General features: G+C 45.7%; 2 protein-coding genes across 5 annotated transcripts; one reads left to right on the forward strand and one right to left on the reverse strand.

Moving 5' to 3' along the window:
• The first annotated feature begins 87,746 nt into the window (after positions 1-87,746).
• On the forward strand, positions 87,747-208,363 carry STX18 (syntaxin 18). Of its 3 annotated transcripts, none has more exons than XM_057704430.1 (11): positions 87,747-87,845; positions 154,872-154,939; positions 167,076-167,191; positions 168,986-169,063; positions 169,222-169,288; positions 184,423-184,538; positions 193,498-193,586; positions 203,710-203,768; positions 204,707-204,776; positions 206,382-206,462; positions 207,167-208,363. In XM_057704430.1, exons 3-11 carry the CDS (start codon positions 167,083-167,085, stop codon positions 207,260-207,262), a joined length of 765 nt encoding a protein of 254 aa, XP_057560413.1. In that variant the 5' UTR covers positions 87,747-87,845; positions 154,872-154,939; positions 167,076-167,082; the 3' UTR covers positions 207,263-208,363. The 3 variants fall into 3 exon arrangements, with proteins under 3 accessions (XP_057560413.1, XP_057560412.1, XP_057560414.1); XM_057704429.1 differs by lacking the exon at positions 87,747-87,845 and adding an exon at positions 88,227-88,482; XM_057704431.1 differs by lacking the exon at positions 87,747-87,845 and adding an exon at positions 128,651-128,739.
• Positions 208,364-208,449: 86 nt separating this feature from the next.
• On the reverse strand, positions 208,450-238,613 carry NSG1 (neuronal vesicle trafficking associated 1). Of its 2 annotated transcripts, XM_057704432.1 has the most exons (5): positions 238,434-238,600; positions 237,903-238,057; positions 234,079-234,195; positions 215,843-215,953; positions 208,450-209,898 (listed from the first exon to the last, which is right to left on the reverse strand). In XM_057704432.1, exons 2-5 carry the CDS (start codon positions 238,029-238,031, stop codon positions 209,698-209,700), a joined length of 558 nt encoding a protein of 185 aa, XP_057560415.1. In that variant the 5' UTR covers positions 238,032-238,057; positions 238,434-238,600; the 3' UTR covers positions 208,450-209,697. The 2 variants fall into 2 exon arrangements, with proteins under 2 accessions (XP_057560415.1, XP_057560417.1); XM_057704434.1 differs by lacking the exon at positions 215,843-215,953 and having other exon boundaries at positions 238,434-238,613.
• Positions 238,614-262,328: the final 23,715 nt, after the last annotated feature.

Below are 262,328 nucleotides of genomic sequence, written 5' to 3' on the forward strand. Positions count from 1 at the left end.
ACCAGGAAATTAATGTCTCAGCTCTATTGTTGAAGATGGAAGCACGAAGGTATGAGGCCAATTTATGATATTAACCACTTTATTATGTAAAGTTATGTTTTCACTTAACCTCCTTGTGCTGGTATCCAGAACTTGAAGGGAGGCGGGATTGTTTTTTTTTTTTTATTGCAAATTTAATAAATTCCAACATGCCCAAACTTCCTGACTTCCACTGTCCACTGCTGGTATCTCTAGAAACTTCAATAGTGGGAGATAACTCACACAGTCTGCTGCCTACCTTCGCGGCCCATGCCCTAATCCGGGATCAGGCAAATAAGCTTTCATCTTCGGAGCACTTAAGTTAATTACATGGAGGCCGGTGGAGGCCCCGGAGCTGGTTCTGCACACAGCCCTCCTGAAGCCAAACATCATAGGAACCAGATGCAAACCCTTGGCAGCTTAAGCCCAACAAATTTCCTTTGTCAAGAAATGCAAACAGCCAAACATTGCCGCGTAGGCTACTTCAGTGAGTGGGCCTCCTTCTGGGACGCTGGGCCGGCAGGGCGGAGTCCAGACGTGCAGACCAGAAACCATTAAAAATCTCAAGTGGTCAAGGGCCTAGCTGTTTCCCAGGCGTCCGACGGGTTGCTCTGTTTTATTTTGGACGGGTTACCGATCAAAATGACTGGCTGCCTCCTTTAATCCAGCCCAAGGCGTTTTGATGATTTAGGAATCCAGCCGAGGAGGGGGAATGCGGGGTCGGGGAGGGGATGCATGGGGGCTGCTCCCACCGTGCTGACGCCCCTGCAGACTTCCTTCTAAGTCCATGTCTGCACCCCACTCTCTGCTTCCCTTGAAGCTGTCCCAGTTTGCTTGGGCCCCCTCTGTGGATATCCTGTCCCTGCTCTCTGTTCCCCTGGGACCTGCGTTGCTGGGTAACCTTCCTGACCTTCTGTTCCACATGCCATCAGAGCGACACGTGTGGACCTCTCCGGCCCCCTTCTCTGCAGCGTGGCTCACACTGGGTGGTGAATCTGCCAGATCCTGGGGGCAGCCAGAGGACGCCCAGGAGGGCAGCATAACTAAGACAACGTTTGTCAAGCCACAAAGCAGGAATTTTGACTCTGTCCACCTGACTTTGGTGACTCAGAGCTCAGGTGGGGAGCCAGAGGTGCTGCTTGATTAGCTTCCTGTTGTGGGTGAAACTGTGTCCCCCGCAAAAGGTAAGTTCAAGTCCTAACCCCCAGTGGCTGTGGATGCAACGTTTCCTGTTATTGCTTGTTATTACTTGGAAATCGGGTCTTTGCAGATGTAATCCAAGTAAAACGAGAGCATACGAGGTTTGGGTGGACCGGTATCTGATGGCTAGTATGCCTAGAAGAAGACAAAAATTTGGACACAGAGACAGAGAGAGGAGAGAGACACTCATGTGAAGATGGAGACAGAAACTAGAGCGATGCTTATAAGCCCAGAGCCAAGGACAGCCAGCAGCCGCCAGGAGCTGGGAGAGGTAGAAGGAGCCTCCTCTTGAGCCTTCAGAGGGAGGATGGTCCCCTGACACCTGGATTTCAGACTTCCAGCCTCCAGAGTCGTAGAGAATAAATGTCTGTTGTCTGGGTGTCTGTGCCACCCAGTTCATGGCACTTCGCTTCAAAGTCCCAGGAAACGAATACACCTCCTAAAACCTCAACACTAACCACCCGTGTTTTCCCACCTGGACCTGGGAATCTGAACTGCACGGTGGGGCAGTGACTTCCATGGCTGTGCCTGTCCTCTTGGTTGGCACACAGCACTGAAGCCTGCAAATGCTCAGCTGACTTGGGGGCTACGGTCAAGCCCAGGGCTACCCTGATGGCCTCTAGGATCCCATCCCTGGCTGCCCAGGCCCCTCCTCCGTGCCTCAGCCACGCTGGGGCTTTGCAGCTCCCTGACTGGAGCTAGGACTGCCCAACCGGCCCCCAGCCCTTCCCCCAGGCTGCCCTTCCTCCCCGGAGCCCACTCCTCTGCCATGCCTGGCCAATTTACCCAGCTCTCAAGACCCAACTCCAGGGTGCCTCCTCCAGGCTCCTAGAGCCCTTCCTGACTCCCATCCAGCCTGACCCGGGGCCTCTTCCTGTGTCCCCAGAGCTCTTCACACAGCACCTGTCACCCTCTACTGCCATTGTCACTTGCAGGATTCACTACCATGAGGCAGACATCATAGATGGCCCATCTCGAGCACACACTCTGTGGGCCCACCATGCTCTGATGTGTGGAATAAATAAGTGACTAATAAATAAGTGGGTGGGTCCCAATGCCTTCCCCAATGTCCTCCACACGAAACTCAACATCCCCTTGAAGGTCATGCCCCCCCCCATAAGAAGAGAAATAGGAACGGACACCCCAGCAGGACCTGTTGTCCCCTAGAAGGGCAAAGAGAAATAAAGAGAAAACCTTTTGAATTCCCTAAGTTGGCCCATTTAACTCTGACCTGAAACATGCTGTCTGAGCCCTTGATTTTGGTGTGTGCGTGTAAGAAAATTGTATTTTGTCTAGCTGGAGAACATTTCCTCCCTCAAGGGGCTTCCAAACCCACCTGATCAGCCTGTGTTTTTGCCCGTTTGCTTTCTCCTGAGGGAATGTTGTAGCTGGCAGGAATGGAGGTCCAATTAATTCCCCAAAGGCGATTAGCTTGGAAGGACCCAGAGGGAACCCACCAGAGAACGTCCTCACAGAGGGAGCTCAGTGTTCCATTTATGGAAAAATATCTCTGAGCCCTGAATCAAAGAAGACTTTCTAAAATTTCAATAGCCAATAACTTAACACATCCCCAATGGCCACAGCCCACCAGGAGAGTTGGGACAGACCGTGTTCTCGCATATTAAAGTCTCATTTTCACACTGCACTTCTTACCCAGCCTCAAATATGCTCCTTTCTGTTGTTCCCTCTGCTGGAAACTCCACTCCCAACAACTACTCCTCCTGCCTGGCGCAGCTTAAATGTCATACCCTCAGGGAAGCCTTCAATCCCATCCAGCTTGACCCCTCCTGCAGGCCCTATGTGTGCGGGGGTCCCTAGGTGAGATAACTATCTCTGCCCTGGCCACACTGTACCCCAGCACCTGGCATAGAGGGGACTCTCAATATCTGGAAAGATGAACAGCTTAGCCGTCTCCCTGTAGCCCTGTCTTAGGGAAGGATACAAACCAGTGTAACCAGCCATTCAGGATTGGTGGCTCTAACAGAGACCCAGAGAAACAGCAGTTTAACAAGATAGAGATCCATTTCTCTCTTATCAGGGATCCACACTCCTTCTAAATCTTCTCCCTTTGCCTTAATAGAAAACTTCTACCTCATGACCCAAAATGACACCTCGAGCTCCTGCCCTCTCATCCACACCCCAGCCAGTGAATTGAAAGGGGCCCAGGAAAGGTAGGCTTCTGCATTTAAGGTTGTGCCCTGGAGGTTGTACACATCACTTCTGCTTACATACCACTGGCCAGAGCTTGATCACATGGCCACACCTGGCTGCAAGGGAATCTGGGAAAGTAGTCATTGGCTGGGCAGTCACATGCCCAGCTAAGAACTCAATTGCTAGAGAAAAAAGACAGAATGGATATTAGGGGACAGTGGACCTACTCTACCTCCCCCTGGAGTCATCCTGAGGAACTCTCACTCTCCCCTCCTCCCAAATATTTCTCTAACCAATCATCACTTTCTTGTCCTTTGATTTTTACCTTGAAAATGTATTTTGGTTCTGCCCCTGCCTCCCCTCACTACTGTGGCCTCATATCAGCCACCTTCATCCCTTAGCAGGAACCTGCAGTGGTCTCCTCCCATCTCTCATCCTGCCACCCTCCATCCCCATCTATCCGCCATATCTGAGTCTGTCTGGTCCAACCCTATGGTGGGCAATTTACAAATAGCTATCAAAAGGGCAAATTCATAGAGCCTTTGACTGGCAATTCTATATCTGGGAATCTACCCCACCACTGCCTTAGTCCATTGGGGATGCTATAATAAATCACTATTAGCTGGGGGGACAGATAAGCAACAGAGAGTTATTTTTGACAAAGATCAGGGTGCCAGCAGCCGGAACAGACAGACAGTCAGTGCGAGAAAGTTCAAAGGGATTCTGGGTGCTGGGTGTGCTCAGTTAGTAAAAATGCAACACACTACATGCATGTGCCCTTTTCAGTGCTTATTGTAATTTAAAGTTTTCTAAAAATGAAATAAAACCTGAACATATAACATGCTTACAAGTGTTTGCTACCTAGGTATAGACCAGGAGAAGAGGAGAAAAAGGAAATGGATATTACGGGGTAATGATATCACAGATGCACTATTTTCCTTTAATATCATTTTATATCATTCATGTCCTCTTCCCTTTTGCAGTATTTAAGAGGTAATAAAGCTGGAAGGATGAGGGGCTGGGAGAAACTGGCCGCCCCCTCTCCCACAGGGTAATGAAGGCAAAGACTCAGAGAGAGAAAATAACTTACCCAAGTTACACAGCAGGTGAGTGGAGCTGTCAGGATTCAAACCCAGGTCTGGGGGCAGTCCTGGGTTGGTGTGTGCTCCTCTAATCCACATCTAGCCCATTCCATCCAGCCCAGCCCATCTCATGCTCCCCTATTCTGTGTAAGGCACGTAGAGAAGGGGATGCAGCTTCTGGGGGTCACACGAGTTTGCTCATCAAAGGACGCATCACCCACTCAGAGGTTGCAGAGCCAGGAGCTTTCATGTGCTCCTCACCCAACGACAAATGTTCTTCATTCAGCAAATACAGTTTTAGCATCTGTTCTAGGTGCTGTTGTAGGTGCTGGGGATACAATATTGCCTGCACTCGGGAGGCTGGCACTCTAGTGGAGGGGGATGAACAGTGCGCAGGGGAGCAAGGAAAACATGGAGCAAAGGAGAAAGGGTGAGGGCTCTAACAGGAAGTGGAGCAGGGTCAGGAGGGATGCTCAGGGCTACGTCTATGTCTGGTGGCCAAGGAAAGCTCCTCTGTAGCTGTGACCTGGAGCAGAGGCCACCATGGCAGTGAGCAACGTGGTCTCTGAGAATGATCATTCCAGGCAGCTAGATGAGCATGTGCAAAGGCCCTGAGGCAAGAATGGGTTTGGTGAGTTTGGTGAAGAGCAAAGAAGGTAAAGCAGCCAGAGCAGAGGTGCGGGAGCCGGGAAAGAGAGGGAGCCAGGGTCTAAACCCATCACCCCAAGGTCATGGTCGGGATTCTGGATTGTATCTACATGAGAGGTGAGCCATTGGTTTGCTTTTTTTGTGGTGGTTGGTTTTTTATTTATTTATTTATTTATTGGCTGTGTTGGGTCTTCATTGCTGTGCACAGGCTTTCTCTAGTTGCAGTGAGCTGGGGCTACCCTTTGTTGCAATGCGTGGGCTACTCATTGCGGTGGCTTCTCTTGTTGCAGAGCACAGGCTCTAGGCATGCGGGCTTCAGTCGTTGTGTCACACGGGCTCAGTAGTTGTGGTGCATGGGCTTAATTGCTCCGAGGCACGTGGAATCTTCCCAGACCAGGGCTCGAACCTGTGTCCCCTGCGTTGGCAGGCAGATTCTTAACCACTGCGCCACCAGGGACGTCCCAAGCGTTGGGTTTTGAGTACAAAAGTGACAAGTGTTGAAAATTGGTTGAAGGAGAATGCATTAGTCTCCCGGGCTACTGTAACAAATCACCCCAAATTGGGTAGCTTAAAACAACAGACATTCATCCTAGACTGTTCTGGAGGCCAGGAGTCCAAAATCAAGATGTCAGCAGGGTTGGTTCCCTCTGGAAGCTCCAGGGAGAACCCACTCCAGGCTTCTCTCCTGGCTTCCGGTGGTTTCCCACAATCCTTGGCACGCCTTGGCTAATAGATGTGTCATTCCAATCTCAGCCGCCATCTTCACCTGGCCTTTCTCTCCATGCATCTTCTCCCTTCCCTGCTTTTCTACAGATGCTTGTCACTGGCTTTGGAACCCACCTGGGTCATCCAGGACGATTTCATTTCAAGATCCTTCACTTAAGGCCCTTTTTACAAATAAGGCCACATTCACAGGTGCTGGGTAGACATATCTTTTGAGGGCCAGCATTCAACCCACCATGGGGGCCAGGGTGGACACAGGTAGACTGGTTAAGAGGCTACTGCTATCACTCAGGTGAGCGATGATGGTGGCCTGGACCAGACAGGGGAAAGCTGAGACTCGGCAGGTTTAAGAGGTTATCAGGAGATGGAATCCAAAGGATGTCATGAATCACCAGGTACAGAGAATTGAGGAAGAGGGCACAGTTATGGGTGACTGTCAGGTTTTGGCTTAAACAACTAGGTGGATCATGATTTAAAACAAAACAAAACACCTCTTTATTTCATCCAATTCTATACCACAAAACTTACCCTTCTCACACAACATTGTAAATCAACTATACTCCAATGTAAAATAAAAATTAAATTAAAAAATAAAACCTTACCCTTTTCCCCGGAACCAGTTATCCCAGTTCCCAAAAAGAGCATACCCAATCTCTTAAAGTCTGTCTGCTACCCCACAGACACTTTTTAAGGCTGCAGAGCCCCAGGAAACACAAGAAGACCTTCATGTGATTGCTAAGTAATTGCTTTTCAACTATAAAAGTAATTAAGAAATGGCACCAATTTCCCTAAGTGTAATGTAATTAAATCCACTGGCTTGGAAAATCATTTACGATAAACTGAAACAGCAAAAGATCAGAGGAATTAGGGAAGTGTCTGACACGAGGGACAGAGTGTTCTCGGGGACTTTTCCCCCAGAGGGGTGGCCTTGGCAGGTGCGGGATGTGGCTGGCAAAGGCAGGGAGGGTGGAGGATGGGAATGGCCAGATCCCAGGCTGGAGGGGCCCAGCTGGGGCAGGGTTACCTGCAGGGGGAGGGTGGAGCCCAGGGACCAGGTGGAGTAGGGTAGAGCCCTTATCCCAGGAGGTCAAAGGCAGCTTCAGCTTTGGTCAAGAAAGTGGCCAAGAAAGTAGAGTGAGTGATCGGGCTTGAGGAATGAAGCTGGACTGTGAACAGAAGCAGGTGAAATCAGGATCCAGTTGGGTCAAGAAATGCTGACAGGTCAAGACCAAGACTCTGGCCAAAAGGCAGAGCATCAAAGGTCTCCTTCAGTGACTCCAGCTGCAGGTATAGAGTCTCTTGGCTGAAGGGAGCCAGGAGGGCCAAATAGACAGGTTCCCAGTATAGACTGAAACTAGCACCTGTTGGGGCAGAGTGTGGGAAAGAAATAAGAAAGAAATTTTATATCAGTTGCAGAGCTCTGGTTTCAAATTCTGACTCACACACATTGTTATCTTAAGCACTCTGCTAAGCTCTCTGAGAACTCTTTCCTTTTTCATAAGGGCATAACCATCGTTCCTAACAAGCATATTGTTAGGGAAAGATGCACATGATGTGCTTTAGGAACTCTCAAGGCCCATACAGACATCCATTGGGATTATTGAGAAAGGGCCATCCATCCTCAGACCACTTCACCCCATCGCCTCTCCTTCCCTGGGAACTCCCTCCAGCTGGAACTTCCTTCTGCTCCCTCTCCACATCAGTACCCCTTTCTCCAAGGGTTCCCTCCCCTTGACCAAGGCCCATACTCTCTGCCCCTCGGTTTCCTCAAATATAATAAGAAGAAAATTAAAGTCTCTCCCTCACAGGGTACTGTAAGGATCAAAGAGTTAATGCATGAAAACATGTGAAGATCAAGCCGGGCCCAGACCTCCATGAGCCTGCAGGAGAGCTCAGCTGTTATTATTATTATTACAAACAATCTAGAAAACAGTGAGCAAAAAGAAGGAACAAAAATCACTCCCGGATCCTCCCACCCAGCAGGAACTGTAGTTCACAGTTGGAGAATAACCTCGTCGGCTTTTTAAAAAAATGCATATAGTTAATTTTTTTTAATTTTCAGGAGCTGATCAGATTCTTACACACTGTTTGGGGGGCTGATTTTTGTCATGTAACAACCTAACATGAGCAACTGTGTGTGTTATCACACTTTCTTGTACGTTATCATTTTAATGGATGTCAAATTATCTGTAGTATTATCACACCATTGTTTAATCAACTAGCTATTCCATGGACTGGTGGAAAAGCTGTCTCTGTCCCTCCTTTCCAACCAATTCCCATGCCCCATTTCTGCTGCAGGCTCACCTCTCTCCACCTCTTCCTACAGATCTCCATGAAGTAGGACACAGTTCTGAACACATCTCTCTTCTACTCAAACACTTTCAGTGGCGCCCCAGTGCTTAACAACTGAAATTGCAGCTTCTGTCCCTGGCGCTGTCTCCAAAATGTTATTCCAAGCCTGTTAGCTCCTAAATCTCCATCTCATACTCCACGCACTGCCCCAAGGACCCTCCTCACTGTTGCTGTTCCCAGCACCCTTAAGAAACTTCTTCCCCCATCCCCACATGTCTTGGTCCTAGTCATCTTTCAAAACCCAGCCCAAGTTCATTTTCTTCCTCAAAAGCTTTGTGCTGCCCATTGTATCACTTGGGATCAGATTCAGCTGGGAAGAAACAAGACTCAATATAACAGTGACCTAAACAAGATAAAAGCTCATCCTCTCTTGCATGAGAATGACCTGAGGTAGATGATCCAAGACTAGTATGGTAGCTCTTCAATCATCTGGCACCCAGACTCCTTCTGACATTCCTCTGCCATCCCTGGGATGAATACTTATCCTCATGGTCTAAGATGGTTGCTAGGGCTCCAGACATCACATCCACATTCCTGAGAAGAGTTTTAAAGAAGACGGGAAGAAGAATGTATGCTCTCTCTTTCAAGAGGCTTTTCAGAAATACCACACAGGACTTCTGTTTGCATCTTATTAGCCAGAATTTGTTCACTTGGCCACCCAGGTGCAAAAGAGGCTGGGGAATGTAGTAATGTGCCCATTATTAAGAAAGAAGGGAGGATGGGTACGGAGAGACAGTCCAGCATCCCACAACTAGAAATAACAGCTCTTTCCTCTGAGCTCACAATGCATCTCCCATAACACTTGGCTCTTACTCCAGGAGGCAGCAAGGTCTAAGGAAAGACAGAGGCTTTGGAATCCAACAGACCTGGGTTTATTTAGATCCTGGCTGGTTGTTTCCTAGCTAGACAATTTAGGAAAGTTACTTAAACTTTCTCAATCTCTGTGTCTTAAAAAAAAAGAAGTTGTGAGGTCATAGCAGAGTCTCATGTATATAAAGTTCCCAGGAAAGTGTCTCATAAGAGCCCAGTCAGTAATCACTGGCTGTGACACCCTTTTGCATTTTGTCATCTACATCCACGTATTCCATCTTCTACAAGACTGTGAGGGTGGTTGAGCCCAGGCGCATGGCACATGGTAAGGGCTCTCAGTAATATTTGCTGCATTCAGTTGACCCCAGTTGGCCTGTCCCTCCTCCTGAGCGCGTCTGACCCTGCCTTAGCGAGTGAATTTGTGGCCACTGGGATGCTGGCCACAAAGCTGACTCAGCAGGTTTGGGATGGGGCCTGGAAACCTAAATTTTTCATCTCCCCAGGGCTGAGAACTACTGGTCCAGACATAAAGCCCCTCCCACCTCTGACTCTATAAGTGCTTACAGAATACAGAGCAGGCAACAGGTGCTCAGTAAATGTCCACTCCTATCACCATGGTGGTTGCATTTGCTCTACACCTGTTGCTGAGTAATAAACAAACCCTAACACATAGCAGCATCAAACAACCATTTTGTTATACTCGTGGTTCTGTGGGTCAGGAACTTGGGCAGGGTTTGTCTCTGTTTCCCAAACTCTGGCCCTCAGCCAGGAGACTCAGGTGGACGGTGGCTTGAAGTCTGGAATTGTCTTAAGGCATCTTCACTCCTGTGTTTGGCAGTTGATGCCCCCTGTCACCTGGGCTGTTGGTTGGGACACATGTGGCCTCTCTCTGTGGGCTAGGTTGGGCTTCCTGACAGTATGGTGGGTGGGTTCTGAGAGACAGTGACACAAGAGAGCAAGGCCAGCACATGTGGCAATTTTATGATCTAATGGACTAGCCTTGGCTGTCACATAGTGTCACTTCTGCCATAGTCAGAAGCCTGCCAAGGTTCAAAGGGAGAGAACATAGACCCCACCATTCCAGTGGGAGCCGTATCAATGTCACATTATCAGAAGGACACGTGGAATGGGAGATATTGTGGCAGCCATCTTTACAAAGTACTGTCTGCCACAATCTAAGAAGGAGGAGAAGGAGGAGAAGAAGGAGGAAGGGAAAGAGGAGGAGGAGGAGGACGTGGAGGAGAAAAAGGGGTCATTGTCACCGCTGTCATCATCTATGACTACCAACGCCACTCAATGTGATGGAACCAGCTTCAGAAATAGTCAATCCATCTACCACTTACCAGCCTTGTGACCTTGAATGAGACCCTTCTCTGTGCCTTATGTTCTGAATTTACAACATGGGGATCAGAATTCTTTCCTCCTAGGACTGTGGTAAATCTTAAACATATACAGAACATACAGAAAGTTCCTAGGGCCTGAGGCCTGCTCCCTCCACGGTGAGATTCAGGTTTTCTATTCAGGGCTGAATTAGAGCCAGCCTCCCCCACAAACACCTCTGCAACCCTGCGGGGCATTTGGTCAGGGTCAGAGACCATGGGGGCCAGACCAGCGATGTGTCCAGGCCGTCTTTTCTAATGGACTCATCATAGGCCTTTTAAACTTCAGCTTCCTGGATGATTAGCCTTTGAAGTTACCCACGGTGGTTCGAGCCTCTTTGGGAGTCCCCTTGACTTTCCCCCAGTGAGATATTTGGTCGGTGATATGGCTGGAAAGATCCACAGGACAGACATGCAATATCTTTCTTCCCAAACTTCCCAGTCCTCCAAGGAAAGGCCATGTTTGGTTTGAAAACAGAATGCCTTTATCACCAACCAGAGCCCTGGCTGAAATCTCTCCCCCAAAAGCTGAATAAACAGCACGGGCTCCACTCACACCCTGCTCTTAGCTCTTGAAACCCATTTGGGCTTATCTAGGGCCTGCCTTTCACCCTGGGGCTGCCCAGATGCCCTCTTCTTGGAGGTGTGCCCTGAGCCCCAGAACACCCCACGGGCTGGGAGACCTGCATTCTGCTCCAACTCCTCCTTGCAGGAGGAAGAGGCGGCCGGATTCACACTGGATACTCTGAGCCTCAGTGATCTCATCTGCAAAGTGGGATGATATTGCCTCACCAGACTGTGCCAGGGGTGACCGAGATTCTTTTAACAGGAAGCACTGACATAGCAGGCGCTCAGGGAGCCCTAGCTTGGTCTGAAGAGAATATGGCCGGGTGGGATCCAGGGTCGGCTCGGTTCAAAACATACTATTTACGTGCTGGGTGACTTTGGGCAAATTCATTAACCTCTCTGAGACTCAGCTTCTTCAGCTGGTAAATAAGCTTGTGGTAATAAGATTGCTATGAAGTTTAATACAGTGCTTGAACATTGTACCTAGTGTACAGGCACTTCATTAATGGTAGGTATTTATAATCATTATTATAATTCATTACATTCCTTTAGGCAGGAATTTATAATTTATTTAATCCCAACACTTTGCACACACAAAATGGAGCACCTCAATGGGGTTGTGGATAGAATCCTATCATTTTAGTTCATTTCTATTTTTTAGTAGAAATTTTTTATTGAGATCACTATAGATTCACATGCAATTTTTTCTTTCTTTCTTTTTTTTTTTTTTTTTTTTTTCACCGCACCGTGCAGTTTGTGGGATCTTAGTTCCCCAATCAGGGAGTGAACCTGGGCCCTTGGCAATGAAAGCACACAGTCTTAACCACTGGACTGCTAGGGAATTCCTGATTCATGTGTAGTTGTAACAAATTACACAGACAGACCCCTTGTACACTTCCCCACTGTAACATTTTACAAAACAATAGTGTATCACATTCTACAAAATATTTTTTATAATCACAACCAGGATATTGGCTGGTAAAATCCACCAGTCTCATTCAGATTTTCCAGTTTTATTCGTTCCCATTTGCATGTTTGTGTGTGGGAAGTTCTGTACAATTTTATCACCTGTGCAGATGTGCGTATCCACCACAGTCAACATAACACCACAAAAGCCCTTTGTGTCGGAATCCTATCATTTTAAAACCAGAAAGCCCCCCACAGTTTTTGATTTCACAACATAGCATATAGATTAAGAGGGGCTCAGTGATCTGCCCACCTGCGTTCAGATCCCAGCTCTACAATTACAGCTGTGTGACCCTGGATAGTGCCTCTTCACTCTCTGTTTCCTCATCTGTAAAACTGTGAAGTGGGAAAAATAACGGCTCCCAGGACTCAACAAAGCATCCCATAAATGCAAGCTGTTAGTACAGCTTCCAGAAGTTAGTGATGAAGAAACCAAGGCCCCGGAAGAAAAGATGCTTGATCAACATCACACAGCGAGCTGGAGGCACAGCTGAGGTGGGAGCCCAAGCAGACAGATTGCAGTAATATTCTACTTGACTGACCAGCATACATTGGCGATAGATAAACCAGACCTGTTTCTGTGGTTGACCACACAGGCTCTGGAGGCTGCCTGCCTGGGAAAGGATCCCCACTATTGGCATATGACTGAAACAAGTGGCCTAAATTTCCCCATGCTTCAACTCCCGCATCTGCAAAGTGGGAATGGTCGTAGGGCTGCAGTAAGGATTTGATGATGTAATCCACATAAAGCAATTAACAAACGAAGAGCCAGTATGTGTGTAGTTATTATTAGTGTTAAGCCAGTTGCGATTACTACTTAGCGGCATGGTCTTAACTGATTTCTTTAAATTAAAATGATCGTGGGGAGCCCTGTGGGCATGGAAGGTAAGGTGAGCAAACGCGTCAAATCACAAAATTGTACAGGCAGTCCTCCGTACCTGTGAATTGGGAACCCGCAGATACCTGCTGTACCCCACCATTGTATTCAAGGGAATTGAGCCTCCACGGATTTTGGTAGCTGAGGGGGTTGTGGAGCCACTCCCCCACGGATACCAAGGGAAGGTGGAAAAAGGGAATCGTGGAATGTGATCACAGAATCCAAGTCTACTCTGTTAGAACCGTAATAAAGCATCAAAACTAAAGGCCTTAAATAACTGAGCCAGCTGATTCTCTCCATTTTATAGGGAAAGCACAGTTTCTCATTCCTCCCAACAGAATCTCCTTCTTTTTGTGGGTGGATGAACTCTTGAATACAGACAACTTCTGATCCCGTACGTGGAGCCTGCGGTTAAAATATCATTTCCAAAAAACACAGGTTACAATCTCTCTCTCTCTCTCTCTTCTTTTCCCCAAGATCAAAGGAGGCATTGGGGCTTTAAGATAACATTCAATTGGAGAGAGATGGTAATATATAAGATTAATGAAAATTAACATAATCCCTCTGAATAGAAGGGAGCTTTTGTTCAGTCGTTTGTCCTGCTGTTAATTATGCGTTAGGTGGTGATAAATGCTTTAAATCAAGCGATGCCTTGAAAACCATTTAAATGATTTTCACCTAATTAGGTTCCCTGCCTTGTTCTGAGCCTGGAGGATCCCTCCCTGCTGCTCCCCTCCTTTGGAAATGTAACGGGCCGGGGATCAACAGACCCGGAGCTCCAGAGGGAAATTTTCTTGGCTTCCACTGGCTCTTACCCACCCCAGTGGGCACACGGTTGTGATTTATTTTTTTGGAGTGGCTTTGCAGATCAGAGATCAAAAGGAAATTTATCAGTTTCTGCCTCCCTTCAGCCTATTCCAGCCAGCCTTTATGACAAGACCCTATCGGCCTTAAAGTTGAGAAGGCCCCTGCACTGGCACCGAGGGAAACAGGGCGGGGGAAAGGCCGCGAACTGTCCCTGTCAGATCAGGGGCGGAAATTGCTGCATGGCCCCCAGCGGGCCTCGGGAGGGGGTAAGGCAGTGGCAGGACAGGGAGGGGTGCTGGTTTGTGCCACCCCCAGGGGGTACAGATTCATAAAGGCTCCCCTACTCTGCAGCCCCCTCTGAAGTTGAAATATCATCTGTGCGTCTTAAAGAACAGTTTCTTTAAAGGTGAATGGAAGCTCTGGAGAGGAAGCAGTTGGTGGGGTTGGGGAGGAATAACCAAACCTGCCAGAGAACCCAGATCCTTAACCTGAGGCAGGCGTGGGCCAAGGACTCTTGCTGCCCCCATACAAGTTTGGGAAGCAAATGAACTCCTCCCCCTGCGGGGCCTCCAGGATTGCAATCCAGCGTGTTCTAGCCCATGGGAAACCCCATGTACCTTCAGTTGCCACCCCTCTTTCTTGCCAGGAAATGAAGACATTGGAAAACAGTTTATTTTGAGGCAAATCACCACTGTCCTAATCTGTGAAGTGCTGACTATGGCATCCTGACATAACATGATTCTCTGATCCGAATTTGAATCCCAATCAAGACCGGCTACCTCCACCACCTCCATAGATTCCTGGTACCTTCTGTCTCCAACAGCTGAAACGTCACAAGGGCAGCGGCTCCCACTGGGTTTTAACCCCCTGCCACTCCCACTGAAGCCAGAAGATCCAAAAAGAAAAACGAAACAAAAATTAATTCCTTTAATAGACACCTCTTCTAGCTTAAAAAAGGAAAAGAAAAGAAAAAAGAGCCAGTTCACATTTGAAGTTGGAAGCTTTGTCGGAGCTTTCCCCCTCCTTTCATCCCGAACAATTCTCCCATTTACAATGCAGAGGGTTTCAGAACCCCCCGAAGTTGCAATTATTTGGACATTTTTGGAACATGTCTGTTAATGATTTGTGATCCTAAGGACTTATTTTGAATTAATTCCTCTTTAAAGGGCAGTTTGGACTCCCAATAAGGGGCAGACCCCCGAATGCCACAGCCTCTGCCTTTGTGCTAAATGAACTTTTTAGAGGTTCCAGATGACGCCTGGCACCGGACAGAAGGAAGCCAGCCAGCGAGGTCAACGCGCTGGGCCAGCTTCCCAGGAGGATCCCCCCATCCTCCCAACCCCTCCCCTCTCCCCCCAGTCACTGGGCAGGAAGCAGTGCCCCCCAGCCAGGCATTTCAGAAATGCCTTTGAGACAGCAGGCCAGGCCAGAGAGGCCTCGGTGAGCTCTCAGCAGGGCAAGATGGGAGATGGAGCCCCAAAGCTCCTCAGACACCATCCAGAAGGCCCTTAATCACTCCTCCCCACCTCTGATTTTTTATCGTGGTAAAATATACATAACGCAAAATCTATCATGTTAACAATTAAGTGGCATTAAGTACATTCACATTGTTGTGCTGCCGTCACCAGCATCCAACTCCAGAACTAAGTCTTCACCTGTTTCCTCCACCTGGAACGCTCTTCCTTCCAGAATAGCATTCCAAGTGGACTAACTCCTAGTAACTGTTAAGTCTCAACTGAAATGCCACCTCCTCCAGGAAGTCTTCTCTGATAGCCCCATTAAACACTTAATGCCCCGTTTTCCCCTCCCCAGCCTCTAGCGCGCACCATTCTACTTTCTGTCTCTGAATTTGACTGCTCTAGGCACCTCGTATAAGAGTGGAATCAAACACTGTCTTTTTTTGACTGCTGCCTTTCACTCAGCATAATGTCCTCAAGATCCATCTATGTTGTAGCCTATGTCAGTTTCATTCCTTTTAAAGGCTGAATCATATTCCATTGGACGCATAGACCACATTTTGTTTATCTGTTTGTCTACCTGTTGGATATGTGTGTCGCTTCCACCTTTTGCTAACCGTGAACAACGCTGCTGTGAGCTGGGTGTGCAAATATCTGTTCGAGTCCCTGCTTTCAATTCCCTGGGAGTGTATACCCAGATCATATAGTAATTCTGGAGCATATAGTAATTCTGCTTTTAGTTTTTCGAGGAACTGCCAGACTGTTTTCCATTGCAGCTGGAGCCATTGTACGTTCTACCAACAGCGCACGCGGGTGCCAGCCCCTCCACTCCTCTCCACCACCTGTTATTTCCAGTTTGTCTGATAGTAGCCATCCTAACGGGTGTGAAGTGGTATCTCACTTTGGGTTTGATTTGCATTTCTCTGACAAGAGGTGATACTGAATAGCTTTTCCTATGTTTATTTACAACTTATATATTTTTGGAGAAATGTCTGCTCACATCCTTTGCCATTTTGTATTGGACTGTGCACTTTTTTTGGTTGTTGAGTCATAGTTCTTTATATATTCTGGATGTTAACCCATTATCAGATATACAACTTGCATATACTTTGCATACCTACTTTCTTGCATACATAGGTTGCCTTTTCACTCTGGTGATAGTGTCCTTTGACACACAAAAGGTTTTCATTTTGATGTAGTTCAATGTTTTTTCCTTGGTTGCCTGTGCTCCTTAATCATTCTTGCCTCTAAATCTTTACCTGTTCTCTCCACCTGGAATGCACTTCCTCTACCTCTTAGCTGGGCTAACTCCTAGTAACTGTCAAGTCACAATTGAAATGCCACCTCCTCCAGGAAGTCTTCTCTGATAGCCCCAGCCTGAGATAGGTGCCATTCCTCTTGTGTTCCCAGGGATGAGGGGCTTCATTCAATCAGAATACTTATCCAATTATTTTATTATTGGCCTTCCCACCAACATATACACATGCACCTGGACTTTGAGTTCTTTCAGGACAGGGTTCTATTTTCTAGTTCATTAACCAAGTGCAGTGCTTGGCATAGGGAAGGCTCTCAATCAAATTTGTTGATAGAAATAAGCTCTTCTGTGGCTCCAGATATTTTTCATTATAAAACCTCCTACCTAAGAAAGTATGTCATAAATCCTCCCCTGATGGAAATTGTATTTCCACGTTTATGTTAATTGAGAATATCCATGACAGAAACAGTGAGGTTTTCAAATAAATGTTTCTTCTTAGTCCCAATAGCATCAATAGTCAGTCATTCCATCTGCCACTGTGCTAGGTTTGCTTGAAGATTCCAAGACTCAGAGTAACTACTCAGTCTCTGCTCCCCTTCCTGGGATCCACAGCCCACAGATTAGAAACAACCATCTATTTTATTGATGAGAAAATTAACTCTCAAAAGGAGAAACAGAATTGCCCCAGTGACTCCAGAAATTTGTCCTGAAATATGAACTGCAAAATCCTGCCCTGTTCTTGCCAAAAGATGCCTATGTTTGTTGGACCCTGGTTTGGGGGAAATCTGGTGGCCGTGGCATAGACAAGTCTGTGGGTCCATAGCCCCATTTCTTCTTCCCAGACACATCCTGGTCTGCATTTCCCAGCCTCCCCTGCAGTTCAGCTGAGGACCATAGGACTGAGTAACAGCCAATGGATTATGGGCTGGGAGGATGGAAGCCACTCTCAGCTCTGGTCCTAAAAGCATCCTTTCCCGTCTCCTTCCAAGGTGGCCTTGGCAGCCACGTGTTTAAGATAATGATGTCCCAAGACGGAAGGAGCCTGGATGCCCCAGTCACCACTTGCAGGAGAGCACTCGGGTGTGATCCAACTACAATTTACCTTCAAGGTGTCAAGCCCCTGAGATTCCTGGTTACCTGGCACTTGGCACTGCCCAACGTCTCCCAACTAATGTTTCTGCTCTGCAGATGAGTAGAGCCTTGAATACTGACTACAAAGGTGCCTTATGTGCTGGTGGGGTACTCCCACCTCAGTGTTCTTGTGGCACTCGACCTCTCTCAATTTTATCTCATTGCTTTGATGGGACTGGGAGACCAGGGACATCTTGCCCGGTCTCCAAGTGCATCCTAGTCCAATGGGGGAGGCTGACAAGCAAAGCCAAAGTTCAGGCAGGGGACACTGGAGAGCCAGAAGTCAGAGTCACAGCCACATGTGTTACAATGCCAGGGGATTAGTGGGACCCACTGTCTCTACAGGAAAGGTAAGTTACAAGTGACAAACCACAAGGGAAAAAATCGAGAAAAATCTTGGCTTCTGGAGTCCAACAAATCTGGGTTCAGTTCCTCCTTTGGCTACCTGAGAAATCACTTCAACTTACTGGGCCTCAGTTTCCACATTTGTAAAACAATAATTATGAATACAAAATGAATGAATGAATGAATGATTGAACAGATGGATGAATAAACAAACTATTCGCTGGAAGAATTGAATGAACACAAAGCTCCCACACAGTAGGCACAGTTCAAACTGCTACTATCATGACCACTATTATTTTAAAAAGCTTTGTAAAGTCTGAAGTTCTAGATATAATTATCTTAGTCCGTTTGGGCTGCTGTAACAGAATACCATAGACTGGTGGCTTATAAACAGCAAACGTTTATTTCTCATGGTTCCGGAAGCTGCAAAGTCCAAGATCAAGGCACTGTCAGATTCAGTGATTCAATGTCTGGTGAGGGTCTGCTTCCTGGCTCATAGACGGCTGTCCTCTCCCTGGTCCTCACGTGGGGAAGGGAGCTCTCTACCCACCTGCTTTATTTATCTCTGTAGCACTTATCACCACCTTGTATATTATGTGTTGGTTTGGGGTTACTGTCTGCTTCCTTTTTCTCCATTTTGATACAAGCACCTTCGGAGTAGAGATTTTTGGTCTGTTATATTCACTGTTATTTCTGTCATAATGCCTGGCATGGGTGGTAGACATGCAGTAAATATTTTTCGAATGAATAAATGGATAAAATAAAGAATGAATGGACCACTGGAGAAAGACTCTTGTCACCGGGCAGGTTCTGAGTTGGTTTCCCCAGGTGAGCAGTGAGACAGACTCAGAACTAGCCTGCGTCTGAAAGGAAACCAGAAAATCCCCCTCTCTGTGTTGCAAGTGCATTAGACCTCCTGACTCAGCCTCTGGCTGGTGAGCTCAGTCCTAGGTTCATCTGAGGCTCATCTCCATCTGAGGTGCTTAATTCACATCTCTTACAGCATGAAAATAACTCCTCCCAAGTGCCCTGAAGTCCCATGTCTGAGAACCTCAGTGGTTATTGTGTTTGGACTTGAATATGCTAGGGTCATCATGTTATGTTACCTGCGGCCCTGAAGGAGACAACCTAGATGCAGGGATCCCATATTTTCAGAGAAGAACTTACACCATGGATGCAACACTTGATTGGAGGCTGGTGAGTCTACTTACAACATAAGTGAACAAGTTTCATATCCTACCATAAAGTAGCATTTAATGTGCACATAAAATATTTAATAACTTAATGTGCAATGATGTACCTGCTTCACGATGGATGGTGACATATTATGAAGATGTTTAGCAGGAATTCTGTATTTAACCATGATGAAAATCCAGAGTGGACGTGTAGTTACTGTTTTTCCAGGAAGTTTTTGCTTCATCTCAAAAAACATGGACAAAAGGGCTTCTATAAAATTAAATTTGACCTTTTCCCTTCCTGTCTGGGGAAACTTCCTTTATTTTCGGGTTTCCTTGGTCATGGAATGTAAACAGCCTCACCTTACCAGTGAGACGTTTTGAAATTACCAAGAAGTCATCAAAATCAAATTCTTCTTTGCAGCAACATGGATGAACCTAGAGATTGTCATTCTGAGTGAAATAAGTCAGACAAAGAAAGACAAATATCATATGATATCACTTATATGTGGAATCTAAAATAAATGGTACAAATGAACTTATTTACAAAACAGAAATAGAGTCGCAGATGTAGAAAACAAATTTATGGTCACCAGGGAGGAAAGGTAGGGTTAGGGATAAATTGGGAGATTGGGATTGGCATATACACAAAACTGTATATAAAATAGATAACTAATAACAACCAACTGTACAGCACAGGGAACTCTACTCAATACTCTATAAGACCTATATGGGAAAAGAATCTAAAAAAGAGTGGATATATGTATATGTATAACTGATTCTTTACTGTACACCTGAAACTAACACAACATTATAAATCAACTATTCTCCAATAAATTTTTTTAAAAAAATAAAATTCTAGCGGAGGTGGGGGGGTAAAAATATCAAATTCTCCTCTCCAATTAAATCATGTGGTTGTTTGTTTTCATTTTAACCAAAGTTGAATCAAAGTGTTGGTTCTTAATTTCTATGTCTGCCTTTGGGAAGATCATTTTCATGAGTGCTAGAGAGTACGAAAATGTCAGTGCTTAAACAAATTCAAGGGACAGTCTCTGTTAGCAACTGTGTAGTGACACAAGCCTTTTCTAATGATCTAATAGTAAAAACACATCCACTTTTGAGGGACTTGGCCAATAGCACAGAGCTCTCTGCTGCGGAGCTTCATTTAATCTGAACATGCTGAGAGGTAAGCCAGGTAGGTGGAAGCTCTGCCCATTTTGCAATTAATTTAATTCCACTCATACTTACTAGGCACCTACTATATGTCAGGTCGCTCGAGGAATTCACTCAGGGTCTAGTCGGGGAGGAGATGCACAAACTGTGTTGGCAACATGGTGTCAAAGAGAAGAGCCACTAGCTCTTCTTAGTTCTTGCACGGCAGCCACTGCTCCAAGTGCGGTGCCCGTGTCATCTCATTTAACCCTCAGGACAGATTCGCAAGCTGGATCCTGCCAGGACCATCCTCATTTGGCAGCTGAGAGCGAGATACAGTGAAGTCACTGGGAGTCACTATTCAAATTCTGGAAGTCAGAGCTGGAGTCCACACCCTTATCCACTACAGCCACGCCTCTGATGCTGGAAACTTGGGTGATGCCATCTCTGAGAAAGCAGCACCCCAATCCAGGTGGGGAGGCGGCATCCAGGAAGGCTTCTTGGTGGTGGGAGGCCTGTGCAGAATGGTGTGGACAGAGTAGGAGTTAGCCAAGGGTAAAAAGATGTTTTGGGCTGAGGGAACAGCATATGCAATAACAGAGAGAAAGGCGTCTGTATTAGGGCTCTCCAGAGAAATAGAACAAATATGAATTTTTCTATTTATTTCTTTATTTGGGGGGGGGAGAGAGAGAATGAGAAATTGACTTCAGAGGCCGAGAAGTCTCACCACCTCCCATCTACAAGCTGGTGCCCCAGGAAAGCCAGTAGTGTAATTCAGTCCAAGAACGAAGGCTTGAGAACAAGGGACCCAACGATGTAAATCCCAGTCCGAGGACAGGAGACAATGACATGAGATGTCCCAGCTCAGTGAGGCAGGAGAAAAGGGGCAAATTCCTCCTCTTCCACCTTTGGTCTGCACAGGCCCTCAGTGGATTGCGTGAGGCCCCTGCCTCCACATTGGGGAGGGAGGTCTGCTTCACTGAATCTACCAATTCAAATGCTAATATCACCTGGAAACAGCCTCACAGACACAGCCTGAAACAATGTTAATCTAGGCACCTGGTGGCCCCTCAAGTTGACACAGAGAATTAACCATCACAGCATCGTGACCCCTGCTGGTGCAACCCCTGATGCTCAGGGGCAGAGGGAGCTGGTGGGATGAGAGCTGGGCCTGTGCCTGTCCTTTGGAGTCCTCATCTCAGCTCTCCTAGTGATAGAACTGCGGTTTCATTACTTTATATTCCAGGACCTCAGTTTCCTCATTAGTCAAATGGAGTAGCTGGTATCTCACCAGCATATGATGGGGATCAAATGACAAAGCATAGGTAAAAGCAATTTTTAAACTCCACTGAAAAGGTTTTTACAAATGAGAGGGTTCTTGTTATCATCTCCAGACTTCTACTTTTTGATGCTTTCCCAAAATATTATTTGGTTGTACTCCAGGCAAAGTTAAAAAGAATTCATTCACTCAACAGATATTTGCTGGAAGCAAAGGGAAAAGGTGAAAATCAAAGACATCTTGGAAGGGGACTTCCCTGGTGGTCGGGTGGTTAGGACTCCATGCTTCAGCTACAGGGGGCATGGGTTCAATCCCTGGTCAGGGAACTAAAATCCCCACATGCTACATGGCACAACCAAAAAAAAAAAAAAAAATCAAAAAGTAAAAATAAAAAGAAGACATCTTGGAACTGTCAAGCTAGGGAGGCTTGGAATGGACTTATTCCTAAAAAGTTATTGTTGCCTATTATCTATGATGCACTTTTAGAAATAACATTGACCATATAGGTGGAAATAATATTAGTTCCTTTGACAAATATACCCCCCAATTGCAGTGACTTCATGAAATGTTTCTCACTCCCATAGAGTCCCACGTAGAGCTACCTGTCTGCTGGGGGCAGGGCCCATTGTTTTCTGCAGGATTATTCAGGGAGAAACTCTGACATCTCCCACAGTGGCTACCACAGTCATCCTGGGCTTTGACCTCTGGCTGAGAGATGGGAAAAGATGGTGTGAGGACCATGCCAGGAGGTTTGCAGGCTAGGCATGGAGGTGGCCACCTCATTGCCATTCACATTCCAGTGATGCAAGTACAGGGCCCTACCCTGATGCCTGGGGAAAAGGAAACCAGTTTTGATGCACAGCTGGCTGTCTATGCCAACTGACTCTGCCCTCCAGTGGCTCATAATATTACCTGAAAATTCAATTAAGAAGACAATTCCATTTTCCATATGGTCAAAAAGAATAAAATACTTAGGAACAAATTTAAGCAAAGAAGTATAACACTTGTATGCTGAAACTACAAAACATAGTTGAAAGAAATGAAAGAAAAGCTAAATAAATAAAAAGAGGTTCTGTATTGGTGGATTAGAAGACTGTATATTGTTTAAAATGGTAATACTTCCCAAAGTAATCTACAGATTCAATGCCATCCCTATCAAAAGCCTGACTGCCTTTTTTGCAGAAACGGACAAGCTATTATGAAAATTCATATGGTAATGCAAGGAACCCAGGAGAGCCAGAACAAACTTTAAAAGAGCAAAGTTGGAGGAATCACACTTCCTGATTTTAAAAATTACTATAAAACTACAGTAATCAAAGCAGTATTGTACTGGCATAAGATAGACATGTAGATCAAAGGAATAGAACTGAGAGCCCAGAAATAAACCCTCACATTTATGGTCAATTTATTTTTCAACACAGGTGCCAAAACCATTCAATGAGGGAAAGAACAGTCTTTTAAACAAATGGCACTGGAATAACTGGATATCCACAGTCAAAGGAATAAATGTGGATCCCTACCTCATACCAGATACAAAAACTAACTAAAAATAAATCAAGGATCTAAATGTAGGAGATAAAGATAAAATTCTCAGAAGATAACATAGGTATAAATCTTCATGACCTTGGATTAGGCAATGGTTTCCTAATATGACACCCAAAGCACAAAAAACCAAAAGAAAAAATAATAATAAATTGACCACCATACTTAAAAAACTTTTGTGCATCAAAAGACACTAACAAGAAAGTGAAAAGAGCAAATGGCAAAATATTTTCAAATTACATAACTGATAGGGGTCTAGTGTCCAGAATACATAAAGAACTCTTACAACTTAACAACAACAAAAAAACCTCAATTTAAAAATGGGCCAAAAACCTGAACACACAGTTCTTCAAAGGAGATATACAAATGGCCAATAAGCATAAGAAAAGGTGCTCAACATCACTAATCACTAGGGAAATGCAAATCAAAACCACAGTGAGATACCACTTTATACCTACTAGAACGGGTATAAACAATCAAAAAGACAGATAATAACAAGTGTCGGTGAGGATGTGGAGAAATCAGAACCCTTGTACACAGCTGCTGGGAATATCATGGTGGTGCAGCTGCTTCAGAAAACAATCAGGCAGTTCTTCAAAACTGTAAACATAAAGTAACCACGTGACCCAGGAATTCCACTCCTGGCCTATACCCAAGGAAACTGAAAACATTATGTCCACACAAAATTTGTACGTGAATGTTCGTTATGGCATTACTCAGAGGAGCCAAAAAGTGAAAACAACCCAAATGTCCATTAACGGATAAACAGATAAACAAAATGTGATATATCCATACAATGGAATGTTTTTCAGCCATAAAGCAGATGCAGTTCTACAGCCTGGTTGAACCTTGAAAACACATGCTGGGTGAAAGAAACCAGCCACGAAAGGTCACATATTGTATGATTCCATTTGTATGAAATGCCCAGAATAGACAAAACTATGGCGAGAGAAAGCAGGTTAGTGGTCGCTGGAGGCTGGGGGAAGGGCAACATTGGGAGGGTCTGCTAATAGGTACACGGGATCTTCGGGGGGTAACAGAATTGTTCTGAATTGGACAGCGGTGATGGTTATACAACAGAGCGAATCGACTAAAAGCTGCTAATTGCACATTTTCAAACAGTGAAGTTTGTTATTTGAATTATATCGCAATAAAATGTACTCTAAACTAATATGAGAGACATTGAGTAAACACACACATTACAACAGAGTGTGCTAGAAGCGTGGCAGGTCACACAGGGGAAGGGACAAGAAAGTATACGGGCATCAAGAGGGCAGAGAACACCTCCTGATTGGGGCTGCCTGGGGTGAATTTTGAAAGATGAGTTAGGAGTTTATCACACAGGGGGAACGGCCCAAGCAAAGCCGTGGCCAGGAGCTCAGGATGGCCGGAGCGGGGTGGGGCATCGGGAGAGCCAGGAGTGGGGTTGGAGAGGGCCCCAGGCCAACATTTCTATTTAGTTGTTTGTGTAACTGCAATCAGGGTTCTCCCTGCTTGACTGTGGGCTCCAGGAGGACGGCCTATGGGCGTGCCTTGTTCTCAGCCATCGGCTCAGCGGCCAGCCCAGTGCACACTGAGAGGCAGCTCTCTGGAACTTACTCTCGTTGTCCACCGAGCTAGCCATCTTTGGGCTCTGCTAGCTGCCCTGCTACCCTGGGGCCCCTGCTGGACAGATCCGGATACGTCGGACCGTGCATCACTGAAGCCATTGGCCCCATCAAGGCGGGCTCTCATTCCTGAGGCCTGCAGGCTTGGGGACTCTAATAGGGAACCCAGCCTCAAATGCTCAGTGCTTCCAAAAGTCGAGGCGAGGCAGGAAGTAAAATTCAAATGAGATGCAATCACAAGGCAGACGCAGAATTCTCTAATTCAAGCCAACCGCTCCTCCAAGGTCAAAATCCCGCTGTACCCAGACTCTGCAGCCATCTCTTCTTGAGCCAATCAGGGGGTGAAATACCCCCAACTTGTTCATGCAGAACAAATTTGTCTCCTAAACAAATACCAATCAGCAAAACAGCCCAGAGTTAAATACACTGACCTCCCAATAAACTTGAATAAGTTGTTGGGTTTGGACGCGTGGTTGCGGGGCTCTCCCAATGCTGTTTCTTTCCGGAGGGAGGAGGAGGGAAGCCCAGGAAGATCCCGCTCTGCCCATGCTTTGCCAAGGTCGCTGTCTACGCCCTGAACTCCTGAATTGGGGGCCCACAAGCTCCCCACCCCCCCCCCCACCCTGTGCCTTGGGAGGAGCTGGGAACACACTGAGCCAGGGTAGGGCAGACTCAGGACTGAGGAGGCAGGGACTGGGGACAGCTCCCTGGGCCTCACTGCACCCCATGCAGACCTCTCCATAGGATAAGAGTAACGGTGACAGCTACCACTTTTGTATATGTCACCGTTACACACGTTTTCTTATTTAATCCTGCCATCGGCCCTCAAAGTTAGGTACTGATATTATTCCCACTTTCCAGATGAAGAAACTGAGGCAACTTGAGCAAGGGACTACACCCTGATAAGTGGCTGAAAAGAGATTCTAATCCAGGTCTGTCTAATTCTATAGCCCAGGTATTAACAATTAACGTGATGCTGCCAGCTAGTGGGCCAGCAGTCCCAATTTGCATGGGACTCAGCAGATTTCCAGGGCACCAGACTTTCAGGGCTAAAACTGGTTGCCCCAGGCAAACTGGGATGGTAGTTACGGTGATAGGCTGAATAATAGCACCTCCAAGCCAAAGATGTTCACATTCTAAGCCCTGGAAACTGTGAATGGTGAAGGGGGCTTTGCAGACGTGATTAAATTGAGGATCTTGAGATGGGGAATTATCCTGGATTATCAGGGTGGGTCCTGTGTCATCACAAGAGTCCTTATAAGTGGGAGGCAAGAGCATCAGTCAGAAAAAAGGCGACGTAACAACTGAAGCCAAGGTTGGAGGGATGCAATCGCAAGCTTTGAAGGCAAGGAGAGGGCTGTGAGGCCAAGAAGTCAGGTGACTTCTAGAAGCTGGAAAAAGCAAGGGACTGATTCTCCCCGGGGCCTCCGGAAGGAACCTTGACTTTAGCCCAGCGAGACCCACATGGAAACTGTGACTTCCAGAACTGTAAAATAGTAAATTTATGTTGCTATAGCAGCAATAGGAAACCAATATAGACACCCCAGCTGCCTCCAGGCACTGGCCTTGCCACTCTGTCTTATTTTCTTGTTCCGGGAGAAGGAACACACACTGGGTGAAAGACTATGGTATATCAGGCCCTGGAAGAGTCTCACTGGTTCTTTCATACATCATCTCGTGAACTCCTGTGGACAGAGGATGTGAACGTGTTATTATTAGGATTCTCTGTTTACAGATGAAAAGACTAGGCAGGAACCAATGAAGCGGGTTTTGGAGCAGCACGTGCCTGAATCTGACAGCCTGCCCAGGCTCCAGAATCTCACCCATGAGCCCCGTCCTAGAGCTCGGGGCCCTGCTACTCATGGACTGATCCTGTTCGTTCACTCATTCATTCAGCAAGCACTGAGCTAGCAACTTCTTGGTGCCAGAACAGCCCCAGGCACTGGGGATTCAGAGATAAGCACAACCTAAGTTTTGCCCTCAAGAATCTCACAGTCTAAGAGGCCAATGGTCTCCAAAGTGGGGAAAACGCACACGAGGGGCTACGCACGCTGGCAGTGGGATGCAAGAAAATGGGTAAGAATTGCTGCTTCTATTTATTCTTATCTAATAGTTAACAGGACTTAGGAAATTAAACTCTGCCTCATTTAGCATGTGGATTGATGCTGGCACCCAGGAGCCCATCTGTGTCTGATGGGTCCACGTGCATATCCCGTAAAAAGAGGGAGAACTGGCCATCACAAGGTGGAATGTGGCGGCGGGGTGGGGGGGGAGATGGGAAGGATTCATGGTGGTTCTGGCTCCTCCCTCAGCCTGTCCAGTGCATTGTAGTTACACGCACCAGTTAAAGTGGGTCTGCAACTTTATATTATCTATATTAACTCTAACAAGGACATACAGCTGGACAAAATTCCTGCAAAGAAACCACAGATTGCAGACAACACTCACGTCAGCCTGAGTGGGCCAGAAAACAGCAGATCTGACATTGCTCCTCCTACAAGTGTGAGCTCTCTGTCACCTCTTATGTAAAAACTCTGACATCCAATTAGAGGCAAAGGAAATGAGAGAGAGAGACAGAGAGAGATTGAGAGAAATTCATCAGGAAAACAAGGTAAATATGGACCTACAACTGCTATCATTAGCAACAAACCTCTCTGAATGATGATATATTGTGCCTGGAGATGTTAGCTACAGATTTCATAGAGTAAGGGATCTTTTTTAAAAAGCATCCAAAACATTATTAATAATTTTTGTTTTAGCACTGGGAATGAAGAGAATAAAAATATACTTTTTTGAAATCTTATTTAATATTTTAAAAAATCCATTCTGAAATTTTTCTGTAAGATTTATAACATTCATTATATATTTACAGTTATTATACATATATAATTTAGCAATATATATGGAGTGCCTGCTCTTTGCATGTGGAGTGTATGCTTTATGGGGTAAACGCGTTCTTTAAGTGGAGACGAAAGTGACAGAGATGACAGGTATACCAACTCCGAAGCTGATAAAACATTACAGGTGCCAGTTTAGCAATGCCAACTGCCTACTCTCTGTTCTCTTCTTTGCTAAGAGAACCCTGATTTTTCTCTCTAGGTGTCAATGTGCCTGCACATTTCCCAAACTCTTTGGCAGTGACAGCCTTCTGGCCAGTGGCATGGGTTCTGATTATCGATTGCAGTACGGAGAAACCAACCCCAAACCTGCTGACTTAACACAGCAACTGTTATCTGTTTCCTTTATGATCTGAATGCGGGCAGGGCGCATCTTTGCTCCAGTGGTGTCAGCTGGGGTAGCTCAGCTGGGCCTGGAGGCTCCATTTCCAGGATGGCTCACCCACACGGCTGGCAAGTTGGTGGTGGCTGTGGGCGGGGAGCTTCCGGTCCTCTTCACGTGGGCTTCTCCACGTGGTGACTTGGGCATCCTCACAGCATGGTGGCCCGGTACCGAGAGAGAAGATTCCAAGAGCTAGGGAGTGGAAGCTGCCACTTCCTTAAAGCCTCGACCTGGGAACGAGCTCAGCACCACTTCTGCTGTACTCGACTGTTCAAGCAGCCCCTGAGCCCGCTCATATTCAAGGCGAGAACGCAGAGCCCCTACCCCTCACCGAGCAGAGTAGCAAAGAACTCATGGCCATCTTTAATCGACCAGTACCTGTAAGCAGAGCTTGCTAAGGAACCCTAGGAAAGCTTGTACATCCTTCTCTACCGTCGCTTCCTTCTTCCTCTTCCTGGAACTCAAGTGGGAGACTTGGGGTGGAGCGCCCATCCTGTAACCCGGCAGTAACCACATTAGTGATTGCCACACACTGGAGATGGTGGGGCAGGAGGAGCCGGGGTCCCTGGGAACATCACTGAGCTGCTGTCCCCACCAGGACTGCCCGTGTCGAGACTCCTTGTGAAATGAAAGGACACGAACTGCTCCTCGGTTCAGTCCCTCTAGTGACATCTCAGTGACAGGCAGCCAAACACTGTCTGTACGCCAGAGCTCAGAGCTGGAGGAGCACAGAGGAGAGAGGATGAGAAGACTTCATAGGGAAATGATGTTGGAGTCGAGGCTTGAGAGGTGAGTACATGGCAAAGGGTTTCCCGTAGCAAAAGCACAGAGGGGCACTGTCTACTCTCCCTGCCATCCAGGGAGCCTCCACCTGAGTTGCAGTCCCTGGGTAACACCATCTGCCAGGACCCTTTATTTCTCAGCCCCCTGAGACCTCCTCCTCCCCCACTGCCACCAGGCCCAGCCCCCTGCATCCCCTCACCCCCCGACACTGTTTCAGCAGAATGAGCACTAGACAAGGAGGCACTTAGAAGAGAGAAAGAACAGGTAAGCAGGCACCTTCTATGAACCAGGTCTTGGGCTCTGTTCCATGCTTGTTATCATCTCGTTTAACTCTTGCAACCACCCTGACAGGGACACATATCCCCACTTCACAGGGGCAGGGGAACCGAGGCTCAGAGAGGTTAATAACATAACCAAGGTCACACAGCTACTAAGGGAGGTAGGTCAGTGCAGACTTCAGGCTCCTTAGGTCCCTTCAATGTACGTGTTCATTCTAGTCCAGAATGCACCCGATCTGCACCCAGGAGTCTTGAATTCAACTCTCTGCCCAGACACCCACATTCTACATGGCTTAATTTATTTCACCTCCTTGAGCCTCAATTTCCTTATCCCTAAAATGAGGGAGTTCTGAGGGCTGAATAGGAGCTCTCAAAGGAGGTTTCTCTCTTCAGTATCCTTTGATCTTATGCAACTTCGGATAACATCAAGGTTTATAAAAACAAAGTATCATCAAACGAGCTTGTAATAAAATTCCAAAGCAATATGTAGAGGGGAAAAGGGCTGTAAATCCACAGGATGTCAGTTCCAAGTTGAATACAATTTACAAGAATATGGTTCAAATATCACAAGGTCAAAACAATTTTGAGCTTTCTAGTATTTACAAACATACCTCACTTCATAAACCTTTCCAATCCACGCTGCACAATATATACAGGGCCATTTTAAAATGACTCTAGTTAATTTGATGTGGCTTTAAGTGAGGTCTGTTAGAAATGTGCTACTAATTTTGGACTTTTGTGTTTAGGGGAAAATGCGATTGAAGCTTAATCCAATTTTCTAACACCCGAAAACAGCTACAAGGAAATAGACAGGCATGAAGGAACAATGGGCTCAGAAAACGCTCAACTCACCACTAACTTGCCCTGCTGGAATGTTCCATGCCAATAAAATGTGAGCCCTTCAGGCACGAGGGAAAGTCAAGCCGTGAAGGTAGCTCATAATGGGGCAGGGAGCTTAGGGAGAAAAGTCAGCTCAGCTTGTACAGCTGCCCTCGAGAAACTCTTTCTGAAGGACATTTCTGCTCTGACAAGCTGCACAGAGGATTCTCAATATATATCCACCTGGTCTTAGAACTAGATGGCCGGGGCTTCCCTGGTGGCGCAGTGGTTAAGAATCTGCCTGCCAATGCAAGGGACACGGGTTCCAGCCCTGGTCTGGCAAGATCCCACATGCTGAGGAGCAACTAAGCCCGCACGCCACAACTACTGAGCCTGAGCTCTAGAGCCCGTGAGCCACAACTACTGAGCCCACATGCCTCAACTACTGAGACAGCGTGCCTAGAGCCCGTGCTTTGCAACAAGAGAAAGCATCGCACTGAGAAGCCGGTGCACCGCAACGAAGAGCAGCCCCTGCTCCTCACAACGAGAGAAAGCCCGTGTGCAGCAACGAAGACCCAACGCAGCCAAAAATAAATTTAAAAGCAAATAAACTAAGACAAAAACAAACTAGACGACCAATGATAGTAGCATTTGTCATTTGTTGAGCTGCCCCCAATGCAATACTTTGGGTTGCCTAGCTAACTGCAGTTTTCTACTTCTTCCATCTTGGCCGACGCCCGGCCCCATCACCACTCTCACAAATCCAGATAGGTCTGAGCCAAACATGGCAGTCTCATCCTCCTTGTTATTGACTAGTTAATAGGTAGCATGTGTATTTCGGCAAAATGTATTTTCCAAAAATGGCTGCACCTGTATGTATCCCATCCCATGTGCTCTTCTGAAGACATGAGTTTGACACTCCTCCCATTGTCAGGCAGGGTCTAGGTACCCTCCCTCTGAATTTAGGTAGGATTGTGTCCGTGGCAGAAAAATGCTATGTGAGGTCTAAGCCTAAGTCATAGGTAATATAGTTTCCACCTAGTTCTCTCGGAATGTTTGTTCTTGGAACACAGCTACCATACTGTGAAGACACCCAAGCAGCCCGTGGAGACGTTCACAATGGAGAGGAATCAAGGTTCCAGGCCCACAGCCCCAACAGAGCTCCCAGCCAAGAGCCAGCCCCAACTTGCCAGCTGTGTGAAGGAGCCGTCTTGAAACTGGATTCTCTAGTTTCCAGTGCAGCCACCCGTTTATGCATGGATCAAAGTCAAGTTGCGCTTCCCAGAATGCAGATTTGTAAGCCAAATAAATGATTGCTATAGTTATGTCACTAAATTTTGGGACGATTTCTTACGCCTCTGTAGGTACCAAGAATAATATGTGATCTGTTCTGACAAATAAAATGTAAGCGGAAGACTGATGGAAGTCATCTGGGAAAGATTTCTTTACTCTTCAGAAGACACGCACAAGGGAAGAAAAAATGTCCTACTTCTCCTTCTGGACATGGGTATGTAAGAATCTGATGAATGGAGCTGCAGCAGCCAACTTGAAACTATGAGGGGAGCTAGTGAAAACGCTGGGGATGGAGAGCAAAGAGGCAAGATGGAGAGAACCCAGTCTTTGTTGACATTGTTTAGCTAACCCTGGAACAGCTCTATCCCCAGACTCCCTTTTATATGAAATAATAAGTTAATTATTGATTAAGCCAGTTGAGGAGGGGTGTTCTTTTACTTATAGCCAAATGCATCCTAACTAAACACGTAGCCTATCCTCTACATCATTCTGTTTACTTGTGACAACAAAACTCAAAGTTAAGTATTAATACCATCAATTTTGAGCTGAAGAAACAGGCTTTGTGAAGTTAAGTAACTTTCCCAAGGTCATTTACCAGAATTGGGGGAACAGAATGCACACCTAGGCTTGTCTGACACCAAAGTCCGTGCCCTTCATCACACCCCATATCTCTTCGTCATTGTCTAGTGCAACAAGCATTGACCCAGGAGTCAGGGTCCCCAGGTCGATTTCAGACTCCTCACTAATTCTCCGTATGGCTTTGAGAAATCACCTCACCTCTAAGACCCCATTAGCATATCTTTAAGCCTTACAGGGGGGAATTCCCTGGAGGTCCAGTGGTTAGGACTCTTCACTTTTTACTAACGAGGGCCCAGGTTCGACCCGTGGTGGGGGAACTAAGATCCCACAAGCCGCACGGCATGCAACACCCCCACCCCCCAAAATAAGCCTTACAGGGCTACTGAGACTCCCAAGGGTTCATTTCATTTACTGTGACATAATAATATTTAGATATAGTATACAGATATGTATTTTCATTTCTTCTACCTTACTATAAAACTCATTCTCTGTTGGCCCTTCTGCTTTAGGGTCCCAGGAAACAGGAGAACAAGAATGGCACCTTGGAATAAAGAGGGACTGACAGAGGGAAGTCCCTACCAGACAGGAAGGAGAGTGAAATAAAATCCATTAGGCTCTCGAGGAGGAGAGAGGAGGTGGGACAGAGAAGTGATATGCCCATGACCTTGAGGTAGAAACGTCCGCATAACTTGGAGGAACCAGAGAGCATCAGGTTTACAACCTGCTTGCCCAGGCAGAGCCAGAGGAGGCTGCAGTCCTCTAGGAGAAGCTGCACATTGCATGTGGTCCAACAACCAACATGGCAGTCCAGGGCAATAGGGACACATCAACAGAGGACGTGCCTGGACACGACCCTAAGGAGGCACTGCTCATTCTCCATGACCAACAGAGCACCCAGAGATTCCCAAATGCCTTGGTGAGAGGCAAAAAGGATGAGGGGACCAGTAGAGGCTCAAGTTGGAAGGGAGGAGCCACAGAATGCAGAGACTTTGAGAGCAGAAGTACATGGCCAAGACCATTTGCAACGAGTGCCCAGAGGTTGCCCTGGAGGCCAGTTGGGCCCAGTTGGCCCTCATTAGATCCCACACAGGGGCCCAGGGACCAGATCCACCCAAACCACAGAGCCAAGAAGACCCAGGGACACCCCAAGCACCTGCCTCCACGGGGTCATGGAAGCATCACCCCCAAACCTTGCAGATGCCAAGAAAGGAGGAGATATGGAAAATCTGAACATGTACCTGAAAGAGACTGTTACTAAGAAGACTTGTAATTGTGGAAGAGACTCAGATCCCAGGACTATCAAACTGTGGGTCCCTCTCCTCCTTCTGCTGCTACCCAATGGCACAAGTTAGGTCATTTCTAGAAAATACAGAAGATGCGTTTCCTTTACCTGTGTGAGGGGTGGTGTGTAAATCTGCAATCCCACTCTACCTGTTATTATTATTGGTCCACTATATTGTCTCTGTCCTGTCCTAAGTTCTCTCTCTCAAAGGACGACTCCTACGAAAATTCATTTTAAACAGTGTTCCCAATGGAGGAGAGAAGTAGAGCCAATGACCTGAATTTTCTCCTGAGGCTGATCGGGACTCATTGGTGTTTTAAGCAGGGAAACGGCTGAAAAAGTTTGGGGTTTAGGAAAAGCTGGAGGCAGTGAGGAGAAGGGGCAAGACTTGAGGCCCAGAGCCTAGGATGTAAAATGGTCCAGAAGAAAGATGGCAAGGATCCTGGACTCAGGCAGAGGCCACATAGAAAACAGCTAAGGAGGGCCAGATTCAAGATATATTCAAAGAGCAAGTCTTGCCACTGTCATTTGCTTAGCACCTGCCCTTGGACAGGAATCATCTCCTCTCTGAACCTCAGTCTTTTCTTCCATTAAAAGCCAATAGTAGGATGTCCTAAGTGGCGCAGTGGTTAAGAATCCTCCCGCCAATGCAGGGGACACAGGTTTGACCCCTTCTCCAGGAAGATCCCACATGCCACGGAGCGACGAAGCCTGTGCGTCACAACTACTGAGCCTGCGCTCTAGAGCCCGTGAGCCACAACTGTTGAGCCTGTGTGCCGAAACTATTGAAGCCCACACACCTAGAGCCCGTGCTCTGCAACAAGAGAAGCCATGGCAACCAGGAGTCCGCGGACTCAACGAAGAGTAGCCCCTGCTCGCTGCAACTAGACAAAGCCCCTGTGCAGCATGGAAGACCCAATGCAGCCAATAAATAAATATAATTAATTAATTAATTAATTTTTTAAAAAGGCGATAGTAATACGGATCCATCAGAGATGTCAGGAGCGTTCAATGAGGTCACAGTGAAAACTCACAGCTCGGTGTTTCTCCTGCTACAATTGCTCTCCCCACCCTCATCCCCACTATGAAAGGATTCGTTTTCAAACAGCAATGAAGATGTCTAAGAGAAGTACACCTGTCTCTACCGCTGTTAGGAAAGCAAACAAAAAGCCTCTGTCTTCCGCTTGGAGAAGGAATTATCTTTACAGCGGCAAGCTGGGATCTGCAAAGCACAAGAGAATTTCATTACAAGTCTATAAAAAGGCACTCGGAAAGGAAACCCTCTGCACGAGGGGCCTTTGCCAACCACATCCAGATGTGTCGGGAGAACCACGTGCCTCTGAGGGGTTAGGTGAGACCCAGCATCCTGAACAAGGGCATTCTCTGCTTCTGTTTCCTGTGAGAGGTCAGGAAGTCTCCTCACTTCTCAGGCCCTCAGTTTCCCCATCTGGCAGGGGAATAAACACCCCTGCTGTTCAAGGGTTGCTGTGAGGCCTATGAAGAAGCGTAGGTGAAGGGCAGAAATCCCAGCTGTGGAGTCACCTGGATGACCTTGCGGGATAATCATCCCAAACCTCAGTTTCCTCATCTGTTAAATGGGCATAATGCCCACTGTCTGTCTCCCAAAGTTCATTCGTTCTCCCAAGTCTGAAGAATGGAGCCAGTCTCTGCCTACACACCAAGACTCAGCCTACACACCAAGAGTGCCACCAAAACATAGAAGATGAAGCAGTTGCTGTCATGGGACTTAAAAACGCTGGTCAAGATCATCACTGAGAACAGCACAGACTCCTCAGTACAGAGGCAGCTGGCCAAAGAGCCTCTGGAGCACAGCTGCGTGGGTTGGAATTCCCATTCTACAGCTAACTAGTTGAGCCACTTTCAGGGAGTCACTTAACCTTTGCATACCTCAGTTTCCTCATCTGTACAATGGCAATAATACTAGTTCACTCAATTGTAAGAGCTCATTGAGGTAAAACGGGGAAGGCTTTTGGAAGGGTTATCTGTGTGTCCTCTCTCTGAGTCTTATTTTTAATGAGAGGATCTACACTGCCTGGCCCCAGTTCCCTCACAGTCTCATCCCCTAGTATTTTCCTGCCAAGTACAGTCACCCAAAATCTGGAGACACCAAGCCACTCCCAGCCTCCAACCTCACCAACGCCTTGATCTCAGATGTCCAGCCTCGAGGACTATGAGAAAATAAATGTCTCTTGTTTAAGCCCCTCAGTCTGTGGTGCTTTGTTAAGGCAGCTCGGGCACTCATCTGACTTTCAAATTAATTTTTTTAAGCCATATCCCAAGTCATATTACTGGTCAAATTGGAGTTTTTGTTTATTTTTTACTTAACAATATATCAAGGACAGCACCCCAGGTCACTACACGGAAATCTAATTTTTAAAATGTTGACATTCCAAAAAGATGCATCTTATAACTTCTTCAACCTTTTTAGTCCCAATGGACTTTTCAATTGCCTCTAGGCTTTTGCCACCACAAACAAGCGACAATAAACATCCTATTCCTATGGCCTCACATTCTAGGGTTTTCATTTCTGCAGGGGAGATTCCTAGTGTGGGATGGCAGGGCCAAAGGAAATGTGTATTTCTAAATGTTAATAGATTCTTACAGATGACAGTCCCGAGAAGCCTTGCCAGTTCCCAAGGACCCAAACAGTAACTCCTGGTCCCATTAACAAAATACGGCATCAGAAAAGACTTTCCTTCTCCTGGGAGTTCAGCTCCATGTCTGCAGAAAGCCTGCCTCCTTAGAGGCCAGCTGGCCAGGTCTCCAGGTGGCAGGGAAGCAAGCTCACAGATGGGCCCGGGTCTTGGCTGAGTGTCCGGGGGGAGGTCGCTCAACCTCACTGAGCCTGGATCATTGCCCAGAAGAGGACCCAAACCTGGCCCAACTCACCTTACAAGCACTTGGCTGGAGGGAGCAGACACAGAGGGCCACATGACATGTTGGGGATGATTCTCCCATCCCCTGAGCTGACCTTCCCGGCTGCACCGCTCTGCAGGGCGGCGTGGCCCGAGCCCTGTCTGTCCCTCCTGCCCGCTCACCCAGCACACACTGTCCTTCCCCAGGACAGGCCTTTCTAGATCCCCACTTGTTCTTTCCTCCTCCTTCACCTTACCATCCATACCTCACCACATCCTTCCTAGGCCTGGTCTGCCATACTGGACGTGGGTCTTCATTGACAAATTACACTGCTTGCCTCCTGGTCACAAGTTTGGCGATTTAACCTCATCGGTTCAGCAAAATAATAATAATAATGGCTAATATTTACTGAATGCTTACCAGGTGCCAAGCACTGCGCCAAACACCTGAACTTGACCTGTATTAGTTCATTTATTCTTCATAGTAACCACTGTTATCCCATCTTACAGGTGAAGAAATACAGGCTTAGCAGTGGGCATGGGACGTGGACCTCCTGCTGCCTTGTAATCTCCTGTGAATTTCCCAGGACCCAGGACCCACCTAGTGCAGGCATCCCTGTGTCTTGGGGAGGAACCTGGACTTACTTTGGTCCTCATGGGTGGTCCCCAATGTTCCAGGCAACCAGGAGCCCACCCTGTCTGTCCCAGGGGTTCCTCTCTGGCCCCCAAGTTCCAAATAAAATGTCTGCAGCAGGTTCACCCACATCAGATGCCTTCATCACCCCCCTTGCCCCCCACGCTCACTCATCATTAATTCCACCCTCACCTGGAACACTATGTGCTGGGCCCTGGGGAAGCAGAGATGGTTTTAAGCCAGTGCCCGCCCCCAAGGGGACCATAATGTGCTCAGAGCTTCATGACCACATGACCCAGAGGGGCCCCCACCCTGCCCGGGAGCAGTCAGGAAAGAATTCCAAGGGAAGTAAAGTTCTAGCTAAGAGGTATCAGGACCTTCATTCCTGGAAGAAGGCTCAGAAAGAGCAAGGCCTCAGAGGTCGTCAAGAGAAGGTCACCTCCAAGTGGCCGCCCAGCACTGGATGCACTGCTGAGGCCCAAAGTTCTGAGGGGAGTGCTCGGATTCCTTGGTCTCGGACAATTTCCATTCCCAGAGCCCAGAATTAGAATTACAGTCACGGCTGCATCTCACATCTGCTCAAACCAATTCACTATCATTAGGAAATGAATCCCTAATGAATTTCTGCCATCATTAAGTCTGATTTACAGTAAGGGTAATCACCCTTAGAAGCACACGTTTTATCCCTTTAATTAATAATCCCTGCTTATCAGCAAACCTAATGATCATGGGACAAAAAATGGAAGAAAGCCTCCCAGCTCCCTTCCCTATCGCACCCCTGGGGACAGGGGAGAAGGGTCAAGTCTCTAGAGAAGGTCCAGGGACCACGTTGTCTGCCTGTGAGGGTATTAACAACTCTGATCCTCTAGCTGAAACTTCTGAGCCAGCCAGGAGGTTGGGCTCAGAACCCAAGGCCAACAGGTCACAGCCAGCCCCTGCCATGCCGAGCTCCCCATTTCTCTGCAGGCTCACCCATGCTGGGGCATCTCCACGCAGCAGTCAGGGGTCCCATCTAGACTTCAGCAAATCTGAACAAGCCACTCCCTGCTTGAAACCCTGCAGGAGTGCACTTGCGTCCCAGCTCTCCACACCCCAAAACCTCCCTCTGCACTTCTCTCCCACACAACTGGCACCCCTGCCCATTCTTTTCCTCTTCTCCCAGACACCCAGGGCACCCTTGTGCAACCTTATGCCTCTTTTGGACATGACCTTCCTTCCTTCTGTTGCCTTGCACGCATCCACAACCCTTCTCCCATCCTTCTGCTGCTACCCTAAACAGTCTGTACCAAAAGGATCTGCCTGGGTATCTGAGAGGCAGGTGGACAAGTTAGAGAGTAACGCGAACCTAACATTAGGAGCCACCATCGGCACATGTGAGGCACAGAGGGGACCGAGGGGGACAGCCAGAGAGAGCTTTCGAGATGAGGGGATGCCTGAACTAGGTACTGAAGAGCCAATTCTATATTAATGTTCCACCCACTCAGCAGGGGCTGGGCACTTTACTACGGTATGTCACGTAAATGTCACATTGATGCTGAGAGGTACTATTACCCCATTTTACAGGTGAGAAGACCAAGGCCCAGAGACATCAAATATGCCTGGGGTTATGCAGAGGCTGTGAGTGGCAGAGCTGGATCCCAGTCCCTGTGTGTGTATCTTGAGGTGCAGACATCCAACAGTACCAGTTTTCATGGAGTTTAAAGAGCACTCTGAAGCAGCATTCAGAAGTGTTCACGGATATCATTATGTCAGCAGGAATATCTTGTTCTCACCAAAAAATTGGTAAGATTCAGACCTTTGGGGCTCAAAGATGAAATGGGTACAAATACATTGAATGAGACAGAGGAACAACAGGTTAGATAGAATTTGGAGATGGTAGCCTGTATTTTTCCCTTCTATATCCTTTTTTTCTTCCCAATCCTGAAGTGAACGGCCAGGTGACATGCCCCGAAACACTCCAGTTACAGCAAAGAAACATAATAGGCAGATTTGTGTGTCATTCTCCCTAAAACCCTGATCCAGGCCTTCTTTCCTCCCCGTGCAGGAGAACTTCCAAGTACCTCCGGGCAGCATCTCTGCTGTTCCTCAAGCTGATCCCTGGTCCACGTATCTGGATTCATCTCTCATGCTCTGTCTCCCGTGATGCAGCACACGTGTGTACACACCCGGCTGTTCCCAAGCTCCGGTGCTGTGCCTGCTGGTCCCCCTCTCCTTCATCAGCCCTAGCTCCAAGTCCCCGCAAGGATGCCCCTCCAAGAAGCCTACTCTGGCCCTCCCAGACTGTGCCCCTCTCCCGTGGGCTTCCACAACTCCTAGGCTGACCGCATAGCACTGAACTTACCCTACTGCACGGCAACTGCTGGAGACGGTTGCCCGGGACAGTGGTTAAGAGCGTGAACTCTGGACCCCAACTGCCTTGATGTGAACCCTGACTCTGCACTTCTGTCTGCACGATGACCGGCCAATCACTTGGGCCTCCCTGTACCTCTAGTGTGCCCTCTGTCAATGGGGGTGCAGACCCGTGCCTCCCTCACAGGGCCCTGTTAGGATATAAGGGTACATAAGGCCCCTAGAACAGTGCTCAACACGTACCTGATCAAGAGGCCATTACTACTTTCAAAACCATACCCCTCTCTAATGCCGTCTGTACAGCCCCACCACCCGGCCCAGCACCAGAGACTCAGTAGTTGCTCCGTAAATATTTGTTGAGCTGAATTACCCCGCAAAATGGAAACAGAGCTTGGCTCACAAAGAGGGCTATCACTTGTATTACACATTAGGCGATTTTTCCAGAGTGTATCATGCCAAATATTGTACATTCTTTATTATAGCGAGGGCAGTGAGATTCATTAAAGGGTAGCGCCGTTTCATTAGAAACCCTTATTTTTGGAATTTTATAACTCAGCCACAAAAATTCACTCCGGGCAAAAACGCTAACTTTCGTCTGGAAGTAAATGGGTTTATTTTATAAATTTTTAGGCATTTTCCACACATAAACAAATGGCCAGATAAACCATTCTTTAATGGAAGGATTGCAAGAGGAAAACTTGATATTTTGACATAGGAGACAGAAAGACTCAAAAAGAGGGGTGGGGGCAGAGGCGGGGGGCATGCTTGGCTGGGAAGTGAGCTTCACTGGGCACTTACACATAATCTTTCCTCAGAGCCTTTTCAAAAGCCCCTTGCATTATAATGACCGCCCTTGTGAGGGCTTCATGGGGCCAGCTGCTGTTCTAAGTGATATATACGTATTAACAAATTCCTCAAATTATAAACTACACGTCCTCCTAAAGGATGGGTATGGTGGGTTGAATCATGTCCCGCCCCCCCCAATTTATGTCCACCTGGAACCTCAGAATATGACCTTGGTTGGAAATAGGGTCTTGGTGGATGTAATCAAGGTAAGATAAGGCTACACTCGGTAAGGGTGGGCCCTCAATCCAATGACTCGTGTCCGACAAGAGAAAAAGGAGGGAGATTTGGACACAGACACACAGAGGTGAGAAGGCCCTACGATGACAGAGGCAGAAATGGAGTGACACAGCTGCAGCCCAGGAAAACCAAGGACTGCTCACAGCCGCCGGAAGCTGGAGAAGGCAGGAAAGGATTCTGCCCTGGAGACTTCAGAGGGAGTCCACACTGCTGACACCTTGATTTGGACGTCTATCCTCCAGAACTATGAAAATACATTTCTGGTATTTTTTTTTAATTTATTTATTTTTTATTGGCTATGTTGGGTCTACGTTGCTGCACATGGGCTTTCTGTAATTGCGGCGAGTGGGGGCTACTCTTCGTGCGGTGCGCGGGCTTCTCTTGTTGCGGAGCACGGGCTCCAGGCACGCAGGCTTCAGTAGTTGTGGCACATGGGCTTTGTTGCTCCGCGGCATGTGGAATCTTCCCGGCCCAGGGCTCGAACCCGTGTCCCCTGAATTGGCAGGCAGATTCTTAACCACTGCACCACCATGGAAGCCCCATTTCTGTTGTTTTAAGCTACCCAGTTTGTGGTCATATGTCACAGCAGCCCCAGAACACTAACGCAAAGCAAGGCCAGGTAACTTACCGGTTTACTCAGTGAGTAGGCAGAGCTGAGACTGGAAACACAGGCGGTAGGCTCCAGGGTCCAGAGGTGTCCCCACTCCCTACCTGCTCATCAGCAAATATCACATAAGAAACAATTTGAGCCAGCTCAACAGTAAACAACACACCTGCAGGTGACTGCACCTCTCTTTTTTTTTTAATAGATTTATTTATTTATTTATTTATTGGCTGCGTTGGGTCTTCGTTGCTACGTGAGGGCTTTCTCTAGTTGTGGCGAGCGGGGGCTACTCTGTTGTGGTGTGCGGGCTTCTCATTGCAGTGCTTTCTCTTGTTGTGGAGCACAAGCTGTAGGTGCAGGCTTCAGTAGTTGCGGCACAGGGGCTCATAAATTGTGGCTCGCAGGTTCTAGAGCACAGGCTCAGTAGTTGTGGCTCATGGGTTTAGTTGCTCCGCTGCACGTGGCATCTTCCTGACCCAGCGATTGAAACTGTATCCCCTGCATTGGCAGGCGGATTCTTAACCACTGTGCCACCAGGGAAGTCCCTGACTGCCTCTCTCAATCCAAGTTCCCACAGTAAGAAAGGGAGGAACAAGCACCCCCAAAATTTTGTTTTCATTTCATGATTTTAATGCATAATTCAGGGCTCTACCTAATGGCCTAAAAGCTACCTCTCATTCATTTCTACACCGTGGTGAGATCTGATTAGGGCAACAATATAGATCTTTATACACATTCAATGTCTACGAAAACAAAGTCACAAAGAAAAGCAATTTAATCGTGTCTGGGTCAGGGAGGGAACCCCACCCTCATCCTCAGCCAGGTAAGCCTCTGTCCTTCCCACCTACCCACTCTCACCTGCGTGCTCACAGCAGGAGTGTGTCCAGGGGAGGGGGTGCCAGCAACGACACAGCCACTTAAAATGCCTGTAGTATAACTGAATCACTTTGCTGTATACCAGAAACTAACACAACATTGTAAATCAGCTACGTGTCAATGAAAAAAATAAAATGACATGTCCATATCATCTCATAACGATAAGTGTGGAAAGTTGTGCACAGCGTTATGAAGTGAAGAAGCAGTCTACAAAATGGTGTGCAGAGTGCACGTCATTCTTATAAAATGTAAATGCAGGGAGTTCCCTGGAGGCCTAAGGGCTAGGATTCCGGGCTTTCACTGCAGTGGCCAGGGTTCAATTCCTGGTCGGGGAACTGAGATCCCACAAGCTGCACAACGCGGCCAAAAAATAAAAATAAAATAAAAAGGAAACGCAAACATATAAACAAAGAAAAAGGCGTGTGCGTGTATCTGTCCATAAACACATAAGTAAGAATGGAGAAGAGTTGACACAATGTTAATATGGTTCCGTAGGAAGATATTAAGGGTCATTTTTGCCACGTTATACTTTCACTTATCGTCTGAATTGTTTTCAATGAATATGGATTTACTCTTTAATTAGAAAAAAAGAACAAAACTCTTTACGCTCAGGGAGGGCCAGGAAGCCTGCAAACTGCAGTGAATTGTGTGTGACCTCGCATGCAGGACGGGCACCAGAAACCCCCCAGGTCACAGGATCTCACCCCGGCAGTGCCCCAGTGGAAGAAAGGCTTCTGTTGAGTCAGCCGCCCAGACGGATCGGATTGCAATGCCCCTGTCAGCTCCCCCTGCAGCCATCCACAGAAGCCAGCCTTTCTTATCTAAAATGCAAATGCATTCCTCAGAGTTAATCTGAACCTCCTGGCCCAGAAAGCAACAGGGAAATGAAAAAATAAGAGGGCGTACCAAAGCCCAATGGGGCCTGAGCATTTACAGATAAGGGGACAGGTCCATCAGAGGACATTCGAGTGTTCCAGAAAGCAGAAGCAGTGCCAGGTAATCGCCCTTGAGAGGCAGAAAGACCCAGTGGGAGTTTATTCAAGACAGAGACTGTGTTAGTTTCCTGTGGCTGCCAAAACAAATTACCATAAACCAGGTGGATTAAAACAAGAGACATTTGTTTTCTCACAGTTCAGAAGGCCAGAAGTACAAACTCAAGGTGTCTCAGAGCCATGCTCCCTCCAAAGCCTCAAGAGGAGCATTCTTCCCTGCCTCTTCCTACTTCTGGCAGCTCCTGGCATTCCTTGGCTTGTGGCTGCATCACTCAGCCTCTTCCTCCAGATTCACATGGTCTCCTTCTTTCTGCATATCTGTGCATCTTCTTTTTTTTTTTAATACTTTTTTAAAAAATTTATTTATTTATTTATTGGCTGCATTGGGTCTTTGTTGCTGCGCGCAGGCTTTCTCTAGTTGCAGTGAGCGGAGGGTACTCTTCGTTGCAGTGCACGAGCTTCTCAGTGCAGTGGCTTCTCTTGTTGCAGAGCACAGGCTCTAGGCACGCTGGCTTCAGTAGTTGTGGCATGCTGGCTTCGGTAGCTGTGGCACACAGGCTCAATAGTTGTGGCTTGTAGGCTCTATAGTGCAGCAGGCTCAGTAGTTGTGGCACACAGGCTTAGTTGCTCCACGACACGTGGGATCTTCCCAGACCAGGGATTGAACCTGTGTCCCTTGCATTGGCAAGCGGATTCTTAACCACTGTGCCATCAGGGAAGTCCCTATGCAGCTTCTTCTTACAAGGACTGTTATTGGATTTAGACCCACCCTAACCCAGTATGACTTTATCTTCATTACCTCTGCCAAGATCCTATTTCCAAATAAGGCCACATCCTTAAGTTCTGGGATGACATGAATTTTCAGAGTACACTATTGAAATCAGTAAAGAGACAGACCAGCTCCTGGGACCAGGGCTACTCTCAGCCTGGGACCAGGGCTACTCTCAGCCTACCCCGAGGTTATCTGTCCCAAATCCCACATCCTAGCAGTATCTGGTGACTGACACAACTGCCCCTTAGAGTAACTGGTCATTCATCCAACAGTCAACAACTATTTACTCAGCAACAGAAGAAGGATCCAGACCCCAGACACTTAGGGTTAGACATCTGCATGCACATTTGCTCACTGTGATGGTTGGTTTTGTGTGTCAACTTGACTGGGTCACAGGTGCCCAGTTAAACATTAATTCTGAGTGTATCAGGGCCGGTGGTGGAGGTGGGGAGTGCTTCTAGATGAGCTTAAACTGAAATGTACACGATATAAAGCACATTCCCTCCCCAGCATGGGTGGGCCTTGTCCGATCAGTTGAAGGCCTAACTACACTGAGAAGCCAAGTAACAAAAAATTCTTTCTCTCTGCCTGTCTTCAGTCTGGGACATCAGTTTTCTCCTGCCTTCAGACTTGAACTTGAACTGGAACCATTGGCTCTCCTGCTTCTCAGACCTCCAGACTTGGACTGGAACAACACCATTGGCTGTTTTGGGTCTGGACTTAGTCTCCATAATCACGTGAGCCAATTCCTTATAACCAATCAATCATATTGGTTTTATTCCTCTAGAGAACCCAGACTAATTCACTTTAACATGAGGCAGATAGCCATAGACCATCGCCAAGGAACAACAGTGTAAAGAGGATTTAAAATAGAAGAGAAGGGGGAAAAAAGAAACCTATAGAAACTCTGAGATCGGGGAGTCTTGTTTATACACTTTTAGCATAAACTGATTGGCCGGTTTCTAACCAAGAAGTCAGTCCCGGCAACCTGGGCCCAAGCAGACGGACTAGGGGTACACAGAAAGCTGGCTCAGCTGTTTTGTGGATCCTGCAGTAAACCTTGGCAGTTGGGCTGTGAAGCACAGGAGACAGGCCATCCCATGCGAGCCTTCCTGCTCCTTCCCCCCACTTCCCATGTGCACGTGTCCAGGCCTCACTCCATGACAGCCCAGGAGCTCAGATACCAGGGCAAGCAACACAGCACAGTCTCGGCCTCGGTGCGCTTTAATCTTCTCATGTCTTCATGACTCTCACCTTTACCACTTACAGAATCGAGTCTCGTCCCAAGTTAGACAGCGTGAGGAGTGAAGGAGACCCAGCCTTCATCCCTGACATTCTCCTTCTGCACTTCCTTTGATGCAAAACAGCCCAGCCTCTGGCACCAGACTGAGCTGGCTTTGAGCCTCAGTCTTACAAGGGTTTCCTAGACACAGCCTCAGGTGGGGTCTAGCACACAAAGGTCACCAGCTCATCCCAGCTAGACATCCTCGGTTTTAACACTGAAAGTCCTGTGTCCCCAGGAAAGCTGTCAGACAGGAAAGCTGTCAGTCCAGGCGTATGACGGAGGGAGGGGAGGGACTCAGGATCCGATGGGGGGTGAGGGGGGATAAGTTGAAATGTAATACGATCTCAACCCCCAAGGGCTGTTTCCGGAGCTGGGCTTGCCCTTCAGCCTGGACACCCTGATCAGTCAGAGGCAGGCTGCCCTGGGAGAGGCTGTCACCATAGGAGAGGTGGTGCCCTTCTCTGGAGGGAATGACAGCGTGCTGACAGCAGCTGGGGCCACAGGCCTCTGCTGAGGTGGGAGAGGGTCTGGCTGGCACATCGGTGTCCTTCCTGCTTTATGACCTGTGGATCTTGGGCAGGTTACCCCACCACTCTGAGCCCAGTTTCCTCAAACAACATCATTTTTCCTACCTGAAAAAGGTGTGGGGAGGAGAAATCTAAAACATATAAGGAAACGGACTGGGACATAATAGGACCTTGCCAATGGGGTACTAGTTTATCACAATAATGATAATGATAGCAATAGCCAGTCTTTACGGGGCCCTTACATTGCATGCTTGGTATTGTTCTAAGCACTTTGCATATATGAGTTCATTTGATCTTCAAAACGACCCTGGGAAGCAGGTACTATTATTATCCCCATTTCACAGATAAGGAAACTGAGGCTCAGAGGCGCTCAATAGTTTGTTGACATTTGCAAGAGTAAGAGGAAAAGAAATGGTATTTAAGTTGAGGATTCCTTTTTCTTTCAAGTGACAGAACATAGGCTAAAGCACCTTTGACTTAGAAGAATAAAAGTGACGCAGCATCCGGGATACATGAAGAGTTGTTACAACTCAATAACAAAAAGACACAACCCAATTTTAAAATAAGCAAAAAAATAAAAAATAAATAAAAATAAGCAAATGACTTGAGTAGATATTTCTCCAAAGAAGAAATAGAAACGGCCAAGAGGCACCTGAAAATATGTCCTCAGGGAACTGCAAATCAGAACCACAGTGGGAGTTGGTGGGAATGTAAATTGGTGAAGCCACTATGGAAAACAGTATGGAGGTTCCCCAAAAAACTAAAAATAGAGTTGCCATATGATTCAGCAATCCCACTCCTGGGCATATACCCAGACAAAACTATAATTCTAAAAGATACATGCACCCCTATGTTCATAGCACCACTATTCACAATAGCCAAGACATGGAAACAACCTAAATGTCCATTGACAGATGAATAAAGATGTGGTACATATATACAGTGGAATACTACTAAGCCATAAAAAAGAATGAAATAATGCCATTTGCAGCAACATGGGTGGACCTAGAGGTTATCATACTAAGTGAAGTAAGTCAGAAAGAGAAAGACAAATACCATATGCTATCACTTACATGTGCAATCTAAAATATGACACAAATTAACTTATCTATGAAAAGTAAACAGACTCACAGACATAGAGAACAGACTTGTGGTTGTCAAGGAAGTGGGGTGCTGGTTGGGGAGGGATGGATTGGAAGTTTGCCATTAGCAGATGCAAACTATTATATATAGAATAGATAAACAACAAGGTCCCACTGTATAGCACAGGGAACTATATTAAATATCCTGTGATAAACCATAATGGAAAAGAACGTATATATCACTCTACCAACTGTAAAATAGATAGCTAGTGGGAAGTTGCTGTATAACAAAAGGAGATCAACTCGATGATGGGTGATGCCTTAGAGGGCCAGGACAGGGAAGGTGGGAGAGAGTTGTGAGAGGGAGGGGATATGGAAATATATGTATAAATACAGCTGATTCACTTTGGTGTACCTCAAAGCTGGTACAAGAGTGTAAAGCAATTATATTCCAATAAAGAGCTTTAAAAAAAAAAGAATGTATATATGTGTATAACTGAATCATTTTGCTGTAAACCAGAAATTAACACCATGTGCTAGAACTAAAACCACGTGTTCAAATAAAACCTTATATATGTATATTTACAGGAGCACTATTCACAGTAACCAAAAGGTGGAATCAATGCAAGTGTCCATCAACAGATAAATGGAGAAAGAAAATGTGCTCTGTCCATACACTGGAGTATTAACCACAAAAAGGAATCAAGTACTCATAAGTGCTACAACATGGGTGAATCTTGAACACATGCTAAGTGAAAGAAGCCAAACACAAAAGGTCACTAATGAACGCTCTTGCACTGTTGGTGGGAATGTAAATTGATACAGCCACTATGGAGAACAGTACGGAGGTTCCTTGCAAAACTAAAAATAGACCTACCATATGACCCAGCAATCCCACTCCTGGGCATATACCCAGAGAAAAAACCACAATTCAAAAAGACACATGCACCCCAATGTTCATTGCAGCACTATTTACAATAGCCAGGACATGGAAGCAACCTAAATGTCCATCAACAGATGAATGGCTAAAGAAGATGTGGTACATACATACAATGGAATATTACTCAGCTGTAAAAAGCAATGAAACTGGGACATTTTTAGAGACATGGATGGACCTAGAGACTGTCATACAAAGTGAAGTAAGTCAGAAAGAGAAAAACAAATATCATATATTAACGCACATATGCAGAATCTAGAAAAATGGTACAGATCAACCAGTTTGCAAAGCAGAAATAGAGGCACAGATGTAAAGAACAAACATAAGGACACCAAGGGGGAAAAGCGGGGTGGAGGGGCTGGGGTGGGATGAATTGGGAGATTAGGATCGCCATATATACATAATTAATAAGAAAAAAATATCAAATTGTGCACTTTAAATATATGCAGTTTATTGTATGTCAATTATATCTCAATAAAAGTTCTTAATAAATAAATACATACATACATACATACATAAGTTCAATCCCTAAAAAAAAAGTCACATAATGTATGATTCTATTTACATGAAATGGCCAGGATAGGCAAATCCATAGAGACAGAAAATAGATTAGCGGTTGCCTGGCACTGGAGGATGGGGAAAGGGGGAGTGACTGCCTAATGGGTGCAGGGTTTCCTTTGGGGGTGATGAAATGTGTTGGTTGCACAGCACTGTGAATGCACTGAAGTTTAAAAGTGCATTCACTTAACTATATGTTAAGTGAATTTTACCTTAATTTAAAAAATAAAAGGCAGCAGACACAACTCTGCTCTGATACCTGGTGCCCCCATTGGAGTTGGAAGCGAATTGGAAGTGCCTTGCATAGGGGAGGGTTGGGAAGCCAGGAGTTAAACTATAAGGAGAAAAGCATCTGGCTAAACCAAAGCCTCCTAGACAGGACCCATGCCCAGTTGCTCAGGCTGTGCACTGCACAACAAGCATCACTCAGAAGGCTGAAATCTACCCCCAAGCCATGTGCTCTGGGGTAAAACCACATTAGCCCAGAGCAGACTCCCTTTCCTAATTCTCAGAGAAGTACCCTATGACCCAAGGAGCCCTTCTTGTAGGTAGTCAGCCAACCTCCCCAGCCCATCAGAAAGAGGCCAGGCGACCTCCAACGGTGAGGCCTCCTCCATCTCCCACTTTCCATCTCTCCATCTACATGTTCCTTGCTTCTACTCTCAGCCTGGCCTCTTGCTGGCCCTTTGGATGTGACAAATGGCCTCGCTATCCTCAGCCCTTGGCTCTCCTCCATGCTTACCATCTGCACCTGCCCGCCGACCTTTGCCAGCCCCCTGTCACTCGGGGGTGACACGGTGTCCTGACCCAACCCAGCTTTCTGGCCGCTCTTCATCACAGCACAAGCAGCAAGCCCACTGCTGCCTTAGTGTAACTTTTAGTCATCTTGGTAAAGATGAAGTCTGTTTGAGGCTATGGTTTAAAATTTGGCTGGGGGCCCAGAGGAGGCTGCACAAGAGGAGACGAAGGATCAACACTGAAGTTGCTTTTCCATTTGACTTACCAAGTTTCTGGGCCAGAGTGTGATTTTACCGCAGCCTCCTTCCTCCCAGGCCTCCACGGCTGAAGGGTGGTTCTCATCTTGCTGTTTGTGGACCTGTACACACACCATCACAGGGTCCCTTCCACCTCTAAATGCATGATGTTAGGGAGTCACTTTGATATGTTGACATTTTTTAAATGCCTACTCCGTGCCATTCACTTGACAAATATTTGTTGAGTGGCTATTACACGTACAGCCAAAGCTTGGTGCTGGAAGGGAGGGAAGGGTAAAGAATCCTTCAGGATCTTCTAATTCCCTGCGCAGAGGTGAGCGCAGAAGTCATAGGATTTGCAAGTTAGTGTAACAGACCCTCAAACAGGTCTTGATTCATTAAATAAATAGCTCCATCAGGCACCATAGGTTTAAGCCCCAAGCCAGTGCTTGAATCCCAACCACCACACCACCTTTTGGGTAACAGCTGTATTAAGATATACTATATATACCATACACTTCATCTAATTATAGTGTACAATCCAGGAATGGGGGAGGCATGGATTGGGAGTTTGGGATAAGCAGATTGCAAACTATTATATATAGAATGAATAAACAACAAGGTCCTACTATATAGCACAGGGAACTATATTCAATATCCTGTGATAACCATAATGGAAAAAATACAAAAAAGAATATATATATATATGTATATGTATAACTGAATCACTTTGCTGTACAGTAGAAATCAACACAACATTGTAAATCAACCATACTTCAGTAAAATAAATTTTAAAAAATGAAGTATACAATCCAGATGTTTTCAGTATTTTCACCACAATCAATTTTAGAACATTTTTATCCTCCCTGCAAAGAAACCCAGTACCTTTTACCTATTACCCCTAACCCCCCACATTTCCTAACCCGAAGCAACCACTAATCTACTTTCTGTATCTATAGGTTACCCATACATAGAATCATACAATAGGTGGCTCTTGGTGACTGGCTTCTTTCACTCAACATTTTGTGGTTTGTCCATGTTGTAGCATAAATTAGTACCTCACTCCTTTTCATAGCTGAATGATATTCCACTGTACGGATGGACCGCATTTCGTTTATCCATCCATCAGCCATGGATATTTGGGTTGTTTCCACTTTTTTGCTATTATGAACAATGCTGCTCTGAGCATTCATGTATAAGTTTTTGTGTAGACATCTTTTTTCCATCCTTTTGGGTAGATAGGGGTGGAATTGTTGAGTCCTGTGATAATTCTATGTTTCACACTTTGAGGAGCTTTTGGACCATTTTCCAAAGTGGCTGCACCATTTTGCGTTGCCAGCAGCCATGTAGGAAGATTCCAGCTTCTCTACATCCTCTCCAACCCTTGTCATTCTCTGTCTTTTTTATTCCATTCATCCTAGTGGTTGGGAATTTGTGCACCATTTTTTAAACTGCACTTCATTGAACATTTACAAAGCACCAGAAACTCTGCCAGGAGTTTTCCATGCACCACGTCATTTGTCCCTTTCAACAATTCTATGAAGCAATTACTTTTATTCTCCCTTTTTTACAACACCCTCTTTTACAACAAATGCTAAGACTGAGAGAGGGAACAGGTGTGTCCACGATCACTCATCTTAAGCATGCAGACCAATTACTACAGCTGTGTGCTTCCCAGTTACCACCTGTAAAATGGGTGTAATAAAGAACAATAGCCACTCAGTGTGATGTGAAAATGGGATGAAATAATATGCATGAGTGCCTGGCGTTCCCTCACTCACTCATGCATTATGCATCCAACAAGCATTTCTTGAGCATCCACTGTGAGGCAGGCGGTGTGTTGGGCACTGTGTAAACTAGAAATGTATTCCTCAAAGTGTTGTCTGCAGACTGGCTGCATCAGCAGCATCTGAGCGCTTGTTAGAAACACAGCATCCTCCCTCCTGAATCAGAACCTGAATTTTGCCAAGATCCCCAAGTAATTCATCTGTTCAGTTAAGTTTGAGAAGCACTTTATGAGAGCAGTAGGTCTCAACCCAGGCCGCCTATTTGAATCACTCATGCAATTTTTATTTTTTTAATTTAATTTTTATTTTATATTGGAGTATAGTGGATTTACAATGTTGTGTTAGTCAGGTGTACAGCAAGGTGATTCAGTTATACATGTACATATATCCATTCTTTTTCAGATTCCTTTCCCATATAAGTTATCACAGAATATTAAGTAGAGTTCCCTGAGCTATACAGTAGGTCCTTGTTGATTATTTTAAATATATTGATAGTAGTGCATACACGTTAATCTCAACCTCCTAATTTATCCCTTGGCCCCCCCGCCCCGACTTTCCCCTTTGGTAACCATAAATTTGTGCAAGTTTTAAAACTAGAAATGCCAGTCTCTTTCCCCCTCACACTCCGCTCTAAGATTCTGATTCAATTGATTCGAACTTCTTCTCCTGGTGCAGAGATCCAATTGTGCATCAGAGTCAGGAATCTGCACTAGAGACTAGATCGTGCATTGCTCTTGCTCTCAGAGCTTTCTGTACATGAGCGACCTGGCTTTGAACCTGGAAAAGCGGGGGTCAGGAGACTAGCGAAATAATCTGAGTAGAGTGTTGGCATCTGGATGGAAAAGAAACAACAGACCCCAGAAATGTCTAAGAGGTGACCCCAGCAGAACCTCACCAAGGGGCAGTGATGACAGTAATGGTGACTGGGTGACTGAGGAGGAGCTGGTGGTACCATTCTGAGGAGGGAGCACTGGTCACGAAGATAAAAAATATGGCACATGGACAAGCAGAGTTAGAGGGGCCTTTGGAACAGCCAAGAGATGATGTGTTGCAGGAAACAGGATAGGCAGGTCTGATGCTCAGCAAAGTGAGGGATAGAGACATGAACTCGGCGTGTGAGGACAAGACCTTTCAGACCATGCAATGATAGCTTTTATTTTTTTTAAGGATGTTGGGATGCCACATTAGGCTATGTTCTGCAGATGGACCTGTAAGGCTGTACTCTTACCCTTGCGCAGGCCGCAACTCATCTGGTTTCCTGGAGAAGCAGTATGTTTCTCAATTAAAACCCTGGACCTGGGCAGGAAAGCCTGAAGAAAGGAGATAAGCAGACATCCTTTCTCTCTGGTCTAGAGTCTAGGAGAGTAAAGGATGCCCTGGAGAGCTACCTGCTCACATGTAGTCACATTAAATATATATATTTCTATGACCCAGGGACCTTCACGGGGGTGGAGACCCCAGGGAAATTCTTACTCAGGACTAAAGGGAAAAGAGTTTCTTTGAAGCATCATTTGTGGTGGAGGGGCTGCAGGTGATCTGGGTGTCCATTCATCACCAGGAGGATGGATGAATGAAATGGGGCAGAAAACCACCTGAGAGGATGCAGGTGCTAAGGGAACCAAAACACATACAGAGCAAATTCTTCAGTCTAATAACATCCGTGGAGATTAACAATCCATGAACAGACAAAACAACACTACCTATTTTCCAAGTGTGCAGAACAATACAAGGATACCCACTGTTATGGACTAACTGCTTCTGTGTCCCCCCAAATTCATTTGTTGAAACTCTAACTCCCAATGGGATGGTATTTGGAGGTGGAGTCTTTGGGAAGTAATTAGGTTTAGATGAGGTCATGAGGGTGAGATCCAATGATGGGATTACTGACCTTACAAGAAGAGGAAGAGAGGGCTTCCCTGGTGGCTTAGTGGTTAAGAATCTGCCTGCCAATGCAGGGGACACGGGTTCAATCCCTGGGCCAGGAAGATCCCACATGCCATGCAGCAGCTAAGCCTGTGCGCCACAACTACTGAGCCTGCACTCTAGAGCCTGCAAGCCACAACGACTGAGCCCATGTGCTGCAGCTACTGAAGCCTGTGTGCCTAGAGCCCGTGCTCCGCAACAAGAGAAGCCACTGCAATGAGAAACCTGTGCACTGCAAGGAAGAGTAGCCCCTGCTTGTCACAACTAGAGAAAGCCCGTGCACAGCAACAAAGACCCAATACAGCCAAAAATGAAATAAATAAATAATAAAATAAATCTTTAAAAAAAAAGAAGAAGAAGAGGAAGAGAGGCCAGCCTCTCTCACTCTCCACCATGTGTGGACACAGTGAGAAGGCAGCCATTTTCAAGCCAGGAAGAAAGCCCTCACCAAGAACGAAAACTTGGTCTTGGACTTCCCAGCATTTAGAACTACGAGAAAGAAATGTCTGTTGTTTAAGCCACCAGTCCATGGCATTTTGTGATAGCATCCCAACCAGACTAAGACCCTCATCAAACATTTTCAAGTGATTGCCTGTGGTGGTCGTGGGTAAGCGATATAGAGGAGACAGTGCAAGTGTGAAATGGAGATAAAAAGAGAATAAAGAAATAAAGCCAAAAAGCAGCCTCCCATAGAACAATGAAGAAAGTATAAAAAGTATACCATGAACTGTGGAGTAGGATTAATTAAATTCTCCACTTCTGATGTCTAAAGATAAAACTGGAAGAGGAGTAGCCCTGCACGCTCTTGCCAAATGGGCGCTTGATCTATAGCAATGGGTGAAGTCAACAAGTGAAGGCCCCTAAAACTCTCTCTTCATAGGGATCCTCATGGCATGGGACAGTCCCACAAATCCTAGAGAACAAGTTGGCTCTTGTGGTAGCCAGCTTCCAAGATGGTCCCCAGTGATCCATGCCGCCCGGCATTCATGTCCCTGTGTACCCATCCCCCATATTGAATCAGGGCTGGCCCTTTGTGACCAACAGAATATTAAGGAATTGGACGTGTGTGACTTCTGAGGTTAGGTAGGAAGCTTTACAGCTCTTGCAATGACCACTTGCTCTAGGGAAAGCCAGCCACCAGGCCATGAGGACACTCAGGCCGTCCTATGGAGAGGCCCACTGGCAGAAAGCTGAGGCCCCCCAACCAATAGCCAGGAAGAACTTGCCGGCCACGTGAGTGATCCACTTTGGAAGAGGATCCTCCGGCCCCAGCCAAGACTTCAGATGATGCAGCCCCAGCTGATATATGTGTGCAGCCACAGGAGAGCTCTCAAGGGGGACTTGTCCATGAGACGCGGTCCTCTATTTCTGCCCCATGGAAACCATGAATACAATAAATGACGCTGTCAGGCCACTACATCTTGAGTTGATTGGTTACCGAGCATGAGGTAACTCACACAGCTCTGTTGGTTCAGACCTTGCAAGCCAAGCTGTTTCACTTCTTTGGTCTTGTTATGCTTATTCCCCTTGAGCTTTTCCTTTGTATGTAGCCACATATTAAGAAAGCTTCTCTTGTCAACTGTGCTTTAGGAAAACCAAGGAGAAGAGATTTGTTCGCCCTTAGGTCAGAGATTTGCAGGAAAGCAGGCCCTTCCGGACAGGCCCCAGAGGAGGGGTGAGCGAGAATTCCAAAGAAAAGAAAACTCAGACAGGGACCAGGTGGCTAGTTGCCCCTTCCCGTCAGAAAATTCTCCTCTCAGGGCTAATCTGGGAGACTCTGGGTTTTATTTTATTAAGGCAGGTAGCATTGCCTTCCTGGTACCTCTAGGCTTAAAGTAACCATTTAAAACATGGGACTGGATGAATTAACTCTGGGAAGAGAGAGTTTCCAGTGAGTAGAAGCAGAGAGCTGAGCCCCGGGGGAAAAGCAACAGTCAGGGAATTACCTTTGGAAGAGGAGGCAGGGAAGCGAATAGGAGAGGACGAGAGGTAGGATCAGAGCCAGGGCTCCAGAGGGTCTTGGAAGCAAAGGGAAAAGATCTTTAAAAGCACATTTTTGTAACAAACAGACAAACAAGAGGAATAGGTCTTATTTGCTTAAAAAAGAAAGGAAGAAGTCTTGAGATGATGACAGCTCTGCAGGAGTCCAGAAGGAAGGTCAGACCCTTCACTGATCCAATAAATGTGATCCTCACCAGTCATGCTTCACAGAATTCCTCCTCTGGACCCAAACGACCCGGACAGTCACCATGACCCATCATCACACAAGTATCTACTACCTTTCAAGAAGGGGAAGTCATTTTCCCATGTCTGTTTCTCATCTTCAGACAAGGCACATCTCTAGAAATGCACAGTTTTAGCAGAAAGATGGGCTCTGTCTTCAGCCCTTATTTTCCCAGTGGCTGTTCTCTTTTGTTTCTGTGCATTCTGTCTCTGTGTGAACACTGAGGTCTCATTGAGCATCCCCAAAAGAGGGATTGCACTCCGCGTACCGAATGTTCCCTGGAGGAAATACACAATCATCTTCAGTGAGCAGAGGACAATCAGGAGGTGTCCTGTTACATAATTGAGGAGACAATGTCTTTTAGACTCAGTCTGGTTCACTTTTCACACTAAATTAATCTTAATAAGCATCTGCTTTGAGTAAAGGAAGTTTTGTGATAATTCAACCGTGACCTCTGTAAAAGTCCAAATGATTTCACTTTAGTCCCCCAGCCCCGAGTATCCTATTGAAATGGTCGTCTTTATTTCATGATCATCAGCATGTTAACATGAGCTGATTAATCCCATCAACCTAACTACACAGATCGGACGCAGCCCAGGGCTATGACATCATTAGCTTTGGGACTCGAGCACAGAGAATGGCAGACAGGGCTGGTCAGCTGGTCCCACAGGTCATTTGATCCAGGCTCCTTGTTTCTGAGAATTAAAAGCAGATTCTCCCTCCAGCTTGTTCACTGGCTCCAGGATCCAGGTAAAATCGTCCCCACAAGGGCATCACTGGGACCATATGTTACGGGGGCCCGCTGAGCCATCGTTTCCCCATGGGACCATTTGTGACCAGGCCACTGGACACTCAGCCAGGACTTGGGACCCAGCGTCCTGTGGGTCTCAGCAGCCAGCATGCTCTCTACCAGCCTCTCTTTATCCTCCTCCATAATATCTGAGCACGGCTGCCTCATGACTGCATCACATACCTTCTCCAAAGCAGGAGCCCCTAACAATCTAGACATTTATGTCCCTGCCACCTGGCGGCCATCACTCCCAGCTTCTGCATCCTAATGACCTTTCAGGAAGTTTCTCTTCCCACCATATACAGGCTGTGTAAGAACATCAGTCAGGGAATTCTGCCTCCTCTCAGCCTGAAGTGTGATTCTGGGACCAGTAGCATCAGCACCACCTGAGAATTTGTAAGAAATGAACATTCGCAGGGCTCTCCTCAAACCTGTTGAGTCAGAGAGTCTGGGACTGGCGCCCAGCAAGCTATGAGCCCCAGCAAGCAGTGACTCCGTCGTACACCGTTGCCAGAGGTGGGCACGTGAACCAAGTTACTCTGTTGGCCATAAGTCCATGGTTTACATCAGGGTCCCTCTCAGTGTTGTACATTCTATGGGTTTTGACAAGTGTATAATGACGGGTATCCACCATTACCGTATCATACAGAAGAGTTTCTCTGCCCTAAAATCCTCTGTGCCTCACCTATCCATCCCTCCATTTGTGTTGATGTAAGCCACTCGTGTGTATCATTTGTTACAGCAGCTACTTTCTCCCTCCCCCGGACTTTGGTCTGGAACGGAGTGCAGCAACCTGGAAGAGGACTGAGGCCAGGGGCCCAGCTTCGGCTTGGCCTTGCTTTCCGTTGCTCACGTGCCCTGCACCCCGCACAGGCGCCCAGATTCCTGTCCATCCAGAGCCTGCTTCGGCCTCTCTGCGGATTCCAAGAGGTACAATGATCGATCATCCCAGAGGTGGCCTTTCTGCTTAAGTGGACCGGAGTTGGTGCTTGTCGCTTATAACCCAAGGGCCTTGTCTCCAAAGTGCAGATTTGAACAACAGAAGAAGTAGCGCCTGTAGCTTACACTGAATTCAGCTCTTAGAATGTTAAGAAAAACCTATTTCTGTTTCTAGGGCAGAGTTCACAACAACACTGCCACAGGCTAACAACTTTCCTTGAAAGGGAGCAGATTTCTCACTGGTGGCTCAACTTGCCAAGAAAGTTTTCCGAGACTCCCGGGTCGGGCTGAGAACACACCAAGCACCATCAGAATTTCATATACTCACTCCTCACAGCAACCCTCTAGAGTGGACACTATGATGGTTCCCTTTAGAGAGAGGAAACAGGTTCAGAGAGGTTGGCTGACTTGCCCAAGGTCACACAGCCCTGCTTACTCCAAGAGCACAAAGACCACCATGCAGTCGAAAGCGTTGGTGTTGTTTTCCAGCTTTGTCACTCACAGCTGAGTGCCTTTCTGTACCTGCTTCCTTTCCTATTAATCAGAGGTCACAATACTCTCATGATAGGTGGGCACAGGGATGATGTGCTAGAATGAAAAGAGGGGCCTCCCAACCAGTGGTAATCTCTCCACATGAACAAACCAGTGCAGGTAAGAAAACCACAGCCCAGAGAGGACAAGTAATGTGCCAAATGCCAGCCAGCCAGTGAGTGGCAAGATCAAAAACAGCATGCTTAGCTGGACCCGGAAGTTTCCAGAAGCTTTCTCAGCAACTTTAACCATCAGTAAGAAATCTGCTCCTTTCCACGGAAAGCTGTTAGCTCCATGGAGGTATTGTTTCAAATCCTATCCTAGAAACTAAAATAGTTTTTTCTTAACATTCTGAGGAACATTTCACTTTCATTTATTATTTTAAATTATAATTTGGATATAAAGACATGAGCTAATTTGGCCTGCATGTCAATTGGGATTTGGGGCTGGAAGTCTGGAGTGTTAGATATACAGACCCAGTCCAACTCTTTCAAGATTTCTGCACACACACACACACAGATGCACACACCCATCTCACAAAAATGAAGTCGGGGTTGGAGGTAGGAAAATCGGGAGGCCAAGCAAATCAGCCCTCCCCCGTGTGACCTGTCTCGAGGCCTCAGCCCACTACCTACCCAGCTCTTTCAAAGCCTGTGCACACACATGGCTTAGATTTCTCTTCCTCGGCCTGGCACAGAGATTTAAACACAAATATCCTGTGAGAGGAAATGAGTTGGTGCCGAGTCGACTCCCCGACTCACAGATTTGCTCCCTTTTCTCTGATTTTAGCAAGGACTGCAGGAGCGGAAGAGGCTTGCCCGGGGTAGGTGCTGAGTTTAGAGGTAGGACACCTGGGTGCTAGCCCATCCTCTGCTACTAACTCACTGTGTGATCGTGGGTCACCCATCTACCCTCGCGGGGCTAGTTTTTACATTAGGGAATGGAAAAAAGATATCTTGTACCAAGGAGAGATCCCAGTTAGAACCCCTAGGTTCACACAGATCCGTAAAATACTCACTAAGCAGCTATGATGTGAGGCACAGAAGCCATAAATATGAGAAAACACATCCTTCTGATGAGCAACTCATCACTGGGGATCAGGGAGGTACAGGCGGATATCTTATCTTCAGCCTTAGTTCCACCACTAACGGTAATTTGGATTGCCCTGATGTTACAGACTGAGGTATCCCCCCCAAATTCACATGTTGAAGTCCTAACACCCAGAACCTCAGAAAGTGACTATATTTGGAGATAGGGTCTTTAAGGAGATAATTAAGGTTAAATGAGGTTATAAGGGTGAGGCCCTAATCTGATAAAACTCATGTCCTGATAAGAAGAAGAGATGCCAAAGAATTCTCTCTCTTACTCCAAGCTCTTAGAGGGAAGGCCACATGAGGACACAGTGAGAAGGTAGCCATCTGCAAGCTGGGAAGAGAGGCCTCACTGGAAACCAACTTTAATGGCACCTTGATCTTGGATTTCCAGGTTCCAGAACTGTGAGAAAATATATTTCTGTCCTTTAAGCCACCCAGTCTGTAGCATTTTGTTATGGTAGCCCGAGCGGACTAACCCATCTCTTCTCAGGCTGCCTCATTCCTCCAATTAGGTCACTGGATCTTTGCCTTTTTTATTCCTGGGACCCTTTAGGAACCTGATGAAAGCACAAATGCTGGAAAACACTGTTTCAGAGGCCTCTCCTGCCCACTAAAGGACATCCACGAGAGGGCCTTGAACCCCAGCTGGTTTCTGTAGTTCCTGCCAGTCTCAAGCTTCCTATCCTGATCTTATGCACTGATATAGGACAAAGAGACTCTCCCTTCTTCACTTTCAAATGTGGACCTCCTTTCAGTGCAATTAGAACAACTGCATGTCTTCAATAAGCAAAGAACACTGGGCTCTCTCCCTCACTGTTCAAACAAGCCATCAACCTTTTTTCATTAGGGAAGAGAACCCATACTGAGTTAGAAATTTTCTTTATGCAAATCCTATACAAAACTTAATTCAAACTTCCTCTGTTTCTGGCTATACACAAGTAAGTATTCAACTGTATTAAGATGAAACTTCTCACTGAAAACAACTCTAAAGGCTCTTTTTTTTTTTTAAGAGCTGTTTGAAGGCATCCAAAAACATCCCAATCAGGTCAGACTAGAGGGATCAAGACCCCAGAGAAACACACTAAAATCAGTGCTACATCCTCTGCCGATTTTAGGTCTTGGGGTATTTTTTACAATGCGGGTCATAGAGGCTGAATCAAAAGCAGCAGTCCAGAACATAAGGCAGCATCTTACTGGGATTAGAAGGATAAAGAAAAAATTAGACACCAGAGGTAATAAGCACCCATGATGGAGGAAACAAGATACCAGGGGTTGGAGAACAATGGAGAAGTGGGTGCTATAATCCACATTCAATTTCTCTACAAGAAATGTACCAAATCCTAAACTACAGAGTGTTTACAGGGCAGTCTCAGGGAGAGAGACACAGAGAACCCAACCAGAAAGTATCTGCTAGGAGGTTAAGTATAGAATTTAGCAGTCTCGTGGACTTGGGGAAACAAAATTTAGAGTTCAGGGTAAATCAAGAGTAAGGGTTCCTAATAAACGCCTCAGGCTTTCAGTGGAAACCCTAAAGGGCTACACTCTAAGAATATGAAAAATGGGAAACAGGCAGAATGTGACTGGATGAAGATGATGTAGCCACACTTTATCCATCAATAAGAAGAAAATTAAACCCTTTCTGGAAGAATATGATGTCATCAAAGAGCTCTATACTTTTTCATACACAATTTCCAGCATGCAATAATAAATTACCAGGCAGGATAGAAATAGAGTTGAAAACCAAAAATAAAGAGAAAACCAGAGAGTGAAAACAGATTACAGAGGAACCAGATATTGGAGTTTTCAGACAAAACTTTAAAATAAGCATGGTTAATATGCCCAGGAAAATAGAAGAAATGATGGCAAAAATCACCAGAAACTGGCATCTATTAAAAAAGAATCGAAGCCTACCAGTTTGCCCTATAAATTTTGGACTTGCCAGCCCTCATAATCATGTGAGTTAATTCCTTTAAAAAATTCCCCTAAGTAAATCTGTACCTATAGATGTCTATGCATCTCTCTAGAGAAAATGTGTATGTAATATATATATCTTATTGGTTCTGTTTCTCTGTAGAACTCTAGTACCGACAAGATCAATCATTGAAGAGAAAATGGCTCAGCATTTTTCCAAGTTTTATTAGAAATATCAACCCACAAGAAGCTTTACAGATGCCAAGCAGAATAAATACAAAGAGAAGAGATTGAGAGAACCAGGGAAAAAAACTGGCTTCAGTTTTTATGGTGATTACAGGACAGAGCTGGAATTGGGCTTCCCATGCAAGGTTCAGACTTGTGTGGTTCAAATTTTCCACTGGTACGAATGGAAGATGCACTCAGGCTTTCTGAGCTTACCCAGATGTGGGACAAAAGGGGAAGAGGGAGAGGTGGGCTTGAAGGCTATCACCATCAAACATCAAAAGAACGAGTCAGACTTTCTGACAGCAAATCATAATCAAACTACTGAAAACTTATGACAAAGAGAATAATCTTTAAAAGATACTTTATCTTAAAAAGAGCAACAATAAGACTGACTAGAGTTCTCAACAGAAATGATGGAAGACAGACAATGGAATGGCATCTTTTAAACAGCCAACTAGAATTTCATACCCAGTGAAAATATCACTTTTTAAATGAAGGTAAAATAAAGATATTTTAGACAAATAAAAACTTAGAAAATTCATTGGCAGAAGAACAGCACTAAAAGAATACATTAAAGGAAAATAATCTGAAATAGAAGCACAAATAAGGTATAAAGAAATGAGGAGCAATACGAATGGTAAATATATTGGTAAATATAAGTAAATTCTGACTATTTAAAACAAAAATAACAATGTATTTGGGAAATTAATATATATGTAGAATTAAATACATGACAGTATAGCACAAAAGGCAGAGAGGATAAATGAACTGAAAGTATTATCAGGCCCTCGCCTTAAGTAGGAAATACAAATACAAAAGTACTATCTAGGAAATAGAAGCATCCAAAAGTAGATGCAATAGGTCAAGGGTGGTCGTTTTATTCTCTAGGTAACCAGTATAGGAATAATAACAGAATGTATAACTAACAAGTTAGCAGAGCAGAGAAAATGGAATAAATTTTTAAAGTTTCATATTAATGCAAAAATTGTCAGATATCTAATAAAGCACAATTCAATTGTATTGTGACTATAAGAAAAAAGTACCTTAAATATAAGGAGTCTGAAAAGTTAAAATTAGAAGGATAGGAAAAGCTGATTATGTTAACAATATAGTTATTGCTATTAGCCATATTCACATATAGACAGAGATAGCTACATCTTTTACACCATATAGTTTAAAAGATAATATATTTTATTTATTCTAAGATATTACTAGAGATATTTCACAATATTAAGAGCCAATTTAACAAGATAATATAAAAATTTTATATTGTCCATAGCTAATAATATAGCCTCAAGATAATAAAACATAAACTGAGAAAAAAAGAGAAATAAATCCATAATCATAGTGGAAATTTTAACATACCTCTTTCAGTCAGTGAAAGGAAAAACAGACAAAAATTCAGTAGATATAAAAGACTTGAACAACATAATTAATGAACTTGAGCCAACAAAAATATATAGAGCACTGTAACCAACAACTTCCGAGTACATATTCTTTTCAAGAGCACAAAGAATGTTCACAGAAATAAATCACATGCTGTGCAGTAAAGCAAGTCTCAACAAATTTGGGAGGATTATCATCGTACAGTTATATTCTCTGGCCATAATGAGATAAGCTAGAAATCAATAACACCATAACTAAGAAATCAGCTAAATGTTTGGAAATTAAGATACAGCCTTCTATAACTACAGCTGATTACTCATTGCTCCTGGGAGATCATTTGGGGCCTCCTTTGGTTCCCTCTGTGATACCAGAACTGTTAATAGATAAGCTGAGACATATTAAACATCTTAAGAGGTTATTTGAGCAAAAATCAATTTGAATCTGCTAAACCAGAAGTGTTTCAGAGTGCTCCTGGTATCAGGTGTTATGTTTAAGTCTTTAATCCATTTCAAGTTAATTTTTGTGAGTGGTGTAAGATACGGCCTAATTAAAAAAAAAAAAAAAGGTATAGCTTTCTAAATAATTCATGAGACATAAAAAAGCAATTTAAAAATATTTTTAGCTACGTGATAATGAAAAAATGACATATTAAAAACCTGTAGGATGCAATGAACACAGAGTTTATAGGAAAATATAAACTTAAATATAAATATTAAAAAGAAAAAAATCAAAAAAAAAGAAAAAGAAAATAAATCATTTATGTAAACCAGGAGTTAGCAAACTACAGTCTGTCAGCCAAATCTAACCCACCATCTGGTTTTATAAATAAAGTTTTATTGGCACAGAGCCACTGCAATTTGTTACTATATTAACCATGGCTGCTTTTTACTATAACACAAGAATTGAATAACTGTAACAGAGATGGTAGAGCCTGCAAAGCCTAAAATATTTACAGGTAAATATTTTGTTGACCTGTGATCTAAGTTTTCAGTGCCCAAACCTGGAAAAGGAACAGAAAACTAAACCCAAAGAAAGTGAAAGAAAGAAAACAATAAAGATAGGAGTAGAAACAAGTGAAATAAAAAATAAACTTGCAGAAGGAATCAACAAAGCCCAAAGTCAATTTTTTTAAGACTAATAATAATGATAAACTCCTGACAAGATTGTTGTGAAAACTAAGTTCTAAAACTCATATGGAATGGCAATCAATAGAGAACAGTGAAGATAATCTTGAAAAATAAGTACAAAATTGGGTGATTTCCACTACCAGATAGCAAGGCTTTTTATTACTGTAGTGAAAACATTTTGGTAATTATGTAAAGATAAAGAAATAAACAGAACAGAGGCCAGAAGTCGACCCACATATACTGGGGCCAATATAACATGGTTGGCAAAAATTAAAAAGTCTTTCAGTAATGGTATTGACCAACTGAAAAGCCATAGGAGAATAAATCAACTTTGACCCCTACCTCACATCATATGCCAAAATTCATTCCAGATAGATCATGGACTAAAATGGGAAAACCAAAGCAATAAAGCTTTTAGATCATAAGAAGAAAAGGATTTTTATGAACTTGGGATAGGTAATAACACAGAAAACACTAACCATAGAGGAAGAGATTGACAAATTAAACTTCATCAAAAACTTCTATTAATCAAAAGAAACCATTATAAGGGTACAAGGCAAACCACAGAATGGTAAATCACATTTCTTACATATATCCACAAAATATTCATTTCAAAATACATAAAGAACCCATAAATCATTAAGGAAAAGACAAAATGCTCCATTTCTTTTAAATGGGGGAAAGACTTGAGTAGGCATTTAAGAAGACATCCAAATGGCCGGTATACAAATGCTGGAGAGGGTGTGGAGAAAAAGGAACCTTCCTACACTGTTGGTGGGAATGAAAATTGGTACAACCACTATGGAGAACAGTATGGAGGTTCCTTAAAAAACTAAATATAGAGCTACCATATGATCCAGCAATCCCATTCCTGGGCATATATATTGGGAAAAAAACATAATTTGAAAAGATACATGCACCCCAATGTTCACTGCAGCACTATTTACGGTAGCCAGGATATGGAAGCAATCTAAATGTCCATCAACAGAGGAATGGATAAAGATGTGGTACATATATACAATGAAATACTACTCAGCCATAAAAAAAGAATGAAATAATGCCACTTGCAGCAACACGGATGGACCTAGAGATTGTCATACTGAGTGAAGTAAGTCAGGCAGAGAAAGACAATGTCATGTGATATTCCTTATATGTGGAATATTAAAAAATGATACAAATGAACTTATTTACAAAACAGAAACAGACTCACAGACTTAGAAAACAAACCTATGGTCACCAAAGGGGAAAGGTGGGGGTAGGGAAGGAAAAATTAGGAGTTTGGGATTAACATATACACTGCTATATATAATAGAAAATCAACAAGGACCTCCTATATAGCACAGGGAACTCTACTCAATATTCTGTAATAACCTAAATGGGAAAAGAATCTGAAAAAGAATAGGTATATGTATATGTATAACTGAATAACTTTGCTTACGCAACATTGTAAATCAACTATACTCCAACACAAAACAACATTTTTAAAATCATACACAGAGCTAAAAATTAAAATAAAAATTATCTCAAAAAAAATAGAAAATAAGTTTTACTTTTTTTTGTTTATGATGGCCCTACATATTTAGTGAAAATATTTGAAAACTATAGAAAAATATAAAAGTGAAAATAAAAATCATGCATAAAACCCCAAATGGCCAGTGCACATATGGATAACTACTAAATGTCACAAACCATCAAGAAAATACAATTAAAACCATGAATTACCACAATATATCCACCAGAATGGCTAAAATGTAAAAAGTGATAATACCAAGTGTTGCTGAGAACGTAGAGCAACTGAAATTCTCTCATACAGCTGATGGCAGTATAAATTGATATCAAAACTTTGGGAAGCTGTTTGGCAGAATCTACAAAAGCATACACTAAGATCCAGCAACTCCACTCCTAGGTATCTACCCAACAGTAATGTGTTACATATGTGCACCACTAGACACTGTCAAGAATATTTATAGCAACATTAATCACAATAGTCAAAAACTGGAAACAAACCTCACATCCTTCAACTGGAGAAAAGATAAACGAGTGTGATATATCCATGCAATAGAATACAACACAGCAAGAAAAAAGAACCAGCTATCCACAGCTACATGGATAAGTCTCACAGACACGATGATGAGTGAGGGAAGCCAGATACCAAAAAGAACACACTGTGTTTTCATTTATATAAAATCCAAAAGTCAGCAAAAGCAATCTATGGTGACAGAAGTCTAAATAGCGGTTCCCTTCAGTGGGTTTAATGACTGGGAGCAGGCATGAGGGAGACTTCCAGGCATCAGTCATGCTCTTTATCTTGATCTGGGTAGTGGTTCCCAGGGAGTCTCCACCATTTTACAACAAATTTTAGAACCATACACTTAAGGTTTGTGAAAATAGATGGACATATGTTTAATTCCATAAAAAGTTTGCCCTCTCCCCCAAAGAAGTAGAAATAATTCCTGGGAAGGTAGAGTAGTGGTTAAAGAGATAGATACAGAGTCAGACAACCCTGAGTTCAAATATTGACTCATCCACTTACAACCTGTGTGTCCCTAGACTATTTAGCCTCTTTGCAGCTCAGTTTCCTCATCTGTAAAATAGGGATCATACTAGTACCTAAGTCAAAAGCTGTTTTGAGGACTCAAGTTGATTGATGCAAAGTTTTTACAGTAGTGCCAAATATATAATAAAATCTCAATAATTGTTTCTTTTGTTGTTGTTGCATTATTACCTTTGCATTCAGCCACAAAAGTTGGGGTAAAAAGCAAAGACCTTACACTCTCAGGCATTTGTCCCAGAAAAATGAAAACCTGTGTTCACACCAATATCTTTACACAAGTGTTCACTGCAGCTCTATTCATAATAGACAGAAACTGGAAACTCAAACGTCTTTCAGCGGGTGAATGGTTCTGTACCATGGAACACCGCTCAGCAGGGAGGAGGAATGAACCATCGGTCCGTGAAACAACTTGGGTGAGTCTCAAGGGAATGATGATGCTGGGTGAAAAAAAGCCAACCCTAAAATCATATAAATTATGCTTCCATTTATAAAACATTCTTGAAATCACAAAATTATAGATCTGGAGAACAGATTTAGTGGTTGCAGGGTTAGGGATTCAGGGTTAGGGAAGAGAAGTAGGTGTAGTTATATATGGGCCACAAAGGGTCCTTGTGGTGATGGGGCTGCTTTGTATCTTGACTATGGTGGCAAATGCATGGGCCTACAAATACACTGAAATTGCACAGAACTACATATATATATATAGTGTATAAACACACACAGAAGTACATGTAAAACTGAGGAAATCTAAATAAGTTTGGTGGATTCCATCAATATCAATATCTTGATATCGTAGGATAGCTTTGCAAGACGTCATTATTAGGGAAGACTGGATAGAGGTTGCACTAGCTCTTTCAGTATGGTTTCTTACAACTGCACATGAATCTACAGGGATCTTTGATGTCAATCAGCCACGGTTTGATGTCCTGACTCCATCACTGACCAGCTGGTGACTTTGGGCTGATAAACTACCTAAATACTCAGTTTCCCCATCCACTAAATGGAGGCAGTCAGAGTTCCTACTCCCTAGGGCTACGGTAAGGATGGAGTCACTGAGCACAGTGTCAACAGATGCCACCTTAAGGAAAATTACCATCGTTACAAATAAGAAGGGGGCACGTTAACGAGATGAAGTGATTTGCCCCAGGTTGCCCTGAAATGAGCTAAGATTCCAATCCCTGAGGCTGGGTTCTATTTCATCAGAAGGGAGAGAGGATCAAAAGTGGGAAACCTGGGGGTGGACGCACTGATTTTCTCCGCCGGACACTGTGTATGAGTGTGTTGGGGGAGGGGAGAATTAGGAACCGGGAAGAGGTGCATTAGGAGACAAAGGAGGAAGGGGTCAGAGAGCAGACACCAAAAAAATGTTAAGAAAAATCAAAGGGCCGTGGGGAAACAATAGTTTAGGGGGCTATTGTGCTCTTGCCCAGATCCTCCGGCTACGTCTGAATAGAGTCCCCAGCCATGTCCTCCTCTCCCACCAGGGTGCATGCAGAGGTCAACAGGGTTCAAGGATGTGACAGCTGCTCTGGACAGCGAAACGCACCACACAGATGTTCGCTGATGATGTGGATGATGCTGATGATGACAGTGATGATGTTTGTAACTGTTGGTTGAAAGGACCCTTGGCGTCATTTCACATTTTTTACTGCCCTCGCTGGCCCAAATCCGGGCAACACGTGCCTGATGCCTCAAAGGCTGGCCTTTCAGAGCCAGAAGCGACCCCCAGAAGCCTTCTAGGTTCTTGCCACTCAAAGCTGGTCCAAAGACTGGCAGGAGCAATGGCATCATCACCTGGGAGTTTGTTAGAAAAGCCCCACCCCAGACCGCGGGAATCAGACGGCATTTTAACAACATCCTCAGATGATGTGCTTGAGCAGCAGAGCTCTAGCCCAGCCTGCTGGTTTATTGCCAAGGAAACAAATGTGCAGAGCGGACGAAGGACTGCTCCGAATCCCAGAGCATGTCTGCACCACAGCCAGAGTCAGTGCTAGAACCTAGGCTCCGGGGCTCCCAGACAGCTGTCTTTAGCCAAAAGCCTCTGGTTAAGATGGATGGAGAAGGAATGGGGCTGAACTTCCTCAGTAAGGAGGAAAGTCCTCTGTCTTCTCTTATGAAAGCTGTCCTGGTAGGAAAACAATGCCCCTCGGTGAGCTCCCTCAGCTTGTGCTTTGAGTACAAGTAACAAAGTCTACCCAGTTTGCAAACACATAAAATCCTCCTCTTCCATGGAAGGTTGTGCAGAAACATCACAGGAGCTGGACTTGTTTTGAGATAGACCACTTCCTCTCTTTGCGCCTTGGTTTCCTCATCGGGAAAAGGTGTTCTTCCCTGACAGCCATTATTAAGCACCTAAATGCATCAGGCCTGGTGCCAGGCCCTCGGTAAAGATTCACACGTGCTCACAGACTGGCAGTCACAAGACACAGGAAGGTCATTCGGTGTCTGCTAAGGATACAAAGACAAGTGGGAGGCAGTGGGGAGACTGCACCCAGAAAAAATGCAGAGAATCACAAGCCACCACTGTTGGAAACATTTATTGGACCCCACTTGCCAAAGCGAACTTTGGCATCTTCCCTTTCCATAGTGCTCATTTGGGTGAAACCAAACTGCTTCTTCCAAGAATCATATCAGTTGAAGAATGGTAGCACTGAAAGAGGCATCATATTAGAAATCTCCTGGTCCATCTTCATTTCCCAGAAGGGGAAACTGAGACCCAGAAGGGAACAGAGGCCTCCCTGGGGACACACAGCATGAGTAGCAGCATCAGGACTCTCCACCCCTATTCCGGAACACTTTCTATCTCACATCCTTCCCCCCACTTCCAATGATAAAGTCACAATTCAATCAATAGTGACAAATGTCCTCTCTCTATAGGCAGTAGGAGGGTGGTTGACACTTGGTTACAGTTCATTCCTGCCCTGGGTAAACTCACTGCTTAGCAGTTGCTTAGCTGGAGGAGATTCTGCCTACTTCAAAGTCCCAACAGCTGGAAGGATGGGAAGCGTCCTGCGGTGTGGGGGCGGGGCTGGCATCGGAGGGGCACTGACTGGGTGCGACCCTTCTTGGGAGGGGTACCCTAGGAAAGAGCCTGTAACACAAGCTGCGAGGAGGATTTTCCAACAAAAATGTTGGAGACCTGGATAAGTAAATTTTGGCTCCACCGTGAGAAACGCAAACTGCAAAGTCAAAACTAATAAACGTTTAATTAAAGGTCTACAGAAGGTAGCACCGTGTCAACATCATTAAGTTGCTAAATTAATTATTCCTAAAAGTTTCATTGCATGTGAAAATGATTTAGATTTTCTCATTTTGCAAGAACTTCCCAGTTCGCCCAATCCTAAGAAATTGCAGCCATTATAAATTAGGGCCTTGTAACCAAGTAAAGCAGAATTAAAGTTATTTTTAAAAATCCTTTCAAAAATTTTATCATAAAAAAGCTCTATGTAATGTGTGGGATGTTGCTCTTTTTAAGAGTCTGCTATGATGAGGGCTAGGACCTCCAAAACAGAGTTACCTAAGAGCCTGCAAGTTACCATAACTTGGTATGCTAACCAGCTCAGGGCTGGTGGCAGAGTAGCCTGCCAGAAATCCTTGGGCAAGCCACTTTCCCACTCTGAGCTTCGGTTTTTCCCCTTCTGAAACATCCAGGGGAGTCAGTAACCCCAACTACAGGAGCTTGCTGTGAGAATCCATGCCAGGCAGTAGAGAGGAGTGGATACCAGCAGGGCAGTACTTCCCTCACTTGCCTGGGAGGCAAATTTTAAATGGGCGCCAAAAAAACAACAACACGGTATCCAAGATAAATAACATTTTAATGCAATATATTTTTTAAAAGGAAAATTAATGCACAGGCCAAAAAAAGGCAGGTGAGCAAAACACCAAATATGAAAATACGATCTGTCGGTGACTCTGGGGCCAGCCAGTCTGGCGGCACCACTTCTAGTTCTGCAAACTGGTGGCGCAGTTCGTTCGTGCCTCGGTTCCTTCATCTGCAGAAACGGGGCTAACCGTCTTCCCAACTCGAGGAGTTTGGGGAGGCGGAAATGGGTTAATAAACGCTGAAGGATTTAGAAGAGTGTCTGGCAGGTAGGCGCTTTCAGTCTTTACTATTACGGTGCAAGGAAAGCAATGCCCTCAGTGGGAACTTCACACATCGTGGGAGAAACCCAGGGTCACACTGTCACCAAAATTTGGTTCGGGCCAAGTCTGGGTAGGGGCGCGTCCTGGCTGCGGTTGGAGCGTCCCGCGCTGCAGCTTTCGCCCCCGGGAGGCGCTTGTGGGGGCTCGGGGGGCAGCGAAGCGGGCGCCGGGGTGCCTGGGCGCCGGGGCGCCGGGCGGGGGCGCGCGGGGCAGGCGCGGCCACCCGCTGGCCCCCGCCGCGCGCCCGTCTCCGCCTTTGTCCCGCTCCGCGCAGCCGACCGCGCGCCCCTCCCCGCGCCGCGAGGCGGCCGAGCGCCCTTTGTCCGCCCAGCGGCGTCTCGGGGCGGCGCTGACTCTTGATCCCGCGGCCCAGTAAGCCCCTCTTTAGGCCCGGCCGCACTTCAAAGTGTGCGCCACCGTCCAGCTCCAAGGCGATCCCCGCGGGGCCGCGCCCGCCGAGCGAGAGGGCCAGACGGTCGGAGAGGGCGCGGTGGCCGTGCCTGCTCCGCCGCGCCCGGGACACCGAGGGGGCACGGGCGTCGGGGCTCGCGGTGAACATCAGCTCTTTCGGTGAGAGGTGGGGAGACGCCTTCCCCCAAGGGGGCCAGTAATGAAACGCTTTTTGTCCATTTCAGACTCAAGCAGAGTGCGTAATTATCTTCAAGGTTTTCTTTTTGTAAATAAAACATCCCTTCTCACACACATACCCCCTTTGGCCATTTCTAAGACCAAAGGCCTCGCTGGATTGTCAGGGATGCTCAGTTTTAGGACAGCTTGGGGGCGGGGGGGGGGGGGGGGGGGCGTGTGTGTGTGTGTGTGCGCGTGCGCGCGAGCTGGGGGCATGGGGAGGTGGTCATTCATAAATGGAGATATGGTGGGAGACCAAGCCAATACTCACACACTTTACCTGTTTCTCTCTTTTCCCACCCACTGACCCCCTCGTTTCTTGGTCTTTTCCATCAACCCACGTGCTGTTCCTTGTCCTTGGAAAGCTCTTTCCTCCATTTTCTACCCAATGAACTCCCACCTTCCCCAAGGCCCTGCTCAACTCACCCTCAACTGAGAAGTCTTTTCCCTGCCTTCAGAGTTTTCTTGGCTTAGCACAGGAGCTCTGGAGCAAGATGGTGGCTGCTGGGAATCCTGACTGGACCACATACCTCACCCTGTGAGAGAGGCAGGAGAGAGGATAAGTATTGTGTAGGTGAGTCCTGGACCAGGTTTCCCAGGTGCTGACCTTGAGGCGAGAATTAGTGGGGAAGGGGTTTATTAAATAAGGGCTCCTAGGAAAAAGCAGTAGGCGAGCAGGGGAAGCAGAACAGAGCAGGGGAAGAGGACAAGCAAGGATGCCAGGTTAGGCAAAGTCCCATTCTTAGGCTGATCCTGCAGGGAGCTCCTGAGAGTTCATTCCACCTCCCTAAACTCCTTGACATTGGTTTTGGTGATGGTTTTTTGAATCTGACACCAAAAGCAAAAGCAATAAAAGCAAAAGCAAACAATTGGGACTACATCAAACTAAAAAGCTTTTGCACAACAAAAGCTGAACGGGAGAAAATGTTTGCAAATCATACATCTGATAACGGGTTAATATCCAAAATATACAAAGAACTCATACAACTCAATAGCAAAAAAATTAAACAATCCAATTAAAAAATGGATAGATGATCTAAATAGACACTTTTCCAAAGAAGACAGACAGATGGCCAACAGGTACGTGAAAAGATGCTCCACATCACTAATCATCAGGGACATGCAAATCAAACCCACAATGAGATGTCACTTCACACCTGTCAGAATGATTATTATCAAAAAGACAACCAGTAACAAGTGTTGGTGAGGATGTAGAAAAAAGGGACCCCTCGTGCGTTGTTGGTGGGGATGTAAATTGGTGCAGCCACTGTGGAAAACAGTACGGAGATTTCTCAAAAAATTAAAAATAGGACTGCCATTCAATCCAGCAATTCCACTCCTGGGTATTTATCTGAAGAAAAATGAAAACACTAATTCAAAAAGATGTCTGCACCCATGTTCATTGCAGCACAATTTACAATAGCCAAGAAGCAGAAGCAACCTAAATGTCCATTGATGAATGCATGGATAAAGAAGTTGGGGCATATACATACAATGGAGCATTATTCAGCCTTAAAAAAGAATGAAATATGGCATTTGTGACAACATGGATGGACCTTGACTTTCCTGGTGGCACAGTGGTTAGGAATCCGCCTGCCAATGCAGGGGACACGGGTTTGATTCCTGGTCTGGGAAGATCCCACATGCCACAGAGCAACTAAGCCTGTGTGCCACAACTACTGAAGCCCACACGCCTAGAGCCCATGCTCCACAACAGGAGAAGCCACTGCAATGAGGAGCCCGGGCACCGCAATGAAGAGCAGCCCCCGCTCCCCACAACTAGAGAAAGACTGCATGCAGCAACGAAGATCCAGCACACCCAAAAATAAACAAATAAACAAATCTGAAAAAAAAAACTATTGAAAAAAAAAAAGGATGGACTGTGAGTGCATTATGCTAAGTGAAATAAGCCAGACAGAGAGAGACAAATACTCTATGGTCTCACTTGTAGGTGAAATCTAAAATAAGTAAGTAAACCAAGCTCGGAACAAATTTATTAAATAAATAAACAAATTACACCTCCCAACTTATTCTGCCTGTGAAGCCAGGAACATGGACTCCTCTACTTGTCAGTCTTTGGCTACTGGAGACTGGGAAGAGGCAGGCCTCGGAGAGACACACTTACAGGAACTGTTTTTTGGCCATCACTGCCAGTGCAGAAGACACTTCCAGCAGCCCAGGGTGGTCCCTTGAAGAAGGCTGCAGGTGTCGATCTTTAAGGGCAGAGCACACAGAAGCTTGGGGCAGGCAGAGCCAATAAAGGGCATCTGAGTTGTCTGGGGGGCTCGAGGTGCGGGGGGGTCTCTGGGCAGGGCACTGACAGTATTGGCTACAGTAGCTCACAGTAGGTGTGCCATGCCCTGTCCCAGAGAACACTCTATTGCTCTTCTCACTTATGTGTCTGCCCCACCCAGTAAACAAACCAGCTCCTTGGGGCAACAACAAACTTAGATGAGGTACGTTCTATAAAATGTCTGGCCTGTAATCTTCAAAACGGTCAAGGTCATGAAAATCAAGGAAAGACTGAAGAACCATCCAGACTGAAGGAGATGAAAGCAGCTTGACATCTAAAGGCAACGTGTGACTCTAAACGGGCTCCTTTTGCCATAAAGGACATTATTGGGACAAAGGGTGAAACTTGAGTGTGGTCTGAGGACTAGACGCAGAAATGAGCTTCGTGAATCTAGTGGTCGGTCTCTGGAAATACACACGGAAGTACTCAGGGGTGACCGGGCATCATGCTGACAACTTTCAGGTGGTTCAGGAAAAAAAATTCTTTGTACTACACTTCTTTTTTTTCTTTTTAAATTTATTTATTTATTTTATTGACTGTGTTGGGTCTTTTTTGCTGTGCGTGGGCTTTCTTTAGTTGTGGTGAGTGGGAGCTACTCTTCGTTGTGGTGTGCGGGCTCCTCATTGCCGTGGCTTCTCTTGTTGCAGAGCATGGGCTCTAGGCATGTGGGCTTCAGTAGTTGCAGCACATGGGCTCAATAGTTGTGGTGCACGGGCTTAGGTGCCCTGTGGCATGTGGGATCCTCCTGGAGCAGGGATCGAACCCATGTCCCCTGCATTGGCAGGCAGATTCTTAACCACTGCGCCACCTAGGAAGCCCTGTACTACACTTTCAACTTTTCTGTAAATTTGAGAAATTTTTTGTACATGTATATATACGTGTGGATGTGTGTGTGTGTGAGCACGTGTGTGTGTGTAATATGTCGGGTCATATCACTTCACTGCTCAGACCATTTATTGCTTCCCTATCACCTTTGGAATAAACAAAGACCTGACCCTGGTCCGTGAGTCCTATATGACCTTTACCCATGTCCTCGTGCCTCACTGTGTTTCAGCGACAGCGGCTTCCTGGATGTTTCTACAATGTGTCAAGGACACTCCTGCCTCTGGGCCTTTGCACTTGCTGTTCCCTTGCTTGGAGCGTAGCTCTCCAGATTTCCACACAGCCCTCTCCTCACTGCAACCACGATCTCCGCTCACATGTGCCCCGTCAGAGAGGCCTATGAAAATGGCTCCTCATTTGGGTCAGTCACCTGCGTCCCTTTACCTGGTTATCTTTTTTCACAGTATTTCACTACTTGACATTTTAATATGGGTTTCCCTGTCTGTGGCTCGTTTCCTCACTAGCACATAAGCTCCCTGTGGGCAGGGACTCTGTTTTGTTTTTCCTTCTACCCCCAAGGCCTAGAGGAGTCCTGGCACGATGTGGCTGGTCAGTGTGGAGCCCTCTGTGAGTCCCTAGTATGATGTGTGTGGTCACATTTAGTACTCAGTAAGCAGGAAGATAAAATATATACATATATACACAACACTGACCAAATTATGAAGTTGTTCACCCAACTCTTGGAACTAGAGATTCCAAGAGATGAAAGATCAGGTAGAGAGAACGCAGTCTCTGCCTGAAGGCTGGACAGGAAAGCCCCTGAGGACAGAGGCTGGATTCCAGAGCGTTTCCACTTTGCTCCGGGTGCAGGTCCCTTTAGGGCTTTTATCTGAGATTGCCCCTCACCCCGCGCCCACCCGCCCGCCTCTGGGGACTGGGCCAGGCCCCACAAGAGTGGGGTTTCTCCCTGCAGCTTAGGCTCAGTCTTTGCTTCAAACCCCTTCCTAGAGATGGTTTTCTCATTTGGTGGCCAGTTCCACTTGAGTACGATCCTGTCCACAGGCGGCTGGCTCAAGGCTGAGAAACAGTCTTGAAGTGCGACTTTCCCAGGCTTGATTTTGCTTGTCTATAAATGTATACTGTAAGCAAGTTTCCATCCCTGACCATCCAGTACCTTCTTTGGCATCGAATTACCTTTAGGAGCACCAACATCAACATCCATAAGACGCCTTTTCCCCAGCCACAGAGCAACTGGAAACATCGGATGCCCTTTTAGCCATTAAGGATGGATAAGATGGGAAGTTTCTAAATAAGTACCTATCACATTTTGGATAACTTTTGTGCCTCGCTAGAAAATAGAATTCCATTTTGCCAGGTCCTGCCAAGTTACAACTCATTCATTCAACAAATATTCATTGAGCTCTTTCTCTATGGCAGGCAGAACTCTAGATACTTGGGTCATACATCAGTGGACACATCGGACAGTGATCCCGACAAAGACACCTCTGTACAGGTGTGATGCACCTGGTACGCCTTTCTCCTCACTCTACCTGGTGAATTTCTACTTACCCTTCAAGATTCAGCTCAAACCAAATCCACCTCCTCTGGAAAGGTTTCTCAATGTGCCCTGGGAAAGTTAATTATTGCTTTCTCTGTATGAACCCAATACTTTGTCCAGACCTCTCTTATAGCACTTTATTATCTTTTTTTCTAAATAGATTTTATTTGGGGGGAGTAGTTTTGGGTTTACAGAAAAATTGAGCAGAAAGTACAGAGAGTCTCCCATATACTCCCTCCATCATCCCTGTCCCCACTGATTTTCTCCTAGTACTAACATCTTGCGTTCATGTGGTACATATTTTATAATTGGTTAGTCAATATAGATACGTGGGATCCAGTTCTGGCCCCAGACACCTAAGCAGAAATCTCATGGGTTTCTGGAAAAGCTTTTTGTTTCCTGATAAAACAGATCAGGTGTGGCTAGTGCAGTCGTTCCTCTTTCTCCTGGCTTGAACAAGGCTGTGGTTGCTGGTTACAGCATCCATGAGGGAATAGCCCAAAATTTCAGACACTGGCCCCATCACCTTTCAGCTGCTGAACCAGCGCCTGTGACAACCTACCTCTAGACATCTTACTATGTGAGAAAATTAACCTCCCTTTCTATTTAAACTGCTGTTGGAAGGGTTTTGTGTTGGATATTGTGTTCTGTATTAGCCTTCCAAAGTAATGCAATACCTGCAAACACTTACTACAAGCCTGGCACTGGGCTAACCCTTTTATAGCCATTTTGCCATTTAATCTTTGTATTAACCCTATGAGAAAGCGGTATTATTACCACATAAGAATTGTTTCCAAAGCAGGATCTGCTAAAACTCTGCTACTCCAATTCTACCCAGACTCCTGAGAAGCAGACCTCAGTCCATTTGCACTTACCCCAACACAGTAAATTGGAGTTTAACTCTACCTAGGTGTGGTCTCGGCAAGAAATTGCTTTGAGAAACAGAGATTTGAGCCAAAGTCCGCCACCCCCATCCAATAACAATAGAGAAATGGGTGAGTTGAGGCTGGAAAAAGATATGAGAATCTTAGGGTTCTGGGGTCACCACAGCGTTTCTGAACTCAATGCCGTTTACTGGTGGATAATGGGGATGAACAGAATGCACACTGAGGATTCCCTGAACATTTCTGGATCCTGGGGATAGCCAGCCTCCTTTTCTAGAAGCACCAAGAGGAGCGGGTTGAGAGGTACACTGAAGGTTCCCCATCACAATTAGCCGAATGACATCATTTGAAACAAACCTCCACGCGCTCCTGATATGACTGGCTGCTCTTTCACCAATAAGGTTTTCACTTGGGTTAACAAGCAAACCCCCGGGGTAGGGAGAAGAGGGTGCATGCTATCAATCATTTACTCCTTAGGATGAATTGCTTGGCTTCCATTTTCTGTGTAATACCTAGGTGCTCAAAGATCAGAAGTTTTATTAGGGGATGTTGAATAAATGCGGCAGAATGAATAAATTTATGTGTGAATGAGCTCCTTCATAAAGAAGTGTTCAGAAACTTACAGGTGGGCTCCTCAGAGCTGAACCCAGGTGTGTACACACACACACACACACACACACACACTCTAACAGAAAATGCAGAGTTTTTGAGGTCTTCTTGGGTAACAGAAACAAGATTCCAAAGTTCAAGAAGCTGCAACAAGGGAGCTAATGTAATAAGACTAAGATTAACAGGGCAGGTACTGTCGGATGCTGAACATTTGTCCAGAATTGCCCCACACAGGGGAGAGATGAGGAGCGCAAGTCTTAATAGCAGCAAGGGCGACAGAGATGACAAAAAACGGGGATGGGGTGGGGATGGGGGAGGGGGAGCTAGCGGGGGGTGCTGGTGTCTGCCAGCTCCTGGCTGCCAAAACATTAATAAACTTCTGAGCCGCTCTAATACAAGCACAGTTTTCACAATGGGAGACCCCAGAGGCATGAGAGTCAGACCACACCTGAAGTCTAGGGCTCAGTTCTGGGAAGAAACACAGGCAAATGGTGACCGAAGGAAAGGTCACGTGACAGGAGAGGGATGGGGAAAGCCGGGCAGAAGACTGGGATTGTGTCTCATTCACCTCGACATCCCCAGTGCCTGGTGCAGAGCCAGGAGTATGTTTGCAGCTCTGTAAATATTTGCTGAATGAACAAATTGGAGCCAAACCTAAAGAGCTTTCCCATAGATTTCCCCATCCATGGGAGTATTTCAATGCAAAATAGATGCCCCATTGCTGGAGTTTTCCTGGAGAGATCCAAGCATCCAATGAGGGCTTGAGAATAGATGCTAAGATCTACATCCTGAGAATCTTATTCCGTAAGTCTAGATAGTAAAGCCCTCACCATCTCCGCCCCTCAGACTTTATTTCTCTTTCATAAGTGATTCCCAAAGAGAAGGGAGGGATGAAGAATGGAAGAGTGGCCAGTGTAGGGGCTGTTGGCTCCCCGAAGCTGTACTCCCCTCTCCCCACACCCAAGGAGAAGACCCCCCCCAAGCCATACCCCCTTGCTCCACTTCACTAAGAGCATTCATTGTGCTGTGTTTTTCCTGTCTCTGCCTGGTACATGTGTAACAGACTCTCTTCCCTGAAGCCTGGCTTCATTTGTTTTTTTTACCATTTTGCCCCAACACCTACACAGTATTGGTTGAACAGGACCTGTTAATAAACATTTGTCCAATAAATGAGTGAATGAATCCCTCGCTCTTTAGACTTTGTTGGGAATGTGTTTTCTACTTTGGCATGTCTTTAATACAACGTTGTTAGGTAGAGTTTGTGTATATTATTCCACTGGAGGAGAAAAGACGGCAGATGGGGATTGGGGGTGGGGAGACATCCTGGAGAAGTAAAAACTACCCTCTGTGGATTTCAGAAATGTCTGGGATATTATGCCTGAAGCTGAAACATCAGGTTGTATTTACTTTTGCTGTTCTATAAACAGCTATAAGTTTCCTAAAAAACAAACAACAAACAGCAAAACCTCTTGTTACTTTTTTGTAAAGAAGTCATGAGATCATGTGTCTCAAGAGATTCTGTGTCTTGATACTCTTACTTGGTTTGGTCTCCAAGGTTTAGAAAAATTGTATATTGATCTTGTGCCTTGTGTAAGGGTTTTTGATAAGCAAAAGGCAAAAAAGCACTTGAAGAAATTTCAATGAGGGCGGGGCTATCCATTCCCTATCACAGTTCCTGCAGCTAAAGCAGTGCCTGACCCACGGTAGGTGCTCAGTAAATACTCAGAGAATGGGTAAAATAGTTGCTGCCTCGATGACAGATACCACATAAGGAGCACATTATTTTTTTTTATAAATTTATTTATTTATTTATTTATTTATTTATTTTATTGGCTGTGTTGGGTCTTTTTTGCTGTGCGTGGGCTTTCTTTAGTTGCAGTGAGTGGGGGCTACTCTTCGCTGTGGTGCACGGGCTCCTCATTGCTGTGGCTTCTCTTGTTGCAGAGCATGGGCTCTAGGCGCGAGGGCTTCAGTAGTTGCAGCACATGGGCTCAATAGTTGTGGCTCATGGGCTCTAAAGCGCAGGCTCAATAGTTGTGGCGCATAGGCTTAGTTGCTCCACGGCATGTGGGATCTTCCTGGAGGAGGGATCGAACCCATGTCCCCTGCATTGGCAGGCGGATTCTTAACCACTGCGCCACCTAGGAAGCCCCAGGAGCACATTATTAACAGCACTAATTCATCTACCAACATCCCAATGGGTAAGTATGATTCTGATGTTAAAAGCAAAGAAATAAGATGAAGGAACTAGTCAATGGTGGCAAGTGAATGAGTTAGCATTCAAAACCAGCCATGCCTGACTCCAAAGCCAGTGCTCTCTCTTGTCAAAAGCGACTCAGGGGACAGTGGCCCTTGGTCCAAGCAAAGCTCATCTTGGGTGTTACCTGCTACCTGTCCAATCTGTTCTTCCCCTAGTGGTTCTTCAGTCTAGATCTCTGGCTACCTTTTTCAAATGCTTTTGAAAACAAGGTAGGATATATGTATTAAGTGGGTGGGTGGATAGAGAGTGAGCTAAATGATGGATAGTGAGTGAAACTGATGGGTAGGTAGTTAGTTGCTCACGTAGGTTCCTTCTCTGTCTGTGCCTACAGTGCCAGCCTGGCAATTTCAGTCTGGCAATACATCCTAACAAAACAGATTGGTCTCTCTTCCCTGCCAGTTCCATGCCGGCTGCCTGCCCCACCCAGGATGATAAAACCCTAAAGTCTTGAAAGTGGAACACACTTCTGCACTATAGTTTTTGCCAGACCTCATTAATTCAGGAAGATGATACTTCAGCCAGTGGAAAGATATTGAATGCGTGCAAAAACTCCTTAATTGTGGGTTTCCTTTTGCTGTCTGCTCCCTTAATAAATTTGGAAACTATTTTATGTAAATTATATCCTTTCAATGGGGGCTCACATTTCCAGCTCCATGAGCTGGAGCAGAGATGGGGCACAGCAGGATAGAAGAAAACAACTGCCTGGTGAACACGCTCCTTCCCTAGGAGATGGCAGTTGTCACCACACCTGCTTTTTAACTATAAATTAAGTTCCTCTTAGGGATGCTGTATGTAAATGTGAACTTTGGGGATGCTGATGTGAAAGGGAGCCAGAAGTTTGATGGGCAGACAGCAGAATAACGGTGCAGTGGAATGTCTGGCACCCGTAGTAACTCCAAAGGCAGGAAGTATAAACTAAGCCTGGAGATGCCTGGGGTGGGATTGGGTGGCTTCATAAGAAGGATGTGTGGGCAAGAGCGAGTGACATGGAGAAAAGAGAGGATGCTGTTCCAGCCGGCAAGGCAGAGCTTGAAGGATGGCCCAGTGTGGAGGTCTGGCTAGGCTGGGAGCCCAGGGAGAGAGATGGCCCCTAAATCTGCTTGAGTCCACCTCTGGTCTCAAAGCCAGAGTTCCTGAAGCTACTCTGCACTTCCACCTGTCTGGCCCGCAAGCAACTTCTGGCATGACTGCTCTCACCATGGGAGGCATTCCAGACTTTGGAGCTGGGCTGCTTGGGTTCCACTTCTGCAGCTTTACTTACTAGCTGTGTGACTTTAGGCAAGTGTCCTAATGAACCATTCTGTACCTTGGTTTTTCATAGCTGTAAAATGGGAAGGATAAGATGACCTACCTCATAGGATTGGGTGACTTATTGCCCACAAAACAGTTAAAATAGTGCTTGTAAGTAAGTAAGTAAGTAATTAAGCTAGGAAGTGGTAATAAGGATTTGGTATCATCACCACCACCATCATCATCATCTTCTGTCTCTATTCATGGCCATGAGTCACCCAAGCCAGAAATTTCGGTTTATCTACTTGTGCATTTCCTGGAACCTACACTCCCCAAGGCTAAGACAAATAAAGGGACTACAACTCAAGGGGGAGAAGGAGGAAGACATGACGTAGAGAAGGAGGTGGCAGAGCTCACACTGGAAGCACAAATAAAACGTCTGACCACTGTTTACACCATCCCCCCAATGGGGCAGAGGAGACCTCCCTTACATCCTTGCATGAGCCCCAGAAGCAAAGATGAATGACCACCCAAGAAAAGTGAGGACCCCAGGGAACCTCCAGGGCTTCAATAGACCAAGGAGCCAGGGAGGGAAGGACAGAAAGAAGGTCTGAGGGGAGGAGGTCTCTCTGCAGACCCAGGAGGGTGGCCACCGGGGTGCCGTAGGAACGAGAGCTAAGGTCCCGCTGGCTCCAGGGGCTGGGCCGATAGTAGGTGAAGCAGCTGCTTCTGCCTTTCCTCCCTTTGTCAGCCCTGTGTGGGTAAGAACCTGAACTCAAGGATGATGTGAATATTTTTGTAGTCTGTTCAGTTATGGAAACCATGACTCCTCCTTCTACAACAGGGGATGGAGAGCCAGCCTGAGCTCCTTTGTAACCAACAGAGTCCTGTGAGTCCGACAGGAGGCATCCAACATGTGAAAGTCCTTTGGTTATAATTAGGGACTTTGTAAATTAAATCAGTGGATTATTATAATGAGTTCGACATTTCCAACAAAGCGCTTTGGGGTGTATAGGGACGTATGTGATAACTGCTGAATGATTGAATGATACAGGTTGTTTCTTAAAAACCTCTTCCAGATTATAGCCACTCAACTTTAAATCACTTAAAACACAAACGTAACCCATCAAGGCTACTTTTGGGGGGAAATAACTCAAAACTATTCCAACACTGAAGCTCACAGTGAGACTTTCATGTTCAAATTTTAACTCAGAGCTGTAATTTGCCTGCTTTTTTAATGAACTATTATTAAAACCAGTGGCCAGCTTAAAGGCTTTCTAAATTAACAGTGAGAAACTTGGCTTTCGTGGGAGGGTTGGGGAGAACTCCAGCAGTGTGGTCAATTCCTGGTTATTGATAACTTCTGGAATCCTGCTGGGCTGGCCTGCCTTATGCCTACAAAGCAAAGAAAGGTGAAGACAAGTAATAATGGAGACCAAAAATACATCAACAAGAATAAATGTGTTGTGAGGAAATTCCAAGCTTTATTAAACACACTTTTGGTAAAAGAAGCCCTACAGAGAATTTCTTAATAAATTTCAGAGAGGGGAGGTGTTGGGTCACTGGAGTAGCCTACATAAGCAATTGTGGTATCTGTGGAATGTCAAACGGCAGATTGCTGGAGGTAATCATCCTGCTAGTATCACATTTGTTTCTTACAATAGGCCAAGGTCTAGGACAGTGATTTGGGGTTGGCCGAGACTCGTGTTCTTGTGTTAAAGGATTCTGTTAGTGACATGGACTCCTCAGTCTGAAAAGAGCTTGAGAGTGTAGCCATCCCTACACGTAGCCAATGCTCCCACATGTAAAGGTCCGTGGCCCGAAGAGACACTGTTGTGATATTAAACACCTTGGTAACTCATTCCTAAGAACAACAATACCCACATCCAGGAAACACTTCTTGATATTTAGCCTAAATCCCTCATGCTTCACTGTAAGCTCATTTCCTCTCATTCTGTCCAAAACAGAAATAGGGAACAGCTGGTCTCCATCCACTGGTTCATACACTTGAGGAGCTTTATTTCATCCATCCCCTAAATATTCTCTTTTCCAGAATAAATACTCCAACTCCTAGAAGCATTCTCTGAGACTGACCCAAACCATGGTGTTCAATTACTTTCTAAGTGCTGCCTTTAATCCCTACACTGATCCAAAGTCCTGTCTCAGCCTTTATCCACCCTTGCATAGCACATATTAGCTAGGTGATGCAGAGACGAGAAAGTGAACCAAGGCTCCTTCCGATGCTTGAAGAAGACTCTCCACCACCTCCAGTTGCTCGGACACCAGCAGCCATGAAGTTTAATCCTCAACAACCTACTGCCACAATGGCTGTACTTTTATTACTAGCTCTGTCCCAAATGCTGCCTTATACCCTTTATATAGATCAGCTCATCTCACGCTTACAAAAGTCCTGTTGGATAGATATTTTTATCTTTAATTCACATTTGGGATTTGAATGTAAGACTGTCAGGCTCAGAGTCCGGGCTGTTGCCACAATTCCAGGCTAAGACCTGATTCCAGCTCTGCAGAGTCCCAGCAAGACTGGGAGGACTGAAATGGCCAGAAAGGACCACAAGAACATCTCTACAGTCCTATTCCTGGAGTTGGGCCCCCTTTCTCATTCATGCTGATCTTTTCCTATCCCTGGAGAGTGGGATAGTGACACATAAAGCCTTTTAAAAACTTCATTCTTCAGAGGTGTCATTTAAAAAACAACAAACTCTGTTATTGCGTTTACTACCTTTAATTATAATTGTCTGTGTGTACATTTATCTGCCCCATTAGTCTTTGACCTTTTCCAAAGTGGGGACTTCAGCTTTGTTTTTATCTTTTCAGCACCTAACACAGTGCCACTTATTGAGTAGACACTGAAAATGTGTTTGGAATCTGCCTGGATGGATGGGTGTAACACACTCGAATCCACACTTACTAAAATCACCCCAATTCTCAAATCAAAAGTACTTATATGATGCATATAAGTATAGAAACATATAGGTCCCTTATGTACCAGGGTGAGTCAAAAATTATCCACACTCCAGTTATATTAAAACTTCTATAAATTCTACGGCCAGAGTGTGGGTAATTTTTGACTCACCCTCATATAAATGCCTTTGCCCCACTCCCATCTCCACCTCCACTGCCACCACAAAGCTGGTCTGGGGGTCACTGAACGGTCGAGAGAGAAAGAATCGAATCATTTTTTTCCCACTAATCCAATGTGTGATCTTGGACAAGTCACCTGTTTTCTCATCTGAAATATGAGGGGGATGACCTGGATATATTTGAGGGCCTTTCCCGTCCTAAATTTCCATACTTCTATGGCTATCTACCTACCTTAATCAGACTTATCTAAATAGTCACAAAAAACACCATTTCACGCTGGAGAAACACAGTCATAATAAACTAAGCAAAACCAAATGCCCTTCAATATCCTGTTGTGAACTATAAAATGTCCCCTAAAATCACATTTTCCCCTTGAAACAGGATGTAAGAAAAATATTTTCCCATTAAATCCTTTTAAAGTGCAAGGGAAAGCATTTATTCTGTGATTTGCCGTCCAACTCAATAAAAAGTGGAGGATCCTGCCACGTTAATTATGGAAGATACTGTCAGGAAAGCAAAGGCGGTGGAAATTCGGATTGGAAACCAAGATGCCACGCCAACAAAACGATGCACAAGTTTTCTGGAAGGAGCTTCCAAGTGTGCATGGAGCAGTTTATTTCTACCATTACATTGGGGAAACCAGTAAATGAGTTTTTATGAAGTGATTTATGAAACTCCTGGGGCTGATGGAGTGAGTGCTGGGAGGAAGTGGCACCAACCTTGCAAAGCTGTGGGGGTGAGGAGAGAGGGAGGACTTGAACTTTGGTAACTGTCCATTACATTGTTGCAAGTTGAGTCATCTGAAATGAGTTAAAGACAGTGGGATACTTTCCTTAAGAGAGGTAGAGGGGGTTAGAAGATTTCGGAGGAAATCTTGGTAGGTTGGATATCTGAAAGCCTCCTGCTAGACTAAATCTTTTGAGGGCAGAAATTTTGTTTTCCTTATTCCTGTAGACCCTTGGAGTGCTACAAGGAGAGGGCTGGAAACATTGTTTGAGAAATGGAAAAAAAATAGGTGGATCTCTCTCTTCACCCAGGAAGATGCAAGAGGTATCCGCCCAGCTCATAACCCGTCCTCCTTTCTGTTGCAGCTACCCTGCTGTGGCTGAATAATAGCCCCCCAAAGATGTCCAAGTCTTACTCCCTGGAAAGTATGTTATGTTACCTGGCAAGGGGGAACTGAGGTTGCAGATGCAATTGAGGTTGTTAATCAGCTGCCCTCTGGAGAGTATCCCAGACTCCCCCGGGGTGAGCCCAATATAATCACAAGGGTCCTTAAATGTAGAAGAGGGAGGAGCAGAGCTGGTGTCAGAGTGACAGGTTGTAAGATTGTTATCTGTAAGCACAGTGCTGTACACAGCTGATCTCAAAAACCTATTTATCTTGTGTAACTGAAATTTTATACCTGTTAATTAGCAACTCCCTGCTTCCCCCTCCCCCGGCCCCTGGCAGCCACTATTCTTTTCTCTCCTTCTATGAGTTTGACTATTTTAGATAATTCATATAAGTGGAATTGTGCAGTATTTATCCTTCTGTGAATGGCCTCTTTCACTTAGCATAATAGCCTCAAGTTTAATCTGTGGTGTTGTATATTGCAAGATTTCCTTCTCCTCCTCCTTCTCCTTGTCCTCCTTCTTCTTCTCCTCCTCCTCCCCCTTCCCCCTTCTCCTCCCCTTTCCCCCTTCTCCTTCTCCTTCTTATTTTTTGAGGCTGGATAATATTCCACTGTATGTACACGCTACATTTTTTGGAGCCAACAATCTGTCAATGGACATATAGGTTGCTTCCATGTCTGAGCTCTTGTGAATAGTGCTGCTATGAACATGGAAGTATAACTATCTCTTTAAGATCCCAATTTTGATTCTTTTGGATAACCCAGATGTAGAATTGTTGGATTATATGGTAGTTCTATTTCTAATTTTGTGAGGAAACTCCTATTGTTTTCCATAGTGACTGCACTATTCTGAATGCCAGCCAACAGTGTACAAGGGTTCCAATTTCTCCATCACCCTGATTTCTTTAGCTAGTTTCCTCCTTAGGAACAAAAGTTTATTCTGTGAGATTCCCATCCCTAGAATCATGGTCCTTTTTAGACCCCCTAAGAAAAAAAATTTTTCTGACAAATTTCTTTAGGTCCACTTCCTAAAGTGAAAACACATGTTCTCCAAGTCCTGTCCTCTTCCACTGTGAATTCTACCACAGCATGGCCAGCCTTCCAGGGTTTCTGTCACTCTCACACTCCTAACCAGGTCTTTTCTATTGATTAGATCTAGGTGTAATCTAACAGTTCCTTCCTCTCTATCCTTTACCTACTGAACGATAAACCTGTTATGATGTAAGTGATGAATACACCCACTAGTCTGTTTTGGTAGATATCTGGATATGGGGTGTATCGGTCAGGATAGAATAATTATGCTGCAGTAACAAACAACCACAAATCTCCATGGACAAGAAGAGCGAAGGTTCACTTCTCACTGCCAGCACACACCCTTGGTTGGTTGTGCTCCACGTCATCTTTACTCAGGGACCAGGTTGATGACCCAATGGAACATTATAGGTTGCCATGGCAGAGGGAGAATAGAGCACGGTGTCAGCTCTTAAATTTGCTGCCCAGAACCAACACATCACTTTTCACGGCTAAAAGGAATCCTCTGGTCAAGTTAGCTGTCAATAGGTCAAGGAACTATAATCCTCCCCTAGGAGGGGCCATGAAATATGAGCGGACAATGAAACAGACCACCACAGAGGGTCTCCAGTTACTACGTTATTATGGCAAGTCCATGATTTCATGAACCCAGAAAACTGCTGCCCTGCAGGAACTCATACTTCCAGGCATTGGGCACCCTCCTCCGTACCGCAAATGCCAGGTTATACCAACTTTCCCCAGGTAGTAGGACTAGAAACACGTCTCTAAAGGGTGTGACAATGAGAAAACCTCAGTGGCTGACAACTGCATGTCTGTTTCTCACTGACAGCACAGTTCTGTCATGCCTTGGGCACCTGGATGGGCAATATACCCTCTTTTTGGCTGAGGCTGCATTTAATGACTTCTATGAGACTCGCCAAATGATTTTAAGTTGTCTACATCTATCCTCATTGTATGGAGGGTGCAGTTATAGGGAACTCTTTTTGGGAATTCCAATATGCCCCACTGCTTTTCAAGAGTAGAGAGCCTAGCCTAATGAATGAAACATTGTTACTAGTGAAACATAATTTAGGTACCATTTCAAACCTGGCAGTTTGTAATACATTCCCACCATGCTTCTGTTCCTCCTTTTTATCTACATCCCCTCAGTTTTCTTGGGATTTCTGTTAATTCATGGTCAACTGAAATGACCTTGCTCTTTGAGGTTAGAAGACTAAAATAAAATAATAAAAATGCAACATCTCATATCCCATGGTCTGTGGGACATCCAAGGGCCTCCTCAAGATCTTTGTAACTTTTCTAGGAGTTTTATGTGCTTGCGGTCACTTGTGGTTTTAGAGCCTGATGTTTAGAGCGCACATGGGTCTCATCTCCATAATCTTCCTTGCTCTTTGCAGATGCAGACAGAAAACTTAGGCCTTTCTCTCCCAAACTTTTTACCCAAAAAACCCAACTGCACCAAACACACTACTTACTGAAGTCTTAGTGTAGCTCAGCCCCCTCCCACTCAAAAACCCTACCCAGTGAGCTACTCTCTCCTGTCCTGGCTCCTTTCCTGGGTTCTGGTTCCTCCCTCTTACCCTTAATTCAATCCCATTCATTTTATTAAGCAGGGTGATTTAACTCTCCTACTCTGCCCCAGACTTAACTTCGCATAAGCCAAAGACTCATTAATGTCTCGATAAAACAAAGGGCCACTTATGCAAGGCAGAATCATTGGCACAGGTTTTGTAATTTCTGTCTCATTTTCTCTCCCTTACTCTGTTGGTGGAAGAAAGCTGTATGAAAATTTATTTTCCTTACATAGGAAGGCTGAAGTGGCTACAGTGTGGGTTTTAAATACTATTTTCCCTCTTCCTTTCAGGTACTTACGTACTTTCTTGACATCTATTTCTGATAAACATACTAAACACAGCACGTCTCACACTTTTGGTCTCAGAACTCCTTTATACTCTTAATAATTATTGAGAGCCCTTCACTTTCGTTTATATGGGTTTTAGCTATGGATATTTACTGTTAGAAATTAAAACAAATTTTTTTAATATTCAGTCAAAAATAAAGATAAATCCATTACATATTAACATAAATGGTATCTATTTTGTGAAAAAAAAAATACATTTCCAAAACAACTTAGTGAGAATGGCATTGTTTTATATTTTTGCAAATCTCATTAGATTGACTTAATAGAAGACAGTTGTTTTACAATTCAGTGTTTTGCAACAAGTCACCCAGCCTCTGAGAAACCCAACTCTGCACAACTTATGAGAGAATAAGAGTGAAAAGATAAATAACATCTTGGTATGAAAACAACTTTTTATTTTGCTTACCACTCTTTGACAACCACATTTTAATACATATTCTAGTTGTGTATCCTCTTTAAAAAAAAAAAAAACAAACGATGAAATCAAAGAGATCTTGAATTAGATCAGAACCTTGAACCAAAATGTAGAAAGAACTCATCGGCGAACTTGCAGTCGACTTAAATAACTATGACTTAAGATGGTATATTTAAAAACCATACATGAGGGACATTCCTGGTGGCCCAATGGTTAAGAATCCACCTGCCAATGCAGGGGACACAGGTTCGATCCCTGGTGGGGGAAGATCCCACATGCGGCAGAGCAACTAAGCCCGTGGGCCACAATTTCTGAGCCTGCGCTCTAGAGCCCACGAGCCACAGCTATTGAGCCCACGTAGCGGAGCTACTGACGCCCGCTGGCCTGGAGCCGGCGCTCCACAAGAGAAGCCACCTCACCAACACTCCCACACACCACAAGGAAGAGTAGCCCCTGCTTGCCACAACTAGAGAAAGCCCGTGGGCAAAAACAAAGACCCAATGCAGCCAAAAGTGAAAAAGAAAAAAAAAAATCTATATGTATATTAAAAAACCATACATGAGGATGAACAGAAACCAGTGAAACTCCTCCGTCCTTGTCTCCATCTGATAAATTCCTGGCCATCCTTCAAATCTGCCTTCTCTATAGTCTCATGCCTTCTCTAGAGAGCTTTCCCCACCATAATTCATAACAATGTTAATGTTATTATTAACAACAGTAACTAACTTTCATTGGTCTCTAGCAGCCAAGCAACGCCTGAACACCTTGCACGTGTTCTCTCGCTTAACTGTCACAATACCACTGAGGAAGGTGCTGGCTTCATTTCACAGATCAGGCGGGTGAAGGCTGGAAAAGAGAGGTCTCTGGCCTCTAGCTCTGTGCCGTGCACACCTGCTCTGCCCTAGCACTTATTGCTCCCAGGTGGTCCCCGTCCACGTGCTTCGATCCCGCACAAGGTGGGTCCCTGAGGTCTGAGCCAGGCTGGGTCGCCTCCTTTCCGTTCGCAGCCGCGCGGCAGGGCTCGGGCCGTGCGGGAGCCACGAGAAGGCAGCCAGCCTTCCGGCTTCCCCATTCCCTCGCTCCCAGGGCCTACACGCCCCAAGCGGGCTCGCGGGGGCTCGGGACTCCGGGACCTCCCCACGCCGCCAAGCCCGCCGAGGATTGCCGGGAGGAGGAACCGACGCGGGTGTGAGCTTCGCGGGGTGCAGGGCGCCGAGGGCATCGGCCACGCGCGCGGGCGGAGGCCGGAACCTTTCTCCTCTCACCGCTGTAGCCTTTAGCGGGCCGGAACCTTTCTTCACGCGTCGCCGTTGGCGGGGGAAGGCGTGTGGGCAACGGAACGGTCCTCCAGCGGCCCAGCTCGCGCCGCGGTCGCCGGCTGCTGACGTGGGCCGGCCTGGTGGGGGGCCGTGGGTGCGGGTCGCCATGGCGGTGGACATCACACTGCTGTTCCGGGCCAGCGTCAAGACCGTGAAGACGCGCAACAAAGCGCTGGGAGTGGCGGTGGGCGGCGGGGTTGAGGGCGGCCGCGACGAGCTGTTCCGCCGGAGCCCCCGGCCCAAGGGCGACTTCTCCAGCCGGGCGCGCGAAGTGGTGAGCCGGTTGCTATGGAAACGGCGGGCTGGAGAGGGGGGCAGACCCGCGGCAGGGACCCCAGACCCCACACTGGACTCTGTCGCGTAAGCAGTGGGTGCAGGAAGCTCCTGGAGAAGGTGGTGTCGAGGGAGGCAGGAGAGTTGGTCCCAGAGAGCCGACGACTGTCTTGGGAGAGGAACAGCCTTAGGTCGAGGAATGGGGACGCATGTTGGGGAACTCGGAACTCTCTGCAGAGTTCATGGGCTGCTTTGTGAGGTAATGAGTTCGCCGTCACTGCAGACCTGAGCGCCGGCGACGCTTCCCCCACAGCCTTTGCTTTTTTATCGCAGCACTGACCACAGCCACAGCGTATTTACCTCTTCTGTTCACTTGTCTCAGCCCCCTCCCCTTCTCCGCCCGGCATTGAGATCAAAGAAAATCGGCATTCAGCTGATCACTCCCATCTCCTTGCCTCCTGCAATAGGTTAGGGCTCATGTCAGGGCCCAGTCTGTCTTGAGACTGGTTTAGGATAATCTTTCACAAACACTTTCTATTACAGTCACCTAAACTACTTTCTGTTCCCCGAACACGGCAGGCTTTCGTTCGGAAGAGCAGAGACCTACTCCTTAAAGGCAGGAGCAGTGTTGGCTTCGTTTCAGGATATTTAAGGCCTGACTCATAGCACTGCTTAGTAAATGTTTGTTGAATGAATGAATGAATGAGCAGATGGTTGTCTGTCTTCCCCAGGGCACAGGAAACTCTGTAAGGGGAGAGATTAAGTTTGTCATGTTCCCTTTTGTATCCTTGGCACCAACGGGTGGATCTAGTTTTTGTGGAGCTTGAAGCTTATACAGTTCTGTTTGTCTTCTTTAGGAAATAAAAATACAAAATCACAGAAAAAGGTTCAGAGCTTTGGGAGGTGCAGGGGAGGGACCCTGATGGTTAAACTTCATGGTACTTCTGTTTGATATACAGTGTAGTGCCTGGTACTTTGTAGACACTCAGATATTTTTTAATGAATATATGTATGCATGAATTAGTGAGTGGCAGTTTGCAGAGGATATTCAAGCCTTGGCATGGAAATTGGTCCAGATGAATATATTCAGTCCATCAATAAGCGCCTGCCTTCTGACCAGCATTGTGTTAGCATAACGCGATTTAAAAGCAATGGTGGAGGAGGCAAACATGTTACCAAAAGAAGTGCCACAAAGCCTTGAAGATCTTGTGTAGGACGCAAAGGAGAGTGTGTTCAGTTATCCCTCAGGGCCAAGAAAGGCTTTACAGAGGCAGTGATACCTGAAACAAATCTTGAAAGAAGAGTAGTTGGTCCCAGTGCAGACAGGGTGGAGAAGGGCATCTCAGGCTAAGAGAAGAGTATGCACAAAGGTGTAGAGATAGGTAATTTTATGTTCAACTTATTTGTACTCAATGTGTGTCTACCTGTTAAATTACAAACAAATTAGTAATGGCATTTCAGGTTTTGGGAAGAGGAACTTTTCGTAGCTGAACCACTCCAAACAGTGACAACTGTGCCACTTTGCGATAGGAGCTTGATTAGTTAACTCATTTGGACTGTGGGATTAATGGGGACCTTGGGAGTAGACACTGGGTCTTGGATTTGGGTGACTTGGGTTCCAGTCTGGGTTCTGCTACTTAGATGTGGGTGACTTGGGTAAATCCTGTTACCCGAGTCTCATTTCCCCTTTCAATAAAATGGGCATGCTAATACCCTGCTTAACTGGTAAGCTAATTATGAGGATCTTATGAGACTTTGTTTATATCGTAAAGAGTCATAATTATTATTGTTCCCCTTCACCCTCCTACCCTAACCCCGTGTAGGGCATTTAGATGTATTTTCATCAGTGGCACAAAGCTTTAATCCCTACACCACTTAGCTTTCTTGTACTTTCATTTTTTGCTTACAAAGGGGAACTAAGTGAATTGATGAAGGGATCTGAAAATCCTGTGCAGGCACTAATAGCATGGACAGTGAAGGTGGTGAGGCCCCTGTGTCAAGGTGAAACTACCAGCGTTGGTAGATGTGTGGCAAGCGTGCAGCTATTCCTCTTCTCCATCCCTGGAACCATGGAAGCCAGTGTTCATTTCCCAGGAGATCTGTTTCGCTCAGAATCCTTTGCAACTTTGTGCCTCAGGCAACCATTACCAATTGTTGGACCTGACGGTTCAAGTTGAAATTTGCTGACGTTCTTCCTAACATAGTGAAAGTAGAGTCTGTATGCCTAAAGCATACAGGCTTTATTTTCTTTCAGTACTTAAAAGGATCTTAAGTTCATGTTGTTCAGGCTTTTCATTTTACGGGTGGGAAAACTAACACTCAGATAAGTGAAATGTCCTGCCCAGAGACATAATAGATGTGGTCAAAGGACAGAGCCAGAGGAAGAAGCCAGGTCCCTTGACCCCAGTTTAATGTTGTTTATTTCCCACCCCGCCCCCATACATACATTTCTACTATAATTTTAAACCAAAAATCCTTAAGCTGAGTTTCTTCTTCGTGAGTTAATACTGAATTAATTACTGGATATAGAATAAGATTTGGAGCAGAAAGACCTGAATTTGAATACCTCTTACTTACTGCATGAACTTGGGCAAGTTATTTAACCTCAGTTTCCTCACGTCTAAAATAGAGTAATAACCTTATAAGGTGGTTATGCAGATGAAATGAGAAAAGGTGTGCAAGTGCTTGCATGAGTGTGAATTCTTTTGGTTGCTAGTAAGAGTAACCTAATGTAAACTAACCTGAGCAAAATAGGAATATCTTGGCTAGCATAACTGAGAAACACAGGAAGAGGCTTCTTTTCCTGGCTCTTATCCATAAAACCCCAGGAAAGGACTCTGGTTGGTTCTGCTTGGGTCCTGAGCCCTTGTTATGGCCTCAGAGGGATAAGGTTCTTCAAATGGTGAGGTTGTATGCCCACTCCAATAGGTGGGTTGGATGCTGTGATCGCTGCCCCACCAGAACCCTGGAAAAGGGAGTGCTGTGTCTGAAACTAGGGAGTAAGGGATGCTGTGCAGGCAAAACCGACAAAACTGTTCCTTCTAGTCCCCAGCACAGTGCCTGACCTGCCTGCACTTTGCCTGCCTGGTGGTCTTCAGCTCTGGGGGGAATAAAAAACTAGAATTGTGGGAGTTTGTGTGATGGACTTTGGTGCGGAAATGTGTCCAGAGGTGCCTCATAGGGGCAGCTCTTTCATTTTCTTACTAATTTATAAAGGTTTCAGAGGCCAGGGCAAGCAGCACACAGTAAACCAAGACCCCTTTGAGCAGCCAAACTGAGTGTGCAGGGGCAGCAGGAGCCAGTGAACAGGACATCAGGGAACCCGTGTTCTAGACCAAGTTCAGCAGTGAAGCGGGCAGACCCCTTAATCTTTCTGCACCTCAGTGTCCACATTGGTAAAACTGACAGCTTAGACTATAAGTGTAACGATTTCTTGTAAAACAAAGATGTTTTGTTTACATGTAAGATAAACAGCAACTCTGAGTTGTTGGGAATTCTATTTTCAGGTTAAGCATGCAGATGAATATTTCTTTATTATACATCACTTTGTGAAAGCTGTGTCATTTAAAAAAAAAATTTTTTATGAGTTGATTATCTTCAGTTCCTAGCTTAAATTCAGACTTTTTATAGCAGCCTAACGCCAGATGGTCTGGTCCCTGCTACCTCCCTTGAGCTCCCCTCCTCTCACCCACCTCTTACTCTGCTCCAGCTGCCCTAGCCTCCTTGCTTTCCTCACACGCATCAGGCACCTTCCTACCTCAGGACCTTTGCGCTTGTTGTTCCCTCGACCTAGAATACTTTTCTCCCAGGTTCCATGTGGTTTGATCTCTAGGCCTCTGCTCATGTTGCTTCAGTGAGCCCTTCTTCCACTGCCCTGTGTAAAGCAGCATCCTTTTTCTGTTCTTTACTCCACTTTATTCCTGTCATTATCTAACATACCGTGTATCCATTGACTTGTTGTTTATCCACTAGAATATATACTTCATTAACAAAAACTCTTTAGGTTCTAGAACAGTGCAGGATAGGTTCTCACTCAGTAAGTGCTTTTTTTTTTTTTTAAATTATTTTATTGGCTGTGTTGGGTCTTTTTTGCTGTGTGTGGGCTTTCTTTTAGTTGCGGTGAATGGGGGCTGCTCTTTGTTGTGGTGCGCAGGCTCCTCATTGCTGTGGCTTCTCTTGTTGCAGAGCACGGGCTCTGGGCACGTGGGCTTCAGTAGTTGCAGCACATGGGCCCAATAGTTGTGGCTCATGGGCTCTAAAGCGCAGGCTCAGTAGTTGTGGCGCATGGGCTTAGTTGCTCTGCGGCATGTGGGCTCTTCCTGGAGCAGGGATCAAACCCGTGTCCCCTGCATTGGCCACCTAGGAAGCCCAGTAAGTGCTTCTTGAATTAAAGAATGCATGTTATCTACTGTCACTTTGCTTTTAATTTTGGAGCTGGGTATCTCTGTCCAGGGCTCCTTCCAATTCTAGAAATGTGTGATCCTAACATGATTCCTTAATATTATGCAGTGTATTTGTACACTTAATCCAGTACCTGGACTAAACATTGAATAAATAGTAGCTTTTATTATTAAGATTTAGTTCCTAACTCAAAGAGTTTATTATCAAGTGGAGAAGCAGATACACAAATAATACGACGACTCAGGTAGAAGTGACAGCCGTGACACTCAGCATTGATTCCCCAGGTCCTCCTTGATTTTCTTCTGAGATGTAGTGTTGACCTTGTGTGCCAGTGTTTGGAGCCAGAGGTTAAGCTGGGACCACCTGGATTGTTATGCAGAGTAGCTGGAAATAGACTTTATCCAAGGATTGAGTATAATTCTACTTAAACTGGGTTTCCTTTGAGGGAGCATGGTTCAAAGAAGCAGTATCAGGCAACAGGTGCCCAGGGTCAGTGAGAAGCTGGAGATAGGGCCACACGGGACAGGAGTAGAGCAGGAAACAGTGTAAGTTTAGGATGCGGGATTTGAGCAGAACGTGGGTCTTTTGAATCATACAGATTTTTAAAAAATTAATGGAGAGTCCTTTCTGAAAATGAAATAAGGAGCAGCTTTTGCTAAGGCTGAGATGAGGGGCTCGGAAGAGAGTGGTTCATTAGCCAGCCTGCCCCTCTACCGCCATTCCCCCTTCTCCTGAAGGAGCCCCTTTGGAACCAGCCGTAGGGCTTAGAGAGACACAGTCTCTCACTGCGTTAATGTTCTCCAAGGCCTCTTTTAACTTCATGATGCTGTGATTTTATGGATCATAATAACCAAGTGTGTACTGTAAGTTGAACTCAGTGCTAGAGACTTTTCATGATATAAATAGTGAGCCCTTTGTGTGGATTGCATTCCCGAATTTTTCCAGGACTTATGAAGACTGTAGCTTTTGAAATTATATTTACTCAATGCTAATTGATTTATTGCATCTCCTGTAATCATTGGACTCCTGACAGGTGTCAGTCATTGTGAGGACACAAAAAAACTACGAGACATATGTCCTGGCTCTTTGAAAATACGGATAAAGGATAACTAAAGCGCCTTGAGGGAGAATCAGTGGAAAATAAACTGGACCTTGAAGGACGGGAACCATTCTACCAGACAAAGGAAGGGACTTAAATCACATTCCTGGCAGAGGGAGGAGTGTGAGCAAAGGCGCCGGTGTACAACAGCAGGGTGATTGAGGGGAGCAGAGGCAAGACGGGTGACTGGAGCCCTTTTCTGGAGGAGGCCTGGGTGAGGGGCAGAGAGGAAGGAGATGAGGCTGTGCTGGTTTAGGTTAGGACAGGGGTCAACCAACTTTGTCCATAAGCTAAATCCAGCCACTGCCAATTTTTGTAAATGAAGTTTCAATGGAATGCAACCACGGTCATTTGTTTACATATAGGCTATGGATTCTTTTTGTGCTATAGCGATAGAATTGTAGCTGGTAAAGGCCAGCAAAGTCTGAAATATTTCCTATTTGGCCCTTTAGGGGAAAAGTTGGCCAGACCTTGAGCGAGAGCATTGTCAGCAGTGCTGAGGAGTTTGGACTTTATGCTCTAAGCTATGTGAGCAGAGGCATGAAAAGTTCACATTTGTCTTTTAAAATAATCAGCAATATTGCAGATGAGCTTGGAGTGTAACACGACTGACATAGAGGAGATAATTGGGAGGCTGTTACAGTGATCCAGGTGAAAGCTGATGAGCTAGTGACAGAGGAGTGGATGGATGAAGTTGATACTTAGGAGGTGGATTTTAAAAAATGTAGCAATTGGTGGGGTTAGAAAGAGGGAGAAGTAGAATAGTTCCCAGCTTTCTAGTTGGAAAGTTTCGTGGTGATAGATATCACAATAACATTTTTTTTTTTTCAAAGTTAAAGTAGGATGCCAGTTACTCATGCCTTCGCTTTCTCAGTTCTAAACGGTGGAGAATAGAACCACGGAGCCCAACGGACATTGGAGTTTTATTAAGACAACAAGTGGTTGGTAACTATAGCAGTGCTTCTTGGTAAATCTGGATTGGAGAGCATATCTGGAACCCAGTGGGGTCCTCTAAGTTTGTCATATTTAGATCTTGGAGATGGTTGAGTCTTTAAAATAGACACCTAGTACATGTATCCAGCCAACCACCCGACAAATCCAGCAAATGCTGGGCTGAGCCATGTAGTGAGAGCTACATGGCATGTCAGCTGCACCAGACTGCAGATGGGGATACTTAGTAGGGCCCATTTAGACGCCAGGTTCTTATACAGACTTTTGTTCTCATTTGTGCTTTCTTTATTCTTCAAAGAAATTCATCTTAGTGGTAATGATTATATCATACATTGTAGAAGCATGATTCTCAGGGATAGTCAATTGACTTTCTCCTTCATTCCAAGAAAATTCTGGAATGGGTCAAAGAGTTCTCTCTTTTCTCAGTTTCTAGTTGGCAGGTAGCCAACAGTTCAGTGTATTACATACTAAGACAGGGCTGTCAAAACAGGTCCTCTCAGGGTGACATTTTTAATGAACTCTTCCTGTCCAGGGTCTGATTCTATCTTGCAGGCTTGAGAATCAGATTTGTCAACATACCAAGCATAGAACCATCTATTAGGGCAGATATCTACTGAGCTCACAGCAACTTGTGTACAAGTCAGAATACCAGATTGTTCATTTACTTTGAGTGCTGATTGTTCATTTACTTTGAGTGCTATAACTAATACTCAGCAGGATCCAAATTTTGGGAAGTCAATTATTTTTGAGCTGCTGTGATAGGTCAGGAACTCTGTTGAGGGCTTTACATACCAGATCTCAATTAATTTTTCTCTATTTGGGGGGATAGAAATATATTATCAAGTGATTTTACAATATTGATCATATTATGAATAATAGGATTCTAGAATTCATACAAACTTGATGTTTGAGGTTATGTGGAAATCTTTATGGGCTCCCTCTGGTGGGCAAAGTATCAGTAATTATGGCTTGTGTTATGAAAACTATTGTGTTTAAAACATATTTAGTTTAAAATTGACTTTAAAAGAGGCCCCTTCTGAACCCTCTAAAAGAAAGTGAATAAACCAGAGAAGTGAAAGTGTGATATGTTGAACGAACTCATATTACTCAAGTATGAAAAGCTTGTAGCACAGTTGTAATTTTAAACTCAGTAGTAGTTTTTTCTTCCTTACTTTAACGTTCTCAAAGTCTATAAATACTAGAATTTGCCCTCTCTTGTCACAGTCTGACATAGTGCCTATTTGTCAAAACTTTCTTATGGAGTTCATAAGCTATATTTAACCAAGAAAAGTGAGTCTTTTCATTTTACAGTATTGTACACATTCCTGTTTGCTTTTTGGACAGATGATAAGAAAATCCCAGTAAAATCAAGATTTGTCTTTTATAGTCTAAGTAGAAATGACAGACTGCAGCATATTTAGACTGGGAGAAATTGATAAAGGAATTAAAAAGCGTAAGTTTTGAATTATAAATACTTTTGGACTTTGCCAATAATTAACTATATGATCTTGGCGAACTCACCTAACCTCTATTTTTGTTTTTTTGTTTGCTTTTTTCTCCCCATTTTTCTTGTTTGTTTAATAAGGAGTTTTGACTGGATAATTGTTAAGGATCTTTTCAACAGGATGTTTCCATGATTCAGTACTCTTCTTTCCGAAAGTCCCAGAATATATTTTTAAATGCTTTTGGCAATAGTAACTGCCCAGCACCTTATGATACTCCCCCGCCCCGAATTTCTATGTACTCAGAATTTTTCATCTAGATAAAAAATGGTTTTGTTTTTCAAAGTTGTCATTTGGTATGTTTCCACAAATGTATTTGATTTAGTGTAGTGCTTATGTACTTTTATAATGGGCTATTCTCAGTGGGGCATGTTCTTGAAGTTGACTAATTTTGAAATTTGATTATAAAAATAGTAAGTGCTCATTAAACATAATAAAAAAAAAGTGAAGTTCACATATAGTACTACTGGCCAGAAATAGCCACTGTTTTAATTTTCATATATGTTTTTCAGACATTTTTCCTATTAAACATAAGCAGAATTTTTCTGCAATGCTGTTTCCTAGACCCTCTGGTTTTTTTGTTTTTTTTTTGGTCTGGTCTTGCCTTTTTTACTTAACATATTGTGAACATTTTTCTCTGTCAGTCCATGTTGTTCTTGTCACCAAGTTATTTGGCTACATAACCATTAAAAATAATGTTACAGAATAAAAATCTCTTACTTGAAAAAAAAAATTACATAACTTATTCACCTGAACCTCTATGGAAAGATATTTAGGCTACTTTCAGTGTATCACTATTTTAAACAGTACATTTTAACCAAATTTGTTTCAAATTTATAATCTTTTAAGATAAAAGGCAAAATGTATATAAATTCACTTTGTTTTCTGTTTAATCTTTTCTCAAGAAAAAAAAAATTGGATGCCCTAATTTGATAAAAAGAAAATTATCCCTAATTTTGGGGAAAGTGTTAAATGTGTTAGAACTTATTTCAGTGCTGGAGGAGAATAGAAAAGGGGTAGGTGATAATTAGGAGCAGGCTAGTCAGGAAAACTTTTATGTGGGAGCAGAGCCTTGAAGAGCAAGTAAAATGGGGTAGGTGGTGAGCACGAGCAGGGTGTATTTCAGGGACAGTAAGGAAACTGGCTGCCGAGGCCAGGGGGTGCTTCTTCGTCAGTGATGTGAAACAAACTCGGGGAAGTGCTTCATGGCCTACAGGTTATAGAAGGCCTCCTGAGCTTTTGTACAAAATGTACGAAAGTCAGTGGCCATCCAAATCTAATTAATGACCATTTAAAATATAATGAAATCACTTACAGTAGTAACAAAAAGCATTCCTAGAAATAACCTTAATAAGAAATGTAAATGCCCCATTTGAAGAAAACATCACAGTTTTATAGAGAGATACAGAAAACTTGAATAAAAAGAAACATATTGTGCATGTAAAAGGGAAGAAGTGTTGTAAAGAGATCATTTATTCCTAAATTAATTTGTAGATTTAGTGCAGCTTTAATCCAAATTCCAGCAGAAAGTAGTTCTGAAATTCATCTAGAAAAGATGTGTGAAAATAGCCAATTAATTTTTGAAGAAAAGTGGAAGGGTGTGTGTGTTCGGATGGGTGTAATAGCCTTACCAAATATTAAAACATTTAAAGCCAAAAAATAACATATGCATATATGGATCAGTCGTGAAACTTATTAGGCCAGGGGTGTGTGTGTGTGTGTGTGTAACTTTTATCTTGTTTAGGGAGGTATTGTAAATCAGTAAGAAACAGAAGGTTTTTTCAGTGATTATGGGGATAATTCGTTAGCACTTGGAAAAAAAAGGGTTTTTTTTTTTTAGGTCCTTTCGCTGTACACACATTAAATGTCTAGATGGACTAAAGATATAAAATTGTAAAAGCAAAACTGAAGAAATGAACATGGATATGAATATTGACCTATCTTCTAGAAGTGGGAGGTCTTTCCGAGTTTAAAAATTAGCAGCAATAGTCTTAACAGTGGTGTTGATTTTGATGATAGCAGCTATCACAAGTACTTTACATAGAGACACTAAAGCATTATTCCCAACTACATGGTAAATGTGGCATACTGAAGAGTTTGTCATGACATGAGGAGACTTGCTCATATGAAAAAATTACTCCCCAAACCAGATACAATTAAAACTATGTATACAAAATAAAAACCCTCTAGGCACAGGAATCATGACCGAAAGGGAATACACTAAAGTGTTAACAGTGGCTGTTTCTGGCTGATGAGACTATGGGTGATTTATTTTTCTGCTTCTATCTTTCTGAATTTCTTTAATGAGCCCATATTACTCTTGAAATGAGAAGCAGAACAGAACAAGTACAACTCTAGGCAGATGAGTTTGCATTTGCTGTGGAAAGAAATGGAAAAGAATATCTTTTGATTGGAAAAATGTCATGAATAGGCAGTATCTAATTATATATTAAATGTACAATGGAGGGGGCCCCTATTTAAAGGAAGTCTGTGGTAAATCTTTTGTAAAGGGAGTAATTTCCCTGTAACTCAGCTGGATTTTCAATTCAGACTTTCTTAACCTGTACCAGAAAATGATCCACAAATGTTTCATTGATGTCTTAGCTTTCTGGTTGTCATTCTAAAAAATAATAAACGATAATAATAGCTACCACTTGTTGAGCACCTACTCTACCTGGCACTATGCTAGAAGGTTTGTAAGTTGGTTGACTATCCTTGCATGTTAGGTTCTTTTACTCATGAAGAAACTGAGGTGCCCTGCGCAGGATGATGTAACACTGATGAGCTTGTGCCGTGTTCCTGGGATCGCCTGCCTCCTCTCCAGGCTCTGTGAATGCAGGGCTGTGTGTGTGCCGAATGCTGCCCCGAGACTTCAGAGCTAGATGCCACTTGGCATGGCACAGGTCAGATCTCTGGTGATTTTCTCCTTGGCATGTTGTCATATCATCTGCTATCTCTAGGAGCATATTTTGCTACGTAAATCACAGGTATTTGAAAGTGCCTGACTAGCTTTTGGGAAAATACAGCTGCCTCCAAATCAAACTCTTTTTTTAGTTAACAATTACTAGTAACTGTATATTTCTAAGAAACAGCGTTGAGGTACGTTTTTGGGAAAAGGGAAAAAGGGTTATGGTTTTAGTTAGTAAAATCATTGAGAAGGAAGGAGATCCAATTTATACATTATATGCATCTGAAAAAGTATAATCCCCTTTTCTGTTGTTGGGACACTAGTTTGTTATTTATTTGTTCATTCAACAGTCAGTCCCATGGAGAACTCAAGCTGAGATGATTTTTCAGAATTGCTCAGGTGAGACAAGGGGCCAAGGCCTTTAAAACCATAGGTTAGTCATCAGATGAGGGCTTTCTCCAGGGAAAGGCCTTCAAGTTGGGTGGGGTAGCGTCCTTCTGCTGAGGACAGGGCCTTGAGACTCAGCTGTGAGCCATCAGCAGGCAATTCTTCTGGAAGGTGGGGGAATGAGGGCCTTCATCCCGAAGGCACAGTTCTGCCACAGCCTTTTAGGGTTGTTGTGAGGACTGAATGAGATATCTCATGTAAAGCTGCCAGCATTGTATCTGGTACATTAGAGATACTCCTTAAATGGCAGCTACTTTAGTATCAGCTTATATTTATTGAGTATCTGCCCATAAGTAATGAAGGTGCGTAGATTGCTCTTTGGGCTGGAAAGATGAATGAGACTTTCATTTTGCTCATTAATATACTAACAGTCTAGAAGAAGGCATTCATTCATTCAACAAATATTTACTGAGCATCTGCTATAGGCTATGCACTGTATTTGACCCTGGGGATAGAGCAAAGATAAGGCGGACGAAAATCTCTGCTTTCATGGAGCTTATATTCTAATGGGAAACTTACAGTAAACAAGTAAACACATTTAAAAAATGTCAGGTAGTGATAAACTCATAAGACATACTTATAGAAATCTTCACAAGAGGAACTTGGATAATTCAGAGAGCAGAAACGTTGAGGGGAAGCTTCATGGAAGAGGTGACATTTAGGTGGGCCTCTCAGATTTCCCACATTTGGAAAGGAGAGAGGAGGTGCAGGACTGAACGCATGACAGAGGCTGCAGGAGCCGGAGAGCACAGGGTGCTCAAATCTGAGGAAAGCTCAGTTTAACTGGAGGGAGTGTGAGAAGTAGGTAATGGGGTGTGCCAGATATCATCCCTCAGTCCCCACAGATCTACTCTCTATCCTTTCCACTCTGTTCCTGCCCCCAGAGGCCGATCTTTATAGAGGGCGTGGCTGGGTGTCCTCGTTCTCTGGCTTCTGATTGGGTGCAGCCAGTCCGAGGCTCCTGCAGGAGACTGGAGGGCTGGAAAAGGCGGTTGGTTTGGGAAATGGGTAGAGGCTTTGCGTCCACAATCTATTACTCAGATTAGGTGTCTGCCCACCAGCCCTAGAATTTTTTACCTGTGTATGCCAAGCATCCCGTGGGTTAGGATGGCTTCAGCCAGTAGACTGGTAGCAGCCAGCAATAGACAGGATTGTACTGCAGCCCCACTCAGGGGTGACCCTGAAAGATAGTGACAAAGGGAATTCCTCCCCGTGGATAGAACTTCGGACAATTCATCTTTGCCATTTTATTTAAGGTGGCTTTTAAAGGTGATAAATTTCTCTCTTTCTCCCTCAACATTACAATGAGGAAATGTCAAGAATTTTAGGCTCAAACAGATTTTATCTTAGTGATGTGGCAGTTTATACTTTTTTTCCAAATATGACCTGAAAGGTTAGAGGTGGTAAATGGCTTTTGTGGCATTTTGACTATAAATCTGAACTGGAATGGAATCTGTAACCCATTATCAGATTCTGAATCAAGCTGCCTTGTCTTTCTCCTGTTTTTGTTTCAGTGAAAATGTGTGTTTTTATTCTGTCAGTGGACAGTTTACATATCTAATATACCTAATATTAAAAGGGAATTATATAATGAATACTTGATGTGAAAGGGACTAGTTAAATACTTCAATTCCAAAGGATTCCATTAAAGTAATAAGGAAATTACATTTAATTTTAAATGGTAGAAAGACTTTAATGTTATTTCTATTAAGCATGTATTACACACACTCAACTCACTTTTTGCAAATGAATTCCCAAAGTACAATTCATCTTTATACAGGTGGAGAGGAAATATTCTTGCAAAATATAGTTTGATGTCGTCTTCTTAACTGTGGAGAGAAGCATACTTTTCCAAAGAATAGAATGTGATGGTTGATTGGAAACTTTTGGAGTTACCAAAAGTTTTAGCTCTACCTCTTGAAATAAGAAAATACATATAAATGGGTCCCCAGATGAAGGCGTGGTGGGGTACTTTATAGCTCTAATTGACTCCAGACATAGAGGCCGTGATTTGTAAGCAAGCAGTGACAAGAGGAAGTTAAATCAAAATTAAATTAAGGGAAGGAAGAAAAAAAAAAGATATCAAGGAGAGGTGGTGAATTTTCTGAAGGCTTCTAAATACTTATCTGTGGTTAAGTGGGAAGTCTGTGAATATATCTCAGTTGTGTCAAAGGATGAAATCTGGAAACATTTCGATCCTAAAAAAGACCCTCTCTCTCTTCTAAAGTCTTTTTTTGTATTCATTACTTGGTACAGTTCAGGCAGTACAGGCATATTTGCTTCTGTACTTTTTCATGACTCAACTGGCAGTAAAAATCAGCATCTCCCATGATACACATCAGGTCATATTTTGGGAGGATTGGTTTTTCTGTTCATTTTTTGACAATTTGCTGTTGTTCAGCTCATGTAAATACAGTCCTAGGAATCAGAGCCTGCCGGCCATTCTGCCATGCTGACCGCCATTTCTGCACCTGGCTCAGTTTCCCTTTTGCTGGCCTCCCCTGTCCAGTGAATTCTCAGGCTCAAGAGGACAGGGACTGTGTCCCACTCCCCGGCACAGCATAGACGCAGTGCAGAGTTCGGCATGTATTTGTGAAATTAATTTGTGCCTTGTGCTTCCTCTCTTTCTCATCCATCCCGCTGCTACCATGTGGACTCATACCCTCACCATCTTGAGCCTGAGCTGATGGAACAGCGCTGAGCCCTCCCCACCCCCACCCCCCACTCAGAGCCAAGCCACTGTGCAGAAAATGCTGCTTTCATTATGTTCCTGTGCTCAGAAGTGTTCAGTACTGCTCATTCCTCACACAGTGAATTCTGTTATTTGGCTGGTGTTCAAAGGTCTTTATAAAGCTAGCCCTACCCACTTTTCCAGTTTTACATCCCACACTTCCCTGGATCATCCCCCCAGCTTTAACCAAGCTGCTCTGTTCACAAAGTCCTCTGCTTTCTTGTCTCCTTGTTTGGCTCTTGCTATTTCTCTTGCCTGGAAGGCTCTCTCACCTTCACTTACTCATATTCTGCCCATCTTTGAAGGGTAGAAGTGTTTAATCTCTTCTGAATTCAAAGCACTTGCTGCCTGTATTACTTATTCAGCCAGCAACTGTGTGTGGTTTATGACAGCCTTTGAGTTATTGTCTGGTGTTATTATTATTACTTTTTGAACATCTAATTGGCTTTATTCAGTGATTCATGAATCAGGCAGTACCCCATCTAGCAGAGAGATAGGTACTCACATATTATTTAATGATTGCATTGTTGCTTAGCTTTCCAAGTGCTATTGTGTTGTGTTCTAAACTATATTAATTACTTTTGAGCATAGGAGATGGAAAAGGAAAGGGTAAGAGTGACTTGATGTTTTTTAAATATTTCCCTCAGTGGCTTTGATAGCTAGTGCTGAAGTGTTAGGACAGTCACCACATCTTACTAATGTTTGCCTTCCCAGTGCCTAGCCCCGTGGCTGGCCCATAGTGGGGATTCAGTGCATGGTATATGACTAAATAAGTAGAAGGCTTTCTCAAATATTTGTTTACTAGTTTGACCCAAAGCTAAAAGAATCAACACCGGTGATTTTCCATCTTCTAAAAGCCATAAAAATCCAGTTTCTCATTTAGCTTTTTTTCACCATTAACAGTTCTCCCTCGAGCACTTCTTCCTTTTGCCTGCCTTCAGCTTCATACTGAAATGTAAATCAATTTCCTCTAATTCTTCTCCCTGTGAAATTGGAGAACAGCTGTTTAGTCACCTCCTTATAAATAACCCTTCAACAAGTTAAATTGCCTCTAGGACTTGCTTTCTCCAGATTAAATTATCCCAAAGCCTTTTCTTTTTCTCATAAAAGCCTTTTCAGAAAGAAGCATTTGTTATTTTTTATTTCTTTTTCTAGCTCTTTATAAAACTTTATTCTTTTCATAAATGTACCATAGAATACCCCTATAAGGGCCTGATTAATGCTGTCTGGAAAGGAAGGCATCTTAAGTCTCGTTCTCTTATTTGCGTTTTGGTATATCCTGTTAACCTTTTTTCCCGTTGTCTGTCAGATTTAACTTGTGGTCTGCTCTCACCCTCTCCTTGTTTTGTTTCCTTTTTCTTTGCACTTCTTCAAGTGAGTAGCTTGATTTTCTTCCCACAGACGCTAACTTGCTGTATCAGGAGTCTTACAATTACAAGTTATAGAGACCCAATGCAAATTAGCTTAAATGATTAAGGGAATTTATTGACTTGTGTCACTGAAAAGTCTAGTAATAGGACTTAACCTCCAGCATGGCTGGACCCAGGGGCAAAACAGTATCACCAAAAGCCTTTTTTCTCACTCCCTCTGTTCTGCCTTCATGGTATTAGCATCTCCCTTAAGGCACCTCCAAGCTCCTGCTTCGTGGTAGCTGTAGAGCTGTAGCATTTGCAGTCCTTACTTGCCATACTACTCCATCCAGAGAAGGAGCGAGGCGCTTTCCTCAGAGTATCTACTGGCATCTTGAAACTGAGGCAGATGACTCTTCTTAAACCCATCTCCTTAGGACCCAGTTCTGCAGGTAGAGCAGTGTCACACGTGGCTGAGAAGAGGGGAAGAATGATTTCCAAAGGAAATTTGGGGAGCTATTCCAGGAGGAGGGAAATGAATGTGGGTGGCCAACAGTAGACGGACATTGCACTCAAAATTGTGCTTCTTCAGTCTGCCTTAGACAGATTATTGATATTGCTTTGAACTAAAGGTGTCTCTGAGAATGAATTCTTCACTCACTCACTATTTTAAAATGTATTTATTTATTTAATTTATTTATTGGCTGCATTGGGTCTTTGTTGTTGCACACGGGTTTTCTCTAGTTGCTGCGAGTGGGGGCTACTCTTCATTGTGGTGTGCAGGCTCCTCATTGTAGTGGCTTCTCTTGTTGCAGAGCACAGGCCCTAGGCATGTGGGCTTCAATAGTTGCAGCACATGGGCTCAATAGTTGTGGCTCATGGGCTCTAGAGCACAGGCTCAACAGTTGTGGCGCACAGGCTTAGTGTGGAATCCACACTCCATGGCATGTGGAATCTTCCCAGAGCAGGGCTCGAACCCGTGTCCCCTGCATTGGCAGGTGAGTTCTTAACCACTGCGCCACCTAGGAAGTCCTGTCACTCATTATTGAACACTCTGCATAGAGTATGCCAGGCATGCAACTAGGTATTGGATGTACAAACATGAGTGAGGCCAAGAGACCTGGACCAAGAGAAACTCATAGTTTGGTGAAAAGACAGACATAGGCAAATAGTTAAAGCATGCTGTTATCAAAGTATATATGGACACAGAGGTAGAAGTGAAGAACTCAGCTGGAGGGCCTTCAAGAGGGGAGGGCTTCATAGGAGAGGTGAGTTTTGAGCTAAGCCTTGAAGGGTAGAAGGGATTTCCCTTGAATGGGAAAGGAAGGTCATTATCCTCAAGGCCATGGTGAACCATAAAAAGTTTTCAGCAGGGGACTGGCAGGATCAGGTGTGGATTTGAGAAAGATCATTCTGCCAGCCATGGGTAGATCCGGTGGAGGTGAGGAGGGCTGGCAGCAAGGAGGGGGATCTAGTGACTGTTGCAGTAATGCAGACTGAGCAAGACCCAGGGAGGGCCTGGACTGAGCCAGGGACTACAGGGACAGAGGACAGATTCAAGATATATTGAGGATTTGGGACTTATTAGATGTAGGAGATGAAAATCAATGGTTCTAGATGAATTCAAGGTTTCAATTGTGGGTGACTAGATGAGTTCAGTTCAAGATGAGTTCATCTTTGTGGTTATTTGAGGTGCCTGTTGAACACCCACCCAAAGGACGCATATTTATCAGGCCATGGCAGATACAGAAGTGGACCTCAGGAAAGGTTTCTGAGCCAGAGACATAGACACGGAGACATCAGAGTGTAGGTGGAAGTTGCAGCACTGGAGGAAGGAGTGAGGTTACCCAAGAGGAATTTCAAATGAGAAGAAAAGAGCGCCTGGGAGTGGGGAATGGCAACATTTGACAGGCTGGTAGAGGAGAAGGAGAAGGAGGCTGTGGAGAAGTTAGGCATCTGGGTCCCTCCAAATAATAGACCTCTTCTTACCTTGATAAAGGCAGTGTCACCTGGGAGGTTGGTGGCATGGTGGCTAATTAAGAGAATGGACCCTGGGCTCTGCTACTCACTGGTGTGTGACTTGTCGGCAAATTACTTAACTTCATTTCCTGATCTATATGATGGAGATAAAGTAGTACCTAATTTTGGAGGATTAAGTGAGTAAAGCACTTTGAAAGTGCTTGTCACATAGGAAATGTTATAAAGTGTTTGAAAAATAAACATTGAAACAAATAACTGCATGTGCCCTGCATTTGTGCATCTCTCTGTCTCTCTGAACTTACATATCCATTGGCCAGTTAATCTGAAATCTAAAATTAGTTTGTATGGACTTAAATAATTTATTCTTCTGAAAACTTTGGTGGTTCCGGTGTAACAGTGCAAGTATCTGACTTCTTAAAGGTTTTTCAGATTATTTATTGGATTATTTTTTCTGCTGGCTATTAATTTTACCTCTGACTTTGGTGTACTTTTCTTTGTTTCTTCCACACTTCATATATTTTTAAATTGTTCCTAATAACCTCACAGCATACAGCTCACTCTCTCTCTGTCTGTCTCTCTTTTTTTTTTTTTAGATTTTCTTCCCCAGAATCATTCTTAAAGTTCTGGAATGCTCTGTTAGTTGCTCCCCCACATTTTGGTCAGTTTCTGGCACGTTACATTTAATCAGGCTATTTTTCTCATCCATCTGTAGGAATTGGCAGTATTTTCAACTCCTCTCCATTATGGTCAGGAATATGAACTCGCTGTCTTTTCTTCTTCCTTTTGCATTTTCCCAAGTAAATGTCTTGAACCACTGATTAGATCTACGTGCCCACAATAACATAAGCAGGCACGAAGCTTAACTCTGATTTAAAGGAGTATTGTACAGTTTGTTACTCCATTAAAGTCTAGATTAAAATGGAACAGTATTCAGAGTGTGAGTCTGTCGTGGAACCTCTAACACTTGTTGAATCAGACATCGTGTGTGTTCATTTTTAAATAACTGGGTGGGTCACTTTTTTATTTATTATGAACACAAACACTGATGCTAACAACTGACATGTGAAAGGAAAACAGGCGATAGTGATGAAAACCATTTAATGATTAGTGAGGAAACAAATATTGTTTAATGAAAATAAAAACCATATCTAAAGGGCCTAATGCTGACTTTTGGAAATATAACCATGTTGCGGTCTGTTGTGTACCCTCTGTCCTGTACAGTAGATATTGTTTAAAATTGCTTGGGAACTGGAGCTTGCAATTGTGAGCCTGGAATGTCCTGCAGATAATTAAGTTGTGGTCAGGCTTTGGAAAAATAAAAAGTTCTCGAACTATGATTTTATAAACATGCTACAATAACATTTCTTTATATTTAACAGTTTCTTATAGAAAGCTGATACTCTCATGAGGCATTGATTAAAGGTAAAACATCAAGAAAGAAAAAATATTAAATTAAAACTTCACTTAGGATGTTGACAGTTGGCTTGTAATATTAAACAGATGTGTATGTTTCTGGGGATATTCTTCTTTCTGAACCGAATTGCTAAGTTGTATTTTTTTAAATGACAAACTACAAATTTTTGATCAGGTAATAATTTTAAATGCCCTTTCTACAATCTTCTGTATTCTAACTTCATTTGTAGTTTGAGCCCTCTCAGTGATATAACGATTGGTGAAAACTTTGCTGCCTCTTCTCAAGTCTTTCATTTTCTTTCTTTCTTCCTCTTGTTCCCCTCATCTTAAAGCTTAGCTGGGCTCTTCTGATTTCATGATGCATTCTTGGAGATTGATTCCTTGAAATAATTTTAGGATCACTGAGTGGAATTCTATCTACCCTTTTAGATTTATGTCTATAGTTTACTTCTATATAAGTTTCACGTTGGCATTTGAGTGCACAAGTTGACCTACATTGTGGTATTGTGTTTGTGTGGTCAATTGTAAAGGCTTCATGATGTGTCTGTAGAGCCAGCCATGCAGATCGGCCTGTACCCCCATGCTGTGGGGCCAAAGAAATGTCAGTGAGGAGACCTAAAGAAAACCAGGCCATGGAGCGAAAAGAGATTCAGTAGACTCTCCTTTTTGCTTACAAGGATTTTGCCATATTAGGCAAATAACATAGAGTCCAGTAAGGGCAGTGGACGGGGTGGTGGGGGTGGGGTGGAGGGGTGGATTGGGTGGGTAGACTTTGATAAATGGAGGAGGAGTCAGGTCGGATTTTGTAGGATGAGGTGAAGATATTTTACACCTTCAAAGATTCTTCATATCTATTTGCAAGACTAGATAAATTGTTCATTGTGTTTGGCCTGATGAAATTTTTTAGTTCTGAAGATCATTTTAATTGTAAGTCTGACATGTGGACATCTTAAGTTTTCTAAAAGATATATTTCATGAGGCAGGAGTCTCTGATTAACCTGAAAGAACAGTTTAGTTGGTTTGGGTAGATTTATTTATCTTGGAACTATGTACTGTTTGCACAGTCTTCTTTTTGGGATCAGTGTTTTTTCTCTGCAGATTCCATTTGGGAAGCTCTGAGTTGGGGCCTAGTTTTTGGAAGGCATTTCCAATAAACACAAACAAAGACCCGCTAGACTGTCTGAACAAATATAATGACATACTTTAGCATACAAAGCTTTATTTAACCTCAAGAATAATGAATTTAGTTTTGATAGCAAATTATTTAAACATGACTATTTGTTCTTTATATCTAATAGTGTAAATCATTTTTAAATGCCCTATTTCTTAAAGTTTGATTTAGAAGCAAAAAATTTTCCTCTTATAAAGTGCATTTTTACATGAAAGGATTTGACAAGTATGCATTTCAGGTGTTCAACTTTTGTTCTCCAGCTCGCTGTTTTAGAATTATTATTTTATATTTTGTGTGTAGGAGGAAGGAGAGCAAATTTCTGTGTTCAGTGTCTTAGCAGATTTAATTGAATCATTGCCATAGTCTCCAAGAAATTTGCGGTGCTGATTAACAGTACTCCTTTGGAAAGGGTTGGGAACTTTGAGCTACGTGCGAAAATACTATATAAATTTAGCATAATTTGTTACTCTAGAAAGAGCCATCCATTTTAGCACAAGGATCTGAAAAGCAATTAAACATGTCTGTTAAGGTTGCTATCAGTTAGCTTGTGCCAGAGCTTTGTATTATTTCGTTCCACTTCTCTTCCAATATTTTTCTGTGAAGGAGTGCTGTAAATATTTTAAATAGTTCTCTCTAACCAGAATTAGTAATACCAGATATAAGTAGAAAATGCTGTTTCATTTTACCATTCTTACTGCATCACAAGCTAACTCTGTAAACGATATTCTTGCATAGATATGTTGGCCTGGCTCGCTGATCCTAATTTCAGTATTATGCCTGACTTAGCAATAAGCTGCTGTGATCAGCTACAGTGAATTATATTAGGCAGGCTTTATTTTCTGTGGCAGTGTGGTATTGCAGTTTATCCCACCCCTGAGGTAGAAAACCATGGTCTTAGTATTGTTTTTCAGTTTTAATGTTTAATAACTCTATCTTGGGGAAAGGGAAAGTGGGTAGTTTTTCAAAGTAGACGATGATTAAAGAATTATACCATTTGAATTACTTTCACCTTTTAAAAATTTCATTTGGTCATCCTGTTTTCTCTGTACAGTATTTGGATCTTCTCAGTTGTTTCGCAGATAATGAATTTGGTTCTGTTCGGGAGAAGAGAGTACATTGCTACTGTTCACAGTGTTCATTCCCTTAAACTGTGAAGTTACTGATTTGGGAATGGAAGACACTCGGTGGTCCCTAGTGGTCTGAAATGGGAAATGCATCTCCGGAAAATTTCATTTGAATTTTCCATAAAGCTTAACAGTTGATTAAAACCAAAAATGTTAATAATTTTAGGTAGGTTGATTGGCTTATTTATAGTGTACTTTGAGCTACGGTTGTAGTTATTTTCTTAATCTCTTACTGAGAATAGATGAACTACGTATAAAAGCTTGGAAACTAGATTAGCACCTGTGTTTCAAGCCACTTAGGAAATGGAGGAAAATTCTGTAAACGCTTGTGTAAGTGCTAAGTAGGTTGGGAAAAATCTGTCAGAAGTTTTCTCTTTGTCATTTCTTTGTTAGCTTTATCATGCTTAATTTTCGTGAAAATAGTGTGTTTGTTACTGTGGTCACACCGTGATTTAGCTTTGGCTTATGTATGATATTTTATTGTCCCTGTCCTGGAAAATTATAGCAGTTTTTATGAGGAGTGGTTTGTGGGTTCACACAACCCACTTGGAGTGCCATTTACTATAATTCTCTTCTAAAAGGACCATAAAACATCATGTAAATTGTTTAAAAAGGGAAAGGCCTTCTCTGAGAAAGGCTAAGATGAGATCTTTCCAGGCTTTCTTTTGTTTCTTATAGTTGATTTCATGATTTTAAGCTCAATTCATTTAAAGCATTAATGTTAAAAAAATAAAGTTGCACATGTATGTGAGTAAAGATGGTTGTGAGCTACAGCTGGGCTAAAACCGGGTATTGATACACAATAATATGTATCAAATTCATTATAATATTTTAAAGTATGTTTCCTGTGACTTTGGAAATGAAATTAAGGAAGAAAGAAAGAGTGAGAGGAAGGAAGGAGGGAAGGAGGGATAGAATTAATTCATAGCATGTATATCTTTTTTTAAAAAAACCCTTGTGTTCTTTTAAGTAGTTGTCATATGTCTGTAGTCGACATTAAGGCACAATTTTTGGTAACCAGTCTTGTGAAACGCATATTTAATTTCACAAACAGATTCACCTAGAGAAACTTCCCTCCTTGGCAGTTTTACCATTTTGGTTGGCTTATTGCACTCAGTTTATATACACCCTTCGAAGAAAGCATAGAACAGCACAGTAACGAGGCCAAAGTTCTGTCATGGTTTTCTGTACAAACGCTTTATTCTGATATTATCTTGGTTTTGTGTACGAGCTCGATGGAGAGCAAGGACGGAAATTGTTAATAATTTTCTACAGCATTTACATGGTACTGTGAGCTTCTAGTCACTTAATAGAGATATAGCTTATGTTTAGGAAATTTTAGTAAGAAAATCCATACATACGTGAAATATAAAATAGAGGCAGCTGTTCATTTTGCATAATGATGTAACAAATATATAATACATTTAATTTAAAAAACCACTTCCTTAGTACATGTGAGGCTATTATACTTGGAACAGTTATGGGAACTCTTATAAATGAAATGATGATAGCCGTGTTCATGTAAATAGTGATATAAACATTTGTTTCTGCAAAATTTTCTCTTCTTTTCAAATTAGTGTGTTTTAAAAAACCCAAGATTATCTGTGTGGTTTAGAAACTCCTTGGTTTTGTGACAAGAGGAGGTTGTAAGTAGATTATATTTATGCATCTTGATGAGAGTATCAGTAAAATTGCTATTTTCTTGAACATAGTTGTAAATCTTTGTCTATAAATACTTCCTGTTTGCATGTGTAATTTCATGAATAATAGCAACTTAGGTTTTATTCGATGACTGAATTCTCCTTTTTCATGTGTGTTAAAACACACACATACACACAAAATCAACTTCCTAAAACATATCAAAACTTTTTAGAATTATTTCTTAGTCTACACTTTCTTTTATTTTTCTTCTATTGAGGTGTTTCTATACTATCAGGATCACAGAGTAGCCAACCGAGTGAATTTGGGGAATAGAAAATGAAGGAGATTTTTAAAAGAAACAAGAGAGTCTAAGGTGATGTTGTAAAAGGTGGGAACGAGGTGAAGGCTGTCCTGCCGGGCCTGGAGCCTCATTGCTGCTGATACAGAACCGCCCTTGGCCTTGCAGCTCTTCTTGGGGCTCGTTTGGTGGAGTTGGGAGCCCCTTTGACCGAGTCTCTAGCCTGAGAATCTACTTTCTGTGGTTAAGTGTACTATGCAAAGAAGACTTTTTGTGGCATTTTAACTGAAGCTATTGGTTATGCCACAAATTCTATAATTAAAAATTTTGTGTCTAGCTCTGTTGACTAAATTGTTTTTAACATGAGACGTTTGGAAATAGAATAGGCAGGACACTGAAGGGACCAAATACCAAATTCTCCAAGTTAGATATTATTTTCCACTATGAATTTATAATACGTGGCTATATAATGACATCATTATTATTGTAAGTGATATAGAATGCTGTGTTTAGGTGTTTTTTTTAGTTTAGGAAATAATTTTTCATTTTTTGTGTTTGCACAGACATATTTCCTAGTCATTTACAGTTATTAAATAAAAATGAATACGATGAGTCAAATGTGTGTTATCTTGTTTTATAAATTACTCAGTTGAAAGGAATCTAAACTTATTTTGCTTACAACTTTCGTCCAAAATGTTGATATTTCCTTGTTTCCGTTTTTCGCTTGAGTCAGAAAGTATTTTTCATGGACTTTAGATGACAGTAAATCATTTGTTATTAAACAGCTACATTTTTTTTTCTTATGTGAAAATCCTCATCAATATGACCAATTCCTGTCAGAGAAAGGGCACAATTTTTCAATTTTTGCCTCCAAAACTGCAACTTCAGAAAATATGTAAGAGATGTAGCAATTAACCTACATGCACATTTATAATACTAGAAAATGGGCAGCTAGTTACATTCAAAGACAGGATCTGATAGGCCCAAATTGCTTAAAACATCACAGTTATTGAAGATCTACCCCAGGGAATTTGAGAAACCATTTAACAGATGAAAGTACATTTTGAAAAGTCTGACCTTACAGGCAATCATAAAATGAATCAAAACAGTGCTTTTTTCCCCCTGAAATGTACAGAGCCCATCTGTGTCTAATCCAGTAATTATAGACTGTGTTCAATTACCTTTTCAAACTTGGAGCAGACTGGAGACTAGGCAGTGAACAAACATAGGGTTTTGTCTAGACCTCAATTGACCACAGTCTAAAACTTGAATTTATATCTAATTTTATTTTTTGTTTGGTTCGATAATTCTTAAAGGATTCATTTTTGCTACTTGGTGTTTTACCTTCTGAGATTTGAGATATTGCCTTTTCTCATTACAAAAGCTTTTGTATCATTGATAGCTTACTCTGTAATCAGATGTGTGTTTTCTAAATACTTTTGTCTGCAAATCAATAATTTGCACTGGAGAAAAGACTGCATGGGGTGGGGGAGGGTATTATACCCGTGAGTAGTATTTTCTAAAAGTGGCCTTTAAACTGTTGCTGCGGACTAAAACTCTTTTTTAAGTGCTAGGAAAAAATAATTTATTTTCCTCTTTAACTTAGAAAACTATAGTTAAGATAATTTTCAGTTGCCTTGTACACTTAATAAGATGTTTTAAAAAATATGTAAACTGCTAAAACAAATCTGTCTTTCTTTTATCAAATATATTTTACAGTTGTTTTTCTCTTTATACATTTTTATTGCATTTGCTCATCAGGCTGATATCCATGATAAGATACAGTGTATAGTGGATTCAAAATCCACTTCAAACCATTTCTCTTCAAGTCAGTTTATGATTTGATGAATTTTTGTGTGAGAATTAACCATGAACTGCCACGGCTGGTTCAAAATATTTAAATTTTAACCAGGAATCTTGGCACTGCAAGTTTTTCTTAAAACACAAGGCAAACAAAAGATGACCACAGTTTTTAGAATGCTTATGCAATAGTCATAAGCCCTTCCCTCCCCCCCCCCCCATTTTTTAGTATTCAAGTCATTCACATTCCAATTAGCATTGGAAACCAATGTTTTGAGGTATTCATAGGATGTCATCATTGCATATTGGACCATGAATTTTTCTAGAAACTACAACCATTCCCAGAATGGTGTTTTTTGTTTTGTTTTGTTTTAAGTTCATTTAGGTCTCACCGTTCTAGGGAAGTTTTAAAGATTCTGTCATAGGGGAGGGAGGTAGTTTTATTTGGTTGCGTGAATGAACTTTCTGAGAATTATATGGGGAAAATGAAACCTAAAGAGAATTACAGATACCTTATGCTTAATGTTTGCATGAGACATTTGCTCAGTTCGACTAGAGCAGTATGATATCTTTACCTTCTTCCTATCCCCATGCTTCTTAGGAAGTTCACAGAAAAGGTGAAAGATTAGTAGGAACTTGGGAGACCCTTTGGGTCCTGTCTCATTCCCTCCCTTATCTAATCCATTTAAAATGTTCTGGTTTCTGTCTCCACCCAGTTTTTCCTAGACCAGCACTACCCCCTAGTTCCCGCTTCATTATGTGATGTTTGGGTCACTGACGCTACCTCCTTCATGGCACTTAGCCTGGTTTGGATTTTATTTATTAACCTGTTGATTGCCACTCCCACTGGACTGTAAGCTCTTTCAGATAAAAGGCTGGATGTGTGCTATGTCCTGTTGTATTCCAGCATCAAACACAATGTTGCTTGTGGCAGGCATTTGCTCCTTGTTGGCTGAATTATGGATGAATGCACTGTCTGCCTTACTTTCATCCCATTCTCCCTGGCTTAGTCACCATATCCATACTCTTTCACCCAAGCCCCTCCTAACCCAATGCTAGTCTTTCTCTCCTTTTTTTTTTTTTTTTTTTTTTGTGTGTGTGTGTGCCATTTCGTCATATAGATCTTATTTCTCTCACCAAATGACTCTGGCCATGCTGGTGCCCTGCCCTAAGTACCCCCCACCATTTTCCTTTCAGCCAGCCAATTACTCTTCCTTTTTACAAAGTGATCCACTCTTCAGAAACTCTATTGCTCCAAGCTACATCTCCTCTTGTATACTTATACTTACCCAGTATTTGCACTTGATTGAACATAGCCTTGGAGAAGTTGTTTTTATGGTTGAGGACATTGCTTTATGATTTGTTGATACAGAGCAGTTAGTCTTTTGGGCTGTGTTGTTACAGGGCTCACATGAGGTCTAAGTGTGTGAATAATAGCTAGTATTTCTTTAAAGCGTTCCAGTCTGCCAGTCATTTACACTCAATTCTCACAACCTTTAGGAAGGCCTCCCTGTTTTAGAGATAAGAGACAGGAATTCAGAGAACCCAAGTTGACTTGACTGAGTCATAAACCCCAAAGCGGCAGGACAAGAATTCAGACCAAGGTTTTGTCCCTCAAAACTCTGTGTTCTTTATGACACATCAAGAGTATTTGAAAATATAAGTTTTATCTTTATAGGCATTCTGGACACAGAAAACTGTTGGTTTGTCCATTAATTAAAATGATGCAGCCCATAGTTATGTCTGTTATATCACTTATTGAACTCACTGCAGCTGTTGACTGTTTGTCTTTCCCACTTTTCCCTCTTAAAGGCACTGACCATGTCCTATTCAATTTTCAGTCCACAGTGTGTGATCATAGTAGAAATGCAGAAAACATTTGTTGAATGAATATAATGAATCTAGTGCAAAAAATAAAAGAAATGCAATCAAAGATAGATCCTTAACTGACATAGATAGTGTCTAAAACATTGGGCTGTTATAAAGGCAGTAAGGTGTGGTGGTGAAGACCAGAGATAGGAATCCAGTCTGCCCAGGTTTTAAGCTCCAGCTGTGGCATGTTCTAGCTGTGTGACCAGGCAAGTTTCTTTACCTCTGTGTGAATCAGTTTTCTCCTCTGTGAAATGGGGATTATTATCCCACCTGCCTCATAGGGTTGTCTGTATATACTTAGAGTGGTGTCTGGCTCATAGTAATGCTCAGTAAAGATTAGCTTGTGTTAAATAGACCACCTCGGGCCACTGGGCCGTAAAGACAGGCATTCGTAAACAAATATAAATGTACTTGATTGTGTATATCAGTAAAAGTAGTGGAAAATACTAAGGAGTTGCTGGAGTAATTTGGGTGGCTCACGCTGCGTGAGAGCAGTGTGAGAACGCCGAGTGAAGGAGGGAACACTGAGCACTGAGTGTGGGAGAAGAACATTCACTCAGCAAAACATGTCCAACATTTCCTGCGTACATGCCGTGTGGATGTATATGATATATGTACATTCCACAGGTCAAGTTCAGAGGGGAAAGGTCATATGAGGTGCTCCTTTAGTCCTGCTAAGGATAATTCTTGGGACGTGCCCTCAGAAAGTAAAGGAGACAGATCGGAATATCCTGGATCCCAAGGAAGAGAGAATTTTCATTAAATGGTTGGTTAGGTATCATGCAACAAAGGGAAACCAGGAGGTTTGACCATGTTAATGGTTATCATGTAGAGAATAGTTTCCTTGAAGAGTTAGTTAAGAGAAGCCAGGTTGGAAGGGCTTAAGATTAAGTAAATGAATGTCTTGAAAAATTGGGACAAAGTGGACCACCCATTCAGGGTTCTTAGTATTGAAAGACAGGAGTGAAAGATCTTTAAAAGGTAGTAAAAATCACATCTAAATAACATTGAAACTCTCTCTTTCTGCCATAGCCAAATAGCTGAGAGAACTTATTTTTATTTCTCTAAATTTTTTTAAAATGAGAACAATGATAGAATGAATTTCATTCATGAAGTCTCTGTTTTCCATTCAAGCTGCACTGTGCTTGACAATTTGATTGCTTAACTTATGGTAATATTTATGCAACTGCCTTCCCCATCTGCAGTGAAAAGATTGAGAAATATTTCTTTGATTTGTGTATCTACTAGTCTTCCTGATTTTATAGAGAAGCCTTTTGGCAGTGACCACTCAGTAAATAGTTATTGAACACTTTCAAGGTGCTACTTGATGCAGAGACATCATAATGTATAAGTCCTGGCTTCATGGATTGTGTAGGCTGAGGGGTGATCATCATGTCTCCTTTAGGCCGGATTCTCTCCCTCAGTGGAAGCTGGAATCTCACAGTTCTTCCTCCAGTAGTGACTCTTCTGTATTTGCGTGGTTTTCTCGCAGGTCCTCAGTGTGTTTATCACAGCACCGCCCTCAGGTTCAAATGAAAAGAAATTATGTCATTTATAAAAGCAACGATTGAACATCAGTCTTTTATAAGAAAAGAGAGAAGTTTATAGTTGCCTAATCACAGCGAACTAGCACATTATTACTGCGTTAGCAAGGAGACACCACAGAGTGTCTGGCTTTGCAGTGGGGATGTGAGTGCTGGGGTACTTTTTCCTCTTCAGCAGATTAAGAATCTCATTGGTTATTCCTTTTTGTTGGGTGTTTAAAATGTAGAAATGTGATTTTTACTAACCTTGAAATTTTAGAGATTTTCAAGGTGCCATAGTTAAGTTAATCTACTGATGCACTTTGAAAATATTAGTATTTCTGTGTGTTGCTGGCAAATGTAGCCCCTAAAACCAACTCTAGGACGGTAAGATTCAAGAGCAGAGGGGAGAGGTCCCAACACCTGTGAAGTCTACTGAGATGACTCTGCAGGTTGAAATCCTCCACACTTTCCTCTGCTACTTCAAGCCTTTTTCTCTGTCCTTCCTTTGATTATGATTGGCTCCTGGCTCTGTAAAGGAGTGCTTCTTCTGGGATAAGGTTGCAGTCAGGTGTTTGAGTCTACTTCTGTGAGATCACAGATAAATGGGAAACTGAGAGTTCTGGCGTGCCTAAAGCTGAGATTTGGGATCTAGGCTCTTTCTCATCTTACTTTCAAGGTGCAGGTGCTTCTAAATCAACATGGAATATAACTTCTGGGGTTTGCTAATGGGAGAACGAGGGAAAGATTTCCTGTCTCCTATCTCCTCTTAGTCTTCAGGAAAATTTTTAAAAATTTTAAACTTACATTGCTTCCTTCTTTAAATTTTGAATTGAATGCATTCATGTCTGTTTGATGTGTATATTATCATATTCCTGGATTTTATTCTTGAACCCAGTTGGAAAGCTTCACGGCAAACATTTGGTTTTCTGTTAGCCCACAAATTGGGCAATGGTTGTTCAATTATGGTCTTCCGTTGACTAAGGCAGAGTCACATGTTAAAAGTGTATTTTGCTAGTAGCCCACAAAGCATACCAACTGTCAGTCCTTTGTCATGTCTGCCTGTGGGCAGTAATATTACAGTATAGTAATAGTCCAGAATTTCCTCTGTGAATTGCTTAAGTGTGTCATCCAGAAATTCACTTTAAAATACATCAGTGACAAAACAGCGAAGCATAGGTGTTATATACTCTGCCTCCCCACTTATCTATATATTATAATGGTTTCCCAGTGGACTCAGATGCTTCCCAGAGTACCTAACTCTCAGATGTGCCTCAAATGTAGAAAAGCAAATCCAGTTCAGTATTATGAAGAAATATTAATTTCCTGACTATTTGCTCTGTTATGCTTATTATTCAGTATTAATGATTGTGGTGGATGCCTAATATTTTTTTTTGTCCCCAAACCACCCTTCTGTCAACCAAAGCACCTTCTTCCTTTTGAGAACTGATACCACCTCTGACTTCAAACTGGTAGTTTCAGCAGAAACTTCCCTAAGATTTCTTAAAAATTGAAATTCAAGAAAAGAGTCATTCTTTGTCCAGGAGCCTGGATTTTAACAATTGAAAGGAGCTGTTGGTGACCATGCTCCCATTGCTGAACTGCAAGGAGAGAATTAAAGGTGAAATGCAGAGGAAAAAAAGGGATTTTACGCTTTAAATGTGTGCAGTTTATTGTATGTCAATTGTATCTCAATAAAAGTTCTTAAAGAAAAAAAAGAAATCAAGGGAATTCTAGAGGGATTTTTTAAATTAAAAATTAATGAATTTCATTAAATTCATTAAATTTTTTAAATTTATTAAAATTTTAAAAATTAAATTAACTAATTTTTAAAAATTTAAAAATTTTTAAATTAAAATAAAGTTTTTTAAATTATTAATTTATTTTTAATTGAAATATGGTTTACTTACAGCATTCGTTTCGGGTATACAACATAGTGATTTGATATCTTATAGATTTCACACCATACAGAGTTATTACAATATTATTGACTATATTCCCTGTGTTGTGCATTTCATCCCTGTGACTTCTTTAGTTTATAGCTGGTAGTTTGTACCTCATAATTTCCTTCACCTATTTCACCCCTCCCCCCACCCTCTTCCCCTCTGGCAACCACTAGTTTTTTCTCTGTATCTGTGAGTTTGTTTCTGTTTTGTTATATTTATTCATTTGTTTTCTTTTCTAAATTCCACATATAAGTGAAAACATACAGTATTTGTTTTTCTCTGTTTGACTTAATTTCACTTAGTATGAGATACCCTTTAGGTCCATCTGTGTTGTTGCAGATGGCAAGATTTCGTTCTTTTTTTACAGTTGAGTAACATTCCATAGTGTGTGTGTGTGTGTGTGTGTGTGTGTGTGTGTATCACATCTTTATCCATTCATCTGTCAGTGGGCATTTACGTTGCTTCCATGTCTTTCCTGTTATAAATACTGCTGCAGTGAACATTGGGGTGCATATATTTTTTTTGAATTAGTGTTTCTGTCTTCTTTGGATAAATATGCAGAAGTGAAATTGTTGGATTGTATGGTAGATCTATTTTTAATTTTTTAAGGAACCTCCACACTATTTTCCACAGTGGCTGCACCAATTTACATCCCCACCAATAGTGCATGAGGGCTCCCATTTCTCCACATCTTTACAGACGCTTGTTGTTTCTTGTCTTTTTGATGATAGTCATTCTGACATGTGTGAGGTGACATCTCACTGGGGTTTTGATTTGCATGTCCCTGGTAATGAGCATCATTCCATCCATGAACAGAAGAATACACATTCTTTTCAAGTGCACACGGAACTTCCCCAGGGTAGCTTGCATACTAGGCCACAAAAAACAAGTCTCAATAAATTTAACAATGAAATCGTACCAAGCATATTTCTGACCATAGTGGTATAAAACTAGAGATCAATTACAGGAAGAAAATTGGAATAAACACAAATACATGGAGACTAAACAGCATGCTACTAAAAAACCAATGAGTCAGTAAAGAAATCAAAGAGGAAATCAAAGAACAGCTTGAGACAAATGAAAATAGAAACTCAGCTTTCCAAAGTCTATGGGATGTAGCAAAAGCAGTTCTAAGAGGGAAGTTTATAGCTTCAAGTTTATATACTTCAAAAAACAAGAAAAATCTCAAATGAACAACCTAACTTTATACCTAAAGGAACTAGAAAAAGAACAAAACAAACCCTGAGTCAGTAGATGGAAGGAAATAATAAATACCAGAGTGGAAATAAATGAAATAGAGACCAAAACAAACAATAGAAAAAAACTGATGAAACTGTGAGCTGTGTTTTTGAAAAGATAAACAAAATTGATAAACCTTTAGACAGACTCACAGAGGGGTTTTAAATACCCACTTTCAGTTGTTTCAGAGGTCCAGCTGGATCTTTGCCCTTCCCATGTTTTGGCATTAAACCAGTAGCTCTCAACCTGTGGCAGTTTTGCCTCCAGGGGATATTTGGCAATGTCTGGAGACATTTTTGTTTGTCACTGCTAGGGGCCTGCTACTGGCATCTAGTGGGTAGAGGCCAGGGCTGCTGCTAAACCATCCTGTAATGCACAGGACAGCTCCCGCTCCCAGAACAATTCGCTTACAGCAAAGAGTTATCTGGCTCAAAATCTCAATAGGGCTTAGGGTGACAAACCCTGAATTTTAACCCCTCTTTCAAACTAGTTGGATAACCTTAGTGTCCCCTTTTTTTGGAACTCTAGCTAGGAGCAGTTGCTGTTTAAGACAACCTTAACTAATCTAGGAGTATATATGAACTAATTGTGAGTTTGGCTACTGGTATACATTTTAGTCCCATATTTAAGATTTTTCAGCACATAGCTGACCTACTGAGCATATATTGCATCACTCCAGGTTTAGAGGGACTGTTGATTCACCTACCCCACGGGTGCAAATGGACATTTGAAGCCTCTCTTGGGTACCCCAGCAACATATATTCTAAACTTGAAAACTTTTGAAGCAAAATCTATTCGTAAATAGCTGCTAGCATTGCATCAAAATTATGCTGTCCTCCCTAAGATTTCTTTTGAGATTTACATTCAGCTCATATATAAGGGATGAAATGTCCCTTTTTAGGAATAGCTATGTGGAATAAAACACTGTCTTATGATGGCCTTGATCAAGCATGGCTACCACACGGAACTGTCAGCATCTGTGTTAACATGGGCTGGGCAAGCGAAATTCCTCTTTGAAACTATCAGAAAGCAAGGTACCTCTGATTCATCTTCAGACACATATACCTGAATTTCTCAATGAAAAATTGATAAAAAGAATGTTAGTAATGACTTAACAATGAGAATTTGAGGTGTTGAGTATGGTCCTGCAGTTAATCTCCTAGATTAACAATCAGATTTACTATTTCTTACATTTTTCACTAAATCTTTTTTTTTTGTAACTCTCTTTTACTAATTTTTTTTAAAAAACTATAACTGGGAATTCTCTGTTTCTTTCCCCCTGGCCTCCCTCTTTGCTCTGGTTAAGCTAGGGATGAACTGCAGAGCATTTCATGAGGCCGAGTCTCTTCACCCCCCCCCCCCCGCCCCCGCCTTCCACTCTCCCTGGTCTAGTTGACACATAGGCACTCATTAAATGTTTGTTCAAAGAAAGTTGAATGGTTGTCTCATCCAGCCCCACAGCTCTATTTGAATTCAGTAACTCCTAAATTTTTATTTCTCGCTCCAACTTCTCTTTCAGACGTGACGTTGGACTACCTACCTGACATCTGTGCTCGGAGGTCCAGTAGACCCTTGATGTCCTTGCTTTTTATTGCATATGCTAGGTCTACTCCTGTCTTAGGGCCTTTCTACTTGTTCTCTCTACTTGTAATACTTCTCCCCAGATATCTGTCTGAAAAACTCTTACCTCCCCTCCTTTAAGCATGTCTTTATATGTCATCTTCTCAATCAGACCATCCTGACCACTCTATTTAAAATTATAACTCATCTCTTCCCCCACATTCTACCTAGATTTCCCTTCCCTTACTCTACTTTTTTCCTCCCACAACACTCATCACCATCTAATATACTTTATTAACTTATCATTGTTTATTATTATGTTATTTTTAACATATTTATTATACTTACTGTTTATTATCTGTCTAGAATCTGGCTAGATTTTAAGCAAAGCCAGGATAATTCAAATTGGGGTCTTTTGACTTCCGAGTTTAATTCAGTTTCTGTTACAAACTAGCTTCTTCTTATAGACTTCAGAATGGCCCTGGTATTTTGGGATCTACTACTTCTGGTCTCCTGAAGTATTGGGCTCAGTCTTTGCTTCAAAATAATAAATTTCATATATATAACCTATGTGATTAAAGTGATGTTTCTTTCTGTTTCTGACTGCAACACCAAAACTTCTTGGGTTTTTGCTAAATTCAGCGGTTATGTTTGGGATGATCTGAAGTAAAATATAGGCTACACAGCATAAATGAGAGATGAGAAACAGCAGTCCAAAGAGTCAGTTTTCTTCTGGAGCAGCTTCAGTGGGGAATGGAGAAGCCCAAATGACAGACTCTTAAGACACGGTGAACAGACAAAAACCAAAAACAAAACAGCAGTGGTTTGGGATATGAGCCCCAAGTTGAAAGTCCTAGAAGCAGGTGCTTCTCCCCTGGGCATTTCTACATCTTATGCTCTAGAAGGAGTGTCAGCTGTGATACATTTATTTAATGATAATTCATAACTCTCCTAAGCAGTCGTGGGAGGCCAGCTAGTATTTAAATTAAAAGACATCCTGCATTTGGACTTTCACATCTCTGTTAGGATGGCGAAAGTCATTTGTTCTGTGGTCAGCTCTCTGGCACAGTAGCTGCAGTAAATATGGAATGCTTACTTTCCAGACCGGAGCATAACGTGCTAGGAGCATCAGCATGTATCTTTCTAGTTAGTTTCTTTTTTTTCTTAATTTTAATTTAAAATTAACATACAATAAAATCAACCTTTCTGCTGCACAGTTCTATGAATTTTAATACATATATGTATATATACATATATATATTCTCTTTTGGTATAACCGTTTTATAATCAGGACACAGAACAGTTACATCACCTCCAAAATCTCCCTCCCCCCCACAACTGGTTCTTCCTTGCTATAGTTTTGGTTTTTTGAGAATTTTATGTAAATGGAATCATGTAGTATGTAACCCTTTGAAACTGACTTTTTTTTATTAATTTATTATCTTTTTTTAAAATTTATTTTATTTATTTATTTTTTGGCTGTGTCAGATCTTCATTGCTGCGCGTGGGCTTTCTCTGGTTGTGGCGAGTGGGGGTTACTCTTTGTCGCGGTGTGTGGGCTTCTCAGTGCAGTGGCTTCTCTTCTACAGCACAGGCTCTAGGTGCACAGGTTTCAGTAGTTGTGGCACACAGGCTTAGTTGCTCCGCGACATGTGGGATCTTCCTGGACCAGGGCTCGAACCTGTGTCCCCTGCACTGGCAGGCAGATTGTTAACCACTGCACCACCAGGGAAGCCCCTGAAATTGACTTTTTTTAGTGAGTATAATACTCTTGAGATTCATTTAAGATATGTGTTTATTAATAGTTCCTTCTTTGTTGCTGAGTAGTATTTTATCATATGGAGTTACCATGGTTAACCATCACTTGTTGAAGGACATTTGGGTTATTTCCAGTTTTCAGCAATTATGAATAGAGCTGCTACAAATACTTGTGTACAGGTTTTTATGTGAGCATAAATTTTCATTTCTGTAGGGAAGATAGCCAGGGGTGGGATTGCTAGGTCATATGGTAACTGTATGTTTAATATTATAAAAAACTGCCTTGCACAAATGTTCTTAGCAGCATTGTTCATAATGATCAAAAAGTGAAAATAATCTAACTGTCCACCAACTCGAGGAATGGGTAAATAAAATGTGATATAGCTATACAGTGGATATTATTTGGCAATAAAAGGAAATGAAGTATAGATAAAGCTTGAGAACATGCTAAATGAAAGAAGTCAGTCACAAAGAGCCATATATTGTATGATTCTGTTTGTATGAAATGTCCAGAAGAGATGACTCCCTAGAGACACAAAGTAGGTTGGTTGCCTAGGGCTGGGAGGGTTGGGGAGATATGGGAAGTGACTGCTAATGGATATGGGATCTTTGGGGTGATGAAAATATTCTAAAGTTGATTGAAGTGATGGTTGCACAACTTGTGAATATACTAGAAACCATTGAATGGCACACTCTAAATGAGTGAATTGTATGCTATATGAATTATATCTCAATAAGGCTGTTTTTAAAAAATAAACTGCTAACTTGTTTTCCACAGTGGCTGTACATTTTGTATTCTCACCAGCAGGGTGTGAGAGGTCTAGGTGCACCACATCCTAACCAGCACTTGGTATTGTCAGTATTTTGTATTTTAGCTATTTTAATAGGTGTGTAGTGATATTTCATTATTAATTTGCATCTCCCTAATGGCTAATGATGTAGAACAGCTTTCGTGTGCCTATTTGCCTTCTTTAGTGAGGAGTCTGTGCAAGTGTTTAACCCATTTTAAAAGTGAGTTGTTTCTTAGTATGAAGTTTTGAGAGTTCTTGATATGTTCTGAATACAGGTCCTTTGTCAGATATGTGATTTGCAAGTATTTTCTCTTAGTCTCTCAATTAGTTTGTCTTTTCACTCTCTTAAATACTTCTTGACGAGTTACAAGTTCTCAGGGTTTCATTGTCTGATTACGCCTGTACCCTCAGTGCCTAATATGGTATCTGGCATGAAACAAATAGTTAATATTTGATGGATGAATGAATGAGTTCCCTCTCCTTACTGATTAGCAGCAGGTTTGTTTTTTTTTTTTTTTCCTGAGAGATAATATATTAAAAGCAAATCTGATTAGGTCACTTCCCTGATTAAAATATTTCCTTCTAGTTACCTCTTTAGGAAAAAACAGTCTCTAGTATAGATTGTAAAGCCTGACATGGTACAGCTTGGTTCCTTGAACATTTCATGTTCTCCTCTGCCTTATAGTCCTTACACATGCTGTTCCCTCTGTCTGAAACACGTTTCCTCCCACTCTCTTTGCCAGGCTAATTTATTTATTTCTTAGTTCAAGCATCACCTTTGCTCATTCATTCCAGACTCTGGGAATATAAGAAAGAATAAGACAGACACAATCCTTATCCTCTTGAGGCTTACCTTTCATGGCAGAAACCCTCTCTGCCCCTCACCCCAGACTAGGTTGGGTGCCTCTATGTTATGCTTTTAATAGTATCCCTATGTTTTTACTTCACAGAACTTTAATTATTTATAGTTATGTATGTTCAGTGTTTTTTACCCTACCAGCCCATAAACCAGTGACCTTTAAATAGTTTTATTTGTCCCTTAAAAGAATTTTGAAAAAAACTAAATAACTTCACACATACATTTCAAGCTGACAGCTATAACTTTTCATTATAAGGTTAAATAGTTGTAAAGGATATAATTTTCAGCATAGTGTAAAACTTGACATTTTAAAGTTAAACTTTTGATCACTCTTTTAAATGTATCCCATGGAATCTAAATACTATATTTGATACTCACCATCATTTGTTTGAAAAAAATCCTTAAAAAATCTTTTCTATAGTCGTAAATTTTACAATCTTTCTTTTTCTCCGCAAACTCCATTTCACTTCTCCCACATAATGTCCTGTCCATGGTTATTACTGAAAATCTTTTATTGCTTATCCTCTTATACTTGCAACGAAAATAAATATGCAAGTAGAAATTTAATTTTTAAAGTATTTCCAGTGATGACCAAGAGACTGTAATTGTTCTGTGTGGAACTATTGTGTTGAATGATTCTGTGTTGAGTTACCTTTGCAATTATTATCAGTACACATGGATTAAAACAAAAAATGTTATTTCACGTGAAAAGCCTCTTAAGGCAACAGATTTTAACTAGATCATGTGCAAGTGGATGAATGTTACTTTTTTCTAGACTATGAGAGTGTTCAACATCAACTACAGTCCTAGTTTTCATTTCTTATGACATAAGAGCTAAGAAACCTTGGAAACCTTGTTTGCATACATAGCGGACAAGAATGGGAGGAGTTTTGTTACAGCGCTGACACTCCGCTCTGTTCTTTGAGCTTCCTCTGAGTTACATGCCCAAACTATCATCAAAACATTAAGTTTGTTGAGTGGAAAAAATTGGAATCCCTGTCCCCCGTCTTGTGAAAGGGTTTGTTATCCAGTCATTAGAGTCATACTCAGGATTTATGTGTCCCTTTGTTAGAGGTTTTTATGTCCAGAACAGTGTACCATAGGAAGATTCAGGTGTGGTGAAGCTCTGACTTTCTTTAGGAAGTGGGAGAGGGTGCTTGTGAAAGGCTTGTGGGAAAGTAGAACCAGCAGGATGTGGGTCACAACAGATTCACAGGCAGATCTGCTTCAGAAAAGAGTATGCATATAGATGTTGAGGCTCTAGAAATCTACTTCCTTAAAATTATGTGTGCCAGATACACCATAGCAGTCCCTCCTGTGCTTCCAAGGGTACCCATCCCTCCATTGTGTGGACTGCTGCTTCCAACCAGTTTCCTCAACTCAGGACATCTAGTAAGAAGAACTCTATAAGTATTTTTTCACTGATCCAGGAAAAAAAATTTTCATGTAAAATTTTTGTGTTCAATTTGACTCCAAATCTATTAACCTCTTCGGTTTTCTTTGAAAAGATAAAAAAAGGGGGAAAGTGTTTTTATTCCTGAGTAGTGTTGTATGCTATGAAGTTCATTTTTAATTTTCAAGAATAAAATGTTCTTTTACAAGTAAAGTTTTTAACTTAGTAGCTGTCTTGCTGTCTTAATAATAATACCACTTTCCCTAAATCCTTTTCTCTGTTTTCCCAATTACAGTGTTTAAGGCAACTTTTACTGTTTTCCAAGTAATAAGGTTCTGCTTGAATTCTCCACTGAAATAATGGTTTTTTGGGTACTTTTTATCCTAATATAATTTTCAAAGATTTAAAAAAATAGTTGTCATTTGTTTTCTTTTTACCTACAAGTGGTTTTGAGGTATCTGTCAGATACTTTTAGGCATATTACACCTATAAGGCAATAGAGGTCTGTATGCATGCATCACGTAAATTCGTTAAATTGCTGCTAAGAAATATGAACTGCAGATTGGCAGCTTCATCTTTCTGTTAATGTGCAGATTCTTAATGCTTAGTATCCTGGAGGTTTCTGTTTTTCTGCAGAAAATCTAATACAGATTTTCTATTGCCTCTTAAAATGCTACACTTCTCCAGGAGACCTTATCTTCAGTATAGCATCTGGTTTTCTCTAAAGTCATAATTTTGAATGAGAATTTCCAGCTGTTGCATCTAGTTTTATGGAGCCTGAATTGAAAATCAAAATCTAGGTTATGTACTTAAATACCAGAAGTGAATATTATCTTTCTTTTTATAAAACAGTATGGCAATTGTATTTAAGTATTTCCAATTTGCAGAGTTATTGTTCATGATTTGCTCCAGGAGAAGCTGAATATCTTTAAGTGAATAGGTTACGTTTTATTCTCCTGTCAGTGTCCTGTGAACCTACACACATGGTGTCTGCACAAGTACAGAAAAGAATTGTAAAATGTTAGTGCTCACTAAGACCTTACAGACCATTTTATCTGACTCCCCTCATTTTCTAGATGAGGAAACTGAAGTTTTATTTTGTCCTTTGTATAGAAAATGATCACTAACTTGAGGCAGAAGAAATTGGGTTTAATGGTATTAAGATAATTGCATTGTTTACTGTTTTAAAAAGCAGTCATTCTGAACAGGCAGACAAAGGGAGGGGAGTCTTGGCAGTACTGATCGTGGACTGCCACTGTGTGCCTGGGACTGGGATGCCGTATGAGGCAGATAGTTCCTTTCCTGTCTGGGAAACCAGTTGGCAATATATGTCAGAATTTAAAAATGTAACTTCTTAGCTTGTAATTCCTCTTTTAAAACTTTATCTTCAGGAATTACAAAATCAGGTAAAGGTTTAGTATACAAAAATACTCTGGTAGGGTTTAGCAGAAAGATGTCCGTTACAGCATAATTTATCCTGTGGAAAATCAGAAGAAAGAACTTAGTTACCCAGCAGTAGAGAAATAGTCAAATTATGGTAAATTTAAACAATGAAATGTTATATAGCCATCAAAGTAATTTTTTAAAAGATTTTTTAATTATGTGGGAAAGTGCTCATTATGGTGTCAATTAAAATAAGTAGAATATGAAATTGTACATATATGCTTCCAATTATATAAAGGATATATATGCATAAAATGGATAATACATCAAAGTGGTAAAAGAGTTTATTTCTAGGTGATGATATGATAGTGATTTTATTTTCTTTATATTCAGCTTATTTCACAAACTCTCCACAACTAGCAGAAGATAAGGTTATAAAAAAAGAAATTTAAAATGTAGTTGAAGGGGCAAATTTTTTTCTAATACCAAGTGATGGAAAACCCACTTTAAAATCCCACTGAGGATAGGCTCATTGATACAGTGTCTGATGCTTGGGCTCTGTTAAGTCACATACACCTGCCCCACCTTCACCCCCATGTTTGGGATCCTAATGGTAGGGGTAGTGACGCATCTGGATTGTGGGCGGTAGGGTGAAATCCACGAGTAACTGCTGTTTTAGTCAGCAGTCATTTTATTTGGAAAAAATAAATAAATTTGGAAAGCATTTCCCCCTATTGAATGAACATTCCTTTGTTCTTTCATTTAGCAAACGTTTTTGAGTGCCTACTAGTTAGTTCTTCTGACTTGAAAGTAACATTCTCCTACTAGTGATTCTTTGCCCAGTGATTGTTGAAATTTTCATAAATCTGCTTGCCAGAATATTCTGGTATACAGGTAACTTGACACAGTTCCTGTTCTCACCTGGTTCAGGTTTAATAATTAAATTGGGTTAGCTATTAAGTAATGAATGTTTGTGTAGAAGCCAGTCAGTGTAATACCTGTGAACCTGGAAATACAAGTTTATAATCAGTGCAGGGCTTGGTGGGATCCATGTTGCTGTGGCTGTGCAGTGCAGCATGGTCGAGCAGCTGGGCAAATTAAGTGCTGTTTTTCTAAAAGGTAAGCTTTCCCAGAGCATGGTATGGTTTTCTTTGCTTTAAAAATTCTTTGAAAAATCTATGACTATTTTGAAGTCCTCAATTCCACTTTATAATTTAAAATTAATAACTTCTTACTACTGTAATTTCATACATTTTATACTAACCCCCTAGGGAAAAAAAAGTTTATACTTACTTCAAATTTCATATATTGATTTCAGTTGGTCTCATTCCACATTACAATTATGACTTTCTAGTCCACAAGGTATGACTTAGAGTTGTGTTTCAAATTTGAAATAGGTTGTGCACTAATAAAGCTACTGTTTTTAATTTAAAAGAAAAGATCTTTGAGGAAAGTTTGTTAGGCACTGGGATAAATTTTTTTAAATGTTTGTTACATGTAAGTTCATGGTAGCCTCACAGTGTTATTCCCCTGCCAAGAAGTGGCACCTTTTTTCTTCATTTGCCTATTTGGCCTAGTTGTCCATTTTGCCTCATATGCTATATATAGCTAAGGAATTCTAGAGCTGGAATATGCTGCCTAGGTGAGCTTTCTGTCTTCTTACAAAAATAACTGAAGCCCTATGATGAATGTCTTATTCTTAAAGGCCTTCAGAGAAAGACATCCCACAGTCTTTCCAGTGCTTAGTGTTTCTCAGTAACATCTTTTTCCTTTTTTTTTTCATCTGATATGAAACTTAAATCTTTTTCTTAAAACTTAAGCTGTTTTGCTGTTTGCCTAATGTTTTGTAGTACTAATATTTACCCATATGGATATAAACTAATTGTTTTTATTATCCTTCCTAAATGTCCTGACTACTTATATACTACCTGATTGTTTTGTCCTAACAATAGCATTATGTACCAGTGAACTGGAGTCACAGAACTGTTTTTCTTGGAAAGATTATGAAGTCTTTGGTAATGGATTGGGCCAGTGATTTAAATAGGCCAAACACATGTACTTACGTTTATTTAGCAGTTCAGTAGATGTGTATGGGTTACCAGGACTACGTGCCAGTCATTGTACTGAGGATTGAAGATACCAAAAAAAAAAAAAAAAAGAAAAAGGTTGAGATTAAGTGTTTCGAGGTACAGCAAGTCTAGTAGGGAAACCATTCTGATATATTGGCAGTAATAGTATCATTAATTAGGATTTATTATTGTTAATGGGTTTATTATCCAGTATTATTTTGCAAAGAAGTCAAAAAAGTGACTTCAAATCTATTTGCTTTTTGCTTTCTACACGCCCCCCACCCCTACCCTGGAGTGTTTCAGTGTTTCCCTCCAGAGAAAAATTGTACTAAAAAGAAAAGAAAAAACTTCCAAATTTAGGGAAGACATACATAAACGAGTTGTAAAATTATATGGTGAAAACAATATTGCATTGAGGTTCTTGTGGAAAAAGAATTCCCCTTTTATAGAAAAGAGTGATTGTTTGATTTTCCTGGTTAATATTGTTACTAAAGTTTTATGTGACTAATTTTAATAAGTAGAAACATACAACATCTGTTCATTTACAGTAACTAGTGATCATACCTCTCTTTGACACATACCATATACCCTCAGATGTAAACACCTAGGACTACATCATCTCCAACCTTAGCATATTGTCTCCTTATATTCTTGTGTCTTAGAAAATAGTTAATCTTCGTTTAACTCAGCAGGCGCAAATACACACTTTGTTCTAGGCATAATAGATGTATCTTAGGAAGATATGACAGAGTGATTCTGAGAACCAGTGAACACATTTTTTATTTACAGATCTTATAAATTCTAGCACAATAGGCAATATAGACATTAGTTAAGAGCAAAGATTCTGGAGCTACATGAACTGGGTTTTAATCTAGTTATTCTCTGTACTAGCTGAGTGACAGTGGGCACAGTTTTGAACCTTTCTGTGCCTCAGTTTCCTCATGTGCAAAATAGGGGTAGTAGTACTGTTCACCTCATAGGTTAGGGAGAATTAAGTGAGTTGATACCTGCAGGGCTGAACAGAACTGGGCCTGGCGCAGAGTGTTACGTGGGTGCTAGTGAGTGTATGAATAGATGTTTTGTTATCTGTTGATGTTTTTGGTATTAATTACAGAATAATAAGGTGCCGTTTGTAGTTCTGGGGCCTGGTCGGGGGTTGATGCTGAACAAGTTGAAGGGTGATATAGCTTTTTCTAGTTTTCCTTAGTCGCCCCCTCCCCCGCAACCCCCAGTTTTTCTGCCCTGATGGTTCATTATAAACATTTTAGAAATTGGAAGTCTGTGTTCTTTATTGGCATATTGTGCAATAATCCTGGGAATTCATCCTGAGCCCCTGAGAGCTAAATCAGAGGTCACGCTCTTCTAAAGCCATAGCAAGCAGGCCTTCTTGTGCAGATACTGGGGGGCGGGGGTCAGGGGAGCCCTGTTGTCTCCACGGCTCCCTTTGCTCTGTGGAGCCTGAGGGGGGCTTCGGCCACGGCCCCTTGCATGTCTGTGATCGTCCCCTCCCGTTGCCAACCTGGGTCCTGGACCTGGCATGGCAGGCCCAACCACTGTCCTCAGAGACCGGCACAGTCCTGCATTGGTACCGATGCTGCTTTTATGGAATTCATTTCTGTGTAAAAAGTTAAGAAGGTGATTCTTCCATTGGTTATTAAGTCCTCTCAAATGTAGGCTACTTTGCCTTGGCAGTATGAAGGAATCTTCTCCCTGCCTGCCAGAAAAGGCATGTAAGTCACTGCTTCCCACACCCTTCATCTACCTCTTTCAAGCAGCTGTTCTTTGCACACCCTAAGCGCTTAAGGCTTACAGCATTTGAGTCTCCTGCATGACCTCATGGTTTAATGTGGCTGGTGGTAGGTTTTTTTCCTTTCCTTTTCTTTTTTTTAAACTCCAAACCCATATGGTACTATAGTTGTTTAGCATGGAAAGGGTTATAGATAAAATGTCAGTCTTCCTGCCCACAGTTGTGTAGGGAGCGTCATTATGTGTGAGGCTTTTAATGATGCTCCAGAGCTGCTGGTTTTAAACAGCACAGCTATCCCAGGCCTCAGCTCCTCCCCCCTAGCACTAGCGCTTGGCCTAGCTGGCTGGGTGGTGTGGGAATGTGGCCGGTGGATCAGAGAGGGGAGAGCCTGCAGAGCAGGGACAGCAGGGAGGCATCTCCACGGTTAAGGCTGACGGGGGAGCAGAAGGGGCTGGATTCAGGAGCCATTTCAGACGTAGAATCTGTAGGGCTCGCTGACGGATTGGCCGGAGTAGTCCAGTGGGAGGCAGTGATCAGCCGTGGGGTCTCTGCCCAAGAGGACGGTCACGTTCTCGTAATCTCATAACTAACTCTGAGCATAGTAGCTCACACAGGACCTGCGGCCACAGTCCTGCGATGCGGGGTTATCAGGACGTGAGAGGCCTCACGGCTCTTGGATGAGGTTTCATTTTGCTGTCCAGGCCTCTCCTTTCCCTCTTACCTCACCACTGGGATTGCTATTTAAGAAATCAGAGTTTATCTCACTTAATGGTGGCGTTGGGCAGTCCTCTGACTCTCGGTTTCTTCATCTTAAAATTGAAGCTCTTATATTACTTGCTTTACCTTTCTCTTGGGACTGTAAAGAATAAGTGAAAAAAGATAACTCTTGGTTTTGAAAGTGTTTATGACGAAGATCTTGATGAAGGTACACTTATTTAATGAAATATAATTCAACTATAGGATAAAAAAACATGACATGATAATCACAGATGTTCTCATTCACCATCCCAATGTTTCAGAGATGGACAGTTTTTAGAAACCATAGTGTGTAGTTTACAGCCCCACTGTACTCTGTCATTTTATTTTTAACTCTCATATCCATTTTAACTTGTTCCATTTCCTTATACTAGGATACTGTGAGACCCTCCTTTTTTAAAAAAAATCTTGTTGCAGTTAACTCAGCAGATTATTTTATCTGAAAATGAATGTTATTATGTTTTGGGTTTTTTTTTTTTCTGTTTAAAAATTCAGACATGGGGTTGGGGAGCTGGATGTGGACCTGGACTGACATAATGCTATCACTTATTTTTTGTATTTCAACGTACAATTTTAATATGAAAGAAAAGAGGAAGGAAGGGAGGGAGGAAGGAAGAAAGGAGGGAGGGAAGGAGGGAGGGAAGGAGGGAGGAAGGAAGGAAGCTTTTGTCAGCACCATCTGTAGAAGAACACGACATTGTTGGCTTACAGAAATTCCTTCACTGGGCATTCAAGGCCTTCTAATCTTTTGCATATTTCTTGTTATATGCCAGGCACTTTCCTGCACAGAAAATAACCTATGTCACCCTCATACATGTGTGGTATGTACTATTATTTTTCCCATTTTTACAAAAGAAGAAACTGAGGCTGGGACTTCCAAATTGGCGCAATGGTTAAGAATCTGCCTGCTAATGCAGGGGACAGGGGTTAGATCCCTGCCCCAGGAAGATCCCACATGCCACAGAGCAGCTAAGCCCATGCACCACAACTGTTGAGCCCCATATGCCACAGCTACTGAAGCCCGTGTGCCTAGAGCCAGTGCTCCGCAGCAAGAGAAGCCACCACAATGAGGAGGCCCTGTTCGCCGCAACTAGAGAAAGCCCTTGTGCAGCAATGAAGACCCAATGCAGCCAGTAAATAAATAAATAAATGAATAAATTTGTTTATTTATTCATTCATTTATTTATTCATTCATTTATTTATTTATTTAAAAAATAAAGAAAGAAACTGAGGCAGAGGTAGGTTAAGTAATCTGGGCACACCCACACAGCTAGTGACTGTCGGAGCCTGTGTTGAATCCAGACTGTGCAAAGTCTGCTTTCCTGTCCCCCCACTGCATCAGTGCTTCTCAGCCTGTTTGTCCATCAGACTTATCTGGAGAGCTTGCCAAGAGGGCCAAGGGAGAGACAGAGGCATTTTACTGGCCCTACTTGAGACCAATCAAATCTTTCCTCTTCTTCCTTCTCCAAGGTCACTGTCTCCCTCTTTTTCTAGTCCACCAGACCCTTCCCTTCCCCTGATTTCATGACATATGTAGGATTTTTAATGGCCTTTTGCCATTAAGCTTTATGGTTTGGTTCTGTAAGGCAGAGCCCGTGGGGACAGGGACATCCTTCCTCCTTGTATGTAGCCTGCCGGGTGCCCAGCACAGCGTTGTACACATACACAGCACTTGATTGTTAATCCCTCAGTGGATGCTTCAGTGTCCTGTTGTCACTTTGCATCAGGGGAGATCCTGTGATGTATGGAACGAGCATGGATAGTTAATTGGGCAGATCTAATTTGACCAACTCTAGCATATCTGAGCCTCAATTTTCTTACCTGTAAAATTGTAAAGGTGATAATATTAGAGGATTATTGTGAAGGTTGCATGAGGTATGTGAAAATAATGGAGTCCTGTAGTAGGTAATCAGAAATAAATGCTGAATTCTTTCTTCATAAAGTAAGCACAGTTTTGAGTATGAAAAATCACTTGAAAATGTGCTATTCAGCTTCTAGTCAAGTGCAAGAAGTCATGGAATTTTTGGAGCTCAAATAGAGTAGACCTTCAGGGTCAGGGAATGCAGTCCCTTCATTTTACAAATGAGGAAATTGAAGCATGAAGAAGTGACTTGACCAAGGGCACGCTGTGAGCACAGATGCAGTCTTTGTGTGGATTACTCATTCTGTACTGGTGTGCAAATAGGTGGTTAATAAAGGCTTTCTTCTACTGTGGTTATTATTACCTTCTGCTTCATAACATTTGCACCGTCGCTTCAGTGTACTCTTATGTACGTTGTGGAACTCTCAGAGCAACTTTGTAGGCCTCCAGTGTCTGATCCCAGTATTAAGCTTTGTCTGTTGAATAAAATCCTAAAGTAGCCACCATGGGATACAGAGTTAAGGAGGTGCAAGGAAAGAGTATATATTTACCTTGATTTTTTTTGGCACGAGAGAGAGAAGAGTTAAAAACATACAAACAATGAGATTGAAAGCCCTTGAACCTCTTTCCAGTTCCTGTGTTTTCTGTGAAAATGGGGCTCTTTTATCTTTCATAAGTTCTTGCATGTATAAGGTTAAAAGCAGAGGGGAAATGAAGTTTTTCCAACTATGCGTCTCGTAGAACGTTGATGTTTTGTTTTCACTGAACATCATGTTGTAAAAGCTTCAAAATGACATAATGCTTTGAGATTACGTTTAAACCATTATAAACATCATTTTCTATTGATGCTTTAGAATAGATTTTTTTAGGTTTCTATTAATGTTGATTATTATAATTTGAATTAAAAGTGAAAAACAGTTCATTGACACATAATATGTATTGTTTAATTTGGGGCCTAATTGCTAGGGAAGTGTGCAGCCAGTAGTGGAGATAGGAAGATAGTAAATGTGTCATTTTCTAATATCTGAACCCAAATTCTTGACTCCTGTCATCTCTTCTCCTCCCCCTGCAAAAACACATTTTTTTTTTCATGGTGGGATAGTTTTTGAAACAACCAAGGTGAACACACTCTGGTGTCAAATCACGTACAGTTCCTCATCATTTTCTGTCCCATTTTGCAGCTTACTACATATGCTAAGATGTCTTGAGTCTCTTAAATGCTTGGGAAAGTTTTCCTTTATAGGATTGTGAAATTAGCCATGGACAGTGGGGGGAGGAAGTGCCTGTGTCTTTTCCAAAAAGTGGGTTTGCTTAGAGAAGATGATGATAAATGTTTAACATTCTTAGCAGTGCCTAAACTCATGCAGAGAAGCACCTATTTCAGGCCTCTTCAAAGACTTTTGATTGTCTAAAATCAGAAACATTTGCAGTTTGGACTTGGGGTTTACAATATACTGAATGAGCATGTTACAGATATATAACATTTATTTTTTGACATGATCATTGGTGTTTTGTTTCCTGATGCTACGCTAAGCTCTTAACCTTTTTTGTTTTTATCTTCTTCTTCTTCTTCAGAGAAGTCCAAATGGGTGGGTTTTTAAAAGTATAATGGAAACAGAATGTGGCTTAACTTTTAAAATTATTCGTTATGCAGAGAAAAACCCGAAGCCATAAAATTTAAATCTCATGAAAGTTAATCAAATTTGGTAGTGCACAGATTTCATCAAAACCTGAGTTTTGTAAGCCTTGAAAACTTTGACGTTTTAAAAATGTTTGTCTTCACCCTTCCTCAAATACACACATTCTTTCAGACCACTCCAGAAGAAAGTGCACAGAAGAGTGTTGCCGACTCCGGGAGGCGTCCCCAACTGGTTTCTAAAGCTGAAAGAAACTTCTCAGTCATGTGGTGATAAGCAGAATTGAGAACGTGTCTCTATTTTATTTCGGCACATGTGAAACGGAAAGTGATAGTGGTCACAAGAGTGGAATCTGACTTATGACGTGCTGATGGACCATCATATTAAGGCACTGTAAACAATATTTTTAGTTTCCTTATGAAAACAGAGTTCCACACTGAGTGCTTCTCCTGATTGTTACTGTTAAATTCTTTGCTCTGCTCTCTCTTTTTCTGCTCACACTTAGATAATCTACAAATACTGTTTGGATCCGGCGTGTTTCACTTTCTTTTCTTAACTAAAGTTTTCAGTGGGTGTATTCCCTGAGCAACTCTTTTCCTTTCCAACAAAGTATTTAACTTTCTGTGCACACAGATTCACAAGTCAATTAAATGTGTTTGATTAATTTATCACAAAGAGTGCCACCTTGAGTAAAGACAATTCTACTCTGTGGAAAGTTCTTTCTTTTTAAAAGAGGGTCCTTATTTCTAAGAGCAGAGCTCTGATTTTAATTAAAGAGCATTTTATGCAATTTTTTTCTAAAGCCTAAGATTAATTTCTATGGTTACTAGGGATATAAATCTCTAGATTGCTTTAAAACAAAGATTTTTGTTCAGGAGAGAGTTGACAGCTCCCTTTAAGAGAAGCTATTACTTAATTTTACTTTCCTAAGTTTAAACACATAAAAATATTTGTAATGATACCCCAAAGGCATCATAAAAATGTAAAATAATTGTACTCTAAAATATCTAAAATTACAGGAAATAGACCTCATTTTAAAAAATGAACTGGGCTTCGTGGCTGGGGAACTGGGGTGTGACATACTTCAAAACCAGAATCTCTTGTCTGGAGCCTTTTTTTTTTTAATGGTTAAAAAAAAATCTTTTCTATTGCCAATCATACAGACTTTAAAATATGTTCATTTTATTAGGAAGTATTTCTTTATAGTTTCATTACCTTTAATATGTATTACTGTATGAATGTCTTAAATCCCCCTTGAGAGACAAACTTCTGTCTCTAGAATGAAACGGCATCAGTTGGCTTGTGGATTAACTGTATCGCAGTTACCCTTTAGGCTCTTTTTAATGATTATTTTTAAAACTATATAGCCCAGTTTTCTAAGCAGCTTTGAACAAGGGCAGCATAAATAGTTTCCAGTGTTTTACCTACCCAAAGTATACTTCCTCTTTCAGTAGATAATGTTAACTGGTAAATTGTTCCCAGGTTAATGGTTTGCCATACTTTAATAAATATAGTGCAAAATCTGTAGTAGGGGCGCTTAAAGAAAACCCCCCCACCTTTCTAAGTAAATGAATTAATACTTATCTTCTTTCCCACTTTAGTAATGTAGCATCAGTTCTTTTGCTATTTTCATTTACTGAAATTTAAAGTGAGTCTTATATAGTAAAATATCTTCATTTTATTAGGAAAAATGACATTAGATTTATAAAATATTCTGACTGAAGTTTTGAAAGAAATGGTTTTTATTCCGTAATGTGAATGCTGTTGGGACTAGATACGCTTTTAGTTTAAAACATGCCTGATTCAAGAATGCTTTGCATTAAATGAGTTTATATATTGGGAGCAAAATGGGAAGAAAGAAAACTACTTTCCCTCCCTTTTTTTTTTAAGAGACAAAAAAATTAAGTTAAATGTAGATATTGAAAGAGCTGTAAGCTGAATGTTTGAGCAACAAAAGTAAACACTGATTATTGCAAATGTACATTTGGACCAATTTACTTTTATCTTTCAAGCGAAACATTTCCCACAGTTTTTGTGGGCTTTTATTTAAGTTGGGAAAACTTTGGAAGTTTGTGTGAAAGTATAAATAAGTTTGGGAAAGTCATGATTAGAGTTTGATAATAAACATGCAAAAGCAAATTGGGAAACTCTATTAAAGTCAGATGTAACATTTAATAATGTTTTCTCTAAAAACTCATTTTCGGGGTAGAAGAATGGTGATTTATGTGGCTCTGGAATAGAGACTTTGACTGTAATTGAAAATAAGTGCTAAATAGGAATTCTCCAACATGTATGAATTTTTTTTTTTTTTAAGAGAACCTTAGTGCTTGTTTGGGAGTTCCCAAAATGTCCCCCTCCAGTTATGTGCACAAAAACTACATACGTATTTCCATTTAAAAAACAAAATACATACTTAATTACCAAGAAAATTTAAACTACTTTTTACAAAAGAAGCATTAAATTTTAGTGTATAGGGAGATTTGTAATTTTGCAAGGTGGAAAAAAATTTTAGTTCATTTAATTATTGAAATACTGTATATCATAATATAGAGTATAAATAAAAATAAAATTTAAAAACAGTATTCTACAATTTGTTTTAAATCTCATTGTCATTACATTAACCTCACAATTGCAAATTGGCATTTTATTTTTAGTTGTTTATACAAATTTTTGGGGAAATTTGTCCATTTTTTACACAATGTAGAATGATATTACTTTAGCAGTTATTACATACAGGACTTTTGAAATAATAGTCATGCCAACATTTGACAGATATAGAATTTTCGAAGGACTTCTTGAACGTTACAAAATTTTACTTTCCTTTCTTTGACACACTACTGTATGTGTCCCTTAAAGGTGTATCTGTTTGGGGGGGGTGGTTAGTGTTGCATTTTGATGATGGTTTTATTGCTTACAGATTGGTACGTGATTTTAACTGAAATGTGCCGCTGGGATAAGAATGGAAAATACATGCTTTAACTGAAATGTGCTGCTGGGATAAGAATGGAAAATACATGCGTGGTGTTTCAAATACTTTACCTAATGCTCTGAAAACCTGTTAAAAGGAATTAAGATTATATACACTGGTTTTACTTTTAAAGCTTTCAACTGAGTTCTTAATATAAAATTCAGATATAGGACTTAAATATTTACGTGTCTAAGTATAAAACAGTAAATCTCAAAAAAGTAGGCTGAAGAGATATAATTTGATTTTCAAAATCAAGATCTGTATATACAGCTCAGGATCTAACCGTTATCTTTCTAGTTATTATCACACACAGATTTTTCTCCAGCAAATGTTATGTTGGAACCTAATTATTTTCTGCTATTTTGAACACTTAAGTAAGAATCAATTTTTATCAGGCTAGTCCCCATTTTATAAAACTTAGCAGTTTGCTACAGTTTCTTTAAATCCTAGAAACGACTAAATTTTATTTTTATTTTTTTCAAGCAAAGAGATTGTCAGAATGTAACTTATTCCTTGAAATGGTAGTTTTGCCTTTTTTTCACTTTCAGTTTTATGCCTTATTTACTCCAAAGAAGCCCACAACGAGGGAAAGGAATCTGTTTTTTAGAGGACAGGGGATGATGAAACAAGGCCCCGGATTTTGCTTGGAATTTGAACATTTGTGTTATTGCTCGAGGCCGGCATGCCCTGCATTTTATTCCCACTCAGTTGAAAGATGACTTTGGAGGCAAGGCTGTGTATCTTGTTACCAAGCTGTTTCTCAGAGCTTCATGATAAAACGCACATTGATTCCTTTGCTTTTGTTTTCACTAGTAAAAAAAAAAAAGAAAGCAAAAAACATTTTAATAGAGCAGAGCACTTACACTTTGGGGGTTCGCATGTTATCTGACAGTGTTTTCTGTTGAATATGAATTATTGGCATCTATCAAGCAGTAAGGACATTGAATGTATGTTTTCCCTTTGTACCGCCCTCAGATGATTTTGCTCTTCTCTTTGCTGATGTGAAGCAGAAACTGGACAAGGTAACAGTTTTGATGATGAGATTAGAGGTAGCCAGGCTGACTGTCTCCTGGCTTTTAGAGAACCATATAAGCTCAGGGCCACCCCCTCCCCTTGTTTGGATATTACTTGCTCTTTTGAGTTTCAGATTACGGGAGCAATTGATCTGCATGACCTATCTTAAGAACTTTAACTTTGCAGTGGAAACTTAAACCAAATGTATATCCTCAAGAGACAAATCGTCTTAAAACTAGGCTGTTGTCATTTTGATGTACTGTACTGTTCGCTGAGGGACAGTGTGGTAGCGAGCACCACCTAGTGGACGGGACATGCACTTTCTGCTCTGGGTACAAGGTTTAGAGAGTGGGTCTAATATTGACGTGACTCTTGCCCTTGGCTTGCAAATAAGTGAGGTTTTATGTTGTTCCCAGCTCATAATTTCTACCTAGGGCTGGGATCCCAGGAGAATGAGATTGGGAGAAGTTGTGACCTGTCAGTTTTATTTGTGGTTTCCCCGCTTGTGTAGGTGTATGCCTTGGTCCTTGCCAGCTTCACAGACATATTCTCCTCATAGTTGATATTATAATTAGAACAAAAAGATCATTTTTTAAAATGTCTATAGGGTGGTATTCAGTCTTTGGGGATTTTATGTTTTTGAGTGTATATGTTTAACCTTAGTAATAAGAGACTACCTTTGGATAGAACTATTTGTTGCCACAATCTTTATACTCTGTTGCTAATCTGTTCACTTTATGAGAAGAGTTGCTGCTGATTATAAACTGGATCATAAATTGTTGGCTGCCTGTTACGGAGTGTGTGTGCTTTGGAGTATTCTAACACATTTGTAGAAACAATGTGAGACAATTCCATATTTTTAAAAAAGTTCAATACATCATAACCACCAGTTTTAGATATAGCTATTCCTTAATGTTTATTTTAGAATGACAAGTTCTTAATAAAATGTATCACTCTTTCAACAGAACACTTGTTGAGTTAGGAACCTTGCCAGATTTGGGAATCTAAAACGAAGGTGACAGTTCTTTTTGGACATGCCATTTTTTTAACTCCTTTAATTCTTTACCACAAAAGGGAGTGAATGTATTCCTGAGAAGTGGAATGTACTACAATGGGGTATAAATGTGTTTATTTGCATAGTGTTTTCTGCCATGACTGGAAGAACTGAGAAGACGTTTTTAGCAAGTACTTTTGGAGGAGTCGATACATTAAGTTGATGGCTTTCTTTTAGTGAGTTTGGTGTGTGGAAAGTTGTAGAAGGCTGCATGACGACTCTTCCTTGGTTTGGTTCTTCAGCTAAAGTTTTATGCCCAAAGAGCCCAAGCTTGGAGATATATAGTGAAGAATTTAAGAGCACAGGCTCTGGAATCTGTTTGGAGTATGGACCTTGGCTTTTCAACTTGCTAACTCTGTGAGCTTGGGCGAGTGACTTAACAGCTCTGCGCTTCAGTTTCCGTTTTCTCATTTGTTATGAGAATTAAATGAGATCATCCATGCAAAGGAATCGTCAACACTAAACATCGATGATGGTGATAGTGCTCCGTTAGTGCTTCTCTTCCATCTCCCCTTTCCTCCATGCTGTAAGGCAGGCGTGTGAGTGGTTGTGACAGTGCGCTCGGTCTTTCCCCCATAGCTGCAGGCCCCTTGCCCCTGCCACCTCCACCTCTCCCTGTTACCACCGTGCAGACAGACTCTGCTGATGGACAGCCAACAGCTGCCTCCAGGTGCTGAGCTGGAAGTGCTTCCTTAGGCGCACGAGGTTTACAGAAAAGTTGTGCCCTCCTATGTTTGTCTGTCTGTCTGTTTGTTTGTTGAATTGTGTTTTGTGATTAGAGGGTCTTAGCCTGAGCTCCAGTGAGCCAAGAGGCTCTGAAGTTCAGAATGGTGGGCAGGAAGTTTTTGTATCTGTGGGAATATGCATTTTCTTAAAGGAATAGATCAGACATGTAGCTTTGGTTAGTGTCTCAAAGGCATCTGTGCTCCCTAAAAGGGTCAAGAACTATGCCTTTGAAGTCCACAAATCTTTCTGGAAGGCCACTCGTGAAATTAAAGATACTATAACCCCCGCCCCCTCAGAAAATGAAACTCAAAATTGACTTTTACACTATTTGTTTTGTAAGATATATAGACATAATTTTAAGGATAGAGTTGAGATTTCAGTTTGAGGAACTCAAATATAAATGGAACATTTTCCCTCTTACCCCTCTTGTCAAAGTTGTGAAGAATGATAAGAGCAAGGAAAAGTTCGGAGTATGGGCTCTGGAGTAGACCCTCTAGTTTCAAATCCAGCTCTGTCACTTGCTAGTGAGACCGTGAGCCAGTCACTTAGTCTCTCCAACCCGTAAAGGGGGAATAGTGATGTACCTCATAGGGTTGTACCAAGGGTGAAACGGAGTCATCTGACAAAGCCCTTGTGGCTCTTCTTGACATGTAGGAAGTACTATGTAAGTGTTTGCCGTTATCATTTTGTTGCACATTTTTGTTTACCCAACAACATTTGTAATATGTACCAATTAGTTGCCTATTACAAATGGTCTTTTATTGTCTGTTTTACCTATATTTTATTGTTGTGTGAACAATTATAAATATTTCTTATTTCTTTCTTATGACCAGACTTTCCAAGGTTCTATAGCTGAGTTGCCTAAGTCAGAAAAACCTCAATAAAGGAGGATCCCAAGCTCTTGAATCCTTAAAATCATGCTTGAAACCTTGGAGAGCATAAAAGGAGTGAAAAGAAACCAGTCGGGTTTTGTCATAAGGAACTTTCAAACTGATTGAACACCAAAAATTATTTAGGAATTTCTGAGTCGAAAGGTCCCTCTGCAGCATGTGGGTGAGGAGTCGAGGCCCAGAGCAGAGTCCGAGGCCCCAGGGCTGGCTCCGAGTCCCCGTGCACCCGGCCCTGCCTGGAGCTGACTGCCCACCTCCTTCTGCTCGAAGCGTGGTGTGATCTCCAGAAGAGCAGAACGGACGTGGGCTACCTGGGGAGTGCAAGTGTGAACAGTGGTCCCCAGAAAGGGTGTGGCAAGTGCAGGGACCATGCCTGGGAGGAAAGCACCTGCCCTGTGAGAAAAAGGAAGTCCTTGTGAGCGGAGAAAAGACTCAGAGGAGAGTGGGTGGGGGTGGGAGAGCCAGCTGCACCCTCGAGACACATCTCACCGAACCGGCAGGAGTTGACTCCGTGTGCTTGGCGGGGAAGAAACACCCATGTCGCCAGTGGCCATTGTCCAGTCCGCACGTGCGAGCCCCAGGTGAGGGTGGAATGGGGCTCGGGCATTGCTGTGCCTTTCCCGGTTGTAAGAGTATCTTGCCTCACTGCCTATGAGTGTAGCATCTTAGAGTAAGCATTTTTGTTCTCACTGTGGCTCTTAAAACTCAAACTAGCCACTTCCTCTGATGCACAACTGAAGAAATGGCAACCGTTCCGGCTCTGGGGGAACGAGCTGTCCTGAACTGACTGTAGGAGCTTACCTCGGAATCCGGGGTGGCCTTTGTAAGCCGTGCGGATCCTGTGTGTGCGGTTCCCCTCGTGCCCGGAAGTTAGGCCGATGTGAGGGGTGGCTGCGCTGGGGAGGCAGCCCGAGTACAGCAGCAGCAGAGCACTCACCCAGGGCCAGCTCTTCACAGGGCGGATTGTGCCAGGTGAGCTGTTCCCGAGCTGCTTTCAGGAAAGGCTTTTCTGGTGCCTGCCATCATGGCGCGGAGCCTGTACCGGGCGCCGCTGCCCCTCCTTCTGCTCTTTGCTCCTGACCTCGGTACCTGCGGGGGTACCTGTTACTACTGAGGCAGTTAAAGTTGGACTCTGTAGCCAGACCCTCTGGGGCCAAATTGTGATAAGTCATGGACTTGCTGTGAGGCCTTGGGCAGCGTCTCTCTGGGCCTCAGCTTCCTTCTCTTTCAGAGCAGGTAGTAACAGTACCCATCTCATAGGGTTGTCATGAGAGCTAAGTGAGTTAAATATACATAAAACTCCTCGAATAGTGGCTGGCGTGTAGTAAGCAGTCAGTAAATGCTAGCTACTAGTATTACCACCACCTGGCTTCCACGCATGCTGGATCTGTGCCAAATCCAGTTTCTGTTCTTCCTCTGACTCCATAGCTCTCTGTTCTCTTCAGAGCTACGATTTTATGAATGACCTTCTAGGTCCCAGCCCCTCAGTGTGACCTGGGTCCCTCCACCTCCCTTTCCATCGCTGCCCCAGGGCAGCCCCCCGTCCAGGCAGACCTGGTCTCGTGGGTAAGACCCAGACAGCCTTGAGGGGGAGGCAGGGGGCAACCTTAAGAAGCTTGAGCACCTGCTTTGTACCAGACACAGTGTCAGAACTGTCGACATTTTCATTGACAGCTTATAGTCAGCTTCAGAATTACTGTCTCAAGTTTATATGTCAGAGGTTAAAGCTCAAAGAAGTTAAATATCAGTAAGTTGCAGAAGATGCTATCACTAGTCAGTGACGGAGCTGGGATCTGAACGCAGGTCTGTGACTCTGGAGTTGATGCGTTGCATTACCCAGAGTGTAGAGAGAGCAAGATACGTGCACACTCTGCACACACATACCCTCTACACACACCCTCTACGCACAGCCGCCAGGCCAGGTTGGGCTTGGATTGGGTCTGAAAAGCGATGTGAAGCCATGTCAGCCCTGGGTTGAAACTCCCTGTCTGTCCTCCCTCCTCCCTTCCTCCCTTCTGCCTTATTACCTCCCTCCTTAATGTGCTTGCCCCATACTGGGTCTTAATCTGTTTGTTAAGAGAACAAATAAAAGGAAGGTTTCCAAGCACACAGAGAAGAAAGTAGTGATGATGAACCAGCATACATTCCCAAACCACGAGCCCTCCCAGCCTTGTTGTTCACTTTTGGATCCGGTTCTAGGTGAGGAGGAGATCTGATTTCAGAGTGCATTTAGCAGATCTCACTGTGATATTTTTGTGGAGGAAACTTTTTTTTTTTAATGGACCGAATATTTGAATTGCAAGGGTGTCTGTGATTCTTTGAGCTGGCTGTCCACCGGGAGGAGTCTATAACTCCATGCTTCTTTTTCAGCCCTGTTTTCATTCCATTTTTTAAAATGATTATTTTTACTTAGAGATGTCTTTAGCGGCAGAATGATCAGAATGGCAAATGACAAGAAGCCAGGGGACAATATGGATATAGTGAAGACATAGTTCTTCATGGAAAAAATAATTTTAGTTGATGTTAAGGCAGCTTGACTCAGTGACTTGACAGTGAGCATCCTCCTAGGTGGCATTAATAGAAGCGCAGAGACTGGAGCAAGGGAGCTGATGGTTTTGCCTCCTCTCCCCCTCCTGTTGACACAGAGTATTGAGTCCATTCTCAGAACCACATCTGATTTTTGAGGCCAATAAATTCCTGCATTCAGAGACTAATAAGTATGACCAGCAGCCACAAGTGTACCTCGTGTAAAGAATTCCGGAAGGGATTGAGAACGTTTAGCTTATAGAAGAGGGAAGACTCGCATGGGGGGCACACACTAGCTGACCTCAATTCAGAGTGAAAGAGAGCTGTGTGGTGGGGTGGAGCAGATGGCCTGGAAGAGGCAGGGGCTTCCCTCCACACGAGCAGAGCAGGGCGGTGCTTCCTGGTGTTATATATACTCCATGTCATCTAGCAAATAGGAGGGTCGGATAGGCCAGGAGTGGACTGAGCTTTGGAAATGGAGGGTCTGTGCCAGCAATGCCAAATCAGTGCCGTTTGGGGAGCCAGAGAATGGGAATGAAGCTGCGTAATGAGATTAAAGTGTGGTCCTGAAGACAGTGAGCTGTAAAGAGAAAGCTGGGCCAGAAGGACTGAGGGAGAAGAGGTTGAGAACATGATAGGCTTTTGCTTTTTCTTAAGATTAAGGGTCCTAGACCTGTTTTAAAATGGAATTGCATTGACCTTCATGGGTCATTAAGCCCTATGATGCTACTCAGCTTTTGAAATTGTCATGAACTTGTTCATTATGTCATTAGCACTAAGAATGTAAGATTTTGCTTCTTTAATTTCTGAATTTCTTAAAAGGAGATAGGGACTTAATATTAGAAAATAATACCTGTCAGGTTGTGTGAAGGTTAGTTGCTAATGTCAGAAATTAGACCACTAAATTCGTCTCAACGAGTGTTAATTGTCCTTGTCCCCTCGGCATGACCATCCCTGTTGTCCGCCCCTCAGGATCTATGAAGCCAGCATAGAGGCTGGAACGAGAAGAACCACTCTCTGTCCTCTTTCATGCACACGTCTCTCTCTCTCTCTTAAAACGTATGCTAAATTCTGGAAACTCCAAACCAGTACGGTTGGCACTGATTCTCAACAAAATTCCAGAACGGGTTGTCTAACCACTGATGACAGTTTTCCTAGATCAAGAATGCCTATGTCTTTTTTTCTAATGAGGTTTCAGACTAATGGGGTAGAGCACTTTATATATTCAATTAACATTTATATTATGTACACACATATATATGTATGTACATATGTAATGTGTATAACGTATATATATGCAGCTGACATTTATAGCATGCAGCTAACAGACACAGCATGCCTCCCGAAAGCATCATTCAGAGAATGTGGGAAGTGAACCTAGAATGCTGTGTTTTAAAACCTCCTTGGGCCCAGCACATTTGAGTAGAAGTTTGGTGGATGAGAAAGAAGATGTTCCAGGCAGAGAGAACAGCAGTGCCAAAGGGCAAAGGCGGAAAGAGGAGGCTGGATCAGGGAAGGGCTCAGAGGGTCTGGACTCCAGGGGTGGGGGTGGGAAAGCAGGCAGAGAAACTGGTTGGTGGGTGCCTGTTCCTTTGGCAGATTTTCAACTGGTGGAGTGGACAGGCCTGGCTGACCAGTTTACTTTGTGGGGTGAAAAAGCAGGAAGGGTCAGAATGCCCTGAGATTTTCTAACTTGGGGAATCAAGAGAGAGAGGCTCTTTCTCTTTGTGGGGCTAGGGAGGGCCCGAGAGCACGTCGGGAGGGTTGAGCGTGAGTGATCGGATGACTGAGGCTTTGGGACATGTGGTAGATGGTTGAATACACTCCCGCAACACAGGAGCGAGGTGGGGCCGGGTGGGCATTGTCTGCAGATGGTCAGATTAGGGGGCAAGTGCTAGGAGGACGCCCAGCCTGCGGTCCTTGCTTATTACTAAACAATTGCTGAAAGGAAAAAAAGTGAGAAAGAACAGTTCATACGTTTAATCCCTTAACATGCTCGCTGCTGTGACCCCAGCACGGCAGGAACGTCTGTGGCCGTGCCAGGCTCTTTTGTGGGTGACTAGTCATGGGGAGCTTCTCCAGCACAGGGACAGGGATGGGGACAGGACTCAGACAACCCCCACTGTGACTTCAGCAGGGTCCTTGCACTCCAGAGCTGCGACAGTTCTGAACTTTTAGCTGTAACTGGTATTGATGCATTTTTCAATTAAGACTGAAGGGAGTGGATTTGGAATTTAGTTAGCGGGCCTCTAAATTAGACTTGGGAACATGATCCTTGTGAAAAGTCGTTTTAGCTTATCAGTAGTTGGCAAACATTTATACCACAGTGGTTGTTCTGACTGTGCCGTGCCTTTGGCTGCCTACTAAACTGAACAGCAAGCTGTGTCCACTGATTGAATGAAAAAAATAATGATTTTGTGTTACAGGGAACGTTTTACAATATGCCAGAGGGCCTTACTGGAGTCTCTTTAATCTTGAACAATGGCTGTTTCTTGCAGAGGCAAATTATGCAAATCGGTGCTTAGTATTTCATAATCAATCAGGTCTTTGTTGCAAGTGTTAGGAGTGCCAGAACAGAATTCCTATGGGGGGGCGTGGTAGTGGGGGGGTTGCAAGTTAGACCACTGCTGTGACCTGCAGAGGACACTGGTGACTGCTTTGAACTCCCCCTGCAGTGAAAATGCAGTTGTCCTTTGAGAAGAATCCCTCCGTTTTGTAGCAGGGTTTTTGTTTTACAGTTTATCTCGCTTTGGGTAATTTACAACACACCCACGAAGGAGCAGCTAGCAGGTCTGTGCTGTGGGTGACTCACGTAAACAAAGCTGGGCCCGCCGCCTGGGATGGCAGATGGCAGCCATGCTCCGGAGCTGCCTTTGTGTCGAACCTGCCAGGAGTGCAGTTTTAAAACCTTGGGCTCATCCAAGTGCGCGTGTCTATTTCAAAACGATGTCATTACAGCTTCAGTCTGCACAGCACAATTACCCTTTAATAATCCTTTGAATCTAGATAAAAAAATACAGAACCAGAGAAAATTTTAAAGCCCTTGGAAAAAATTGTGATATTTTTGAGAGTTCCTGTTACTACTTCTGCTATAATACTTGTGTTGCCATCTAGTGGATAACATAAAGTATGTAGCAGGCTTAACTATGTTTAGAGTTTATTTTACCCTACTAGTAATTGTTAAAGCGGATAGAAAATCAGTTCAGTTCATAGCATTAAATCATTTTTGAAGAACTGCTTTGGCCTAGGCATATGCCTGAGCAGTTTATGTTGGATAGACATGAAAACATTTCAGGACAAGATGGTGACATCCCAAAGAAGAGATGCTTGTGAGGGGTTCGTAACCTGGCCTGGAAATAGCAGAGAAGACTTTCAGGAGGTGTATCCCCTGAGCAGAGTAGGAGTAAGTCAGAAGACTAAGGTTGGGAGATGGGGGAAGGCTCTGAACCCAGAGAAGTCAGCGGGGACAGGGACACTAGGGGCCCCTGGGCTCAAGGAATTGGACTTGACCCTGTGGGGCCTGGGGAGTCAATATATACTCTTAGTCAGGGAAGTATGTGGGAGGATTTACCTTTTTGTTTAAAAACATTTTTTGTCCGATCACAAAGATTATACATACAAATTGTAGAAAAATTTTAAGTTACGAAAAGATATTAAGAAAAAGCAAAGTCTCCAAATCATACCACTCAACCATCAATATTTTGATGAGCAGCCTTTTAGATTCCTCTCTCTCTGTATGGATACAGCTTCAGGTCTGTATTTCACATGTTTTATGTAAGTACATGCTGTGGGCAACCTTGGTTTCCCCCCCATTTAACAACATGCTTGTGGGCAACCATCTGTGTCCACAGCACACATTCACCCGCCGGAGCAGGTCTCCCTTTTTGGGATGTTTCTGTTATGGTCTCTTCCTAGTAAAAGCTTTATATGTAGCAGCAGGTAACGTGACAATCTGTTTTTCCTTGTCAAATGCATCTAATATAGGGACCACTGCTACTGTTTTTTATAATCAGTCTGCTTATATGGTAGATGTGTGGAAAAGTCCAGTGTCTTGATGATTTTTGAAATTAGCCTTATTAAAATACAGTCACTTAAAAGTGAACTTGATTTATCTTCAGAGAAAGAAAAGGGTGAGTCAGATGAATGCCTGTCATTTTAGAATGGAGTTTAAACAATTGTTTCGTTGAGTATCAGCCTCGTGGAGAGGCCAGATGCTGGCTGACCCTAGAGTGTGGTGTTGGCTTTGAGCTGACCCATTGCTGTTGACATTGCATTTGACCTGAACAAGTCATCTCAGCATTGGGTGCTTTTGATCTCAAAACGTTCTGTGTGCTGTGCTGAAAGCAGCCCTCAGAGACCCACCGCGCTCAGAATGGACAGTAGGCTTGTCTTCGTGGGCAGACTTGCAGAGGCTGAAAGCACAGAGGCACCTGGTTTGGGAGTCACAGTCCCCTGTTTCTTTTGGGCCATTTATATGAAATGTGCTACTTCAGTGTCTTCTCATCTGTAAAGTGGGATTACAATGGACCCTATCCTACAGGTTCATTAGGAGAAATAAATGAGCTAATGGGTGCACAGAGTTTAGACTGGTGCCTGCCACACAGCATGTGCTCTATAGAAGGTGGCTGTTAACTTGTGCTGCTACTTCTATTTTTAAAGAATCATTTTTACCGCCCTGCCTTTGTAGTAAAGCTCAGGAAGATTAAGCAACTTGCTCAAAATTTCACTTGGCAAAGGTGAAGAGTTTAGGGAGTTTATTAAAAACACCCCTTTTTTCCCAGCACAGTTTTGGAACTACCTGAAAGAAATACAGGAATCAGAACATGAAAAAGTCAAATGGAGAACCTGGCTTTAGATTTGTGGCCAAATATGGGTGGAGTGTGGGCCAGATCAGACCCTCTCTGCTGCCTGGCTGCCGAGTGTGCTCACTCCTGTCTCCAGACCCTACACCAGTTAAGTCCTGTTCCCTAGAGTGAAGCGTTGGGAGACAGAACAGGAAGTCAGCTGGGGTCCCTCCACACGAAGCCTAAAGAGGGGGGCATCAGGGTCCCCTTCAGAGTCAGTGGCAGAGCTTAGAACTGAGAAGCTCAACCAGCTCCCTGGATTTCTTACCCGTTTCTCCCCTGTCTGCCCTGCTCCACCCAAACCCCACAGTCTTTTGCCTGGAGTCTGCTCCTCTGCTCATGCCCCGCCCACACTAAGGGTGGAGGTAGAGGAACTCAGACGCCAGGGAGAGACCCAGTCCTGGAAGTTGCCTTCACTAAACGGTGTCTTGAGGCAGTTTGGGGATTGATACTCGGGGTGGACGGGTCACCATTGCACTGCCAGTCTTTTGACCATCCTGGTTCCTTGCTTCCTCCCAGCGTTCCTACGGTACTTGCCAATTCTCTGCCTCCTGGGTCACGAACACAAGGAGTAACAGCCGAGCTTGGAGGAGGAGACTTCAGTGGTAGAAGCAGTCATTTTGGATATCCGCCTCCTCCTACTTTGAGTGACTTTTTACATGAGCGCTCTATGTGGAAACATTCAAAAATCCTTTCTTGAAAATCTTTCTGTATACACTGTAGTTGAAAACATTTTAAAAATCAATATATAGAAATACCCACATGCAACCCAGTTTATATTTCTGTGAAGAAAAGCCTCAGACGTAAATAAGCTGAATAGTAATAGTTTATTGGTCTTTTAATGATACAATATAGAATAAATAACTTAATCCTTTGAGTCATATAGCCCTGTGATCCAAGCCAGTTCTGCCACTTATTAGCCTGTGACCTCACGTGGGCCTCAGTTTCCATGTTTATCAAATGGGAATGGGGGTAACGTCTAACTCATCTGATTGTTACAGGGGAGCCGATGACAGCACATAGTGAGCAGCTCACACCCTGCCTGGCACACACACTTCTGGTGCTAAGTGGCTGTCACTGTTGGGTAACAGCAGGTGTGTTGAATACAGATACAAGAAAAACAGCTTGACGTTGCTCACTGGGTGCTTTTCTTGGTTCCCAGTCATCACCCTTTGTGATTAGTATACTGAGAAACTTCACTGGCCACTTGTCAAGAATCTGTGCTTAAATGTGGGGGTTAAGAAGTCAAGCTTGATACTTAGAATGCTGGGTTCCATCCAGGCTTCACCTCATGTGTCCCTGAGCAAATTACCCTCTTTCTGACTTAGTTTCCTCATCTGTAAAACGGACTTGATGATGTCACTCATCTTGTGGGGGTTGCTGGGAGAATTTGATGAGCTAATAATGCACCCAGAGATCTTGGAATAGAGCCTGGCACATAGTAAACTCTCAGTGAAGGTTTTGTTGGTGGTGGTTTTTTGTTTTAAGTGACATTGATTCTGTTAAATGGAACTTTAAGCAAAGCTTGTAAGTACTTAGAAATAAACTAGCTAGAGATTTTGGGTGGGGTTGAGTTGTTGGTTCACGTGTGGGTCATTACTAGTTTGGCAGCAGAAAATCTGTACTTCAGAATCACGAAACATGTTAAAAGAAAGTGCAAAGTGGGAGATATTTTAAAAATAATGTTTTGTTAAGAAAACTGTCAAGTATATATTAGACAGTGTAAGGAGCCCGTGTTTATGCATGTACCCATCTTCAGCTGTCAGCTCATGACGAGTCCTCTTTCATGTGTTACTGCCCACCCCCACATTATTTTGCAGCAAATCCCAGGTATCATATTATAAGAAATTGGGATCACATTTGTTATACTGTAAGTGAAACTTCCTGTAATCATGTTTTCTGAGATGCCTGCGGGGCCTTCTTGTTCCTGGCACTTATCCGCATGCACCATTCCACTGTGGTAGACTGAAACTAGCTAAAGATGGGGGGTGGGGGGACTGCTGGGTCTAGCTTATGTAGTAGATTCTTTGGACCTTTTAAAAATTTTTATTTAAAACTCTGACTCCTTTTTAAAAAAAAAAAAAAAAACTTTTGGATAAGGCTGTAAGCAGGTATGCCATGACAATTTGTCACCCCAAAATTCTTATGTTGAAGCCCTAACACCCAGTGGGATGGTATTCAGAGGTGAGGCCTTTGGAACCTCATTAGGTCATGAGGGTGGAGCCCTCATGAATGGGATTGGTAACCCTTAGAGGAAGAGACACGAGACCACCATGTGAGGATTCAGCAAGAAGGCAACTATCTACAAATCAGGAGGAGGACGCTCACCAGGCACCAGATATGCTGGCACCTGGACCAGGACTTTCCAGCCTCCAGAACTGTGAGAAATAAGTGTGTGCTGTTTAGGTCACCCGACCTGGGTGTTTTGTTATAGCAGCCCAAACTGAGACAGTGTATTAGTTTCTTACTGCTGCTGTAACAAATCACTACAAATTTAGTAGCTTAAAATAACAAAAATATATTATCATCTTGTTCTATAGGTCAGAAGTCTACAATGGGACTCCCTAGACTGAAATCAAGGTGTTGGCAGGGCTCTGTTTTTCTCTAGAGATGCTAGAGGAGAATCCATTACGTTGCCTCTTCCAGCTTCCAGATGTTGCCTTCATCCTTTGGCTCCCTTCCTCCATCTTGAAAACCAGCAATGTTGTATTGAGTCCTCCCCGCCATTGCATCACTTTGACTCTGTCTTCTGCCTCCCTGTTTTCCTTTTAAGGACCCTGTGATTACATAGGGTCTACCTACCTGGATACTCCAGTATAAATCCAGGATTATCTCCCTATTTTAAGGTCAATTGGTGAGCACCGTAATTCCATCTGTCACCATAATTCCCCTTTGTCATGTAACATAATGTGTTCACAGGTTCCAGGGGTTAGTACTTGGACATCTTTGGGGGGAGGGCATGCCATTACCCTGACTACCACATAGGTATAATCCTTCGGGGATTATTTAGTACCTACTATCTATTCAACATTTAGTATAAGTTTTGGAGGCTCTGCTTTGCACCAGGAACTGTGCCTAACAGGTGCTGGGGAAAAAAAGAGGACCCTTTAACCTCTAGGAGCTTGCACTCCGGTGAAGGGAAACCAGTCAGTAATGAGTCATTGTGGTCTTTGTGCGGAGCACGGCAGGACCGAGGCCACTCAGGACTTTTGGAGCTTGTGAAGGGGCTTGAGTGCTGCATTTGGAGTTTGGGCTTGACCCCATTGGTTAGGCCCAAAGATGACAATTAGCTGCCCTTGGGCAAGGCGGCCTGCAGAGAGGCTCCCTTTGGCTGCAGTGTGTTTTAAAACCAGAATTCATCCCTGACCAACGCACTGCACCCTCCGCTCCCCTTGCTTTACTCACACACACTGCTTAGCTGGCCCCTTGCAGGCAGGGGTTGGGGAAGGGAATGGAAACCATTGAAGTGTATTAAACAGGAGGCTTAACTTGATTAAATCTTGTATGTGGTATAGTAAATATCTTGTTTCCACATCTCTTAAATTTTTTTCCCAACAATCTTAAAAGTCAGATTTTAAAATGCAGCATAAGTGGAAAATAGGAGTTAAGAGTGTGAGGAAGGCAGCTGTGGCTTAGTGGAAGATGGGCCAAATTTGAATTCAGAGAATCCCAAGCCTGCCTCTGAGCCCCACCAGGCACGAACCATGTAACTGGGGATGAGTCACGTAGCTTCTGCGAGGTTCACTTTCCCAGCCTGGTTCATGAGCACGGTGACATCAGTGCCCACAGTGGGCTGCTGGGAAAGAATGAGGTTGTGTGTGTGGAAGTTCCTCATGGAGCCAGGATGCTGGACAGACTCTCAGTTGTTGTTTGTAGTCTGGTAAATAAATGAATATTGTGGCCATAGTTCATTTTTTTCTTTGCTTCATGTTCTTAAGATGCCTAAGGGTGCTTTTCTGAACCATATTTGTAATTAGACTGTGTAAGAAATTTAACTGAACCCCTACAGACCTATCCCCAGACAAATGCTGAATGTTTAGTTAGTGGTAGATGCTATTTTTACGTTTAGACATTTACTTGTTCCACAAATACTGACTGACACCTTCTGGGCTTCATGTCGTGCTTAGAGCCATGTGGGAAGCTGTGCAGCCCCTCCTCGTGTGGTTCCTAACCCCCAAGAGAGGCGTGCATGCAAGAGTGAAGCCAGAGGACGTGGCCATGTGTAGCTGAGTTCCCAGTGGGTGGGATGCAGAAGTGCTTTTAAGTTCAGAGCAAAGTGAAAATTAGCCTGAGTTGGCCTTGACAGAAAAACTTTCATGAAAAAGATGAAAGTTCAGCAGATCTTTCAAGGCTGGGGCTAGTATGTTTGGAATAAGTACAAAGGGCATTAGGAGGAAACTAGTGTGAGCTGTGGTCAAAGGACAGAGCAGGCCACCGACTTAGTTAATCATTCTCTCCTTCTGGAAACACTTTTGTCCAAGTTGACCATGATCCGAGATTTCCTCCTACCGCTTTATTTTATTTGTTTCTTAATCCCTCGTTCCACACACAGTACCTGACACATGCTTTAGTTTTAGAAGTGAGCCGTCACACATTCAGTCCTCCACCTTTGTGTCTGTTTTGTTCATCCGTGGAAGCAGAGAAGCTGGAGGTTTGCTGTGTAGGGATGAATCGCTGCTCCTGAATCTTTAATGCTGCAGCTCTGCGTGGGCCCTGTCAATAGACTGGGTGGCTCCAGCCTTAGACTCCATCCCCTAGAACAGTTGGAAGAAGGAATATTTGTCTATAAAATTTTGGATATAAGACACATAAGGAAGGGAATTGGCCTTTTTGAGCACATGCTGTGTAGTTACTAGACATGCATTATCTCATTGAATCGTGACATTCCTTACAGATCTTTTCATTTTGTCACACATCACAACAATTGCAGGAAGAAGGAACCTTCAGTAAGAGACCAAGACCCAGGAATGTGGGCGACTTTCCCAAAAGCCACCCAGCAAGTCCGTGATTATACAAGAATCTGAAACCAGAGATGTCCAGATTTTGTAGCTTCAAAATCTTTTTACTACCTGCATTCCATTCTCTACTAATTTAAAATTTGTTGCATATGAGCATAACATATTTATCTATATAAACTATTTGCTTTCTTTTCATTATAGATTTCGCACATTGGCAAACTGAGAGAGTTTCTTTTGGAACACAGAAAAGATTATATTAATGCTTATAGGTAAGTATCTGTTTTTTTAACCATGATTTTAGTGACTGTTCTTTCCCATATCTATATTCCTTTTGAGCTTTTTGTCCTCACTTTTTACTAACCCAGGGTTGTAATGGAGAAGGTCAGTTTGGCTGTGGAAGAATATCTGCAGAGCATAAAAGGGCTGCCCTAGCCAGGATAAGCTCAGCCATACCCCATGACCTCAAAGTCACCATATTCCCATGGCAATATCCCCATTCTGATGCTCCCGTGTGTTTGTAGTTCTGTATGTGCCATATATGTTGTGGAACATGCAGAGAGAAATGGGGCAGTTTCTCACTGAATACATACTACCAAGCAGATGAAGAGATAGTGCCAGTCACGTAAAAATGCCATTTGGAGAGACGAACTCTTGCCTCTAGTGAGGGTTTTGGTTAGGCTGACCTTTAAAAATAAAAAGCATTTTGATCAAGCCTTTCAAAATAGTTTCTGAAGTAGACGTCAGCTCTCAGTAGACACGGAATATTGCAGTGCAGACATCATCATGCCTTCTACTCTTCCCGGACCTACATTTGCACCTGGCTTTAGCGTGGCATTTCTACCATAGGACTCAGCTTCAAGTATATCACCTAAATTAATGGAAAAGTTGGATTAGACATATGAAGTGACATCATTAAAGCATCTTTTTAGGATTTCATCATTATAAAACAGGGGATTTTGCCCTTCAGAAGCCTTCCTGTCACAGTTAGAAAATATAGAATAAATCTTCTGATTTTTAAAAAAAACCTTGTCAATATATGCAAAGGTGAAAATATTTCATGTAAATTCTTTAACAGAGAAAATAGTTATGCCCCAGGTGAATTTTAAATCATCTCTACACTTTGTCTGCTTTACACTTCGAAGTGTATTTCATCTGCATAATTTTGGAATATACTAAAATTATTATTCTAATGCTTAGTACCAAGAAGTTCTCTTTTAACTGAGAACTTTAAAAACCTTATTTTGAAGTTCTCAGTTAAAATGGTTGGTCAACACTAGATGGCAGTGTGAATTCTATTTCTAAAGGTGTGTGTACATCAGATGCCAATTTTATAGTCCGCAAAAATGGATGTGACAGTCATTTTGGAAAACTTAACAAAACTGGGATAAGCCTATCAATTCCCAGCTCCTTTCTTTAGTACCTGACAACTTTGGTTAAATAAGGGGCTGTAGAGATCTTTCATGGAAATCCATTATTAACTTCCCTTTTGCCTTGAAAAGGCATCCAGCCAGCTGAATGCTTTAAAGGTTGGTTTAGTTCAAGCCACCCTGTCCCCTTATTAGCCATGCAAACCTGAGAAAGTCACTTAATCTGTAAAACGCAGTGTCTTCCTCTAAACCAGGTGACAGCAAACCACAGCCTGTAGGCCAAGTCTGGTCCGCTGCCTCTTTTTGTACAGCCTGTGAGCTAAGAATAGTTCTCATATTTTTAAATGGCTGGAGAGAAAATAATAATATTTTACCACATAAGAAAATTACATGAAATTAAAATTTCAGTGTCTATAAATAAAGTTTATTGGAACAGCACCTCACCCATTCACTTGTATGTTATCGGTCAATGGCTGCTTTTATGCTTCAGTGGCAGAGTTGAGTGGCTGTGACAGGTTATATGGCCCTCAAAGGCTAATACGTATACTATCTGGCCCTTTTCAGGAAAAGTTTAAAGAGCCCTGCTCTAAATAATGAGAGTGATGGTCACTTGCCAGCTAATTAGGAGATTCAGACAGGACAGTGCAATAGAAATGCAGAGCAAAAAGGAAAAAGCAGTGGATTTATAAAAAGATTATCATATGCGGCTGCTATTCTGTAACTTTGCAGTAGTTTTAAACTTTTGATTATAATGGTGGGATTAAGGCATTTCTCCTTGAACAGCGAAGCTCAGCTCCACACACTGTGTGTCAGTGTTCCCCAAGCACCATGGTGTAGACTCACTCCGAGTCTTCATGCTGCTTAGGACAGCGGGCAGCTGGCCTTGGCCTCTTCCTTTCCCGCTACCACAGCAGCACACTCTGGGGCGGAGGACTGGGGTCCCTGGAGCCCATCCCACTTTGCCACTTACTGGTTGTGTGGCTGTAGTGTCAGCAGAACTTGAGCTGCCGAGTCTTTCTTCGTCTTGACCAGTCATTACCCCATTATAGAAACTCAGGGTTTAACTCCTTTTCCCAGTTGCGGTTCATTGCCAGCCAGTGCACTCTGAGTTTCACTCCCACCCCTGTTTTGGTCCCTTTGAAAGATCAGGGTCCTTGGGGGTCAATCACACCTAAGTTCTAGTCCCAGTTCTGACAGGTATTAGTCATGTAAGTCTATACGGCTCCCTTCACATCTTTGTGCTTGCTTTCTTTGTTCGTTTGTTTTTAAATAAAGTGTGGATAATGTTCTTATGAGGATTAAATGAGATGTGTGAGAGTTCCTGGCATGTAGAAGTCCCTTGGTGAAGGGTAATTGAATTGCAACCCCATTTGACCTGTGATGCAGTTGGGGCAGTGGTCATTTGATAAAGAAGCACCTCTAATTTCTTGCCAGAGGTGGGAGGGAGGGAGGGAAAGAGAGGATGCTGGAGTCAAGTTGACATGACAGAGATGGACGTGTTCTCAGCTTGATCACTAGTGAAGCCTAGGGTGGCAGCAGAGGTTAGGTGCAGGCGAGTGGCCTTGCTGAAGGCTCCTGAATTAGATAGATGCACTCAGCCATTAGTGTCGCTGAATGGTCACAGCCCCAGAGCACAGAGGCTCCTAATAGCATATGAGAGAGAGGAGTAGGCAGATCCCAGAGGAGAGCAGAGAGGAGCCGTGGCTAGATGCGTGTTCACAACTGCGCCCAGGGAGAGGCAGAAGGGAGCCAGCTGAGGAGGGAGGTTAGGTGACGCACCAGAGGAGCGGATTCACGTAGAAACATGAGGACTAGGGAATAAGCATTCCCCTCCATGCCCTCCATTCTCTCCAGATGGAAAAAGCCTTCCCTTATCTTCTCCCATCAAGCTCTCCTTCCCAAAGGTGGCAGACTGTTTAAAGCCTTTCTTTTTTTACTGCTCTGCCTCCCAATGCAATGTGCTGGTGTTGGCCTGTTCCTGAGAACATTTTGGATGGAGTGTGATCATGGAATTGAGAGAAGTGTTGCCTTCAGACCCATAAGGCTATGTTAGTTTGACATAATTAGGAAGTTGTAATTTTTTCCATAATGTAGAGCTCAGACTTTATTGACCCATTTAATTTTTTAAAAAATAATGACATTTTACTGGAGCAGAACAGCATGCAGCCTAGGTAGCCTCTGGCTGGATCTCTTGAATGATTTTAATTAAAACGAATTTCTCCACTTCTGGTAGCTATACCTTTTCCTCAATATCCTGGCAACAAAACAGTACCACCTGAGGGAGAAACTATCTTGGTTTCTGTTGTTGTTACTAATAGAATAACCATACTGTCAATTTCCAGTTTAAAATACAACGTATCCTAAAGGAACATCGCCTTTTAATTGAGTAATCAGTTTTATCAAATTAACCTTTAGACCTTTTGAATTTCACTGAGCTGAGTTTCCATTAAGTCAGAATAGAGTAGAAGGATCTTGATCTAGTGTTCGTGGAATTAGTCACTTACGGGTCTGCTCCATCCACGGGCTGCATGGCCGCATGGACCTGAGCCCCTGTCTCATTCATTTGTTCCTGACCCTGTGAACTCCATGTCTGGGAGGTGGTTTCTGTTAGGGGCAGCACAGGACGCGTGGCGCCTCTGCTCTGTGCCCTCACTCCCCCGCGTTGACCTGACCGCGGAGTTGGGAGGAGGGTCGAGCGTGCTTGCCCAGCCCCTCCCCCTCTGCCTCGGGTCCTCTGCCTCAGGTAGCGTACATCCTGTCAGGGTTTCCATGTTAAGCGAAACTGGTTAAGAAAACAGGATGCTGGGGAGGGTTGAGAGAGGGAAATACATCTCTGTCGCTCTTCAGGTTCCACTGAGGGGAAGACCATCCATTCCCCAGGAGCCTATGGGCTTCCTTCCCTCCTTCCAACACCGAGAAAATGTGGACGCTGGGGTTGGGGTATGGGAGGGTGCTGCACTGAGGGAGGAGAGGAGGCTGGTCTCCTGGCTGGCCCTGAGAAGAGCCCCAGGCTTACTCCTCACTCTTCTCTTGGGGAGCCTGTCATCAGGATGCACACATTCCCTGCCCCTCTGTGCCTCCACTTTTTCTGGGAAGGCTCTGGAGGGGGGCTGTGCCTGCAGGTCTTGGGGACGGGAGTGAAATAAATCCGGGAGGGACCTATTTAGGAGTACTGTTGTGTAGCTGTGTGTCAGGCCTCTTCAGGTCGGCCTCATGCATTAAGTGAGGTCATTCGAAAAGTATTTGGCTGTTGATCTACTGATTTCCCAGCCTACTAAATCCTAGGTATCGCTTGTGATGATGGGGATGCAGTAGTCAGCGAACAGACCAACGTCCCTGCCTTTGTAGAACTTAGATTTTGGAGGGGAAGATAGGCAAGAAACAAAATAAATGAGTAAAACAAGAATGAGAGAACAAGGGGAAGATAGGCAAGAAACAAAATAAATGAGGAAAACAAGAATGAGAGATAAGTGCTTTTAGGGGGAGGGGAGAAGGCAAAATACAAAATGTCAGAGAGGATACGTTTATAAAAGATGGCTTAGGGGAGGACTTACTAAGATGGGGGGACATTGAGTAAACACCTAGAAGAGGTAAGCAGTCAGCTTATACAGATATCATCCAGGGAAAGGACATTCCAGAAGGAGAAGACAGCCAGAAAGCGGAAGGTCTTGATGGGAGAGTATGTGTGGAGTGTTCAAGGAACAGCAAGGAGGCCAGTGTGGCTGGAGCAGGAGGGATGGTGGGTGAAGGGGGCGGGAGAGGGTGAAGATGAGCTCAGAGAGAGAAAGCAGAAGCCAGATCTGGTGAGGTGTCTTAATGCTCATGTAGCTCTTGTCAGGACCTTGGCTTTTACTCTTAGGTGGGAAGCACTCTACAGAATCTGTACAGAGGATTGCTAGGATTTGACTAACTTTGTAACACGATCAGTAAGGCTAGTGTGTTAGAATAATCTGAGGAGACACACGGCAGAACAGCAGACCAGCTGGGAGACTACAGTTACGGTCCAGGCGAGTTATACTGATGGCGTGGCCCAGAGGGCTTAGCAGTGGATGTGATAACAGGAGGTCAGATTCTGGAAATATTTTGAAGGTAGAGCCAGTGAGATTTGTTAATGGATTAGCTGGGAGCTGAGAGAGAAAAAGGTGCCAGGGTAACTCCAGGTTTGGGGCCTGAGCAGCTAGGAGGAATGGAATTGCCATCAACACAGATGGGGAGTATCTGTGAGGAGCATGGGCAGGAGCTCACTTTGGGGCATATTTGCAACACAGATTAAACATCTGAATAGAGATGTTGAGCCAGCAGTTAGACATGCATGTCTCAAGTTCAAGGAGAGGTTCAAGCTGAAGGCATAAATTTGGGACTTGTCAGCGTGAAAGTGGTATATATGCTCACACACACACAAAAACGCCATGAGCCTAGCCGAACTCACCAAGGGAGCAGGGTGGATGGTGGAGAGATTCAGGGACCGAAGGTAAAAGGTTATCAACAAAAAAGCCTGAAAACGAGCAGCCGGGGAGATGGGAGGGAAATGGGAGAGAGAGTTGTCGGAGAAGCCAGAGTGAGAGAGCAAATCAGGGAGAGGGGCACCATCAGCTCCCTCCAGTCTGAGGGGAGGGATGACCCCAGTGGGGACCTTAGGGAGTGAGGACCACGGTAGGGGTATGAGGGCAAAAGGCTGTTTGGATGCAGTCAAGAGAGAATGGTCAGGAAAATGGAGAAGGGGCTGTAAGCTTCTTAGAGAAGTTTTACTGAAAAAAGCAGAGATATTGGACATAACTGGTAGGAAACATGGATTTGAGAGATTTTCTTTTGTTTTTTAAGTTGGGAGAAATAGCAACATGTTTGTATTTGGCTAGGAAAGATCCAGTAGATGGGGACAGTTGATTTTATTAGGAACTAACACGTGCAGTGTTCACTGTGTGCCAGACACTGTCTAAGCTCCGTGTCCATGTGGTTATTCTTCTTCGGTTGATGGTGCACGAGACAGAAAGGAGAGTTACTGGAGTGAACCTGGTGCCCAGGTGGAGGGCCAGAGCTAGGAGGTGGACACCTCATCCTTAGGAACCGGGGAGGAGGCACAGTGTGTAGGCCCATAGGAAGCGAGGCGTGGAGAGGGGGAGAGCTTGCAGGAGCTCTCAGAAATCAGGAAGCACAGTTATCACTGATGCTGCAGATGGGGACGGAGGTGTTGGAGTTTTGAATTGTGAGAAGATAGGAAACAGGCACCTGGGAGAGTGGGAAAGCAGACGCGCTGAAAACATACCGCATAATTGCCCGGCACCATTAGGGGGCCACTTGTGGTTAGTAATCATAGAAAGCCAATATTTTGATTTCCGTCTGTCAAATTCCCACTTGATCCTCAACTCAGCTGCTGGTGAGCTGGTAACTCTCGGTTCTCTGTACTGTGCCAGTCTCTGGACTCTTGACTCTCTCATTGCTTTCCACTCCTGGCATTCTTCTAGGAGCTCTTCCTACAGCCCTCGGAAGATTAGGATGGAAAGATCAATTAAACAAAATCCAGGCAACCAAATATTTTTCGAGTGTCCATCGTGTGAAAACAGCCTGCTATTAGTTTGCAGATGGCACCAGTGTTCACTTCTCTATCAGGCCGCAGTAGACATCAGTAGTCTCAGCCCTGCGTCAGCTCTGTGACCACTGTGCTGTGTGTCACAGTGACTTTCCCTTCCATAAGTTATAGAACTTCAGAACTTTAGTTTCTTGAGATTTTACTACAAAGCGGTTTAGCAGACCATTTGCCCCGGTTTCATTTTTGAAGACAAAGTGTCAACCGTGGACATTTAGTCTGGAGAGCATTACTTCTGTCCTTTTAAGTTGCATTATAAGGGCAAGTGTCAGTAGCGGCTTCTCCCATTCATATTTCCAGTTCTTTCTCCTCTTCCTTCTGTGCTCTTTGTTTCTGTTACTGTCTCCTGTTCACCCAGGCCCCAGATCTCAGGGTCTGCTCATGCTTTGCCTCCAGTGTCTGCTCTGTTCCCGACAATTTTTACCTCTCAGATCCACCACCTCTTTTCAGTCCTGCCACCCACGCTCTACCATTGCTCCTGTCTTCAGTTCAACAGAAGTTCACTAGCAGTAGTGCTAGGGATACAGAGGTGAATAAGGCAGATTCTCTGCCTGATTTCCATAGCCCATCACCTGATCTTCCCCTCTGTTCCAGCTGATGTGGTATTGCCACATGTATCTGCATCAAGCTCTGCCTTTCCATTGGCAAAATAAAACTCCTCAGCTCACACTGGAGGCCCACCAAGAACTCATCACTTCCACCTAGCTTGTGCTCCACCCAAACTGAACCACTGACTGTTCTCCAGGCAGGCTCCCTCTCTCCTGATTCCGTTCTGTGACTTACTCAGAGTGTCTGCTCTTGTCTCCCATGGCCATATCCTGCCTTTCAAGATTTAGTTCATAGATCACCTTCCTTCTTATGAGCTAGCAGGAAATAAGCATCCTCTCTTCTGAACTCTCCTACCATTGATGACTGAAGAAGTGCCTCGAGCTGTGGTTAGAGTGTGTGGAGCCAGGATGCCTTGATTCAGATACCAGCTCTGCTAATTACTAGCTGTGTGACTTTGGCAAGTTACTTAACCTGTCCGTGCCTCAGTTGCTTCATGCGTAAAATGGGAATTATAATAGTACCCACCTCATAGAATTTTGGTGGGTAAATATATGTGAAGTGCTTAGAACAGTGAATTAGTGTTAGGGTTAATGTATGGAAAGTGTTATATGACTATTAACCTTTGTTTATGATGTATCGTTCTGTATATAAGCCTGTGGATATTACCTATTGTGATAAAGTTTATTGAGAGCAGGGTCTATATTTTGTTTATGTCTGTAGGCCAGATGTTAACAGTTTCATTTCATAATGTATATTGGGCATATACTATGGGCAAGGTACTACACTTGCTCATATTTAATATTTATAGCAAAAATGAGATTGTGGACTTTAACTTTTGTCCAAACCCATTCAGTAACCTTTGGAACAGAGTCTAAAATAATTTACAATATTCTCTCTTCTTTTCTATCATCAGGAGGTATCTAATTGCATATTAAATTAATAGGTAGAATGCCAATGGTATTTTGTAATTTTGAACTTGCCCTTTCTTAAGATACTAATCAACCAAATAATTTTTAAAAGCCTATAAATTTCTGAACCAGAGAATGAACTTACTCCTCTGGTTTTTTCCTTGTTTCTCCCTGAAATAAGTTGACTAATCCAAACCTATACCTAACATAGTCTCGTTTAACTGAATCTAATGTTTAGATAAATTGAGGTCTGTAATAAAATTATTCCTCTGAACATCATAAAGGAAATAAAATCAAAGTTTGAAAGAGTTATGTATGCATGTCCTGTGAGAATATATTTTTTGGAATTATTTGCCAGATGGTTAACCTTTTCCAAATAGTGATTTTGTTATTGTGATACTTCATTTGGGGCTGTGTCGCTGGCAAGCGTTCATTACTTTTGATGAGTGTGCTTCAGATGCCGATTGTGTAGCTAGTGCTGTTCCTAAAACACCACTGAGGAATCAGAGTTTGAACCCTTCCTCGTGTTGCTCTGTCTCCTCACCTGTCCCGTCCTAAACTTTGTGTGCTGTCATTGGCCCCACACCTCAGCATCTTTCCTTCCACACCTGCGCTTTCTTCTGTACTCTGTGTCCTAGGCTTCTCCTCATTTACCGCCACAGCCAGTCAGCCCAGCCTCATAGGCCCAGTCTGCGAGGTCTCTCACAGATCTGTTATGCCTCCTCTCCCCTCTAACGTGGCCTTGCCCAGGCTCTGTACATCTCTGCCTGGATGCTCAGTGCCCTCGTAACTGGGGTCTGATTTCATCCACCTCCAGACCAGCTACCACAGAGGACCCGCTGTAAAATGCAGGTTCCTGTTTAAAATCCTTCAGTGACTACACCAGCCAGCAGTGCCACCTTCTGTACCGCAGGGACTCCTTTCCAATTGATAGTGGCATATTTGTATTTTGTGTGAATGTTATATTTGGGGGAAACCTATTGATACTGGAGAAAAAGCTAATGCAGATTCAGTAACTTTAAATAAATGTATGCTTATACTGTCTGCATCCCTTTGGAAAATAGTGTAGATGTATGCTAGACACATTCACTGTGGAGACAGTGACCACGCTGACCGGGTGCATGTGATGTGCTGCCCCTTGAAATCAATCACGGGGGTCCCAGAGGCCCATAACTAGGATGCTCAGTTTGCAGGGATCACCTGGTTTACTTCTGTTTGCCCTTTCATTCTCAGATGTGTCCTATTGTAGATCATTCATTATGTGGTCATTCCAACCACATATGCAGGTTGGACATTTGGAGCAGGTCTTCTCCCGCTGTCCACTGTGTGGAGAGTCTCCCTCTCCGCCTGCCCAGCACCTCCCCTGCATGAACTCACCACTCCCTGCGTGGGTCCCACAGTCCACTTCCAGACCAGTGCCATCCCCCGCAGTTCCTTGTGCCCTCTGTGTCTGTGCTGGTCTCCCCTGTGGTGTGGTACCCTGTGTGGGAATCAGAAATGAGCCTTCTTTAGCTTCGAGTCCCTGGCCCTGCAACAGTCCCTGACATATGGGGGGTTAGTATACAAGTGAGTGAATGAGTGAATTGCTAAGGTTAATAAATAAATGAAATACATGTAAAACACTGAGAATAGTGTCTGGAGCATACTAAGTGCTCAGCTAATGTTAGCACGCCTGCTATATGTGGGACAGCATTTTAAGTACTGGGAAAACAGAAGTGAACGAGACAAAGTCCCTGCTTTCACGAGGCTTGCATTCTCCTGGGAGGAGTCGGACATGAGTATTTCAGAGAGTCACAAGTGCTGCAAAGGAAAATAAAGCCAGGGAAGGAACGCATAGTAGGAGACGAGCAGTATGATGGGGAGCCCCGGCGCTCACCTCACAAAGCAGAGTGTAGGAGGCCGACTTTGGAGCTGAGAGACAGTGACTTTATAACCAGCACAGACTGTTTACAACAGCCGAGACGTGGAAGCAACCTAAATGTCCATCAACAGGTGAATGGATAAGATGATGTGGTACAGGGACTTCCTAGGTGGCGCAGTGGTTGAGAATCCACCTGCCAGCGCAGGGGACACGGGTTCCATCCCTGGTCCAGGAAGTTCCCACATGCTGCGGAGCAACTAAGCCCGTGCGCCACAACTGTTGAGCCCGTGTGCCGCAACTACTGAAGCCCACACACTCTAGAGCCCATGCTCTGCATCAAGAGAAGCCACTGCAATGAGGAGCCTGCACACCACAATGAAGAGTAGCCCCCGCTTGCCACAACTAGAGAAAGCCCCTGTGCAGCAACAAAGACCCAATGTAGGGACTCGAGGGAGGGTGGGGGGGGGAGTCAAGGGAGGGAGGGAATACAGGGATATGTGTATAAAAACAGATGATTGAACTTGGTTACCCCCCCCCAAAAAATAATAAATAAATAAATAAAATTTTAAAAAAATTTTAAAAAAAGATCCAATGCAGCCAATAAATAAATAAATAAATAAATAAATAATGTTTAAAAAATAAAAAAAGGTGTGGTACATGTATACAATGGACTATTACTCAACCATAAATTAGAACGAAATAATGCCATTTGCAGTAACACAGACCTGAAGATTATCATACTAAGTGATGTAAGTCAGACAGAGAAAGACAAATATCGTATAATGTCACTTATATGTGGAATCTAAAAAAAATGATACAAATAAACTTATTTACAAAACAGAAACAGATTCACAGACTTACAAAACAAACGGGTTACCAAAGGGGAAAGGGGTAGGGAGAGATAAATTAGGTGTTTCGGGATTAGCAGATACATGCTACTGTGTATAAAATAAACAACAAGGACCTGCTGTACAGCACTGGGAACTGTATTCAATATCTTGCAGTAATCTGTAATGGAAAAGAATCTGTATAACTGAATCACTTTGCTATATATCTGAAAGTGACACATTATAAATCAACTATACTTCAATTAAAAAAAAAGAATTAGGCAGGCTAAAAAAAATAAAAATTAAAAATAACCAGTACAGGCACTGACCATCACTGAGGGCACTGGCCCTCAGTGTGGTCTGGGAGCTGGCTCTGATCAGGCCATGTGAGCAAGAATGCAAAGGCAGAGAAAGGGCAGGCGTCTGCTGGGAGAGAGTCCAGGCTGTCATGGGCTGTGTGGCTGATGGGGGGACAGCAAGGAGGCCAGTGTGACTGGAGCAAAGTGAATGTGGGTGAGAGGCAGGAAGTATGGTCACAGGTGGAGGTTGGGAATATCAGGACTTTGTATTTAATTCTCAGTGAGAATATGAACCGGGGCTAGTGGGTGAATATGGAATGATGACCTACGGTCCCTTTTAACTTGACATTTTGTGGTTCTGAATGTTGGCTGTCGTGTCCAGGGTCTAATCACTGCTAATAACAATGCTGCTGCAGCCGCCCACGCCTCACAGAGGTGAGCACAGGGACGTGACTGCAGTGGCTCAGGTGCAGCATTACTGAAAGCGCGCACCTTTACTTGTTCAATACTTCAGAGTGTTTTTTAACTGATTATCAGGGGAAGTGAAATGGTTCTACAGGCTCTCTTATTGTGAGTTTTGAAGACTGCTTGTCAACATGGGAGAAATGGTGGCCTGAAACAGCTCTTCACAAAAGGTGTCCCCACAGCACTCTCCATGCAGCCTCCAGGGCTTCCTCTTGGGGACTCTGACTCTCAGTAGCTGCCCCACTGCTCTCAAAGTCAGAGCCCACACTCTTAACAAGGCCTGTGTGCTCTGGCCCCTGATGCCACTCTGGGCCCGTCGCATTCTCTCTGGCCTGGCCTGCTCCAGTTTGGTCTGCAGGAAGCTTTTCCTAGCCGACGGCCATCATGTGTGTTGGTTCCACTGTCTAGAGCGTTCTCCTGCCTCTTAGCCTGGCCAGTTCCTCCTCATCCTTCAAGTCTCAGCTTTAACATCACTTCAACAGGGAACTTTTTTCTCCCTGCTCATTTGCTGCTGCCCTTTAATTCTCTCTCTCTCTCTCTGTTAGCCACGTCATGTCTGAATATGGGAGAATGACAGACACAGAACGAGACCAGATAGACCAGGATGCTCAGACGTTCATGAGGACCTGCTCAGAAGCCATCCAGCAGCTGAGAACACAAGGTGCTGTGCCCTGGAGGGTGCAGCCAGCCAGCCGTGACTCGATGAGTACTTGCAAGATGCGCAAGGCACAGCCCCTTAAAGCTCTCTCCTGTGTTCTTGTTTAGATTTAGGTTTCAGAACTTTCAGATTCTTCTTTTCCTGATTAGCATTTTAACCTAAGCTGTTAAAAATAATGAAAAGGCCATGATTCAAGTCAAACAGATAGGAAGAGGGAGGTGGAAAGGACCACTCCAGATAGAACCAAATATTTACTGTGGGGCCAGGGTCAGAGATGCATTGTGTGTGGAAGTGTGTGCGTGGGTGCCTGTGTTCTGGGCGGCACTGAGTGGGGCAGCGGTTGAGGGCGTGCGGCCCAAGATGCAAGAAGGTCTCTAAACTCCCTACTTAGAGTATTAAAGTAAACTGTGGCCTCGGACTCTCATGGTTAAGAGGAAGGCTCTGGAGCCTTGGCTGCTTAAGAACCCACCCCAGCTCCACCATGTTCTGGCCACATGGCCTTGGGCAAGTCACTTAATCGCCCTGGGTCTCAGTTTCTTTGCCTATAAAATGGAGATATTTCTCAGCGTATATTTCTTAGGTATATCTCTTAGGGTTGTTATGAGAATTCTCATAGCATCCTTAGAACAGTAGCAAGCATTGGGGTTACTGTTATCGTCTCACTTTCACTGATGTGTAATTCTTATTGAGGGATTGAGATGCCTTCCCAAGTTGTGTGTCTTCCTTGATTCCTTTTTAATTTGCTTAGGCAGTACAGATTACGTTAACATAGCAGAGAGTCCAAGTGGCCAGGTGCTGCTGTGCTTGACACAGACTTGTTTGGGAAGCTTTCATTTGAACCCTGATGGACCAACCTGGAGAGTCCAAGGAAAGCTGTAAACATTCCTGCCAGAAAAAATACACATATGCACAAAATTTTGTGTACTAGTTCATGGAGTCACTGAATTCCTCACTTGACTCTCAGGTTAAGCAGCCCTGTGGTAAAAACAAACCATGCCCCCTACCCTTAAGGACATTCATTGAGATAACCTAGAAAATACATGAACATTAATAAAATAGGAATTAAGTAGCAAACCATGTGACCCTGGGCTCCTGCTGACTCTGAGCCTCTGTTGCTTCGCCTGTGCGGCAGGCATGCTTGTAATTGCCTTTTGGATTGCTTGGGTCATTAGTGGTGGCTTGTGGAAGGTACCAGCAGGGTGCCTGCAACATGGTAGGTGCTCAGGCGCTCATAGATGGGAGCTGTCCTGTCAAAGTCACTGGCACAGACTCTAAGAAGTGATGATGGTTCACAGAAGAAAGGCATCCTGGTGGCTTGGAGAGTCAAGGTTTCCTGGAGAAGGAAGGTTTGCCTCGGTGCCTGAAGGGAATGTGAATGGCTGAGGAGAGAGGACGGAGCATTCCAAGCTGAAAAACGGCACCAGCAGGCAGACAGAGGGGGAGCGTGTGCTTCGAGCTTGATTTAAACATGTTACTTGAAGGTCAGCTTGAGCATTGGATGCAGTTAACATACACGGGGTCAGTCTTCAAGAAGTGGGCTGTGTCAAATGCGATGCCTACGAGCCGTAATACGCCGTAAATTATTTGACTGTAGTTTTTCTGCAGGTTTAATCTTTTACTCTCGCAGAGCCTGATAAATCTTACTCTTTTAAACATGTAATGTCACTTGACACAGACTTGTTTTACAGCTGTATGTTTAAGAATACTTCCCATAAAGAACTGCTATGAGGCAGCAGATGAATTGTTCTTCAGTGTATTTGAACACAGAGCCCTGAATATTGTTCTTTTCTGTTGCAGCCCACAAGGAGATACATTCCCAGCAAGTGAAGGAGCACAGGAGTGCTGTTTTGGATTTCATTGAAGATTACTTAAAAAGTATTTCATTTTATCTTAAAGGTCAAATGTGGCATTTCACAATAGATGGGTTGCATGTTTAGCTTTGCTAGCTGAAGACTGTCCTGTCTCATTGTATTTAATGATACCTTTGCCTGAGGAGCAGTTTTAAATGGTCTCTGGTATTTTCCCCTGAACAGGAGTATGTAAACTTTACTCAGAACAAAGAGCCATCAGAGTGAAGCGAGTGGTGGACAAGAAAAGATTGTAAGTACTGTCTCCGTTGGTGTTCTTTAATGATAGTAATGATAATAATAGCAGCTACAGTTTGTAGAGCGCTGTGCTTTAGAGTCAGGCTGCGTTGCTGTATAAACATGAAAAATAAGCTAACTTAATCAGAATTTGTCATAATTAGTGAAACCAGTAGCAAGTTCACAGTGGGGACTGGTACCATTGAGTAGCAAAGCCTAGGACCTAAGAGCTCCAGCTTGCAGCCAGACAGCCTGTATTCAAATCCTGGCTTTGCCGTGTGACTATGGGAATATTGCTTAACTTCTGTGTGCCTTAGTTTCCTTACTTGCAAAATGGAAAAATTTATAATACCTACCTTGTTGTGTTGTTGTGAGAACAAAATGAGTTAGCATAGGTAAAACACTTGCAGTGAGTGGTGAATATATGTTAACATACTGTTGTCTGCTATTAAGCATTTATCATGTTAGGCAGTATGTTTATTTCATGTAATCCTCACAGCCACTTTATTAATAAGTATTAGTATCCTATTTTATAGAGGAAATTGAGGCTCAGGGAATTTGGGTTACTTGCCCACTGTCACACAGCTGAACTCAGATTTGAATGTCAGATTAACCAGGGCAGATTTCTCAAGCAAAGAGCTTTGTGTTGGATGTTGAAAAGAAAATAATCTGGGTAAGGGATCAGAGAGAAAGAAAGCAGTCCAGGCTCAGGCAGGAGGGCAGGCAGAGTATTTGCCCAAAACAAGTCCTGGAGGAGAAGGTAGGACCTTAATGGTGTGTGATTTACCATTGAGATGGTGTGTGGTCACTGGGTCTCACACCCACCAGAGGGAGAGATGCCAATTCTGCTTCCTTATCTCAGGTGGACCCTGCCACTTGGGGCTTGAGTAAAGTCAGAAGGGGCTTTTGCATCTGCCTCCTCAGTTCCTGGTTCTTGGCAGAGGTTTGGACAAATTAAGATCAGTCAGATGGGAATTGTTCTCATTTAGACAGTGAAGTGTCAGATAGCTGCCCTGTGCCAATTACTTTGAGCAAAGAACCTGAGGGAAGTAACTGTGTGACCCTTCACAATGTAGTCCACCCCTCCCTTCTTTCCTCACCTTGCCCTAGAAGACATCTGCCTAAAACATACATATACTTTTATCCCTCCCTTGCTCCAGCGTCTTACAAAGCTAAACTTCACGGCATGACATTCCAGGTCCATAACGATTTGTTTCATAAATCCATGGTCCCCATGGATTTATACTCTGACGACTACTTTGTGTTCTAAAGTGGCCTTGAAATTTTTATTCCTTGATCCTTGCTGATTTCTCTGCCCAGAATGCCCTTCACACATATACTTATATTCTCTGCCCCTGTCCCGCCATTCATGTGGCAAGCAAACCCCTATCTGTCCTTCCAGCCCCAGTTAAGATGTTGCCTGCTCTTTAAGGACTTTCCCAGTTCCCGCAGGCCATGTCAGTGGCTCCTTTCTATGTAGGTTCCCTGCACATTGTCATGGTCAGGTATGACACTTCTTCTCTTAGAAAGCTGCTGGTACACCCCTCAGCCCGCTGTGCAGCACGGTGCCTGTCCCAGGCTGGGGAAGGCACTCAGTAAGGGCTGTGGAGTGAGTGAGTGAACGAGTGAGTGAATGGCAAGTTTCCTGAAGATAATTTGGCTGTAAATAGAGTTTTTTTTATTGTCAGGTTGGCTTGGTGGGTTCTTTGTTTTTGTATTATTTTGTTTTGATTGGTGATGGTTATTGTTAAAAGTCATTCTTATAACATAGATTTGAGAAACCCAAGTTCTCATGTTTTATGGCCTTGTTGCTACTCTCATGTTTGTTTGTTTTCTCTTGGTGAAAGAAAAGCATATTTGTTAGTAAAGGGGCAGTCTGATTGTTTTGTATTCTAAATCTTTCACAGTGTAAGAGAAAAGTTATTCTAAGATGGTGTTTATTTTAATAGAATGGTAATATCACACTAATCTCTAATACCAAAGGGCTCTTACTCCAAACCAGGTGAAGATGTTTTGCCTGATAAGGCAGTCATAGCCTTAGCTGGTCTTTCTGCATCTGCCCCGTCATGACTGTGTTTTCTTAGCAGGATGTACTGCTGTTAAATGTGACGCTCTTCACCCACCCCGTCGGCGCTGTACTGCCTGAGCTGGCAGTGGCACCTGCTGGTAGTTGCCTTAAGCTGGACATGCGGGATGGTGATAACTCTTGTCGGGGTCTCACCTCTGTTCTTCCTCTTGCTGTGAGACTGAGAGTCCTTTGGAGGCAGGGACCATTGTGTCTTTTCTCTCTGTGGTCCCAGTGCCTTGATCAGAGCCTAGCATGAAGTAGGTGCTCAGTTAATGGTTCTTGAGTGAGAGAAGGAATGGGGCATCGGCACTCATTCCTGGATCCTCAGGGAAGGTTGTGGGCAGTATAGACACGGCACTGGCACAGGTGACCTTGTCATCCCCACAGGGTTTGACGTACACCCATATCCTCCTGACCACCTGAAAGCACTAATATTTTGGTTATGATTTAAGTTGAAATGGCCCACAGATGCCTTCCTGGGTATACGCTCTAATTTAAAACATCAGAAACGCTTCCCCTTTCCAGAAAGTAAGCAGGTTGTGTATCATTGCCTTTCTTTTTCCTGGGAAGAGGTTTAAGGTGGCGATCTGGAAATGAAAACTAACTTCCGATACTGTTTTTCACTAGTTCAGAGCATTTTCTTTATTCAGGCCTAATAACTCTACAGAAGTCCAGGAATACAACCAAACATAAAATAGTAGGCCTCTCTTCAAACTGCCATTTCTTTCTTTTTCAGTGGTGAGTCGTCTGATCCTGAATGTACCCCCATGGCTAACCTTAAGTTTGCTGGGTTTCAGCCCATTATTTGAACATGTCACTTTCACTAGTACAGTGATATTCTTAAAGTGGGAACTTTTGGCTGTTTTTCTTCCTCAAGGGAGACTTGAGATTGATAAAACATATTGCGTGAAAGGTGATGTTTCTTCTAACATTGCACAGGTTATGGGACAACAGATAAGAAATCTAAGCCGGTTTACAGCACCTTCTGAGTTTATCATTGTAGCTTGAAGTTAATTATCGGAATATTATCACATTCCACTGTTAATTCTAAAGGATAACGTAAGTGAGAATTTCCTATGATATTCTGAGGAAATCCTGGCAACCTAAAATAAAGTAAGTGTTACTCTGTAAACAGGTTCCATGGTCAGACAAGTTTGAGAAACACTGATAGAGTTCCTGGTGTCTTTACGCTGACCCTATGCCTGATTACATCTTTCTAAGAGAGAGTCCTTCTCACTGTGGAGCCCTTTACTCGTGAAACACCTGGCAAACACACTTTAGAAATAGTGCCCAATCCCATGGCCAGGTGTATGACCTTGAGTTATTTATTATTTACTTCCTTAGGTTGGTGACAAAAGGTAAAAATTTTGTTGCATTCCATTTTTCCTCCTCCTCTAAAAAAAGTTGGTATTCTTACAACATATGCTCTCACCGTACTTATTTGGTACTTATAGAGTGTACTCATGTTATCATGTATAATTGGGTCCTCTCATTCCAACTAGATTGGAAGCTTGGTGAAGGCAGAATTTTGTCTTTTAACCTCTTTACATCCACAGCCCCTAACCCAGTATCCTACCTTTAGTAACAGCTCAGTTAAGTTTTGCCCGTGTTGGGGCTGATGATGATTCAGATGAAGAAAACAAGAAGTGATGTGATGTTGGGACTAAGTCCATGGCGGTGATTTTGTCTTTTTTTTAAATTTCAGCTTTTTTGTATTTGACATAGCAAATTATAAAATATTTAAAGAGTACATTGTAGTAATTTGATGTATGTATGCATTGTAGAAGGATTCCTGCCCATCTAGTTAATTAACACATTCATAACCTCATACCTTTATCTTTTTTTTTTCTTTTCAGTGAGAACTTTTAAGTTCTTTTCTCTTAGCAAATTTCAGTTACATGATACAGTGTTATGAGCTATCGTCACCATATTGTACGTTAGATCCTTAGACCTTGTCCATCTTACAATTGGAAGTTTGTACCCTGGAGTTCCCTGGTGGTGCAGTGGTTAAGAATCCACCTGCCAATTCAGGGAACACAGGTTTGAGCCCTGGTCCGGGAAGATCCCACATGCCGCAGAGCATCTAAGCCTGTGCGCCACAACTACTGAGCCCGTGCACCTACAGCCTGTGCTCCGCAGCAGTAGAATCCCATGCACTGCAACAAAGAGTAGCCTCTGCTCACCACAACTAGAGAAAGGCTGCGTGTAGCAACAAAGACCCAGTGCAGCCAGAAGTAAAAAAATAAATAAAATAAGAAAATAAATTTTTTAAAAATTTAAAAAACAAAGTTTGTACCCTTTTACCAACCCCTCCATATTTCTCCCACCTGTGATTTTTGTCTCACTCACCACCTAAAACAGGGATCAGCAAACTGTGGCCTGTGGGCCACATCTAGCCTGTTTTTGTGCAGCCCCCAAGGTGAACATGGTTTTTATATTTTTAGATGTTTGTAAAACAAGAAACAGAAGAAAACAAGAAGAGTATGAGGATGGAGACCATATATGTTATTTTACAAAGCCTGCAGCATTTCTCATCTTGCCCTTTACTGAAGAAGCATGCTGACCCCTGGCTTAAACCTGTCTCTCTCAGGTGAAGGACCACAGTTTTGTTGTTTGTTCTTTGCAGTCCATCATGGACTGATGTGTGTTAGGTTCCACTGCGCAGGTCAGGCTCATAGCTTACGCTGCAGGTGACCCAGCACAGTAGATGGATAGTACCTGAACTGGTCTATACCCTGTTCAGAGACAGGAGTCCCCTGATTAAATGGCAATATCAAATTGCTATAAATGTTTCTAAATGCTTATTCTCCATTTTTGTGGTTATTCATAGTAGACCAGTAACAAACGGTTCATAGTCTTATAATGATCTGTGGACCATACTTTGAGTAGCACTGGCCTGAAAATCACCCAGTATGGAGTAGATGCCCAGTAAATATCTGTAAGTTGAAGATGGCTTAAGGTAGTGTGAGATATTTCCTGCCCTGTGGGAGTACAGGGTACCTGTGCCATAGTGGATACCTTTGTCTCAAAGCCATCTTTGAAATGAGAGTACTACAGTATTAGGTATCAAAAACATCTCCTTTCTACCCAGAGTCTTTGTTGAGGGCATAAAAGAAGTATAAGAGCTATATGCTTGATTCTGGAATATTAATCACTTTTCTCTAAGATTTGTATAGGGCTTTGTTTAAGGTTTGCAAAGAACTTCTTCCACATATTTTCTTGTTTCAAAACTGGAAAATCTGTTTCTCTCCCTCTTTTGTATCTCTTTCTGTTCTTCTTAAATTTTAAATAAAATCCCCGAGTCTTTCAAATAAAGCACCTGGAAACAGATGTTGGCCAGGTGGAAACCGTTTTGATTGCAGTTGTGAAATGCTTAGCTTTCAGTTAGAGAAATCAATATAAGTAAATCATGGAGCATAAACTCTTCTGATGACTTTTTAAAAATTGCTTTTTTCAAATTGCCTTTAACTAGTTAATTTGTAATTTCCCTGAGGATTTCAGTAGACATTATGTGTATAATTAGATCTGTTTTTATCACTTTAAAAAAAGAAAAAAGCACTCAATTTCATCTACGTCTTCTGCTGCATTGCATTCTTTTATTCATTTTAAGTTAAAAACTGGCACGTTAGCATACCCTGGACACGAAGGATGACAGACATCAATGGAACCCTTTATTTAAAAGTCAGCTAAGCGCCTTTCCTTCCTGAACAATTCAGTCCTGCAGCCATGGAGCAGGGCAGAGTCAGGTGGGTGTCTGCAGCTTTGGGGAGCTGTCATTTCCCAGGGCGGGTCAGAGTCTGAGCAAGCTGAGGAGGGGTGCCTCAGCATGGGCAGTGGGAGTCTGAGCAAGGACAGGGGAGTGTCCACGTGGGGGCGGGGTGGCAGTGGAGGTGGCAGGTTGGTTATATACAAGGGGATTGATCAAATAATAAGTATAGGGACTTCCCTGGTGGCGCAGTGGTTATGAATCCGCCTGCCAATGCAGGGGACATGGGTTCCTGCCCTGGTCCGGGAAGATCCCACATGCCCCGGAGCAACTAAGCCCGTGCGTCACAACTGCTGAGCCTGTGTGCTAGAGCTGGCAAGCCACAACCACTGAGCCCGGGCACACAGAGCCCAAGCTCCGCAACGAGAGAAGGAGCCCACGCACCACAACGGGGAGCAGCCCCCGCTCGCCGCAACTAGAGAAGGCCCGTGTGCAGCAGCAGAGACCCAATACAGCCAAAAATACATAAATAAATTTATTTTAAAAAAAAAGTATGTATGGGTAATGGGAGCCAGGTTTCACACTCTCGAGGGAGTGAAAGGAAAATTGGATTGGTATGAGAAGTATTATACTAGTGTGAACGCATGGTTTTCAGTTTACATAGGTAGATTTAGAAATGAAGTATGGTTGTAAATGTGTATGCGTGTCTAGGTCTGCAAACGCATACACGTATATTCTGGCTCTGTCCACTGAAAGGGCCTGGATGACCGACATCCCAGTGTAGTCAGAATACTTAGCACTCAGATCTCGGCTTCTAAATAGCAATTTCAGCTTCCAGGAACCAGGGCTCCTTGGAGAGATGGCTTAGTCTGGGGCTGGGTCAGGGAAAGTATAAAATGAGCCTGGAACATTTTGTTGTGCCAGAAAGCAAGGAAGGGTTCAGAGAGTGATGGGGACGTGCAAAAAGGACATAAGCCAGTTTGAAGGGGCTTCCGCTGACCAAATTAGAGACAATTTGAGCATCAGAATACATGGTAGCAGATTATAACCCGCTGAATAAAATAGGGCATCATGAGCCCATCTAGATAGGGATAAATGAGCAAATTGAAAGTTTGAAATCAATAGCTGCATAGTACCTAAGCAGTCCCTTCCCCAGGGCTTATTAATTACACAGAGGGGAAGAGTAACTTTACGGTTACAGCCACCACCTTAATCACGTGATCTAAGTGAACTCGTGTACCTGATAGGATGCAATGAGAAGAATGGAAATAGAATATCACTTCTATCACATCATCTCGTTTTTACACCAGAGATGCATAACCTGAATCCAACCATGAGGAAAGGACAAACAAGCTCAAATTGAGGGGTGTCCTACAGAATAACTGACACATTATTGTGTGTCAAGGACATGAAACTCAAGGAAAGACTAAGATCTGTTCAATCCTAAGGAGACTAAAGAGAAATGACAACTGGATGCAGTCAGTGTGTGGCTCTGAACTGAATATTTGTCTTATAAAGGATATGATTGAGATGACTGGTCAGATTAGAGTGAGGTCTAGGGAAAGGATGGGAGAAATGTGTCAGCGTGCATTTCCTGATAGGGATGGTTGTATTCTGGTTGTATCAAAGAATACTCTTGTTTTTAGGAAATACTAAAATATTCAGAGGTGAAGGGGCGTCAGGTTGGCAACTTACTCTCCAATGGTTCAGGAAAAAGGCGTTCTTTGTACTACACTTCAGACTTCTGTGCGTGTGATTATTTCACAATAAAATAAAACCCTGCAAGATCCCCTTTCACACATATTAGAATGGCTAAAATAAAAGTGATAACTGTTAGGGAGGGTGTGCAGCAACTGGAACTCTTACTTATGGCTGGTGAGAATATAAATTAACTCTTTATTAGAACCAGCCAAATAAATAGTTCTCCAAAGTTAAATGACTATCCGATGACCCAGCAATTCCACACCTAGGTTCTTTATGCCTAGAATATCCTTTCTGATTTTCTGTGCCTGGCAAAACTTTACTCCTCTTTTAAGAGTTTGCCTAAGTGACACCTCCCCCAAGAAGCCCCCAGTTATTTCTACTCTCTGATTTAGTAGCAGTATGAATTTATAAATTACTTACCTTTTCTGTAGTACTTTTTTTTTTTTTTTTGGCCTACTGTGTTATTTAGTCTTTGCAGTGACTTTGAGTGTTAATATTGGAAGGATAAGAGAAACCTGGTTTCTCATTACCAAAGAAGTGAAAGGGAGAAAGGCAGATTGAACCGTTTTTTATTGGTTGGAACAGAAAATACTGGAAGCTGCTGTACAGATACAGAAACCGATGCCCAGTGCTTAGAAGATGAGCCAGGGCAGCACTTATTGCACGCCAACCTCTATGCTAGGTACGTTGCCATGGGTGATCTCATTCAGTGTTTACAAGAACCTTTTTAGAAAAGCGCTATTTAATTCATTTTGCAGATGAAGAAAACTCAAAGAGGATTTAAAAAACAAAAAGGAAAAAATCCTGTCACATTGCAGATAAGTGGCAGACTAGAAGCTACTCTGCAGATAAGCTGCAGACAAGAATCCAAGCCCACTTTTGTCTCCAAACGTATTTCTAAACTATAGATCTTTCTCAGTCAGTCAGTCAGCTGGTGGTTTAAGGACCCAGGCTCCAACTACCATGGATTTGTGGAATTACAACCTGTCAGTCAAGACAGTCTAGGAGGACATCAGGCCAGTCCTGCGAGGACAAGGCTGCCCACACTCAAGCATTTTGTGGCTGCCACCCTGAGACCTCTCCGCTGCTGATCTGCCAAGACTCCTGAAATCCTTCCCCCCTCCACAGCACCAACCTAGAAGATGAGAGCTAGCTGACCCGTAATTGGAAGACCCTGCCGAGTCCCTTGCACTGGTTACAGCAGTGTTCTCCCTTCTCTGAATTTTTTGATTTTTTAAAAAAATTTTTGGCCGTGCTGCACAGCATGCGGGATCTTAGTTCCCTGACCTGTGCCCCCTGCAGTGGAAGCACAAGGTCTTAACCATTGGACCACCAGAGAAGTCCCTGAATTTTTTGAATTATTGCTGGATTGTGTCAGCTGTTTTCTTCTGTTCCTTCATTGGTCTGCATGTTGTCAAAATAAAAAGTATATATTTCTTTAGGATTTCACAAGACTGTCTGTCTATTCCCTCTGCCTTTCTGTATTACCCAGTGATAGTAGCAGCGGTAGTAAGAGTGGTAGTAAGAGCTAATTTTTTCAGCTCTTGCTCTAGACTGTGCTAAAGATTTACATATAAACCAGTAGAAAGATGCTTGTACAGTCCCGTTTTACAGATGAGAAAACAGGCTGAGAAATTTTGCCACTTGTTATTTAGTAACTGGAAAAAAATCTGAAATTTCTGGCAAATGGATGTCTTGTTCATGTTAAGCTAGTTTGAAAATTGGCTAAGGTGTCAGGTTGCCACATACTAAATCCCAAAGCTAATATTTGAGGTAAAATGTGAGGAAATAAGTGATAAATTCAATAATTGTATTTATACATGTAATGTCAAACAGAATAGATCCTTGTTTTGTTTTTAAATAAGTTTCTCTTTTCAGTTATGGCTTTAACTGGCTTTTTTGCTTAACCAGTTTTTTTTTTTCCTGAGATTTATTCATGTTATGTTTATCCATGATTTTTTCTTCTTTATTACTGAATAGTGTTGCATTGCATGGATTTTCCAAAATCGGTCTATTTATCCTCCTGTTGGTGGACATTTGGGTTGTTTCCACTGTTCGGCTGTTATGGATAAGGAAGCTGTGAGCGTTCTGGGACAGACCTTTGTGTGGATATATCTTTTCATTTTTCTTATGTGAACACCTAGAAGTGGAGTTGCTCTGTCAGAGTGGAGATGTTTCTTCAGCTAAGGAACTGCCCTGAGTTTTCCAAAGTGGCCGTCCTGTTTTACACTCCTACCAGCAATGTGTGAAAGTTCCTGTTGCTCCACATCTTCACCAAGATTTGGGGTTGATAGTTTTTTTAAAACATTCTGGTGGGTATTGTCGTGGTATCTCACTGTGGTTTTATTTCCCCAGGTTGTTGGACACCTTTTCCTCTGCTTATTGACCATTCGTATATTTTCTTCTTTGAGATGTCTGTTCAGGTCTTTCACCCATTTCTTTCCCAGATTGTTTGTCTTTTTATTGTTGACTTGTATTGGTGTTCTTTGTATAGCCTGCATACAAGTTCCTTGCTGGATATATGCTACAAATATCTTTCCCTGTTCTGTGGCTTGTCTATTCATTTTCTTAAAGGTGTCCTTTGGTAAGTAGAAACCCTTAATTTTGAGGAAGTCCAATTTATCAATTTTTATATTGTTTACCCCAAAGAAACCAAGGTACTCTTTTATGTTTTCTTCTAGAATCTTAGTGATTCTAGTTTTATATTTAAGCCTATCATCTATCTCAGATTAATTTTTTGATATAGCAAGATGAGATTGAAGTTCATTTTATTCCACATAAATATCCACTTACTCCAGCAGTGTTTAGACTTTCTTTTCCTCACTGAAGTGACCTGACTCCTTTGTCAAAAATCACTTGACCGTATATATGTATCTGTTTTGGGGACTCTTTATTCAGTGTCACTGATCACATTGCTCTTCTTCCAGTACCTCACCATCTTGATTACTGTGGCTTCTGTGGCTTTGTAGTAAATCTCGAAGTCAGCTAATGTTAGTTCTCCAAATTTCTGCTTTTTCAATATTATCTTTGCTATTCTAGATCCTTTGTATATTTCCATAGAAATTTCAGAGTCAACTTGTCAGAAAACCTGCTGGGATTTTTATAGGGATTATATTGAATCTACATATAAATTTAGGGAGAATGGATGTCTTAATATCTATCCACAAGCATGGTATATCTTTTCATTTATTCATTTCTATCTTTATTTTTTTTAATTTTTAAAAGAATCTTATTTAGTGATATTTTGGCTGCACTGGGTCTCTTAGTTGCGGCATGTGGGATTTTTAGTTGCAGCATGTGAACTCTCAGTTGTGGCATGCAAGTGGGATCTAGTTCCCTGACCAGGGATCAAACCTGGGCCCCCTGCATTGGGAGCGCAAAGTCTTACCCACTGGACCACCAGGGAAACCCCCATCTTTATTTTTAAATTTCTTTTTCTCAGCAATATTTTGTCATTCTCAACATAGAAGTGTTGCTCAACTTTGGTTAAATTTGTTCCTAGATTTTTTGAAGCTCTTGGAAGTGGTATTAATTTTCTTTTTCAATTTCTCATTGCTAGTATATAGAAAATACAACTGATTTTTGTATCTGCAAAATATTTCTGTCCTGCAGCCTTAATTAATTCACACATTGGTTCTAGTTGCTTTTTTGGTAAATTCTGTGTAATTTCCTGCATAAACAATAATGCCATATATAAATAACAGTTTTACTTTTTAATCTTTAAGCCTTTCATTTCTTTTTCTTGCTTTACTGCATGGCCTAGGATGTGGGCCTCCAGCATGGTTAGAATGGACATCCTTGCCTTGTTCCTGATTAAGGGGCAAGGATGTATTGTTTCACATTAAGTGCAGTGTTAGCTGTAGGTATTCTGTAGCTCTTTATCAGGTTAGGAAATTCCCTCCTTTGTGCGGGGTTCCCAAGACTGCCCTCAGGCTTAATGATTTTCTAGAAGGACTCACAGAACTCAGAAAGTCTGTTATACTTGTGGTATAGTATTACAGTGAAACGATACAGATTAAGATCAGCAAAGGTAAAAGGCACGTAAGGCAAAGTCCAGGAGCGACCAGATGCAACCTTCTTGTTGTCCTCCCAATAGAATAGTAAGGACAGTACTTAATTCTCCCAGCAACGAGAATGTGTGACGTGGTACAACATGTACACAGTATGTGTCAACCCGGGAAGCCCCCTGGAGCCTTGACATCCTGGATTTCACAGGGGACCACTCATGTATATATGGAGCACCCAAGCTGCTGACTTTAGTTACTCAGGCTCTAGCCCCTCCGCAGGTCAAACTCATACAGCTTGGTCCAGGGCCCCAACGTTAATCACATTGTTAGCATAAACTGTCTGATGTGGTCCAAGGCCCCAGGGGTACAAAAACACTCTTTATCAGGCAGGATGTTCTAAGAGCTTGGTGGTTATCTCCCAGGAACTGGTCCAGGACCAGTTTCTTTGTAATGTGTAGAGTTGGAACACCCAAACCCACTGCATCAACTGTTTCCTGCACATTCTGTAGTACTGGTTTGCTGAAACTTTTTGTCATGAAGGTATCTTGAATTTTTCAAAATCTTTTTCTGCATCTAATGAGATGATCTGCTACTGTGGTATATTACACTGATTGATTTTAAGATGCATTCCTGGGATAAATCCCACTTGGTCATGATGCATTGCTGTTTTTATGTACTGTTAAATTCTGTTTACTTATATTTTGTTAAGGATGTTTGCATTTATGTTCATGAATGTATGGAGTGCCCAATTTGTCTGATTTTCCTTTCTCATCACATCTTCGTTAGGTTTCCACATCAGGGTAAATAATGCCAGCCTCATAAAATGATTTGTATTTGTTCTCTCTCCTCTGTTGTTGCCCAGGTATATTACATCCCGACCTTTTTTTCTCATCTTAGCCTTTCACCATAAAGTATGATGTTAGCTGTAGATTTTTTGTAGATGCCTTTTATCAGATTAAGGAAGTTGCCTTCTATACACACTTCTCTTCCCCTTGCTTGATTTGCTCCGCAGCAGTCTGTGAAGGTATTCTTCATACCTGACAGCTCCATAGTACTCCAGAGTTTATTAAGCTAGTTCCACATTGATGGGCATACGGATAGTGTCCAGGATTTTGCTGTATTAAAATTGAATTACAAGATTGCTACAGTGAATAGCCTTGCACCTACCTTTTCATATTATTGCTGTATCTTTGGGATAGAGTCATAGAAGCAATATTGCTGGATTAGAAAGTAAATATAATTTTGCTAGATATTACTAAATTTCCCTCCATAGGAGTTAATACCGTTTGGTGTTTTTTATGTATTTCAAAATAAATTGCAAACATTAGTACACTTACCCTTAAATAGTTAAGCATGTATATCATTAACTAGAGTCAATATTTATTTACATTTTTTTCTAACTATTCTTGCATGTTTCCAAATGAATTTTATAATCGACATGTTTGACTTCAAGATGGGGGGTGGCGGGGAATCTGGTGATATTTTCATTGGGATCACAGTATATTTTTAAATTCACATCTTGGAGTTTTTCACAAATGTGTTGTGGGCTTTTCTTGCCAAGTTTATGCTGCAGGTTTTGTTGTTATTGTTGTTTAATCTTTTTTGTTTGGGCTATTGCAAATGGAGTCTTCTCTTTCACTGTATCTTCCAACTCTTAAACCAGGTACTTTTTGATGAACATCTAAGTCATTTTTGTTATTATAAGCAGTACTGTGATGAATATCCTTGAAACTATATCTTTGTGTGTATCTGTGATACTTAGAATAGCAGATGTATTTTTCAGAGATGACTGCACCGAAACATATCCCATCCCACATGGTCTTATTAAAATGTGACTTTATTACTGCTTCATTGAGAGGGAGAGATGAGGTCTGTGTTCCCTCTTCTTGAACATGAGTGGACCATTGCAACTGCCTGGGCAGTGGAATATGACAGAAATGACAGTTTGTTATAAACTGAGGCTGGGACTGTTATAAAAGGCAGTGAAGCTTTTACCGTAGTCTATGAGACTGCTCGCTTTGGGGGAAGCCAGCTGCATGCTAGGTAACACACTGACATGGCCGCACAGAGAAAAGACGAGGCTCCTACCAGCACCAACACACAGCCGTGTGAATGGGCCTCCTTGGAAGTGAATCCTCCAGCCCCAGGCCTTCAGATGATGGGGCCCCACTGCCCTATGGCGGTACCCTCATGAGTCAGAACTGCCCAGCCAGGCTTCTCCCACGTTCCTGACCCCAGAAACACCGAAAGATGGTAAATGATTAATATTGTTTCAAGGCACTAAGTTTTAGAGCAGTCTGTCACTCAGCTGCCGTAACTGGAACACTTAACATGCTTGATATTATAGTTACTTTTGAAATTTCTTTTGTTAATGTTGTAGAGGAGCATTTCCAAAACAGCCAGCTGTTCCTAGAATACTAGCCTGTTGTGTTTAGGGTTCCCTAAGGTCACATCCCAGCCCAGCCATTTACTAACTGTGACCTGGGCAAGTTTCCTAACTTCCCTATACCTCGGTTTCCTCCTCTGGAAAAAGGCTTCTAATACTAGTAACTACCTTATAGGGATGTATGACATGAAATAAATGTATGCATATACAGTGCTTAGAAAAATGGCCGATGCCTGATAAGCCCTCAGTAAACGTTGGCTGGCATTAATATCATCCTTATATGCATTTACATTGTTCTTTTTATTTTTAGTCTTTCTGCCTAGTCTTTCTGCCTGGAAGTTATCATGGATCTTTTCAGCAATCTGCCTAGACTTTTCATAGTGCTATGTGAATTCCAGTACAAGGCCTGTTGTTTCATAACCAGGTTTTTTCCCTCTTATTAGCCATTTATTGACAGTTGTAAAGCATCCATTCAGCCTATATTTATTAAACACTAAATGCCACACACTCATCTAGAACCTAGGGCTACACAGCAACCACGACTTATAAAGTCAGGCACCCTGCTCTTAGAGCGAGCACTCCAGTGGATCAAGGCTGAAATAAACGAACGAGCAAGATCATTCCGGACGGCGGTGGCCGCAGGGGAGCAGACAGGCAGGCCCTGGGCACAGAGTAGGAGGAGGAGGAGGCCTTTTTCAGGCTGGAGAGTCAGAGAAGGCCTCGTGAGCAGGTGAGCTGGCTCCCGGCCCTGAGAATACACCGTGGGAGGAGCCGGGGCCAGTGCCGAGTGCCGAGGCGTAGGGACCTGAGACAAGGCCTTGCCCCCCAGTGGATATTTAACGACTCGTGCTCTTACAGTTCAGTTATTTTAAGATATTACTTATATATCATCTTTGTTATAGAACACGTGCGTGTGTGTATTCAGCAACACTTTTGCTTTGGTGTAAGATGAACAGCTTCTTGGGTTTGCTGAACTTGGAGCAGCAGCCTTCGCTGCCCACGTGTAGAGTGTGGGGTCGGGAGGGAGGGCGGTTCCGGTGTCCTCTCCTTCCGCACACACTGCCAGCACTCCTCCTGCTGCGTGCTGTGGCGGGGGGAGGGGGTGCTCCGCCGTGTCCTAAGAGCTGTGTCGGGATGGGCGCTGGGCCCGGGGCCGCGGCTCTGCTCCCCAGCCGAGGGTACAGAGCAAGATGGCAGGGGTCAGGGTGACTCCTCTCTGCTTTCAGGCGGAATCCTGTTGTGTAAGTAAATGCCATGACTGCTGATTTGTTATCTTCAGATCCAAGCTGGAACCAGAACCAAATACAAAGACAAGAGACTCTATGTCTTCTGAGAAAGTTTCCCAGGACCCTTCAAAAGACTCTGAAGAAAAACCTGTCACTGAAGAATATCCAGGTACGAATTAAAGTCAGAACCTCACCTTACGTCTCTTCCTTGTGACCTGTTGGCTAAAATACAAAGCAGAAAACGAAGGAACACGGCCCCGACATCTCGTGGTGTTTGTATTTGCGTAAAGCAAAGGAAACACGGAAATGGCAGCCTTTTTTTGGTCATGGTTGGATCTTAATGACTGCTGCGGGGGGGGTGGGAGGATCCCTCAGTCACCTAAGGGCCACCGAGGTCCAGAGAAAGGGCCTGAGTTGCTGGACACCGGTGGGGTGGGGACTGGACACTTAGAACCCAAAAGAAACATCAGCGATCTCTGCCTGTCAGTCTCAGGAACGGTGGGGCGTTGCCTCCCCGGCACCCACACAGTGCACTGTCAGCACTGACCTTGTGTGGAGCTGACCATCCTGCCTTGGGTGGAGCGTGTGATGTCAGCGGCCTTTGTCAGCCAGTTGAGCCAACAGGACAAAATGCAAGTCTGGGTTTATATGCTTCCTGTCTTCATGTTTGCTGGCCAGCCTATAACTTAGAACAGATGCTGACACATGGTGGATGCTGGATAAATACAGCATCTCTGTAAAGTCTGAAAACACAGGGGAATGTATAGAACGCTGTCAGGGACGTCCTCAATCCATGTGTCTGGCCAGGCTGGCCGCCCTGTGTAGGGGTGCGTGCCTCAGAGGAGCGTGGCAGGGGTGAGCTTTGCTTTGCGTGAATCCCAGGCTGCTGAGGCCCAAGAGTCCCCCTCGCCTCCTCTGTGCGCTCTCACAGTGGCTCTCATTTACCGCATGCCTCCCAGTGCTAGGCACTGCCCTGAATCTTTACAGACATCACCACCATCCTCACAGCAGCCCGCCGCCATGGATTTCATGAACCTTTTTTTTTTAAGATGAGCCTTCTGAAAGGCTCTGAGTGGCTGGGAAACTTGTCCAAGTTAAAAGTTCATAAATGGTGCACCTGGTATTTACACGTGGATCTGTGTTGCCCTGCCATCTGATTTATTCTCTACATATTACGAGCGAGGGAATTGAAAGTGTATTTGTGGCTTTGTGAACCTGAAAGATGCTGGAGGCCTTTCTGTGGCTGAAAACAGCTTCCGTGGGAAGGGCAAGGAGACTGGTATTTAGTGAGCCCCTTCATTGTGCTGGGCACCCGTTGGGGGTGTCGACAGGTCAAGTCTCATTGAGTCCTTTGAGGTGTTATTGTCATCATTTTATGTGTAAGGAAACAGAGTTTTGAAGAAATTATACAACCTGTTAAAAGTCAACAGGATAAGGGCAGCACTGGGATTCCAGGTGTGGGTCACTCTTTGCGGAGCCTGAGCCCATCCTCTCTGGAGGCTGCCTTGTCCCAGAGGCCAGAGGCCTCGCACACACACTCCGACCCCCGTCTCCACTTGTCCCTGATGAGGGGAAACCCCAGCATCACTCACAAAGTGATGCGGTCCTGTTTTTCATAAACAATAGATAGGGGTATCATGTCTAAATGTACTCTTCCCAGACTGGCTGCTCAACCCTTCCTCCATCCATTCATTCACTCAGGAACTCTTGTCAGGGCCGCTGAGAGTGGGAGAAGCCAGTCCAGAGTGTTGGGGCCCAGATGAGGGTAAATCATGTGAAGAGAGTCTGCCCTTGCTGGGTCCCTCGCCCACACTGAGAGTTGTTGTGCCAGGCACTGTGCTAGGTGTTGGGGATACAGAAGCAAGGAGAAAATAGGCCCGTGTGCTTGCAGTCCAGAGGGGAACAGATGGCTGTGGAATATTACACAGCTGGGTACACAATCAGTCTGTGCTGTAAGAGAGAAGGTCCTGGTAATAGGGATTTGGCCCGTGGGAGATGTCGGAGTCCTTGAGGTTTCAGGAAAGGCCCGAGGACAGTGAGGAGTGAGCCACGTGGCTCTCTGGGGGAAGAGAGTCACAGGCAGAGGAAACAGAAGTGCCTGGAGTGCTCCTGAGCAGCGGGGAGGCTGCAGAGCAGGGAGGAGCAGAGGGGCAGGAAGCAGCCAGGTACCAGGGTATCGAGGTCATGGGGCCTTCCGGGCCACGGGAGCGTTGTTTACTCTGAGTGAGGTGGGAGGTTTGTGCGGAGGACTGTCGCACGGGGGAACATTTGAGCAGGGTCCCTCCGGCTGCTCTGTTGAAGTAGATTGTTTCGGGGATCAAGAAGCAAAACAGGGACAGTTAGGAGGCTGCTGAAGTCTCCCAGAAACAAGGTGATGGTGGACCACACCAAGCATGGTAGGAGGGGCATGGAGGACAAGCGGTAGAATTCTGGATATATTTTGAAAGTTGAGCCACAGAATCTGCTTCCTGGATGTGGGGCATGAGGAGGAGAGGGGTCAAGGAAGGCTGCGGTGGTTGTTGGCCGCGGGAAGAGGGTGGCTGCCCTTCACTGAGGTGCGTGAGGCTGAGGAGGGGCAGGCTGGGAACTGCAGATCAGCTCTGTGTGGGGTATGTTAATTTGGGGATGCCCGGCACAGAGCTTGAGTAGGGATTTGGGTTTATGAGTCTGGAGGTCAGGGGACAGGTCTGCAGATCACGTTGATCCCATGAGACAGGCTGGGATCCCCGAGGAATGAGGGTCGGTAGAAAGAGGATAAGGGACTCCCGACACTTCTGGTCTTCCCTGCTTTGTCTTTCTCCCTGGCACTTGTCACTACGTTCTGTATTTTCTACTCATTTATATTCTTTATGCTTTGTCTCCCCTACTAAAACGTAAGTTCCACCAGAACAGGAATTTCTGCATGAGCTTTGTTCACTACTGTAACACTGGCACCCAGAACAATACCTGGCACATAGGAGGTGCTCATTAAATCTTTGTTGAAAAAAATGAATGAATGCTCTATTTGGAACACTGATTTTAGTTGCTGTGGAAATATTTCCTGAAGCAAAAGGAACCTAATGCCTCTTGGTGGTAGAAAACAAATGGTCAGAGTGAAAGAATGCTGTTCCTCACAGTTTATATTTTTATCTTAAAGTCAGTATTTGGATGCTTTATAATCATGATGTTATCTCCTGACTAAGCTAGCCCACCAAAATATTGAGAGAACACTCCAGTTTAGCTTCTGATCAGTGGGTAGGAGCAGAGTGGTGTGAAGTGTGTCTCCCCGGAGGCCATCAAGGTCCCAGCTGCCGCAGTTAGTGGCACTTGCGAGCACCATTTCCCCCATTTTCTAAATGCATCTCAGGACTCCTCCCGCCCCATCTTGGTCAGTCATCTCTCACCTTTTCCCCTGCATCCTGGTCCCTGCTGCCGCTGCGGCTCCACTTCACTGTCCCCACAGCTCTACCAGGCCGCTTTTTCCTCTGTGGTCATTTGGTGATGCTTATTTCGAAGTCATGTCTTCCTTCGTTGCGTGGAGTCCCAAAGGGTAATAAAATCTGAATTAGTGCCTATTAAAAATGTGCACTGTTTATGTACAAATTCCTGCATATGTTGTAACAGGTTTTTTCTACTTCATTTTGTTTTTTTTTCCCAAAAGAAAGCTATTACCGGTGCTGTACGCCACCTTTATCTATTTCCTGTTCATGGAGATGGGCCAACCCTTCCTCCGAGTGTGAGGGAAGGGAAAGCACATGGTTGCAGCGTGATGTCATGGAAGGGCTGTGAACCTTACTTTCACAGTTTGGCCTCTGTCTTGCACTGTGACCTTGGACAAGTTATCTGAACGCTGAGTCTCCGCTTTCTTACAGTATCATGTGGCCGTGCTTTGTTGTGAGCATTTTAGGAGCTAGTGTAAAGGGCCTGGCAGTGTCTGGCATGTGCAGTGGGGTGCCACAAAGAGCACATTTTATGTTAGTTTATAGAGCAGCTATGAAGAGATCCATTGCTCAACATGAAGGTTGCGGGCAGGATTCTTTTTCAGATGAGTACTAGATAGAATTCAACTAGTAGGCTGGCCACAATAGCAAAGGCAATTAGGAAGGCAAAGGAAATGAAAATCTGGATTAGGAAGGGAGTTTTTTCTGTTCACAAACTGCCTGGTATTGTATACAGAAAATTTTAAGGAATCCACCAATAAAAGAAAAGTCGTAAATGAGTTCAACAAGGTTGCAGGATACTCATTCTGTATACTTTCAATGAACAATCCAAAAATGAAATTTGAAAAGCAACAATTCCTTTATGATAGCATCAAAAAGAATAAATTCAACAAAAGTGTAAAACTTGTACTTTGAAGCTACAAATCATTGTTGAAAGAAATTAAAAATGATCCAAATAAATTGAAAAACATCCCAAGTTCATGAATCAGAAAAATTAATGTTGTTAAGATGGCAGTGCACCCCAAAATGATCTGCAGTTTCAGTACATTGCTTTTCAGAATCCCAGCTGATTTCTTTGTGAAAATTGACAAGTTAATTCTAAAATCCATGAAGAAGTGCAGGGAACTCAGGATAACCAAAACAGTCTTGAGAAAGAACAAAGTAGGAGGACTCACACTTCCCAGTTTCAAAACTTACTACAAAGCAGCAGTAATCAGGACAGTGTGGTACTGGCATAAGGATGGACATATGGATCAATGGGACAGAATTGAGAACCCAGAAATAAAACCATGTGGCTCTGGTCAGCTGAGTTCCAGCAGGGGGGCCAAGATCAAGGGGACAAGAACGGTCTCTTCAGCAAATGGTGCTGGGAAGATTGGATATCCATGTGCAAAAGAACAAAGTTTGGTACTTAAGTCACACCATTTATAAAAGGTAACTCAGAATAGACCAAAAGCCTACACAGAGCTAAAACCCTACCTGACCTCAGATTTGACAAAGGATTAACAAGGATATGACACCGAAACACAAGTAACAAAAGGAAAAAATTAGGTAAACTGGTCTTTGTCAAAATTAAAAGCTTTTGTGCTTCAAAGGTTAAAAAAAAGAAAGTGAAAAAAGCCCACAGAATGGGAAAAAGTATTTGAAAATCATGTATCTGATAAAGGGTCTATATCTAGAACACAGAAAGAACTTTTACAAGTCAGTCAGAAAATAACCCAATTTTAAAATGGGCAAAGGGTCTGAATAGAAATTTCTCCAAGGAAGAAATACAGATGGCCAAAAAGCACGTGAAAAGATGCACAACATCATTAGTAATCAGGCAAATGCACATGCAAACCACAGTGAGATTCCACGTCACACCTGCCAGGATGGCTGGAGTGAAACGGGCAGACGATAACAAGCGCATTTGCGGGTGTGGAGGAATCAGAACCCTCCTGCAGCTGAAAGTGCTCCAGGCAGGGGGACCAGCCAGGGAAGTGATCGGGGAGGGAGAAGTGACAGGCACACACCCATACACGCACACACATTCACACTCACAGAGGGAGGCACCAGTGAGAACTGTGCAAGAAGGGAAGAGAGATGGAGGCAGAGGCCTGATCACACAGGGCCCTACAGGCTGTGGTGAAGATTCCGCTCTGAATCTGTGTGTAGTGAGAAACCCTGGAGGTTGTTAAGCTGAGAGCAGCAAGGCTTGAGTCACATTTAAAACCTCCCTGACTACCCTGTGGGGCTGGAGTGGAGTGAGAAAAAGAGCAACCAGGTGGACTTGTTGGGAATCTATTGCAGGAGGCCAGATGCCACGTGATGGGGTGTCACCTTGGGGTGGAGGTGGTGGAGATAGAGATGGACGTGGAGACAAGGGCTCAAGCTCCGCTCACACTTGGGAACCAGAAGTTAGCCAGTAGGTAGGACGTGAGAGGTGCGGGGCAGAGAGCAGTCAGTGCCGACTTCCAGGTTTGGGCTGGACGGACCAAGGTGCGGAAGGTGCGAGGAAGATGAGGTTCGGCAGCGAGGCTGGAGGAGTGGGAGGGAGCGGAATCATACTTCTGGCTATGCATGTGGGGTCTGAGATGCCTGTTGGGTTTTCAGGTGGAAACAGTGAGTCTGTTGTTGGAGCTAGCTTCCCTAGAGCTCAGGGAGTAACTTGGGACTAGAGGCCTTTGGGAGTCTTAGGCCATGGACAGCTTAGAGCCTCGGGCCTGGATGCATCACCTACGGGGAGCATGTGGGGAGGGGAGAAGCCTGCGCAGACCTCCGTGGTGCCGCCAGTGTTCCAGGGCCTTTGACATTTCATCTCCATCCCCACCTCGATGCTGGCAGGTAAATCTCATTCCCCACACCCAGCTGGTCCCTCTTAGGGTCGTGTATCTGCCCTTTCCTCTGTGCTTATCGGAAGATAGCTTCTTCCTCTCCATGGACATTTTACTAAGGTTAGCTACAGTTAGCAGAAGGATTTTAAAAATCTGGGCTATGTGATATCTTCTTGCTTATCATTTCATTCTTTTCATTTTGCTTTTGAAACATGAGATGTAACTTTGAAAAAATAATTTAGTGTAGGACTAGGTGGTACAGTTCTAGGCAGAGAATGGTTTCTCGCTTGTCCTACTCCTGTTTCTTAAGAAAGGCATTAGTCTTATTACTTTATCGTTTAAGCAGCACAAGAAAGCACCTCTGTGGTCACAGCTGACCTGCATATATCTGCAGTTTAGGTGTTTTCCTCCCATGTTCTTTCTCAGCCAGGATGAGATCTTTGTGGACTCATTTATAATTCATTTCCTTGATTTCTGCTAAGATGGGTATGATTATTTGTGAATACTTCTTGCCCTTCTTCTCCAGTCAGCCATGGGTCCTGCCCTCAGTGGACAGGGCGCATTAGATTCCAGCCCCTGAGAAAGTGAGTAGTGCCAAAAGAGAGGGCACAAGTGGGAAGGACATAGTCCATTCAGAGGGCCAGGGAACATCAGCAGGAGGTGGTCCTGAGAAATGAGTCTGAACCTGAAAAGGTGGAAGCTTGGAATGTTCTAGCAGAGGAAACAGTGTGAGTAAATACTCCAAGGCAAGAAAGCACGGGAGAGGCATGGAATTGTAGTCAGTAGAGAAAGCATTTCTGAGTCAGTAAAATTCACAGAAAGGGGAGGAGCAGTGGGCCTTAAGGTAGGAAAGGTAGATGGGAGCAGACCATAGGGAGAGCCTTGAGTGCTGGACCAAGGAGTCTGGACTTGAGTCTCTTGGTATCGGGATGCGCCAGAGGTCTGGGCAGAGCACCCGCGTGGGGGGCACCGTACTTCAGTCTGATTCCTACGCCTGCAGGTCCGGATGGCTCCAGATGGCGGCAAAGGCTCTTGATAAACTTTCCATCCTAGCTCAGAGCCAAGTTTATGCTTGGTTCTGAGGTGAATGTTGTTTCTGTGTTTCTAAATTTGGTGTTCTTATCCTTAAAACATAAAAGTAAAAGCTTGAGATGAATATCATAATGAGGTCAAGTAGGAGATAGAGGGCTCTAGGGGTGGAGGTGGGATGAGTGAAAAGTACTGACGTTCCACCTGAAGAATGTCATCTCGGAAAAATACCTCCTCCGCTTCTAAAGCTGTTTTCCGCCTGTCTTTTAGAAATATCTTTTATATAAAAATTATGTACTATATGTGTACTATGTTTATTATATCTAAATCATATACAAATGTGTCTTTTACAAATATAAATATAACAGTTCTGGCAAAAGCAGCCAATTTTTAAAAACTTGCACAATGTCGTGGATGACATGGAGCTTTTTTGTGATGACGTATCCAGAATAACAACCATACCTTGTACACAGGTCTGCCTAATCTGCTTCCTCTAAATTGGCGCTATCATGATGTTCTCTTCCCTTATCAGTGTCAAAACAAAAACTCTGGGCTTTTGTCCATCTCATGGGGCTGAGAGCAGCTATGGGAAATTTACTGAGATTGGGGAAGAAAAGAAAAAGAAGCAGTATTTGCCTTTAAGTACTTGGCAACCCACTGACAAGCCCAGAGGCACTGCTGAGACAACAGACACAAAGTCACCTATAGAAAAAAAAAAAGACCCCTTTACAGCCTCCACCTAGGAGCGATGCTTCGCCTCCCCCACACTCCGCCCCACCCCCTGCCTTGCTCCCAGCCGCTCCCCCACCCCCGCCATGAGCCACACAAGCCTGTCTGTCAGGGTCCTGGGTGGCGCAGCACCTTCTGGGAGCTGTGCTCTTGGTCTGCTCTGTCAGAGATCTGGCCCGTGTTTATGTGATCTCGGTCACAACTTTCTCTAAGTTAAAGTTACCGCCCGTCAGCAGCCTGTGCCCCGGTTCCTGTCCCGGAGTATGTTAAAGTGCACCAGAGCCTGAACTGGCACAGGTACCATTGCACTAGCAGGAAATCCACAGTAACCAAAGGTTTATCAGTGAAGTTACAGTTACCCAGAGAATTCCTTACAGTGGAATGTTATGCAGCAACATAAAAGAACGAGGTAGATCTATGTGGAGTGACGTGCGATAATCACCAAGTTACATAGTTAAGTTATAAAAGGCAAGTTTTAGAACAGTACGTTACATTGATATCTTTGTGAAAAGCAAACTACCACACACACAAAACTATATTATTTCTAGGCTGAGGTGGGGGTGGGGGAGGCAGGGAATTGCATATCTATTTGTTTGTGAATATGCTAGATTGGAGCTTACGAGGCTATGTCAAAGCACAGTGGTTACTTCTGGGAGGGGAATGGGCTTAGGGGTGGTATATTCCCTATATTTTATATATGTGTGTGTGTGTGTATATTTGTTTTTTAATGAAATTATCCATACGTTTTGCAGTCTTTAAAAAAGTAGAGGGAGGGGTGTAAGTGTTTGAGTATGTATTTTGAAGTCAAGTCCACTTGGAAACTGGTCCTGAAGAATGTCCATTTGGTTTTCTACCATTACTGAGATCAAGGCAATACTGAAACTGTGCGTGGGTCCCCTTCATAAACACACACACACACACACACACACACACACACACACACACACACACGGGTCTTCACATTGTGAAGGAGTCCTGCTTCAGGGCTTGAATATTAACCAACAGATAATTGAATACGGACAAAGCTCTATGATTTCCTTCCATCTCATTTTTTTAAATATGCCTCCATCCTAAGCCAACCTATTCTAAAGTGAATATTTTGCCTTCTGCCTACTTTCAATTTTTTTTTTTTTAACAGAAAAAATTCCTGCCGAAACACAACCTGAATTGGGAACCTGGGGAGATGGGAAAGGTGAAGATGAATTATCCCCAGAAGAAATACAAATGGTAATGCTATTCTCTGCCTGATCATGTGTTTTTAACTAGTTTTAGTAAGACTATTTCATCAAGTAGGAGGTCATCCTAAATGCCCTTGCCCTAATTTTTATACTGTTTTAAAAATTATAAATATTTTAGATACAGTTTTCCACTTAATTTCCAAATTCTTTTGGAAAGTATGCTTTTCATGTGTTTTAAATTTGCAGTAGCGTAATTAAAGAAGAAATTGCCTTGGAACAATTTTATTAATATTAGATGTTTTTTCAGCAGCAGTAAAATAGTCTTCTATTCTAAATGGGTCTTTTATAATTGCTGCTACAGTGCCTTTTAATTGTTTGAATTACTGGTGCATGGTAATGTGAAGAAAACATAAGTAATGGCTGAAAAATGGAAAGAGCAACACCTTAGTTGCTAATATTACCTCCTTTCAGTTACCTGTCCCATTGTTGCCAATTGTAGTTTGTCATCTCTGTGTGAGTTTCAAAAGAAAAGTGATAGATTTGGCCAGACCCTCTGCCTCTTCACTTACGCCTGGGTCTTTGCACAGCTGTCTGGACATCGGTGTGACAGAAGCCACATGGAGTACATGTCCCTGGGGTTGGGAACAGATGTGTCCTAGAGCGGCCCTGGCGGGATGCTGGCCTCACCCAAAGAGCCGAGACTCCAGTTCTCACATGGCCCCCTCCAGTGGCTGTGCCTGGCAAATGACACCTTAATTTGCAGCTGTTTACAGTGGACAGAACTTTGTAGTACTTATTTTATCTGTGATACTCTCAGTAATCACAGTAAGAGGTATTGGGGCATTACTGTCTTCTTTTAACTTTGGCAAAAAGCAGTCAGCTGTCTTGTCCACAGGGCCCTGGTTAGGCAGTGGTCAAGCCCGTCCGCAGTCAGTAGTCTCCTGATGTTTCCTGAAGAAGATGAGAGGTAGAGATTCAAGCCATGGCTGTCGAGTGAGAGAGGCACCCGTCTCCTCCCAGCCCGAGCCTCTCATATGGAGGCATTCGTGTCATCAGGGTCTCCTCTTCACACTTGTCGTCCTGTCTTACAGGCTCAGATGTTATGTCCTCTCCCGACCACCCAGCCTGAAGTGGCCCTGGCCATCCTGTCCTTGTGCCCACTTTCTGCCCTCATCCCTCTACTAGAACACAGGTGCCCCGAGAGTGGGAATCTGCCTGCTTTCACTGCCATGTTCCCAGAGCCTAGAGCAGGGTGGACACTTGTTGAATGGATGAGAGACTTTGATGAGTATAACATAAAAACTCTAGGTGGTTTTAAATGGTAAAGCAGGATCATCAGTAAGAACTACTAGACCATTCTATCTAATTTTAAGTTCTTGTTATTTATACTCATGAACACCTTCTATGTGCCAGGCCTTTTGTTTAATGTCATAACAGTCTGGTAAAGTGGAATTATCCCTCTTGTGTAGTTGACGAAAATGGGGCATAAAACTTCCAAAGCCTGGGCAGGGTTGCAGAGCCAGCAGAGCAGCCGAGCCGTGCTCCAGGCCCTGAGCTTTTTTCCTGCGTCACAGCTCGTGCGAGACCCCGCTGGGACCTGGTGGTCTGGGTGCGTGTAGCCTGCACAGGAGCATGTGGCCAACTGACCTGGGCGGCCTGGCAGAGGAGTCAGCCAGCCACTCAGGCCCACCGCGTGGTGTTGTCAGAGCAGGCTCGCAGGGGCCGCAGCAGAAGGCAACAGGTCTGCTGTCTTGAAAGCTGGCTCGGAGTCCTCTTGCTCTCCAGGTTTCCCGTTTCCTCCCCACGCCTGATTACGGATGGAAACCCTGGCGGCCCCTCGCAGTGGGCTAATGACCGAGTGAGCTGACCCAAGAGGGTGCCAAGCATACAGCAGGTGCTCAGAATTGAGCTCCCTCGGCCTTTCCCCTCCAGCGTGGCAGGTGTACACAGAGGCAGGACAGCCCTGGCCTGCACAGGGTGGGGGGCCTGGGCAGTGCTCAGGTGCACGGGGAAGGGTTGTGCTGTGTGTGCTGCCATCACAGCAGGCTCGAAGGGCCATGCAGGGTGGCAGCTGCCACTCAGGGGAGTCTCATACACACTTCAGACTCAGGACTGTTTCACAAACATTCACCTGAATGAGCAGTTTCCCCTGTAAGATCATCACCGTAGAAGCGTGACACTGATTCCAGTGATGATACCATTAGCCATGACTTTCCTGGGACTTGCCTTGGGGGCGCTCCCTCAGAGCCTGTGGGACTTTCTTTGGAACAAGAAGCAGAGCTATGTGTGTCCTTGACAGACAAAAATAGTTCTGAACTAAGGAAGTAACTCAGACAGCTTAAAGCGGCCTGCCAGGCCCTCGCCTTCCTCTCCGGCTTCTCTCACGGTCCAGAGCGCACCTCTGACTTGGAGTGCATGCTCAGCGCTCCCCAGACCAGCAGGCCTACGACCCGAGGCCTCACAATGTAGACTGCAGCACGGCTGCAAGCAGCAGCTGTGGCTGCCCAGTCCCGTCGAGAGAGGCTGAGGGCGATGGCCAGGGAGGGGCAGTGAGGGTAGAGATGAGGGAGATGCTGTGGGAATTGGTCTGGACTTGGTGATCCATTGGAGGCCAGTAGGGCGTGGGAGAGAGCGAGGCAGGAGAAAGAGCCTGGAGCTTTCTAAGCTGAAAGCAGGATGCTGGCAGTCAGGAGATGATGCCCTGGCCATGGGCAGATGTGAGTCCATGGGAGGTGTCTGGTGGGTGCTGGGATCCCGGGCTTGGGGCTCGGGCTGGAGATGTGACTGTGGGAGACACGTGAGGGCTGGTGTTTGAAACAGCGCGCATGGGGAGAGAAAGGCACGGGACACCTCCTGGGGACACATGCCAGAGGACAGGCCAAGGCGGAGAAGCCGACAGACTAAAGGACAATTTGCTCACACTCCCTGATAGCCAAATGACGGCCAGAGTTCCTTATAACCTCACAGTTTTTCTTCAATGTATACAAAATGTTTTTATCATTGAAATTGATGTTGCATTCCCTCAAACCATGTAACATGACCACCTGTCTTTGCTGGAGATAAGAATATGCGTAGTACTATCCCTTCATTAAGAAAGAACATGTGTATTTAGGCAGAACTTAGCTTCTTTTTAGGGCTTTTTAAAAAATACACTGCACCGTTTCATACAGAAGTAGATAGGAGAGTGGCAGTCAGTTGCTTGCCGGAGGCGTTGCCTTTCCCCACAGGCAGTGGTGAGCAGCAGCAGCTGGTTAGCCTTGGCAGATGCGTGCTCAGGAGCCGATGGGCACTGGGATTGGACCAGAGGAGGGCTGGCAGCAGGGATATCTGTGATCAGCGATGCTCGGCCCCAGTGAGAGACAACCCCAGTCAGGGACTTTGGGACTTGACAGGGTTGGTTTTTAATCCTCTTTGTATCACTTACTGCCTGTGTAACTTGGGGGTAAGAAAATGAGCCTCGCTGAACTTCAGTTTGGTAAACCAGCAGGATTGTCGGGAGTACAGTCGCGTGTGTAAGAGTGCCCAGGAGAGTGCAGGACACATAGCAGCTGCTCAGCGAATGTGCCCGTACGCGCTGCGAGGGACTGTTGCTGGGCCCATGCAGCCCTGGGTCCCCTGCGCGTGTTTGGAGTGTGATGTAGCTGATGCGTATGAGAAACACACGTTCACGTCATGAGGCTCGTCTTTCCATGATGATGGTTGGTGCACCAAGCGTCCACTTGATTGTCCTGTCCTGTCCTGACAAGCATCATCCAAAACATGCCAGGGACCATCCCCAATAATACTAGTTATTTCAGCGTCATGATATCAGTGACTAAGCAGGCAGAAGCCGTAGGACCTCCCTAATTTTTAATGTGATATTGCAAGAGGATGGGACAGAAGGCTGTACTGTTCAGTACTTTTATGACAAGCTGTTTAATGTTCAGTTCACTTCTTTCTTAATTGGGGTTCATAGCTAAGTACCATATCTTATAGTCTGACTGACCCGAACCTTATTTAAAAGGCTCAACCCTGAAAATGAAGAGAAAGAAAATGCTACACTATTGGTTTTAAATTGCAAAGTGTTAGAGCAAATTGCGGTCATACTTCATAATCACTGTTTCAGAATTTTTCCTCAGGGTAAAATAATGAATTAAGGCCTATAATAGCAGTTTAATCCATTATTTCACCCATGGGAGCTGTTGTTACTCATTCCAGAATGGCCACGGAGTGTTGTGTGATTCACACATGTTTCCATTCATCACAGTGATACAGGTACATTAATGCCTTCGAGTTAATATGCGCAGATGTTTTGTGGTCAGGCTGAGTGGAACCAAATTGTTTTTTGGTGTTACACAGAGAAAATACCTCCTTTCTAAGCCCACATTCATTTTACTTCCCTCCCATGAAACCACTGCACTTAGTGATGTATTTCTTGGAATAATTTTTAAAGACATGAATGTGACTTCTGTCTTCAGTTCACATGAAAAGTGCCCCTAGGCCCTGTCCCCTGAGGTGGGCCCCCACAAGCATCAGGTGGCAGGGCTTGTGGTCTGCGGCCAAGCTCAGCTTACACATTGAGAGCAGGAGAATTGCTGATAGAATTTGAGCTCCACACAGGTGAAAGCTGGGGTCCAGACGCTGGGGAGGTTCACAGGGGCACAGGTGGGGGTCAAGGTGACGGCCACAGAGCCACAAGTGTGAAGGTGTTTGGCACAGATAAAGCACAACTGGAAGAGCCCAGAGTGGGCCTGGGCAGTGGGCTTCCGAGCCATGGGGGCAGACTGCCTTCTGGGCCGAGCCCCCTGCGTTTCTTCAGTGAACTGCTCTCAGGTCTTCACAATGCAGATACTTCTTCTGGTCTCGTTTGACACTCAAAGGCCTTGGTAGGAGTAATTTTCTTTTTAAAACTATAGTAAAGAGGATTAAATTAGAAAAGGCTTTCTGTAACAGTGTATTTACAATGTGGATCTATATCCTTTAAACCAGATTATAAACTCTTGGCGGGGGTGGGGCTATTTGAAAGTCTGACCGACTTCTGAATGGAATAAAGCAGTTAAGTTACGTTGCCTGACATGCATGTAACACACATGTCTCAGCCCAGTGCCGTCTGAGCACTTGAGCATTTATTAATTTATGCTGCCCCATGTGGCAGGGACTGTTGCTGGCCCCATTTGACAGGAAGCGCCCAAGTCCTAGAGTCTGAACCAGGATACCTACCACTGCTGTGGGGCTTGAGGGGGGTCTGCGCTGAGGGAAAGCACTGTGCGACCTAAACCATGTAGAGTGGAATGGCCTAGAAAGACAGGCTGGCTGCTGCCATGCTTGCCAGGCCCTGCCTGCCCGCCTTCCGCATCATCCAGGCCTCTCCTCCCCCTTTTCAGGGACTCCCAGAGATGGAGGACAGTGGAAGACAGTGGCAGGCGTGTCTCCCCAGGGCCCATAGGCCCCCTGTCCTTGGTGCTGATCGTGGAGCCAGGGCTGCACGCAGCACTGCACCCTGTGAAGCCCCTGGCTGTGTGGGCTGCCAGGGAGCCCCAGGGAGCGCCTGTGCCTGCGCTTCTCAGGCCTCAGAGAGTGAAAGACTGGGAACCAGGGAGGGGGAAGAGGCCTTCAGAGCATTTGATGACTCACTTTGCATTTCCAGAATCTGACTCCTAAAGAGATTACATAACAGTAATGAACATGTATTGCGGTAAAGTTGGTAAGCAGCTTCCACATATTAGCACGTCTTCCTCCTAACAACCCTATTAAGTACTACAGTTGTCCCCAGTTTACTGGTGAAGACAGAGGCACAGAGAGGTTAAGTTACCTGCCCAAGGGCATACAGCTTAGAAGATGAAGGAGCCTTCTCTTCCCACCCTCAGGATCAGGCAGGAAGGGATAAGAGCAGCCGGCCACATCTGTTCACAAAGAGAAACTGACAGGCCACACAGAAGGCCAGTAACTGGTCCTTAAGGTCAGCCAGGAAGTTCCCATGAGGCCACAGGCATATCCCCTATCTCCCCCTGCCACCCAGCATTTGGTGGCTCCCTGCCTTACTCAGCAGATGAGAGGTAAGGTGCACAGGTTTGCTGCCCAGACAACCTCAGAAACCACCCTACAGCCTGTGCGAGTGGATGTGGTCAGCAGCCTGGCCGCTGCCTGACCCACCAGAGCCTGGGCCAGCTCTCCTTAAGTGGCTCCAGTGCACTTGGCTGTGGGAAGCAGGTTTTGCTGTTTTTTAAAATGCAGTTTCGTTGTTACTCTGGAGCCCTGAATAGAGGCTGCTATCCATAAAGGCCCTAGGCAAACCTCTCTAGGAACGGGGAATGTCTTAGGTAGCATCAAGAACCCATGGGTTGGAAGGAAATCAGAGCCAGAATCTGATCCCACTCCTGACTGCTGCTAACAGGAGCCCTTCAGAAGTAACAAGTACCACCCGGAAGAAAAAAAAAGGAAACAATTACCAAGAGGCCTAAAAGAAAGCCACATGCCCTTAAGTTGGGGAGGAAACAAAGAAAGTTTTGTTCCAAATGAACATTTCCAGTAATAAACCACCTCAACCCCTAGTTAATTTTGTTTAGGAACAGTTTAAGAGCATGAAAGGATTGTAGATTTAAAAGGGTAGGGCCATATTTTATCATTAGAAAAATTCAAAGAAAATGCCCTCTGCCATAAAAAAGAAATCCAAAACCTGAGTAAAGTACCTGAGAGAATTAGTCAAATTAGCACTCACATGCTGAATTAATTGTATTTTTTCATATATACCAGACCCTTAAGTAACTGTTGGCAGTTAACAGAGCTGATTCTTTCCAACTCAAAAGTGAAGTTTTTATTCTCTTAAATAGTCTTCTCGATGCATAATTAGAAGGGCCATCGCAGTACCATGTCAGCGGTCAGCAAGGCGGCCTGCGGGTGGTAGGGGTGGCCCTGTGGGGGGCTTTCCCGCCCTCCCAGAAGCTTTGCCAGCCCACCCATCCTCTGACCCGGTGGGTCTGGGGTGGAGTGGAGCCCTCTGTGTTTTGACGAGCAGCCTGTGCTGGGAACCCGTGCCCTATAGCGTTGCCACAATATTGGCAACTCTGTGCACCGAGGCCGAAGAGAAATACAGAGATTTTGCAGGAAGAGAGAGATGGCTTTATTTTCCTGCCAGGCAGAAGGGAAGACATAGCAGGCTAACGCCTCAAGAACTGTGCACCCCCTCCTCAGGAGCTGGGGAAGATTTTATACATGGGGCTCACAGTGTCTGGGGAAGATGATGAGGATCGAGGTGGGGAAGGTCTTGCATTCTTTTTCCTTCACAGTATTTCAAAACAGTCATAGCTGGCGTCAGGCTGCCGGGTAATTGGGGTCCGGCAGTCTGTTAATTGCATTGTTTGCCTCTGGTTTATCGGCTGTGGACCTTCTTTCTGAAATGCAAAAACTACAGGGGTGATTCGTTACCAGGGGCATATAGAATGCAAGTGCCCGGTGTAATAAGGTTAGGGAGTGAGAGGCAGCATGTAACTCACACAGAGTTATGGGTGATAGGTGCCGAATGTAATTTACATAGTGTCTGGGAGTGAGGTTAGCTTTGTGAAGTACAAATCTAGTTAGGGACACTGCAGATTTGTGACAGTTAAAACAGAGTGATTAACTCTTTTAGGCCAGGTTATGTTTCTCCTCTAGCCTGTTCGCTGTTCTCTTTGTTTTCCTTGCTCTCAAGAGAGAGAAAAAAAAAAACAACCTCTCAGTTCTCTTTGCATTGCAACAGTAGTGTCTCTGGTCCTGTGCTGGGCTTGGGGTCCAGAGGAGAAAGACCATCCCACCCAGGAGGGGAGACAGGCCCTGCACAAGTGTGGAAGTATAGTGATGGGGCGAGTGCGGAGGAACTTTTTAAGGAGAGGGGAATGGCAGAACGTGACCAAACCTGCCCTGCTGCCTCTAATGACTAAGAAGGCGCCTCTGCTGGGTTTCTGATCTCGGAGGGACAGCAGTCAGTGGTCCTGAAGAGAGACCTTAGTTTCCCTGCCCAGGAACGGAGCCTGGGTAGCCTGGATGAAAACCAGGACTCCTATCCACTAGACCACCAGGTGCTACAGGCTAGAAGCAGAGTGGCCCTAGTTCTTTCCCCCTTTTGAAAGCAAGAATGTTTCAGGGAGGCAAAAACTATAAAAACAGATATAGAGTTTATTATTAGAGACACAGCATAACATGTGGGAGAGCACACAGATAAACAGTTTATTGAAGTCAAAAGCTAGGCAGAAGTACATACCCAGAGAGGAGTGCGGGCGTCCTGAATAAGGAGCTCAGTAAGGAGATGGTTTAAATCGCTTATATAGGACAGTCCTTCTGGGTCTTTTTCTACATTTGGCCAAGTATCTTGTTTCTTTTTTCACACCTGACTGGTCCTAGGACCCTCCCCAAGATGCATGTGCAACTTTTTCTAAGATGGATTGCAGCCTAAAGGCCTGTGGGGCGGCTTTAGCATCACATATTATGGGGTGGTGCCCCCTCCCTTTTGACCCCCAAGGAGCCTTCCTGCGCATGTGCAGATAAGGACGTTTTCCTCGACCTCGGGAGTGGGCACCTTATTTCTTTACTTCAGCAGAGCTCAGCATCTGCCACTAGCTTTGTCCTTGGAGTGTCCGGGTAAGAACAAAACTTCAGTTTTACTCCACTTGACAAACACAAGCTGTCCAGCCCAGGGACCCATCTATTTCCTACCTCATTTCTAGGGGCCAGTTGGAGTTCCCCAGGCAGAGGATAAAATGTCCACCGTAGGCTGAGAGCTAGCCTGGGCAGAGATGAGGCGGGGAATGGCAGGAGATGCCCTCGGAGAGGCCTGTGGAGCGGCCGGCTTATGGAGAACACTGCATTGGGCCTGATCTGCAGGGTGCGGGGGCAGGGTAGGCGTGTGACTGATGGAGTTGTGGGTCACGTAGACCAAGGGATGGAGGGCAGACCAAAGAAGCGTGTGAGATGTGAGGGTGGCACTTAGACAGCAGGGAAGGGATGAATACAGCAAGTGTGCCGAGTAAACCTGGCAGAGTAGGAAGGGAGGGCACCAGAGGAGAGCCTGGAGGGAGAGGAGAAGGACTTGACATTGAGGAGGCCCTGCTAGAGGAAGCCTCCCTGAGTGATGGGGTGCGGGAGTGAGCAAGGTGGAGGTGAGAGGTGCGGAGCACAGCGCGGGGGCTGGCAGGTGTAACAGGGCTGCTGCATGGGCAGGTGCAGAGGTGAGAGCACAGCCCCCCCGCCTGGTGAACCACGCCCCTGCGGGTGGAGAGCGGCTTTTTCCCATGTGTGTGGGTCCAGTGCCGTTCCCACCCTCAAGCAGCTCATAGTCTCACAGTTTGAGAAACGCACAACTCAGTACAAGGCAGAAAATGGCTAATATCCTAAGGGATTTTGAGAAGATGCTCCAACGCCCAGGCCAGTATCATGGAGAAGGTGGCATGTGAGCTGGGGACGTGTGGGACCCGTCAGGGAAGAAGTGGGGGAGTGGACGCAAGAGGACAGAGTCGTCGTCTTGGACAGCAGGACGGGAGAGCTCTTCCCGGCCCCACACGATGGCGACACTTCAGTTGCGCCATCCTTGTGTTTGACTGGTATCGAGTTGGCAGAATGGCTGGGAGAGCAGCTGTCCACCCTGCACTTAGATCTGACAAAAGCCCCGGGTGTCGGGGTGGCGTCCTTACCCAGACCGAGCCCCAAAGCCTGGTGCCATCCCCAGCACCAGGAATGCAGCTCCTCCAGCTCCTGGGCCTCTGTCCCTGTCGTGGTGACTGGCCAAGGTAGGGCTCTGAAACCAGACTGCGTCCCAGTGCAGTCCTGTCACCTCCCTGCTCTCAGCACAGCCGCGTGACCTCACTGCTTCATTTAAACAGGACGCTGCCAGGGCCCAGAGGGAGAGCAGGGCAGTGAGCGTAAGGGGGCTGACCCACAGGCCTCCCGCTCCAATCCATCATCAGAGTTCGCTTGCGTGCTTGCAATCAAATGATGGAGATGGTTTCATTTTCTTCCTACAGCCCGGCTATCCTCACACGAACACTCAGGGTCTTCCAGCAAGGCTGCCTCGCTCCCTGCTGGAAAGAGGGGCTCCGGGGTCCTTCTTGGAAGGAGGATCAAAGGTTTATACACATACACGCCTTGCTCAACACTTGCCTTTGGCCGTGTTGCTTTGAGACTAGTCAGTGTGATGTCATCCTTAACGTATTTGTTTCTTACAGTTTGAACAAGAAAATCAGCGCCTGATTGGTGAAATGAACAGCCTGTTTGACGAAGTGAGGTATGTGTTTGGTTCTTTTGTGAGCTGATGGCCTAGTTCACAACTTTCCCAGAAACAGGGAACTTTATTAATTGATTCTGGTGCCCAGGCATCCACATGTGGCCCTTGGGCCAAATGTAGCCCCCTGCCCCGAGCCATTTCGGGGGTCAAGGAAACTACCTGAATTCACTGACTCCCCTCAACCTGTGGGCCTGTGAGGCTACCCCCACGGGCTGCTCTGCGGCTCCCAGGTGCTGCTGCCCCGTCCAAGAGGTCGGCTTGTGACGGCAGATGACACCAAATGTAGGGAGCGCCGCCTCGTGGGGGCTGTGTAATTGCCTCTAGTTATTCGAAGATGAAAGGGGGGCCTTGTGAGGGACAGCGGACAGAGGGAAACCCTGCGGATGGCTCCGCGGGGGTCTGGCTGATCCCTCACCAGAGGGATGAGCCGTGCAGAAGGCCCCTGGCCGTGGCCCACATGAGCACGGTGGCCGGCACTCAGGCCTGATGCCCTGGGGATGTCAGGAGCATTTGGAATGGACGCCCTGAAGCCCTTGTTGCATCGTGGCCCCTTCCCAAACGAAGGTGCGTCCTGACACTGAACCTGCGCAGCCCTGGGGACTCTCGGAGCGCAGGCATTCCCCTCTGAAACCGCCCCAGGCCCCTCTCCCCTGGCCCCATGCACTGACTCAGGAGGCCGGGCCCCGGGAGTCAGCTTATGCAGGGGGAGGAGGTCTCCAAACAGTCCAGTACGCCCCAGTAAGCTGAGGGATGTTGAAGGGGAACCAGTAAGGGGAGTGACCCTTCCTCTGCCAGTGTTCTCCTTCCCTGAGCCTGACGTGGCGTCCCCTCCCTCTCATGCCCTCACTGGGAAGAGACAGCTTCTTTAGAAATATGTGACACTGCTGTTAAGATCACCACGTACTAATAGTTGACGTGTAATCTATTTTTTTATGAAGGCAAATCGAAGGGAAAGTAGTTGAAATTTCCAGACTCCAAGAGATATTCACAGAGAAGGTTTTACAACAGGTAAAAAAAATATATAGCTGTTTTAAGTTTTAGTTTAAAAAGGGGGATATGTGGAGACCTCGGGACATTTCTTCTGAGGTCGTCGGGCCCCTGCAGCTGTGTGCCCAGAGCCCCCCCTTGCCCAGGAGCAGCCTTTGCAGTCGGGGCAGCTCTCCACGCACCCCAGCCCTGTGCAGCGGCGCACATGGGTGAGGGAGGCAGCTAGGTCCTGGTTCTGGATGCCTTTGGGGAAGCTGGGGAGCCTCTCTGAGCTCCAGTTTTTTCATCTGTAAAATGGAGTGACCCTTGCACAGTTGTTGTAAGGCTCAGACATAACCTGCGGAAAGCACCCAGCACCATGCCTGATGGTGTAGCTTTTCAGTCAGTGGTGTTACAAGCTGAGACCCGGCTCTCTCAAATGCCGGGTCCCTGCCACCTCAGGTGTCCTGTCCTCACAGGAAATGTGATTGTCCTCATAAGTGGATTTTCATGTCATTTCTACTTGCCTACAGTTCTGAAATTCTTCCAGCCACTAACTTGTAAAAGTTTCAGACACCTGATAAATTTTCCCTGTTGCTTTTAGTATCTACAGACTGGCAGGGTTTGAAAGACAAAATTCTTTTTCTGCATTGTGTTAAACTGGGCTACTCGGCTTAAGATACTCCATTCAGAAAATGTCCCCTAAACCACACAGCCAGAGTCAACTCATTGCAAATCGGGTACACAAGGTGGTTCAGATTCACAGGAGTTGCGCTTTCACTAGCGCATTGCAGAGACTGTCCTAGCATGCATCCGCTCAGCCTTCACTCAGAAGCCTGATGGCCATCAGCTCAGGCGCCTGACACAGAAACAGCTCAATCACGTCTCCCTCTCAGAGCACCTACTTGTCCTTAGAGGCAGCAAGGCGTGTGGGAGGGGCTCAGAGCCCAGGTGGGGTCACACAGATGGCCCCCACCTGGTTCCCCCTCACGCTTCACCTCCTCGTGAGACCTGCGGCTCTCCTGAGCCCCTCCCCCTCTGCCCAGTGGGGCTGAGGTCACCCATGTCACTCTCAGGGCTGGTGAATAGGATCTAGGCCCCCTCGGGCTCTCAGTCCTGGACCCGGAACCCTTGTTATTTGTGGGCGTGGCTGTGGCAGGCCTGGGCAATGCCCTCCTTCGTGAGCGCGGCCGGAGCCACCGGCCAGGGGACCTTCACGATAGCAGAGCTTCCGTGCAGCCCAAGTGCTTCTGCTCCTACACTCAGCCCAGCCACTGAGAAGCACTGAGTGCTGTTCACATTTGATTCTCGAATGGGGGCTGGTTCCTGGTTGGGAAGCACCAGTCCTGGAATTCTGTCCGCTGGGTGGACGGGAAGGCGGCGAGCAGGGGTGGAGGGAGCCCAGGCACCGGGTCCAGTCACAGTCCTGCCGCTGGGTGCTGTGTGAGTTTGGGCAAGTTTTTAAGCATCTCTGAGTCTTGAGTTTCCCTTCTGTAAATGGGAGTGGTGCCCGCCTGTCCAGTGCTCTGCGGGTTCACGTGTGGAAAACCCCAGCCCTTAGTAAGTGGTAGCTGCTGTGTCTATTGTGATGTATATTCCGGGGTGGAGGCGGCGGCTGTATTTATCTACTGTTCTTTTCCCCAACAGGAAGCTGAGATTGATAACATTCACCAGTTAGTAGTAGGAGCAACTGAGAATATCAAGGAGGGCAATGAGGACATCAGAGAGGTGGGTACTCTTTGGGCCCCGCGTCTGATTTGGAGGGGCGCTGGGTCCGGGCAGTAGTGTTTGCCTCCTGGGACCACATGCACAGGGCGGGTCCCAGGACTGTGCACTGGATGGGCCCGTTCCATCCCGCCAAGCCCAGGGCCCTGCTCACTGCCCTGCAGAGGAGCTGTCCGCGGTGCTGGGGGTCGCTCCCTAAGTCCAGGCTGGGCGCCACTGGAGACGCTTGTTGGGCCCCCACCAAGGACCAGAGCCCTGGTCACTGTTTACAGGGCCACCACCGTAGACTCTGTTGACTGGACTTTATTTTCTGAGTGCAGTCCTCAGGTTTGGGTTGATGTGGGACCATTCTTGGGGCACCACTGCCATCACACTACTAGGAAGCCCACGCCAGGGTAGTGGACACACGCTCTGAGCCTGTCTATGCGGGTTTAACCCTGGGGTGGACGTGAGCCATCTTTTCCTGGAAGAACTTTGCGGGAGCTCCACATGATGCCAGCCAGAGAGGGAAGTACAACCCACTTGTCAAACAGATTTTAAACCCACTTTTTGGTTTTGCTTAATGCTTAAGCCATCTGTGCAAGATAAACCCAGGCTTGAGCAGTCCACACAGTTACAGCCCTGCAGGGAGGGTGCATGCAGACACATGTGGCAGGTGAGGGCCTTTCAACCCAAACCCCCTGTGCCCCCCACTCCCGCCCCGCCAGGCCATCAAGAACAACGCCGGCTTCCGTGTGTGGGTGCTCTTCTTCCTGGTGATGTGCTCCTTCTCCCTGCTCTTCCTCGACTGGTATGACAGCTAGGTGGCTGCACCCGGCAGACAGCGTGCTGGGTGCACTGTCGTGGCCCCCGGCATTGGAGCCATTGGTGGGGAGGGGGCGCTGAGATATGTACTCACAAAAGGGACACCCCGACTTGTGGTTTTAAGCCCACTTAGTAGCTGAAAAAGAAAACACAACTGAAAGTGGTCTGCGTCACAATTCTGAGGCCAGAGGGAAGGAACCGGGAGGGCGATTATTCCTGCACCTGAGGGGGCTGCTGTGGGGGGGCTGACCTGGGGAGGGGGCACAGAGGGCCTCCTGCTCCGCGAACATCTCAGGCTCCTCTAAAGGAGGCGCCGGCCCGGCCCGGCCCTCTGGCGGCAGCAGGAAGAGCGCTGGTCAGTAGCGCCTCACAGCAGGTGACCATTTGTTTCCTGTGGCTTTTTGTCTGCCTGAGCCAACCAGTACACAGACTCACTGTGCGGTAGAAAAGACAGCTCGCCCTCACCCTGTGAGTCTAATAAATACAGCTACAGCCACTTGATGTACTGTTGGTGGGTCTGAGGTTAGAAAGTCAGTGTGTGCCCACCTGCCTCCTGTCCAGGAAGAAGTGTGGGGATGGGGCCCGGCTCCTCCCAGAAGTGCTGCCCCCAGCACTTTCCTGACTGGTGGGCCGGGGGCGGGGAAGGCCTGATTTCCTGCCACTGGGGCCCACGGAGCTCCGTCCAAAGAAGCACTGGGGCCCCTGCGCCCACCCGAGCCCCAGGAATTGGGAATGCCTGCTTGTGCTCGGAGGCATGAGGCCTCTGCGGCCACGTCTGTGTGGGCCCCGGGGGTGGCTTCGAGGGCTCTGCACAGACAGTCTGGGGAGCACCACAGGGATCCTTGGGTTCTTTATTTGCACAGAGTGAAAATGTCAAAAGTTACATGTGAAAGAGCTTACAGTCAATAAAACACGTCTTCTAGAAAATACAGACAAGGTTGCCTGGGCACTGCGTGGGCATGGGCTGGGGTTTGCTGGCAGATGACGTCTCCACGCAGGGGGAGCTTTGGCACATAGTTATTGCTCTTACGCTTCACAGCGTTCGCGACTCTCCATGCCCACCCACTGCTCCGAGGTCGTGGTCACTGTAACACCCTTGATAATAAAATACACCGAATGTTTTGGAAGCACATTTCAGGGAACAGTAATGGAGTTGGCCATGAGCACCATGCTTGTTCGCAATAGATCTTGCACTATTTGTCATTTATTTTTGATCTAAAAAAAACAGTGAAACTTGACATGTCCACCAGAAACAACACATTCAAATAACATGGAAGAAAATGTCCGTGAATGTCTTTTCTCTATTTAATCGTCTTACACACTTAGTTTATCTAACTGGCAATTTTGTAAACATATACTTTAATGTCAAGATTCAGGTTGAAACATAATAGTCTTACAAAGATTGTAATTGAAAATGTCATAATTGGACGTGCAAGCTGTGACGCCAGCCCCCCTCCCAGCCTCTCCTGCCTGTTTCTTACATCAAAGGAGTTACATCTGTCCCACAAAATAAAAATTAAAATAGCCTTGGCTTACCAGCAGTTACACTTTCACTTTTCCCACCCAGCTCATTGTTTTAAAACTAACTTCCTAATACAGCTGTCGGTGCAAACTTATTCGTAACAGACATGAACAAAAGGGCCAGCAGGTTTCATTCCTACTCAGCCCATCACAGAGCAGCCGGACTACCTACAAGGAGACGGGTTCTGCATCCTGTCTGGTCCCCTCTTCCCGGAGTCCGCACCTAACTTGCTCTGACCTGGTCCACATGCGTTGAGGGAAACGGCTCCTGCACCCAGCGGGCGCCCTCTGTGCCCACGGCAGTGGCCCCTGCCCGGGCCACCTTGCTGCAGCGCCCGCGCACTCAGGAGTGAGCACAGGGGAGGGGAGGGCACAGCTGTGACCTGATGGCATCTCCCCTTCCCTCCGCTGTTCACTGTGGTGCGTCTTGACCATCGGCACTGTTGCCATGGACGGGAGGCGGGAAGAAACGTGAAGTACAGCTTGCTCTTAGCAAAGCGAGGGAATCACTCTAGATATGGCTATGGAGTCAGGTTTGCAAACAGCAAGGTGATTTAAAAAAAACAAAAATCAGTCCCACAAAATGCATTATTTATCTGAAGTCCAAACCCCTTGCATATCCAGTGTAAATTTATTTTTTGACAGCATCCAATAAATCCCAGTAAAGTCGCTAAATTAAGATTCCTTAGCATGGAAAGTGGTGTCAGAGCTCTTTAAGCACTGCTGGTATGCACTTGATTTTATGCCCGTGGCTGGTCTGCGGCAAGTTGTATTTGCAAAGCAGCGTTAGCAAACAAGAAGCAGTTGCACCATACGAGTAACCTCTAAATTATCAGTAATTATATTTAATGAAATGTCCCTCAGAGTCCCTTTGTTACCTTCAAGTAACACGGTAAGGAACTTGCCCACCTCGCTAAGCGGACTTCTCAGCGGCCTCAGTCTCCTGCTCTGAGAGCTTCTCTTCCGACAGAACCGACATCCATGGCGACACGGAGCGGGTGATGCTCTGCTTGGCCAGGTTGTAGTGGTTGATGACTGTGTAAAACTTCTCCCGAGCGCTGGGGTCTTGCTCCGCATAGTAGCTTTCCAAGCCTTCGGGGATGCACTGGGTGTCCTGAAAGACAGGCGGCCCCTGAGACGCATGCACCGATGCAGGAGGGAGGCCCGTGAGTCCCCAGGTAACACCCAACCCCGGGTCCCCGAGCACCTCCCTGGGCTTGGGGGAACTCAGAGACGAGCGGCACTGATGGCGCTGTTAACGGGATGGACGTCTGTACAAGGCCATGGCGATGGGGCTCGACACAGCGGGCCTTCCTGCTCCTTTAAAGATCTTACACTACTTGTCACTTATCTTAAATCTATTAGAAAACAACAGAACTTTTGACGTGTCCACCAGAAGCAACATATTCAAACAGTGAAGGAAGGGAAGTCAGAAAGGCTCCTGTGAGCTGGGTTGGGGGCTGGGGCCACTTGAGGCAAAGGCGCTGGGCCTCAGGGCAGGAGGATGGGGACACAGTCACCAGGGAGAGTTTTAAACCCCCAGATTCCCAGCCTCTCCCACAAGGTCCGGCTCAGCACCCCCAAGCAGCATCTCCACCATGGTCACCTCGCTGGCAAGAGCACAGCTGGAATTCCACAAGCTCCTGGGGCCCAGCAAGACACCCGGCTGCTCAAAGTGCTTCTCTGCCTCCCTGGGTGCGCCCAGCGTGGAGACCATGACAGGGTCTCTGATGGTCACCAGGATGGCCAGTGGTGGCTACTGTCCCATGGACGTGGACGTAGACACCGGCCTGGGACGCATGGAGGGGCCTCCTCTGGGAGCCCTGTCCCTGTCCGACCTGGGTTTCCTCAGCCTTGGGAAGCTAAAGGCAGGTTAGTTCTGTCTCCCTGTTAAGGGGCTGCTCCTTGGGGTCTTCCTGCAGACCCGAGGTCCACGGCCACGTCCCGGCCCTGCCACCACACTGGTTTCTCCCAGGCTCCTCCAAGTGCCTTCCAGGCACGATCTCTCACTGTGAGCTGGGATCCATTAGTCCCATTTCATAGACGCCGCAAGTGAGATCCAGAGAGGGTAAGGGACCACAGGGTGGGAACGAAGCTCCAGCTTGGGCCTCTGCTCAGCATGCTCCAGACACCACCCTGCCACCTGCAAAGCTGCCGATGGTGACTGCTCAGCTTGAAGGCAGAACAGTGAGAAACAAGGCAGTGAGGTCCCCCTGGGGCACTGAAGCAGGACTGTATCCCCTGGCAGCTTCAAGTTCAGCCAGCGTTCCTCAGGCCCGAGCCTGGCATGCCCGTCCCAGCTTGGCCCTCAGCATCCGCAGAGGCGGGGGTGGTGGCACTCCGTCTGCAGGGCTCAGGGCGGTGCGGGGGGCTGGGCTGGGCTGGGGGGGTGTTGCTGCCCTGGAGGAGCCGCTGGGGCCAGGACCAGGGGAACCCAGTGAATGCCACGGCCTCTGTGAGGCCCTCTTTGGGCACTGGGCGGTCACGTCACCCTCTGGACCTGGAGGCCTCCCCACTGTGCAGGTCCATTTGCCTGGTGTCAGGAGCAGCCACGCAGGGCTGAACAGGTGATGTGTGGAGGAGAGAAGGGACCACATCTCGGTCTTAGAAAACCTCCCATTTGAGCTGATTCAGAGGCCTGACCAACTATGACCCGGGGCTCCTGTTCTAAAGGAAGCAAGCTCCCTCTCCACCCAGATGTCTTTACACGGGACACCGGCCCTGTGTCTGCATAAAGGGATGTCAGCCTGAGGTTAACAGGCTCTCCCACAGGTGGGCTGCCCAGCAGGTGCAGAGTCAGTGCCCATCAGCCCTTCCCTCAGGGCGTGGGGTCCACAGGCCCGGCCCAGTCTGTCCTCAGCACAGAAATGGGCCAGGCACCGGGGATACCACACTGAACCTGGCCCTGCAGCCCTGTGCCCGCCACTCAGGATCCAGCTCTGCTGCTCCCACGAGGAAGGGGCAGATGTGGCCGCCCAGCAGAGGTGACAGCCTGGTGTGGTTGTTGGCAGATGCCTGGTACAGCCCTGGCCCACCTGGCTCTGTTTCATCACTGATGGGTCTGGGAAGATGGCAGGTGGTGAAGGATGGGACGTGGTTTGGGGGCGGGGGAGGGAGGTTAGAGGGCTCTGGTATCTGGCAGAGGTTTATAAATAAGTTGAATCTGACAGGAAATCCATCCGCCTCTGTTCCCTGAGCCGGGGCCTGTGGCCCAGGCAGGCACCATGGGTATATCCATGTTGGGGCTGCTGTAGCTACTGCCTCTCCTCAGAGATACGTGACTCACTGCTGCTAGTTTAGTGAAGATGGAAGGGAAAATAATAAACACATGCTTTCCCCCGCAGCCCCGATACCGCCCTGCCCCACGGAGACTTGGTCTCCATACCAGCTCATTGACCCTGAGATACAGATTAGAAACACCTGCAGCTACTTCCAGGCGAGAAACGACAGAGGGACGCGGCGTGTTTACGGCCCAGCACCGCCCTGTACAGTGTGTCTGTGGGCCAAGGCCGGCAGGCGCTGCAGGCACAGCTCATGTTCCAGGCCAAGTTCATGTTCTCTCTGAGCCTCAGTTCCCTCGTCTACAGAAAAGGGCTGATGAGTCACCGCCCAGGCTGCTGTGAGCACTGCAGCCGAAAAGATTAAAAGCCGACGGGCACCGCTGAGGTCATGCCCTTCTCTCATCGGCGTCCTGACGCGGTCCACACCTGGACATCGGGAGCAGGGACACTGCACGGGCCAACTGTCTCTTCAGCCCAGGGCCCGCCCTGCAGGTGAACTGGCCTCTGTCCAGCGGGCCAGCGGCCACCCTCCTCCCCCACTTGCACCACCACCTCCCCTTCACTCTGGCCTTGCCACCAGCCCAGGGTCCAGCAAGACCTTCTGAAGCCACCAACACCTGCTGGGCAGCGAGTGACTCTGCTCCAGGTTGGGATGGGCCTCCAGAAGGGGTGGGGTAGCCCCGCCCTCCAGGCACCCAGGCCAGAGAGGACAGACGGTCCCTGCTGCTGACCACACAACGAGACTGCGAGACAGGGAAGCTGGGGAGGCACCGCAGGTGGGGTGCTGGCGGCGGGCGAGACCCTGGGGGAAGAGGGCTTCCGTGGGGCGCGTGGGAGAGGCATGAGGTGGGGGCTCCGGGGAAGCTGCAACCTGGCCCCCTGCTGGGGCTGGAGAGACCCTAGGAGAGCCACATGTCAGCCGCGGGTGGGCTCGGGGAGGTCACAGAGCCTCTAACATGAAATGATAACTGGACGGGTGAGGGAGCCCAGGAAAGTGTCCCAACAGCCCTGGCCCACGGTCCAAGAGGCCTGGCTGTGAGACCTCACACGCACGCTCCCCGAGAGGAGGTCAGGCTACAAGAAGCACCCAGTGTAAACACCTTGTGGGGTCTGGGGCGGTTTCCTCCCGTTGTGTTTAAGACCTTCCTATAATATGCATCTGGTGACTTCATGGTTAAAAAAAAAAACACACACACACAAACCCAGGAGTGTCCCCAGCCCACATCTGCCTTTTTTAAACCCCCTCGGGACCCTCCTCAGCGTGGGGCCACCTGAGGAGGCTGGTCAGCGCATCCCAGAAGCTCGGGCACCTGTGCCCATCAGCCCTTCCCTCGGGGCCCCGGGTCAGCAGGTCCGGCCCAGTCTGTCCTCAGCACAAGCCCCGCCCACAGCAGGTCCACACCCGTGCCCCCGTCTCATTCAGATCCCAGCCCAGACGAGCCCTGTGCTCCCCCAGGAAGAGGTGGCCGCAGGCACTCAGTCACCCTGTACTCCTTCTTTCCTAACTCTTGGCAGCATCCACGTCGTCTGGACATCTGTCTGCTGGCTTGCCGCTGGCACGTGAGCTCCGCGGGCAGGCACCTGACACATCCTGTCCCCCCGCGGCATGCCCGGCATCCCTCCACACAACAGGAGGCAGCACTTAATAAATACACGCTGAACAATGAAGGACGTGCAGGGTGTGACCTTGGGTACGACGTCACTGTACTCAATTTCCTGTTGGTAAAAGGAGGTCTAACAGCATCTATTCCACAGGGTTTCTGGGAGCATCAGAGATCTTAGTTAAAAGCCCTTTGTAAACTGTCGGGTGGTGGCATGTGACGCACATGTACAAACAGGCAGAAAGGAGAGAGGAAGGGGACACACCCTCACACCTTCCTTTCTCCAGCCTTAGCCCGAGGGCAGAGGGATACAGACCAGCAGCTCCCCCGCCCTCCCAGTGGTGTTCTCCAGGAAGGACACCACCCATTAGATGCCAGTGGAAAATGCCAAGTCCCCAGACACAGTCTCTCAGGGGTTCTAAATTCCCAAGGCTGGCTGTGCACCAGAACCACCTGCAGAGCCTTTTAAACATGTACACACCTGCCTGTTCAACGCTGCGGTGAGTCCGAGGACGGGGCCTCATCTCCCTGACTCTACCTGGACCAGGTTAGCTAGCAGAACCTGGCCTTGCAGGACCAGGGAGGCAGTTTGGGCCCGCCCCTCCTCTGCCTCAGGTGCAGAGAGAAGGATCCCAGAAGGAAGGCCGGCATCCTCCTGAGGGGTGGGGCCGCAGGTATGTGAGCAGTCCACCTGGATGGGGACTCCAGTCTCCAGGAAGAGGTCCTCCATGCACCCAGGTTCCATCAGTGCACGGCTCCTGCGTCCCCTTGGCTTCTTCTTGACCTCAGGTCTTCCCCTCCTGCCCAGCCTTGTCTCCCAGATTCACTCCGGCTCCATCCTCAGCACCCAGACCAGTCCAGACCCTCAGCTCTTCCTTAGTTTCCTGCAGCAGCCTCCTGGGCCATCTCACTGCCTCCTGTCACTACTCCCATCCCATCTGCGGCCTCCCAGGCCACCCGAGTGACCACCCCATCACTTGCCCTCCTCCCGGGGCCTCTGGCCGGCACTCCAGTCTGCCCACAGCCGGCTCCTTCCCCACACGGGCCACGTAGGGACCGGCCCAGCCGGCACCTGTGCGCGACTCCTCCCTCAGCCCACCTGGCTCAGCCCCGCTGGCCTCCAGCATCGGCTTGTGTGCTGCCCTCCTCGAAGCCCCCAGCCCTCTGGATCAGCCTCCTTTAAACCATGGTGTCTCCTGAGCCTCCAAACAGACCATAAGCTCGTCCAGCCCCAGCCCTGGGGTGCACCAGGGCTGGTGGAAGGGGCAGCTGGGGAGCTTCCCCCTGCCCGGACACGCTTCCCTGGGTCCCTACACGGCACCCTCACGGGCCTCCTACATGATGGACACAAAACGCCCACCAGCTGAGTGCAGAAGGGCTCACGGGTCAGAGGCCCTGAAGCAGTGGAAGGAGGAACCCGTACAAAGGCCCCGTGTCCCTCACATCAGCAGCACCCACACCCCAGCCACCCAGTGACCACGGGCGCCCAGGCTTGTTCTGCTCGTGCCCAGTACCACACACGGCCGCGTCCTGCTTTCATTTCAGCAGCACCAAATCCTGGAATTAACTGTGTTTTCCTCTTCACACTGGCTCTGGAGAGTTCAGAACCACACGGGGGCCCTGATGCTGAGTGTACGGGACACAAGAGCAAGTCCACGGCCAGTGCATGTCACCTCCTCCTACTTCTCCTCCCTTCACCCCCCTCCCCTCCCTTATTTTTCTCCCTTTAGTCCTGCGACCCATGTGTCTGCTTCTCTGCCACTTGCAGGCTCTGGGGAAGAAGGAGGCGGGTCAGCAAAGCGAGCGTCAAGTGTGGCGAGCCCACCGGCGTGGTGGGCAGACGAGGGACATGCGGTCGGGGGGCTCAGGTCGCCCGGCCCTCCTCCCAAACCCCCGAGTGGTGGCACGGGTCTTCGTCTCCCACGACCTCAGCTTCCCGGAGTGTCCCCCTCCTTACTCACTGCTCCCGCAGGGGATGTGCTGGTCCTGCGGACGGGAGCTTCCCTCCCGCAGGCCCCACCGCGGCCCCTTCCCTGCCCACAGGGTCCCCACGAGGAGCTCCCACCAGGCCCCCTCGCCACTCCAGCCACTCTCGCCCTGTCCCTCAAGTGCCCTGAGTCAAGTGGGGGGATGAGGTGTAAAGGCATCAGAGCCCCGGGGGCTGAGGGGGGCTTACCTTGAGGACAAAGCCATCGGGGCAGGCGCGGTCATACTTGTACACCTTGTAGACGACCAGGAAGACAACACAGGTGAGGAAGGCCAGGGCAAAGAGGACCAGCACGGACACCTGTGGGTGGGAGCGGGGCTGTAAGGATGGCTGACGGGGCAGACGTGTAGACACACACAGTTATACACACACCCAGACACGCACGCACACACACATAGAAACACATACACAGAGACAGATGCACAGCCACACGTGTACACTCAGGACGGAGCACTGCTGTACACAGGGACTGTCTCTGGAAGGAGGCACAGAACACAGAACCAGGAGGCCTCTGGGGACGAGAGGTCAGCAGTCACTTTACACTGGACAATTTTTGTACCATTTCATTTTTTATCACATCCATGCATCACCTTCATTTTAAATTAGTCATTTCTAGCATCCCAGGCCCTGTGTAGAGAGCTCAGGGTACCGACACAATCAGGCCTAGGGGACACTGGACACACAGCCGTGGGTGCGGACTGCCCTTTTGATGCTGCCAGTCACCATGGTGACGCATCAGCCACCGGCTAATCAGCTGTTCCAGAGGTGCCCCCGAGCCCCAGACACTAGCCCAGCCCTTGAGCTGGGACCAGCTGAGCAGGCCAGACAGACCCTCCCAGGCCCCGATCACCTCCACTCTGGATGGTATCCTGCGTGTCCAGTGAGAGCCTGCCCCTGCCCCAGAGGGCGGTCCCCATGAGCGTGGGGACTTGGCTTTCTGCACTGCGTCTGCGGGGCACCCAGCACAGCATGGCTGGACCATAGGACAAGCCCAGTAATGTCTGCAGGTGACGCGTGACAGCCCATGAGCGAAGCGGGCTGGCGTTGGGAGACCTTCCCCGATGCAGGGCCTGGGGCGCAGGGGACAAAATGACTCTGCATCTGGGCCTCAAAGGTGCTCCCTGGCTGCTGGCAGCCGCCGGGCAGGGGTGAGAGCGTGTCCCAGACTGAAGGGGATGCAGTGGCCCCGAGGGTCAGGTCGGGAGGTGTGGCCGGCAGCAGCACCCAGGCCCCCGGGCCCAGCCCCACTGCTCCCTCCCTTCTCCCCGCAGGGTCACCCTGGCCACCAGCCACATCTGCCTCAGCTGCGAGTCCCCACCTCCAACCCTCCCCACCCCGTCATCCAGCTCAGGCTCACTGCAGCCTGGGTGACACCCGTCCCCTCTACATCCTCCACCAGGGAACAGCCCCTCAGACACCCAGGCAGGCAAGAAGTCTGAGTCACCCCCAATGAGGCCCTTCCTACCCATCTCTATGTTCCGTCTGTCCCCATCATCATCTCTGTCCTCCACCCCCTCTGTTCCTCCCGTGACCCCTCACTGAGCTGTCAGGGCCATCACCCTCTCTCAGGGCCGAGCCATTCTGGCCTGTCTGGACAACCCGCCTGCATAGGGAGCCCGTGTCTGACACGGGGACACAGGGTGCAGCCACGGCTGCCTCGGGGCCCAAAGCGCCCCCAGGGAAGGTGCCATCTGGGTCCTGGTGGCGGCTACAGCACATGGACAAGGACAAGACCACCGGCCCGGGTGGGCAGCTCAGGGAAACGGCAGGGGCAGCCAAGCGTGGAGCTGGGTGATGATGGAGGCTGAATCTGCCCAGGAAGAGGAAGGGGCAGTGGCCCCAAGGGCTGCGGCAGCAGAGGGAGCAGGTGAGCACCTGCGGGGCTTTCCAACAGCAGCACCAACCCCACCAAGTGCCCGGTGCCCAGAAGGGCGGCCAGAATTTGGGTAAGTCACGCAGTTCCTCCAGGCCCAGGCTCCTGCCAGCCAATGGCAGTGAGAAGACCCAGCTCCCAGGGCTGCTGGAAGGGTCGAGGACAGCCCCTGGGCACGGGGGATGCTCTGGAAGGAAGCGTCTGCTATTGTGTGGGAACACATTCAGAAGCCTTTCTGAAACCTTGAAAATGTCACTAAAAGTAATTAAAGTATGTGGGCCGAGCAACTGGATGCAGGATGTCCTGCTTGAGCAGCGGAGGAACTAAGGGTGCTGGGCATGGAGGCCATGGGGGCATAGGCTACCATGGAAACAGAAAATTGACCCTCTCTGCAGGCGCAGCCCCTTCCTCACTTGCACACCTCATATCACCCTGTTTGGCCCCGAGGATGGCTGGTTAGCCAGAGACGGGTACGATTCCTCAGGGGAGGAACAACCTAAGACAGGCACAGTCGCAGAGGGGCCAACAGGGGTGGGGCACAGACCCTTAATCCTTCTGAGAGAGGTCTCCTGCCCCCAGGGCTGCTTTGCTCTCCATGCCCAGCTCAAATCCACACCCAGCTCAAATCCACACCCAGCTCAAATTGGACCCAGGAGGCAAACAAAGATCACTGTCCCCAGTCATGTGAGGCCTTTGTTTACTTCAAAGATAACCTTGATTATGGGATGAAACTGGGAGTGTTAGACCCTTAGGCTATGCCGAGATCTCTCAATAAAAGCAATGTGGGATCAATCAGCGAGGCTCTTGATCCTAGAGGTCTTGAGTCCCCCGGTCCCATCTTTCTCTTAAATCTGTGTCTGTGTTTCTTTAAGCTTGCGGCACCCGTCACTCGCCCCGAGTCGCAGGGCTGGTCTCGGCACTATTGTCGCTGCAGCTGTCACCAAGGCCATTCCCTCACTCACTCAGGTCACGTGGCTGAAGGTACAGAGCTGGGCTCTCAGCCCCGGCCACACAGCCTCCCCCATGCCCGCTGCCCTCTCCTACCTGAGCACCCTCCCCACATTCACCAGCTACGGCTCACCCCAATCTGCCCCGCCTGGGGCCCAGCTACCTGCTGGCGGCCCCTGGGGGCAGCAAGGGCCGCTTCAGCAATTCTTTCCACAGTCTAGAACAGCAGGGTTGTCCATAGGGAGAGCTGTATTTAGAATAACTGGCCTCCTTCGTAACCCTTTATATTCTATTTTGGGCATTTGAAAATATTATTCCAAGAAGAGGTCCATGGCACACAACAGGTTAAGAAGCCCTGTTAGACTATAGGGTCCCTCAATAAAATATCAGCAAAATGAATTCAACTACTCATTAACAAATACATGCACCGTGATCATGTGGGATTCATTCCATGGTTGCAAGGATGGTTCAACATCTGCAAAGTCAATGTAACACATCACATTAATAAAATGAAGGATAAAAATCACAGTCATCTCAATAAATGCAGAAAAAGCATCTGACAAAATCCAACAGGCATTTATGATGAAAATTCTCAACAAAGTAGGTATAGAGGGAATGAACATAATAAAGGCCATATATGACAAGCCCACAGCTAACAGCATACTCAATGGTGAAAAGCTGAAAGTTTTCCTTTAAGATCAGGAACAAGAAAGAGATGCCCACTCTTGCCAATTCTATTCAACCTAGTACTACAAATCCTACCCAGAGCAATTAGGCAAGAAAAAGAAATAAAAGGCATCCAAATCTGAGAAGAAGAAGTAAAACTCTTACAATTTGCAAATGACAAATAACTATAGAAAACCCTAAAGACTCCACCAAATAACTGTTATAACTCATCAAAAAACTAAAGTTGCAGGATACAAAATCAACATACAAAAATCTGTTGATTTCTACACACTAATAAATGAACTATCAGAAGAGTAATTAAGAAAACAATCCCACTACAGTTGCATCCCCAAAATAAAATGTCTAGGAATAAATTTAACCAAGGCAGTGAAAGACCTGTACACTGAAAACTATAAGACACTGATGAAAGAAATTGAAGACACAAATAAATGGAAAGATATTCTGTGCTCATGCATTAGAAGAATTAATATTGTTAAAATGTCCATACTACCACTACCCAAAGCAATCTACAGATTCAATGCAATGCCTATGAAAATTCCATATTCATTTTTCACCGAAATAGAAAAACAATCCTCAAATTTGTGTGGAACCATAAAAGAGACAAAGCAATCTTGATAAAGAAGAAGAAAATTAGAGGCATCATGTACCCTGATTTCAAACTACATTACAAAGCTACAGTAATCAAAACAGTATGGTATTGGCATAAAAACAGACACATAGATCAATGGAACAGAAAAGAGAGCCCATAAAAAACCCACATGTGTATGATCAATTCATATATGACAAAAGAGCCAAGAATATAAAATGGGGAAAGGACAGTCTCTTCAATAAATGGTGCTGGGAAAACTGGATAGCTACATGGAAAAGAATAAAATTCAAGCACTATCTAACACCATACACAAACATTAACCCAAGATGGATTAAAGACTTGAACATAAGACCTGAAACTGTAAAACTGCTAGAAGAAAACATAGGTGCCAAGCTCCTTGACATGGGTCTTGGCATTTTGTATTTGGCACCAAAAGCAAAAGCAACACAAGCAAAAATAAACAAGTGGGACTACATCAAACTAAAAAGCTTCTGCACAGCAAAGGAAATCATCAACAAAATTAAAAAGCAACGTACTGAATGGGAGGAAATATTTGTAAGTCATATATCTGATAAGGGGTTAATATATAAAATATATAAAGAACTCACATGATCCTAGAGCAAAAAACCAAACGATCCAACTAAAAAATGGGCAGAAGAACTGGATAGGTGTTTTTCCAAAGAAGACATACAGATGGCCAATGGGTACAAGAAAAGGTGCTCAGCATCATTAATCACCAGGAAAAAGCAAATCAAAAGCACGAGTCATCCCCTCACACCTATTAAAATGGCTATTTTCAAAAAGACAAGAAATAATAAGTGCTGGCAAGGACAGGGAAAAAAGGGAACCCCGTACCGTACACTGTTGGTGGGGATGTCAATTGGTGCAGCCACTATAGAGACCAGTATAGAGATTTCTCAAAAAATTAAAAACAGAACTACCATATGATTCAGCAATCCCACTTCTGGATATTTATCTGAGGGAAATGAAAACACTAACTTGAAGAGATATCTGCACCCCCCATGTTTACTGTAGCATTATTTACAACAGCCAAGATACAGAAGCAACCTAAGTGTCCACTGATGGATGAATGGATCAAGATGTGGCATATATTTTCCATGGAATACTATTCAGCCATAAAAAGAAGAAAATCTTGCCATTTACAACAACATAGGTGGACCTTGAGGGCATTATGTGAAGTGAAGTAAGTCAGACCAAGAAAGACAAATACTGTTCAATTTCACTTATATGTGGAATCTTAAAAAAAAAAAAAAAAGGCAAAACTGAGCTCATATATACAGACAACATGGTGGTACCAGAGGTGGGGGGAGAGGGGGATGGAGCAAGGGGCAAAGGGGGTCAAAAGGTACAAACTTCCAATTAAAGACAAAGAAGTCATGAGGACATAGTGTACAGCATGGTGACTATAGTTAATAATACTGTGTTGCATATCTGCAAGTTACGAAGAGAGTAGTTCTTAAAAGTTCTCATCACAAGAAAAAAAAATGTGTAACTGTGTGTGGTGACAGATGTTAACTAGACTTACAGTGTGATCATTTCTCGGTACACACAAATGCTGAATCAGTCTGTTGCACACTTGAAACTAGTAGAATGCTATATGTCAATTACATCTCGACTTTTTAAAAAAGGATACGATCTCAAGTCCTGGAGGGACATGCATCCTTAAACCTTTCCCTTGAATTGGAAGCCACATGGAGTTTGGTTCACAGCGCCCCATCTGCTTAGATGTAAAAATAACCCCCTTCTCTCCGAGGAGCTGTGGGGAAGCACCTCCTTGGGGCGCTCCTCCTGGGACCTGGCCTGGGCCTCACCCAGGATTCCTGGGCCTCATGGCCAAGGAGCTCACAGAACCGAGAGATGAGAACACGACGGTGCCCAGAACAGCCGATGAAGAGGACAAAGGAATAAATCCCAGAGAGTCAAGAGGAGCCATGGGGTGTGGCAACCCACTCCCACCCTCGCCCACCAGCCTCGGGCTATCCCACTCCCCCGCCCCATGCCTCTGCAAACGCCAAACCTCTCCAGAATCCCAGAGTCTGCTCAGACCTGGGAAGCACCCTGTGGGGGGTGGGGGGAGAGATGTGGGTTTGCAATTCACCACATGGCATGGTGTCCCCTGTGGTCACCACGGCCTGAGAAGCGAGCCTTTCCAGGAGGATCTTCAGCTGGCTCAGAACTGGATCCTGGCTCTCTCATCTGCCACCCGCGGGACGAGCAGGTCACCTGTGCATCTCATCTCTGAGAAGGGAACAAGGCTTCATACTTTACGTATTTATCAAGAGAATGACAAGTGATCAAGGGCTTGAGAGCATGCTGTCGGCCCCACATGCTGGGCCCCCCGGTCACGGGTGGAGTGTACGCCCCCACCACCCAAAAATACGGCAGTCCGAACCCTGGTGCCTGTGAAGGTGACCTTATTTAGAAATAGGGTCATTGCCACTATGATTAAATTCACTGAGGGCATTCAGGTGGGCCCTAATCCGGTATGACTGTGTCATGAAAAGGGCACATTTGGACACAGAAGTGCACACACAGGCCCACGTGAAGACGGAGGATGGAGTGATGCACCTACAAGCCATGGAAAGCCAGGGACCACCGGCAACCCACCCCCACCCCCACCTCCCCCACCCCAGGAACCAGGAAGAGGCAGGGAAGGATCCTCCCCTAGCAGCTTCAGAGGGAGCACGGCCCTGCCGACGTCTCGATCTTGGACTTCTGGCCGCCAGAACCGTCAGACGATACATCTTCGCTGTTGAAGCTCCCCAGTCGATGTACTTTGCAGCGGCAGTCCTAGCAAACTAACGCAGCCCCTAACACCAAGGCTGTTTTAGGCCCTGAGTGGTCAGGACTGGCTCGCCTCCCCTGAAAGTCACTCTTGTCCCTTCCCCAGCATGGCCAGACTGGTGGCCTGCCCTCCTCCTCACCATTCGAAGCCTTGGCCGGGCCCACTGCCTCCAGGAGGGCTCTGGAATGTCCCAGCCTCTCTGGACACAGAGAACACAGGCATCACCCCGTAACCCAGCATCTACCACTTCCCGAGTCAGGTGAAGTGAAAGTCTGTCCCAGTTTGGAGAGTTTCATGAACCTCCCTCACCTTCAGCCCCGTGAGATAACTAGGAATATTCCAGAACAGAGTGTGAAATCACTTAGCCAGACATACCTGTTTCCTCCAGGCCCTAAGAGTACCCTCGGGCTTTCTCTACACGGACAGGTCACGGCTGTAAGCACCCTGGAGAGACCCAACTGCCCGAGGCTCCATCTTTCAACCAGTTGCGAAAGGCTCTGGCCAAGAGGCAAACCACCCATCCACTGCCCAACGTGTGTCAAGGGCCCTGGGTTCCAGGCCTGCTGGGCCACCACATGCAGTGACTCCGGAAAAGGCATCCACCCCTGACCGTCGGTCCCCTCTCGGCTGTGAAGGGGGAGCACCCACATTTACAGTGGCACGTCCAGGAGACCCAGGCCAGGTCCCCAAGGGAGGCAGAGCAGCCCCTCGCTGAACAACATGAACCCCACTCCTGCAGGCCTGTGGCCTCAGAGCAAGGAAGATGCCTGGAGATCATCAAACCAGCACCTTCTTGTACACGTGACAGAGGCCCAGCCACTGAAAAGGCAGCACCTTCAAGTGGAAACAACGGGACACCCAGGGGGCCAAAGAGCCGGGGTGCACACAAGAGGAGGGGCAGCCGCCACCCATCGCAGTGACCCAAGCCGAGCACAGAAGAGGCCCCGACCGTGCTGTGTATGAGAATCACAGGAGCCTCCACGTATCCCGATACCCAGACCCCAGGTTGGGAGCAAATCCAGGCATCAGTATGTGAGCCCGCACCCCCCAACATCTGTGCACAGCCACGCTGAGAACTGTGAAGGGGAACAGAGAATCCCATTCTGCATCAAATTCCTGCAGCTGGCGGGGGAAGGGGGGGGGCCCCTGAGCTCCCACCCAGCCTTTGCCCCGTTGCTCCAAAACACCATATTATTAGTAGCTCCAGAAACTTCTGCCGACTCTCCACTATGATAGGCAGTTTAAATAAAGCTTGGACACTCCTATGACAGCACCTGCAAGGCCACGTTACTGACAGCATCTTACCAACAGGGCAACTGAGGCCCAGACGTGTAGATGACTAGGCCAAGGGAAGCTGGCTGATACCCTAGAGGTATCCACGTCCTAATCCCTGGAACCTGCATATGTCACTTAATATGGGAAAAGGGACTTTGCAGATGTAATCAAGTCAAGGATCTTGAGAGGAAAGATTATCCTGGATTATTCAGAGCGGCCCTAAGTGGAATCATGGTGTCCTTATAAGGGGGAGGCAGAGGGAGATTCTGCTGCAGAGGAGAAGGTGATGGGAAGACAGAGCAGAGAGAGATTGGAAGATGCTGTAATGCAAGCTTTGGAGATGGAGGAAGGGGCTGCAAGCCAAGGAATGTGAGGAGCGCAGCTTCAGAGGCTGCAAAAAGCCAGGAAACAGCACCCCAGAGGAAGTACAGCCAGTGAGACTGATTTAGGACCTCTGGCCTCCAGAACTATCAGAAAATGAATGTGTGACTTTAAGCCACTGAGCTGCCCCAGGAAACTAATTCACTTCCTTGCAGGCCCATCTCCCCAGGGCTGAGCCCCTGCAGGCAGGGCTGAAACTCACACAACAGGCAGAGGGAGGGGAGGAGTTGAGTGGATGCAGTTGGCAGGTGGCCCATCCCCCCGTGAGGACTTACAGGGCAACCCTCGGGTACCTGGAGCCAACCCAGAGCATCTACACATCAAATGGAACATAAATTCAGTCTTCAGAGGCACCATCTGTCTGGGTTTCATTAAGCAAATGGTCACGCACAGGAAGGAGGCAGGACCCCAGGCAACTCTGCCCTCCACTGGTCCCTAGAGGCCGGGACCTGGGTGGATGGGCAGTGCCTGAGCTCACAGCTGTCCTCTCTGGGGTGGGGCTGTGGGCCCAGAGGCCAGGGAGTCCCTTGGTTGGTGGAAGGGTGTTTCCTTAGAGGCAGGGCCGACGTCTCTGTCAGGCGCACAAAACCCAGTGTTGGGGCCCACGATGCTTTTAGTTACCCCAGAAGATGGTTTTAACTTTTGTTTAAAAACAAGAAAAAAAAAATGAATATATAATAATGAATCCAGCCTGGATTACATTCATCTTTAGTCCAAGGCAGTCATAAGGTGTTTTTTTTTTTTTTTAAGGAGGAAAGGGCCCACAAAGGCGAAAGTGCCTTGGGCCCCAAGGTCCTGCCTTCCTCCATCGACAGAATCCCCCATGGCTGGCAGATGTTCCCAGGAGATCTGATGATGGCCACCTTGGAGTGACCTTGGCCGGCAGGGTCAGCTCTGGTCTCTGCTGAGTGATGTTAACTCATCACACCTCAGGGTGAGAACCAGGAGGGGAAATGCGGGAGCAGAGGCAGACCCTACCTGTGCAGGGAGAGTGTCTAGGAGGGGGTGTCGGGTCTCTAGGGAAGGTCAGGGAGCGCTCCAGGGAAGCTCGGGAGAGGGTGTTGTTGTCAGAGGGTGAGAGAGGATGCGCTAAAGTCCCGAGGCCCCAGGACACAGAGTGTTCAGCCACTGTGGCTGGAGCATGATGCATCCTGCAGGAGACGAGACGCGAGCCAGGTGACAAAGGCCCCCATGTGCCACACCAAGAGGTGGGAACCCAGACCATTCCTGGGTGCTGTAGGATTCCAGGAGGCAGCTGCTCCTCTATTATGCCTCAAATTAGCACTTCTCACAGTGCTGGGAAGTGTCGCCAGCCACCTGAAGGACAGATCTTTGCCACCAATTTACACGTGTGTGTGCACACATGTGTGTTAGAGCACATTCTACATGTTCCCTAAATTGACATCACTTTTGCTCAGCTGTCAATAAAAGCTCTAAAGCAGGAGACAATGGGATCAAATTACAGCTACTGTACAGGGATTTGTAGTCACCGCCCCGTGTCCTCTGGCGGGTGCCCCATGGTGGCCATCACCCCCTGTTGTGGGCTTTAAGGGACAGTGTGTGGGAGCAGCGGGGGTCAGGGGAGAGCCTGGTGCAGGGTTTCCACCATGTTTGTGCCACTGACCTCTGGCAGCCACATGAAGCGTATAAATCCTTCTCAATCACGCTTAAAGTGCAAAGACATGATACATGGGAAAGAAAACCAATTATATTGAAATGTTATCAAAATATTGCAAAAACGTAGATTTGTGATATGATATATATGTGCTTCCTTATTAACACACCAAACAACAAGATCTTATAATACTGTGATTTCAAAGAAATGATAAGACTAAAAACACTTCCCAAAATCTTGGCAGTACCTGCAGTGTGATACAAACACTTGTGATTTGCATTGGTGACAGTCACAGGTATTACTTATACTACTGTAGTTGATCACCTACAGTAAAAAGTGAAAGAATGTGTACACTGCAGACTATAACACGTTGCTGAAAGAAAGTAAAGAAAACCCAAATAAATGAAACAATACCATGGATTAGAAGACAATATTGTTAAGATGGGAATACTTCCCAGATTGATCTACAGATTCAATGCAATTCCTATCAAAGTCCCAACAACCTTTTCTGTGGAAATGGAAATTGCAAGGGATTGTGAATAGCCAAAGCAATCTTGAAAACGAAGAATAAGCTGGAGGACTCATGCTTCCCAATTTCGAAACTTACTAAAAAGCTACAGTAATCAAAACAGTGTGGGACCAGTATAAGAAAAGCCATATAAATCAATGAAATAAAAAGGAGAGTTCAGAAATAAAACCACATGTCCATGATCAACTGATTTTTTTCACTAAGCGGGCCAAGACCATTCAATGGGGCAAGAACAGTCTCTTTAATAAATGGTGTTGGGACAACTAGATATCTGCACACAAAAGAATTAAACTGGACCCTGACCTCACACCATATACAAAAATTAACTCAAAATGGAATAAACATCTAAATATAAAAGCTAAAGCCATAAAACTCTTAGAAGAAAACAGAGAGGTAAATCTTCATGACCTTGGATTTGGCAATGGTGTCTTAGATATGACACCAAAAGCACAAGCAACAAAATAAACTGTACTTCACCAAAATTTTAAAATTTGTGCATTAAAGAACACTAGCAAGAAAGTGAAAAAACAACCCACAAAATGGTAGAAAATATCTGCAAATGATATATCTGATAAAAATCTAGTATCCAGAGTACATAAGGAACTCTTACAACTCAACAACAGAAAGACAAACAACCCAGTTAAAAATGGGAAAGGACTTTAATAGACATCACTCCAAAAAAAATAAACAAATAGCCAACATGCACAGGAAAAGATGCTCAACATCATTAGCTTATAGGAAATGCAAATCAAAGCCACAGTAAGATACCATTTCATACCCACTAGAATGGCTATAATAAAAAAAATAAATAAGTAACAAGTGTTGGTGAGGATAGGGAAAATATGAAAACCTTGTACATTGCTGGTGGGAATATAAAATGAGGCAGCTGCTGTGGAAAACAGCAGTTCCTCAGTAGGTTAAACATAAAATCACCACATGAACCAGCAATTCCACTCCCAGGTACATACTCAAGAGAACTCAAAACAGGTGCTCAAACAGAAACTTGTACATGAATGTTCATTCCAGCACTATTCACATTTAACCAAAAGGTGGAAATAATGCAAATGTCCATCATTGGATGAAATGGAAAAACAAAATGTGGTCTTACTCATACAATGGAACATGAGTCAGCCATAAATGGGAATAATGTACTGATACATGCTACAACATGGATGAACCTTAAAAACATTATCCTAAGTGAAAGAAGCAGTCATACAGGACCACATATTGTATGATTCCATTTACATGAAGTGTCCAGAATAGGGAAATCCACAGAGACAGAAAAGAGATTAGTGGTTGCTTAGGGCTAAGGGCAGGGGAAAATGGGATTTTTTAAGGAACTGCCAATGGGTATGGGGTCTCCTCTGGGGGATGACTGAAAATGTTCTGAAAAAAGATAATGGTGATGGTTGGACTACACTGTGAATGTGATAAATGTCACTGAATTGAACACTTTAAAATGGCAAATTTAACATAATGCATATTTTACTACCAAAAAAAGGGCTAGAGGCAGGAGGCCAGGCTGTGGCAGGGGTCCTGAAGAGCTGGTGAGCCCACGCCAGAGCAGCCCTGCCCCAGAGGCAACAGAAGTCCAAGAGGTGTTTCCTGAAAAGAATAGTCAGGAATGGACAGCGAATAGGATATGGGCCTCAGGGTGAACTTTATAAGGAGTTTATAAGGAGGCGACCAAGTGCCCAAGATGCTCCAGACAGTCCTAGCTGATGGTTACTGCCCCGGCATCCCAAATGCAGAATGTCCACTGTCACTCTCAAAAGTGTCCCGGTCTGGGCCATAAATTGTACGGCCACTCAACTTACAAGGTGCTGGCCCTGTACCTGTTCTCTAAATGTTCACCATGAGTTGGGAATTAGCAATCACCCTATTTCATAGACGAGGGGCTTGAGGGGCATTTGAATTTTCTGTGTTCCCATCTGCTCTTTCTGGCCTGGGGCCTCCTCTCCTGCTGGGGGGCCTCTCAGGGGTCACTGCCCAGCTGGGATGGGAACTAGGGCATCTGAAGCAAGGGAGGGTCACCCCATGGGCCCCATGCAGCTGCTGGTATGGAAAGCAAGGCTTGGTGTCAGATGATGGGTCCGAATCCTACTGCTATCCTCAGTTAGCTGGGTGACCTTGGACCGGTTCCTCGCGGACCTTAATTCCCCACCTCCAAAATCAGGACAGTAAGATCGATCTTCAAGACTGTCCAAGAGCCCAGGTTGGCAGCACTGGGTCGATGGCAGCTGGGTCATCCTTACTCTGCTCTCTCTGCCCTCCCACATTTGTCAGGGGGGATGGGGGCAAAGAAATGTGCTTTTCTGCTGAGTAATGCAGTAAAAAAAAAAAAAAACACTTGGAAAAATAAGATGAATCCTGACATCTCTAAGCATTTACAGCACTAAATATTTTAGGTAACCCACACAAAGTGAACATACAGACACATACCCCAGATGACTCAACTCACTAAATTATTCAATTCTGGATGAAGCCCCCACTCTATAGCTGGGCCAGGAAATGGCAAAACCAGACAGCTGAACCCCACAGGATGCTCTGCTGAAGGTGACAGGGTGTTGAAACGTATTTCTAGGATCCCCAGTGCCACCTTGCAAGGACCGCCCTCAGCGCTGAGTGCTAAGGAAACGGTGTCGCTGTTCATAAATATTTAACAAATGCATCTTGAAACACACCGGGGGATTACTGGAGAGGGTGGAAAACAGATGGACGCCCAGGAAGCTCAAGGTCATTAAGAATGTGAAAAAAGATACGAATCACCCACGGGTTTATTTGTTGACAAGAGGCAAAGGGACCCCCAATGCAGTACCTGGGGACCATTCAAACAAACCTGCTCTCTCCTTCTAGGACATTCTCCCAGCCCTGTGCCAACTGTGTGAGGCCGACCTTGAAATCTCTCAAAGCCTCGGAGGCAACATGGCACCAGAGGAGGGGGTGTGGCTTATTCACCAGAACCCTGAACTCACAAGGACAGGGTGTGCAGATGTCTGAACTCACAAGGACAGGGTGTGCAGATGTCAAGGGTGTCAGCAGCCCTCCATCACAGCAGCCACAAGCATACACCTTCTTTTAATCTGCCGAATTACGGCCCCTCCATCCTCCAACCGTTAAGCAAGCCCCCGCAGCACCAAGACACACCGCTCTGCCTGGGTGAGTAGCAGCGCACAACTTAAAAGATCTTTAGGTTTAGTTAATTTGAGAAACATCTCAGGCCCACGTTTATTCTCAGCATAAATACACCTCCAATTAATTAAACGACCGCTTTCCTCACTGACACTAACCTCTTCAGAAGCCTAGACTTTGGGCCACCACTGGGTGACTCATCCAGCAATCCCAGTGCGGCAGAGCCTCAGAAAACCCTCTCCCCAGCCAGCAGTTACCTAGCAACCAGCCTAGCAACCTCGTAGCCAAGAGATTAATCCCCGGGTGATAATCATAAAGCAACATCCAAAAAGACATCTCGTCTCGAGGATGCCGTCCAAAGGTATATAAAGATGAGGCACAAAGCAGCGGTACCTTGCTCCTGAACTACACAAATCACAGACAAAAGGGGGGACACGTTATTTACGTGTTGCTTCAACAGCTGAGAGACGTGATTTCGTTCCTGCAATTCACACATGGAGCCAAAAAGAATGAGGAGACAGCCGGGCTGGGGAGCCACATGGAAGCTGCCTGGTCACCAGCAGGACGAGGAAGGTGTTCTGTTCCAGCCACAGCTGTGACTGACCCTCAAGTGGGATTGGGGGTAGGGGGATAGGTCATCCTCTCCATTGCCCACAGGCATCCCAGTTTTCCAGAAGAGAGCCCCCAGCCCCCTTGGCCAGCTGACGCCCCCCACGAGAGAAGCATGCCTCACTGTGTGCGTGCATTCAGAGATACCAGAAATATAACTGGGCAGTAAAAGGCTGAGAGAACATTCCAGAAGGGCCAGCACCCTTAGCATTTCCAAAAGGCGCCAGCCCTCCTGAGCCTGGCCTGCCCTCGTGCTAGAACACAGCCCTACCCATAAAGGGTCATTAGCTCTATAGGATCATCTGGAGAGCTCGTTACAATGCATGTCCCCAGGGTCTAGCGTGCCTCTGTTAAAATCAAACCTCGGGTGATTCCAACACAGGTGGCCCCAGACCATACCCAGACCACACCTCCCACACACAGACCCCGTGGCAGGTACACAGGGAGCTGGGTAAACCAGCTTCCTGCTCAGGAGGGCCCTGGAGCAAAGGCAGGAGGTGTTCAGGACGTGTGTCGTTCAGCTGAGTGAGTCGGGCCCACAGGCCTCCAGGTCAAGCTGGCCGGGTCACCTCGCACAGACTGTGGGACCCTGGGTGGGTCACCTGCCGATTATGTGATCACCTGTAAAGGGCTCACACCCATGTGTGGCCCAGAGAGGGCTCCCTTAAGAGCTGCCATTGAACGGATCCAACGAACAAGGGTCCCTGGAAATCTCACCGAGTCCCCATCACTTGGGGCCAGCAACCCGGTCAGTCATCCCCTGACTTACGGAGCTGTCACCGTGCATGTGTCCAGCATCAGAGGCGAGGCATCAGGGAGCTCCTCTCCTGCCCAACACAGAGGGGCTGGAAAGTTCTGTCTATCCCCAGGGCCCCACACCTTCACTCTGCTTGACGGTGGCTCAGGGGGGCACTATGCTCTGGCCACCTCCACCACGTCACCAACTCAGGTCAAGGGGCCTTTGCTTACAAGGGGCACCCCACTGGACACTCAGCGCCCTCACAGGGACACCAGGTCACAGGCCTCACCTGAAGAGAAGCACGAGCCAGGGAAAGAGGCCAGGACACTGCAACATAAAAGGAAGGGAAAGCAGAAAAATGATGCTTGCACGGGGGAAGACGCAGGGTACCGGGGCCCCCACATCTCTGAAGGCTGCTGGGAAGGAGGGTGACTTGTGTTCAGATAGAGGCCACAGGGCAGCAGTCACTGGGAAGTATTTTGAATCAACAAAGGAAAAGGCTTTCCTTTTCTTTTTTCTTTTTTTAGGAAAAGAAGCAGCAGAACAACCTAGCATCACAATAGGTCACCCGGGGGCTGAAAGCATCCCATGCAAATGTGTCCTCGGGGAGAAGACACCTGGACCTCAGATGTTCCACCCAAGAGCAGACCACTTGGGTTCAAGATCTCTGACTCAGTTTCCCTTCAATTGTAAAATGGAGATAATTTATCTGCCCGTGCCCGCCCCGTGAGGGTTCTGAGTATAAAATGAGATCATAAGCAAAACAAGCTTGACCCAGAGTCTGGCTCGTGGGAGCCCTCCATCACCGTTAGATGCTGTTATTGCCGCGTTACAAAGGGCAGTGGAAACAGCAGGAGGGTGAGGTTAATCCCAGGAGGCTTCAAGGCAGAAGTGACATCTGAGTGGGTACTGTGAGGTGACGGAAGAGGAACAGGTTCTGGGAATTGGAAGCTGGGGCCCATGGGGAGGTGTGTATGGCAGGAGATGTGGGGAAGGGCACTGGCCTCAGAGGCAGAGTTGTGGGGAGTACCCCAGCAGCACCCCCCAACCCCCTGCGACCACCTGGGACTCAACAGTCTCATCTGCAAAAGGGGCTACGACGCCCCCTTCAGGGCGGCTGTGAATCACAGGAAGGCCACCGATCTAAGTGTACAGACATGCCTGGTTTATGCAGAGCACTGGGGAAACGGGCCACTGCACCGCAACAATCCACTGAGCACCCACTGCATACACCACCTTCTTAGACATTCCCAGCAGGCGGCAGCAGGGAAGGCGGGACTTCTTCTGCCACCACAGCCTGATCCACTGGGACAGGCACGGATCTTCTGGGCCCTCAGGTTCTGGGCAACCGGAGCCAAGTAACCACACAAAGGCCCAGCCGTGGCTGCGGAGAGCCCTGGTGGCCCCCGTGCGTCACTCGTGCCTTAACCAAGGGACCTGGGGACCTGCATCAGGTAAGCATTCATGCAAAGCAAAACAAAGGACCCAGAGAGGAGGTCAGAGCCCGGCACGCCTCTCACAGATGAAGGGCTAGCTGCTCAAGTGACACACGGAGCCCCGCTCCTGTGGAGACATGAAACGCCAGGGCCGGGAGAGGTCAAGGCAGGGATGAGAAACCCAGGCACGCTCAGATATCCAGATGGTGTCCGCCATCAGGATGATGGCCATCACGGCCTCTTAAGCTGAGGTCACCTCTGCCTTAGCCAGGGGCCGATCCCCAGGCGTGGACAGAGAGGGGCGTGCGAGGAGCAGCAGATGGGACACACGCCAACTGGCTGGCAGAGCAGGAGAGAGATGCTGACCTTAGGTCAGTCCGACCTGGTCTCCTGTGAACCTCACACCATAGATGAACTACCGAGCCAGAAGCCACCAGAAGAGCGTCTCAACTTATACCCCCTCCTTAGGCCACCAGCAGAAACCACAGGTGCAGGTCTCTCTGTGCCTCAACTTCCCATCTGTAAAATGGGTTATACTAATATACCCACATACTTCTTAGGGAGGGTACTAGGAGGATTAGATGAGCTAACATAAGTAAACACCCCCCCCAGACATAAAAGACGGTGACGGATGGGACCCACTGGCCAGGCAGGCCCCTCCCTGTATGGTTTTCCTCCAGCCCAGAGAGGCAGCACGGAGTGACAGGAAGAAGGATTTAAAGTCAGATTACACCCCGGCATCCCCAGTCACCCCCACAAAGCCACTCACTCCTTTGGGCTTCACTCTCATCTCTTAACCAGCTCACAGGGTTGTCATGGAGATCGAACGGGATGCAGTATGCAAAGGGGCTTTGGAAACTGCAGGGCCTGGGAGGGGGCAGGTGCCTATGCACCCGGCGTAAGGACGCTGCTCACACATCCATGTTCAAGGCCTGGGTGACCCACTTGTGTCTCCCAAATCACTCTTCTGAATCTAGGGGAGGGCCTCCATTTTACCATTTCTCATGTTTCCCAAAGAACAAGCTTCCAGAAGATCAATATCCTAACTTGTTCCTCAACTAACACAGCTGCTTCCACCCTCAGAGGCCACCCAGGCTTAGTGGAGAAGGCTCTGTCCCCGGCCCTAACTGCAACCCCGCCCCTTTCAGCAGCGGTTCCTCCCTGAAGGATGGTCCAGAGCAAGGTCTTCCTCCCCAGAGTGAGCACTTGCAGCAACCCGTGTACAGGGCCAGCCAGGCCCCACGCCTCATCCTGTGAGGCGCAGCGACGGATGCAGTGTGAACACAAGGGCTCTGGAGTGGACCGTCTCTGACTCCTGGCCCCGCCATGTACAGCTGTGACCACCCTGTGCCTCAACTTGACCATCTGCAAAATAGGTTACATGGATAGCACAGACCCCCTGGGTAGGGGTGCTGAGAATAGCCTGCACACGCAAAGGCTCACACTGGGTCCTGTGCCAAGTGAGCGCAATGGGTTGCCTTTTTGTTACTGTCCGTCCCCTTCCTGGAACTGAAGGTAAAGATTTTCATGTTTGGTAAGTGATCTGCCATATGTTTGTAACTTTATCTAAAAGAAAGCTTAGGGGTGGGTTTTCCCCATTACTAAAACTAAGTAACATCGTTCATTTTGGAAGATAAAGAAAAGAAAGAAGAAATTTTAAAAACCACAACGTCAATTTTGCACAAGTGGGGTCAGCCCAGATGGGTGTCTTATCCTGTTGCCATCACTCCACAGGTCATCTCTGCAGCTCAGCGGACCCCTCCTGGGGGCAAAAACAGCATCTCGGCTGCCGCCCGGGCCACTCACCTTGAATCTCTCGGTGACACCCTCGGTGATGCGGACGGTGAACTCGGCGATCTTGGGAGGACGTGCTTTGCCTTTCTTGCGGTCAGGTTCATATTCGGTCTTAGTTTTCACCACCACCTTGTCCAGGAAACAGAAGCAAATAGTCAGTGGAACGGCCAGATGCACTTAGACACACCTATCCAAAGAGGACAGGTCAGGGAACCCTCGTGTTCACAGTCACCATTTTGCCAGGAAGTATTTCACGAAAAGAATGAGAACAGCCACCACTTATTAGAAATCTCCTCTGTGCCAAGACTTTCAGAGAAATTACCCATCAATAATCCTGACAGCAGCCCCAGGAAGGAAATATGATCATCGAGGGGCAGAGAAGTTAAGTTCATTGGCCAAAGCCATGTAGCTAATAGGTGGCAGGGCTAATAGAGTTGCAGGGCCCCTGACTCCGGATGCAGTCCTCCTCCCACCACCTGGGGCTCCCGGCTCCTAATTTGGTGCTCCCTTCACTGCCCAGAACTTCATCGCCCCGGGTGGTGGGAAGGATGCGTTTATTTTTCCACTGGTCTTCATGGGTAAAATGAGAAGATTCAAGTACACTATTTCCCTCCAGGACTAGGAAGGAGCAGGCAGCCAGCCTTCACACAAATCAATCTTGGGGAGTCTCTCTGTCTCCACGCCACCATCCTCCTCTCTCCCGTCTCTGCAACAGCCCTTAAAGGGTCTCCCTGCTCTGTTCTCCCTCCACTCTCCACTGGGAAGCAGGAGATGTCTTTCCAACCAGGAAATCGGCTCTGCTTCTGCACAGGGCAAACCCTTTCCCCCCATCCCCGCCGGCTTCAGATGAACCCTAACCTGCCCCTCAAGCCTCCACCCTCGGATGCTCACAGCATCTCTGCACCATCCCTGCCTCCCATCACACCCTGTTGCTGAGGCTGTTTCCTTCTCTGTCCCCACTGGACGGGGAGGCGAGGTGTCCAGGAGCAGTGTCCAGGGACTACGTGTGTCTAATCCCCAGATGCTCACCCCACCCCCCAGAGCAGGAGCCAGGAAGTAACTGTTGGACTGGAGAGAAACAGCCCCCCACCCTCTGCCTCACCCAAGTGACAACACCCTTCCTTGGGTGAACCACAGTGTGGGGACACACTGCCCTCCATGATGGTGGCCCCCAGTGCAGGACTAGCACTCAGGACATTGTGGGCGCTTCCAGACTGAGCTGTGGCACCAGACCCAGCCTCGGGAAGGAAGCGGCTCACGCCATGTGACACTGAAAAATGATCCAAGGGCCACACCCCTTGTAAGCACACCCTTGCCTCCCTCCTCCCTTCTGTTACGCGCAGCTCTCCCTCCGCCCAGTGTGACAGCCTGCGTGCCCACCCTGGGAGTGCCCATCTCTGGGGCAGCACCTGAGCCTCACCCTGCCATCCTCGAACCCCAACTGTACCTGACTAGCTGTGGGACCCTGAGCACACCCTTGGCTACTTGGAACCTCCGTTTCCTGGCCTGTGAGATGGAAGCAAGCCCTATCTGGTAGAGCTACAACGAGGAGGAAATCCACAGGACCCTGAGCCCAGTGGGGACCTGGTCAGTATCCCATAGGCCCAGATTCCATCTGCCTCTGCCACTAACAGGCTAGGTGACTTCAAGCAAGTGCCTTAAACTCGCTATGCCTCCATTTCCACATCTGTAAAATGGGCTAACAGTGGTAGTTACCTCCTAACGTCAGTGTGTTAAAGTAACTGAAGGCCGTAAAGCAGCAGACAAGTTCCTGGTACGTAATAAGCATTCAGCACACGTCAGCGAAGACCAGCCCTGAGGCTGCTGCCAGCTCTGTGACTACTGGCACTGTCGCACCTCTAGAACCTCAGTGCTCGACACACATTCCATTTACAACCCGAACTGTGTCATCTGCCCTCGGACATGTGTCCCCTGGGGCAGGTGACATCACCTCCCTGGACGCTGGCTGGGAGCAACACGTTGCTACTGTTAGGGTTAAGAGATGTCTCGTGTGAGCGTGGTCTGGCTCCAAGCAGGGCAGAGCAAGAGGCCCTGACAGAGCTTCCACATTCTGGAGGATGGTGGCCTTCAGCCGAGTGACCTTGGACATGTCCCGTAAACTCTCGGAGACACGGTTTCCTCATCTGTGACCTCAGAAATCTTCTGGCCCAACCAGCACTCCCTACTAGAATCCCCATCTCTGGAGCGTCTCAGGGATGGGAAACTCATCAGCTTTCAGAGCTGCGTAGGTTACTCCTGATTGGTTGGCCAAGATTTCATACCTGCCTGAAACCTCCTCCCTGGTATAAGCCAACTATGTGCCAGATGGTTCTGGAATGGAACACACTGAGGATGAAAGAGGAGGCTGAGTGGGGGGAATCACCTGACAGAGGTGCTGCCTGGGGACACGGTGTTCCTGGCACAGGCTGAGGCAGGAGAGGGGAAGGTGGGGACAGTGGCGCCAGGCTGTGCTAACTGGGCAAGCCTGACACCTAGATTGGGAAGCGGGGAGGCGGAAGCTGAGGTCTCAGCAGCCCTGCCCCTCCCTCAAAGCTTCTTTTGGACCATCAATGCCCCAGAGTGGCCCCACGTGGCCCAGGTGCACAGGTGTGACCAGCTGATGCTCTTTTCTTGAAATGAAACACCTGTTCCAGTCTCGCTCTGGTCCCTGGCCCCTGCCCTCCTACCCAAACACAGACAACAGAGTTGGGGGAATCAAAACCACTTTGGGAAGCTAAGTAAGCCTATCAAAGGGCCCACCATACGAATAAAGGAATCCTCCAGAAAGGAAGGACCCATGGCAGGGATATTCCCCCATCCCCACCCCTGCCCGGTGGCCGGGACATAAAGGACAAGCCCGGAGTCAGAACCTCCCTGCCAGGCACTAAATGAAACAATAAATGCCAGCACACCTGGGGGAACAGAGTGAGCTTCCTAGTGGCTGGGGTGATTTTCAAAAGCAGCAAAGGTGCTCGGAATGGATGTGCATGGATAATTTTAGGTCTGAGTTTTACAATACAATTGTCTAGACTTTTAAACGTTTTTAAGTGTTAACGCGAAAATATTGCTCTTCATGGACAGAAACTACTTGATTGCAGGCTGTATTCAAGAAAGAGGGATTCTTTAAATTCTGCAGAAAGGAAAAAAAGAAAAGAAAAAAATCCCACTTCGAGGAGAGGATGATGAATGGTTGTCCCCAGTTACACTAATACTAAGGAACACGAGTGCCTATTTGGAGATTTCACAAAAGGAACAAAGAGAGCAAGGAGGCGGTGTAGGAGCGCGCACCCTGCCGCATTTACCACCGGTGTGGGAGGGGTCGGCGCAGAGGGTAAAGGAGGGGGCTTCAGCCCCTAGGGAGGGTCCATCTGGCCAAGGAGAGGGGCCTCCCCACGCAAAGGGGCAAATCGGGCTGAAATTGCACCATCCGGGAAGGCAGGAGGGGCAGCCGCGCCTCTCCTGGGCTCACCCCAGAACCAGAGCCCCGGGTACCGCGGGGCAGGGACGAACGGGGCTGGGTGGGCGGTGGAGGGGCCAGGGGCCTCTCTCGGACACGAGTCCTACGAAAATCCAGGAGGGACCTTTCCCCGAACGCGTTCCATTGTCAGGACGACGCTGTCATCTAAGGCGGAGCGAGGTGGGGGGGCAGATCACCCGATCCAGAATCCCGCGCGGGGACGTGTTCCTCCGGGGGGCGTCCTCCACGCCGCCCGCGCCCGCCCCCAGTTCGCGTCCCCAGCGCACGCGACGCGTTTCTTTTGTTGCGGTCGCTGCCCGAGATTTGGGGGTGCGCACCCGGCGGTGCGGGGTGCCGGGGGAGGGGTGGGGGCTCTCACCTTATCCGGGGGCGGGAACTGCAGCTGATTGACATCGAGGGGCGTCATCAGGGGGATGGTGTCGAAGCCATCCTCCAGCAGCGGCTGCTTGGAGCCTTTCTCCGCGAAATTGTTCCCCAACTTCACCATGGTTCCGGGAGACCCGCGGCTGCCGCCTGCGGAGCGAGGGCCGGGTGGGAGTCACCGCGAGCAGGACGCACCCGCTGGCCCGGGCGTCGGCGAGCTCTCCGGCTCCCGCCTCGTCTCCGAGGAGGGGTCGCGAGGAAGCAGAGGTCGCGGCCCGAGGGGTGGAGGGCGGATGCTGTGTATTTACGGACTCTCAGCCGCTGGACAAAAGCGCCGAGCTCAGGGACACACGGCGGCCGGGGAGGGGGCACCGCCCCTGCCCCGCGGGTCTAGACGCGTCCCCGGTCCTGGCGCCGCTGCGCCGGAGACCTGCCGGGGACCCCTGTCCCTCCCCCCTGGGGGGATGCGCGGCCCTGGAGGTCCAGCCCGGACGCGCCGCGGCCCCGCCTGCCCGCCGGCACTCACCTCACGCCCGGCTCCGGCAGGTCTGGGCTCCGACCGCGCTCCGAGCCTCCGCGTCGCCCGCTCCTGCTCGCAGCAATGGCGGAGGCGGCGCCGCGCGGGGCCGGGGCGGGGGCGCCGCGCGATTGGGCTCCCTCCTCCCGCTCGCCGCCTCCCTTCCCGCCGCTCCCGGGGGTTAATTGCGCGCGGTGAGTGCGTGCGTGTGGCGGCGGCAGCCTTGACGCAGCGCGCGCGCCGGCCGCACAAAGGAGCGCTCCCCGGGGACCCCGCGGTCGCCGGCACCTGGCGATGGGGGGTGATGAGGGGGATGGGATCGCGCCCGGGATGGGAGGCTGGGCACGGCGGGAGGGAGCCCCAGCGCTGGAGGCCGGGGATGCGGGGAGAGAGATGCGCGGGCTGCGCAACCCCGGGGCGGCGGCCGGGGCGCAAGGCGATTCGAAGCGGGAGAAGGGCGGAGGGGGGGATCCTAGGGAGGGAGCGATCCCCAAAGGTAGGGGGGAATGGTTCCCCCCTTGCAGCCTAGCCGATCTGGGAGTCCTGAAGAATAGGGAAGGGTTCTGGGGGGAGGGTTCCAGGAGGCGGTGGGCGGTGGCAGCGACCAGAGCGTTCCCTTAGTCCGTGGCTGGGTTGGGGAGAGGGCGACAAAAAGAGGGCGTGTCCCTGGTGAAAGGAGGCTCGGAATGGAATCGGGGGGTGGGGGGGTAGTTTTTCGGTGGTGCAGGATGTAGAGGGAGCGCTCTCCAGAGCTGGGGACGGTGTCCGGATTGGGAGGGACGCCCGGGGTAGCTGGAGGGAAGGTATTTAGGGCAAAGAGCGCTCCGCGTGACGCGTTGGAGGGTTTCTCTGGTCCGGTCAGAAGAGAAACCTGGGGTCCTCTCCCCACAGCCGCAGCCTCGGGCATCCTGGGCGCAGAGAAGGGGCGTCCTGGAATGAAGGGGGGGATTTTAACCGGATCCGTTGGCCCTGCCCCACACCCACCGCCCAGCGGGGCCACTGTCGCATCTACCCAGATTAGGGCCACATTTTAGACTTCCAACTAGCCCTGGGCGTAGGACTCCCCAGATGGGAAACTGTGGGGGTGTGAGAACAAGACCAGGAGCCGGAGGAAGGCTTCTGCTGGAAAAAGAGCACCTCCCAGGCCCCTGTGTCCTGCTGGGCCCTGCTAGGACACAGAGTAGGTGTCCCCCAAAGTCTTACTTTGACACCCTTTGCCTGATTCTGCTTTGCTTGGCTGATGGCCTGAGACCCAGCGTTTTCCATCAGCAGCCTGAGAACCATGAGAGGACCACCCCGGCGGAACCCTCCTCCATACACCTAGAGAATAGGAACACTGTCCTCTCACTGCCTGCTGAGCCGTGTGTCACCAGCTCAGTCTAGGAACATAGCCATGGGCAGCTTAATTTCACAATCCCCAGGAGGGCACCCACGGATGAGGATTTCTGGACTTATCTTAACTGGCCCCAAGTCCTCTGCAGGGTGCAAGTGGGCCTTTGACCACAGGGCAGCCTGGCAGGGCTCAGGCTCTTGGTACACACTACCCCTGACCAGCCCAGGGAGAGCAGGTGTCCCAGGTGTGGGCCCCTGCCACTGGCCTTGGGGCCTCGCCTCAGCACCCTTCTGGCAAAGGCCCTTTGAACACAGGACTGGTTCAGTGATAAGGCAAATGTGTGTGGTCCCAGTGCTGGTTTAGGTGACTCCTTGGCCAGACTAAGCTTACAGATCATGAGAAACCTTGTGGGCTTCAGTGAGGGAATAGCTTTGTCCCCACCTTAGGCGCCAATGTTTTACAGACCCCAACACACACACACACACACACACACACACACACACACACACACACACACACACACACACACTGCAGTCAGAATCCCACACAGGGAGCTGCAGGGTGGGCTCCTGGGCCCTGTGTGGACCCCTCTGCCCATCAAAGGCTCTGTTAACTGAGGAGGACAGAGACTAGGGTGGGCCATGGTTGTCCCAGAGACAGCAGTGGACAGTCGCTGTGCTGCCTGCTTTTTCATGCTGTCCTGGGTTTTGACTGGTGCCGGTCACAGGGACTCTGCAGCTTTGTTCTGTGTGGGTTTTTTGTGGGTGCCTAGGCTGCACCAGACCCTGTGAAGTGCACACACGTGGGCAAAGCAATGCACAAGACAGCAGCTGAAGGACGAGGGAAATGAAATGGCAGGCCTTCGGACAGAGCAGAGGGCCCACCAGACGGAGCAGCCACCTCCACTGCAGGGGGAGAAGGCAGGAGACTGTGGGCAAAGTATGAAATCCTTGAGGGGGGCCCGAGGGAGAGCAGAGAGGCAGAAGGTCTCGCAGGTGGGGATGGATGTGCAGGCAGGTGTCAGTTTCTCGGGACTGCTGTAACAACGCACCCCAAATTGGGGGGCTTAAAACAACAGAAATGTGTTGTCTCACAGCTCTGGAGGCGAGAGTCCAAGATCAAGGTGTCAGCCAGGCCACACTCCCTATAGAGGCTGCAGGGGGAAATCTGGTCCTGCCTCTGCCAGCTTCCGGTGGCCCCAGGCCTTGCATCCCTCCAGTCTCTGCCTCCGTGGTCACCCTGTCCCCTCCTCTCCTCTATGTCTCCTATGAGGGCACTTGTCTTTGGATTTCAGGGCCACTGGGACGATTCAGGATAATGTTCTCTCAAAATCCGTTATCACATCATTTGCCCTATAAAGCGGTATTCACAGATTTGGAGGGTTAGATTTGGATGTCTTTGTGGGGACTACCATTGAGCTCACCACAAGCATCAAGCCTGCAAGGGTGCAGTGATTTGGGGAACTCAGGGTTGCAGATGGTTCTGGGAGGGGCAGGGTCTTGGCTACAGATGAGGTTGAAAAGGCCACAGTCTCAGAACTAGGGACCAGTGAAGCTGTGTTGGTGGTTGTGGGACAAACCGATTTAAGGTGTTTTTATACAGTGTCCACAGAGTGAGATCTGTGTGGAGAACACTGTGCTCTTCCCTCGGACCCCAGTTTCATCCTGGCACCAGCCATCTGTAACTCCTGCTGCCTCGCAGGATTTTGACACGGATTTGGTTTTTCTAAATGACTTGCTTAGGGATGTTTCTAAGGTTACGGTCCCTTTCTGGGGACACATCCATCACTGCTCAGATGACTGCGGTAACCGCCACCCCATCCACCTTCCACGGGCAAGGGACCCAGCTACCGCTCCCCAACACTCAAGACCCTGTCACGTCCACTTCCTAGCCTCTCGGCCACTTCCTTTGTCCCACTGATTGGAGCCCAGGCTGCCACGGCAGGAGGCAGTGTGACAGTCTGATTTCCAATCCTGTCTCTCCCACTTCTGGCTGTGTGACTTTGGACAAGTTGCTTAACTTCTCTGTGCCTCAGTTTCCCCATCTATAAAATGGAAAGGATAATAACAGTATCTCCATCATAGTGTTGTGAGACTCAGATGAGCTATTATAATATTAAAAAAAAAAAAAAACCCACAGTGCCTGCTTTGGCTCTTATTATGGCTTTGACCTCTAATTAGGTACCCTGCAGTGTCTGTTCCTCGTAGCAATGCTGCAGCCAGGAGGAGGTGGTAGAGGCTTGTCCCAGGTGTGGAGGGTTAGTGCTCTGAGTGACTAAGGAGACTCCCCGGGTCCTGAGGAGCCTCTCTGTAGCTCAGCAAGTAAAGGTCTAATCCCAGGCTACACAGTGCCAGGCAGAGGCGGGACAGGCTCTGGGCTCACCCAGCAGGCTTCCCCGTAACCAGCCGGATCCCCTGTACAGGAGCAAATCCTGGCAAAATAACTTAAATCTTCATTTCTCCATCCTCTGTGCCTAGAACTGGGCCTGGCGCACAGCAAGTACTCAGGAACCATATACTAAATGGAATAGGTATCCACTCATCTTACACTCGCAGTAGATTCAGACATTGAAATGTCAGATGTGTAAAGCCAAGTTCAAGTGTGTAGTGAGAAAATTCATGGTCTAACTCAAGCTGAAGGCAAGGTGGCCCGTAGCCTCATTGAGACATTCTCCTTCCTAGGCTTAACCCTGCTGCAAATGCTCATTTCTGGAAAACGCCAAACCATATTTGAAAATGTATAACGTGTAGACAAAATCATAAATACAATGATTTTTATGATTTTAGTGTTTCATTTACCTTCATAGACCCCAGCCCTCTGCACGCGTTAGGGATTCAGTAAATGGTTAAGCAATGAATGAGCTTAATGTTTATTCCTTTCTTTGTACTTGTAGAAACTAAATAGGATTATAGGGCTCCAGGTCACTTGGTGACCTCTTACATTTTTAAACAGAACTGCATGTGTATTTGTTTGGGGTTTTAGGAGTCTTGGGTAGGGGAGTTTGGGGGGTTGTTTGCTTGTTGTTGCCTGTAGAGGCTTCATGAACTACTCAGCACTTCCTAATTTTCCCCAAATATTTGTAAGCTCAACCTCGCTTTGGCTGTGAGGTCCTTGACCTTGGCGGGGGTGCGGGGGGTTGGGGGCTGTGAGCAAGAAAGACACGGGGGTCTGGGGAGGGACCTCAGATTCTTCATCTACAAAATGACGGGAATGCTCACAACGGTTTCCTTTTTTCGACTCCAAGATTAGGGCTATAAGAAAAGATGATTTTTTTAAATGCTTCCCATTTGAGTCCCATTTTTGGATTTGCGGTCAGAGCACTGCCATTTTGGGTGATAGGTGGACATGAAGTTGAATTTTTCGGTTGGGTAATTGTCTCCAAGATGCTGGTAGCTCCAAATTCCTATGGTTTGCACAACCCGGGCTGCTTTCAAATGTTCAAACCTGTCCAACCCTAAAATCAAAGGCAGTAGAGTAGGAAAATATTCAGAACAAAGAACGTCACTGTCCAGCAGTCAGACCCTAAAAGAATATTTACTAGCCCCAAGGTTTTCCGTGTCGGCAGGGAGAGGGGGGAAGGCAGAGCAGTACCACCTCCCCCCTACCCTGCACCCCTCCCTCAAAAGAGGCTGGAGGGAAGGGAGCAGTACATGCAGTTCTAAGGAGAACATCCAATAGTTACGCTTTATTTTTGGGGGGGGGGGGGTTCAAGTTCAGAATATGCATCTCCACAGTCCTGCCCAGGGAGGAAATGAAGATCAAGTGACCATGTATCTTAGGATCAAGGGGTTTTCAGAGGATGAGTAATCCTCTAGTTCCACACCCTCATTTTACATTTTACATTCAGGGAAGCTGAGGGTGCGCTGTCACCGGGTCACTCAGGGGAGAAGTAGAACCTGTCCCTGGGGCTTTTGCCAGGTCATCCCCCCAGGGAACCATGGCAGTCCAGGCAACTCCCTCCCCACCAACTTCACCTCCCCGGCAGCCCCTCTACGCTAGAGGCACCAAAGATGCGGTGCTGGGCCCCCTGCCCTGTGTCCTGCAGACCTGCTCCCACCGTCCCACCCTCTCCCTGGGCCTACAGAGACCATGGCTTACTTCAACACCCTCTGGCCAATAGGGTCCTGCGTCCCGGCCCCCTCAGGCTGGCCCTGTCCCTCGAAGAAGATCACTCAGGTGGTGCCCAGGCCACTCAGGCCCCTCTCCCTGCCTTCCTGCTGGCTCAGGAATAGTCACATCTCCCCCACTGCCTGTTCCAGCTACTGGACCACATCTGGGCCCCACACCCTGGCCACATCCCTCCTCAAGTGATGCCATTTTAGCGGGCCACCTGCTCCCTCTTGACGTCTTGACTGATACAAATGCCAAGGGAGAACATTTTTTGCTCCTGCCTGGACCCTCCCTGGAGCCTCCAGGAAGACCTCCACCCGCTGCCCTGCCGCTCCTCCTGGGTGAAGAACTAGATGAGGAGGAGGAGGATGAAATACTTTCTCTGCCATTATCTTTTTCCTTTTCCTTTTTAGCTTCACAAAAATTCCGAACTGGTAGGGGCAGGCCTCCTTGTACCCATTTTACAGATAAAGGAACCATAATAATAGGTAGAAAGACGGTAGCAACTACAGCTAAGGGGCAGTGAAGGCTGACAAGTGCTCTCCAGGTGCCATCCATCCCTGCAAACCACTGTGTAAGCTTCTGTTATTCCATCTCTCAGAGGAGACCACTGAGGCTGAGATGAGATATGGTTGTTAAGACAATGCTCGGAAGGTATGTTGGTGGAAGAACATCAGGAAATTTCAAGAACCTAGTCAAAGTGTAGACTCCCAACCCAAACTGTAGCTCCCCCTGTCTTCTCCAAGCCCAGCCCTGCCCGGATGCTCCTGCCCTCTGATGGGAGAACCCAGCCTTCTCTGCTCCCCCCTGCCTCCCTCCAATCCCACTTAGGACCTGAACGCCCTGAACTCTGGTCCTGAGCTTATGCTGCCCTTCGCTCCCTTTGCTCATTGGCCAGCGAGTCATACTAGCAGTGGGGCCTTGGGCCAAGTACCAACCCTTCTGGGCCTCAGTTTCCCCTTCCATAAAATGAGGGGGTTGGGCTAGAACCATAACTTAATTCCCCTCCAGCTTCAAAGCCACCCCCCTCCCCCAATCTGGTTCACTCTCCCGTGACAAGCATGGCCCAGGATGAATCAGAACCCAGTTACCAAGGGCATGTTGAGGTCAAGCAAGGTACTGCACACGACCTGGGGAATAAATTACCAGAGCCAAATAATTCCAACCAGCTTTTCCCCTGATGGGTTCAGAAGCATTTTCATATCACCCAGCACCAGCTAAGGACCAGGTTTCTCGTCTGTAGCAAGGACTCATATTAAATTATTTAGCTAGTAAATGATTATAAAAGCCTTTTGCCAAAGAACCACAGAAAGGCCAAATCCTAATAACAGCAATACCACCGTATGCTGGAATTAAGTACTGAATTTTTGAAAAGCCCACAGATGGATGAGTGCAATACATTCCACGCTCTGTGGAGCCAGGGTCCCTGGGAGAGTGTCTAAAATTCACAGCATCCCCGGAGTGTGCTGGAGATTACACAGCGCAAGCCTCAACTGCATTGCAGGCAGCTCAGCTATGACCTAATGGGGCTGTTCCGTCCGGAATGTATCTCTTCCTGAGGCTGGGGCTGGACTTTGGGTAGTGGCAGCCGAGCGAAATTAGCATTCGGCGGATTCACAGGCTCTGAGCTGAGCTAGGACTTCTGGCCGTGGCATGTTTTGTTTTCACATCCATAATGTATAACCTTTTCTCTGTCGGGCAGTCTCCCCTGTTTCTCTGGTCCAGCAAGGGAATGGGGGTGGGTTTTCCCAAAGATTGAAAATTTCCTCATTTTGGACCACAGTTATTTTAACGCACAAGGTATGTTGACCTGTCTTCCAAAACGATGTTGAAAAGAATCTTACCCTTTCTTGAAGAACGGGGTCAGCTTCCTGCACGCTCCCCCGCCCCTCCCCCACCAGGGCACAGGGCCTAGAGCCCTCCCACCCTGAGTGTCCCCAGGCTCTGGGGCTTGGTGAGTGCTTATTTATTGACATCTCTGTGGCCTCCATCCCCTCAGGGGGCTGTGGGGTAACCATTCTCCCCAGGCACCCCATTACCTCTTTCCAACTTGCTGTGAGCAAAATACTCAAATTGTCAAATTGATTAGAACAAGTCAAAAAAAGGAGAAAAGAGGCTGCAGGGGGTTAAACGGTGTTCCCTAGAAATTCATGTCCACCTGGAACCTCAGAATGGGACTTTTCTTGGAAATGGGATTTTTGCAGATATAATTGGTTGAGGACCTTGGGATGAAATCACCCTGGATATAGGATGGGCCCTAAATCCAATGATATCCTTATAAGAAAAGGAGAGGACACAGGGCAACACACAAAAGAAAAGGCCAGGTAATGACAGAGGCCACAGCGCAGAGAGAGGCAGCTACAATCCAAGGAAGGCCGAGGATGGCCACCAGCCCCTGGAAACTAGGAGACAGGCCTGCAGCAGATCCTCCCCTGGAGCCTGCGGAGGGAGCACACCCTGCTGATACCTTGATTTTGAACTTCTGGCTTCCAGAACTGGGAGAGAGTGCATTTTTATTGTTTTAAGCCCCCCAGTTTTTGGTCATTTGTTACAACAGCCCTAGGAAACTAACACAGAAACTCTTCAGCCCAAATTACTTCCTTAATGCTTTTACACTTTTTATCTTAAACCAGTGCATATCTTGATGTCATATGCATTTTTTAAATAGCCCTTTAGAGTTTTCAAAGCACTTCACAAGTGCAAATTTCCACGATTAAAGCTCGGTAGAATGGAGGGTACCTGCTCTGAGCTGCCACTTTGCCGGGTGGTCATCACAGGAGCTTGCTAACTCCTGTCCAGAACCCTATCCACCATGTGGTGCTTCCTCCCCTCTAGTGGAGAGCCTGCACTTGGGGGTCTAGAATCATGAACCTGCATTTCAGAGCTGGGATGGAACTTAGCGTTAGTCCAGGGCTGTGATTCTCAAGGTGGGGTCCCCAGACCATCGGCAGCAGCCCTGCCTGGGAACTGGTTAGACGTGCAAATTCTCAGGCTCCACCCCAGACCTGCTGGATCAGAAACTCTGGTTTAAAAAGCCCTCCGGGTGATTCCCATGCACACACGGGTTTCAGAATCATTGGTTCCAGGTTTGCAGACTGGAATTCTGCAGGCTGGGCTGAGCTAGATACACAGATACGTTCTACTTGCTTGCACTTTTAAAAATTGCTTTCCTTGGAAATACTGAAAAACCAGGAGATTTCACAAAGCATCCAGACTTCCTGCTTTCTTTTGGAAAATTGAGGGATCTAAGAATACAGGTATTTCTATATGGCAAAAATCAGCTGCATAGGGATAATGGCTGTCCACCCGCCAGGCGCCCATCCACCTTACACCTGTGCTACCTCACCTGCTTGGCCCCTGTAGGCACTTGAGGTTGAGCCCCTGATCTAATCCAAGACCTCATTTTACAGTTGGGGAAACTGAGGGACAGACAAGGGAATGAGCACTTTCCAACATGTTTGCCGGGTGACTCGGGCAGCTCAGAAGCCTTTGCGGGTTCATCATGGGGCACCTGGGAGAACTGCGATCCTGAGCAGTCAGCCCTGCACTCCGAAACCCTCAGTGGTACCATGGGCCACGCGGGAGAAGGTGAAGGTGGAATGGCGGGAGGTTGTGGAGGAGAGGAGGGAGGGACTCAGAGATGGTCGGGGGAATGGCTACAAAGACAACAAGAACAAAGACAATACTTAGTGTCAACAAGGCTGTGAAGAAATCGGAACCCTTCCGCCCAGCTGATGGGAATGTAAAATGGTGCAGCCACCACGGAAAACCGCATGGCGGTCCCTCCAAAAGTTAAACGTAGAATGAACATACGGTCCAGCAATTCCATTCCTAGGAAGGCACCCAACACATGTTCACACAACGAGTACACAAATGTTCCTTCCAGCGTGAATCATAAAAGCTGAAAAGTGGGATCAACTGCTGACGGGATAAACAAAATGGGGTCTCTCCATACAATGGACTATTACTCATGAAAGGAATGACGTACTGGGAATTCGCTGGCGGTCCAGTGGTTAGGACTCTGAGCTTTCACTGCTGAGGGCCAGGGTTCGGTCCCTGGTCAGGGAAATAAGAGCCCACAAGCCAGGTGGCATGGCAGAAAAAAAAAAAAAAAAAAGATGACACCGATACATGCTACAGACTGGATGAAACTTGAAACAATTATGAAAGAAATTGATCACAAAAGACCACATATTATATGATCTCATTAATAAGAAATGTCCTGAACAGGCAAGTTCACACAGATAGAAAGTAGATCAGTCGTTGCCAGGGCATGGGGGAGTGGGGGAGGGGGAGTGGAAGGTGACTGCTAACAGAATGGGGTTTCTTTTTTGCCATGACGAGAATATTCTAGAATTAAATAGTGGTAATAGTTGCACCACGCTGTGGATATTCTGAAAACCAGGGACTTGTATGCTTTAAAATGGGGAACTTTATGGGGAGTGAATTATATCTCAGAAAAAGGGGGCTGGTGATGATTCGGTCACAAAATGGTTGGTGCACTGGCAGTTGGGGTGCGGACAAGATGATTCTGAAGCATAATGATATTAATTGCTAACACTTTCATAGCGTTTACACAACAGGCACTGTATTAAGACTTTACATACATCGGGACGTCCCTGGTGGCACAATGATTAAGAATCCACCTGCTAATGCAGGGGACACGAGTTCAATTCCCGGTCCAGGAAGATCCCACGTGCCGCGGAGCAGCTAAGCCCGTGTGCCACAGTTACTGGGCCTGCGCTCTAGAGCCCACGAGGCACAACTATTGAGCCGGCGTGCTGCAACTACTGAAGCCGGCGCGCCTAGAGCCCGTGCTCCGCCATAAGAGAAGCCACCTCATGAGAAGCCCATGCACCGCAATAAAGAGTAGCCCCCGCTCCCCGCTAGAGAAAAGCCCGCGCACAGACATGAAGACCCAGTGCAGCCAATAAATAAATTAATTAATTTTAAAAAAAAGACTTTACATACATTGACTTATTCAAACACCGTACTTGCAGTGAATGTATGTGTAGGCACTGTGGTTAGAGCCTTTTTGCAGATGGGGAAACTGAGACCTGTCCAAGGTGTGGCAGGGCTGAGACTCAAACCCAAGGAGTCACTGGCTCTACCACTGTGTCAGCTGGCTCGTGACACACTGGCTGTGTGTGCAGGAGCCTATCTGTGTGTGTATGTGTGTGATTGTGTGTGAATTGTGTGTGTGTGCGTGCGTGTGTGTACATGTGTGTTTTGTGTGTGTGTCTTGCACCCCATGAGAGGAACCTGAGGGTCTGTGAGGGAGCCTCTCTGTCTCCTGGTTAGGTAGTTTCCCAGGGTGGGGGGGAGCTGGGTTGAGAGAAGAAAAGCTTCCGAGGAAGTCAGCCTGTGCTTAAGGGCAGGAGGGACTGAGAAAGAGGCTGGGATTTGAGACCAGAAGCAGCCCTGCCTTTTCTGGCCCCTCTTAATGAACTTCAAGACCCTAAGACCTCATCACACTCCCCAGGCTGAGACTCACTTCCTTGTTCCCCTTGGCAACACAGCAAAGCACCACGGCCTGGGGGCTTAAACAATAGCCCCTGTGTTCTCAGTCCTGGAGGCTAAAGCCCGGGGTCAAGGTGTGGGTGTGGATGGTTTCTCCTCAGGCCTCTCTTCTTGGCTTGTGGATGCCCACCTTCTCCCCGTGACCTCACAGGGTCGTCCCTCTGTGTGTCTGTGTCCTAATCTCCTCTTCTTATAAGGACCCCAGTCAGATTGGATCAGGGCCCACCCTAGGGACCATTTTACCTTAATCACCTCCTTAAAGGCTTTTTCTCCAAATGCAGTCACATTCTGAGGTGTTGGGGGTTAGGACTCCAATATATGAGGTGTGGGGGACAGACTTCAGCTCACAATCCCCCCCCAGAGTAATGTTTCAGAACATAGCCCATTTGGCTTTGAGTTTTAAAGCCAAATGGGCTGGGGCTCAAACCTGGATTTGGTTACTTTCCAGCTGTAAGTCATCTCCCCTTTTGGAGCCCCAGTTCCCTCCTCTGAACCATGAGGGGCATCATAAGAGTCCAAAACGATGCCCTCAACCAACTAACAGTGCCTGGCGCATCGCATGTGCTCAATAAATAACACTCCCTGTCGTGAGAGCCACCCCGGCTTCCGGCTTCTGGATGCGGAGGCTGCCATGGGTCAGTCCTGGTTGGGGCTCTGCAGATGTCCATCTGATGCTCCCCAGATGGTGGGAGGAGGGAGATACCCTCATTTGCTGCACGCTACCTGTAAGGAAACTGAGGCTTGCCATGGTGAAGTACTTGCTCATGGTCGCACTGCTGGGAGTGGGGGGCAGGGAGTTGGGGGTGGGTCTGCATCTCCTGTGAGCCCTGAGAGGGCAAAATTGGGGGCTTATCTGTTCACCCCACCCCCACGCCTGGCATGGGCCCCTTGTGGAATATATTCTCCATAAACAGAGCTTCAATTACATCAAAGTGACTTGACACAGGCAAGAGACGGGGTGGGGAACGTAGAAGGCAATGATGTTGATTTTGTTCTCTGGGTCATCTTGGCTTCTGAAGATTGTTTTGAAACCTCTAACAAGGCCCCTCAAATGTGAAATGAAAACATTTTCCCAGCAGAAGATACATCCATCCATGTGAAACAGGAGGCTAGGCTGTGAACAGCTCAGGCTATGCTGCTTCCTGCTTCATCCCGTGAGGAAGGAGGTGATATTTATAAACGATACAGCTAATTGTGTTTTTCCAGAAGATTAATTTTATTGTCCCATTATCTGCTCCTTCTGAATTCATTCAGGGGTGGATTATGTCTTGGCTTCATCTCTGGGGCTTTTGTTAATAACTAGGTCACCTTTTAGCCAGGAGCCTTGGGTGGCCCAGGCCAGGGAGACTTTGGCTAGAATGGAACCCCTCAGCATGTTACCGTGTTCTCACGGCTAATGTCAGGACACCCTGGGGCCTGGGGACAGCGTGCTTCCTCCAACATCTGACATCAGGAGCAGGGGACGGGCATTGTTTGGGGTTTACTAGATCGCAGACACTGTACGGGGGCACTTTTTCTTGCAAAACCTCACAACAGCCTGGGAGGTCAGTGCTACTCCCCATGGTACAGAGGAGGGGCTGAAGGTCACCCCCGCAGGACGGTAGAGCCTGGTCATCTAACACAGTTTCCAACAAACTACAGCTTGCCCCGAAGCTGATGCTGTCCTCACCCTGCCACCCAGGTACCTCTGCCTCCAGAGCTTAGAGAGAGGATATAGTTTCACTCTCCTGAGATCTGAAAGCTAAACCAACTGGAAACATTTCTAACAAGATGCCTCGAACACATTGACACTGGTTATTTCTCTCTCTCTCTCTCTCTCTTTTTTTTTGATTGGTAAAAGATGGGGCAGGTGGTGGAAGAGCTAGAGGTTAGGATACATTACCTTTGACTAAGCACCAGCTATGTGCCAGACAAGCTCTATTCTTATCTTGGTCTTCACCATAATCCTAAAAGGTAAATCATATTTTCTTCTATTTTCCAGATGAAGTAACACAGGCTCTGGGGCCAGACACTGAATGATTGACTCACCGATTGGGACCCAAACAATACGTGTTGAACACGCAGGATGTTTATGATTTTTCACAGTGATACGTAACACTGTAATGAACATCTTTGAGCATATACAAGTCTCGGAGCACCACTGTGAGAATAACTATTGGTAGAGGAATTTCTGTATCTATGTTTTTGATGTGCTGTGTGATAAAGAGGCTGGAAATCAAATGCTTGGCTTTCCACACTCCCTGGCAGCTAGAGAGGCCATGAGACCCAGTCCCAACCAATGAGTGCTATATGCAGTCCTCCGGAAGTGTCTATGGAAAACCTCCATTTTTCTGCCCAAGAAGGACACACAGGCTGACAGTACTCTTCATCCTTCTTCCTGCCTTAAATGTAAAAATAATGTTTGGAGGCACAGCAGCCTTTTTCTGCCCATGAGACTCCAAGCCTGAGGACGGAAACGAACCCTCAAAGTGTGGTCATCTTTGAAATGTCTACACTGCACCAGCAACCAAACACTCCTTGCTGTCCAAGAAAAGCCAAGCCTAATTTACGGAAGCCCTGTTAGGGAAGTATTTCTGTTCCTTGAAGTGAGCACATTCCTGACTCACAGGCTCAGGCAGGTTCAGCATACCAGACGTGAGCCATTCCCAACACCCATTCTCCCCTTCTTCTGTTGTAATAAAAGTTCCCTCCAGGCACCCGTCTGCTCAGAGTAAAAACACCATTGTTTTACCTCCCTTGCAGCGAGGTGTGACCCTGGAGGTAAGTTCTGGCAAGAGGGAAAAAGGGTAGAAGTGTTGTGTGGCAGCTCCTGGTAACCTTCCATAAGGGACAGTTGGCGTCCACTCTTTGCTTCTGTTGCCTTTGTCCCTTCCTTCCTCCTGCTGCCTGTTATGTGGAAACCACCCTCCTGGACCGTGAGGATAAGGGCCCCAGCCAGGATGATGTAACAGGGACTTGGAAGGAGCTGGGATCCCAAGGATCTCACACGGAGCACCCCCTCCCTGCCGCCCCCCAGCCCTGGCTCACTTGCGTCCAGACTTTGCACCCAGCTCTCTTCTTTGAGCCACTGTTAGGTGGGATTTTCTGTCACAGTCAAACCTGATCCCGGCTGTATTTGTTTCCTGTGGTTGCTGTAACAAGTTACTATAAGCTCATTGGCTTAAAATGATACAAACTTACTGTCTAATGGTTTTGGAAATCAGCAGTCTGAAATCAGCTTCCTTGGGTTGGCGGACCCCGCTCTTTCTGGAAGCTCTAGAGGAGAATTTGTTTCCTTGCCATTTTCACCTTCTCGTGGCCTCTTGTATTCCTTAGTTCATGGCTCCTTCCTCCATCTTCAAAGAGCATCCCTCCAGTTTCTGATTCCGTTATCACATTGTCCTCTCTTCTGTCCGTTTTCTCCTGCCTGCCTCTCACAAGGACCATTGTGATTTCATGAGGCCATCTTGATGATCCAGGATGATTTGCCCATCTCAAGACTCTTAACTTGATCACAACTGTGAAGTCCCATTTCCCATATGAGGTGACATTCCCAGGTTCCGGGGATTAGGATATGGATGTATTTGGAAGGATATTAGTCAGCCTATCATGGATTGAATGCTTGACCCCACCCCCAAATTTATGTGTTGAAGCTCTAACCCCCAAATGTAACAATGTAGCTGTATTTGGAGATAAAGCCTTTGAGGAGGTGATAAAATTAAAATGAGGTCGTAAGGGTGGGACCCTAATCCTATAGGGCTGGTGTCAGAAGAGGAAGGACCCCCAGCGAGCCCTCTCTCTCCATCATGTGAGGACACACTTTGCAAGGCAGGAAGAGAGCCTTCATCAGAAATTGATCTTGCCAGACCTTGACTGGGGTCATCTGGCCTCCAGAAGTGTGAGAAATAAATTTTTATTGATTAAGCCACCCAGTTTATGGTATTTTACTATGGCAGCCCAAGCAGACTCATATACTCACCAACTAATCCATTCGGTAACTGGCTTGTGGTCACCAGGTTTGTGGGAAAGGCAAAGGTGGGATTCTGGCCTGGGTCGCATTCCAGAGCCCACGCCCCCAGTGGCCAGCCTCTGACTGCAGTCAGGCCATGGGGGCAGGTAGCATCCTGACAAATGCTGAGGCCCAGGAACCAGTTTGGCGTTTCAGAGATTCAGTTGCAATGCTATATTGTCAAAGACAGGTAGATGAACACTGCAGCAGGTAGAATTTAACCACAGGGGTCTAAGGAATGAGGGTTTCCCTCCATCACTCTGAAAAACTACACTGAACACCCGAAAATCCATAAACTGATGCCCGCAGCATATGGAGTCAGCTGAGGTCAAGTCACGCTGCAGTAACAAGGGACCCTAAGATCCCAGCAGCATCAGCAGGGATGCTCCTGTTCAGGTCCACTGTGGTCTCTGTGGTCCTGCCGCACATCCTCTTTACCCCAGAACACAAAACAGCAGTCACCCCTCTTGCGGACATGCTGATCTAGCAGCAGAGAGAAAAGAGAGCTGCTCAGACCACGTGGTGGCCCTTAAAGTTTCTCCTCAGGAGGGTCACGTGTCACTCTACCCACATTTCATCAGCAAGGCAAATCCTATGATGGGGAAGTGGGGTCTCCTCTAGAATTGTGAGAAAACATTCAATACACCTCTGTTGTTTAAGCACCTCCCTTTGTGGTGCTTTGTAAGGGCAGCCCTAGGAAGCCAATACTCTAGGCTTTGAAGGAGTATTGGTAGTTATAATTTTGGTAGAAATAATATAAGCTTTTATATTCCTAAGAGTTGAATAACTGCAGTTATACAGAAAATAGGACCTTGATTTGAAAGTCTATGAGCTCCCATCACATACCCCTGGGGGGTATTTGGGAAGCGTGATGGGGATCAGTCAGGCCTGAACTCAGTTCCAGCTGGACCACTCACTTGCCTTCTGATGGTCGGCAGGTTCCTTAACCTCTCTGAGTGTCAGTCTTTCCATCTGTAAAATGGGACTAACATTCCCAGGGATGATTGTTGTGAAGGCTGGTTCAGCATTCAGCAGGCTTAGAGTAAGTGTTATTAATCAGACCTCTCAGTATTTGTGATCCACGCCCCAACTCAATCACCATGCATAGCCCTCATTTATTCATTTATTTAACAAATCTACCATGTGATACGGCAATCCCACTCACGAGCACATATTTGAAAAAAACTGTACTTTGAAAAGATACATGCACCCAAATGTTCATGGCAGCACTATTCACAATAGCTGAGACATGGAAATAACCTAAATGTCCATCAACAGATGAATGGATAAAGAAGATGTGGTGTGTTTACACACACACACACACACACACACACACACACACACACAGTGCAATATTACTCAGCCATAAAAAAGAATGAAATAATGCCACCTGCAGCAACGTGAATGGACCTAGAGATTATCATACTAAGTGAAGTAAGTCAGAGAAAGACAAATACCATATGATATTGCTTATATGCAGAATCTAAAAAAAATGATACAAATGAACTTATTTACAAAACAGAAACACACCCACAGACATAAAAAACAAACTTATGGTTACCAAAGGGGAAAGGGGTAGAGAAGGATAAATTAGGAGTTTGGGATTAGCAGATACACAGTACTATATATAAAACAGAAAAACAACAACGACCTACTGTATAGCACAGGGAACTATATTCAATATCCTGTAAGAACGTATAATGGAAAAGAATATGAAAAAGATTATGTATATATCTCTCTATGTATATTTCAATAAAAATTTAAAACAACTACATTTCAATAAAAATTAAAAGCAAACAAAATAACAACAACAAAAATCTAACTGAGGGTCCCCTCCTATGAGCCAGGCACACATATGGTAGATGCAGCCTTTGCTCCCCAAGAGCTGCCAGAGAAATCCAGTTTCTCTCTCCAAGGGGCTGGCCAGTCTCTCCCACGGAGAAATGCGGAAAGTTCTCAGGCTTTCAAGCTAGAGCCCTGCTCAGCTGCCTCCCACCCCACCGCGCAGCAGAGAGCTCTGCTCCCTCAGCCACGAATCAGAGGTCTCACTGCTGTTTGATCTGCCTTCACGGGCTTGCCGCCCAGCAGGAATGCAATGATATCTACTTATCACCGTGCAAACTCAAAGCACTGTGTCCACCGGAGGAAGCATTATTTTTTCCTGGACAGGAATCGCATGTCTTAGCTTTTATTGAGCACCGATCATGGGTCAGGCCCTGTCCTTGGTGCTTCACTTGGATTCACCTGATTTTTACCACATCCTATGAGGTGATGAATATGAGTGTCTCCAATTTACAGATGAGGATACTGAGGTCCACAGAGGTTCCCTGCAGATCCATGCCAGCCCTCAATGACTTCAAGGAACAGGGTTTTCAAGCCAAGGGGCTACTGGTTGATAATGGCTCAATCCAGTGTCAGGGCGACTGGCAGGACCAGTGAGGCGACAAGCCCTGAGCTACAGCCACAGTCTTGAGGGTGGGAAGGAGGGTTTGGATTCTACACTAAGGAAGCAGTTTTTCAGGCTATAAGATTAAAAAAAAGAGGACTCATCCAGATGCACTCTAAGTCAGTGAGGAAGCGTGGATAACCAATCTATGAGTCCCCAAACTGTCAGGAAGACGGACGTTTACAACAATTCATTGGGAGGTTGGGGAAAGCGGCGGACGCCGTGTAGCTTATCCAGATCGATTTGGAGGGAGACACCTGCCAGCCTCTTGGAAATACTTAACAAGCCCAGAGATATTTATTGCTCATGCAGCACCGTTTCACTCCTGGCTGACTCTGAGCGCAGGCCTTAGCTTCTAGCTGGGACCCAGTGTTCACTAACAAAACAGCATCTACCAGAACCAGCCTAACCTAATGATGCCGGGAATGCCACTGGGGCCTGGCTGCTGCCCAGGGTGGCCCCACTGACTTGGAGGATCCCACTAGGCTCTCTGGGACTCCTGCATCAGCAGCAAACACCACCTAAGTGGCTTCTACTCAAAAAGATACTCTGATCGGCCAGCAAGTAACATTGTGGCGTGAGAACAATGAATGGGCCAGAGTAAACGCGACACAGAATCTAGCGGGCACTTATGCCAATTGCTGTGTTGAGCTGTTCAATGTATCAGTACATGACTATCTCGTGATGATGTCATGAAGTAGATGTCATTATCCTCATTGTATACCGAAGAAAATTTTGGTTCAGAAAGCTTATGTGGGGACTTCCCTGGTGGCGCAGTGGTTAAGAATCCACCTGCCAATGCAGGGGACACGGGTTCGAGCCCTGATCCGGGAAGATCCCACATGTCGAGGAGTAACTAAGCCTGTGCGCCACAACTACTGAGCCCATGTGCCGCAACTACTGAAGCCCGTGTGCCTGGAGTCCATGCTCCACAACAAGAGAAACCACTGCAGTGAGAAGCCCGCGCACCACGATGAAGAGTAGCCCCTGCTCACCACAACTAGAGAAAGCCCGACCACAGCAATGAAGATCCAACACAGCCAATAACTAACGAACTAACTAACTAACTAACTAAAAAGTTACTAAAAAAGAAAGAAAGCTTAGGTGACTTGCCCAAGGTCATGCTGTCAACACGAGGTAAAGCTGACATCTGAGCTGAGGTGTTCTTTACCCCTGCCCTGTCCCGGATGCCATAGGAGATCTCGGAGGGGCCTGTGGCTCTAACACCCTACCGAACAATCGGGCCAATGAGTCAAAGGTGCATTTTGTGAGAATTTCAGAAGCCTCGTGCATAGTGTCCTGTGGCAGCTGTAACAACTTACCTCAGCCTGGGTGGCTGAAAACAACAGAAATTTATTGTCTCACAGCTCTGGAGACTGGGAGTCTGGAATCAAGGTGGCAGCTCCCTAAAAAGGCTCTAGGGGAGGAGCTTCCTTGCCTCCTGTTATATCACAGAATGTGAATTGCATTTGGAGATAGAGGTCATTTAAATTTACAGACGTAACTAAGGTTAAATGAGGCCACTAGGGCTCCCCCTAATCCAGTATGACCGGTGTCCTTATAAAAGACATTCAAACACAGACACACGTGGAAGGACAACCACGTGAGGGCACAGGGAGAAGATGGTCATCCATAAGCCGAGGGGAGAGGCCTCAGAAGAAACCCACCCTGCTGACACGTTGATTTTGGACTTCCATCCTCTGGAGCTGTGAGAAAATAAGTGTCTGTTGCTGAAGCCGCCCACTTTGCTACGGCGGCCCTAGGAGGCTAATACGATCTGCCAGGTACCCTTGCATGAGCCTTGGGCTTAGAATGGAATTAGGTGGAGAGGGAGGTGGCAGCATGAAAGGCCTTCCTTCTGCAGGGCGGTGTGTTCCTGGAGCCAACGGGACAAGGCTCTTCCATCACCATCTTCCTGATTGTGTTTCACCGTGGTTCTCCTGATGACCCAGTGTGGTGCAGTTGCCGCGGAAGTCACTCTTGCTCCTTCAGCTGTTCCACCGACTGTGTATGCATCTGATTCCCTGGTGAAATTGCTCTCTGCCTAAAGCAGCAGGAGGATTTTTGTCTCGCACCTGAGCGCTGACTGATACACGACTCCCCCCGACCAGTCATCTCCACCAAGGCAGACGCACAGCAATACCTAGAAATTATCACTGATTTCTTTCCTTTCCTCACCAGTCCCCATCCAGCCCGTCAGCTGATCTTGTGACTTCTGCCTCCAAACACAGCCCCTGTCTGACAGTGTCTCCCCACCTCCCTGGCTACCCCGCCAGCCTCACCATCACCACCTCTGCCTGGTGATGAACCTGCCCCAACTCTTAGCCCCTGTAGTCCATTCTCCAAACAGCACAGAGGGTTCTTTTTTCCTGTGATATAAAGCATACGTTTTGTTTCCTTTAAAATTTATACACAGGGACTGGACTTCCTAGGTGGCTCAGTGGGTAAGAATCCGCCTGCCAATGCAGGTGACACAGACTGGAGCCCTGCCCTGGGAAGATTCCACATGCCACGGAGCAACTAAGCCCATGCGCCACAACTATTAAGCCTGTGCTCTAGAGCCTGTGAGCCACAACTACTGAGCCCATGTGCTGCAACTATGGAAGCCCACGTGCCTAGGGCCCGCGCTCCACAGCAAGAGAAGCCACGGCAGTGAGGAGCCTGCGCACCACAATGAAGAGTAGCCCCCACTCGCAGCAGCTAGAGAAAGCCCATGTGCAGCAATGAAGACCCAATGCAGCCAATAAATAAATTAATAAATTTATTAAAAAGAATTTATACACAGGGACTTCCTTGGTGGTCCAGTGGTTAAGACTCCGTGCTTCCACTGCAGCAGGCGTGGGTTCAATCCCTGGTCAGGGAACTAAGAGCACCTCCGACTGCTCTCACCCAACCTGTCCCTTCCTTTCCGCAAGGTCACGTGCAGGTCCCACCTGGACAAGTGCTTATTTGTGATGTGCCCCTCCCATGGTGAGTCCAGAACTGGCCTGGGATTCAGATGCTACAAGAGAGGGGTACAGATGTGCTGCTCTCGGGGTACAGGGAGGGGGCAGCTAGGGAAGTGCCACCAGGTGTCTCTCTGAGGTCTCCAGACAGAGCAAACCTGCGGAGGGCTGGGGAGAGCCTTCCAGAAGAAGCAGGTCCTTGGCATGTCTGAGCAGGGCTTGGAGGAGCAGGTGGGAATGTGAGGAGCCGATGCTGCTGAGGGAGGGGAGAAGAGGCCAAACCGGAGGGGCCCTCAATGCCAGCCGGGTCAGCTGAATAGTGGTCCCCATGGGCATCTGGGTCCTAATCCCTGGAACCTCTGCAGGTCACTTTATATGGCAAAGGGACTTTGCAAATTTGATGACATTGATGATCTTGCGCTGGGGAGATTATCCTCAATTATACAGGTGAAGCCTAAAGGTAAGCACAGGTGCCTTTGAAGAGGGAGGCTGAGGGAGACTTGACACAGAAGAAGGCCATGTGACAAGGAAGTAAGATGCTACATTGCTGGCTTTGAAGATGGAGGAAGGGGCCGCCAGCCAAGAAATGCAAGGAATACCAGCTCTGGAAGCTGGAAAAGGCAAGGAAACCTCTAGAAGGGATGACGTTCTGCTGACACCTTGATTTTGGTCTTTTGACCAAAGACTGATTTTGGACTTCTGACTTCCAGAACTGTAAGGAAATTAATTTTTGTTATGTTAAGCCACCCAGTTTGGGGTAATTTGTTTCAGCAGCCACGGGAAACTTCTACGTGGGCTAAAGAGATTTTAGCTTTCTTCCCCAGGGTCACATACCCCAGTGAAGAAGTGTGATCAGGGGTGTGACACATTCAGGTGTCTTGGGAAAACCTTGCCACTACAGGATGGGGGAGATTCCTCTTTGGTGGCTGGGCAGGCGTGGAGGTTTCTGTATTCAGTAGGTGCTTACATCACCCCTGCACCCCCTCCCCAGGGGAGCTCCCTCAGTCCCTGACCAGCACCTACCAAAACCACCTTTTCCCTCCCTGCCCCACTCCTTGAGGTGTTCCCCTAGCCCCCAGCACCCCCATTTTCTGCCACAAGGGCTCCTACGCATCCCTCAGAACCCAGTATGAATGCCACTCCACCCCAAGCTATCAGCCCCAGTCGAGGAGCCATCACTGCTGGCCCTGGGAGTTTGCCCCTGTATTTGCTGCACACTCACTGCAGGCCATATGCTATTCTAAGTGCTTTGCATAGATCACTGGGTTGACTCAAATGAAACTGCCAACATCCAATTATTTCTGACTTGCGAAAACGGCAATTTAACATGATTCAACCTAAATACTTCGGTTAATCCTTTACAAATTGTATAAATTAGATGCTATTTACAAATGAGGAAGCTGAAACTTAGAAGATGAGTTCCTGCAAAGTCATGAAGCTCATGCATTAGTTTCCTAAGGCTGCCGGAACACACACAGCAAACGGGGTGGTTTCACACAGCAGAATTTATTCTCTCTGGAGAGTAAGTTCTGGAGGCCAGAAGTCCGAAATCAGGGTGCTGGCAGGGCTATGCTCCCTCCAAAGGCCTTAGGAGAGAGCCCTTCCTGCCTCTTCCAGCCTCTGGGGGCATCCGCAGCCCTTGGCTTCCTTGGCTTGTGGCTGCATCACTCCAGTCTCTGCTTGAGCCTCACATGGCTTTTTCTTCTGTCTCAAATTTCCCTTCTGTAAGGAGACTTGTGGGATTTGGGGTCCACCTGGATAATCTGGGACTATCTCATCTGGAGAGCCTTAACTTAATCACATCTACAAAGGCCCTTTGGTCAACTAAGGTAGCCTTCAGAGGTTCCAGGGATTAGGACAGGGACACATTTTTTCAGCACCACAATTCAGCCCACGACTTGCTTGCAAGTGGTGTCACTGGCCGTGGGATGCCTGTGCCCAGGCTCCCAGCCACGGCACTGGTGCTGGACTAGAACCCCCTCTGGCATCACTTCCCCACCCGGCTCCCGCTGTGCTCACGGAACACACGCCCAGCACTCACGTGTGGCACGGCTGTGGTCCTAGACCCAGACCTGCATCGTCCAGCAGCCTCCCCCTCACTCTTCTGAGTGTTTCTCCCGTAGGCACTTGGGAGGTTTTCTTCCTCCTCTCATTTTTTGGCATAAAACAAGCCGACAGATAAACATTCACTGCTTCTTGTCAAAGAATTCTTGAAACTATGTGTGGGAGGACCCACGCTGAAGGCTGTGTGAGTCTCTCAGTGGCACATACTCGAGGCAAGCATTTCCCGGGCACAGCTGAGGGTGGGGGACACTAGGAGGAGGCCACTGAACCCTGACGTGAGGACCTCACTTGTGAGTGGGGGTCCGCGGCCCCCACAAGATTAACCGCGATCTAGGGCAGAAATGACCAGCTCAGTGAGTGAAATAGAGGTCGGAGGTGGCGAACCAGAGAAAGGACCAACATTCTGTTTCCTTCCTGACCTCACTGAATCCCCCTGCAGCTCCTCTGTGGAAAATATCATGTATTATCCCCACTTTAAGGAAGAAGAAAGCTGTCCAGAGAGGGTAGGTAACTTGGTCAAGGTCACACAGCAGCCAGCAAGGTGAAAGTGGTTTTTGAACCCGTATCCCTTGGATTCTTTCCTCTGTGCTGAGGGGACCGAAGGGGAGTGGACAGAGGTCTGGAAAAACTGTCATGGAGAAGGTGACAATTGTACAGAGCTAGAAGATTTAGGCTGCTCGGGGCGTGTGGGCTGGGGTGCAGCCCGTGTTAGTTTACCTCGAAGCTGCTCAACGTCCACACTCCTGGAGAAGGATCCTGAGAATTCTGCACGGTGGACCAGCCTGGCCAAGGTTGGGGTCTCTCATCAGCTTCAAGTCTTGTGGTCCTCACCCTCTACCCTGTGCGGTACCCACAGGGTTAAGGCCTTGTGGACAGTAAAGGATGCCTCAACCGTAAAATCGGCATCTGGACTGCAGCTGCGAAACAAAGGTCCTCCATCATGAGTAGCTGAGGTCCTTCCCCCCTCACAGAGGGAAAGGCAGAGCAGGGTAGAAGATTCCAAGCCCCAGAGAAGAAAGGCCCGGGAAGGAAGGGCTGAGTGGGGTGGGTTCAGCAGGCAGCACAGAGAATGGCCTCCTGCTAGTTTATTTATTTCACAGCACTCCAATGGCTCTTCCTTTCCCCAGAGTTGTCCTGTGTGCTTTACAAAACTTAGCTCATTTGATCCTGTGAGGAGGGTCTGTTATCAACCCATTGTACTGAGAAGAAACTGAGGCAGGCACACAGAAGTTATTAGCCTAAGATTATAAGTGGCCACTCAGGGACCCAGGCAGCCTTGGCCTCAGAGTCCCTGCTCTACAGTACTGCTAAACTGCCTCTGCATTTTGTGACTTTTTTTTTCTCGGAGGCAGAGAAAGGCAGCATTACAAAATGGTCTGTCTGTGCAACAGAATAGCGTTCGGCCTTAAGAAAGGAAGGAAAATTGGACACAAGCTACAACATGGATGAACCTTAAAGATGTCTTGCAAAATATAATAAGCCAGTCACAAAGGCCAAA

This window comes from Hippopotamus amphibius, chromosome 13 (assembly GCF_030028045.1).
Source record: "Hippopotamus amphibius kiboko isolate mHipAmp2 chromosome 13, mHipAmp2.hap2, whole genome shotgun sequence".
Taxonomy (NCBI): domain Eukaryota; kingdom Metazoa; phylum Chordata; class Mammalia; order Artiodactyla; family Hippopotamidae; genus Hippopotamus; species Hippopotamus amphibius.

Excerpts from the sequence above, each read along its gene's own strand:
- STX18 (XM_057704429.1), top strand. The coding sequence starts at position 88,315 with ATGGCGGTGGACATCACACTGCTGTTCCGGGCCAGCGTCAAGACCGTG. Across the intron at positions 167,192-168,985 it reads CCAGCAGCTGAGAACACAAG|CCCACAAGGAGATACATTCC; the intron begins GTGCTGTGCCCT and ends TTTCTGTTGCAG. Across the intron at positions 206,463-207,166 it reads GCAATGAGGACATCAGAGAG|GCCATCAAGAACAACGCCGG; the intron begins GTGGGTACTCTT and ends CCGCCCCGCCAG.
- NSG1 (XM_057704432.1), bottom strand. The coding sequence starts at position 238,031 with ATGGTGAAGTTGGGGAACAATTTCGCGGAGAAAGGCTCCAAGCAGCCG. Across the intron at positions 234,196-237,902 it reads AGTTCCCGCCCCCGGATAAG|GTGGTGGTGAAAACTAAGAC; the intron begins GTGAGAGCCCCC and ends TTCCTGGACAAG. Across the intron at positions 209,899-215,842 it reads CCGATGGCTTTGTCCTCAAG|GACACCCAGTGCATCCCCGA; the intron begins GTAAGCCCCCCT and ends CCTGTCTTTCAG.